Here is a 288,358-nt window from a genome sequence, read left to right as displayed (position 1 = left end):
TATACAGCATAAAGAAGTTGGCCAAAAGAGTTGGCTCAAAAGAAAAGATGCTATTGGATGCATGTGAAGATTTGTGTAAATATGATGAGTAAAAAATTGCTGAAGATGAATGAAGACTGAAACAAAGTACTCAATTATAGGTAGAGAAAAAGAACCTGTAAAATGGAAGACAGAATGCAAAATATGTTTAATGTGGACAGTAGAAGTATTACTCATTAGAATATTTTTTAAAGTATGATAAAGACCTAACAAATACCATGTCTGCAGCTGAAAAACAACAAAATAGTGGACTAAAAGGAAAGTGATTGGTAATTTCTTCAGTATAGTAAGTGTTTAGGTAGCATAAGTAATAGATATTTCATATGTGCTAAAGAAAATAGGTGAAAAAAATTGTTAGAAGACAAATTCCCTGATGGTTGTGTTGTATATGATATTGGATTAGTCTGATAGATACTACCCTGTATCATAAACAGGACTTCCACTGTTTGCCTTCAGAAAAAAGGTGGATCCCCTATGCTCACCTCTTTTTTTCTCCAAAGGTGTAGAATGCCCTGAATGGGAGAATCCAGTTAAAGTCCACACTCATTGTCCTTTTCAGTGCTCTCCTTTCAATACTTTCTCTGTAGGACAGTACACTGAACTTGCTATTTGTGACACAGGCTACAAGCGAAATTAAACTCAGAGACTCTTGAACATCTCTGTCTGTATTGTTGACTGCTGAATTCTGTAAGAATAATGTGTGTGGGGGAGGGAAGTTCGTGTAGTGGAGGTGCAATGTCATAGGAAACAACTGTGAAACAGTTTTTTGATGGTAGCTGGTTAGTTGTGTTTTTTCCCTTTGTCAAGAGAAAATAAGCAAATAAAGCAGTTTGATCTAATCTTTGAATAAGTGAAAGAAAGACATTAAAAGTTGTGCTAGTTTTAGTGGGGACTAGGAATGCAGCTGTAAATATTAATGAACATGGAAGGGCTAGGAATTGATGGCAGATGCCTAAAAATTGTTTAGTGATTATATTTTTCCTTTTACATCAAGATTTAGAGAGCTCTTATATTGTATGCACAGCCTCTTTAGGATCTTTGGTGATTCTAAATTCTTTTTGTTGATCATCTCATTGATGGAAAACATTTGAAAATTACACTTAATGTATAGAATAACAGAAAAAGGATAATGTTTGCTTGATTATGCATTAATTAGCATGACATCACTCCAGATGAGGCTTTTGAGGCTATCCCATATAGTGATACTGGAGATCACTGAGCAACATGAATATTCTTACAGTTTTGCTAATGGTTCAGAGATCTGGAACACAAGCATTTCTGCAAACCTGCATGCAGATTTCTATTATACTGAGAAATTTTTTTGGCGAGGCTGGATATCAACTGTGTTTCCTTTTAAAAGAAAAACCTTATGTGTATTAGGGATGATGCAGTGTTATTATAGATGCCATTATCTAAGCAATGCTTACAGAATTCTAGCAATTAATCAGGTTTTGCCTGAGTGATAAGCTAACATTTCCATTAACTTTTTAATTTTTCTGGGACTTTACTGGGTTAATATGACAATTTTTCTCCAGGGATCCATCAGCTGATGGAAGTACTGTGATTCTGTTTCCTTCTCTCTCAATGGTAACAACTGTATTGTTTCATTTTCTCTTCTTGCTGGTGTCCGTGTGCTTTTCCCCAGGCTTTTCCAGAGAGAATTTAGTTACAAGGTTACGGCACTGGACAGCTGGCCACTGTTACAGTATTCTTAGTGTATCATATCCCTGCTTCCTTGCTAAAGAGGCATAAACTGTGGGTTTTCTTTTAAGTAGCTTTGTGCGGCTTATTAACACTGTTTTCAGTTTTCATTTACTTCCCTAAGTTTTTAATTACTTCGGTGTTTTCAGTTTTGGTAGGATACCTAGAGGTTAGCAAACCTGACTCCACACATAAACTGGAAAATTCTACACTTTCATGAATTCAATGGAAGTTTAATCAGTTTTCTTTGGAAGTACTTCAACACCCTGCACTTTAATAAGGTGTCATGGCCTAGAACATGGAAGATAAGGATAAAATATAAGTCATTTTTTTGTGAAATGGTGAAGTTTTGAAATAATACAAAATAAATTTAAATCCCAAAGAGGCCAGCTATTATACAACGATTGATCCAGTTAGGAAGGATTTGTTCCTGTGCTTTGAAATTATTACAAGCTCTTAAAAGCAGTACTCTAAATATTTTGAGAAATAGAACTAGATTGTCTTGTTATGCCTATCTTCCATTCTGGTAGGCTCCACAGATAAAAATAACCAAACAATATTCAAGAATCTATTATAATGAAAGCTATTATAATACATTCAGTAATTACCAGTCTTGGTACCTACCTGAGCAGAATTTATAGCTAAAACTTGTGACTGGAAACCATGTGGGACAGAACATCTTCTTCACTATATAAAATTACTTGTATTAGAGGAGAGATTGGTGTGTGTCTTTGTTTTGCTGTTAAAGCTAATAATTACGACAGTTAAAAGTGAAAGTATAAAGATTATTTGATCTGGATGATATAACTCAATGAAACGAAATCAGAGTTCTGTCAAAATAATATTTTCAGCAAAGTTGAGGGGTGTTTTTGTCATGCTGAACAGGAAACATGCTAAGAATAGAAAATTTATAAGGGTCAGTTTAATAAATGTAGGAAGCCCAGTAATTTTCCTCTGAGCCACATGTCCCTCTGACCTACCCATTTGCCAGAGCATAAGATTTCACCTAACTATTGCAAATCCCTATCCAGCTGCATATCAGCATTCTTTCCTTAGATGTTTTTCGGAGACTAACCTTATTTTTGACAGACTAGTGCTCTTACATATTTCTTGGTTTCTAAATCAGTGAACTATACTGAAGTTTAAGAAACCAGTGAGGGAGAGTGTATAGGTCAGTTTTGAGGGTTTGGAATTGTGATCAACTCTCAGGTCCCTCCAGTTCACATTAACCAGAATGTAGGGCAAGGAATGGGGAATGGCACAGATGAAGTAATGATGTACTGATAAAAGAAGTAGAAATGATAAAGTGATAAAACTGTAGTATATTGAAAGTCTTTTGCATTGAGTTACTATGTAGCTCACTTTTAGGTTTCTTTCCTCATTCTTATAATGAACTGAAAGTTTGGTGTATACAAAAGAAGATGCCGTTTTGAATTTTCTCTAAACTGAAAGACAGTCTTGTGTTTTAGAATGTGGTATTTGTATGGAAACATTCAATACAGTGTCATTCTTTTCAGTGATGGTGAAGTGCAGTTCATTAAATCCTTATCCCCAGAGAGGAAAAAATAAATAGAAAGTCAGTTAGTTCTCAACTACATGAATAGATAAATCATCAATAGTGAATTTTTTTTGTGGATATTTCTTACTTCCTTTGTATATAATAAACAGACTAATTAGTTTGCTTAAGTGGTATTGTTTTATATATTTAATGTCAATTTGTAAAGAAGAGATAAATATTTGAAGCAAAATGTTTGAACTGCTATAATACACTTGGTAAGCTATGGGTGCCTCCTAAGCTACTACAAGAAACAGTAATTGAATGAGAAACTTTATTTTGTTGTTTTATTCAGAAAACAGTAAACAGTTTGAAACTTTACTAAAGTTTTGATTTTTGTAATTTATGCATCTATTTTCTGTTTTCCTTCAACATTTAATGTAAATTGGGACTTATAAAAACAAACTATCTCTATGAACTATTTTGGCACCACAGGAAATTCTTTAAGTTCTATTGGAGCTACTTTCTGGGGGTTTATCACTGCAAAATACTATAAAATTAATAGCAGGTTCAAATAACTGATTTGAGAGTATTTGGAGTGTTTTGAAGGCCTTTCTATTTTTCTTCTAAAAAGAACAAATGGGATTTAATTTTTTATGTAAAATTAAAAAAAAAATAGATAAATTTTTGTGCGTTATTTTTAACCCTTTCAGTGTCAGAGTTGAGATAATGAAGGGGAAAATTACTTGTCTCAGTCTGGCAGGCACTATATCTGGGCTGGCTCTATTTTAGTGCAGCTCAAATTCTAACATGGGAAAATTGCAGAAATTTACAATTCAAAGTGTGTTTTGTCAGGGAGAAATCATGGATTGTTTTGACACTTCAGCATGAAGATGGACGTCTCATGAAATTTGCAGCTGCTGATTGAATTTATATTTCCATAAAGGCCATCAACAATAGCAGCCTGCAGGGGAAGTGGGAGGAAAAATGACAAAACTTGTGAGGCTAGCATTTTTAACTCTGTCCTGTAGTAACAAATTACTTGTAATAAGGTTCTATACTGACCATGATTAAAGAGAAATATAGGCAGGCAGAAAGGAAAGATTTTTCAGTTTAACTGATTTAAACTAAAAATGTCTGAATTTTGCTCTTTTAATATACATGCAATCATCTGTACAGTATGCAAAATGCAGCTGTAAATCAGAAGTGTCCTTACACTGAAAGATAAGACTCTTACCAATAATTACAGAAGATTTATTATACATGTAATTTGATTACATGTATATATAAATTCCCAGGGTATAATATAAATTCCCAGGATACCAAATGAACTGTATTGAAATATACTAAAATAGATTATCTTTTTAGGGGTGCAAATCTCATCTCATCTGTGGCATGCTCCTTCTCATTCATACACAGACAGGGGAGAATGTGTAAGATTTGGATTTATTTGTCTGAGTAACAAGTCTCATAATGTTCATCATTTACAAAAAAAAATATGTAGTCAGAAAAAAAAGAAATTCAGATTATCAAAACAATTAGTAAGAAATGCCATTGAGACAAATACTATGATAGAATATAACAAATGTTATCTTCTTTGGTTACAGTATTTTGTATATTTCGTTCCCTTTCTGTTTTTATGGAAGAAAGAGGGCAGGAGAAGAAAAAGGTCAAATATTTCTGAAGTTCTTATTTTGTAATAGAAGCAGCTAAGCACTATAGTTGTCAATCCATTGACAACTTTGTTTCTGAATATCTGTCCATCTTAAGACAGTGGAACAGTTCAGTGTTGAGATGTTTTCTATAATCTCGATGTTAGAGATTTCTGCCTGTAGCTCTCAAAGCACTGCAAGGCAGCTACACACACCAAGCTGTGTCCAGAAGTCTTTTCCTCATAGTTTGTAGTCTGCATTGGTGCCATCCTTTGCTGCTGTTCAGGAAGGTTGACAAATATGAGTTTTGAGGTTAGTAGGCACTCAAATGTTGCAGAAACTAGAAAGGGAGTTCTCCATAGCTGGACAATGCAGAGTTTAGTATGGTGAGATACAAGTCATGTGTTTTTTATATTTAAGAACTAAAGTGCTTGTGTGACATCTTATTGCAAAGATCTTAGCTGCTCACCCCAAAGAATGAGTTAGAATGCTAATTAGGTTAATTAAGCAATTTTGCAATAACGAAAATCTCTGTGTCTTTATTTTTGCGAGTTTGTATTTTAGAGCTTAAACTGATAAAGCATAATTCAGTAACTATTTTTAATTTTACTACCAGTAGGTTTAGGAACCTACTAGTCTTTAATGGAACAAGAAATGAAATTGTTTGGTTACAGAGTTTATGAGTATTCAGAGCTTGGGGTTTTGGTGGCTGTAAACTCTGCATGTCAAATACTTGTATTACAGTGAAGCTATACAATTTTAAAGGTCGCCATCCAAAAATGGTCATTCTTCTTTTCTTTCTCTGGCATCAGAGTAAATGCTTTCACATAGAAATTTCTGTATAAACTTATTGTCAGGCTATTGCACCTAGTTGCACCTGGTGCAATACTCTTAAATTAATGAGTACTCAAATAGGTATTTAATGATTAGGTACCTATCTACATACTGTGAAAGCACATAAACCTCAGTTTTTTCTCTTTAGTCTACAATTTAGTTAAGCTGGGACTGTGGAACTAGAACAGGGAAAACTGTCAATTCTATGTTGCTTTTCATGTGTGTATTTGCTCATTCTAACTTGAAAAGAGACCACACAAAATCTGAGAGTTGAGTAGAAAAATAAAATAATGGGTTGACTCAGATGTAAAAAGCTTCAACTTACAGTTAGTCTGTGTTCTCAGCTGTTGCACTTTAAGTCTTTTTCTGCTCAAATTTGGTTTGAAAGAAGATCAGGTATTGCTGCAATTCCTTGGATACATGAAGGCTTTTTTTAATTTCTTCACCACCTACACCACTCTGAGCCCATTAAAATCAGCAAAATGATGGTTTTTTTTCCTCCAGATCAGTGTTACTGGCAAGTATCTTAAAAATAATGGGTTCATGCACAGAGGCCAGCTTAAAGAAACAAACTTTTGAAGAGAGCTTTGAAAGTAATCTCACAGTGTAAAGCTAGAGGGTAATAAAAAAACCACCCCAACAACCTGTTGAATGCTAAATTATTTTACATTACTATTAATCAACTAAAATATTGCTTACCAGTGTGTGTTGTTTAACATTGTTTACAAAAATACCTTTGTAATACTTGTTTATCTTAGATGTCTAACCAAATAAACTAAACATTCTTTATTTTTGTGTAAATGTAGGATGACATTTTGTAGAAAAAAGAAGAACATTTAGGGTTCTTTAAATGTTTGTAGGATATGCATATACATGATGTGGGTAATGTATCTCAAGGACTTTAGCTAACTTTTCTTCAGAAATTTGACTATTGGGTTGACTGTGGCTGAAACAGGTGAGTGTTCTTTCCTAACCTCCACAATGAAAAGTGAACACAGTAAAATAGTACTACCAGTATTCTTTAATCCTTCAAGTGCAGTATATTATTAGCTGTAATTTTGTTCAGACCCTGTATAAGACTGAATTTTCTCTGCAAGTCTCACACCTGTAATCCTTTTGTAAAATTTATTAAAATATAGTAACCCCCAAAAGAAGTATTAGTACCTGAGAATGTATGTGCAGCTATTTGTAATAACTCTATTTATTCTGGAAAAAGTGAAGATGGTAAATGAATTTTTGCAAAAGATTCATTGAAAATTCATTTCTAATTGAAATGTAATGAATCATCCAAACCAGTCCATAACACTTCTGTGTTGGTCCTACTGCAGAATGGATGTTTTTCACAGCTGTGACTTTTTAAAAATTTTATTTTCAACTCATACCCTTGCTTTCATTTACATATTTCGCTTCCCTGTATCATTGCCTTTTTATCTCCCTGCATTATGTTTTTATTTATATGAATACAAGTTATTGTGCACTTTCCATCTGCTTGCTAAATTCCCTTTATACATGCTAAGTTCCCATTTTAAGCCATTTTCCATACATTTACAGAATAAATTAAGCACCTCGTTCTTGGATTTATTCACATTTTGACAGTAATTGGTAGAAAAGTGCTTCTTGAATCTGATAGACCAAAAGAAAACGAAAGAACAGTTGGGAGAAAGCTTCTCTGTGGCAGACCACTGAGCTTCCATCAGCTGTCCAAGGAACTGTCATTTGTACTAGTATCATTTGCACTTGTGTCCAAAAGAATGTAATGTTGCATAATTCTAGTAGGCGTATTGTGGACTTATTTACAAAACAGTGTTTGTTTTTAAATACATAGGCTTCACAATGAGGAGGAATACATAAGGCTTTTCAGTGAGTCGGGAGTGGGAGCTGATGGCGCTGCATCCTGCAGGCCCTGTACCCAGGTGCTACAATTTCGGAGAAGGATTTGTCTGTCCCTTGAAGGAAATTGTTTCTCGAACAAATGTTGCTTAATTTAACTGCCACAGTCTAAGATACAGCAGGTTTTCAAAACATAAGATTTGTGTGAACATACATGAACTCCATGGGCACTGATCCCAGAGGCAATCCTTTGGGGAAGTGAAAAGGGACTGTGATGTTTGTAGTGTATGTCAGTCTTTTTCTTTGACAGTACATATTCCCAAATATTGAAGCAATTTCCCTGCCTTCAAACTTTCAGTAGAAATCTGAGGTAAAACATGTCTTCCTTTGGGAAGAAATTAGTACTTGCAGACAACTCTGGAAAGCTAAATGTATTGCTGTTAAAATGCAAATATAAGTAGCAAAATTGAAACACAATTCTTGACAGTGAGTGCCTGGTACTTACAGTTTTTGTGGACTTGCTGAGTCAGCACTTAACAAGTTTAATAGCACTTGATCCTGCATTGCTGTAAAACTAGAAATCACTGATCTGGTTCATTTCAGGTTAATGGAAATAAGAACAATTGAATATCTGTGGCCTTGCTGGATATTAAAAGTTGAAATGTGTTTCTTTTATGATTTTATAAAGCATAAAGCATTTTAGATAATTTCAAGTGTGTTATTTATTGGAAAAAATGTAACTAAATCTTTAAGTGATAGATGTTAGATGCAAATATTTAATTTTTTGTATTTAAGGATACTGTATTTAATGTATGAATTATTATTGTAATGAACTGTTGGAAGTTATTCATTTGTCACTAAGCAAAAGTTAATTAACCTCACAAAAATCTAAATTTGGAAAAAAAACATAATTCTTTGGGGAAAAAGACATTATTTTAAAATATTTATGTCGTTCCTAAGGTAAAGATAATTATTGCAGAAACGCTGGAAATATGACACGAGGAAACATAAACACAGTCATCAGTGAACAAGACTCCCTCAGCTAAAGATAAGTGCAAAGAAAAGATAGTGGCTTTCACAAACTAATACTCACCTTTAAAAGGTTTTTTTTTAATAACAAACTTTTTTCCCTTCTTCAGTGGAGTGAAAACTCTTGATCCTGTTCTGACAGTGATGGGCTGCTCCTGCAGCCTATAGATAGTAAATCAATGTTTGTTACTTCTAGAGAAGTAGTTCTTCCTTTACTTGGTATTAAGAACTGCTCATAGTTAGTTGCTTTGGTAATTTAAGTACTGCTTCACATTTAGCAAATCTACAGTTTATTTGGTAGTTACCAAACAGGAAAGAATGGTTGACCTGTTCCTTGAGTTTTGTAAGATATTGCTGAGAAAAATTTTAGAAAACTTTGTTTTGAGTAGGTGAGGTTTATGTTGGATTGTTGACAAGGAAATAATAGGCTGTTAGTGAATGAAATACAATATAATCTCTTCAAAGTACGTAGCACTTCAGTAAAAAGGTATGCTTTAGAAATGTGTCTCTCATCATGAAGTTTAGAGCACTGCTGTGCAAACTGGAATTTAGGCCATTTGCTTTAAATTCACAAAGGCCCCAAGTTCCACCTGTGCATAAAAAAAAATCTTAGTGGAGTGTTTCTTCCATGGACTCTTAGCAAGTAGATGTTGCAAATCAACAAGCCAGAAGAGTCATGGTCCTGAGTTCATGTCTGATGTTCATTCAGTTTAAATGGGTATTGTTACTTTCACGTTATAGTGTGTGAGAGGAAGATCATATTTCCATCTGCTGACTGCAGAACATGCTGATATTTTATATCTAACAGGGGATCTTGTCCAGGTAGCTCAGTTCAGGTACCAGAAACATCCAGTTCCCTCTTCCTGGTCCCGTTTCTGCTTTCACTCATTATGTGTGCCATAGTTTCTTTAGCTGTACACATTGTGTAAACTTGTTTGAGGATTAACAGGAAATATTTTTCAAATAATGCTTTTGTAAACAGTGAAAATCAAACTAGGACTCCTTAAGATCTTCAGAATAGTGTGTTGTGGAAAAAATGACGGGAGACAAGTCCATTCTATAATGTCAACAAGTCTCAGTTTATTTCAAGCACACATGTACAGTTATACCCGTTATAATGAAGCTCATGCATATTGCAAAATTTAAGCTCATCATTGGTGTATGAAAAACAGGTCAACCCCGCCTTTGGAGCTTTCTAAGCTTGCTTTGTTTTCCCTTACATTTATCTTTTTGCTGAACATTCTACTGTTGGGAACCAGCTTAGCCAAGGACATAAGATATTATTGCTACATCTGCTATTGCTGCACTGTGCAATTTTCAGCTACTGCTTCACTAACTGCACGTAGTCATGTCCTTTCTCACGAAGCCATTCATTCACAAAACTCTCCATAGTGTGTATACTTTTTTTTTTTTTTTTTTTTAGAAATTTGTGTTGATAGTAATAATTTGCTTATAGAACACCACAATTTTGGGATTCATTATTTATTTTCATGTGAAAGATTCCTCAATGGCTTTTTTCTAATGTAAATACATATATATAATATTTAATGATTGCTGTGGATTAACTAGGATATTTTGCCCATAGAAAGACTCTTCCTTATAAATTACTGAAAAATTTACATCTTAATTTTATAACATCTTTGTATATCTACTGTTAACCATGGGTTTTTTTGTGAAAATATAACCTGGTATCTGGGCTCCTTAGTGTATGGATAAGACTAGAAATTTAGAAACTGCTTCATTATGCCATTATGCCATACTCCTTTACGTTTCACTGAGTATTTCCTTTGCTGGCTTTGACTATCCCCTTCTTATGCTAGCAGGTCACAAAACTTCTACAAAATACTTTTGTTTTGGGGCTTTTATACAAATTCACTTCAGTCCTGAACCACAGTCCTGAACCATTGATTTTTCAATAGACTGGGACTGAAAGGTTTCGATAAAATATGTGAAGTGAGAAAATAGATGTATGTAACATGTGTATACTCTATAAGTTGCTGAAAGATCTGTCAATTACATAGTCTTCTTGGCCCTTTTGCTGGCTTGAAAACTTGTGCAAATCTTGGCTACTTTGGTGTTGAGTGTAAATGATGTTGTGTCTGTTATTCTATGTTACTATTCTGTACATCTGCAAATTCTTTCTGAAGTGATCTGCTATTTTTTTAAGATGCAATTGGATATATTGTGTTATGATATAATCCCAGCTTGAAGCATTAATGGTTCTTCAGTGTTTCTAACATCCAGTGGTCCCATGAGAATGAGGTTAAAGTTAAAACTGTTCTTATGGTGCTATTTTTAATTGCTTCATATGTATGCTCTTACAAATGAAGTTTCTTGCATTGCTGTAGCAAAGACCCAAGTATTTGTTTGAAAATATGGGGATGAATTAATAGAAAGCAAAACAGTCAATGAAGCCAATCTTTAGTATGAAAAACACTCCCTAAACTGTAAAATGTTTTAATTACATCTAAAGAGGTCTCAGTGCAATCTTCCCTACAAAAGCCTATGTAAATTATTTTTCAGTGGTGGTCTGCCAAAAAAAGCCTAGGGGACGAGGCAAATCAGACAGTTGAAGTCAATTAGTGTCATGTGTGCATCACAAATGCAGAGAGGCTTAAAAAGCCACCAGCAGTACTCAAAATAACACATTTGGGAAATAATTTGAGTTTGTCTCCACGGTATGATTTGACTATGAGATCTGGCAGATGAGTTTTTATGAGAGTTTTATGAAAGCTTTCAGCAGAATAAGATGTGGAATATTTTGTTTAATAATACCAGTCACAAATTGTGGTGGCAGTTAGAAAAAAAAATGGTTCTTCGCTACTCTTTCTAATAGTGATTTATTCAGATGGTGTAATACTCAAACTATAGACAGTTTTTTAAAAGGTTCTGTTCTAACAGTAAAGTCTAATAACTTTGTAAGATTGGAGAAGAGTGTTTTTTCTTCTGACACTTGTATAGGATTAGATAGTTTTATTAGATACCTCTTCAGCTTTTCTGGAAATCTTATGCATGGGAAGAAAGTATTTTTGTAGTTTTGTTTTGCTTTGTAGATGAACAGTGTAAGAAATTAAATCATCCATTGTTGAAAAAAAAAATTGTGTTACAGCTAGGTAGGAACTATAATTTCATGAGCTTATAGTAATTTTATATTTATAAAACAGTATCAATCATATAACTTCCAACACTGATTAAAAAGATTTAAATTTGAAGATGAAGGCATTCTACACAGTTGTCTTTTCCTGATGGCATATCTTGAAAAAATAAAATGTTGCATTGCTTAAAAATAAAATATAAAGCTACAGAAAAATCTTAGAAAAGGAATTACACATTATATACAAGTTATTTTACTGTATTAAATACTTAATAATGAATAATAGTGTTGAGTTTAGTTATTAATGATTCCAAGTCCCAACTGGTATCAGTTTTAAAATAACTTCAGTTGAAATACTTGTTGAAAACACACTGAAAGAATGAACTGCATTAATCACTTCATTATGAAATAAAATATTTTATGCAGATATACTTAGTGTTTCCTCAAAATGTCAAATTTCTCTGTATCAGCACCCCAGGAAGAGAAGAAGCTGGTAGAAAGAGCCTAGGGAATACTGTTCAGTTTTTCCCCATGGGGGAAGGGAACCTTGCATATATTTCCAGTACCTGCTAATTTAAAAAACAAATTAAAATGCTCTTTTTCCATATAGTAGCATAATAGATGATAGTCAATCTGCTGTGTACCACCTTACAGTTCGAAGTTTTTAATTCTTCTTCGGCAATAATAGAATCAAAATGTGGGATATAGATTCAGGTTCCCCACACTGTCTCCCCTTTCAATATACTGAGTGTTCCCTATCAGATTCCTACCTTCTGGTTTTTGGGTTTTAACAAAGAAAATATATAGTTTATAGACAGCTGTGAAAAATCTCACAAGCACAAGGCAGATGCCAGTGATTGGAGATGATGTGGCCTGATGGCTTTGCAGACCTAACCAGTGAACTTGAGTGCTGTTTTTCATCATCAATAATACAAGTCAGCTTCAAAATAAAACATGCAAGCTTTTCTTGAAGTTACTGAAATATAATGTTTCAAACAGATATCTAGATGATAATAATTTTCCCGGTATTTTAATCTTTTTTTTCATCCTGTATGCCATTACACTCACATGAATAAATACAGTTCTTTCAAAATTATAAAGCAATCGGCAATTATAAATGTATATAGAAATACATAATATAAAATACCTATTATATAAAAACATATAAGTATAGTTAAATATTTAATATTATATGTATAGAGCTATATAAAATTATATATAAAATACATAATATAAATAAATCTATTTTTCTTTTTTATTTTCTGATTTAGGGCAGATTATACCAGAAAGAAGATTTGTAGAAGCAGTAAATCGTGAAGCATATCAGTATCAAATTGGTGACTTTCCAGCAGAATGGGAAGGTAAATATTTTGGTTTTATTTCAAGATAATTTTGCCATTGAATGTAGGTTCTGTGTTTTTAATGGAAAGCCTGACTGTGTGAACAAGTCATTTTTATCTTTCATTTTATTTAAGGAAGGCTTTTATTTAACTGCATAACTGTTGCCTTCAGATGAGAAGGCAAGGCGACCTGCTTTCAAGGGACAGCACGGCAGCTCGGCCTCGCCCAGGCCACTCGGGCCACAGACATACACAGACACCAACGAGCTGGATGGTCAAAGGGCGTTTATTATCTTATCTCATGGGGTTAAATAGTCAAAGGGGACTTTGCTACGTCAAAGGAAGAAGGTAGGGTCTCTAGGATAGTAAGGAGTGAAAAACTTGCTTTCCGTCACATCCCAAAATCTTCCGTTCGCCTGTTCCTATCTACCACACATAACAATATGAATTCTTAAAGTTACCTCTTTAAAAATAGGATAAATTTTGTTTGTGAAGTGAGTACTTAATGAAAGTAAAGCCTATCTGGAAATCATTTATTCCTATTAAATGTGAAAATATTTGTGCCTGTGGAGGATCTGATTGAATAACCAGCATGAAGTGCATTAAATAACACAAAACTTCCTTATTATTCCTTTACTGCAGTGTTAATATGTAGGTCAATTGACCTACATATTGGTGTCACCAGTGATAGGACTGCTTTTTTTATGGTGGATTTGGTTTCCTATACTTTCCCTTGTGCAATCTAGTAAAGAGTTGGAGAACCTGTTTAATAAGTAAACATTTTGTCCAACTGCTACTGATTAAATTCTTGTCAGAAAATCTGTGATATAATAAACATTTCAGGAAAGTTAGCACATTTGCTTAGGATTAGCTGATCAGCTCTTGGAAAAGAGAGAAACAAGAGGAATATATGCTGGCCTCTGAGGATGTTAGGTGCTTGAGCCAAGTGTGTGGTCAAATGTGGCTTAAAATTCAGGACTCTGCAGCATAAGCAAGGTAATCCCTGAAATAGTATACAGAAGCTACCCATTACTCAACATACTTTTGGGAGAGAAAAATTCCTAGGCATCTCCGAGAAGTTGCTAGGTATAAAGCAAACAGATTTTAAGCAGTATGTATTTAAACTCTGGAATTCCTCGTCGCTGACTATTCTGCTTGCTGAAAGTTTGCATGAGTTCAGTAAGAGGTTAAAAGTATTAGTGGAAGAAAAATTGGTCTTATACACAGATATTACTGTGGTTTAATTTGTCAATGAGCTGCAAAGGAACTGAGTCTAGAACAAATTGAATAAATGTCTTAGTATACTTGCTTTACCTCATTTTCTTTCCTTTATGCTTGATGCTCTTCTTTGAGGGAGATGATACTGAACAAAGAGAAAACTTCAGGCCCATTATATCCCTTCATGGCATCAGTAGAGAAACCGAAAACATTCTTATCTTGTTTTTTATCATTGTCATTATACTATGTCCTAGGATTTTTGCTGTGATCAACTGAGGCTAGTAGTAAGAGCAAAAAGCTCTGAAAGTTGTTTCAACACTATTCAGCAGTGTTTGCCATCTCTGGTGAAACCACAGTGTCAACAGTTTCTGTCTTCTGCTGCAGTACCCACAGGGGGTTGGCAAGTCTCACTCTAGTTGTTTCTGGGTCTTTGTCACTTCAAGAAAGCCATCTTCTGAAGGAGAGCAGCAATCTGATAGGCTTGTCCTAACAAAATCATCTGGTGCTTGAATGCTATTTATCCAACTTTCTGAAGGTCTTTTTCCTCATCCAGAAGTTCTCTGGCTATCAATTAGAGCTCATCTTAGTTCTCTGTGACTATCATGCAAACACTGCACTACAGACACCAAGAAGCATATATGAAGCTTCAAGTAACTCTGCTCTCCTGTGAAGGAATTCTCATCCATGACAATTCAGTAGTCTCTGTCTGCACTTGTCTGGAATTAACAGGAACACAACATGGACAGTCAGACTGTCTCAGATGGGTGTGGGCTAATTATCCTTTCGCAAATGGTCTTAAACTGCAGTGTTCAACCAAATTGCTATACAAACCCATTTCTTCATGGTGTTGGGATCTGTATAAAAAAATCTCTGCTATATCTCTCTTCAGAAATTTAGCACAAATCCATGGAATTTGACGGTGTGGTGCCTTGAAGGTTGCAGATTTGTGCAATGTCGTGTGTGACAAGACCTTGAAGTCAAATACCATGTACCCTCAAGGGCGTATGGACTTGCCTAAAAAGCTGCAGCTGCCAGACCTGAGACACACTTTTCAAATCAAGGCATCTTGTTCAGATTTGTTTTAGAGAAGAAGTGATTAACTGGCCAGTCCTGTTGTTATGTGCTATGTTTACAGTTTTATTGCTTAACTTCCTCATCTTTGAGAAAAGAGAAAAACTGTGAGATTTTCTCTTTGTGGTATTGTCAGCAGATACAAATACATTGTTAGCAAAGAATTCACAGAGGAAAGTAAAAATTGCAGTTTGCAGATTGAGTAATAGTCTCTTCCTCTTAAGTGCTTGTCCTGATTTTGGTTTAGGATGGAGTTAATTTTTGCAATCACCAAGAGAGGGTGTGGCTGGCAGGGTGTGGCCAGAATCCAGATGTTAGACAATACCACCTTAGGTTATTGCTGGGGATAGGGGAAGGGGACTCTGGCTCCTGAGAAAAAAGGTGTGGCTTCTACTTGGGAAAAAACATGGCTGTGGTCATCTCACATCATCCTTGGTGAGCCTTTTGCACATAAATTATCTTCTCTTTTGTATGCTTTTATTATTAGTATCAATATATATTTGTTTTCTTATCTCATTGCTATTTCCAGTAAATTGTTATCTCACCCGGTGATCTTTGCCTTTTGTGCCTCTCGTTCTCCTTTCTGGCCACCTTCAGTGGGGAAGGGTGGAAGAGGAGGGGAGAGGGAGCAAACAGTCAGCAGTGTGGTATGGGGAGCTTTTGTGGGAGAAATAAACTGGAGAGTACCATTCCTCAACCACAACACTACTGAATTTCTCTAGAAAGAAGAGATACATGCATGCTTTTCTCCCCAATGCATTTATTAAGCAGAAGGGTGGGTGTGTAGTGTATGCTTCTGAGAGCTAAAGATGTGAATTCTGGAAAAAAGGCTAACATGTACTTTTTTCTCCAATGTTAGTCTAACCTTTACAAATGGTTTGACGGATGTCAAATTTTAACAAGCCGAAACTGTAAAACTGATGTGCATAGAAGCCCACCAGTGGCTGCTGTGGGCATAGAAACTGTTGAAAGAACTATTGTGTCTTGGCTACATATTGTGGGGTGTGAGGGATGTAGGATGCTCTGAATTTCAATTAATCATTATTTCTTTTTTACTTTCTGTAAAAAATAAATTCTGAATTAGTTAAAAATGAGAAGGAATGGAAAGTGTAGATTGTTCAAATACTACTATAGAAGCCAGTTATCTGAGTAAGAAAAGTTTCATTCAAGATTTTTGATACTCTTTGCTGAAATGCTCATTACATTTCTGTCCCAATTTTTTCCTGTTTAACATTGGTCTAGAAGTTTCCCAGTCCCACAGGACCTGTGCTGAACTTTCACTGTGTCTTCTGTCCAGATGCTTGAAAATATCCCAGTACATTCTTTCTGTGGGTGATATAATTCATGCTATTATGGATGCTGATCATTCCAGCAAATAGCCTGAGACTTTGCAGAAGGAGTTGTAAAATACTTGCTATTTCCCCTGAATAGTAAAAGATGAATATGAAGTTAGAATCTTATTTAATATTTCCTACTTTGTTTTCTCTTTCCTCTTGGACTCTGCTGGGCACACACATCTCCAGGGGTCTCCTCTCCAAACCCTGTGTATGTACTTTGACATCCATGGCCTCTGCTTAAGTTTTGGCTGGCGCTCCTTCCTTTTCCTCTCAGGCTTTTCACTTTTAAGACTGTACTAAAGAGTCTATTGCCTTATCTCCTCCTTTTCTTAGGACCTGTAGAAAGCTGCTTTTACCTGTACTGTCTTTTTTGTGAAGGACTCAGGTTTTCTTACTTGTGGACAATTCTAAATGGCCACCTCATTTAAAAGCAGTCATCCCAGCACTATTTCCATTTCTTTGTCACCCTCACAAGTGTATGACTGACTGTATGACTAGAAAAAGAAACCTCTTATGACCAAAATTAATAAAAGTAGTGTCCCTGGCAATACTTAAAAGCATCACTTCTCTGAAGAGAACTTTCATTAAACCAGGGACAAAGGATAGTGTAAGGAGTGGGAACAGGCTGTAGGGAAATTGGAAGAGGAGACAAATCTCATTCTGTACTTAAGACATTCAACTTGGACAGCTGGTAACCTAAGGAACTGATTCTGGTGCTGTGTTTATCAAGTTTTAAATATGTAATAAAGTAAAGGAGATCAAAGTAGAAAGCTATCATCTTGATCACAGGCTCAGTCTGTGCAAGCTGTTTCTTTGACTCTGGAGGGTCAGTATACTCTTGTATACTGATCCTGGGAGTTTACTGAATACAAACCCAAGGGTTTACTCCTGAAGGACTTGTCTGGAAATTTTATCCTAAAGATGTTAGTTTTAAATGCTCTGCAGGTTTGAATTATCTATATTCTCAGACTTGTGAATGTTACAAAAAGTTCTGAAATGTCCATTAAGGCTTTTATAAAGCTAAAACAGAATCCCTTGTGTTATCCTCAGTGTTATCTCTTTGTACATCTAGAATTCAATTAATTTTAATTTTAAAAATCAAAAATTGTATTTCCTTTTGTACTTTAGTTTTAAATGTAGAATGCAATCCATATACAAATATTTGTATACAATAATGATACAAATATTGCCTAGTTTTGTTTCAGTGAAGTCTCTTGTATTTTACTTCAAAGTGTGAGTACCTACCTTTCCTTAGGCAGTATGGATGCACACAACAGATAACGTTTCTATATTTTAGTTCTGAATGTTCACCTACTGAAGTATGTGTACTTTACCTCCTCAAGACATGTCAGTGGTGCTCATGAGGGGAGATCTGCAATTTTACATACCACAGAGATTCAGGAGATGGTATGCTTCATAGAGCATTTTATTGGCGTCTACTCCTAATCTCTTTCATTTTTCTTGGTAACATTTAGTGATTAATGTGAGTCTTAATTTACATGTTCACTTTTATGGCCATTGCAGTGTGTTATCTGCCAGTAAGAGTCTTAAAGTTCAATGAAAATTTCATGAATACTAATAAGAATTCAAATGAGTGCTGATGAAAGAATGCAAATGTCTCAAGGTAGGAAATATCCAACTTATTTGCAAAATTCCTTTTAGACACAGGTGGTATTAAAATGACTGCATGCAGATAAAATTAGAAGCAACAGTTTTAAATGGAGGTAATGATTCATTTTGCCCAAGCTTTGTGGGGCAGGGAAGATGTTTTGGATGCACTCAGCACATTCATGTTACCTTCTCTGCCAGGTTTAAAACATCTTGGCTGACAATGGTGAAGGCATTCTGTTTTGTTAGCTTGGGGAATGGGAATGTAAAATAAATTTTTTTCCCAGCTATAACTGTCAACTTTTAATTAAGTATATATATATGGTATGTCACAGGGACATTTCTCTTTTTCTCAGGATTTTTCGTAGAGGTGCACAGAGAGAAGAAAGAGAAAACAATTTCTATTTCTGCTCCTTGTTTTTTGCATGTGGAATGTGCTTGGAGAATTATTTACCTGGGGTGGTTGCTTGATTGGATTCTGGTGAGATTATTTGAGCCTGGTGGCCAATCTGATCCACCTGTGTCTGGACTCTGGAGAACAGGGTCACGATCTGTGAGGCAGTTAGAGGAAGTAGGTATGTAGTTTTAGCATCTTCCTTTGTATAGTATATTAATATATTATAGTATAGTTATAATAAAGAAATCATTCAGCCTTCTGAACTGGAATCAGACATCATAATTTCTTCCCACCAGGTTTGCTTGCATTTATAATAATGGTGTGCATATGTTATTCAAATAAAATGTAATAAAGCACCTACCAACCTTGTTTCCATTAACAAAGATTTGACTATGGTATAAAGCTGTTGAGTAATTTAAAAGTGCATTCAACAAAGTGTAATGCAGACCATAACGGTACAAGAGCTTTTTCATTACTCAACTGTATAAACAGATATATTTTCCAAAGAGAATGCAAAATATATAAAATTCAACATATTATTTACTTGAATTTTGTTAAACATAGTGCTAACTAAGTAGGACATTGGTTATATTTTTGTACTCCTTCAATCTTCCTTTGCTACCATGAATTTCTTTTACACCTGAGTTATGAGGTGCTGGTGCTTTTTATGACCCATGTATTGGCTACTCAAAATTGTATTGATAACTTAAAAGTCAAAGATTTTTAAGGGCTTTTAAAAATCTTCCTGTCTTAAAGAGAACCACATAAAAATGGGTGAAAATTAAATATATTAGAGTCCTCCCATTCTTACCCTCAAAGATTAAGGAGTTGTCAGGTGAATTATTTGTAAAATGCATTTTTTTGAAAGACTCATAAAACCATTGGATGCTAAACTGTAGTGTGCTAAAATATACTGACATCAGATGATGTTTTCTGTGCTTTTAAACTCAGGTTTCATCTTGAGCTTTATGAAAAATATTTCAGAAGTAGATTTGCACAGAGGAGTATTATAATGTTAAATGTAACTAGCTGAATCTTATGCATATAAAAATATTTTTGCAAATTTTCATACTGTATTCCTCCCTCAGCTACATGGCAGTGAAGAAATCTTTGATTAAATAATGACTTTCTTATGCAGTTCATGAGAGATACTAAAATTAGTTTACTTGTAGTAATTCAGAAAATAGTATCAATATTTGTGCCAAGAAGTTTTATGTACCATTAATTTGAAAAAGATTTGTACTCCTGACATTTATTAGAAAACGGGAAGGTTAATAGCTTCAATAAAACAAAGTATTTAAGTGTTGTTATAACTGGAAATAAAAAGATCACAGTGTTAAAACTGTGTGCATTATTTATGTATTTAAATAGATGAAGTTCTATTATGGAACGTTTGATACAAAAAATCTTCCTACATTAAGGTTTATTTCTTTGCTTTTGAGTGTTGGTACTGAGTTCAGTTAATGAATGAAAACGTATTATGGAGTGGCTTTTACTTCACAGCCTCTGTTCACAGGACATATGTGATAGTGTTACCCTTCACTGTTTTGTTTACAGCTTTTTAAATGAGGTAGATAATTAAATGATAAAATAATTTACTAGAAATATTCAATTCATCTGAAAATCATTAGCCAAAGAACTGCTGAAAGTCACAGGTGCTCTTGAAAGAAAATCTATTGTAATGTTTATATTTCAGCAGTACTTTCTAACTGCAGCCTAGTTTTTATTTCAAATTTTTTCTTTAGGGATCAGTTATTATAATCAACTGAAATTAAACTGCAGTTGGTGTTTTAAGAAAATACTGGCAATTTCAAATAAAGTAAATCAATTTTTACCTTTTGAGAGCTGTGGGATTGAAAACAGTGATACTGTCCTTCCACGGGTAAGAAGCAAGGCATGGCAAGGTAGAAGATATTTTGTTGCAAGTACTCTGTTAAATTTTGATAGTTTAAAGCTTTTCTTTTTATGAGACATTTTTAACTATTATTTTTCCCTTTTGTTCTCCAGTTATATCTTCTATTGATTAGTGTCTAATATACACACTTTGCTATATCTGAAATCTCTATTACTTTATGCTTCTTTCTGAATGTTGTTGCCAAGTATTTCAGTAATCTGAAACTGTTGCTAAGTATGGACAAAGGTAACTTCCTTCAGGAGGAAATGCTTATGTGATAAGATTTTCTTCAATAGATTGGTTTATTACAGAGCATATGCAAAGCTGCTAAAAAATGACAGTATCAGTTTAATCTCTCATCTTGCCAGATTTTGCAGTTTGAATGTTTTTAAGTGCTACAGGTGCATGCAAAAAGTTCAGTAGTTCTTCTATAGATTTAATAGAAAGTCACTTAGTTATATTTTGAGTTACATTTACTGGGCTGTTTTTCTTTCCGCTGACATAAAACTTACAGAAAGGGTGATGTTGGTGCTTCATAGCTCTGTCACTTCTCCACAATGACAATAGATTTAGATCTATTTTCTGTTAGGAATGCTGAGAAGAGATGACAAGGACTGCTTTTAAGAAAAGTAGTTTGAGAAAGACATTTAAAAGTACATATCTTCAGGATTTGGCATCTGATAGACAAGAACCAAAATTATTACCTTGCTTTTTTCTTTACATGTGTTTTACCATTAAACTTTACCATTTACCAAGTCTGTTGGTCTTGCCATCCTGGCTAAATTCCAAGCTGTTCTACCATTTTGTTTCACTTTGTTCATATGTTACTTGGAAGCTATTCTCCCTAAAACCACTTGCATACTGCTGCTGAAACCATGGTGTTGGTGTTAGTGTTTCATCTTCTATGTAATTGCATTTTCAGAAGTGAGATGATGTTATGATTCTGTGCAGGTTTTAATGTCTTAGGCTTATCTAAATCATTCCCTGATTCCCCTCAAAATACAGCACAGATGGTATTAGAAAACTCAAATATGGAATATTTACTTCTTAAAGCACTTCTGTAACTTTATAGATGGCAACAGGTTAGGCCAGAAATTTGAGTGGATTATAGCAAAATGTTATTTTTGCTCTAATTTTCAAGCATAGTAACAAAAATCTTAATTACCGAAACAAACATGTGAAATAACATTTTGCTGCATCTCAACACTTGGAAGGGCTTTCCTTATGTTTGTCATTCTGTTCATTACTGGCTACGTGCATTCTGCTGCTAATTAATTTGAAGAATATGGGCAGAAAAGACAAATATCTTCTGTCCTACCAATTGTGTAGATTAAAAAGGTGTGAAAAAATGCTACAGTAGTGGTATTTCTACAAAGTAGTGTCAGGTCATTCCTCTAAATAATATCTGTAATAGTTGGACCTCTCTCTATTAATTCATTGACTACAAAGTGAGACCTGTCAGTGTCTGCAATGTGGTGTCTGGATTGTTGCCTCCTGACAGTCCCAGCTAACAGTAGTGTTAGTGATGGGAGTGGGCAAATGTCTGTGGACCTCATTCAGAAAACCTGAGCCACAGGACAGCTGTCATCGGCACTGCTTTTATTCCTCCATTCCTCTGCTGTCTTTTCCAGCATGAATTAACTGCGATGGAGGGGTCCTTCCCCAGTCACAAAAGTTTTCAGCTTTAAGAATGTCTGAAGCATGTACAAGAATCCTTTTTCACCAGAGTGGTCTAAGGCTGTTTACTTTCCATCAGTCAGCTTGTCATTTTCTCAGGGTGTACCTCAACTCCTTATTGCAAGCTCTACAATAAGCCTGTGCCATAAGCCCTGCTTTTTAAGCCCTGTTTTGACAGCCAAGGTGGTATGTAAACCATGCCCAAAGTCTCCACACAGAGGTGACACCATCGCCCACCCCTCCCTTCTCTGAAGACTGAGTATTGAAACAGGAAATAACATCTTGTTGCCTACATTTTGGGAAATGACAGGTTAGCCAGGTTGTGGTAAATTCTATTGTAATTTTTTTTTTCATAAATACTTGCTTTCTGTTACAACTTAATAATAATTTTGAGTTTTAACACCATTTTTGATCTTTGAAATAATCAATTTGATTTTTTTTTCAGCATGGATAAGAAAAAAGAGAGAAGATCCACCCACCATTGAGGTGAGATGCAATGTCTTTAAATTTTCAACTGTTGAAATGAAACTACCATAATTAATTTTTAGTGAACTAATCTGTGCAATAATCTGCCACTTGTGGAGGAGAATTTAGTATATTCCTTGCCTAACTGATGAAAATGCACACTGACTAGATATCTAACACCTAGAAAAAAGTAAAATAAATTCCATTATTCTTTAGTCACTCTCTGTATGAATTCTTTTAAGGTGATATACATGGATTCTTTAAGATGATCATAACCATTGAAGAGTCTATTCAATTTAAAAATTCTTAAATTAATTAAAAACCATAGCAATAATGTAAGGTTTTTTCATGGTAGTTGATACTAAAATGTGGGTTTCAAACCCAGCTGCCAGTGGATTAATCAAAACAGGAAAACTAATTGCACTGCATTTTCAAGTGCTAATGCTACAGGAAGTTGCAGCTATGTCTTTTTCCATAAGAGAAAGCAGAGGAATGTCCCACAGTGTCTTTCATGCTGATGAGTTTGTAAGGAGTTTAGAAACAAGTTTGACTGCTGATCTGTGTATGCAGATGCATACACATACATGAATTGCCCAGCACTTCTATTATAAGTTGCTAAGCACCAACTAGGAATGAGAGAGAAGATATAGTTTGCTGCAGAAGATTCAAAATTACACCCAAGGAGGCAGATACATGACTTGCCTCAGGAGTACCTTTGTCAAGTTCAGATCTCTGAAGATATGTTGGCATATCCAGCTATTTCGTCACTGAGATCTTCTGGAACATCCTGGCCTGTGAAAAATTGTCCTGACTGCCTGTGTGTTGAGATGACCTGAAGGAACTTGTCATTGAACAAGCTCCTACACAACATACAGCTTTTCAACTAATTCTCTCTGCTTTAATGACATTTTGCTGTCAACATCTTATTGTAACAACCCTAAAGTGTAAGTTTCTGGAGCTGTGCCTATGTTCCTACCTTTGCAGTCTGTAAAAGTACTTTTTGAATGGTTTTCCTCTCTTTCCTGTCCTTGGCCCTTCATTTTTTTCCTTTCTAATATCAAATGACATATATTAAACTTTACTATATTTTCTGTTCTAGTTCTGTTAGCCTACCATCCCCCTTTTGAATCTTACATGTGGAGTTTTTTATATTTGTCTTGTCTTTTATTAGCTCTTGGCTATTGATGATAGAGTTTGCCCAACTACTCAGGTTACCAGGTTTCATGATGAATTTTTAATTCAAAATGTTGCAGAGATACAGCTTCACAAAGCAGTTGGATCTTACTGATCACACTGATGACCACATGTTGGGAGCCAATGGTTTGATAAATACTGTAGGCTAAAACAATGTCATTCATAATCATCAGGACATGCCAGTCATTTAAGTGAGAACAAATGTGAGTTTTTCCTCCCTGACAGTGGTCAGAATAATTGGATCATGACATCAGGCTAAGTCTGTTGATGATTTTCTTGAGACTTGATCATGTTTTATATTCAAGCCATTCTTTTTTCCACAAACACCTGACTTTTTTTTGTTTGTTTGCTTGTTTGCTTGTTTTCTTGTTTCCATTATAAAGCTTTCACTTTTGCTCAGAAGAAATTGCTTTACCTCTCTCTTCAGTTTCTCTCTCCTGGTTTATATGTTTTGTTTTCTTTTTTAATGGAAGAATACTTCGAGTCAGCTTGTGCAGTGTTAAATGTACCACATCCCTAATGGTTTCTTTTCTCCTTGTGTGCCTATCCCTTTTTCCCCATTTTTGAAGGAAGTCACTCGGCTTTTTGTGTCTGACTAGACATAACTCATGAATGCTGCTCATCACCTTGGTTATTTCTAACCTGGCTAGTTACTTAAGGAATGATAATGCTTTAAGCCTTGGATTTTAAAATAATTATCTGGGATACTGTTTAACAGTTGGTTGCCTTTTGATTTTTTCACAGCTTGAAATATGCCAAGTCTCAGCTCAGTTATGATAAGGCTGATAACTCTGCTTAAACATACTCTGTTCCTATGGTAATCAGGGAGTCTGTCTTGGTATAGAATTCTGGATCACACCTTTGCCCTGTCTGAGCATGTATACAGTACATATACTCCTTAATAACAGTGAGACTCTGAGCTTGAATACGAATATTTTTGTAGTACTGTAGCATCTTGTCATCTGTTCCTTTATATGTGTATTGAGTATGATCATATGTGATTGGCTTAGGAAAATCATTACCTTTATTCCTGTGCAGCTCTAAATTATATTTTAGCCAGTTTAACCGGGGATTAATAACTAAGTTGACTTGATACATTTCTTTATTATATATGTAGGAAATGAGATGTATATAGCAAGTGTTTTGGCAAATAGGAAATATGTCACTGTCTAAGGACCTTACAGTTTTAAAATAATGAAAATGTTTTAAAGGCTACTAATATTAAAATAATTTTAATCAAATTATATTTTGTGGAAGCATTATTTAGTAATTTATCACTTTACATGTGTACTAATTCACCTGCTAAGCTTTAATTTCAGAATTTATTTAAAAAAGTTGTCTTGAGATATAGCAGTTGTTATATAGAAAGGAGGTTCCATCCATGGAAGTTATGATGCTATTCCTTTTCATTCTTTGAGCCATATTCCAACTTCTGTATAGCTCATCCAAAAATTTCCAAGGTAAATATGCTGTCTTGCATATGCCCCTACCACCCAGTTTGTCTTTAGGATACAGAAGCGTAATATTATATTATATAATTATAATAATATATATTTTGGATTTTTCGCATCTTGTTTAGAAGGGAAAGAAAAGATGCTCATGAAAGCAAGGAGGCAACCTCTTTCCAAGCCTTTCTGTGCCTAACTTCTATTTGATTTTTTTTTTCTTATTTTAGTGGGCATCATATTTGTAGAAGCTTTTAAAGAATTCTGACATTTATACCACAAGATATCCAAATACATTTAGAAATCTAATCCTTATTTTCTCCAATAACAGGTCTTCTAGCTACATCCTACTTCTGACAATGTCCTGAGGTTCAAGGGTATCTGAGAAACTTGGCATTATTTAAGACCATGTCTGTAGAATGGAGACAGAAATAAAGTTACAGACTTCCTTGGGATATCAGAAAATGAGTGAGGAAACTTGCAATTATGGCAATGCTGAGAGAAACTGGTATGGAGGGAAATGTGGTTTTTCTCTGAACTCACCAGCATAGTATCCTCAAAGTGGTAGATATGAACCCATAGTAACACATATTTGTGTACACAGCTCTTTGTACTAGATAGCACTTCCCTGTTGATGTAGAAGCTGCTTCCTCTGTAGCACACACTGAGCTGCAGAGCCACAAATCAGTTTGAACTGAAACCTCTCTGTTGCTCTGTATATGTGTGTTATAATAATATTTCATGGGAAGTGAAGTAGAATTGCATGTTCCTTTAATTAGCATCAAGATCTTGAAAATAGTTTGAAATTGAAAACCACAGTAGATGGCTGCTTTTCTCATGCAGGATGTACTTGTTACACAGTAATAAAATTCAGTGAGTTTTCTGAATTGCACAGTTGGATAGAAGGTGAAATGCTAAAGAAACTTCTGTGATGATGCCTCTATTCTTTCATACTATTTTGAGGGTATCCATAATTATCTGTTTTGGCAAGCTCCTTGTCAAGTGAGAAAAAAACATACTTCAGTGAGTTGTAGTAAGCATAAGGTTTCTTCCTTTCAACCCACAAATAATTACATTGAAATTAAATTCTATTTAATTTCTACAATGTATATCCATTCTTCCTATTTGTTTGATTATAAGTATTACTTATTTGAGAGATGGTATGATCAAAATGAGGTTCATCCGTGTAGATTAGTTTACAAGAATTTACATTCCTTTAAGGAGAATGGAATGCAGTTTAGAAAAATGCTTTCTTTGACACTTTTGGGATTGCATCTTGTAGTTTTGCCTCTGTCTGCTTTCAGATGCTTCAGTTGAGAAGTTGTAAAATGAGAATACTGATATGGAGATTCTACATTCTTACATAGAGACTAGGGCTTAGCACATGAGTAATTTGTGTCTGAAGCCACCAAAAACTGTAACATAATTAACAGGTACAAGGAAAAAAAGTATTTTAAAAATCCAGGGATAAACATGTCTCTGAGCAAAATATTTCCGCCCACTGTTGTCCAGAATCACAACCAGGATTTGGGCCATATTCAATAACTTAGGTTGCACTAAATAGCATTTTGCATAGTAAATTATGCATGATTCCAGAGAGGATTATTATTTGGTGCAAAGGGCAACAAAATTTGACAATATAAAGAACTGAGCTATGAAGAGCTTAAATAGAAGGGAGTAGTGATAGAAGTCAATGAAAAAAATATAGAGCGTTTGCAGAAGCCATCATCTTTTGGATTTTTTCCTCTTGTTAATTTTTACTTTGTCTTCAAGTTTGAAATATAACTGCCTGCCCAACCTCCACAGAGGAGTGTTGGGGTGCCAATTTGTCCCATTGCCTCTAGATTGCCATGCTGCAGATTCCAAGGCAACAGAGGAATGAGCTGCTGCTCCTCTTCTGCTCCTATCCATGTGGGAAGGAGTGCATGGAGCGCTGGTTCTGTGTCCTGATTCACTGACTGCACAGCTGAGAAGGGATGCAGGGCAAAGGGAAGCACACCAGGAAAGGGCTGGTACAAATTACATCATATGTAGACTCAAGAAAGCAAGGGACAAACGGTGGCTGAGTCAGAGCTGCAGTTCCTTGTTTGCTCTGTGGGGATCAGGGCTATGTGTTGCCCTTTATTCAGGGCAGAGTGCAATGGTGCCAGGCTAGTTTGTGGTTTTTTTGCTGCTTCTACAAAGTCTCATCTGTAATCTTGAATATATGTGTAGTTCCATATAAATATCTTGGCAGAACTGTAAAAATAATTCAGTCCCCTACTGTCTCCATGTGTTGGTGATATGCTTTACAGTTAGGTGTCTCTTCCTTTTGCCTCTTGCTACATGTTCTTACCAAACACATATGCTACACTGTGGTGCCCTAGAAACTATGTCACCTTATGCCAGAGATTCTGTAGTTCATATCTAGCAGTATAGTACTTCAGTAATACTAAGCACTGCTTGTCTGCAGATTAAATTTAAACAAAAATTACTGTGAGTTATGATTAATATTTAACTGATTTAGCATAGTAGTAAATGTGGTATTAGCACTGCATGTAAAACTAAATATTGTAATGGATCAGAGATTTGCTCAAAAACTGAACCTGCATTAAAGCAAATCTTAAATTTATTTGATTAATGTTATTTGTTGATGGATAAAGGATATTTAGTGTAGGTTCTTTACAAAATTAGCAGTCACTTGAGTCAGTGTTTGATTTAAATAACTATTTTAGCTAATCCAGACAAGCCTTTCTATTTCAAACTACTCCTCTATTTTTGTCATGGAATGGTAGCTTTTTATTTACTACATTATTTCTCATTCCCAAGCTGGTACTGCTGAGCTCATGTTCAGTTGCTGAGTTACCAGGACCTGCCCTAAATCAGAACATTCAGTGCTTCCCAAAGATGAGGTCCTCTCCCTGCCTCCTATACTTGAAATATGTTGTAATAGCCAATTAGCTCATCTTGCCTACTTAACTTGTCAAACTGGAAAACTGAATTTAGTTTAATCGTTTGGTGATATTCTAAAAAATGGTGATTCAGCTTAACTTCTAAAGTTTTGCCCAAGTTTCAGTTAACTTGATAATGAAGAAAAAATTCTGACACATTAAATTGTCTTCTATCAATTGTTTTTAACTGCCAAAACAATTTTTTCATTCAATTTGTTGTTTTTTAAATTTTTGTCAACCTACAGGCATGAATTTTTAACAGGCAGAGTCTAAGTTAAAGTTAATTAATGACTAAATATAAAATATTCAAACTAGTCACAAAATGTGAGTATTCTATGAATACTCATCTACAGTTAAAAAAACCACAACTGTCCAGCTGTTTCTCAGTTCTGGCATCAAACAGTAACTAGCTAACAAGATGCAAATCAATACAAATCATAAGTATTTCAACTTATGGTAACTTGGGAAGTTGAAATAGTTTCTAAGACAATATAGAAAAGCTATTTGATTCTAATTTAATCAAAATACAAACCCATCTGAGAAAAAAAAAGATTACTCTTTTTCAAAATTAATAATAAATAAAAACCTTGTAATTAAAGGGTTAGGTGTTGAGAATACCTTCTGGAAAGTACCATTCAGTTGGTTTGTGTTAAAATAAACAATCCTTAAACCCTGCCCCTTAGAAGCTATACTTTGGTACTGCATATCTGCATTTGCCTGCGTCCTTAGAGCTTTGTTCACAACTTGATGCATAGGAGTTTGAAAATGTTTTATGGAAGGCAGGTGCTGGCGTGGCTATGGCTGTCTAGAGGGCCAGGGGGCACACAGAGAGGGGAGGACTGGTTCCTCAGGGAGTGAAGTTCAGCTGGTGCTGCAGGATAGAAAGGGTTCAGTACCACCATCTGTCTGTGGCAAAGAATAGCAAGAACTGTTCAGCAAAGACTGGTTACTGAGCCAGACTCCACTTGAAGGAATGAGTGTGCCTAGAGAACCCTCTTTTGTATTCATGACATCTTCATCTTCCTTCTGAGAGGAATTAATTTTATTCATTCTGTAAGGTTACTCATTTTTTCAAGAAGGGGAAAGAAGTCACAATATGGGAGCATTTAAGAGCAAAAGAACACTGCATTGCAAATATTTACTCTACAAAAATAGCTCTTCCAGTACATAAAAGTAGGCATCTAAAATCCTTTGTCTAGATTTTTCTCCTTTTGTGGAGTGGAGGTGAATACAGTTTCCATACCACAGAGGATACTTTGTGATACAACTCAGTTGCTGGAGTTACCTGAGAGCTTCAAAAAATACATAGTTTGCAACAGAAGTGAAATTTTCATGCTGGTGGCAGGAAATAGAGCCTGACACCATTTGCAGAAACATCCTTGGAAGACAGCAACATGACTAGAGCTGTGTTGCTCCTAGGAGCAGGTCATCTTTCATTCTTTGATCATGCAGCTGTTACCAATACTAAGATGTCAGATTATGCAGAAGTCAGCAGCTTTGTGGATGAAAAACAGCTGCCTCTAACTCCACAAAGGGCTACTTTGGTATTTCCTTAATAATAATGTTCTTCAAGAAAACCTTAGACATCACTTTCTTAAAATCTGCCTCCCTAAAGAAGAAAGACACACAAATCCAAACATTAGAAGTGTTAAAAACCTTATACAACATAAAATAATCACCAAAGTTGGACAACCTGCAGTGATAAAATGTCTTGTTTACTTTCCACCTAAAAATAAACTACAGAACATGTATTTGGACATAGCTTTTGGCATAGCATGTGTATCCTATTCCACATGCTGGGAGCTGTTACATTTCAAAGTGAACATCTGCACACAGGGATTTCAACTGCTTTAAAATGTGGCTGGACATCTTAAGGCTTTTTTTGTTTTTTAGTTTTGCAGCATAGCCCCAGTTCTTAGAGTTTTCTTTTAGTAAAAATTTGAAGGACATTTCTGACTCTTGAGATGTTATGTATTTCCTGAGAACTGCTGTTCAAAGAGATTATATAAGAATACATAAAATGAGAGTGTTGGAAGAACAAGCTAATCCTTTTAAAATGCCAGTTATCTGATAGATAATGTGTTCTGTGGGTTGGATGGAAAGATTTTGTACTTCGCTTAATGGTCAGAGCACATTACATGTTCATGTACTTATATTTTAGCAGAAAACTTATTGGGGGGCAGTTTATAGTAAAGATGGCCATCTTAAAAAATACTGTGGCTCATCTTGGAGAAGGAGAGAATATAAGTGTTCTGAACCTGACAAACTAACTTAACCTGACACCTAACTTAAAGAAACAAAGAAAAAAACCACAAACAACTAACTTTTAGCCCTCAGTTACTTTTTATAGCAAATCAGACAGTGAAGGATTGGTTAGCAGTGGAGTCTCAAAGTGAGAATGTATTTGACGCAGTTTTTCTAGCATGCCAATTGACCCAATATTTCCAATTAATATTTTCTTAGGAAATGACAGGATCCCAGCGATTTCAGTGTACATATTAGTGGTATGGGTTTAATGCCAAAAATGAATGTGTACATTTTGTAGTGGAAAAATTTTACCCTGGTAAATGGTATAGAAAATTCTGAATAAGTCGCTTCAGTTTGGGTGGTGTTTTTGCAATTGCTAGTAAGAATCATTTCTCATGCTGTTTTGGTTTTTTTTTAAGATCCACTTTTTCATTTTACTCTATCACAATTATATTTTGTCCACAGGAAGCTGATTAAAAGAGCTTTATTTGAGTCTGAAAATCAGAGAATAATTATATATCAGCATTTAAAATGGACTTGAGTATTTGGTGTTTAGTTACAGCTTCTCTTATCTAGTTAAGATAACTATGTTGAAGTAATCACTTGAAGAGATTTTAAATGAATAGCTGTTCACAGTAAGTAGATTATGTTTGTATTTTAATAAATCGCTTTCCACTGTTTTACCAGAGACAATGATGCAGTCTTCAGTTATCACAAAGGTGTTTGCTTTACTTGTTTCTTAGGAGTTGTTTAATACAATCACCATAGGCATAATCCCCTTAAGGCTGTGGTGGATTTACAAAGGCATGTGGTAAACAAGAGTAGAACTGGGAGATGCCACAAAGAAGTTTTGCTATACTGACTGTTGTAAATTTGATCCTGTAATGCTTGGCAATATTTCTATTGGAGCATTTGAGAATTTTCACCTCTCTTCAGTTTGCAGAGTCATTTGTGTATTACTTGCATATTTCCATTCAATTTCCATTCGTATGCAAAGGGTTCTGCCTCTGCTCTGTGTATCTGTGGATTTAAGTACAAAGGCAATTAAGAACTAAGAAAAAGGGTTACTTTCCATTGTACCTCTAAGATAAGGTATGTTGGTTTTGTATGGCCAACTTTTCGTAGCAGGGCAGTTACAAGGGTAGCTGGGCCCATCAGAAATGGTGGTAATGCCTCTATGATGACATATTTAAGGAGAGACTTAACTTTAAAAAACTTCTAAAAGTTTTGCAGATTTTTTGTGCTCAGAGAAGAGCAGTGTGAGAATGTGTTAGAGGAGCATCCCTGCAGATGCCTAGGCTAAGAGAGAAGAAGGTACAGGAGGTGCTCCATGTGAACTAGAGCTGAGGTTCCCCTGCAGCCCATGGTGAGGCAGCTGTGGTCCTGCAGCCCATGGACATCCAGGGGATGCAGAGATCCACCTGCAGGCCTGGAGGAGACCAGGCCAGAGCAGGCAGATGCCTGAGAGGAGGCTGTGAGCCCGTGGGAGGCCTGTGCTGGAGCAGGGTCCTGACAGGAACCTGCCCGCCCATGGAGAGAGGAGCCCACAGTGCAGCAGGTTTGCTGGCTGGACTTGTGATCCTGTGGGGGACCCACACTGCAGCAGGCTGTGCCTGGAGTACTGCACCTCATGGAAGGACCTATATTGCAGTAGTTTGGAGAGGGCTGTTGCTCATTAGATTGACTCAATTTGGAGAAGCTGATGGAGAACTGTCTCCCATGGGCAGAATACTGTGCTGGTACAGGGGAAGGACTCCTCCCTGTGAGCAACAGCAGGAATGTATGTTCACCTGGCCATAACTCCTATTCCCTGTCTCCCTGCACAAAGCTGGGAAGGAGGGAGGGGGGTAGAGGGAAGGTGACTTTAAGATTTAATTTTACTTCTCATTATCCTGTGATAGGATTGAGTCAGTTTTGCTTGTGATGGTATTTGGTGCGTGATCTCTCATAGTCCTTAACTTGTGAACTCTCTATTTTATTTTCTCTCCTCTGTCCAGCTGTGGAGGGGAGTGACAAGCTCTGGTGGGCATCTGGCATTCAGCCATGTCAGCATGGTCATTCAGCCATGGTCAACAAACCCTACATAAGGTTTTCTTTAATTACTCCCTTTTAAGCATTCTTAGGTGTTCATAGTTGCTATTTAAACTCTTGTCAGTACAGCATGTATTTTAACACCTGAATTCCTAAAATAATATCATGGTCTCTTGTTCACAGAGGAGTGTACTGCTATAGTTTCTCCCTAACTCTTCCATATACTTCTAATCTGGAGAAAAGAATTCAGCCTTTATCTGGAGGCCATCTCTATCCACATGGATGACTGGAAGGTCAGCATGGAATAGTCAGCATGGATTCACTGCAGATAAGTCATGCTTGACCTACCTGATTGACTTTTATGATGAAACAACTACCTGAATGGAGGAGGGGAGAGCAGTAGAACCTCAACTTCAGCAAGGCTTTTGACACTGTCTCTCACAGCATCCTTGTAGGAAAACTCAAGAGGTGTTGACTGGATAAGTGGACAGTGAGGTGGATTGAGAACTGGCTGAATGGCAGAACCCAGAGGCTTGTAATCACTGTCCCAGGGTCTGGCTGGATGTAGTCATTGTCCCAGGGTCTGGCTGGATGTAATCACTGTCCCAAGGTCTGGCTGGATGTAATCACTGGCCCAGGGTCTGGCTGGATGTAATCACTGGCCCAGGGTCTGGCTGGAATGTCACTGGTGTTGCTCCCCAGGGTTCAGCACGGGGCCCAGGACTGTTTAAGTCGCTCACCAGTGATTTGGGTGAAGGGACAGATGCCTCCTGAGCAAGTTTGCCGAGGATGCAGAGCTGGGAGCAATGGCTGACACCCCAGAGGGCCATGCAGCCCCTGAGGACCTCAACAGGCTGGAGGCATGGGCAGAGAGGAACCTTCTGAATTCACCAAAGGCAAATGCAGGGTCCTGCATGTGGGGAAGAACAACCCCAGGCACCAGCACAGGCTGGGCTGACCTGCTGGGAGGCAGCTCTGGGGGTCCTGGTGGACAACAAGCTGTCCATGAGCCAGCAGCGTGTCCTGGTGGAGGGCATTAGGAGGAGCATTGCCAGCAGGTGGAGGGAGGTGATCCTGCCCCTCTGCTCAGCCCTGGTGAGACCTCACCTGGAGTGCTGTGTCCAGTTCTGGGCTCCTCAGGATAACAGAGACATGGAGCTGCTGGAGCAGGTCCAGCAGAGGGCAGTGAAGTTGATTAGGGGACTGGAGCATCCCTCCTACAAGGAAAAGCTAAGGAGAGGTGACTGAGAGGGGATGTGATCAATGCCTGTCAGTGTCTGATGGGAGGGTATCAAGAGGATGGAGCCAGGCTCTGCTCAGTGGTGCCAAGCAAAAGGACAAGAAGCAATGGGCAGACACTGATGCCCAGGAAATTCCACCTGAATGTGAGGAAAAACTTCTTTACTGTGCAGGTGACCAAGCACTGGAACCAACTGACCAGAGAGGCTGAGAAGGCTCCCTCACTGGAAATATTCAAAAACCATCTGGACACAATCCTGTGCCGTGTGCTCTGGGATGACCCTGCTGGAGCATGGCGGTTGAATGGGTTGAATGAACTTGGACCAAATGACCCACTCCACTGTCTTCCAACCTAACCAATCCATGATTTTGTGATTTTATTTATTTTGTAGTCTTGCACTAGCAAGACCCCAAAGGTTGCACGTTTCTCCCAAAACTGTGCCCTGAAGCACAGCTACCTAACACCATAGGCATAGTGAATTACATGAAGAGATGCAAATGATAAATAGCTGTAAGTATCAACTCCTACATAGAAAACAATGCAAAAAGTAGCCTTATTGTTAATGTACTTTCACATTTGTTGATGTATTTAATTTCCAAATTTCTTCTTTTTGCTCCAATAGAATAGTGAGGTGGACACCACAATACAGTTAGGGTTGAATTTGAAGTTGTGGAAAACCAAACAAATTTGCCACATTTTATTTTACTTTAATACCTGCAAATGTGGGTTATAAAATTAAGAAAAGAAATGACTGTTTAAAATGTTTTTTTGCGACACTGTATATTGCCTTTGCTTCTGATTTAATTATCTTATTAAATCTTAATTATCTTTCTACTGTGTTTTTAGGAGATTCTTAGGAATGAAAATTATAGAGAAGAAATGAAGCAGAAAGTCAAGGATGTATCTGAAAAGGATAAGCTGCTTCAGGCCAAAGAGTATGAGGAAGGACTTGTTGCTGAACCAGGTCATACTCAGGTTAAAGGCCACGCATCTGCCCCTTACTATGGAAAGAAGGAGCCCTCACAAGACCCCACAAGCACTGCAAATACCTTCCAGCCAGGTGCCTGGATGCCACCAGGCAGTGGTAGTAGTCAAAATAAATAAGCAATTTAATGGACAGATATTAATGGATTAATATTTCAACAGATAACATGCATAGCTGTTATATACAAGAGTACAATAAAGTAGTGTTATAGCAGCTTCAGTTACTTTTGCAGAACTGTTCAAATAGGCTTGATCATGACAAAGTATGTAAAGCATTTGGGTTTAGTGAAAAACAGGGTATGTTACTAAGTTTGGTTTTGACAGTTGCTGTTCATCAGTTACTCTTCAATTCATAGTTAAAAGACTATCTAAATTTTCTTAAAGTCTAAATTGCTTTTTTCCTTGAAGATTAATTTAGTTTTAAAACTATTCTTAATGTAAGAATTGTCTGTACACTTGCATTTTTCCCAGCCTTGGCCATTTATTCTCTTTGGAATAAATCCCTTGGCAGTGCCAGCATGCTTTCCATTGGCAAGTAGACGGAAAAGTTGATTTCATTAACAGGAATCACTATTGACACTGCACTGATTATGCACTGTACTCATCATAGAGACATTCTTAAAACAGTCAACATATTTGAATGTTTGATTTTAAAACAGTCAACATATTTGAATGTTTGATTTGCAGACAGCAATTTGCACAGGGTAAAATCAGTTAAAATACATATAACTGCTATAATAGAAGATTGATAAAGCTCCTGGAAAATAACACTAGGTCTGGGACATGGGACTGTCATGAATATTTAAAAAAAATATTAGTTTTTATTCTTGGTGTATCCATGGACTTCCCTAGATGATTAGATCATTCTAGCCATAGTTTACATAAAATTTGCAGATTATTTGCTTAGAGATGATGTATGAGAACTTCAAATAAAAATAAAGACACAATTTTTTTTTCAAAAAGTATCAAATTTATTTACGGAGTGTATCCCTCATCAGTTTTCTTCCCTGTGTTTCAAGCTATGTAGGTATCAAAGGTCGAACACACACATATTGACAACACTTCATACAAAACATGGAGATTTAATCTCACATATTTATAAAATCCCCAAATGTCATATTCTAGTAATGCTTGCTTTTACCAACGAAATTGAAAGGGGATCAACTTCACACTTAAAAGTATTTTCAGTGAGACTCCCCATTTCTGATCCCCCTTGGTGTCAGCCAGCTCTGTAGGTCTCTTCATTTTAACAATGGTATTATTTAAAGGTTTTACTTTTAAACCTGATCAAAGAGTATCTGCTAGAATACTCCATGCTGCTGTTTAGAAATACGCAAAATGTAAAATCTTAATGACTGCTACAAGCTCTTTTGAACTAGACTACGTAGAGGCCACCACAGACTATCATTAAAAAATTAGCCTTTGAAAAAATAATCAATTATATTAAGAAGAGATTAATTGGAAAGTCAAATAATTTTGAAGTATTTACAACACAAACCTGACTTTTTTTTCTATGTCAGCATCTTGCAACCTGTAAGGCAGCCAAATTTCAAGGGTCATGAGAACAAAAATCCTACTTAAACTCAAGTTTTAGATCAAAGGTAGCCAGGAGGTTACTGTCACCAGAAGTACTGTCACAATCTTGTGCATCATCCTTACACAGCTATCAGTTACAGCAGAACACTAAGCCACCTGGGTCTTTGGTCTCACCCAACTTATGGCTATTCTTTGAGGCATGAAGAATTTATGAAGGCAAAAACAAATTAGTTACAGGTGGAGTATTCAGGTAATTGTTCGGGAAGATCAAACAACAGTACTGTATTTTATAGAACACAAATGCCTCAAGAGAAATTAAGCTAATAACAACAATCAGTTTCCTAGAATTTGGGCTGAGTTAAAGGCTGTTGATGGCTTGTAGTTCAGGAAACAGGAAAGGCTAAGGTAGGTTATTTCTGCAGACAAGCAGCACCATCAAAGACACTGCAGCAGCCACTATGGGCACACACAGCCATGCAGTGACCTTAAATGAAATCAGTCATGTCTGCTAACTAATGCTACAGCTACCTTGTCTGCTCAAGGTACGCCGAAACTTGCATTTCTTTAATCCAGTTTATTATTTTTTCTTAAACTTGAAATTTTCCCCTAAACTTGACAATTTAAAGATACTTGTTAAGTCATAGCTCAGCTAAGAGGAAAAATAATAATCTACCTCCAGAGCCACCAAGAGGTTAATTTTTTAATCTAACATGCAAATTTAGAAAAGCAACCTGCACTAGAATACAAGTAGTAAATTTAATTACTCTAACAAGTGTCACTTGGGCAAATTTTAACGCAAATCAGCAGGAAAAAAATACACTGGAAGTATTAAATTTCATACTTCAAGAAATAACAGGATCAAGTATCAAAGGACAGTTGCAACACAAAATGTACAAGTATTTCATTTTAAAAGTGGATTCTTTGCACAAGGAAGGCCATTTTTGCCCATTTAATCCTTCTTTGTTCGTTTCGCCTTTGCAATGTTCTCCTGGCGTTTCTGTTTCTTCTTCAGCTCTCGTTCCCGGGCCTCAATCATTTTTGCAAGCTTCCATGACAGCGCCGCACTAATTACAAACAGCGGCGTGAGAGCCAAGATCACGGTCGTCAGAAAGCCATAGGGGTCCTTGGCAGCCCACTCCACGATGTACTCGGCCCAAGCCTTAATATCGAACATCTTTTCTGTTTTCCTATTGAGAAAACCCTGTAGAATATTTACAAAAATAATTTCTGAGTACGCAGCAAAATAAAAGCACACATACACACACAAGAACAGAACACAAGAAATTCCACCTTCAGATGGGGAAGAACAAGTTTACACTGAGGGTAGCTGAGCACTGGAAAAGCTACCCAAGGAAGTTATGGAGTCTCCCTCTGGAGATACACAAAGCTCACACTGACGGGTTCCTGTGACACCTGCTCTAGGTGACCCTGCCTTGGCAGTGTGGTTGGACTGGATGATCTCCAGAGGTCCCTTCCAACCCTATCGATTTTGTGATACCAAGTACCATTTTAATGTAAGTTGTTCTTGCTCACTATCAAAGGGCAAGATCATTTTTGCTAGAAGTTAAAAGCAGTGCACAGTATGTGAAAGTGTAATACAAAGCATCCATCCAACGTTAAAGTTCACACTTATAGAATAATTAGGCGTTTAATCCAACAGAGCTGCAAATGCTACCAAGACTGCATTGCTAAACGGGAAAAAAGTGCGGTTTGTGGTTGTCTGAAGTGAAGGAAAGCCCAGCTTGGTGGGTTTATCTCTGTAGGTCTCAGCAGGGACGTGAGGGAGCCCCGGCGGCGCTCTGGGTACTGAGCTGGCGGCAGCCGAACCCGCGGCGCTGCCGGCTCTGCCGCCTCCCTGCGAGCGGCTCTGCCGCCTCCCTGCGAGCCTGCCGCCCCCTCGGCCGGCACCGCCTCACCTGCGGCCCCGGCACCCTCCGGGCCTGCCGAGCGGCGGAAGGGCGACCGAGCTCCTGCGGAGAGAACACGCGGGCGGGCCGCCAGACGACGGCGATGTCCCCCGCCGCCCAGCCCGAGCCGCGCTCCCGGGGCCGCCGCCGCCCGCCGCTGCCCCGCGGTACCGCGGCCCTGGCGGCGCCGGGATCCCGAGCGGAAACAGGAAGGAGGCGCCCGCCCCGCCCTGCCCGGCCGGGCGGGAGCGAGCAGAGCCCGCCCGCCGCCCCGCCCTGCCCGGCCCGGCGGGAGCGAGCAGAGCCCGCCCGCCTGCCCCGCCCTGCCCGGCCGGGCGGCAGCGAGCAGAGCCCGCCCGCCGCCCCGCCCTGCCCGGCCGGGCGGGAGCGAGCAGAGCCCGCCCGCCGCCCCGCCCTGCCCGGCCGGGCCCGCCCGCCGCCCCGCCCTGCCCGGCCGGGCGGCAGCGAGCAGAGCCCGCCCGCCGCCCCGCCCTGCCCGGCCGGGCCCGCCCGCCGCCCCGCCCTGCCCGGCCGGGCGGCAGCGAGCAGAGCCCGCCCGCCTGCCCCGCCCTGCCCGGCCGGGCCCGCCCCTGCCCGGCCCGGCCCGCCCCTGCCCGCCCCGGCCCTGCCCGGCCCGCCGGGAGGGCTCGGCGCTCCGCTAATCAAAATCTGTAAGCCGGGAAGAGGGCGTTTCCGAGGTACCCGGATGGGTCGTTCTCGTTGTGCCTCCGGAAACTGGAATGCAGCTCTCGGCAGAGCCGGAGCCCCGTGGCGTCTCCCTGCGCTCGGCCGTGCTGAGGCCGCTCAGCGCGAAGAACGATGGGGAGCAGACCGCGGAATGCAGTTTTTTGCGATGTGAAAAATTGCGTTATTTGTGTGTTTTTATTAAAAACCTGTCTGTTGTGGTCAGCCTCTTGTAGTGTCTTTTGAGGACAGGATAGGATAGTGTAGGATTGGATAGGATAGTTCTTTTGAAAGGTACCTACAACTATTACCTGGTACAACTGGCTGGCCACTTCAGGGCCAAGCAAAGGGTACAGCACGTTGTTCAGAATTGCGCCTGAGGAGCACCGCTGGCAGCCCCAGTCACTGCATCCCGCTGGGCTCCGCGCTTCAGCCAGGCCTTCAGCAGCACTGGGTGAACCCACTGCTGGACAACACCTGCAGGAGGATGCTGTGAAGGACAGCAACTGAAGGCTTAACCCAAACTTACGAATTCTTACATCCATGTCCTTCCCTTCAACCACTAGGTAGGTAACCTTGTCAAACAGGACTTTCCTTCTGTGAAACTTTGTTGATCTGCGTGATGATTGCATTGTTTTTCAAGTGCCTTTCAACTGCGGCCAGTGTGATCTTCTCCATGTTTTTTCCAGGTACTGAGACTGTACCAAGAGGCCTTCCTAGATCTTCCCTCATGCCCTTTTTGTAAATTGAAATAATGTTGGGTAGATTCCAGTCCAGGACCCCCAAAAACTCCAAGATCTTTGGAAGCTATCTGACATGCATCTCTGTACTTGTGTTACTCAGCCATTTATGTGAGCATTAAAACTGTTAGAGAAGTTATGTGTCCCTGCTTGGTCTGTAGTTTGTAAATCTTGGCAGAGTATAACTATATCAATTTATTGGAACTTAGGTACTGTTTCTGAAATATTGTATCTAATGGTATCACGATAAGAAGTTTTTGCATGCTGCATAGCTAAGTTAAAAGTAGGTGGGTATTACATAAGTATATTCTATTTCTGGTAAAATTGTGTATTCGGCTAGAGGGGACACAGTTCTGATGCTTGAATGTCAAATTCAGATACAGCTTCCAAAACAAGCACTGACATAGTCAGCAGCTATATACAAGCTTTTTAATATAACCATTGCAAAATTAATTTCTCCTTCCAGTCTTTCATATAAAAGAAATTGTCTGTTCTGTCTGCCTTTCAATTTTTTTCTCTTCCTTATTGTTTTAAAAAGGAAAAGTACCTGATTCATTGTGGCAGGGAAGAAAAAGAAGGGATTTGAAACATAGATCTTACATAATTACTTCTCCTGCTGTCCTTCTCCTCCTAACAGTTTGTGAAGCTATTCACTCGTTATATTGGCAAAGTAGTACAAGTCTTGTACGTAATCATTTTGCTGCTTTTAAGATCTGTGAAAGCCAGCCCAGACTACCACCTTGACTGAAAGCTGCAGTGCATCTTTAATAGGAATGAGGAGGTGTTATGGGAATACTCCCAGATGGGGAGGCTTCATTTGTGACTTGCACTTTACAAAATTCAGAATAATTCAACTACAAGGCCGTGGTAGATCAGGATACTTGTTTTGGTTTTCTGAATTCATCAGCTGTTGTCAAAGAGAGAGCAGAAATTTCAGAATTAACTATAACTTTCACAAAACGTGACAACCCTTAGTACTTCATCAGAGTACTTTAAAAGACCACATTGAGCGTGTTTTATGTTAAGTGTAGTTTTGTCACTGAGCCTTGCAAATCTGCACTTTCTTTTACATCTAATATAGAATTCCTTTAAATGACCCTGTTCTGTTATTTATGGTTATGTATGTGCCTGTGTGTATTTTAAGTGTGTCATTAATTTTTGTAACTCTCAGGGAAGGATCCACTGATCAAAGATCACAATGAGGGAGTGGGCAGGGAAGTGGAAGCAGCACTCCAAAAATCCAGGAATAATAAAATAAGATACAATGCTGGGAATGCAATACAGACATGAAAAATGGGGGAGTTACTCGGATGAAAGCAAAGCTTTTCTCACACCAACGGTAACTGAAGGGTCTGTGAAGTGTTTGGCTGTGTGTGGTGAAGACAAGCTGTGAGTAAATGTATTCATTTCACTCAGATGTGTTGACATGTGTCAGTAGTCCAGAATCTTTCTGTATAAAGAAGCTGCTAAATATTTCTCTCAGTGTAATCTCTAGCTACCTTTGTCTCATTAGTTCAGTCTAAGGATAAACTTATCCTTAGCCTTGAGGCTAGGGTTTTTTTCTGCATACAGAATGAATTGTCTAGTAATCCTTATGTGTACTTACTGATGTGCTGAGCATGGTGTAGTCCACTTTCTGCATATCTCTGTTCCTAGAAGAGCTAATTGGAATTCCTGTGACATTGCACAATGGTGGGGGATTTTTGGAGTTTTATAAAGCAAAAAGACTGTTTATTTTTTCTCCACCCTATTGAATAGCTACTCTGTGAAAGCTTTGCAGTTTTTTGACCATGAATGATATATTCACAGTATGTGCCAGCCAATAAACATTCTTTTTTTTACAATTGTACTTAAGCCAACAAATCTATGCAGCACTGGGGATTAAGGATTCTTTTTCTGCTAGAAATCTTTAAGAACTTTGGTGTTTCATGTTGAAGTGGATTTGTAGTCTATCTTTATTCTGTAAATTGCATTATCAAACCCAAATATTTGTAGTTTGGCTGTCATTCCCTACAGTTAGGTCTGAGTATCCAAGACAAAAGTGGTGAAAATCATGATTAATACTGCTGATGTACTAAATTAACTTCAAACAACCCTTATAAATTGTCCTACTCCTATATATATTCAAGGACAGGACATGTTGGGATAGTGCAAGACCCAAAGATTAATATGCTGCATGCTTTTGTATCTTAAGAAGGTTACAGAACACAGAAGTACATTTGTCTGATATTTGATTAAAGAATGATCAAATGCTTCTGTACTCTAGGTGGTCTCATTAATGTAATAGCATTGTTTTTACTACTGTTGTAATGAATAACATAACTGAAGAACTAAAGTGTATCATGCCTTAATCTAGCTTTCATTTCTTCTTATTGTAGGTGTAGTAATTCAATATGTGGATTCTTAGCTCTATGAAATGGAATGCTTTAACAGTCTGTAGCATTAGGTGTACATCCCTCTTGCCTTCTTCTTGTTAGCAAACAAGTCTTTAGCAAAACAAAAAGAAAATTCTAATATGTTCCCTTACTTAGTTTCCCTGCTAAAATTAAAACACCTAAAGCTAAAAGCTTTTCAGCTCATTCTTAGCAAAGAAGAATGATTAAACCTAAGGACACATGCCCACAATTATCATATCTAAACATCAGCCATTTTGATGCTGATTTTGTTATCTGGAGTATGTCAACCTCAGGATCACATGTTTAAATTGTACTGCATGCTCAAAAGATAATCAGAAAAGTAATTCCACTACTATGGAATTTGTAGTCATTTATTCCTTCTTCAGATTATAGGAAATAGTGTTCTTACTAGAGCCTTCACAGCTGAGAAATCTCATGGACATAAATTTACCTTCATCATAACAGTGGGGGTCAGTTTTGCAAATGTAAAAATGTCTGTTCTTGAAACTGATTTGTTCATGACACAGCATTTTGATAGGTGTCAGCTTGTCTGCCCTTGCCAATATTAGGCCCACTTCTAAGTTTCAAACATATGGAGTGTACTTTTAGAATAACATCACTAAGAAAAAACAACCAGCTAAACTTGTATAACTTAGTCTGTCACCAAATACAGTAGCATACATCTGATTTGTTTGAATGAGCTTGACAGATTAGCTTACAAAGCTCAGACATCCAAAAGCTGCTGTCAGGATGTTTAACATTGCAACAAAATCAGGTCCATTTCCCTCAATTGTTTCTCCATTCTAAGACTTAGAAGAGAAGTAGATTCAAATGCTCATCTGACTCCCTTGGTAGCAGAAATTCTATGTAAGAGGTCAGGTATGCTTTTAAAGGTAGAGGTGTTCCTTGCTGTATTCATGCTTTTTAAGAGCTCTGCCCACAGAACCAGCATGGGGATTTATTCTGTACCCTCCAAAGGATCCCTGCTGTACTGAGCAGGAAGCAGTAAGGGCAGGCCAGTTTGAGAGCAGGCAAGCCAGGGGTGGAGGCAGGCAGGACACTGGCATGGGTGCAGTCCCACAGTACCTGAGCACGAAGAGCAGAGCAGGTCTAGTGATGGCATTGAGGCTCAGCTCGCAGACCAGACCACCAGGCAAGCCTGTAGGAACGAGGCAGTCCAAGACCAACACAAAATATTAAATGATCAGGTCAGGATCAGGGCCAAGAGGCTGGAAGATTGAAGACCAAGCACAAGTTGAGACAAGGCAAGAGCTGAGAAGCTGCTCTACAGCAAAAGTGGACACAACCCCACCACATACAGCTATTTCTCACACCACTCTTTCTAAGCATACCTCTGACTCAAGGTCACAGAGCTGCATGAAGCCAGTGGTGAGCTTGAGCCTTTGGCAGCTAAATCACAGAATCAGAGAAACATGGAATATCTCCAGTTGAAAGGAAGCTTGCAGGATCGTCAAGCCCAAGTCTCTGCTCCTCAGAGGTCTGCTTAAAACTTAACCTAATGATGACTAAAGTATCATCCATATGCTCCTTGAACCTGGCAAGCTTTTTGTCATGATCATTTCCCTGGGGAGTCTGTTCGAGTGATTTGCCATCCTTTCAGTGAAGAACCATTTCATAATGTCCCATCTGATGGGACATTAATGCAGCTTGGTTCCAATTCCTTGTGTCCTATCGCTTGGACCAGAGAAAGGAGATCAGGACTATCCCCTTCCCTGCTCTCCTAGAGGAAGTTGTAGTCTGCCAGGAGGTCACACCTCACCTTTATCTTCTTCAAGCCAAAGAATCCAAGAGAACTTAGCTGCTGCTCCAAAGATTTATCCTCAGGATCTTTCACCATCATGGCCACTGTTCTCTGGACATACTCTAATGGTTTGGTGTTCTTCATATATTGAGGTGTGAAAAACTCTGAACAATACTTGACCATGGTTCCTGGAGAAGAGATGCATTTGGGGCCCTAAGAAATCTCAGTATTCCAACATCCCATACAGATCTATTTAATTTCAGTTGCCTTCCTTTGATGTCTAGAGAAAGAAATTAAGATTCACAGCTGTGGTTTTGGCCATGATAAGGTGAACTGTTCTGCCTGTAGCCAGAATCAAACAGCATGTAGACTAGGTGGCTGCAGGGGACTTCATCTGTTACATGTTTAGTGAATATTCTGTTAAATTGAAACTGGTGCTCCTAGTGGCAACAATGCCTGTTGATGGTGGCACCTAAAGAAAATTTTTGTCTACATCGTTTTTATTTACAATTAAAAAACATAATTTTATTGCTATTGCTTTTGAAGTCTTATTCACTATTATGTGACATTGTGTAACGATCCTCCCGATTAAGAGACAGGACTCTTTGTGAGTCTGATTCACTTTATTTCCCAACAATGGTATGTTTCATCTACCTTGAATGATGAGGTAGGTGTTCATGCTCTGTGTCACACCTGTCCAAGTTGTTTGTTCTGTTATTTTACACATTATATAATGTTTACTGGAGAAAGCCAAGGGCTATGACATCCTTTTTGTATGGAAGTGTTTCATAATGTGTTTGAAGGCTGTGATTCAGCCCAGCCTTTTATGTCATGTGGATACTGAATTACTGCTCTCACATTTCAAAACTCCCTCAGCCTAATATGACACAATGTCCTTGATTCTGAGACTGTGTAAACTGTGAACAAAGAAACACCTGCATGACTAGAACTATTTTTGCATTCCAAGTTTTGTTTAATTTCTCTCCTTAAATTTTATGCTTTTTCCTCCAATTTGCTTCTGAAAGGGAAGCCTTTTCTTCCCTACTGCCATCAGGCATGCATTATAGGAGGCAATGTTTTTCCTCCAAGGAGAGCTTTCACTTCATCAAAAATATCAAGGAAATATTCCAAAAAACAGAAGGCACAATTTTTCCTTCTCTGATTTAAAAGCATTGTTCACATTAGTCACAGTCCTTTTCAAGGCAGGAAGAAGCATGGCCCCTACTTTTCACTCTTAAAATATTTTTAAGCAGTCAAGAATATTTATACTCAGTCCTGAAGTTTTAACTTCTCTGTGCTCATTGTGTTTATTTAGTTGCTGAAACATTTCTATAGGAAATTTTTCTCTCTGTGTTTTGGAAACATGAAGAAAAAGAGATGTGAATTCTGGTGATACCCACAAACTGCTCCAAGCAGAGGAAAGATCAGGCCTCAGACATCTTGGTCAGATGAAGTATATTCATAACTCCTAGTCCAATTCTGCCTTGCCCATGTTGGTGTTATATTTCCTATTGACTTGATTGGAATGAGAGTCAAACTCACAAAAATGACATTGAGAAGCATGATGCAAAAGATACTCATAAAATCATTGTTGTTTCCATCAGTCTAGGTGGCAGGTATTAAATTGATGGGCTTTTTTGGGAGCTGCATCTTCATTTTACACCACTGGAGAACTTGCAGAAACAAAGAAGTTGAGGTAACCTGCAGGAAAAAAAAAAAAGTTGAAGGCAGAGGAGAGGTCTGTGTGAATTGCTTAGAGATGATTGCTGAATTTCATGTTGGGCAAGTGCTTTACAAAATGCCTGTGCCTCAGGAAGACAATAAATTAAAACAGATGCATATAGTCAGGTAAAACATGTAGGAGAACTTCTTCCTTCCACAGTGCTTTCCTCAAAAAGTACAAAACAGTTGTGTCCCAATCCCCTATATCAGGGATTCAGATGAGATCTCTTAATGCTGGCAGTGGCTGACCAGTGAGGATATACTCTCAGATAATATTTTCTTTCTTTAACCTTCTGGTGGAGCCAGAGAAGTATAAAACATCTTGTAACTGAGGTTTGGGGTGCCACTCTGGTGGGTTTGTTGATTCCTTCATAGGAAATGCCTATATTAATAGTCCCATAAATCATAGGTAGAAAAAAATGTGTAAGTTAAATACCACCACTTTGCTGCCATATGGCAGAACTTGGGATTCAAGAAGTTGTATGATATTGGCCCTTTGGATAGAAATCAGCAATCCTTCCTAAGAGGTGCTGATAAGTCACAATCAAATATGATTTTTTCAGAAATCTTCAGTCCTGATTCCAGTATGTTCACTGGAAGCAACTTTTAAAAGACTATGTGTCACTATAGGACACGTGAAAGCACGACGCGAGCCACCTGCTCTTTGCAAGGTAAAGAAGGAAGTTTATTCTCCAACTCCAACTTTTATACTTTCTCAAATGTGACATTGGATTGGAGAATGAATGGGCCACCTCTCCAAAGACATTGGACAAAACACTAGTACATCAAGTTTCTCCACCCCTATAAAAGAATGCAAAATAATATGTTGTTTATAGAAATTGTGTGGGAAAGTTCTCCAACAGAATGTGGTGACAACTATGACTTTCAATCAACTATAGGCTGTGCAAAGTCTATTGAAAAAAATCTGTTGAAAACAAAAAATATATTGAAAGCAACATAGTAAATGCAAATGTAACAAGGTAGTGATTTCATGAAATGGTATAATTTAGTATTCACTTGGAGCTAATTTTTTATTATCTGAGCTTTTGTTTTTTTGAAAAGTTGGCCAGTTCAGTGCAGTGGTCAGTAAGTATGGAGCACATGAGGTTTTGACATTTACCTTCTGCATTAGAGTGCATCACTTTATTCATCATCTCTGAGACATTTTCTTGTAAGCACGTTGCACTTTGATCTTGATTGCAGATCTTAAATAATTGGTGTTCTATACAGAAACTTCTTTGACTGCATCTCAGGAGTACTACAATGGCCCCACTTCTTTTCTAGCTGGGGTTGTCTGTAATGAGAATGCTTATAAAAATGTATGTGCTGGTGGATTATTAAAGATCTAATTTTAGTAATGTTCAAGATAGGAAATGGCAAACTTATTTTCAGAGATCTCTGTAATTTTTCACTCTTACACCCTAATAGGCTATTGAATTGCATAATATCAAAACTTCAGATACCAAGATGTAGCATACCACAGTCAAAACTGAACTGCACTGTTGTCTGTAATAAGCGAGGCAAATATATAACTATATGCATATATGTTCATATATAATATACATATATATGTATATGAACACATATATAAACACAATAGTGTTCTATCATACTGTATATGGGGATGTGTATTATATGATCATGCAATATGAAAGGACAATTAATAAAAATGTCTACCACTGCTATTTTAAAGACACTTGGAATTATCCTATATGAACACCAGAGGCAATTCATTTAATGTCTATGCAGAAAGTGGTAAAATAAGAGGAAGTTTAATACTATAAGCACAATTCTTCATTAGACCAAAACTTATTTGAGAGGGACCTAGCCCTATCTGCATTTATATCTTCTTTAATGCCCTGGTATTTTTTTTGCATTATGTAAAGTAGCCAAAATATGAATATGTCTGTCCTTGTAGCTAGTATTACTGCATTTATGTTAAAGCTTTTTATTGTTTTGATTTTTGTTGGGAAGTGAAAATTGTATATAATTGTTTATTACTTTTTAGGTTAACATTAAGAATATAAATACAATGCACTAAATTACTCCACAGGTTGCTGAAACTAGATACAGCTCAGAACACTTCAGCTTCCAGACCACTTCAGTATTACTTTAGCATTATTGTCTGAATATTTCTCAGTTGTGATTTATGATATTTGAGAATGTTATTCTAGTTGATCACAAATCACTCAAACATTGCATGTAACTTTTTCTCATTACAAAAAAAAGGGACAACATAGTGGGCTGCTTTCTTTTTACAGTCTACATTAATTTTTATGTATTAATTTGATTTCTGCAGCACCAATTTGATTTTGTAGTGTATAAGGATATACTAGTGTCTCTCTAAATCACTCATACACCTTTAAGTTACACAGTTTAGTGCTTTTAGTGCTAGTAGTTGAGAGAAGCTGCCAGAAACCAGCCAGAGCAGCAGCATGCCTCTAGCTATATCTTGCATACGTGTGTATTATTTAGCAAGTGCATTTATTTGGTATATTTGATTTAATTATATCTTCATTTTGGAACAAGTAAAAGGTGTACAGTGCCCCACAGCTCTAAGCACCTGTCAGCATCTAGCCTGGTGAAAGCTTTTGAGGCTCCAGTGCATGCTTCAGTTCATCAGAATTTCCTGTTCTTGATGCTAATGTTGACATATTCACCCACAAAAAACAAAGGCACTCTGTGGACCAGTGTTCTGAAACCCCACCTATGTTGTTCCTCATTATTTTCAGCCCTTCCATCTCTCAGGCCTCATCCTCTTTGAACATCAAGAGAAGAGGAACTATGTAGCATGCCTGAAATGTTTCTAAATCCAGGGGGAATCAGATCCCAGAGCTTAGGGCCTCACTTAAGGAGTACTCCCTTATTCCTGAACTCCCAAGTAGTTTGGGAAGTATCATATTTGGGGTTCTGCTTTTGGACCATATCTAACACATATCTAGTGATAACATACAAGAAATATAAAAAAGGAAATAAGGGATATGTAATTCTTTCTTCTCAGTATTGCTTAGCATTCCTAAATCTGAAGGCCAGAAGATGCATTTCAAACAGAAATGCATCTTCACAGAGAATGTATATATAATAAAATGTTTTTTACTTATTAAATATGGTTCAAATTGTTTGGATATTTGAAAGAAGAGAATTCTAAATGAAATAGAAGTCAGAATTTGAAGTGACCATCTGAAAGAGATCATGATTTTTCCTGTTATTTGATTGAGATTTATTCTTCCTAGAACACATGATGCAGTGATAAGGGGCCTGTACTTTGGTCCAATACTGAAGATGTGTGCAGAGACTGTGGCAGACACAATCTTCTTTGTGGACTTGATTGAAATATCTAATTTCTTACACTTTGCAGCCTTTCCTAAAAGTAAAAATCAGAATCTGGGCTTTCCTTTTATTTCAGAAACTTTCTCCTGAAACAAACAATTACATTAGTTCAGGGCAGTTACACTTTGACTAAAGCAGAAATTGAGACAAGTATGTTTTGGGACAGTTTTTATTTAGATTAATTTTATTTAGATTAATTTTTAGGAATCATAGGGAATTTTATATTTTATGTTTTTATTAGCTGTGTATTCTTCCATATGAAGGACCCTGTATAACTACTAAGAGAGACTCAAAGTATTTTTATTGTAAAATTCTTGGTGCAAGCTAAAAGATTGCCTTTCCTAGGTTAGATTGCCACAAGATTTTTATCAACAAAACAGCTGGATACTTGGAAGTCATCTATTTGTGACTGTTAGTATAAAATAAAGTGGGATAAGCTTTATAGAATTAGTCTGTTTGCAGACACTCATATTGTGTAAATTTCTCTTTACATTTTCTGCTTCCAAAGTGAATTAAATGCAGCAAAGCTCAGTTTTGCGTTGGATGCTAAGAAATTTGAAACTGCCATGGCTTTTCAGTTCCCTGACAAATGTTCAAATAAACTTATTTTTTATAATAAGCTAATTTTCTAACCCATTGTGCTGCTGTGTTGACAAATGCTGCCTCAGGTGAAGGGCAGGACCTATGAGCTAGCATTTCCCATGCACACACCACTGCTTCTCCTCCCTCGAGTCAGCGAGATTTTTCCAACACATCTTTCCACGTGCCAGGGTGTGAGAGCAAGTAGAGGTGGGGAGGAATTGCCATTGTTGGTATAGCAGCTGGCTGTTAAATTTGTTTGACAGTAGTGTCAAACTGCATTACCAGTAACCTATCCATGGAATTAATCTGTCATACAACAGAAACACATCAAGTCTTTTGTATCCAGAGCCTTTAGGGGATGAGAGAGAGGATAATAAGGAGCAGGTTTTCAGATGGTGGCCCATGGGACATCTCTAGACTTTAGGGCACATCAGCCAAATCTGACTCTAATATTATTTTCCAATCCTTTGAAAAGATGTACTAAGTTGTAATGTCACCTAATAAGTGTTTTGTGTAACCCAGCCTGTTCTAGAGTCTCTAATTTGAATTGGCTCTGCTAGGCATTGTGATATTTACCACCTGGATTTCCATTGCTTCTGAGCAAATGGGTGATGCTGCCAATGGTATTGAGGAGGTCAGAGAAGACTGCTCAAGTGGAAGCTCACAACAGCTTCTGTACAACGTTATAGGCTGAAGAAGGCACACTTGCATTTTGGTGCTATGCCAGAAAAACAGCTGTCCTCTGAAAGATCACTTTTGTCTCTATGGCCTCCTCTCTCAAGCTGCTGGCTCTGTATCCCTTCAGCCAGGAGTGGGCCTTCCAGGGACAGACCAAATCTGCCCTTAGTACTGTTCCATCCCATCCCCATCCTGAATCGCATTCCACACACATTTCCTCTACTTCATGCACTGAATTTTTCTTCTGTGCTTCTAACTCAGCTGTGTCTCTAGCAAGTGTTGGCGTAGGAATTCCTCTTGCCTACCTGCTACAATTGAGCCTTAACTTCTCATTATAGCTGCTAGAAAGAAATGATGGTTTAAGGGTGAAATTTATTAGACTTAGCTAAAACATTCAGTTTGGGAAAGAATAAACTGTAACTCTGGAAATACCTCCTTGTTTGTGTAGTGCTAAAGGAATATCATATGAGTAGACCATCCATAAACAACTTACTATTAATATACAAGTCAGATAATCCCAAATGTATGTACTGCTCTTCTCCTCCTTCTTCTCACGATGTGATGTAACAGTCCTCCCACACAAAATGACGTGACTCCCCCTCATTACTCCATGTAGGTGCTTCAGATGAGTGTTTCATACTTTTCAAACTGGACACCTTAAAAATCTTAAAAAGCTAATATAGCAGTCCTCACAATCAATAGAATGCTATTCAGTAAATGTTTTTCCTCCAATGTCAAATGAATTTGCACTACATCATTTCATTACTAGAGCAGGCTTGCTTTTCACACAGCATAAACATTTAGTAAAAACAAAATATCTCCTTGTCTCCATAAATAAACACAACTTCATTCTTCTATTTTTTGTGTTTCAATATAGATATAGATATTTTCTTTACCTGTCTCTTTCCAGCATGAAACTCTGCTTATCTCTGCTCACTTTATCATAAACAACTTGGTATTGACCACGCTACTTTGAAAGAAATTTGTAAACCAGAAAGAAACATGAAGGAGAGCCTTTATAAATATGCACAAAGGTCTTTTCATTGCATCTGGAAATTAAGTCTTTGTATTGAAATCATATGGCAGAAATTAGGGAATCAATTTTTAACATGCATACTTGGTTAACCTGTTTGTGCATAAGGGAAAAATACCAATAAGGAAAGAAAAATCTATGACATATAAAAACTAAAACCTTAGTTATAATAAAACCAGTTTTATTAATGCTAACATTGTATATCTAAATCTCTATATAAATATGAGTTTTTGCCCATCACATAAAGGACAGCAGTCTGGTCTCTGAAGTGAGTGCTATCCCAAATAACAATATAAGTAGGGAAAAATGCTGCAGCACCCTGGCAACAGAATCTCCTTGGAGTCATATAATGTGGAGGTGGATTTTATGCTCTCATGCATATCCATGAAGAAAAGCACATAGAAAGAACTTCACTGACTCAAGGAACATCATGGTGCCTGTCCATTTGCTTGTCTTAATATTCTTTCCCTGTCACTGTGATACCTTTCCAAGTCCCACACCAGTTACTTAGGCCTCTCACAGCCTCCCTCTCAGGACAGGGTATGGGTGCTGTTGTGAGCTACAGAAGAGTTTAAAAGCACTGCCTGACCCTGTGCTGCAAGCTGGGATGCACGGGGTCATCTCGCTTAGGCTTGCTCTCACTTTCCACATGTTTATTTCACACAAAGTGTGTGTGGTTTTGTGAAACTTTATGCTGGCTGTAAGCACTGTACCATCCAAAAGTACCTCTGTGTGTAAGCTGACAAAGTTTTTGAGAATCTCTCTGGAATCTTGTAGCCTGTACCTTCTCACTCGGCCTCTTGACCAATGGAAACACATAAGTTCAGAATCTGGCCATGCAAGCTGCTATAGACACATGAAGAAAGTATTTATTAATAATGTTATACTTTTTAAGTATTCCTGTAGATGCCTAAACCCACTTCCTATTGGATGTCAGCAGCTTGCCTCAGAATATCCTTGAGATAGCCCAGGGAGATGTTGCTATAAATTATTCTTGTTCCTAGTGAATAAAATGCTTGCATAATAAAAGCACATATTTTCTTTTGGCTTTAGAAGAAATTATTTTCTGTTTCACTTTATTTCATATTTGTATGGATAAATACTTAAAATTCAGTGGATGTTGCCTTGGAAAGGATACATTTGGATTTCATGGATAGCTCTCACCTTTGTTAGTAAACCATGATCAATTTTTGTTTTGCTGTCCAATGTGCTTTACTATTCATAAGAAAATAAAAAAGAAATTTACTTTCCTTCTATTATTCTTTACCAGAATAAACCCAGTGTTGCATTCATTAAACTTGACTGCAGTCCTCTTTCCTAACATGGAAGTAGAAAGCTAGGAAATAAGTATATGACAACCTTTTAAAAATAATCTCTTTCTTTATGCATTCAGAAACTTTTCTAATTTAGATATTTTTGGACATGCAAAATGTTTCCTTCAAAAAGATGAATCCCTATTTTCTATTGAGCAGAAGGAAAAATTTGTAAAAGGACTTCACAATAGTGACTAAAATATGAGCATATAAATTTATAAGAAGAAACTACCCATCTATATATTGATTTAAATTCATCCAATGGTGATTAACTGCATGATTCAGTACACTTAGAAGTGAGTGGAAGGACTTCTATTAATTTCTGCCTGGATGAATTGGCAATATGAACCTCCTTTTTGAGAACTTAATCTGGTTTAAACTTGGATATATGAATGGATATAGATGTCTTCCTGTGTTCACAAGTGTAATACTTCATCATTTTAAAGAAAATAAAACAATGGAAATGGACATTCTCTCCTGCATTAAGTGAGGTTCTGTCAATATTTGCTTTGAATGGCTGTTTGCTTAGTGCAGTCAACATGAAGCATAGTCTACTTTGTCCACAGAATGACATTTCCAAGTGTTGAGTAAATGGCTAAGGAATTACAAAATTAGTTGTTTGAAATTTAGCCAAAGGGATATGCCAAAATCTACAGACTGTGTGTGTCTCACAGGTAGAAAGTAGTTTTTATTTTTTATCACTGAAGTGTTACAAACCAGCTGCAAACAGAAATGTTGCAAGTTTTGTTTCCCTGTTTTTAAGAGAAATACCGTATTATACCCTTTTTCTATGACTTTTAAGTCATACTGAACAAGAAGTATAAATAAAATCTCACTGAGATTTCTATACTTTTTATACTGTGTTTCCCATGTTTTTATACTGTGTTTTCCACAAAAATATGATTGTGAATTCAACAGTGAGCACAAAAGAAACAGCCTTTTAGAGATTTTTTTTTTCCCCTCCATGTTTACTTTATAGAGTACTGTACAGAGTTCTACTTCTAGGATAATTTTTCACAGCTCAAGCTACCCTGATTCTGTGCCTATAGGAAACTGCTTCTTTTGTTCCCACAGTTCTAGTACTTAATCAATTTAATTTTTCAGCTTTTATTTTTTGTTTTTTAGATAAGGAATAATTCTAGATGTGTGTTACTGACACAGGGCACTTGCAGGACACTTGTTACTGGTGTAGGCCACTTGCAGGCCATTTGCAGGTGATGAAGGTAATTCTTACTAAATGTACTGTACTCAGCACACAAATAATTGCTGTTATTTCAGCCAGGTTGTCCTAAGGAAACCCTAATGTGATTGTACTTAATACTATCAAACTTCATAAAAATATTTAAATATTAAACTTTATTAATTGCAATCTATCATCAGTTATAAATAAAGCATAATGTTGTGGATAATCATCTATGTTTCAGAGTAGGCACCATATTTTTTCCATATTAACAGGTTATTGGGATGTTATGGGAATATAATGACATATCACTGACTTTTAATTATTGGTCATACTTTGTTTCAGTCAATAAATCAGCTTATAAAATAGCTGCAACAGGAATCAAAATTAATATGACTGAACTGGTTATTGCTATTGCTGTTATAACTGAGCTGCATAATGGAACTACCTGCTCATGTGGAAAGTAAAAGCTGAGTTGGTGTGGATTTTTTTGTAATTCGTTGCTGACAAGCGAGGCTTGGTGCTTCCTGTGCTCTTCCTCAGGTACTCTTTCAGTCTGAAATTTATGGGAAAACTCCCCATCATACCTTTCAACACCTGTTAGCTCTAAGTATGATTTCATGTTCAACATCTACCCTCCTTTTCTCATAGCCATGCTGACATATCTGCCTCTCTAGGAACCGTCATAATGAAATAATGGGTGGTCCATAACTGCAAAAACTCCTGAGTTATCTTAGAAGCAGGGAATAACCTTTTATGGAGGAGCCTAAAGGCCTGAGCCTCAGTGTATTGCAACTGCATATATATTGGATGAAATCTTGGCTTCACTTCATGCAAGTGGCAAAGATCCCACTGTCTTCTTCAGCAGAGCCAAGATTTCACTAATTGGGTGTTTGAAGTAGTAATGCCTCTCAAAGGCTGACTTGTGGAGAGGCATTGGCAGACCAGTGGTGATCCTGCTGCAAGCCCACTCCTCCCAGCACCTCCTGCCAGCTCTGATAAGAGGCATTGTTTGAAGAGTTTCAGGGTGCAAGAAACAGCAGCACAAATGAAGTTAAACTAAAAGTGATAGGATCAGTTTCAACATACAGGCTGATTGAAACTACTATACAGCCAGCATATTTCAACTAGATTTGATTCTAAACAAATGTATGTGTTTAAGAGCATTAGGAAGGAGAGAGGTGAGAATGATTTGGGGATCTTGGAGGTCTTTTCAAACTTAAGTTATTCTATGAAAGGAATACAGCAGATACAGTTGTGAAGAAACATAAGAATAAAAACAATGTTCTTAAGATTTGTATTCATATGGAGTTGCTTTTATTCTTTGTACTTCCTCATTCTAACTCCCATTAATGTGGTTTTACAATAAACTGTATTCATCTCAATTTTACAAATGCTGAGATTGAAGAAAATTAATGATGAGAATAAGATATATAGTTCAAATTAGCCTTGAAACATGACTTCCTCAGAGGGAATACTTACTTCTCCTTACTGCCTCTGTGCTTCCCTGCACCCCTCTAATGCCTGTGAGGCCACATAGGAGGGTGGCTCAAGGAGCTAATCCAGAAGACATGTAAACTCTCACAAGTGAGTATTTCTGCCAGTTTTGCCCCTGGCTCTCTGCTGTCAGATGTCACTGTCAAGGCAGGATGGGAATGAAGAGACTCTGACCAGATCAGAACGCTGGTGAAAGTAAAACTCCAATTTATTCAAAATACACCGCTCTTTTATACAGACCTTCGTGAGGACCTGCTCCATTGGTTCTGAAGTGAAAACAACCCAAAGCATTGGTGCAAAGTGCTTGACACACAGTGATAGAACTTGACTATAAACAATGTGAAAAACAAAAGAGATAAAGAATTATTTACATTCTTCTCCAGCTCTTTCCCAGGCATCTGCCTGGCTAGAAACACTCAGTTTCTTTCTTTGACTGAATCTGAGTCCCACAGTCAGACCTGTCCCAAGAAAAGCAAAAGCAGCTCATGGGAGAATCATGTGGGAGCAAGGCAGCTCTTATACCAGCAGTCTACTGCTGCCATAACATGAAACCTCACTCTTAGCTGCTCACAACTTGGCTTGAGATATTTATGATTTCATCCAGAGAATATCCTATCTGAGAACTGCAGGTGTCCAGATCATTTGGAAAGAGACTCAGTGTCTAAAGAAAAGCATCTGGAATTAGAAGCTGCTCTTGAGTATTTGAATCTTTGGGATTCACTCAGAAACAGTCTGAAATAGATCTGCTGCCTTCTGCCTCTCAGCCATGTTCCCTCTGCTGTAATGCTCGTGGCCAGACTCTGCCATCTCCCACATACTTGATGACTCATTTTGTCCCTAAAACTACTTGCACCTGCTGTTTTATTAACAGTGTAATGGTTTAAAATATGGCCTTCAGAAAAACTTAATTAAACCATTATTATTTTCTTATTGTAAATCTTTAAACTTTTACCCTTTGTACATTCCCCAGTTGATGCCAAGCGAGGCTACCTGGAGCAGAGACTAGACAGAGTTAAAGGAATAAAGTAGTTATTTATTAAAAGGCCTTTAAAGGATGCACCTTGGGCAGCACAAGAGCCTGCCCGGGCCTCTACCCAAGCTGGACCCCAGATGGACCCAAGATGGACGGTGTGTCACGAGTTTTCACACTTTCATAAGTTTTGGTCTGTTTATATATTGCCCTCCTCAATTCGCTGCTGTTTGTACTTTTTGGGCCTGAAGCTTCAACGGTGTCCTTGGTTCTCAGCTAAAAGTATTGTTTTGTCTAATTAACTGTGAAGAGAATGTGCTAACACTTTATATGAGGTTCAGAGTTACACACTCTATTGAGAATCTGGAAAATATGAAAGCTAAAACTGAAGAAATCACAATACCTGCAGTTTTCCAAGAGAGTTTGCCCTTGACTCTGGCTAGCAGCAGCTACATTCAGATGAACACATATTGGGGGGGAAATATAACTTTCATCTTTCTTACCTATGTTTCCTCCTTGGTATGTTCAGTGTATTCTTTATAACAAATCCATCTCTAAAATTTCATCCTTCCATGAAGCTCTCGTCTTGTGCTCCTCACCAAAGATGTTCTCTGGTTTTAAATTTCTATTCTGTGTTGCTAAATCAGAGCAAATATCTTTAGAGCTGGCACAGCATCTATATGCTTTCCTAGAAACAACAAAGGCATCTGCAGCCCTCATTTTTACTACTGCCATGGCTCTCCTTTAATTCTTATCCCCTTTTACAACATAATAGGTTCCCTGTGTATGGGTTTTTTATATTTTCTGGCATGAAATTAGGCAGACCTGTGTTTGTGAATGTAAGACACATATCTCAGAAAATGAGAGGAGAAGTAAGCTAGCCATCTAGCTAGAAATTCTCTGATGCAGAAGGCATTTAGGATGCTTCGGTGATAAAGGCATAATATTTACAAAGACACATAGTGAGAATATTGTGAGTATTGTAGGCCTTCAAATTAACACAGTGTGTATGCTTGATTCACACCTTCCTCTCCAAATGTGTTTGCAGTTTGTAGTTGGAGCTGAAGCACAAGGTGAATTCTGATGTTTTTCCTGGGAGAAGACCTGTGACCCACTGCAAAATCATGCCCTTTACTTGCTACTCTACTGTCCAGTAAAACTTGCATTTTTGCTTCCTAACCTGTGTCCCAGACATTTATACTGCCTTCTGTGAAGGAAGATTTGTGGACTCACTGTGGCTAAATAAGTATCTGAAATTGTTTTTTTTTCATTTCAGGTAAGTGCTCTAGGCCTGAGACTGGACTCATGAGTTACCTGTGCCACTAGGAGCAGCAGCTGAAAGGATTAACAGAGCAGTCTGAAAAGGATAACAAATGCAATTGCATTCACTGAAGGATCTCATTCTGTCATCCCTAGTTAGGTGTGCTTGGAGAACATTTACTCCATGAGTTTCTAGGTCTCATGGTGACACTGTAGGCTGATCCGATGGGATTTAGGTGGTGCATTTGGGATTCTAGAGCCCAGAGGCTGTGAGACTAACTTATAAAATTAACACTGTGTGGTTGAAGGGTGTTATCACAGAAAGGGACTTAAAACACCTCAGTCATGGCTGCATCTCATTCTGATTGCTCACATTCATCTATTTAAGGCTGCAAGAGATAGCAGGCAGAAAAGAGAGCAGAACCCAGGTTGTTCTCTGGATGAAACTCTTCTGCTCTAAACTCTTCTTCATCAAATCTTGCGTATGTGGGTCTCAGTGCTTAAATTTTCCCACTTACTTCAACAGCCTCTTTGGCTAAGATAGGGATTTAATGCGTTCTATCAGTCTCAAATGAATTATTTCTTTCAAGACATTTACTGTTTCTGATTTTGGTTCTCAAGAACATAAAAGAAAAACATCAGTAGATCCACTGAGACCTACTGATGTGACATCAGGCTGTGCACTGAGCAGGTCCAATGAAGGGAAACGGTATCACCCGAACAGACCACAATTTATCCCTAGCATTTCAACATTTCACAGTTTAAATGGGAGAGGAAAGAGGTTTTTAGAAGGAAGTATTTGCCTTTCCTGCAAATTTTCAGTTGCAAATTATGACATACAAATTCATTAAAAATAATCAATTCATTGTCAAGTGAAGGACATGAATAACTAGCCTCAGGTGGAAAGTTTTTGGAGTGACATTTCACATACTAGAGTGCCATACTTTTATTAATATGCTAAGAAGTCTTTGTTTGGAGACCTAAAAATAGCACTGGGGGAAAAGACTGGGTTTTAAATGAGGCTTCAAAGTATGCACATAGTTGACTAAATTCATAGAAGAACAATTTTTTAAAGTGAAGTCATATTTAATGCTTTTCCATTTGCAACCAGTGAATTCAGATCCTTCCTGTCAACCATAAGTGATGAGGAGTTTCATTCTGCTCACCATTTTGTGGGCCACAGTTAATGTATTCACAGCTGTGCAGGGCCTTGATTCCTACCTCCAAAGAAATATTTCTGTTCTGTGAAAATGCCTGACCTAAACCCTGCAGATGCAGCTGGAAATGCAGATGAAATTTTTGCTGATCACAGCTGGACTGGAAGCTCATCTTCATTTTGAGTTATAGTTATGTCCTCATTTTTTACTGGTTTCATGTTTTATTTTTAATTTTGGGGAAAATACACACCACACTGTAATGAAGAGTGAAGAATAAAAAATGCTGCTTTGGGTTCCTAAATAATTACACCAGTCCTGGTAATGGCAAACACATTAAATGATCAAGGACGGCTGAGAGAGGAGAAGCACCACGTTCTTTGCTTTGCATTTCTTGGGTTACTAACTGTGTGACCATTTCACTAGGACAAATGCATTCTGTATTTTGCAGGTTTAAAATATTATAATGTGGGATTTTACTAGTCTTGGGACAATGATTAATTATATGCTCCTCTGAGAACAAAAACATTAAGTTGTTAACAAGTTGTAAAGAGTGTGCATGTAGAGTTTACAGTAAGATATTTGATGTCTGCCATGAAGTGTTTAAGAGTGACTGAGCAAAATCCTGACAATTCAAGTCAGTGTAGCTTTGCCACTTTCTGCAGCAGGTTGGGGTTTCATGCACTGGGGAGTGCTACTGGAAGGATTTGTGAGCAGATTTTCAGCCTGGTCTTTCATTCAAGAGCAGAACCCAAAAGGCTAAATAGTGACTTTGTGGTAAGTGTTTACAAATCTTGTGAACACTGAAGATGGGAGATATTTAAGCTTAACAAAAAAATCTTCATCAAACACGTAGGAAAGTAAGAAAATATTATTGCTCATGATCTCTGGGGGACAAGACTGTCCACCACCCTGCATTCCAGTCCAGTTACTTATTTTGGAGAATCTAACTCTTATGAATTTTCCCTCCTGCATGGAATATATTTAACAAAAAAGCCAAACAAACAAAAATCCCAAACAACACACAAAAAAAGGTCACAAAAGAACCCCTCTTCAATAGAAAATTTCTAAGATATTTGATTAGAAAAGTGAATTTCTCCCTGGCAATTCCCAGAAATAAAAGAAATACAGCTTTCTTTAGGGCTGCACTCTTCTACCAGCACTATCCCAGATTTTTTGATTCAGGGGGGAAAGTGTCTACTATGTTTTCAGTAGCCAACAAGATGTGTCCAAACAATGTGCTATGGAGTGTGTGGGACACAGATGTCAAACAGCAGTACTGACTATTTTGTTTCGACTTCCTTAGTTTTTGGCTGTCGCAATTATTCTCTATTCTCATTTCAGTTTTAGTGATTTTATATTTTTAAATCCTTTTGGACATTTACATCCATTTGGATCAGAATCTTCTCTTTAATACCAGTTTTCTCTGTCAATAGAAAACAAGTTGACAAATTCTCTCTTCTACCTAGCCTTTGTCCACGAAATAAAAGAGTGCTTATCTGCTCCAGTTCCTATACACTTGGATTTCTGTGTCAGAAGACAATGACACTTCTTGACCAGGTATATTGAATGGCTGCTGAGAATGATTGGATTTGAGACAAGTCAATCTTCTCACCTTCACATACAGTTTGTGGCAGTCCCCTGTACTTTGCAACTGCTTTTAAAATTGAGAAACACATTCTGAAAAGTACAGACTCTAAGTTAAATTTTCTAGTCTTTCCCCTCTAAATCAAAAAATCTGTGACAGTGCTGGTAGAAGAGTGCAGCCCTAAAGAGATCTATATTTCTTTAATTTAGGGGAATTGCCAGGGAGAAATTCACTTTAATTTTCACAATAATTTTGCAGGCAGCAGTTAGAGATCATGCAGTACTTTTCTACTAGGGTTGATCCTGGGTGTTCTTCATAGCTCAGTATGTCCCTGTGAACAGAGGGGGTCACGTAGATCAACAATGTGCCTAAATACCTGATGGGAAGGAATGAAGAAGGAAATTATTCTTAGGTACCTCAATGAGAGTGTAATACGCAGTGAGCACAAACTGAATCACATGAAAATCTATCTGAACATAAGAAAACATTTTTTACTGTCAAACACTGAAACAGGTTTTCCAGAAATGTTGTGAAGTTTCTCATCTGTGGAGATACGCAAAAGCCAGCTGGGCATGGTCCTGGGCAAGCTGCTGCAGCTGACCCTAACTGAGCACGGGACATGGATCTGCTTTCATGTTGAAAGTGGCTGTCAGTGGAAAAAAAAAATATACTTAAGAGGGTCAGGTGCACATTACTGAAATTTTCATGTAAGAAGTATGAAACATCCCATACAAGCTGATATCATGTAATTCAGAGAGAGGATTAAGGGCAAAATTATAAGATTGTATTTTTTCTTAATTCTTCCCATATCCCTAGTGGTTTTAGATATTTGTGGAGTCTAGATAGAAATGTTAGCCTTGAACACTCACATTGATATTTATTCCATGTGTCATATATCTAAAAGATAAAAATTACTTTAAGGTACATTCCGTCATTTCAATGAAAAATGCCATGTCCAAATAGTCAATGTGACAAACAAACACAAGTTAATTACAATTTTTCTAGTATTATTTTCAACAATGAATAAAAATTAAGTACTCTAATAGTTAGATTCACTTTGTAAGGATAATAAAAATAATCATAGACCTAGGACTAACAAATGCCAAGTGCAACATTACCATTCCTGTCAAAGATATGCTTGCATATTTGCTTTTTAAAATTCACATTTATTTAGCTACTTTGACAATACATGGTTCAGATTCTGCCTCCATCACAGCCTTGTCTCTTTGCAACACCAGCAGCCAGTATATCAGCAATTCTAGAATATTACCAGGACAGAGCCACTGTGGGCTAAGTCTAAAACATTTTCTGCTTCAGGAAGCAGTGGATATTGAGATGGAGAAGTCAAAGCAGTCTCAGGAGACTGGGCTGTGAGGAGTCTATGGGCAGTTTTGCAAGGTCGTTCCTTGCTGATCCATTGTAAAAGCTACAAAGCTGTGGGAAGAATCTTTGTAGGGTTACCCACATGCCTGTCTGAACTCACATGGTGTAACTGCATATTGCCCTTTCTTCAGGATGAGAGAAACCCCTGTTGTACCTCTCTGTGCCATAATTAACTTGCCAGGCATTGCAGTTTTCTCCTCATGTGCAATAGATAGTTTATTATTAATTGATAGTGTAATACATAATTTGCCAGATATTACAGTTCTTGGATGCAATGGAAAGAGTGTCTCCATGGGACCAATCCCATGTGTCCTATCACTGGATCCCAGGGAGAGGCATCATTTGCCTCTTCTATTCCCCTCCTCAGAAAACTGCAGGGAAGAATCAGGGTACCCCTCAGCTCCTTCTCTACAAAGTAGAGAAGCCCAAAGTCCTCAGCAGTTCCTTACAGGACATGCCTTCCAGCCCTCTCACCAGCTTTGTTGCCCTCCTCTGGATGCACACAAGGACCTTCAAAACCTTCTTAAATTGTGGGGTGCTGAACTGCACTGAGCACTCCAGGGGAGGCTGCACAGCCCTGAATACAGGGTTGATCCTCTCTCCTGTGGCTGGCAGTGCCACACTCAAGGCTCCCAGGGCATTGTTTGCCCTCTGGGCTGCCAGGGCACGCTGCGGGCTCACCCCGAGCCCCGCTGAGCAGCACCCTCAGATCCCTTCCTGCAGGGCTGCCCGGCAGCCGCTCCTTTCCCGCTGTCTCTGCTGTTGGTAGGTGCCATGCCATTGAGGCTGCCCAATGCTCTAAGCTAGCCAGATCCCTCTGCCAGGCCTCCGGTCCCTCCAGGGCGTCAACAGCATCGTCCGCTTTGGAGTCATCAGCCAGTTTGCTCATGGTGCATTCCAGCCCTTCATCCAGATCCATGATAAACACATGGAACAGAACTGAGCTGCACCCTGAGGAACACCGCTGGCAGCTGGTCACCAGCCAAATGCAGCCCTAGTCACTGCACCCCCTGACATGGGCTCAGGTTAGCCCCCTCAGGTCCATATCAAGTCACAGGGTAGACATTTGCTCTGCATTTAGGCAATAATTCTGCTTTTGACTCTCACAAGCTGGGACTAAACATTTCATGTCTTTGTGGCTTCCTTTCCCACTCTGTTGAAGCAGGGCGAAATGGAACACAGAGACTAGCTACCTCCAACAATAAAAAATACTAGCTTAACTCTGAAATCCTAAAATTATTATTGAAAATTTTATTATTATTTTTTACTCTTACTCAGCAAAATCACTGAATCCTGTCATGAATACTGACCACAAATTTACTGAGTTCATGGACATTCATACAGCTATATGTTCATAAATACTTAAAAATTGCATTTTGCAATCACATATAAAAGCAAATTTGAGACCTTTTAAATGAATATTTCTTATGAACACTCATAGACAATTCTAAAATATGCCAGTGTCTACACAAAGTTTGTTTACACAAACAGAGTGTATAAGTACATTTTCAATGTATACACCCAAGGGCAATTTCTAGTTCTAACCATTGTATTTGAAGAGGGTTGTTTTCTGTTTTAGTACAATGTGCTCTTTACTTTAAATGAAACTTTTACCAACATTACAATTTCATCTTAGTAAAGAGTAGACAAAAAAATAACTGTGGATAGGTTTCTAATGTATACAAACAACAACTGGATGTGCAGCATATATGACATCAGAAAAAATATCTAGTCATCTAGGTTGTTTATTAATATTCTTTTGGGATTTTCTTGGGTATTTGGTTTGTTGTTCTTGTTGTCATAAAAGAAAACAAGGTGATGCCTTTCTTTGTTTTGCAGCTCTACAGCAAACCTGTCATTGACTATTTTTTCCTATGTGCTTCTTTGAAGTGTGTATATATATGTTATATATAAATGGTAGGCTAAAATTGACTCCCAAACATGTCACCTCCTTCAAAGCTATTTTTGCCTTGAAATAGCATGGATAGTGTGGAATTCCCCTGAAGCCTTCCAAAAGTACATTTGGGTTTTTTTCAGCTTGAGAGACATAGCTGCTAATTCTAAGGTACCATTTTCATTTTTCAACATCAGGAATTCACATTTTCCCCAACCATAAAATTTTCTCATAATAGAAATGAGCCATTCCCCAAGGGAGTGGTTATCAAAAGATAATCTCACCCAATCTGATTGAAGGCATAAGGCTCATGCCTCAATATGCTCCAGGGTATGATTATCTTATGATAACCATACCCTGTATCATATCTTATTGATTAACTAATAAAGCTTCAGCATTATTATTTGGGTGAGGAATTAAGATATCAGCAAGAGGTCTGATTCTGGAATGGCAAGGATTCTTTGAAGCTCTCCAAATAACCTCTCTTGTTCTGATTATAGCATCACAAATTATGGGGTCACCAGATGCCAGCTTTTCCTTCTTATTTGTGATTATATAAATGGCAAGTTAAAACTCAGTGATACCCAGATATGTAAAGACACAATTGCACTCAACTGCTTGCTTTGCATCTATATTGCAAGTATAGGTTACACAGCAGAACAGAATTCCACTCTCTGGAGAGGATTTTGTAGTCCAGACACTAACTGTGCGCTTCATTCAGAGTGACTCTGAGTTTTGTGAATGGTTACATTGTGGAGGGATCTCTGTTCTCACAGGGAATTGCTCCCTCCTTGCTCACACACTTCATAAGAAAAGGGACAATAAACCCCACCCTTGGGCTCCTGAGTCTCCCTGTACAAGTCATTCAGAGCCACAGGCTTAGTGTAGCTGTTTATCCCTTATATCTCCTAAACAACAGCACGAAGAGGCCTTAAACTAGTGCTGCAGCTTTAACTGCATAGCCACGTCCTCTCTCACTGTAGTGCAGTTTCTTATGTACAAAAAAAACCTGCTTAGTGGCGTGGGACTTGCTTGAACAGGCAATCTGAAGGCTAATGTTGCAGCCAGAACACATTGCCCTGCTCTGCATCAGTAAAAAGCTGGAATTATTTCACTGACTTTGCAATCTAGGTGCAAACCTAGCTTAATAGACACATCTAAGAACAAAATATGTCTGGTGTATGCAACAAAGACTTCACTCAAAATTCCCTTATAATGCAGCTTCTACATACTGAGACTGGAGGAGACAATATGCCCCTTCTGTTAAGAGCTGGATGATATTTTGGAAACAGGAGAGAATATTTATATCTGTATTCAATTTCATTCTTAGATAAATATTTAAAACAATTAAACATTTGATCACACCTCTTATATAGGGCTGTGCAGCTTAAACTTAACAAAGGGATCTTTGTGGCAGTGCAATCCACACCACAGTAATCCACTATAATGAATTCTTTGCCAAATTTGCTGTGTCTGTTTTATTGTCATCCACTCTGTTAATGGACAATGTTAATTTCTGAAACTAGCAGAGAAGTGTCATTCTACCCTTTCATGCTGCGTGGCAAAAATGGCTTGCTGTTCCTACTTGGCAGCACTGCTCCCTTTTTGCTACTCACAGTGGGAATGTGGATTTGGATCAGGTTTTGAAAAATTCTGGCATTTGCACTGTCATGATCCAGCCATGCCCAGGATGGCCAGTTGTGTCCTGAGGGCATCAGGGACAGCATTGCCAGCCAGGCAAGGGAGGGGATTGTCCTGCTCTGCCCTGCTCTGGGCAGCCTCACCTTGAATATTTTGTGCTGTTTTGGGTACCACAGTATTGTAAGGATACGCAGCTATTTGAGAGCATCCAAAGGAAGGCCATGGAGATGGCAAAAGATCCAGAGGGGAAGCCATGTGAAGAGTGGCTGAGATCCCTCAGTTTATTCAGGCTGGAGGAAACTAAGGGGAGACCTCACTGCAGTTACAGCTTCCTCATGAGGTAAAGCAGAAGGACAGACACTGATGTGTTCACTCTTGTGGCCAGTGACAGGACCTGAGGAAATGGCCTGAAGATGTCAGGGAAGGATTAGGTTGGAAATGGTCACAGCACCAAGCTGACCAGAGTCCAAGAAATGTTTGGACAATACTCTCGTGCACATGATATATTTTTTGCATTGGTTCTTTGCAGGGCCAGGAGGTGCACTCCATGATCCTTATGTGTCTCTTCCAACTCACCTTGTTCTATGAGTCTATGATTCTATTATTATTACATTATCTATGAGTCTATTATATTCCATGACCTGCAGCATTCTGAAGTAGTTTCACATGAAGTATGTTTAGCAGCAAAAAAAGTTGTTTTCCTTCAGCAGTTTCACAGATGCTTCCACCATTTTGACAGTGCTACCATTTTTAATTGGAAGCTGCTAAAATCTCTGAAGATGCAAGGTGTTAACACTGTAACCTGTTTCAATTCAAGATTTCTTTCAGAATGAGTGATGTTAACCTAGGGCATGTACTTCTAAGAGGAAGGATAAATTATTTTTCAGAGTAATTCTCTGAGTCTGTTTTTCACTGTTGAAAAGAGGGAAATAATCAAGATTACTAGTTTGGGTGGGATGCCTAGTTTTTATAGAGCCAGGGGCGACAAAGGGATTTCTTCCTGTATTATAGCAGAGTCTCAGCTGAAACTTGTATATTAATATACAGCTGCTGCTGTTGCCATTCTTTCCTGCTCTGCATAGCAAGTACTGCTTAGCCAGACTGCAATCATGGAGCTCTGCACAGCAGATCCTCATGTCTTCTGTACTGAAGATTAATTGCCAGATGCCAGCCTAGTTCTCAAGCCTTATCTTTCTCTGTTAAAATGTTCTCCTGAAAAGAAATCTACTGCTTCTAGTAGAGACCAATCTTGCTAAGGAGCTCTCTTCCTTCAATGGTTCGTTTTTTATTAATTGTTGATTTGTAGGAATGGAGTTCATCCTGAGTCATAGTGTACATGTTTTGCTTGTCTTGAATTGGTTACAGACATAGCTATATTGACCATCAAAAATTAAGTCAGTATCTTTCCTTTCCCTGAAACATTTTTGAACGAAAAGGACACCTTCAAGACAGGGCAAATGGTTGACTATTAGAACAAAGGACTTCCATGATCCCCACTGTACAACACACTTTCTACTAATCTTGAGCAAGACCCCACTGCTTGAAATATAGGATGCACTTAGCAGTTCTGCTCCCTTCAACTAAGATGGACAAGAAATCTGAATTGCACTTGAGGAAGAGCTTGTTAATAGTGCCAGAGCCCTTTTGAAATTTAAGACCTGATCATCTGTTTTCTACAGAATTACTTTATATACAGAAAAGATATAGTGGAATATAAAATCTCTACTTCTTCAAAACATGAGACACAGAATTATGAACAAAAAAAAAAGTCTTATGGTACTCCCAATCAATTTCAGGCATATATTCAATGACTGGACTGTTTTTTTCCATGCTGCTCATGGATATACAGGCCAACAGCAGATGCTGTGAGAATGTCCATTTGCCTTCATTTCTTTCTGTATGACTTCTCCCCCTCTGCTCCTGTTACTTAGCTGTCCTGGCCCACGCCGTGTGCTCTTGTGTGGAATCAGCCACAGTGAGGCCCTCAGGGAGTGAGCAGCAAGGAGTTGAGTCCTGCACAGCCTGCAGAGCATTTCTAGGACTACACGAGGTTACTGATCTTCCAGCCCCCTTCATTGCCAGAACAGATCATCAGCAACAAAACTGTTATTTCAACAAGACACAGATAGTACATATTGGTGATGGCCTAGAACAAGATATGCTGTGTTATCATGAGTCTAAATATGTGCGTGTGTGTGCGTACAAAGTGATGCCCTAGAACAAGATATTCTGCATTATCATAGTCTAAATGTTTGTGTGTGTGTGTGTGCGTGTGTGTGTGTGTGTGTGTGTGTGTGTACGTGTACACAGTGATGCCCTAGAACAAGACAAACTACATTATCATGAGTCTAAATGTGTGTGGGTGTGTGTAATCTTCAGAAATTGGTAGTACCTCAGCTGAAGCTTAACATTGCCCTGGCTTCCTGACCTATTTTTGCCTAAATACAAAAATATTTTAAGCATCTTGGAAGAGCAGAGCATATCAACAGACTTTCATTTCTGTAAAATATTTTTAATTAAGCATTTAATTAAATATTTATATTGAATAAAGACATAAGAGATGCTATATCTGGAAAATACTAATCCAAGAATTCTTATGTAGTTTGTTGCCCATTTAAATGTAAGAGCATGCAGGTAACCCATGAGGGAGGGTTTACTGTTTGTTTGCTGATTTGTTTAGTGTTTGTTGTTTTTTTTTTTTTTTTTGTAGTCACAAACCTAGGCAATGTATTTAGTTTGGTAAATGGCAGCAGCTACACTGTTGTAATGAAGGGTTAATATCAGGATCTTCACTATTCTCAAATGGTGCCTTACTCCACAGACACTTTCACTGGTTCAATAGAAATAATTTTGTCCACTAGAAGTTGGAGAGTATTTTTTGAAAATATGTGTGTTATTTTCATCCCTGCAACAGGAAATGCAACTACTGAAGACAACACATAAAAAGGCATCCTATGGAGTTGAGCATAATGCCTAAAAGTAGTAATGCAAGAGAAATTACGCTTTAAATGCTCCATGGGGCTCTTTTTAGCAGAGGCTTTTGATAGTTATTAATTATTTGTAAAGACCACAAAAGTGTTGTTTTTACTGGAGAAAAATAACAGCTGCAAGGGAGACTGAAATTCTTTTGGAGATAACAAAGAACAAAGCAAAGACTTGGCATCAGGATTTGTGTCATCTTTAACATCTAAATTGTGCTCTTAGCTCAGTGGGCAGGATTGCTACTGAATACATTGTGAGACTAGGTTAGACCATGCCCAAAGGGAGAATTTGGCCCAAATGGATGACCAAACCCAGGGCTTAGGACTGCCAGCCAGTGAGGAGGCTTATCCCTAAATCTGTGTGCTCTGACAGGAATGGCAGCAAGAGGGATTTAAGCTATGTCAGTCCTCTGCCTTGGCTGACAGTGCAGCCAGAAAACTCTACTGCAGCACAAATGAGAAAGAAGTACATGGTAGCACAAGGCTGAGTAGCGACACTTCAGAAGAAGTGGGAGACAGCTGAATGCCATGTTTAGTGTGCAGATTAGTTTTACTACTGCTCAGAAGATGAGCAATATGTCTAATTGAAATCTTTTGTTTTCAGGTTTAGGACCAAACAAAAGGCAATTCAGTCCAGTCCCTAGATCTCTAAGCCAGAAATGGGCCTCTGTGTATGGTGTGTGATGTGTATGATGTGTATCATACAGAGAGTCTGGAAGGTTTATTCTGTGCAAATGAAAAAGCAACAGCATAGAGCAAAATTTGTTGATTCCTTAATATGTTAGTACATGTGCCCTGATGATGTTTTCATCTTGCAGACCTTAGTCTACCAGTTCTGTTGTCAATGGCTTCAGGTAATTATGCTTTTCTAAGTTTTTAACATAATTTTTTTTAACAGCTGGGCTGGTTCTGAACATTTTGGCACTGCAATGTGGAATGAAAAATGTGAATGCTCTAAGAATGTATTTTTTTAACTATTAGAATATATGTTTAATTTCACTGCAAAGAAAAAACACAGAAGGGACTGGCAATGTAGATTTCCCACAGAAGTTGAAGTTAAGAAGCCTCATATTCTGCCCTTGAATAGCAGCCCTGGGTCATGCTGTCATGGAGGCCATGGCAGATCAAGCACCACCTTTATGGTGTGGTCGGTTGAGACAGAAGGATGAAACCCTCATCAGACAAAATCAGTGCCAGCAGCCACTCATGGGTCACCAAATCCTATACCAAGTTATTTGGATGACTTACAAGTTATATTTTCAGCACAACTTCATCTTTTCCTGGCTTTTGTCTTGACCTGAGCAACATGGACCCCTGTGAGATATAAATCTAAGTATGCAAATACATAAATAAATCCAACACAGATAAATGTTACTGCTAAGAAATACACACCTAAAGACAGAGCAAAGGGAATGAGTAGATGTACAAATATTTGTTTAAATATGAAAGAAATTTTTATGGCCTTTCTGTTTGCTTCTAACAAATATTCCTATGCTCTCTGTTTACTGCAAAGATTTAATACTATGCCAGATATGAAGCAAATAGGTCCCTGTACTGAGTCTGTAAAAAAACAAAATTAACCTTTGCATCTTTCTCCTATTCCTCCAGTCTGAGGAGGCCATGAAGTGGAACAAGTAGGGCTAATGAAGAGGGGTAATGAGCTAAAGTTTCTTCCTAACACGCAAGTATGGGACAACCAAAAATAGCCAGGATAGCTCCTGTGCCTTTCCCCTACAAAGCCAAGCCTCCCTGTTTGGCTACTGATTAAGGGAGCCCTCCAGGGTCTATTGCAGCCTTTGGCCCTTAATCTTAATGTGGCAAATGCCCTATGGATATTGTTCTAAAACTGGAGTATTTTATATTTCTTTAGGAAGAGCTGTACCAAACAACAAGTACACTGGAGATTGGAAACTGACAGCCTAGGAAAGGATATGGTATTGCTGGCTAAAACACACATGAACAGCCTCTCTGTTTCTCTTTTTATGAAGCCTTTCAGAGTCTTTGGTCCTTAGCCAAAGACACTTGGACATTATACTGCTGAAAGTCATAGTTCTGGAGTTGTAGACAACTAGTGGTATTTCTAACATCCAAATCCGATCCATGGGTATGCTGGAAATTTGGCATCTTGGAGTAGGATTTGTGGAAGGCAGTTGAGTGAGGAGCTGCCAAAGCCGAGCAATAGTGCTGCCAAGGGGATAAGGATATGTTTTAAATTGCATCCTTTACTGAGAATTAACACATTTACTCTGGGCAAAAGATGCCATTTTCTAGTCACTCTACTGAGCATTATCTTTTCTGTGAAGGAGTAGAGAACCTCATGCTTGGGTTGCCCTGTTGTCTTGGTTCTCTGGAGCCCACTACCAATCTCTGTAGAATGCCAGCTTGTCTCCATCAGATTCTTTTCTTCCATTATGTTTGCAGAGGCCTGAATTAGCCAGGCTGCTGAAGCCCAACATGTACTTACTGATAACTTATCTGTTACTGACATTATTCCCATACTCCTCTGTGCCTGCTTATTGTATAATTGTTTTTTTAAATATTGGGACTGTAGGTCATTTAGAGGAGGATATGTCATTTTGTTCTTGGTTTTTCTTTTTTTGTTTTGCATGACATTATTTCACTGGGGTCCTAGACCAGGAAAGAAATGCAGATCTTGCTGTGTGTGTGTTCTTGCATTTGTTCAGGAAATAGGTGCAATGTCAGTTGACGTGTAACCAGGAGAGCAGAAATTAGGACTGTTGGTAGTGAGCTTTTTACAACAGTTTCTTGGCAAGGCAACACTTGCTGGCCACCATCACAAGTAGAGTAATTTGGAAATCTGGAGTGGTGTGTAAGTTCAAAGAGTCTATGTATTACATACTGCATATTTATAATACTACATATTTATATGTGGCTAGCTACATTTATGTCTGAGCAATTCTTTGTTGTCTGCTTAAAATAGCAGGGAGTGGAAGAGAAAAATCTTTGTGTTTTCCCCTGGGATGTGATTTTCCCCTGCTATGATATCTGGAATAGACTTTGATTAAAAGGCTATCATGGCACAGGATGGAAATGGCACATTAATTGTCTTATGTGGTAACAAAAACTGCTGCTAATCAACAGAGAGATCTATAAGAGCTGGTTTGACCCATTTCACTTCTAAATAAATGTTTGACTCCAGATAAGAGTAAACATTACAACAGAAAAATAAAAAACAACATTAGGAGAACACTTGGGGGAGGGTATTACTATGATTTTTTAATCTGTATTGAATTCATCTGACTTAATTTTTGCTACCTGAAGGTTTAGTCTCCCTCTCTACTGTGTGGAGAAAGTGCTAGATGGGATGAATAACCTTCCAGGGCTGCCCTCTTTAGATATCTGTCTCAGATGGCATGAATGTGTCTCAGGAAGTGTCTATTTCTCTCCTGTGTCTATTAGTGGAGACTTGTGACTACCCCAGATAAAAGCCCAACTTTTAAAGACACACAGCTGAGCAAGAGCAACCCCACCCTTCCATATGGGCACTCCTCATTTTTCCATCTTTTCTCTTTCAGAGAAAATGGAAAAGCTTGTCAGATCTCCTGTGCTGAAGTGGTGTGGTAGTATTATTCTGTCCCTAACTTGTCAGCTTATTGTAACCATCAAGTCTGGGCAGGGAAGAGAAGTCCTGGGCTGGTGAGACACCTCATGTCCCATGAGAATTCATGGTATGTGCCAGGGCTCCTAGCTGTGCTGGGTGAACCCAGCATCTGCTGGCCTCACAAGCTGGTGGTGGGACCAGCAGGGGTTTCCTGTGGCTGTTGTGCCAAGTGCATGTACCACATGCACGGGTCTACAGTGCCAGGTATAGGTACCACCAGTGCATGTACCACAAGAGCTAAATGAGCTAGGGAAGCACAAGACAGATTTGCCTAGGGGGTAGGAAATAGCTTTTCATCTGTGAACAGTGACACAGAAATTGAAAAACATGGTTTTTTTATGGGAAAGAGAGAGCTGGCAGAACTGCAGCTACAATCCCTCCTGGAGTTCTCCTTCTTTACACTAATTCCACCTGCACTGGACTCCTAACTTGGGTCTCTTTTAGGACATGCAGAAAGAAATCAGGTTGTGACTCCCTCTCATTTCTGCCAATAAAGAAGAGTCATTCAAGTCCTTAGCTCTTGTATTGGATGAAGTAACAATTAGTTCTGGACAGCCATGACAATTTTCAAATTTAAATTTTCTTAGCAAATAATTTAATAGATAGCATTGTGAAGCTCACATAGAGATAGCCAGCTTAGCGAGTTGTCAAACCTAGCTAGAGAAGATAGCAGATTAAATACAAACACATTATTCCTCCACTTTAGCTAGCCTGTACTGCAAACTTTTTCTCTCCACTTGTCTGCCACTCAGACATTTAGACAAGCTGTCATTATAAGCCATTCGCTGCCCCAGCTTCGCCCCAATTTTTTTAAGCCCTACAGCACTGTCATTTGATGTGTCTGGTGAGAGAATTAAAGTAGATGAAGACTGAGGATACCACTCCCTTAGGTAATGATATATTCTGATTCCCTGCAGCTATCTTCCTGACAACCCAGTCCTCCTCATCCTGGCCTTACTTTCCACTTCCACAGACTGAAGAATAATTGAACTCCTCTACATAAAGCATGGCTCCATTCAACATTCAGCTTAGACTCTGTTAAAAAATGCTTCTGACACATGGGGTACATCTTGTGCCATAGCAATAAGTTTGTTGGCATGCAATAGCCAGCAGGAAAAGAAGACAAAAATGCCTGGCATGGAAAAGCCAAGAAGGAAGGGAGACAAAAACACTGAAGCAGTGCTTGAAATGAGGCCTCACCAGTTTAAACTAAAAAGTACTAGACCTTGAAATTATTATGGAGGTACTATCCTGAATGCATTCAGCAGAGATAAAACCACTGAAATATAACTCATAATCTATCAAGTATTCAAGGGATTTTAGAATGAGGCAGGAACATTCAGTTATTTAGGAGATCCATCAGTACTACAAGTCATGAGAGTTGCAGCTTGGAGGCCATCAGAAGAGGGTCAAATTTCCCTGCTCCAATTCGTTCTGAAAATCAAACAGTGAATCTTAAATCAAAGGAAACACATTCACTTCAAGTCACCTAATGAGGAACCTTGGAAAGAAAGTTTCTAAAATAAGTAGTATTAAACACCATCAGCCTGCCAAAAGGCACGTGCTGGGGTGATCCTGGGAATGATCATTCTCATAACTGTTCTTCCTACCAACACTAGCACTGGTTGTCCCTGGTGTAATCAATCACATTTAGGTGCAGCATTTCGCACTAGGAAGCATCCTTCCAATCTTAAAAACACAGTCAAGGGAATAAAAAATTGTGCCCAAAAAAACCCTACAAAACTAATTGTTAACCCAAAAGCATCCACACCCAGTCATTCTGGCAAGAAGATACTCTCAAAAAACAAAGCTCTCATGACTTGTGATGTTATCACAGCCTTGGAATGTGTGCACAGTCTTACTTATTTGCAGTGTTACTGGATTTTTTCTCCCTTAATTCCAAGAAATAGTTGATCTGTCACATGCTATTATAACAAGAAAAACAGGTTTGAGAAAACAAAACAAATATGCCAGTGTACTTATAATTGCATTTAAGAGATAAAACAGGCAAACATGAGATGTAGGACCAGAATAAGACTGAATGTGCCATGTTTCCATAATTATATGGACATAGCTTCACGTTTCTCAAAGGTGATTGATACAGAGGATACACACTGGTTGCCAAATGATTGTTCTCCAAGCAGTTTTCCTTTGTTGCATATTGGGCAAGGCAACACACAGGGCTGCAAAGGGAGCCAGGGCTGTGGGGAGCCAGAGAGCCCTGCAGTGTGCATTCATTCGACTCTAAAACTCCTCATCATTTTCAGTGCAACCTGAATTGTCCACTTAATGTCAGTAAAGCGAGACTGAGAAACAGATATTCCCATGAGTGTAGTAACCAGTGAAGCTGTCTTGCCTGACAGGTGAAAGCTACTAACAAGTATAGGTGAGCAATTTTAAAAGAGGAAGGAGAATGGCAACATCCAGTAAAGGGGAAGAAGTGCTCCACCACATCCTGGAAGAGTGAGCACAGAAGAAGCAGTACTGCCCAGAGGTCCTGAGGACCACAAAATGCCCCAGTTTTTTGTTCAGGTCTGAGCTCTCTTAGGGTTTGTTGTTGTTGTTTTGTTTGTTTGTGGTTTGTTAATTTTTTTTTCTTGCTGACTGATTGATAGAAAGTTTCTTTGGGAGGGCTGTAAATACTCTACCCATCATGTAGTTCCCAGACAATTAAACTGGAAGCTGGAACAGCCATGTTAGTGACTGCATGATTCTCAGAGATCCTTAGAGAGGTCCATGAAGACAATGAAGGTTTAGACACTCTGTTGGTGCAATGCCAACTGAGCTGTCTTGAAAGCAAATAAAATCCAAAAGGCAGATCCAGTGCATCAGTCCTGTGACTACTCACAGAGAGGAGCTCAACTGGGACTGTGATAAGACTTCCTGTAGGTAAGGCACTATGGCTGAAGTGTCAGAGGTTCCCAAAGGTAAGGCAGTACAATCACTGTGTTTTTTCTTTCTTGTTTCATCAACCTTGATAGATTAAACTCCTTGGAGGTATAGTTTATGTACCAGAGGCAATTATACACTTGATTAAAGTTTATTTGCCTATAATATATTTTCATCACATAATTTAATGAGCTGTCAGATACTGGTTTTCCCTTCTTTGGTTGTTGGTGTTAACTACAGCTTTGGGTTGCTTGGTGCAGGAACTGGAGGGATCGATCAGGATGGTGGCTGGGTAGAAGTTTTATCACCATGCAATGTCTGTGCAGTATTCACTCTGCACAGAGCTATATCTGTAAGTACCCAGTTACAGAAGAAATCAGACTGTTTTCCTGGCTACTGGTCTTGCTTTAGTAGCTAATCAGAGAGCTTTTCTACTAAACTCATTAAAAGGAGGGTGGTTTCCAAGAACAAGATCTGTTCAGGATTGCTAATATGCCAGACAGTTGTGCTGAGCTGGCTGGATTGGGAAGCTGAATTTCTCTTATATGTAGACATTGTTTTGATATTTTCTGGTTCACAGTTGACCTTCTTGCCTGAGACTGGGAGGAGGTTTTGTGGGACTAGCTCTAATGAAAGCACAGTGTTTGATATGGAAGGCTCTGTGTTTCCTTGCTTACATCTGCAACTAATAAAGGAAGAAAGAAGTCACTTTGCACCCTATGAACATAACACTTTGTTCCCCATTATTCATGGAGAAAAATAGGATAACAAATGACACAGTGAGTAGACAGAGACTGACTATTTGGAAAAATATTCACAGCTGGAAAAGCAAGGGGAGTGCAGGAGACCATGGAATGGAAGAGCAGCCTCATTCCCCAAAATGTCTTTTGTAGAAAACCGTTTTAGGTATAGGTGGCCCTTATGATTTTGTTTCTGCTTAAGGAAAATAAGCTACCACAGAGCACACTGCATATTAACAATTGCTAACTATTCCAGTTGAAACAAATTCAAAAGGATATGACTAAAAAAATTAAAAACAGATAATATTTTGTATTTTCATCTGAGCACATCAATCTGGGCTTTGTTCTTTAAAAGAAATACTATATCTAATCAAGTTTGAATGCATTTTAAACACAATTCTAGTTTTCTGAGCAAGTAAAAATTTTAGCATGGCACTCTGATAACAACCTGAGAATATGACTTTTCAATAAGTTGTAGTGGTTTTGCTTAACTTCCTTACTTGTGTTTGAACATACAGTACATGAGTTAAAAGTAATATTTGGATTAAGGGACCAAATATGAAAAGTTATAACATTCTACAAATTCAGGGCTCAGTATTAATTTGTTGGTGTGTGTCTTGTATGTTTTGCACAGGCAAGCTAATAACAAACTGACCTAGGCTTTTATTAGGACAATATGTACTATACAGTGAGAAAATCTTGGGTGTTCCTAGGCATTGTCAGCCACCAGAACATTCTGCTTATCTTAACAAAGGTGTCAGAGCACATTTGAGACCAAATGGTTTCTAGATCTGCCTTCCTGATGTTATGCCTCCTTCTCCATGTCATTACTTCCCACCCATCTCCCTGGCTATGCTTTCCCTGGAGTTTTTCTCACTGCTCCTTCTGGAGATGATCCACTACCTCCTAGATCTCTCCAACTTCCCTCACCTATCTACCTGCTCTAGTCGCTTCTCAGTTCCTGTGACAACCTCATAGCTCCTGGGCTCCTGGGCCAGAGATTTCCACCTTTAAATTTCGTTGCCTAATGCAACAAGAAAGTGAAAACAGAAAAACTTTGCACAGAGTTGTGAATGCTTTGATGCTGTTTGTGCAAAAAGTCTCAGTGTGAGCCCAGATGCATAAGCTGCCTTCTGCAGTGTGACTGTGAGTGTGTGAACGTGCTAATCCTAACTCTGTCTGCATCAAAGGCTGGGTTTATTTTCATTACAGAGCTATTTCTCCTCCCCACAATCTCCTTTTCATCTGTCCTTGCACAGTAGCAGGCACACTTTAAGCCTCCTAACAGAACAGTGTCAAGAGTAATAGAAGTTAATACTGGCTGGAATGAGAGTGAACTATTGACAGGAGAACATAAGAAGTTCACTATTCGTGATTATTTTGGTTATTTTTAGTATCTGAGTGGCATTTGGAGATGTATAATTTTATGTGTTCATTGATGCAGTACTAAAGAAGTGTAAAACAGTGCACTCAAGTAAAATATTGTGGTAAATAATTTTGATAACATTGTAATAGGAAATATTAAATCATCATTTAAGGCCTCTTTTATGCGGTATAAACATTGCTGCCATTATTGTCAGCACTAAATTTTGATTGGACAAGATGGCTTAGAGTGGCATGAATTTTGGGGCTAAAATTAGTGGGAAGTATTTTTAGAGATGTCACACTGACTGTAGTTTCCTCTGGGATTGCACACATTTATCTGTAACCTGTTGTTACCACTACAAAACTCAGCAATGACCAAGTGTCAGTGAAATAATTGAAGCATTCTGCCTGGCTCCAATCTCTCTTCCCTACTCTTCTGTTCTTTGTCCCATAACAGCTGATCTAAAAACATCTGCTTTTATGCAGGTCACCTTCCAAGCTCTGATTGAAAAATTGCAATCACAGTGGTTTCTTTACCTGTGTTCTTCACGTTGTGAAGTGATGGGAGGTGAAAACTGTGAATTTGCCCTGCGCACATTGAGATGAATGCAGAGTGTGAAAACAAAAGGAGCTGCTGCTTCCATTCATGGAGGTAGTCAGTTACTTCTTGACTTCCACATAGCCAGTCATGTGGCTTTCCATGTAGCTAGTGATGTGGGTACCTCAGCAGATTGAGTGCACCAAATAGTGTCGTGTTGTGCTCTTGGGTCAGCAAGATCTATTCTAAGGCAAACACAGGAATAAAAATGTGTTATGTAGGTAATAGAAAACTTTAATCCTCAAAAAGAAAACTGTAACTCCTCAATCCCAGTGAGGAATCCTCTTTCCATTCCTCTTCTGTTTACCCAGGCACTGTAATCAGCTTAGGCAATTACTGTACAAATATAAATCAGTGATGAAACATGTATGGCACCTGATATTTATTTATGCAGACAAACATGTCATTAAGAAAAAAAGATAACTGCTTAGTCTAATTTCATATTATGCAGATTGCAGGAGCCTAAAAAGTACAACAATTGTGTTTAAATTGTCTGCAAAATAAAGGATGCCCTATCTTGTCCCCTACTAATAACAGTGTTTGCTGGGATGTAGCCTGACACCCTTCACACCTTGGCCAACCAGCCAAGCTGGTGAACTTGGTCACATGGTTTGCCACCATTTCTGTTTCTCCAGAAGGAACTTGTCCTATTGGACTTTAGCAGAAATTGATGGTCCATGGAATCCCCATGAAGGTTTTGGCAAAGCAGGACTATGGAAGGGTAACACCAAGTGATGCAGTGAGGGATGTGGTATTGAAATACGTCAGTTTGGGGCAATAGGATATGTACTTGTTTCTCATCTACATCAAACAGATCAATCTTGCTTTTCAATTTAGTGATTGCATAGATTTGTGGATACCAGTGATCTTCAAATTTGAAAGAAGGAGAAGATTACTGCTTTTTAAATGCATTTATCTAGGCAAGAAACACAAAAGACACTGAAACATTCTAACACTGTAAGGTATTGAGCAATCTACATGGCTTGATATCCACATAATTTCAATATTCCAAAGGTAAAGTAGGCTTGGATTCTTCCATAAACCAGCTGCCATCTGCCTATTAAATAAGAAACATATTTAATGACAATGGGTGGTAGCAAGGATGATGAAAGTTTTTCCAGCATTACCTCCTTGTGCATCAGTTCAACTAGGTTTTTATACACAGTCATCTCAATTATCTTCTTTATTTATTTTATTTTATTTATAAAGTTCCAGTTTTCTCACCAACAAATCTGGAGCTGAGCAAGGAAGAAAAGGAGAATTATTCTAATTCCTCTTCTTTGTTCCGGTCAGGAGAAAAAGGAGGTGGCAAAACTCAAACTTTAGTAGAATAATTCTATGAATTGTCTGTTGGATTTTTTTCTCAGGACTTACCACATCCATCCCAAATCAAGAAGTTTTTATCTTTTTTCTCTAAAAATATATCTATATCTATATCTATATCTAATCTCTATCTCTATCTCTATCTCTATCTATATCTATATCTATATCTATATCTATATCTATATCTATATCTATATCTATATCTATATCTATATCATCTATCTAGATCTAGATAGATAATATAGATATATCTATATAGATACTATAGATAATATAGATCTACATCTATATTATGTATATCTATATCTACACCTGTCTATATTTGTATCTTTAAGAAGATTTTTCATGCATTAAGTATTATGAAACTGATTGATGATTCACAATTGAAATTATTTGGTGATTTAGTCCAAAACTTGCTGCTGAAATGTTGGTAAGATGATGCACTAAAACTTAATCTCTATTAAAGTGATCAGACCAGGACACCCATGTTTAAACATTTATTAAAGAAATATTTAGATTGGGTTTTATATGCTGTGGTGCAGATATAAGCTAAAAATTTCTTTCACTTGAAACACAGTATATTAGTTTTTCTAATTAATTTGCAATATTGTTAGAAGATGGTCCTTATGACATGTAAACCAAGCATACCTGATTCTAAATAAATGTTCCTGCTTAGTCAAAGTAGGGAGTATGGAAATAGTGAAGAATGTAAATTCTGGGGTTTTTGTTGTTGTTCTTGTTATTTTCAACTACTAAAGAAACACTTTTCTCATCTACAGCACTAATTTTACACTATATACAATTCCATCTTTTTCTGTGAGAAATGTTCTAAAAACTTTTAACCAAAAGGAAAAGAAACATACTAATATTGCATAAGGATGGTTATTTTGAACCAGTTTGCAGATATTTTCATACTCAGAGACCACAGCAAAGGTAAGAATGTCAGGCTTGAACATCAGCTACATCCTCCAGCCCCCAGACAAACCAAACTCTGGTCCATCATGTCACTATGGTGCTTCTGTACTATAACAGAACCTGTGGGTCAAAATCAGAGTTGAATGTCACTGACTGCACAAAATAAAAAGTAAAATGCCAGCTCCTATCCTATCTGTGTAGATGTTCTACATTTATCACATGATCTAACATGTTTCCATCTCAGGTAGCTGGGCGGTGGGATCCAGACTGTCTTTGCCTTTACTAGATGGCTTGTGCAAAGTGACACTGCCCTGGGCATTCCTGTTCATGCTTTTCTCTCCCTGCATGCCTATTTCTCCTTTTCTCCTGCAGGAACAGGGAGAGGTCATGTTGCAGTTGACATTTTTGCCTCTAAACTATGTTTAGCCTATTTATACTTGAGCCCTTGACTAGTGCTGAGCTTTCTTCCAGCTAAGTATTTAGAACAGACTCTAAACACTAACACTGTGCTTTGAGTTTTCTATATTCTAAAAGCGATAATAACATGTTGTTGGACTTGCTGTGTTGCTGTTCCTAAATGCACAGCTCTGTCCCATCTTTCTCTGTCTGACTGGAATAACAAGAGCAGACCGGTTTCACTTGCAGGTTCTCACTGACAAGTACATCATTATTATTCTTGCCAGAACAGCAGTATTTTTTTCATCATTATAACTGTTAGATTCACCTCATCATCCTTTCACCCTTTCTACCAATAAAAATAACAACAGACATGAAATGTGTCCATTAAGAATAGTAGGCTTCTCCATAGTATCACCAAAGAACTGGGATACTGTGTTGTCCAAAAGTAAGGAAATACAGTAATTGATGTGATGCTTTTAATGATGACCTCCTTGTAGTTTTAAAAATTTATTTATCTGTTTTTCATGTGAAAGTCATAGGCTTTTTAGCATTACTTTCCACACTTTTATTTTTCCCTGGGTCTAAAGATTACTGTTTTATTAGTAAGAGAGACAACTGAAGAAGCAGAAATGTGAAACTTGTGCATGGTATAGAAGCAGTAGGATGCAAAACTGGCATAGAGATAGGATATATTTATATAAAGAATTTTTTTTTGAGTTTAATAACACCTTGTAAAAATGCAGTTCTTATAAAATTTTCCACAAATTATCTTAAAGCAAGTATGGACTGTAGAAACAGCTCTGAACAAGTGCAGTCCATATTACTCCAGAAGTTGTAACATGTAAATCCTTAAAGTGCATCTTTGAAATATACATAAATTCTTAGTTAAAACCTCATCAGTACAAAGCTTATTGGCATGGGTAGAAACATTTTGGAGATAGGGGATTTCTTTCTTTTCCTCTTTGTTTGGTTAAAGTGACATATAGCACTAAAAATGCTGTGGGGATCCAATTTCAACTTTGAGGATTCCAGAAGGCCTTCAGTCATGACAACAGCTTGTCAGATTTTTGTAATGTTGGAGTCTGGCTAGAAAACAATAATTTTGTCTAGGAAAACACTGACAATGTCTTTTATTGCTATATTCACCAGATAGTTTATTTCACATTTAAGTGCAAAATTGCACTTTCCAATAAAAGCAGGAAAGAGCAGAGAGATGATCCCATGATAACAAAGTCTGCACTTCAGAAACACTAGGTGTTTCCAGGCATGGGGGCAAAGCTGGATCAGCTACCCCATGGGGCTTTAGCCCCAGCACCTGCCTGCAAGCCCAGTCCAGTGCAGCCGGGCAGTCACAGCCTCTTTCCTGCAGCCCGGCACAAGAAATAATCACAAGAAAACTTGTGATTATTTCTCTAAAGTGGAGTATCTCCAGCAGAAAAGTGAGGATAGAGAATGGCTCCACAGTCATTGTGGTCTTTTGTTCCCAATGAATCTGATTGGTGTGGGCATATGCCCATCCTTCTCATCCCACAGAATTGCCCTGACACTGGTTCTTCACGTCTGTGTTTTTGCTGATGTTGTCAAAAGCATTCCATTCCTGGAAAATAATCAGCTTAACCAACTGTCATTTTTAGATGGAAAAACCGTGTCCTCAAAAATGCTTCTACCCGCTGTACTGGGCACGTCTCATTCATGTACTCAACCGTGTTGCTTCAGAAGGATTTTTCATAGCAGCTGGTTTTTGTGAAACCCTCATCCCCATGATTTTAATTGGGGAAAATAGTAGCACAAAACTGAGGGGGACTGCTATGAATTCTTTGAGATGTTTAAGCTGCCACTCAGAAATCAGACCCTATAAACACAAAGCTACTACAGACATCAAGGTGGCCAGCTAATGTAAAAAAGCAGTCTTAAAAAAATTGGCATTTTTTCTTCAGATTTCTCAGAGTTATTAGTGCTGATGACATGTCTGCCAGCTTTGCAGAAACAGGAAACTTCCAACACTTGCCCATGGAAATTTTTATAGAATTTATTTTATTTAAATAGACGCACATGACAAGTATCATAAAATATTTCTGTCTTTGTACAAATACAGAGCAAAGTTTGCTGATGCCTTGACTGATCTGACAGAAGCATATTCAACTAGGGGAGGACTTCAAATGAAAAAAGAAGATAGGAGAGGTGTCCATCTCCATTAGACACTGTCTTGTCAGGAATCCTTTCTCGCTTTGGAGCAGTACTAAGGCTGAGGAGAGCAAACCAGCCCAAAATGGGGAGCTCTGAAGATCCCCTGCCTCCCTGCCAAACACAGCACTGCTTCAGAAAGGTGCCCCTGGGAAGCAGGAAGGGCTGGCAGAGTAAGAGAGGCAATTTAGGCTGCTTTAATAGTCTTTTCACAGAATTGCTTGGTAATTACATAAAATGTGCTCTGATTCAGTATTTATATTTAATTGGATTTATCCAGGAAAATAATTTTGGATTTGGTTTGACAAGGTCTGAATTGCAAAACAAGCTTTGCAACTATATTAATCAAGTCAGCCTGCTATGAGGATGACAGCCTATTTTACCACAGTAGGATTTTTTTGTTAGTAGACTTAAGTGCTAAAATAAGCAGAAATTATGTGCTTATTCTCTAGGGGAAAGTATAGCACAGTGTTTTCAACCCCTTTGAAGGCCTTCTTACAAAATCATATAGGTGTAAGCTTTGTCAGAAGCTCCTTGAAGCTGAGAAGTCAGCATCAGAACTCTTCATGCACAGGTCCGTGGAGCAGGCAGTCATTCTCTTCAGCTGCAGCTCATCTGTGTGGGAAAGCTTAGTTTAGGCATAGCATCTTCCTCTACTAGGTGCTTGGGAATTCACCCATCAATAGCCATGATGACCTGTGGGAAGAGGGTGTGTAATATTCTCAATTTTGAATACTTTATGATGCTGGGGCAGTGTGGCTGGAGAGCTGTCCAGTGGGAAAGGACCTGGGGGTGCTGGTGACAGCAGCTGAACATGAGCCAGGGTGTGCCCAGGTGGCCAAGAAGGCCAATGGCATCCTGGCCTGGATCAGCAATGGTGTGGCAGCAGGACCAGGGCAGGGATTGTCCCCCTGTGCTGGGCACTGGTGAGGCCACACCTCGAGTGCTGTGTCCAACTCTGGCCCTCACTGCAGGAAAGACACTGAGGAGCTGGAGTGAGCCCAGAGAAGGGCAATGGAGCTGGGGAAGGGTCTGGAGCACAAGTCCTGTGAGGAGCAGCTGATAGAGCTGGGAGTGTTCATCCTGGGAAAAAGGAGGTTTGGGGCGGGGGGGCTTGTCACTCCCTACACCTGCCTGAAAGGAGGCTGTAGCCAGGTGCGGTCGGGCTCTTCTCTCAGGTAACCACTGACAGGACAAGAACACTGAGTCTTAAGCTGCACCAGCTTAGGTGTGCATTTAGGTTGGACATCAGGAAAATTTCTTCATGGAAGGGGCTGTCAAGCACTGGCATGAACTGCCTGGAGAAGTGATGGTTGCCACACCCAGCAGTGTTCAAGAAATGACTCAACATGCCACTTAGACCTATGGTTTACTTGAAAGGGTGGTGTTTGGTCAAAGGTTGGACTCAATTATCCTGGAAGTCTTTTTCCAGCACTAATGGATCTATGAAAGCTGTGGAGCAAGAGTCTGTGAGTGCCTCAACAGGAAGTAATGCTGCCCATTACCACTAAAGATAAGATAATACCATAACTGCTGCTGTACCATAGTAAGACCTTATGTAAGCACTTATAATGGGAATGTTTGCAGATTAAAAAAGGTCTTTGGCAAGGTCCCTACCTTAACTGAAGGAGTAATCCTGTTAACTTCACGCATTTACTTGCTAAATACAAACCACTCTTGTGAAGATAGTGTATATTATTTAGCCCTAAACAAATTAGAATGTCCTAAGGAGGTTGGTAGGTGAGGAGATCATTACAAGATGAAAAGGGATCACAGAGTTTGTTTTGAAAATTTGTTTGATTATTCTTTACAAGGGTACAGAATGGAAGATCTTCACATTTTTGTTAAAAGTAACCCAACCCTGTGCTAACGTTCATTTTTGTAGACATAATAAGCCAATTTATGAAAATACCTTTGATTCCATTTCCCTTCTGAAGAATGGCTGCTGTGTATCCCTGGGTCACTCTTCTTCTGTAGTGCAGATACATCTGAGATCATCTGGAAAGCCTCTGTATGGAACCTGACAGCCTTCTGGAGATATCTGTGCTCCTTCCACACAAACTAGACAAGCAGCAGCTAGAAAACAAAATCTCTTTCAGAAGTTTAGGTGCACTGGTGGCAATGCAAAATAAAAATAAGAGAGGGAGAGTGATGATTTCCATTTGAATAATGGTTGCAGCTCCTCATAATATTCTGTCTAAAGGGATGTTCAAAAAGTTCAAGCATATTTTTTTACTATACAATAAGCTATAGGTGCTCAACAGGGAGATAGAAATAGAGAGAAATAGAGAAGTTAGCACTCAGCCCAACAGCATAGCACCTTCTGCCTGTCCCATGAATTTTGTAGTTACTTCAGCTGAAAGCACTTTGAAAACTGGATTTATGTATATTCAGTAACAGTTGTTCATATAAGCATTTGACAATGACTGCTAAAAGCCCTGCAGTCTGCTTTTTACCTGATTTATCTGTAATCAGGTGTTTAGCACTCTCAAGCTAGAGAGGTGTTACATATAGATACTTCTGCCAAAAGTTTGGTTGAGCATTTTGTTCCTTTATGAAATTTTCTCTTTCAGTTCAGTACAAAGCAGGGATATTACTTGCTGTACATTCCATTCCTTCGCCATCACTGGCTGCTCACAGGCTATCACCTGCTACCCATGTTGAGAGTTGTAGTGTTTTTTGTTGAAATAGGCTTTTAAAAGATATATAACAGTTTATTTTAATTCAGTGAGAAACAGTATATCAGATCACTTATTTCAGTAAGGTATGAGCCTTGAACCAACTTAATCAATGGTACAGGGAAAGAATATAAACTTAGGTTTCTAAAGAAGCTGACAAATCAAGTTGGAATTAATAGGAACAAAAGATATAATCTAATTTTCTTTCTGTACAATTACTTTCTGAAATTTCTGGATCTTTCTTTGAAGTCCACATTCTCTTGTAATGAATATTGTTGAAGATGCAAGATAACAAGGAATTATTCCATAATATATAATAGAGGTATTTTTTTATATATACTAGGCATACAATTTACTGCATTTAGGTTTTTAAGTTAAAATATGACTTTGGACATTTAAGGCAATATAAGTAAAAAGCCCTTCAAGGTAACTAAGACTTCATTTTAATTGAAGATTTACTTTATTATCACATTTTTATTAAAATAATTCTCAGAAAAATTAATTTCCTTCCAAGAAACAAAACACTGAATGAAATGCAATTCTGAATCATGTGCTAAGATACCTAGTAGTGGTTAAATTTAATAAGTGAGCATTGTGTCTAATGGGGTCAGTTGTAGAGCTACTCAATTAATGTACCCTTGTTATGGTGGAGTTAGTCTGAATTAAATGCAAACTACCAAGAAGGAACTAGCCATTTAATCAGTTCTGTTAAGAATCTAGTTTTTTTACCTAATACTACCTAAAGTTGCTGCATAAGGATGAAAATATATCTCTTTGTAAAAACAAAAACTTTATGCGAAAGACTGAAAAACCTGTTTTACTACACATGTCCAAACAGCAGGCAAATTTTCTTCAGTATTGGCTTAGCCTAACCAATTTATATAAAAAACAAAATAAACAAAAGGATGGAGCCATCACTTGAATGAGTGACTCTGCCAAACTAACACTGAAGAAATCTTGTTAATTTAACATTGTTGACATGGGCAGAGTGACAAAGCAGCTTGCAAAACAGAGTGGGTGAAACAGAAAATTTAAAAATGCTGTAAGCTTTAAATAAAACATAAAACCATTTTGTGTGTACGTGTGTGTGGGGAGCACCATTACACACAAGTTAGTGTTTGATATATGGCATATAATTGCAGGAAGTAAGTAGAAGGTGCCATGATACCTGTCAATTATCAGTGTGCAGAAAATGAAGATAACATACATAATTCATCAGCATACTGCCCTTTGTTGTTAAGCCAACTGATTTGGCTCCATAACTGCTTATTTAAAACAAGACATTTAAATTTAAATGAAACATTGTTACCTTTTTAAAATGTGTTGTTATTATTATTTCAAAATCAGTTATTACACTGATCCACATGCATGTATATTCATTTCTAAATGCTAACAAGGAAGACTACAACTACTTTAAAATTGCTTTTAAAAAGGTATACAGGTAAATTCAGATTTATTTCTGTAGCATTTCATTCTGGCTGCTTGAAGTCAGATGGATCTTTAGGAAAAAGCCTATAGCTTTGTTTAAAAAAAAAAGCCTATAGTTTTTTTAAAAAAATCAATAGCTGCCAAAAAAAAAAAGGCAAAAAAACAAAACAAAACAAAAAAAACACCAAAAAAAAACCACCGGGTTTGAAGACTCTGCCTGGGTATGAAGACACAACAATTCAACATTCAGAGGGAGACAGACCTGAGAGATAATATAAATTTGTGTACAGTGCCGAAAACATAAAGAAGAATCTTACATATTTTATTTATTAATCCAGAATACAAGAAGGAGAAGACTCATTGTGAAATCAAGAAAATATCAAAGAGATATGAGAAAACTCATCAAGGGAAAGGCATCCACATAAAAACAGGGTGTTCCCAGTTGGAGTTCACTTCCACAAGATGAATGGGAACAAAAAGCTCTGTTGCATTAGCAGGATTTCTACAAAGGTTAAATTTTAGGAGTGATGAATGTATTCACACCCATATATAAAGGAAGCCGTGGATGTTCTCACTGTGTATAAAGTTCCAAAGTTCCACTGTGTACCAAAGCTGGTACATCTGATGAATGCATTTCACTTAGAGGAGATTGTCAGCACTTGTCTGTGCTGGGTTTGAGTCTAGACAAGTAGATGTAATGTGCAGCTAGAATGCAGTAAAACCCTATGTTACTGCTATACAAGCATAATAATTTTCCTAGATGCAAATTGTTTTCATACAGAAAATTATTTTTCTAGGTAGATTAACAAGATCTAGTAAATCAGATCACATGAAGAAACACATGACATGAAAATAATCTGAAAAGGAGAAGAAAAGTAGTAAAATGGGCATGGGATCTGTCCTTTCCATGTAGGCTTCAGTTAACCAAAGTCTCCCCCTGGAAGCCAGGTAGTCTGATCTTGGGCCTGGAACCCTTTCCGAGCTTTTGCATTTCCATTACTGGCCTGAATGAGGCCTTGAATGATAAAAGTCTTTCTCACAGCTGAAAGAGAAATTCTATCAGTTCATCTTAGGGAAATGTTTTGGGTTAACTTTTCAAAAGACTGTTAATGAAACTAGCAAAACAAGAAGCAATTAATTACATAAACAGGACAACAGCCTGCAAAACTAGCTTCCTGGGAGAGGCTGACTCCTATCCCCATCTCTGAAGATGCCCCTGGAGCCCAGGTACTCTCTCCTCAGTCACTAAGGTGTTTATCCTTGCTGTGTGGGTTCTGGAACCAACTGATTACTCAGTGGCTGGGGTAGCCTTTGTCCCTTGAGGAGCAGTTTCAGGTACTGCACCTCGTTCTATATTTTATTGTCCAAACTCACCTCTGAATAAGATGTGGTCTATTTTTTATAGCAATTCCATAGAAATTCCATATTTAATATAAGGTTTTGGATATGATGCTTTGGTTAGCTGCAAAGAAATTCAAATTGATTTGTCATCATGTAACACAAAGTGTTGCCTTATTTGTGTTCAACACGCAACATACATTATCTATCCATAGTAGCATTGTAAAAAGCAAAATATTTTGAAGCACATGTGAAATAAAGTCATTTCTCATAAACAGGTAAAACTGTATTCAAATGTGCTGCATAAACAAAATATTTATTATACTCACAAATTATTTGTATACTCTAAATGTAAAAAAATTACTATATTGCTGATTATTTCTCCTGAGTACAGCCGAAACAATGCTAAAGGGTAGAACAGTACCAGACTAGTTCAACAATACCTCAGGCTTCCTGCAGGGGCATTGAAACAATGACCTCAACGTATTTATTTTTCTTTGTTGTACTTTCTCTCACCCTTGGTGATTACTTTACACACTTTACCACTACATGGGAATAAGATGGCAGAGCTGGAAAACAGCTGCAGTTCAGGAAGGGCAGAGGACCTCGTCCCTCTGTAGTAAGACAGAGTCACCCAAACATGGATAATTTGGGTGACAGTAGCAATGACAGTAAGGATATGGGGAAGGCAAGAAAGGAAAGGATAGGGGAAGTTTTAGGACATCCTGACTTATGTTTTGCCACCAAAATAGAGACACTTTGGATGCACTTCATGATGTTTTTTTCACCTTGGCTCAGCTGGGTAATTTTCATCATGTTTCTGTTTGCATTTCCAAAACCTTCTGAAGGGAGAATGTATTCCTTTCATATGTATTTGTTCTGCTGGGTGATGCAGCTACAGCTCTTCTCCAAAACCACCGATCCAGAATCCCCTTAACCAGTCACATGACTGTAGTAGAACTTGATGCATATTGCCATAATATCTGTTCCAATTTGTGATTTTGAGAACTTTTCATTGGTAGGTCACAAATACTCATTCTCATTTACACATTTCTAGGAAAATATGAGAATGGAGGAAAAAGAAAAAATGCTTCTTCTGACCTCCACCCAGCATCACCACCATTCTTAGAGGGTTTGGGTTTTAGTACTGGCTAGAAATAAAGTACAGGATAGTGTATTAAGCAAAGGTCATGATGCAGAGCAAACACAAAAAAACCAGCCCTATATACATAAAATATGACCTTCAGGTAGTAGAAAAAAAAAATAATCTTAATTACAGCATTCTGTCATTTATCAATGCTTCTACCTCATGCTTAGCAGGAAAAGATACTTGAAAAGTCTAGATGAATGTAAAAGAGAACCAGATAAGTGATTTCTGAGGCACAAGCTGGATTAAATTTTCTTTTGTTTTCTTGCTGACCTGTTCTTAAGGATGAGTTTAGAGCAGGGACAAACTTCTGTTGTTCAGTAAAAGTATCCCATGGGGTATCAGTCATGGAGTATGCCTGAGCCAGAACCAAATGTGATTTATAGTAGAGCTGGTGTTTATTGCTACTAAAAGAAAAAAACTATAACTGCATATAAATTTAAAAGTAAGGTGGAAAATTTTGATACTTTATGGCACAAAGAGTTCTTTATAGGCAACACTGCAAAACATACTCTATATATAGGCATATAAAAATGGTGATTTGTTCTGTGTGGACAGTTAAATAAAAAAGAAAGGTAAGTAAAAGGACACCTTTTCTTCAAACTTTATTTACAGTGTGTCATTATGGAATAGAATCACAGAATGATAGAGTGGATTGTGTTGGAAGGGACATTAAAGATCATATAGTTCCATCCCCCCTGTCGTGGGTAGGGATGTGGCCCACTAGATCAAGTTTCTTTAAGTCCCATCCAACCCGCACCTGAGCACTCCCAGTAATGAGGCATTTGCAACAAGCAATGAGGCAACTTCTTTCAATGCCTCACCACCCTCACTGTGAAGAATATTTTTGTAACATTTAATACAAATCTGTGCAGTTTTGTCTGGGGTAGAGTTAATTTTCTTCACAGTGGCTGGTATGAGGCTGTGTTTTGGAATTGTGCTGAACACAGAATTCATAATATCGAGATGTTTTTGTTATTGCTGAGCAGGGCTCACACAGGGCCAAGGCCTTTTCTGCTTCTTGTGCTGCCACACTGGTGAGGGGCCTGGGGGTGCCTGGGAGGCTGGGAGGAGATACAGCCAGGACAGGTGACCCCTGGTCAGTTGATAAAACAGATATTCCAGATAATGTGGCATCATGCTCACAATATAAAATAGAGGGAAGGAGGAGGGACATTTGGAGTGATGGAGTTTGTCTTCCCAAGTCACTGCTGTGTGCGATAGGGCCATGCTCTTCTGGAGATGGCTGAACACTCGCTGACCCATGGGAAGCAGTGAATTAATTTCTCATTTTGTTTGGTTTTGATTTGCTTTTCTTTTATGTGTGGCTTTTACTTTCCCTGTTGAATGGTCTGAACCTCAACCCACAAGTTTTCCAGTTTTTACCTTCATTATTTTCTCTCCAATCTCACTGGTGGGCCAGTGAGAAAACAGCATGATTGCTGGCTGGCATTAAACCACAACAAAACTTTTCTAATTGCAGCATAAACTCATTCATCCTTGCCCTATCACTACCTACCTTTATGAAAATAATCTCTCTGGCACTCCTGTAGCACCCTTTAGGTGCTAGAAAGTGCTACAAGGTCTTTCTGGAGATTTTTCTCCTCCATGTTGAGCAAAGCCAGCTTTCTTAACCCTTCCTCTTAGGAGAGGTGCTGCATCCTTCCAAAGATGATCCTCCATTTTGATCATCTTTGAGGCCCTCCTCTGAACCCAATCCAACAGGTCACAGAATGACAGGCTAGATTAAATTGGAAGAGACTCACAAAGATCATCAAGTTCAACTCCTGGCCCTGCACAGCACCAACCAACAGTTGCATTGTGTGTGTGAGAGTCTTGTCCAAATACTTCTTAAACTCCATCAGGCTGCTTACTGTGACCACATCCTTAGGGAACGTGTTCCAGTATGAATCCACACTCCAGATGAAGAACATTTTCTTAATATCCAACCTAAACCTTCCCTGACACAATTTCAAGCCATTCCATCAGTCTTATCAGTGGTTCTTACAGAGAAGAAATCAGTGCCTGCCCCTCCTCTTACCCTATAGAGGATGTTGTGACTGCAGTGGGGTCTCCATCAGTCTCCTCCAGGCTGAACAGACCAAGTGACCTCAGCTACTCCTCATGTGGCTTCCCCTCAAGGCCCTTCACCATCCTTGCCACTCTCCTTTGGACTCTTTCTAATAGTTTAGTATCTTATCCTGCAGCACCCAGAACTGCCCCCAGCACTCAAGGTGAGGCTACCCCAGGGCTGTCTCCTCCAATCCCTTTGCCCAGACTAGGAGGGAAATCAAACAAACCATCCCAGAATATCAAGCAAGAAATTGGCATAAAAGAGTTATGCAAATTCCAGGTTTCTCTACCCCCGATAACAGACCCCATTCTCTCCCCAAAGGAACCTTCTTAATTTGTGGTAATCAGGCTTGGGCAGGCATCCCCCCTCACCTGGTCAGAGGTCCATGCACATTTGGGCAGTTGAGCTTGTTTACTCCCAACAAAACACAAGTAGCTCATTGGAATTTCCTAAATCAGACAGGGCAATTGGCAAGGAAAAAAGAGATACTGGACTTACTGATTGGGATGCAAATTGTGTGGATGAAGTAATTCATTGGTCTAAGCCAAAAGGCGTTGCTACCATTGTCTTTTTACCCTGGGTGGCAATCGCCCATGCATTCAGGGAATTGTCCAGCCGTGAATGCTGGGTAGTTAAACAAGCCAATTATACATCAACTACTTTAAGTGACCTTCTAGCAGATGAGGAAGTAACGAGGCAGGCCACCCTTGAGAACCGAGCAGCCATAGATTTTCTCTTGCTCCTTCATAATCATAAATGTGAAGAATTTGCATGATGCATGAATTTAAGTTCTAGGGCTGAGGACGTTCGTACCACCATTGATAAGATGCAGACAATTATTCACCATCTCAAGAAAGAATCTGCAGGATGGCTGGGGTCGCTGTTTGATGGATGGGGACTCTCTGGGTGGGTCCAATCTATTATCCAGACAGGACTGGTGTTGTTGTTGGGACTTATTATTTTCATTATCGGTTTTAGTGTTGTGAAAAGTTTAATAATGAAAGCGATCAATTCCACCATCAGCGTCAACCATGCCACACTAGCCACACCTTATGAATTGGAGCCCCTCAACAAAGAAGAGCCACAAGAAGAGGAAAACATTTGGTTCCAAGATGAACCTATGGACTATGAACCCCCCATTAAAAAACTTATTTTACCCTCTCTCCTTTCTTCTTTTTTAAACAAAAAAGGGGGAGATGTGGAGTTGTGTTATTACATGTGTTATTATCATTTCATAATGTAATGGTTTGTCCCTAGGTACCCCCATATTCAACTTGGTTTGTCCCTAGTTTTCCCACCTTACCCAAGTGTCAATCCTCCCCTGAAGTGCCGAATCATTCCCTTGTCCCCTCCCAGGCGCCCTGTCAGTCACTCAGTATCCCTTCCCATACATCCAGAAGCTTCCATCCTAGGTGCCGGGTGATTGGACAGGAGCCTGGGGTCCCTCCCATATCCATCCCTCATTGGTTCCCATATGTGTCTGTCTATACAAGAGCCACTCCCCATTAAACTCCCATTGGCTGACTGAGTCCCCTCCCTCCTAGTATATAAGATGTTGCAAGCACCTTGCAGGTGCTCTTATTAGCTGGCATTATTCAGGTGTTGTTGGGCCCTGCTGGGCTACAATAAACTTTGGATTTAGCCCACAACAAGAGACTCTCTTCTCTGTCACGCCGTGGGATTCAGCTGCGCCTGTCAGACCCACCAAGCACTCTCCAAAGCCCCACTGGGCTCAGCGGAGGGTGCTTCATCTGCCCCTCTCACCCCATTGGAGAGCTAGCTGGGGCAGAAAGGGACCTGGGGCGGGAGCGCGGCAGAGCAGAGCAGGATAATCCCTCCCTTGCCCAGCTGGCGATGCTGTCCCTGATGCTCCCAGGTCACCCTTGGCCCTCCTGGCTGCCAGGGCACTGCTGGCCCATGTTTAACTTGCCATGGACCAGAACCCCAGGGCCCTTTCCATGGCACTGCCGTCCAGCCTCTCATTCCCCAGGCTGTCTGTACATCCAGGGCTGCCCCATCCCAGGTGCATAACCCAGCACCATTCCTTGCCCTTGAACTTCATATGGTTGGTGATCGCCCAGCCCTGACCTGGTCTGATTTGTCAAGGTCCCTCTGCAGGGCCTTCCAGCCCCTGAGGGAGTCAACATCTCCTCCCAGTTTTGTATTATCTGCAAACTTCCTTAGCATCCCTTACAGTTCTGTATCCAAGTCATTATAACACTCTTGAAGAGCTCAGGACTGACGATGGAGCCCTGTAGAACCCCACCAGTGACAGGTTCCCAGTCTGATGTCAAACCAGTGACTGTAACCTTTTGTGTTTAACCCATGGGCCAGCTGTTCACCTGTTGCATGATGTGCTTGTCCAGCAGTGGGATGGATATTTTGTCCAGAAGAATTTGGTGCTAGGGACTCCAAAGTTGGATGCAGCACTCCAGCTGGGATCTCAACCAGAGTAGATCAGAGGGGCAGAATCCCCTCCCTGGCCTGGCTGACTGTGCTGCTTTGGATGCAGCCCAGGACACGTTTGGATTTCTGGGCTGTGAATGCCCATGGCTGGGTCAGTCCAGCCTCTCAACCATGACACCCTCTAAGTTCTTGCCAGGGCTGCTCTCGGTCCTGTTATCCCCCAGTCCAGTGTTAATATTGGATTGCCCCAACCCAGGAGCAGCACCTTGCACTTGGCCTTGTTGGGCCTCATGATATTCACAGTGGCTCACTTTCCAAGCTTGTCAGGTCCTTCTGGAACTTCTTCCTTAAGCTGCATAAATCAGAGATCTATTCCAATTCTATGCTACTCTAATTCAAAGATCTATTCCTCTGAAGAGGTCCCAGACCATGTTTTCTATAAAACACTTCAAAGTCTTATCACAGTCTTGTTAGAAATAGTTTATATCCACACAATCTCATATTCGTTACAAGTTCAAACTCATACTAAACTTTGAGTAATATACATATGGCTTGAAGATGAACATAGAAACCAAAACTAAAACACATTAAAGTGAAAAGCTCAGCTGTCTAAAAATTGCATATATGTAATATATGTAATGTTCAAGGTCATGGCTAAAGGTACATTTAGTTTCTAGCAGAGCTAAACTCTCATGCTTTGCTGATAAGAGTATGGGCTTTTGGGTCTTCCCAAAAAAGTTGCTGTCAAACACTATGGCAGTCTCTCTCCAACCTTAATTTTTGTCAAAATAATGGACAGAATCCCACTTACTAAGACTCAAGGCAAAGGACTTCAAGTCTCCTGTAAGTAGCGGTGTGGTGGCAATTGAGTAACATGTATTAAGACAGCTAGACTCAGACAGTTACTTATAATTTTTCAAATTAGTTAAAAGTAGCAGCTACTTTTTTTACAGAGTTTTCAGATGCAGAATCTCAGACAGCATAAATCATCAAATCCATTGAAGTCTACTGGAACTGAGATAATTTACATGAGATAAGAATCTAAATTATCATTGGAAATACAGACTCACTACAGGAATATTAAATGAGAAATGCTGCCTAGTGGATACAGCAAAAAGTCTGGAAAAGCATTTGATCTGATTGTGTCAGTCAGTCCATATGTTAAAAGAAAGGTGTGATGGTCTTGGGAATTCCTGACAACTTGTGGATTTAATTGTAATTTAAAGTGCAGATTAGACTCACCATTTTGTCACAGGAACAAGATTATATCTATGGAATAGAAACAGACTTCAAGAGTACCTCAGCCAGGAATACTTTCAGCCTGGAAGAGCAGTTAGGCTTCTACTACAAACACCTGTTATCACAGCATTTTGATATAAATCTGGTGTGTATCCCAGTAAAATCTCATCTCAAGTCAAAGAAACTTGGGCTCTTTCAAAAGAGAAACCTCCTTCAGTCTAAAGGCAGAAAGTAGAAGTGGAGAAAGGAGGATGGAAGAGGCTTTTCCTCCTTTCCCCAGAACCATAGATAAAACATTTTTTCTTCTGATGCCCATGAAAAAGGAAGATATGATGGTCAAGTGCAGTTGGGAATAGACCAGCAAATGCTGTGCTGTGTTGCAAGGTTTCTTCTTGTGACCTTGTTGCGACACAAAGAATAGCACCTGAGATGGAAGACTCTAGTAGGAGAAGACAAAATTCAGCCTGGAGGTGTGAGATACTAAGCTATCATCTCATAATGTTATACTTTGAAACCTCCTGTGTCAGTGAGAGTTGTCTGGCAGAATTTTTGCCACGGCAGAGACACACATAGATTCAAAGTTAAAGGTGATTCTTAAAAACATCTCAATATTAAAAGAATTTCTATACAGCAATGGAGTTCCCAAGGCATGGAAACACAGGACCACCCACCCCAGAGTTTCAGACATAAGGTATCGGGAATAGTTTACAGTCTGATTATTTGCTTATTCTGCTGGTTTTGTGTGGGGTGATCTAATTTTCTTTATAGTAGCTGATACAGTGCTGTGTTTTGGAATTGTGATCAACATAGAGTTCATAACAGAGATTTTTTTGTTGCTAAGCAGAACTTGCACAGAGCCATGGCCTTTTCTGCTTTTCATACTGCCAGGCTGCCATCCTGCTTCCCTGTGCAGGGATGTTGGGGGTGCCTGGGAAACTGTGAGGAGACACAGCCAGGACAGGTGACCTCAGCTGTCTAAAGGGCTATTCCAGACCACGTGGCATCATGCTCACTATATAAAGTGGGGGAAGAGGAGAAAAGGGGGACATCTGGAGTGAGGAGTTTATCTTCTCAAGTCACCATTATGTATGATTAGGCCCTGCTTTCCCAGAGACGGCTGAACTCCTGCCTGCCCATGGCAAGCATGCCTTGTTTTTCTTTGCTTGCATGCGCAGCCTTTCTTTCCCTATTACACTGTCTGCACCACAGCTCATGAGTTCTCTCTTTTATCCTTCTGATTCTTTCCCTGATCCTGCTGGTGGAGCAGTGAGCAAGCAGCTGCCTGGAGCTTAGTTGCTAGCTGGTGTTAAACCACAACACTTACCATGGATTCCCAGAGTAGTTTAAGTACAGTCAAACAGCTACTCTGATGTGAAGATGATTAGGAAGGAGTTACCCTGTCTACCAGTGAAACCATAAGGCAGTCTGATTAGAAAAAACTACTGATAAAAAAGAAAAAATAATCTCTTCAAAAGTAAAATAATGTTCAGGAGCTTATGAGAAATTTGCTTCATCTGAATAGAGGCTAAGCTCTGGAGCTACTGATACCAATGGCAGCAACTAGCCCAGCTCCCTCCTGGTCAATGCTGCAATGAGGAGGTGACCAGTGTTACCTATGTGGCAGTCTTACTAGTGACACTACTGTGGTTCTTCCTTCTCTTGACTACTTGAGATTATGCAATTTATTATCTTCTTCAATATGGGACAAGAAAACATTCTTTGTGATGTCTTTTTGTAAATAATAATAATAAAAAAGTAATAATTTTAAACACATCCTTTTTTTACCAGTATCAAAAGAGTTAAAGAAGTCTGGAGACTTGTATAGGATACCAGGGCCAACTTTGTACCAAAGACCTGTTGACAGGAATTGCTATCAGGTATAAGGTTTTAGCCTGAAGAAAATGTAACACAAAAATTCAGATGATCTGTCATAAAGAAAAATGAGTGTCACATGAGTGACAACATGTGGGATTTTTTAAAATCAGAGGGTTTTGGGCATGTTGCAAAAGGCAGGCCTCAGAGACAGCAAGATGGCAATTTAGAGCTAAGCAGTAGCTATAAGATTTGTCAGCAAAAAAATTATACAAGAAAAAGAAAGAAAAGACAAATAGAACAACGATCTGTGTATTGACACTTGGGTAAAATAACTCCCTAAATTACAGAAAAGTATATCTAGTAAGATATTAAGAAGTTTTAAGCTTAATAATAGAGCTCTGTGCATTGTATCTTAAGGCTTACAAGCAAGTATAGTATTCGAAACAAGCAAGCATTGTTTTAACCAAAGGTGCATGTGTTTATAGTGGTTAGATAAAATGACTGTCTTTATGCTTTTGCTTTGTGTGATTGGTCAAAAAGCTTTTAAAGTAAGTTGTAACATTAAGTTCTTAGTCTGCTGCCTGGGATGAGAGTTGCTGGCCTCTTCCCATTGTCATAACTGTAGAATGAGACTGATGCTAAAAATTAAACAGCTCGAGATGCATTCCTCAACAGTCCTGTCCCGTTTGTGAATTGTACATAGTCCTCCAACCAGCAATAACAGCAGAAAAACAAATATTCAGTTCTTTTTAGAGACCACTGGGAATGCTGAGCTCATTAAACATGGTCCTTAACTTATTTTAAATTTCTTATGTAATTATTCCCTGTTTTCAAGTTCTTGTCACTGCACAGAGGTCCCTTTTGTGTAAGTTCATATTCAGGTCAGTTCAGAGAAGCTTCACAGACATCAGATGGTCAAAGTTTAACTGGGATGACAGGGAACTAATTCAGATCTGGAACTTCCTTTTATATTACTCTCCTTGTTTCTCATTCATCCCACAATTTTCTGCTTTATGTGCAGGAAGTAGAACCTTCACCTTGTCTAAGAATTGTCATTCTTTACTTTTTTCCTCAAGTGAACTTGAAACTGTTGATCATAAAAAGCTAATATTTTTTAGGTATACTTCACACAAAATTATAGCTGTTATGTGGTCTGAATCACCACTGGATATTAATATTTATACTATTATGACTTCACTCATCAAAGTAAGATCTGTATAAATGGTACCAAAAACATTCTTGCTGAGATCAGCATAAACTAAACTGGTAAATTTTGCATAATTGTCATGCTGCAGAATGCAAAGTATGGACTGTATGGACTGTAGTCTGAAACATTCTTTTTCAGTTCTCAAGCTACTTTTAAACAGTTGTCTTCTGAATGCTAAAATTTCAGAATTGCATTGGCAGATCTTTACAGAGCACGTCCTGAATGTTGCCATGGTTATACTCTTCATTTAGTAAACAGTATGGTAAAAACCCTCATTCACAGGCAATACGCAACTTAGACTAATCCCCAGGTACACTTAAAGTGGTTCCTTTTCAGATACACTCCTTAAACTCTGAGTAAGCAGAGATTGCAGGTTTCATTTCCAAATAGTATAGGGGACACCATGCCTTCTAAGAAGTGCTCAAACCTAGTAGCAAATTTTCACTCCTAGGACCACCGCTGCAGACAAGACAATACATTCTGAGCAAAGGAGGAAGTTGCCTTCTCCTCCTTAGCAGATATGATGACTGCGACTCATGAGTAGCAGGCGGAAGTTGTCACACAGTATCAATTATTGGAAGAGAAAACTGCAGCTTTTGCAAGGCCCAGAGCTATTTATGGAGGATTTTCCTGATGCTATAATCAGAGTGCATACAATTTCCCTGGTGGTAAATACCAATTAGAGGGTGGAGGTGGCAAGCAATTGTGTTTTTGCATTTATTCCTCAAATCTTACTCTAGTTCTGCCTTCTCTTCCTCAGTTATTCCATCCCTCATATCCTAGTGATTTCTTGTTTTCTTTTGAAAGAAAAGACCTCTAGCTTTTCTAGTGAGCTTCAAAAGCAGTCATTCATCTGCAGCAAACAAAATTTTGTTTTAAAAGAATCAAAGACTTTATGTTTGCAGAGATAAATTGAAAATCAGAGCAGCGTGCAAACCTGGTTATCCAAGTGTGCACATGGTTAGTTTTGGTGCCTGGACTGTTGTCCCAAATGTGAATCCATGCTCAGGCTGTGCTGCTGCTGCTTCTCAGAACGACTTTAATCACAAGAACAAAATTCTTTTGGTGCTGTCTGTAACAAAGCTCTCAGAATCACATACTAAAATTACTGACTGGGAAACAATTCTGAGTTAGGAGAATATTCTTCCTAGAGATAGTCTTCTGTCTTAGACTGGAACACTAACACGACAACTGGACCTTTACTATAACTGGAGGAATTCAGAGGCTTTGCCCAGGTCTTTGCCCAGAGGCTCAATTTTTGAAACCACTAGAAAATACATTTTACGTGAAACACCAGAAGAGATTTCTACCTCTCCTGCTCATGGATGATAACATCTGCAGGGTGACTGATGGAGACATCTGCCTAAGTTTGCAGACACTGACTCAGTATCTCTTGTAGTGCTTGAACCACACCACACACAGTGAGTGCATCTATTCCCCCGAAGAACCCCAATACAGCCCAGCAGAGGACAGTGTCTAGCAATAGCTGACACTGAGTCCTGCATAATTTATTAAAGCAAAGAAGCAAGGGGACAAAAATTCTTGGAACTCTTAATACTCCCCTGGAAGAGGCTCAAAACACTAAGTTTCCAGAAGTGTAAGACCACATTGTGCCACTATTATTCCAAGTGTTGAAGTGCAGCAGAGGTGAATCTCTCAGCTCATCTTAATCCATGAGGCAGAAAAAAAAAAATAAAAAGAAAAAAAAAAGAAAAGAAAAAGAAAAAAAAAGTTCTCCCTTTGTATCCAAAGCAACTTGAAAATTATATGTTTTTACTCAAAGCAGCTTCAAAGGTTAAATGTTGTCTAGTCACGGACCAGTAGAAAAAAACCTAAATCTCTGCTCTAAGAAAGGGATTCCACTGAAGCCTTTGAAGGTAGTGAAGTAAAAAGAAGTATCAGTTTCTCTGAAAAAATTTTACTGCAGGCTCTAACCATAGCTTATCTCTATCTTCTGAATTTGATTACAAGGCTTAGCTTGATATATTACCTCCAGTACAATTTCCAAGACTGCAGGACAGGAAGAATAGGAAGAAGGAAAAGCAAGTGGTTGGAAAATTTACCCATTTTGTCTCTTTAATAGGGACAGAGTGTACAATGGACTGGCAGCAGAAAAGTACAGTCAAAGGAAGATGGGAAAGAAAAAGGGATAGACAAAAGATAATGATAATACTTTGAGGTGGGATACAAAATACAAGTGCGAGTATATCAATGTCACTCAAGATATATGTCAGTAAGCTGTGTTTAACCTTGAAAGTTGACTGCTCTGAACAGATGCAGTATTCCACAGCTCAGTCAGTGTTGCAGGGATAGATATAAGTACGCACCACTCTAATTAGCACTTGGGCTACAAAATTTGAAATACTTTCTAAAGTTTGGGACAAATGCCCAGATTTTACAGATATAAGACATAAGCTGGGTTGGGAAAAAGAAATTGGGAAAACAACCCTTCAAAATGTTATACCCTTGATTTGATCTTTATTAACTATTCCTCAGCATACAGTCCTTTCTGACCAAATAAATGACAAGACAGCACAGTGTAATTCTTTTGTCAGACAGAAAAACCTTCGTCTCTTAATTTCAAAGGGTGTCTTAACTATACAGAAGCCCTTGTACATAGAGCACTACCATGTAAGTTTGTCTCTGATACAATCAAGAAAAGTTGTCTGTAAATTTTGATGGGGTGTTTCAGTCCCAGCAGAACTAGAGACAGGTTTGCAATATTGTTCAAATATCTGTAAACTAAGAATTTAAATATCAGTTGGAACCAAATTTTAAACCAAATTTTGAATTTTTTTAAAAGAAAAAAAATATAGTTCAGCTCATTTTCCCCAGCTTGCTAAATGCAATCACTAGGGAAATAAGTAAGAGGAAGCAGATATTGTACCTGAGCTTTTTAAAAGAACAACAGTTGTTACATCAGGAACCATTATAGTGTTGCTTAGCCATCTCAGCCTTTTCTTTGCCTCCATACTTTCTGCAGATCCTCAGCTGTAATTGATGAAGGCTGAGAAGTTCAGAGAAAATTGGCACCCAAAGAAACTGCTGTCCAGTTAGATGTACTTTCCTCTTCCTAGGACTGCCTTGGCTGTGCTGCTGAAGATAAGGGTACACCAGCACAGCATGGATCCTACTGAAAGGCCAGTTTCCCATTCCCAGTTCCCATCCCCACCCCATCTCTATAGCACATAAGCAGAAGCTACAGATTTTGGCATATTTAAGCTGTCCCCTTGTATGTTCGGCTCTCTTGCCATCACACATTAACCTGGACTCTGACTTCTCAGTCAGTTCTGGCTAATCAGGGAGGTCTGGGGATGTCAGAGATGACTGGAAGTTGGCCAGTGTGATGTCCATCCACAAGAAGGGCTGGAACTCAGATCCAGGCAACTACAGCCTGTCAGCATGACCTCAGCACCCAGCAAGACTATGGAACAGATAATCTTAGATATGATCACTGGCACACCCAGAATAACCAAGAGGTCAGGCCCGCCCAGAATAGGTTTAGAAAAGGCAGGTCCCACCTGACCAAACTGATCTCCATTTACCACCAGCTGACCTGCCTACTTGGACTTCAGCAAAGCTTTCATTCTGTCTCCCACAGCATTCTCCTGGAAAAGCTGGCAGCCCATGAAGTGGACAGGTACACCCCTTCCTGGATTGGCCAGGCCAAGAGAGTGGTGGGAAATGGTGCCAGTAATGGGGCCAGTTCTGTTTAATATATTTTTTGATCCTCTGGATGAGGAGGTTGAGTGCATTCTCAGTATATTGACAGATATCAAGCTGTGTGTAAGTACTGATCTGCTGGAGGGTAGGATGGCTTTGCACACAGATCTGTACAAGCTGGATCATGGGCTGAGGGCAATGGGTGAGGTTCAAAAAGGTGCAGTGCTGGGTCCTGCCCTTGGGTCATAACAGCCCAAGACAATGTCCCAGGCTGGGACAGAGTGGCTGGAAAGTGCCCAATGATAAAGGACATGGGGGTGCTGATGGACAGCAGCTGAACATTCAGCCAGGGTGTGCCCAGGTGGCCAAGAAGGCCAATGGCATCCTGGCCTGGATCAGCAATGGTGTGGCTAGGAGGGCCAGGCAGGGATTGTCAGCACTGGTACTCGGCATTGGAGTTGGGGTTGCACCTCATTTGGGGTTGCACCTCAAATCCTATTCTGGGCCTCTCAATTCAGGAAGCACACATTTTGGTGCTGGAGCAGGTCCACAGAAGGGCAACAGAGCAGAGGAAGGATCTGGAGCACAAGTCCTGAATGGCTGAGGGAGTTGGGGGTGTTTATCATAAAGAAAAGGAGCCTCAGGGGTGGCCTTATCACTCTCTACACCTGCCTGAAAGAAGACTGCAGCCAGATGGAGTTGGGCTCTTCTCCCAGTCAACCAGTGACAAGAAAAGAGCACAGAGTCTCAAGCTGCACCACGAGAGGTTTAGGCTGGACATTAGAAAGAATCTCATCACTAAAATGTTGTCAAATATTGAGGTGGACTGCTCAGGAAAGTGGTGGAGTCAGCATCCATGAAAGTGTTCAAGAAGTAACTGGACCTGGCACTTTGTACTATGGTCTAGTTGACAAGGTGGTGATCATTCAAAAGGGTGGACTTGAAGACCTTGGAAGTCTTTTTGAAACGAAATGATTTGGTGATCTTTGAAATCGGAGAAGGAAGGGTTTTAACTTGTTTCAGGTTTTTCTTTTTTTTATTTAAAGCCATTTAAAAATCATTCTACTAGCACTTAGCATGTGGAAAAGCTCTTCTGAAAATTTTAGTTTATGTAATTTCTCTTTCTTTGCTATAGGTTAAAATTTAGGTAAGCAATGTCTTTTACTTTGAGACAAGATCATATTGAAGATTTTATGTCCTTCATGCAGAGTTTCTGCCCAAGAATTACTGGCCCTGATACTGCAAAATAGTTCCTTGGTCCAATGCAAGGAAGTCTGAAGTGCAGTTAAAAGGGAGAAAGCCCAAGGAGATGAAAAGGGGGAGTTGTTCATGTAGGATTCCTATCCACAAGAAGGCAGTGCCCTAATGTTCCCTTTTAAATCACGAGCCCATTTCACTTTCTGTATATGTGTATTCCTACACATGCTGGTAGACCAAGCGATGGCATTTTGCACCTGATAACTTCTAGACCAGTCCATCCCGTTTTTGGTGGAGAATGTCTGACTAGAAGATGATGAAGTTTTGAGGAAATTTTTTTTTAATCAATTAATCACAATTAAGGCAGTAAGTATTTACACGAAAAAGAGAGAAAAAATGAAGAAATATGTCCAATATTTTAATAAAATTCTTTTATTTTAATATTCGGAAAAGATAATACTTTTAAAATAACATTTACAAAAACTTGTGAGGGTAATATACTGCTTTTACTTTGAGTATTCAGAAATTTTGCAATTCAGATCTAAATAAGGCCACAACAAACCCAGAGAGACACTAAATCTAGAGTTCCCTCTGAGACAAGACTTTCTCCTTTTGACTTTTTGCAAATACTAAGTCTGAAGAAAGGGGAGACACTCTTATTCCTCTAGTCTTCCAAGACCTCAATATTCTGAACCATCTAAATGACTGCAACATATTTAATTTTAAGAAGTTTCTTGCACATTGTTATTTTGCTTGTAACAGTGATGCTTTTATCCCTAGTGACTTAGTAGTGAGCTAAACTGTCTCAACAGATATCTCAACACAAGGCTCCATATAAGGAAGAAATAATTCATTCCCAGGATCTATTTTCAATAAATGTAAACTGAGTATGCCCAGTCCTTGAGGAAATACAGAGCAGCATTAATTCACACAGCTCTGAGACTATGGCACAAACAATGCCTTCCCCTTCAGTCCATCTGAGAATGACTTCATACATTAAGTATTGAGCCACAGAAAGGCAGAGGACACAGAAATTAATGTCAAGAGGATTTAGCCCAGTTTTAGATGTTTGTTTCTTTTGACTATTCTAGAAAATGGGCAAAGTATGCTTAATATTTAAAGTAGATTTTTCTAAATGCTTTTAGATTCTAGTTAGTCTCTAACTCCAGTTTTAGAATCAACATGGAATTTAATTAAAATTAAAAGTTGCTCTTTGAAAGGGCTCATTTGGTGCTGCCAGTTTATTTCCACTTCAACAAAGAAACTCTAAAGAGCTGGCGATATTTATCCTAAAGTATTTGATTTAAAAGGCTAGAAAAAGGCAGAAGTTCTTTTTTTAGGCCTTAAATTAAAAATAGCCTCTGAACATAAGGAAAGAAACTGTTTTATGAAACAGTAAAACTATAAAACAGTAGAATTGTAAAACTGAGGACAGTGACCAGCTATACTACTTTCTTCACCAGCCAATCTTAAGATGGTAATTTCATCAACACTCATCACTTCTGTCTGCTTTTCCTGCATTTGAATTCCCAGTTTCACTACACTGCAAAGCACAGTAACCATTACATACAGCAGTGTTTTTTAAGCTTTCACACAATGTTACAATACATTTGTTATCTGAAAAACCTATAGCCTTCTTCCAAGAAGTGAAACTTCTTGTTATATAAAAAGGCACACAGAAACAAGTTTTGAAAGATTTGGTTTAGCATTGTAAATCCAGTTGTTTCAGTAGGTCTGTCATTCTTTCTTGTTTTGATTATTTCAGTCGTGTATCCTCAATTTTTCCTGCTTTTTTTCCCTCATAGCTTTAGCTCCAAGAACCCTCCAGCCTCCATTCCCAAGTCTCCTTCTCTGTCTTTGACCTCCTCCCCTCTGAGAGTTTAGACATATTTTATGCAGTGCATGAATACAGACCCTTGATCAGTGTCAATGCAGGAATGCCAAGTCTCTCCTGACAAGATTTAACCACTGGGATGACTTATGTTGGCCAGCATTATGCCTGCCATTGTTTTTAAACACTTAGACCTTGGTGTGTTTCATACAAAGACAACTGTGCAGGTGTATGTGACCTTCCTTTTAGATTAGCACAACTGGTGGAATGCTCAAGCCTTTTATACTTTATTGTAATGAGCAAAACTGACTACAACTGGCCTAATGCTCTGAAAAGATTATTAGGAAGGAATTTCACTGTGTAGTGGCCAAGGGTGTTTTTCCAAGCAGCTCACAGAATAGCCTTTGATTACATGCAGGAAGTTAGCCAAGTTAAGCTTGCTGTTTTGCAGCCATTCCTTCCTCTCTGTGTAGCTCTGGAATAGAAACTTCCCAAAACGGTGACATGGAAACAGAGGCAAGAAATACTCAGCTCCGTAAGGTCTTCCCTCGAGAATATTCACTGAAAGAAAAACAAACTAGCAATTAAAATAGCTTAGATATGTCTTTAACACTTCCTGATTTCTTCTCTGGAGTAAACACATCTTCCCACTTGGTTTCAGAAAGTGGAGGGAACTTGGGGCAAACCTCATGGGACAAAAGTTCTGCTTCAGAAGAAAATTTGCAAGTTGTTTAAGTGCTACACCAGTGCAGCTGGAGCCCAAAGTGGAGCACATCTGGTGCCTGTGGTGGCATGACAAGAGCAAAGGTGCCTCTTGCTTCCTTCTGCTCCCTAGCCCAGAAACTAAAAAGATTCAGATTCACCAGCATTCTGTGTGTCTGTTATTATACACAGACTCAACAGGAAGTAGCTACTCCTGAGGAAGGGTAGACAGATCAAAGAGGTGGATCTATGAGCTCTTCCACCTGCTTTTCTCTGGGATTTCTTTAGTGAATTTAAAAATTTCTGCCCATATATGTAAAGAAGAAAGACTAAGTTGAGATAACTGACATATAGGCTAATCTGCTTATTATGGATGATTTGTTGTCACTCTTCCCACTCTTCTTGGTTTTTATTGCAAAGTTTCTTGACTATTGACATGAAGAATTCTTCCAGTGGCATTAGTGTTATTTTTATTGCAGCAGGTGGCTAAGACCTGGTAAAGAACAGCCATTACCCAATTTGGAAGAGAATTTTTACTGACTTCCTGGATGCTTATTTAAAACAGAAATAGTGATAAAACAGAGAAGAAAAATTGCTTTGACATGTGAACAATTGTTACTTATGAATAAGTGATGGAGTGAAAAATAATTTTCCTCTCCTCTAACACATATGCAATCATGAAATTCTTTTTTTTCCATTTTCCTACTGTCTACATATTTTATATCTCTGCTCTCTGAAATTCTGAGATGAAAGCCATATTTATAAAAAAAGAAAGTACTACAAGCTCATCTCTGGTCTGCAGCATTCAGACTCCCTAACACTTCCAAAATTCTTTTGGAGTTAAATTTATAAATCCAGCGGAACATTTATAAAGCACGCCTAAAATGAGAAATGAGACAGTTAATATTCCAGCAAGCTATTTATGAATTTATGAAACTGGCTTCTCAAGAGTAACTATTTTGTGGAGTCCATAGCCAGAAACACAAGCATCAAATTAAACTCATTTCTTACACAAAAGGTAGGTTTCATGATCCCAAAGGAAGAAACTCCAAACTACTAGGATAGTAAAAAAAAAAAAAAAAAAGAAAAACACAAAAAAATCCCCAACCCTAAATCTCCCCTCCACCAAAAGCGCAGGTCTATACCTAGATGTAAGAGTTCTCTATCCGCGAAGTATTCCAAGTATTGCTACTGTTTAGAAGTTCAAAGGCATACACTCCCCCTTCTCCAAGATGTGCAAATTTTAAACCATCTCAGGTTTCTGTCAATCTTTCTTTAAAAATCAGTCAGCGAGTCTGCTAAATTTCATTCAATTTCCCACCACTTTTAATGGAAACTGCAGTTTCTGCAAAGCTTTTCAATCGCTTGACTACAAAATAAGCTCCTGTTCCAGCCGGAGGTGGAAGGCGGGGAGCTGATGCAAACAAAAAGGAGACGACAAAGTTCCAAGCCAAGGCGATGTTGTTTGCACCACTTAGACTTTATGCCTGGCACGCTTGACATTCCTCCGCATTGCCTGGCGGAACCGCCTCCCCGCTGGGGGCGGCTTGCGCTGCATCATGGAAAATGTAGTCTGTCTGGGAAAACCAGCCTGCCGGAGAGAAGCCGCTCCAATTACGGCTTCTGCACGGCATGGCATACCAGTAAGTGCTGCTTTCAACGGCAAGCCGCCAAAAAATGCCTCTTACAAGCTATAGTTCCGAAATATTTAATTAGTAAAATAACAAAAACTGGTTTAAAATTTGGTTAATAAGAAATGGCGACCATGAAACACCAAAGCGTAATCCCATTTCCGAGATAAAATTCCAAAATACCAAAAATGCTTACTTTAAAGTTTAATTAGCGGAACGGAAGTCAAGCGAAGTCGCTCTGCAAGGGCACGCAGCGCACAGGCTCTCTGCGCAGAAAGGCGCGGTGGTGCGCGCTTGCTCGAGCCCTGCGGGCGGCACTTCGCGGCAGCCGGTGTTCCGGGAGCGGCGGCGGGAGCAGCGCTCCGCCACGCAGCACCCTCCGCATGTCTGTATCCACAAATATACTTGAGGCGCCGCCACAGACCCGAACGGCACGGTTTGAAAGATCACGGAAAACACCATGAGCCTCCGCTGTGCCACCACATCCTCACGACCCACCTGGGCAAACGCGGTGCTTTCATCGCGTCCAGCTGACACATTGCGGGTCCGTGCCGCCCTGCCCCGAGTCTCGGCTCTCCCGTAGCGCTTCCAAGCCCTGACATCTGTAGAGACAACCGGCTGCCGGCACCGGGATGACGGCCTTTACCGTACCACCGCTAATAGAAGGAAAATTAAACTCCCCACAAAGCTCAACACCAACACATCCTGGAGCGCGCCTCACAAGCTCAAGACCTGGTTATAAGCACGCATCGGGGCTGCTGCTCCAGGGCGGAAAGGGCTTCGCCTGCTGCAGCCCGCCTCTGAGGCAGGACGCAGGTCCATCTCGGCGGCGCGGCCGCAGCCGCTACCGTACTTCCCACCGCGAGGCCCGCCGGCGTTCCCGGCAGGGGTGACCGGGTTCAGCCGCGGCGGCGCCCCGCCCGCGCATTCCATTCCCTACATGGCGGCAGAGCGGGGGGCGCCGCCGGCCGCGCCTCCCTTTCCCACCGCGCGCGCGAGGGCGCGCCCGGGCTTGCGCGCGTGACATCAACGGGAGAAGAGGCTGGGAAGGCGGAGGGGGGCGCGCCACCCCTTCCCGGGTCCCCCCCGCCGTTCTATTTACGTTGTGACGCCGATTTGCGTAAGGCTCCGCCCCCCGGCCCGCGAGGCCACGGGGCCCCGCCCTCTTCGCCACATAAGGGCAGAGGGGGGCGTGTTCCCGGGGGCTCGCGGGCCCTCGCTGCCTTCCTGCAGCCGTTTATAGGGTACAGCCACTTCCGCTGTCGGCTTAGAAGCGGCGCGATCATGGCGGAGCGCGGTCAGCTCCCCCACCCCGCCAAGCGCCTCTGCTGCAGACCCGGCTATGGCTCGGGCTGCAGGCCGGGGCAGCGGGCGGGCAGCTCCGGGCCCGGCGGGGGCGCGCTCTGTGCCGGACCCTCCTCCGCAGCTGCCGCCGCCGCCCTGGGGCTGCTGCCGCTCGGCAAGACCCAGAGCCCCGAGTCCCTGCTGGACATTGCGGCTCGCAAGGTGGCGGAGAAGTGGCCCTTCCAGCGGGTGGAGGAGCGGTTCGAACGGATCCCGGAGCCGGTGCAGCGCAGGATCGTGTACTGGTCCTTCCCCCGCAGCGAGAGGGAGATCTGTATGTACTCCTCGTTCAACACCGGCACCGAGGATCCCGCCGCCGGTCCCGGGGGCGCCGCCGCGCCTGGCGGGGCCGTGGACGCCGCCGCCGCTGCCGCCGACGAGAACCGGCTGCCCTTCCGCAGGGGCATCGCTTTGCTCGACGGCGGCTGCGTCGATAACGTCCTGCAAGTCGGTGAGTCACCGGCCGGGTCTGCTGCCCGGCCAGGCCGCCGCCGCTCGGGGCTGCGGGTCTCCCCCTGCGTGTCACCCGCTCGCCGTCCCTTTTTCTCCGCTGCAGCTCACCGCCTGCGGCCCGGCCCATGCGAACCCTTCGCTGCCCGGCTCTACCGTGGGCCGGGCAACTTCCTCCGCCGGTCTCCTCCCCCTCGTGCCCGGGACGCGCAGTGGCTCCCTGCCTCCGTGACACGGACACGGCTCCCGCCTGTCCCTTTAACTCGCAGCCCCGCACCGCTCCCGGTAATCCAGCCTGTGTAATCCCGTTTGGCTCTGCCCCCCTACCGGCGTCCACCCCCGGTAATCCGGGTCATCGCTTTTCCTCGAGCCACAATAGCGAGGAGATGCCGCCCCCCCATCCCGAGGGGGACCGCCGGTGGAAATGAATCAGCAGAAGGGCGGCCGGCGGGGGAAGGAGGGGGGGCGGGATGCGCCGACGTCCAAAATAAAGACATAAAAGCAGTGCGAGACCCCGGCAGTGGGCGTGCGGGGGGGATCCGCGAACAAAGGCATTTCTAGGGCAGCGGCGACGAGCCGGAGGGAGGGGGCGCGATTCGCCCCGCCGGGGGTGGCATGGCTGGGGGGGGATTTGCTTTAGGATGAGCGGCTTCGTGACAAGGTGGGGGAAAGCGAAGCTTTTCCTCTTACTGGAACAATACCCCCCTCCTCTTCCTTACCCCCAGCCCAGCCGCCTGCCGCTGTTCTTCACCCACTGCGGGCTTCCTTGGTTAACTCCTCCCTGCCAGTGTTTAAAGGGCTGCAGAGGTGGGGGGTATTCCCCCAGTTTTGGGGGGGCTGTCTGCCGGGAGCGGCTCCCCTTCCATTCCTTGAATGAAAGAGGAGCCGCCCCCGGCAAATAGTCCCCTCCGCCGGTGGTGATGCTCTTTGTGCGACCCGGCCACTTTGTTCTCATTTTCATGTTTATTTGCGTGTGTGTGTTTTTTTTTTTTTTCCCTTTTTTGTTTCCCCTCCTCTCAGTTTTCTGTCGTTTCCCCTCCTCCTCCCCTTAAAAGGGGAAGACAAAAGAGGCTGCTGCTCGCCTTTTGTTGACGGAGGCGGCTCGGTGTGTGTGTGTTTTTGCGTGTGTGGGGCGTCGGGATTCCCTCCTTCACGCACCCCTAAAATCTCGGTGCTGCTGCTGCGGGTTTGACTTGGTGGGCACCTTGCAAATGTGCCATCAGGTTTTTTTTTTTTTCCGGGAAGGGAAGATGTGACCCTGCTCTCAGGCTCAGTGCCCTTTTCTTCTGCTTAGGAGGACTTAATTTCTTTTTTTATTATTTATTTAATTTCAGTTTTTTTATTTAACTTTCTTTTAAATTTTGAAAGATTTTACTTTATTTTTTTAAGGGGTCTGAGGTACATCTGTGGTTCCTCAAGACTGGCAAAACCAGAATAGGGCTTTCGTAGTTAAGTTGGGAGTGCTGAAATTTTTTTTCCCCCTTTTGCTTGCACTTGATTCTGTTTGCAAGCGATTAGGAATGACAGGAGTGCACATAGGGAGGGTTTCTTGGCTGATTGCATTTAAGCCAGGAATTCACTGTGAAAATAAAGCCAAGGGGCAATAAATAAAAAATGGAATCTTCTCTAGGAGGCAGACACCCAGCGAGGACTTAGCTTGCTTTCAGCAATGGAATAGGCCCCACTGAGTAGTTGTGAAAGAAAAAAAGTAACTTTTTGTGTGTCTTCAAAGCGGAGGGCATTGAGTAATGTTGGCGAGGGTCAGTAAATAGAAAGAAAATATGCATGAATGCAACTTAAGTATTGACTGCTTTTTCTGGAACCCTGAAATGCATTTCAAACAAATACTGTACCTACTGCTGAAAATTCTGTGCAAAAATAGTAGTGGAAACTGATGATATGAAAGATGTCAGTTTTGTTTTGACAAAACTCCTTTGACAACTGCTTTGGTGAAGGAGTTGTGGAGGACTTGGGTAGATTCCTGCTGTAGGAAAATTCTTGTGTAATTTGGGTAGGTAGCTGTGTCATTAAGACTGGGTCTTGCTTACAGGATATTCCTAGTGAAGGAGAAAGTTGTGACTATTAAAGGCAATTCCACTCTAAAGTGAGTTATGTTGGGCAGAGAATGGAATATTGGGAGAATGGAATTGGTTGCATATTATACAGCTGAATATGTAGCATTAATGAAAACTTAGAATTAAGTTTGTGTAAGTGCATATTTAGTGACTGTATAAATGTGAACTTAAGAGTCTTTGCAGTATGAGTAATGGAAACTCTGTAAATGTTTACTGTTGAACTGTGGAAAAGTGCAGTTATTGGACAAAATACATTTTATTATATATGGGTTCTAACAGCCTTACTTGTAACCTAAAGTATTACTATAAACAGGGAATGCAGGACTTGATTAGAGAGATGTATAAATTGCAGTTCAGCGGTGGTTAAATGGCACCATTTGCTTCTGAATTTTGCATTTTACGTTTTTCAGTCTAGCCCTGAATAAACATTGACTGTTTTATCATAGTAAATAAACTTAAGCAGGAAGATTTCCCAAACCTTGTATCTAAGGTTTGCTAAAAATCTTCATGTGAATCTGCTTCATGCCTACCAACTTAGTCTTTTGTGTGTTATCTTGTTGTAAAGAAATTCTGAAATAAAATTAAGATGATGTATTAGAGATACACACAAATAACATTCTTGGTAATCAGGCAGTAAAGTTGTCTGCTAGCCTATTTTGTAGTTTTTTGATGCTGTCCTAGCATAATAATTAGCATCACTTAATTTTGAAAGGGCTTTCTCCAAAGAAGATGGCTTCAGAATTCAATTTGCATCTAACTTATTGATGTGTTTATATCTTTTTGATATGCTTAACTGGACATGAAAGTTTTTCTTTTTTAGCTTATTTCAAAGGAGCCAGAGAATGCAGGTTCCTAAAGCAAACCTCCCCAACTGCATAAAACAACTCTTTTACCATGCATGTGTTTAACTTATTTCAAACCAAGTATTTTTAGAAAAAATCAAGTCTAAATTAGAAAGCACTTCATGAGTAAATACAACAATCCGGAAGGGAAATTAGAAATTGGCTGTGTTTCATTTGGCCAAATTTTGAAAATGCCAGGAGCAAGCAGACAGTTTTAGATGGCGAAGTGTATATTTGGTTTCTGAGGTTAGTCCTGAATTAGTACACAGTACTGTATTGTCGTCACAGCTGTGGCTGTCAAGGTTAGGAAGAGGTGTGATCCCTCAATAGCACAGCTGACCTGGTGAGAGCCCTTAATGCAGCTATTCTAGGAGAAGAAATAAACCCCTGTGCCTCGGCTGCTATGACTCTTGCTTGGGGAAAGACAGAGGTTGCCGTGGCTTTAGTGGAGTAAAACTCAGCTTCACTGCTGCAGACACATTAGAAGTATTCAATGTTTTTGATGTGTCATACAAGTACTCTTACAGTATCCCTGTCTGTTGGTAATTTGAAGTAGGTTTGTCTTTGTTGCATAGACCTTGCTTGCTCATACAGGCCTTTCTTAAAGGAGTTAGAGCCCTTTCCATGGTAGCATAAGGCTCTGTTGCTGTGCTAAGTCATGCTTTTAGGTATGAATGGCAAGGGAGGAGGGAGGGAAGGGACTCCTAGGGAAAGAAAATATAAAGAATTCATTGACTGGCACTCTCCACAGCTCTAGAATATGATGTAACTATTAGAAAGCTGCCTTTTCTGTAGAAGGAGGTTCAGCTGAAGAACATCATTGGCTTGGAGTTGCAGGCTCATGTTTTAGAAGTCCCTCAGGGATATCTGGTTGGGAGATGTAACCAAAATGCTTCTTAGAGAAAAGCAAAGTAAAATTTATCCTTTCTTAAATAGTGGTTGAAGGTCACTGATGTTTCTTTAATTTGTTCTTAAGTTAAAGACTGGAGATTGTTTTGCTTTCAAAACCAGGAGAAGCCTTTTTTTCAGCAGGACCAAGAGAAGGCTTTAGAAGACCGAATTTGTGGCTGCATGTAATTCTGGTGGAATCTGTATTGTAGTCAACAGATTTCAGATCCTTTTGGTGGACAGTGATGCGAGGTAAATTTTGATTCTTCCTAGCCAGCTTCACTGAAAAAAAAACAAAAGCAACCAAAATTTTCTGAAGTGGCAGAGCAAGTAAAACAAAAGTTAATTTCTCTTTTTTTTTGTGACTCGGTTATTTGAGTGCCAGTGGTATAACATGAAACACTGTTTTTTCCTTGTGATAAAACCATACCAAATATTTTAATAGCAAAGGTGGCACAAATATTATACTGTGCTGTGAGTTCAACTGTGACTTTTAGCGGACATGGTGATCCTCACTGGTGCGTGCAATATATATGTAATTGTTGATGAAACCTGTAGGATAGATGTATTTAGTAAAAGGATTTACTTAATGAACGTAGCACTGAGTTATGTGACAAACAAACATAAGGCAGTCATTAGCGGCAGTGCAGGCACTGTGTTTAGTGTTAACTTTTTTTGACCTGTGATACCAAATTGTTTTAGTATGTGTAGTGACATTATTCCAAGGGGAAAAGGTTGTGCTAAATTCTGCCTATTTGAAGAGGAAAATTTTCTGCGCTGACAGAGCAATCGTGTTCAACTTAAGGGGTTTGGTTAGGAATGTATGAGTAGAAAAAGTAATCCAGAATTTATAATACAATATTGTGGTATGGGTGTAAACAAATGATGTCTGACTTTTTGCTGGACTTTTTTTGACTTAGTTCCAAGCCTAGTAGAGAGTCTTGTGAAAATGCCTTCATTGATTCTAGTTCCAATTTGCTCTAAGCAATAACTTCTGATATTTCCAAGTTCCAGAACAGAAACTAGTAAGCTAATTTTTAGATGTTTCCTCCTGAAAGGGTGACATCTAATGCACTGTAGTTTCCTTTTGGATTTGGAATGCAATGCATTAATTGGTGAATATGCAAGCTATTTTTCTGTGTGCGCTGTAATATACTATCCTTAACCTTGAATAATTTCTTTGGAAACCCTGAAAAAAAAGAGCTAAAGAAGCAAAAAAGCTGTCTTTCAAGACCAGATCACTAAAAGTGGAAAAGCTTTGTAAATCAGCTCCTGCATTTAATTCAGGTTTTCTAAAAATATCTAGTCTTGATTTCAAGAGAGTGTAAGTCTTGTAGAGTGATTTCAAGATCTGAAGCAAAATTTGTATATACCATCTTCCTAAGTAATTGTGAATAGTAGCATAAGTGTAATTGGGCAATGTCAATACTACTTTAGAATTAATTTATTTTTTAAGGAAAATAATTGTTAATCACTTGCCATCACAAGTTTTAAACTGAGAAATCTTTTATACAGGAATACAGTGTATTTCGTTTATGTAGCAAAATTTTTCATTGTGTGTTTTAGGTCAGTTTTCATGTTTCTTATGTTCCATTTTCCCCTTAATTTCAAGGCTTTCCTCACTTTCAAGAAAACAATTTTCATTTTCAAAGCTGCTATTCCTTTTAGAAAGTGATTCCATCTTTGTATATGATCTGATGCCTTGGAATGTAATAATGTTTGAATTTTAGCCACTTGTCATGCCAGCAGTTGGTGCCTGCATTTGCTCTTTCTCCCTGTATGCTAACTTTCAGAGGTGAACTATTAATTAAACACAAAATCTGTGTGTGACGGTTGGCTGGGGCTATTTAAAAGTGAGCATCAGACAAACTGGTTTCCTTAAAGATAATTTGCTAGTTGCTGCATTTTGCTGTATCATTTGCTTTTATAAATGAACCTGTTAAAATCAAATTATTACTTAAGACTGTGGTCAAGTTCTAATTTAAAAAATTAAAGAGAAAAAATGTGCTAAACTGTCAGGTAGAGTTCTTAGTGTTGAAGGGTGAAATCTAGTAGACGGCATCTGCATGGGTTCAATTTAAGTGTCACCTGCTGTCTAGGTCGTCTAGTGATGTCAAGATAAAGTGTAAAGTGAGTGAAAAGTTACAGTAGTACAGGAGAGCAGCTGACATTCCTTAACTTGTTTTCTCTTTATTTTCTTGAGGGGTAAGGTAGGAGAATTTACTGTATCTTTTAAAAAAAACCCAAAAGTCAAGTCAAAAAAGGACCACGCGATTTTAACTGACAAAAGGTTTCCTAATTTATAAATATGCTGTCTGTGATATGAACTGATTTGAAATCTTAAAAAGCTTTCATGTGTGGCAAGGATACAGATTTAATATGAATTCTGATAGCCTGGAATGCAATCAGCCTGACAGCACGTGAATACTTGAGTTTTGTCCAACAACTGCACTTGTTCCGAGAGATTTGTCTCCTTGAACTTCTAGTTTTTGCTGTTGGTTTCCTGTCCAAGACAATGCATATAAAATGTTCTCAGCTGGTTATGTGTGCAGCCCTTGACGTGGCTTAATAACCTTCTGTGACCTGGATCACTGGTGATGTTGGCTGGTGCTGTACACTGGTTTGCATTCTCCTTCCAGCTGCATGCCGATTACCATGATTTATGTGATGGTCTTGCAGCACATTACCCTGCTGTCCTCTGAAGCAGCTACATGCATCCAGTCTTTATTGCCTTGGCCATGCTTTGGAGGGCCAGGAAATCTGGAAAAGCTGAGATATAAATCACCATCCTAAATAGATGTTTTCTGAATGAATTCTTCAAATGTGCAAACAGACTGGAGGAGTCGAGCCTTCTAATAGTAACTACAGTGTATAGAATTCCTTTGTGGTTAAGACACAACTGATAAAAGACCTGCTGTAAGAGCTGAGTGTGCATACAAAAGACTTTTTCTGATGTGACAATTCAGTATAGACTAAAGAGTCTCCTGATGTGGAATTTATACCAACACTTTATTAAACACCTCTGAAAGTGAAAACCAAATAGTCAAAGAGGGCAGATTTCAGCAGTGTTTAAAGTATTTGTGATGCACATCATTACATACTTTAAAAAGGAGAGTGTTCCTTTTTATTTGTGGCTTTAAAGGTTATTTATTTATTATTCTGTAAGCCTCCATTCCTCTTTGCAAGTGAGTGTATTTGACTGTTGAAAAACCTGGAAGTTTTGCTTCAGAAATGCAAGGGCAATGCCTGAGAAAGTCTGATGCTAATTGGAAGGATGCAGTAAAACCTGTCAGTGAGTTTAAATTTGCATTAGTAGAGCTAGCTGATCAGATAAATAGGAAGCTTGTGTACTGAATTAATGTTCTAAAAATTCAGGTGATTTACCTTTATCATAGTTTAACATTCCACCTGTTTACATAAGTAATCCCTCATTGTTAATTGGTGTCAGACCTTTAATACCTTTTGGCATCATTGGAAAAATAATGGGGGAAATGGCATAGTAAGATATTTCACAGAAGTACATGTTAATACATCTTTTTATTATGTCTTTTTTACTTTATTTTTTCACAAAAGTTAATTGCATTCAAATGATTCTTTTAAAGACCTTTAAAATCAACTGTTGTGTAGCTGTAGGATTTCTAAGAAATGAGACACTTTTTTGTATATGTGCCAAATTTAACTGCTAACTGGTTACTGACAGCTGAGAGTAATGCAGTGACAGTGCAGGAATCGTGCAGCTGACTACAATATTTAATTTACACTGATTAATGAAAAGAAAAACATTAGGCCATCAAGGCACTTAAAATTGGATAAACCCTTACAGAGTGTTACAAATGTACAGCCTGTAACAGAGTAGAGGATCAAATTTGCATGTATTCTAATTATTTAAGTGTTTATGAGCTTGTGCTAAAAGCTTGGCTTTGGGTTAAAGGCTTCAGCAGTGGCTCTGATTTGTTTCTGTATGTTAAGAGTTTGACTCTTTCTTCTTTTATGCTAGTGGCCTGCCTTCTTTCTACATAGCAATGTTCCACTATGTGTACAAGGCAGCACAAACTTTTTAAACTCAAACACTCCAGGTTCTAGCTTAGCCTTGTCAAAAGTGGCTCCTGAGCTTTATTATTAGTTTTTAATTTCTGCATTTAACTTTGCTATTTTGACTAGGTTGAAGTACATAGAGCACCGATCCATATTCTGTGATTAATGGGATTGATAGTATGTTTGTCAGTAGTATAAATGCATATAGATAGTGTCATCTTCACAGTTTCATATATTTGATTGTTGGTCCTTTCTTTGACTTATGTGCAGCTGTGGCTATGAAAGGGATAGCAGATAAAATCTGTGTTAAGAATTCATTACCAAATACACTTACAGATAATCTTCTTGGGATCTTCTGGAAAATGTGAGGTACAGTTTAGTGGAGAACTGTTCTGTAAGTTGTTGGTTGCTTCCACACTAATTCCATCAGACTTTGCTTCTGCTATTGGTGGAATACAATGCAGTGTTTTGGGAGGGTGGAAAGTAGTCTTGGTAAAACAGTCATTTGCATGTTTACAAAGCTGGATTTAGTGATCATGCTTACTGGATTAAACATGGCTTGTTCTTCTTTGGACAATTCTGCAGAGTCTACTGATTTTAAAAGTACAAGAACAGGGAAAAATCAACAGTCTAAGTGAATTGTTTAATATATTAGCTCATGAAAAAGAAAAAAACTGGAACACTTTTATTCTGAAATACTGTTACTGCCAATGACAGCTGGCTGTGCTGGTGCTGTGGTACATGCAAAATGAGTCTCAGTTCTTCAATTGATTCAGATTGTAAACTGAAACCTTGCAAACTGTCTACAGTTAGTGTCTTGGGGATAAAATATCAAGTGCATTATATTCTGTTTCTGGATTTAGTGTAGCTATATTATACAGAAGCCCAAAACTTCAGTTTTGCTTCCTCCACAGCAGGGTGATGAGGATGACGTAAAATGCACGGCTGTTTTTTATATTTGTTACTGCAAGCCATGATATGTGAGTGCACCATCATGCAGCTTTCCTTGTCAAATACAAAACCCATTAATTAATAGATGTGACTTCAGCTCAGTGTGCTAGTGCATGAATGGCAGGCAGTGACTAGGACTGGGACGTAGTTTAACAGATGCTATGAAAATCTAATGGAATAAGGAAGCTGAGAAAAACTTTCTTAATCCTGTGTATAAATTTTAGGAGCAGCATGCCACTTAGTTTTACTGACAGTTTTGAGTGATCAGTTTTTAAGTTGTCATGTGTCCTGGCAGTAGTTTACAGGTTTGATTTCTGGGTAATTTTGTAGATGATAAATGTAAATGACTGTCTGGTAGCAGGGAGCAAAGATGTATTTAGGAGTAAGCAAGAGTTTGTCTTATTGAATAATACATGCTTGCAGAGAAGAAAGGTGATAAAATGCTGAGTAAAATGCTTTATAGATGAGAGGCCAAGAAGAGAAGTAGGGAAGTGGTACTTCCTGAGATAATATGGAGGTCAAAGACCTCACTAGATATCTGATGAAGAGGATGTAGTATAAATGACTTTCACCTCTATATGATCTACTTTTAATGGGTATTAGCAAATGCATGGAAGCTGATAGACTTTTTCCTACAAAATGAAACACAGCTTTCAAGATGGCAAATAGGTTAGCAAACAGTAACTTAGCTGTTCTGTAGCTTTTGAAATGGTAAAATAGTTTTAAGTTATGAAGTGGGCGTCCTCTCTTTTCAACCTTTTGTTTCAATTTTATAAATAAGGAATATCAGATGCACAAAGGTAATGCTCTGAATTTTCAGGTAATGACTTTCTGTGTGTTTGAAGGGTGTTAGTTAGATTTTACTCTAGCAGAAGCTGCATCTCTTCAATAATGATGGAAGCTTGGCCAGTGGTATAACAAAACCATTGACTTCATCCTGTACAACTGTTTCAGAGAGATTTTTTTCATAGCATTAATTATTAATTGATAAAATTGTAGACTCATAGCAAATTAATTTCAGTTAAAGCTGTTTCCAAATTGTAGTCTAATTCTCCTGAATTGACATGAAGTTGCTTAGTTTTAAAGCATTGTATATTGCAAAAAGAGACTTGTTTTCTGCCCCTGCCCCTGTCCCCCCAGTAGTGAATATTTATGGTACCCGGACTTGTGAAAAACAGAATTCTTTTTTTTCCCCAGAACCCATATATTGTTCTGACCTGGGATGGGGAGTGCAGATGGAAGTACGATGATGAATGAAACACAGCTTCATTGGACAGTTCTTCAGACAAAAGTAGGAAGGGGAAAGAGGAAGACAACTGCCAGAGTTGCTGCAGTGGTGATCAGAAGTACTAGAGAAGTTTTTCCTGCTGATAAGCAGCCATATGGAATACAAACTTAACATTGGTAGGGGTATATGATAAGTAGTAAAGACTGAAAATTTAAGACAGATGTGAGCATTGTAATCTCAGTACCAAAGAGATCCAAAGTCTTGTACTTGAAAGGAAGGACTGTTGTCTGCTCAGCAGGACAAGGAAGGATGCTGCTGTTGTCAGAAAGCTGAATATTCCTAGTATGTAGAATATGCTTAAGGGAACAAGATGTCAGTAAGATCAAAGCTGCTCCTTCCTGATACTCAAGGTGTAAAATGATAGCTATTGAAATGTTAGAATGGATGAGTGGAAAGATGTGAATCATGGGTATGTGCTTCAGTGAGTCGTGCCTGTTATGAGGTCCATCTTCCCCCTCCCTCATTGAATAACAAAAGGAAGTTAGGAAGTAGAGATCAAATGTTGAGAAACATCTGAAAGGCGGAAGCAGAGGAAGATGACTGAGCAATGAGACACAAAGCTGTGATTTTAGGAAGTAAAAGGAGAAGCACAAAAATCTGTATAAATTGAAATTTCTGAGAGGGAGATCAACATTTTCTGGAAGTGCTGAAAGGTACCAGAACCCAAATCCAGAAGACATTACCACTGGGGACTATGGTAAGAACCACCCTAGTGTGATGCACTGAATTTGAGCCAGCAAGGGCCCAATGGCAGAACCACATTCCAGGCAAGGGCCTTGGTGTCCTCAATGACTTTGCTGTGGGAGTTGAAAGAGTGATGTGGGCAAGATGGTGTGATATAATGAAAGCACTGCAGGCAAAAGTTAATGGGTGAGTGAGGTGGGAGAATCAGCAGCATTAGAGTGCAAGGAGTGTCTGTATATTAGCTTGGCATACATGTAGCTTGATTGGTAGGCATGGGGGGTTTTGTATTGCTATGTTTTGTTCCAGGAGCCCAGGAGGTATAGCATGTCATACAGTCTTGGTGAGGCAGTAAGTGTCATGAGCCTGGGGATCGGGGTGTGTTGTGTTTATATATGACAAAGTCAAGAGCAAATCCACTTGTATTGCAGTTGATGCTAGTTTGAAATATCAGAAGCAGAGCGGGGATGCTGTATTTGTATAGTGGGCTGGAGGTGGGACAGCTGCAGAAGGAACCTGTGATTTAATCTTCCATCAGTGGTTGGGTACAAATAATGTGAGTCAGCAGCAGCATGTTCAGTGCAGGTGGAGGGACCTTTGGACTGGCTTATTCTCTGTAGAACACACTGCCCTCACACCATACTCTCTGCATTGACCAGCTCCTCTTGCACAGGTAAAAGCAACTTTGGTCAGCTGCTTTCTGTCAGGAATGGGTATATTTGCAAGCAGGGGACTCCTGCGATGTTTGTGGGCAGTGTGTACTGTAAGCGTTGTCCAGTGTGGTGGTGACAGCGTGCAGGCCCTGATGTGGGGAGCAGCACAGGGCCTCCACTGACCTGAGCGATGCATGTTAGCTGTTTGGAGGGTCTTGTACAGGCCTGCAAAACCTGTGTAGATGTGATGTGCTGATTAAGGGCTATGGTAGGTAGTTTCTGGTCTTGGTAAATGTGGATTTCAAGCACAACTGCAGGCCTGATGTTTGTCTTTTTCTTAAGGCTGGTGACCTTAGGTTGCCTGACAAAGGTTATAAGTGCCAGAGGCCTTAAACTCTGATAGAAGTTGTAACTATATTTCCAGTTATTCCTTTTCTTAGGGAGGGAGCATATTCTTCATTGATCAAACCTGCTGTTCCAACGAATGCTGCTGATATGGAAGCTCAGTGTGGCTGTGAGCACAGGAATTCTCCAAGAGCCTGTTCCAGCAGGCTTGTAATCTCCTGTCACTCAGTGAACTTCTCCAAGGACAGACTACAGAACAGGCCTATCAAAATAATTGTTTTTCATGGTGAAATACTTGTAATGAATATGGTAAATGAAAGAACTGACTCATTTGCTGAGCCATGACTCATTTTCTGCTCTGTGCTTCATTGTGTAACTCTTAGAACAGAAAATGCACATTGCTGTGCTTATAAACTTGTATTTTGGAAAGGTTTTCTGTTGTTGCCATTTGCGAACTTCACCCACTGTGATTGACCACTGTGTTATTCACCCTGAAGTTCCGTCATTGCTTCAGGCTGGCTTAAATGCAGGCTGCTGCTAAAGGAACACTGCAGTTCTCAAGCTTTCAGCTTTTGCCAGGACTTGTGGTGCTGCATGGTGAGCCAGACAACTGGCCTGCTTAGGAATTCAGATCTTGCTTGGTGAGTCTTACCTGGTTTATTGGCCAAGAAGATGTGACTCTGGATGCAAGAGAGAGAAGATTGCATGAGGGGGCACTGACAAAGTCAGGGGTCCTTTCTGTGTCAGTCATACTTGGACTGGTTTAAAGTGGACATGATGCCATAACTGCTTCCTGGGGGAAGGAGGTAGCTGCTGGGTTTGAGAGTTCTGCTGTGGCAAAAGGCAGTCTGTTTCAGAGCCACCACGACAGGCCTTTCCTCAGCTCGGGTACTGTGTTTGGCATATATGAGTGAGCCATTTTCCCTATCACTTCATCCACAGTGTTTTGTTTTTTGGTTTTTTTGTGGCACAAAACCTTGTCTAAGTGATGAGTACCCCTTCCACACTCCATCAGTGGTTAAAAGAAAGCCAGACAAATGTTTACATTAGGAGTACAGGAAAGGGGAAGGAAATACCTAACAATTTAGTCCAATTGTGCAAATTCATATCTGTCTATATTTGCATAGCTGCTGTAAAACGTACTTTTTGCCTTCAGAGTTCACACATTTCCTCTTCTTTTGTGGCAGCGTTGAACTTCAGCATACTTATAACATAGATTTTTGAAGTAATTTTTCTTATTATGCTGTTGTTTGGTGTCCAAATTGTGTGTTTTGTGTTTATTTTCATCATAGCTGTTGCTAAAGTAAGTGTTCACAGCTTTCTGTGTGACAAGACCTGCTGAGCCAGCATAACTAAGAATAAGTCTCTGCTTCTTGAACTTTCATCTGTTGCTACTCAAGAGTCACTGGAGGTTGCAGGGTTGTGGTAGTGTAGCAGAGACTTTGGGTGTCTGGCATGTTTTTTTTTTTTACTGTTAGTAATGCTTGTGAAAGATCTGATGGAGCACAGTGTGGAGATTTCAAGCAGAGTTTGTAGGGCCGGCTTGTAGGTGAGAAAAAGGCTTACTGCTTGTAAAATACGTATTTTTGATATGGATTTACTGAGAGTCTGAAATAGCCTAGAGGTGTTTCAGTATCATTACTGCTTCCCCAAGTAGAACATTAATTGGGCAGAATGGTGCTTTTGTATAATGTTGGTAGCTTGGAAGTTAAATGGCAGACAGCTGCTTCAATAAGTGAGGTATAATTTACTGAAGTTATCTGTTTTCAGGACTCAAAGTTAATGTGTGATCTATTCCAGATGCAAATAACTAATGCAGAGCTTTGCTTGCTGTAACTGGTGGAGGGAAGAAGTGCAGGAATGCCTTGTTGCACACTACACAGTGCAGATGAGGCCATTCTTAGGGCAGAAATAGCTTTCTTCACCATAAAGAGAATTTTTGTGGACTTGTCTGTCTGGGAGAGGGTGTTTTAGCTTTCTCAACTGCTTGCACGGTGGGTGATCAAAGCTCATTACTGGCTTACTTTTGACAGTAGCCTGCTTCAGTGAGGAAGGATTCATCTGGGTTGCTCACTTCCTAGAGGCTTCCTACAGTTCTGACTAGACGGTTGTGTCTGTCAGACTGTTAAAGGCACTCTTGAGTGAGACATGGGGTCCTTAAGTTTTGCAAACCTTAGGCAGGGTTCTTTACCTGTCTGGGTTGTCTCCTGGTAAAAGGAAGCCTACATGACCTCCAACCCTAACTGACATGTCCAGATCCTTCTAAACCTCTTCAGCTGGTGTTTATTGTACATGTCTAAGCTAAACTCTTCTCATTTGAGGAAAGTGAAGTTATATTGTCTGTTATCTTTCCTCTATAGCTTCACTGCTAATGGTATAAAATTAGATGTCGATTTTCTGTCATATCTTGTTTTAGTTCATCGGAGGTGTTCAATGTGATACTTCGGAAGCTATGACTTCTGCAAGCCAGGTTTGTTAAAGAAATACCAGTTTGAACTCTTGTCTGTTTAGGAAAATGAAAAGTACTCGGGTGTATAAGTCTTTTATGTTTTTGTACCAATTAGTGTGGTTTCATGGTTGTCTTGGTTTTTACCCCTCCACCTCTATTCCTACTTCTGCTTTGCTGTTTTGAAGATAAGTACAATCAGGGCAAATTAGCTCTTCAGAACAGGGTTTTGAGCTATATGCAGTGCTATTGCTCATGTGAAACTAACAAATAGGAAAAAGAACGATCCCCATGGGTAGTGCAGGAGGTTCTTTAAATACACTTAAATACAACAGAAGTGTTCAAATTTGAAGCTTGGCGAGGTTATATTCAGCACAATCCCAGGAAGGATGGGACCAGGGTGAGGGAACAGAAGAGGAGCAGAGCTTGTAGACGTCCTTTACCTTCATGAAATTCTGAAGTTACTTCCTGCACTTTCATTTCTATATTTGCACAAATCCAAGATTGTAATAAATGTAATTCTAGAAAAAGTTTTTTTCATTTCACTCATAATTGAGTATGTTTTATCTTTAATCTGGGGAAATTTATTTTTGCATTTGTTTTCAAAATAAGGTTAAAAACCTGCAATTTTTATGTGATTATTTGAGTGAATCTCTGTAATGCTGCTAAGTGTAAAACTTACTTGGATTGGTATTTCTTAATGGAACAGCTTGAGATGGATGTTCTCATCACAGCTCTTTGGTTGAATGAAAAAGAGTCTACCACTAAATCCCATGCACTTAGGTCTTTGCATACAGATTTGCTTGCAAGTTTAGAATTTTGTGGAACTAGTTCAGGAGTCTTGACTGGCACTTACCATCCATGCCAAAGCGCTCCAGAATCATTATGTAAATACCCCCACACCAGCTGTAGGGTGAGAATGCTGTATGTGGGTGCATGGCCAGAAGTTGCTGCATTTCAGTTGCTTACTGTAATTTCCTCTCTTCAGACCTTTATATCTCACCTTCCTGAAAGACACCTGACCACTTTCTACCAATAACTAAAGTCTTCTTGGGGGACTATCCACAGGGCAGTTTCCATGGAACAGTGAGTGTGCCACCAGCTGTTATTGTTCTGTTGCTACAGTAGGTGTGAAGTTATGTGAGATTGTTTGACCTAATAGAGAAGTTTAAGACAACTCTTGGATTTTAAATTTGAACTTATGAGGAGGGGCTCCTACTGGTTTGATTACTACCATTTCTGAAATTGTTTGTGTAGTTTTGTCTCCTTAGGTGCTATTTCAATTCAGGGTAAAGTTTCTGCCAGTTATGCTGTGCAGATGGTATGTTTAATTCATCTAGTAGTCTCCCTAAATGTATTCATCTTTAAGACAAAATTTTTTGCAAACTAGTAACTGAGACTCATGAAATTACTTTTAGCATGCAATTTCTGTGAAATGCATCCCAGAAAAATTTAGTGTGCACAGTGATTTGATACGCTTCCATGAAGATGAATCTGTCACAGAGTCAGGATGCAAGTACTCGATCTGTACACAGTACTCGAGCAGAAACAACAGGCACAAAATTAATTAATCTGGGTCTCTGGGATGTGTTCTTTAGTATTATCTTCACAAGAACAGTGCAGCACCAGGTACTAAAGAAAATAGACATTTAGTGCATAATTGTTGAATCTTTGCTGTTGGGAAGCCTCAGAACAAAAAATCATTCAAATCAAATGTATAAAACTTGGTTTTAGATTGGAATGTCTGTTCTTGATTTAGACCATTTTGAACACTTATTACATTGAGGCATTAAAAGCAGAGTGTCAGTTTCAGAAATACTGGCATCCCTCAGTGAAGGAAAAATGTATATTGAATGATGAATTATGGTGAGTATACAGTTGACACTATGTTTCTTACTGAGCTTCATGATAGTTTCTGTTCATTTCTGAACTGAAATCCTTCCCCCTCTCACATAAGAATGAGGACGTTGAAAGACAAAGATAAACCCAGACCCAAAGCAGTATATTATGAAAAGACAGCTGCAGTTTAAGCCACCTATTTGTAAGTGACACTGATCTCTAGAGATGCAGTGGTTGTAAATGTTTTGAAATCCTTCAGTTCTTAATTGCTAAAATCTTAAAACTGCAAGCTTTATCTCTTTGCATTCTGATTATTATGGATACAATTTTGACACATCAGTATTAAGCCTATTTTAATTTGATTCATACAAACAGAGTAAACTGAATGCAAAGGAAGAACCTTTTCTGAAGACTGGAGTAGCTTCATTTAGCCTGGTCACTTAGCAAAAAATGTATTTCCTCAGAAGAGAGGTTAAAGTATGTGTGCTGTATATTTGTCATAATTTGAAGTTATACCTGAAATGATATCTCACACTGGGGACGGTACTATAATTGAGAGGTCATTCAAGAGAGAAAAAAACATAGCAGGTGAATGCAATCTGTGACTTCTAACAAGTTCACTGAAAGTTACTAAATTTTTGAGCATGCCTGAAAAGTAGAATAACTTACTTCTTCTGTTGACAGAATTCATAAATATCGACACTGTTACATTTACATCAGTTCACCTAGTCCACTTAAAGTAGGAGCAAGACCTCTAGGAAAACCTTCATTAACCTATGTGCTGATGATGACTGTGCTGCTCTTATTTCATATTAGCAGTTAGCAGGGAGACTCACTATAATTTGGCATTCTGAAGCTAATTACATTTACTGTACTGTCTGTGCAGGCTAATTTTGAAGGCTTATAAGGTTAGGTATGAGAGGAAGGGGAAAAAGATCTTCCATTATATATATTGAAATAGTTATGTGTTTTGGAGACTTTTGTGCACTGTAAATCTAGAACCTACTTGCTGGCTTTTGTTTTTTGCCAGTAGTAAGTTTTTCATACATTTACAGCTGTTTATTTTATGAACAGCTGACAAAAACTCAGACTCTCAGAGGTAAGGTGAGCTGGCTTCTGGGTAGAACAAAGACCTTTGTCAGAGTAGGAAAGAGGTTCCCCCCCTCCCCTCAGAACACAAATGTAGAGGCAACTGGCAGCATGAGTGCAGATCAGAAACATATCTGGAAACTTAATTCCCCCGATTGTGGTGTTACTGAAGTGCAAGGATTTATTTTTGTTTTACCGTCTTTAAGGATTTTAGTATTTAGCACATAAAACTATATGCTTTTGTATGATGGTTTTTGGGTTGTATGAAAAGCTTTAATGCACAGAGAATAGTTGCTAAAAAGGAGGAATGGACATGCTTGCACACGTGGTGGGATTTGTCTTGTGGTGAGGAACAGGGGAGTCATTTGGGTTAAACTAGATTAAATAAATAAACCCTGTAGGTCCTGGAGCCCTTAGGTTTCCCTGAATACAGCATTATGTGGGAGTGTTATGGAAATAGTCATTCAAAATAAGCAACCTTGATGTTTGTAAACCGGTATCTTGTGCTTAGTATTGTAATCTCCTTCCATAGACATGATACCACTTATTTTGCATATATGTTATTGCTTAGATAACCTTTAGGGAATGCTCCTTGCTCCCTCCTTAATTTTTCTGTGTGCCTAAACCATTACCATAGTCTTGATTTAGCTGTGTGACTACTTTAGCTCCAGTGTTTTGTCTATTCTGCCTTTTCACCCTCTAATTTGGCAACAGTTTTTGGAGAGAACTTTGTGAGGGAGAGATGCTCCTTGTGCTTTGAAGGGTAGGCACCACTGAATCAAATCAGGTTCTCCATAAACAAAGAAAAGGAATTTGAATGCAGCAGCATGGTAAGAAGTGTGCCCAATTGTACTATACAGGGTAAATTACGTATAAGAAGTGGTGTCTTCCACAGATCGACCAAGGTATATTGTACTTCAGTTTGTTTGTTTGCTGTGAGCAAATTGCTTTTCCTTGAAGAACAAAATGAAAAAGTTTTTATCACAACCTTCATAATTGGCAAACAGTTGTTTTTGTACTTTGGCTTTGAAAACTATTATGAATCTTCCAGTCTGAAAAATAATAGAAACTAGTTTCTTCTTTAATTTGAAATGCATTTCTAACATGCCATACTACCACTTTTAACTTGTGTTATTGAATGCTTTGGGAGTCTTCCTTGAGAAAAAAGGTTTAAACTTAGCTGAGTTGTGATCTCAGACAAAATAACTGATACTTAATATTAAAACAAAAACAACTCAAATTCACTAATGAGAATAAGTTATACTGTTAATTAAACTACATTTTTTTTATCTTGTTCCATTCTGTGCCAGTCATGAAGTCATAAAGCTGTTATTGTTCTCAGTTCTGTCTTGCATATAGAAGACACTGAGTTTAGTTACAGCAGACTTGAGTGTTCAGGCTGCTTTTTTACTCCTTTTTTAGGCTCCTTAGAAGACAAATCTGTTCACTGAAAATAGAAATCATTTTAAAACTGGTTACAACCACCATTTTCGGAGCCTCTTACACTGTTTTTAAATCACTTTGCTTTGCAGTTATTCAACTACATTGTCTGTAAAGAGCAAGAGCTAGTAAGAATTTAGGATTCTTAAAGGACATAGTAATGCATTTCTGAATACTGTTTAGACTAGTTCACTGACATGTTCAGGGTTATCAAAGCACAGCAGGCTCAACACTAAATGATACAGTGATTTGTACTATTCAAAATATTCTGTGCAAGTGAGAAAGCCAAGCAGACTTTTGACTCATGAAGATAAGGGATGGCAATCACTGATCACCCTGCTAAGTCCAAATGACCTGTCTCTAATTGTAGACTTAACACTTTTTGTTTCCTTTTTTTTAATCTTGCTTGTGGTGAAATATGTCAGCTACTTAAGTCACTTTTTAGATTATGTAGAGCAGCATTTCTGGAACTCAAGGATGCAAGGATCGTTTTGGATTCCCTTTGGCATCATAATGCTGCCTTTCTCACTTTTTTGGCCCTCTCTTCAGATTATTGGTTTGTACTGTGTTCATCTGCTGCAAATAAATAGTGGGATGAAGTTTCTTGTCCATAACCTTTACTGTTAACATTTTTTCATAACTTGTGTAATTTGAAAGCTTCATTGGGTTCCTTTTTAGTTTGATGCTTAGATCAGTTCTTTTTCTTACTGCATTTATTATGATTGATTTTGAAACTTTGTATAAATGGAGGAATCCACTAGTCTTGAACTGTGGTTCATTCAGTGAAGATCTGTATGCATTAAGACTTACTAAAAGCTACAGCTTGCCTTTGCAATTTGATTATCTCTGTAGAAAGATTGGGGGCTTGGTTATCTATGCTATGCCTCTGTAGTATGTCACTGGACATTCCAGTTACTAACATAGTTTTGACTGCATCTACAGTTGAAGAACATGAAACCTTGCAGTGTTGATGAGTTTTAAATTGAATTTGCAAGAATTCCATGGGCTATAAGGCATATGCTACTAATATGAAACATCCTGAATGATGATTAAGTGCTTGCAAAACTTTAATCTAATTTACAAAATGGGTGAAGTCAGATTTGCAGAGTATTCTGTACCTAAGTTTGTGCACAAGTGTATAGCACAGCAGCAGTTATGCAGCTGATAACTTTGTGCATGTTTGTATTTGTTGGCACTAAAATGTTTTTTTAAAAATACAACAAAACCAGGTCTTCATTGGTTTCTTTCAAGAAACTACTGCTCCATGAAGAATAATATTGTTAAACAAAAGCACTGCCCCTTTTCTTTTGAGCTTTTAAATCTTTGCCATTAACCATTTGTCACTGTGTTTGCTGGCAGTTGAATTTAAGCTTTGGAATTTTGGGGCAATTATCAATAGAGCTTAATCCTGTTGTCTCCTTGGATTGTGTTGAGTTATGGATGTTTTTGTGTGGGTTTTTCTTTTTCTTTTGGGGTATTTTTGGTTTTTGGCTTTTTTTTATGTTGTTTGTTTGGTTTTGTTTCTTTTTTGTCTTTTTTCTCTCATTTTAATTGACTAGGTGGGAGTTGAAACTCGTTAGTCTATTTTAATTTTTTTTTTTTTTTTTTTGGCACAGTTATCCAGGAAGAAAGATAGTTCTGTTTCTGGGATTTTGAACTCTCAGTCAAGGCTGAAGAGTATTACTAGCATTCTTATGAAACTGTTAGGGCAATAAATGCAAGGTCTTAAGAAGTCAGTAATTTTATCCAACTCCTTCCCAAGATTTCTGTCTAGTGTAAAGACATGGCAAGGCAGACCGGTGAGGAATTCACTATGACAGCAAAAAGTGCTTGCTTCTGCTCAGGGGAAACTTCCTGTTTTTCACTTTATCTTGTCACTGGGCATCATGGACAAGAGTGTGGTTCAGTTTGCTTTATGGTATTTCTTTAGGTATTTCTTGAGACAAATTGATGAGACCTCCCTGAGCCTTCTCTCTGCAGGCTGACCAGACTGAGTAGTCACAGCCTTTTTTTTCTGTGTGAGGTGTTTCAGCTCCCGCATCACCTATGTGGCCCTGTTCTGGACTCACTTGATAGGTCCATGTCTGTCTTGTAATGGCAAGCTCAGTCCTGGACACAACACTTCAGGTGTGGCCTCAGTGTTGTAGAGAGGGAGGACCACAATCCTTGATCAGCTGGCAGCACTCCTCTTGCAGCCCAGGAATAACACTAACTGCCTTTGCTTCAAATAACAATCAAAAGAGAGCATTTTAACTGGTTCTGATTTCAGACAGCCCTTCAACCCAAATAAAAGTGGAATAACACTTAAAAAGCAATCACAACTCTGCATTTACCCTGCCAGTGTAACTGGAACAATTTCCTTCTTAACAGGAGTTAGTTTTCAAGCTTGAATTGTTAACACCAGTATTAACACCATTCTCTTAGTGGATGGACATCAGAATTGGTGCTGCTTTATTTGTGATGAGCTACAAAATAATTAATGAATTGCATATTCTCTGTTATCATAAGGTTTTCTGGCTGTTTCTATGATTTGCTTGGATTTCTTCTTACTAGGATTTCATTGCTTTAGTTCACACAGATAAGACTCTTGAGGCATGAGGGTACTTCTGTAAGCTTTACCTGGATTGCCTCTTTTCCCCACTTCTCTGCCTCCCTCAGATTATTTTGAATAGAGCAAAGTGTGGGTAAAGAGGAATTGAGGCTCTCTTGGAGAAATTTTGGCTATTTTATATCTTCTCTATGCATTGATTTGGTTTTTATTATGTGCTTTTAATAGAACAAGAAGAAAGCTTTATAATGGTTTGTTTACCTTCTGGTTTCATTACTGACCTCAACTGAAATGGAAACAGTGGTGTAGGTGGAGAAAGCTATCAGTTAGGATCTGTTCCTTGCCCTTTCTTTCTTCCCCCTTTCATGAGCAAATGTCAAGATAGCTCTAACTATTCCAGAATGTACATAAACTTTACAAGGAATCTCCTGCAACTGCATATTACCTAAACTCAAAAATTATAGTTGCAAAATATGAGTGGCAACTTTCTGGCCAAATACTGAAAAATGTTTCAGTGTAGAACAGAAAATGCTGCGTAAGTGAAGTAGTTTTCAAAACAATGTTTATTTGCCCTTAAAAAGTATTATTTTTTAGAGAAAGTGACAAGCAAGTTTATCACAGTTAGAGAAAGTGACAAACAAGATAAATTACTGCAAAATTACATTTGAAAAGTGAAATTAGTTAAAAGTTCCTTTCTTAGCAGCGAATCTTTTCCTGAAAGTGGCCCAGAGGCTCTCAGTTTTCAGTCTGTGTGACTTCCATGTGCAGCAAGACTTGCAGTATAAGCAATTTCATGCAGGTGAAGGGATAACTAAATACCAACTATGTACTGATTATTTTTTTTTTACCTTTTATAATGAAAAATTGGGTTTTCTGTTCGCAGTTCAACCTAGAAACAGCTGATCTGTGCTCCCTTCTACTCCTTCCTTCCTGCTGTTTGAGAAGTCACTTATGTTTGCAGAAGATAAATAGTGCAATAGATTTTAGAAAAGAATAAAATTAAAATGTGTTTGTTTCCTGAAGTTCAGGTTTAGTGTGTGCTATTGTTTGTGTTGTTTTTATAATAAACAGATTTGTTCTTTCTGGTTTCTGATTATGCTTGAAAAATTCAGGTTGTTTTCAGGTGTGTATGGTTAGAAGTCCAGAAAGTAGGGATTAAATAGATACAGATACCACCTTGTAGTTGAAGTTTTAGTCCATGCTCTCAGAAGAAAATTTGAAGTGCAATAATGATAGATCATCACTGATGTTTGCAGGTAATTCCTCCTAAATAAAACAAAAGAACTTGTTTTGGAAATAAGACATATTGAGCAGGTTGATATAAATTTGAAAGAAAATGTCATGCTAGAGATGCCAGTGCTTTCTAAGCGCTTTGTATAGAATACATTGCAGAAATACTAATAGAAATAGATGCTGTGTTGCTCTTGAATATAATACGAAGAATGCATGATATTTAAAGGTAAGTTCATATATTGTGTAGTGAGTCATTGAAGATGTGAGACTAAGTAAAAATATAAAATGCTTAGTATGATGCCAGGCACAGGAAAGTATCTCAAGTACAGCAAAGGACTCATCATTATTACATTAGTGACAAGTGAGCTTTGTTCCTTCATGTTCCCTTCATGCTGTGAACAGGTTTAACAGAGTATTTATTTCATCAATCCCATCAACACAAAATTTTGCCTTGCCTCTTCATAAAAATTCAATCCAGTCATCAAAATAATTAAGAAAATATCTGAGTACAAGGCAGGTAGAGCAAATTAGATTCTTTGAAGTAAGAATTGATTAGGGAGAGTTAGGAGTTCTACAAGTCCACACTGAAATTAAGTAGTACTGGAATTTATGGATTGGAGAGTGTGTTAATGGGTTTGAAATTAATACCCAACCAAATGAGGCAAATGTATATTCTTAGTTCGAAAGACTAAGTTATTTAGGTCTAAGAAACTTGGTTTGACAGGGCTATTTGTGCAAGTATATCTGTAGAGTTTTTGTTTTGATTTTGGTTCTCTTCCCCACTTATGAGGGAATTATCAACAAATAAAATTAAACTTGGCTGCTTCTGTTCTAGTTCTGTACCTCTAAAGAAATACTACCTTTGTCAGTAGAGAACAGTACAATTAAGGCAATATTGAGGTGTTTCAGATCATCTTTAGAAGTTTTGTACATTTTTATACAGTTTTGTGTATAAAAATCTGTTTTGTCAAGGTGACAGAAGGATTATCATGCTTCAGATCATTTTCTTTAAAAGTGACAGGATGGGCTAACTTCTTGCTTTTTCCTAAAAATTTTGGAAGACAACATACAGCTTGGTGAGGTTTGGGCTCTGAGTGGTTTTGTTTCTGTTCAGCCAGAGCTGAGTCCCTCCATGTACTTGAGTCTCTTTAGACAAAATAACCACTTCTTAACCTATTGATTAGACCATGTCTCACGAGGTAGCTAGGATGAGAAGATACTTCTTTCCCAGTTCTCTCATTCTGCACCAGGCAGTGAAATAGCAGGTGAAACTGGCTTTTGTACATCAGTAGATTCTACCTAGGCAATTTATTTTGACCGGGAAGTGACACTCTTGTTTTAGCCAACATCCTCCTGGAGAGAAAAGATAAAATAACTTAGTTAAGTATTTCACACCTTGGAAGTTGATATTACTGCAGCCAAATCTGTCATTGTCACTGCAACCAAATTTGTCACAGCAGTTAAATATTTTGGTTTCACCTGTAAACCATTAATTTTTTCACCTTCTACAGTACTCTAGTTCTCTGTTTAAGGCTTGGAGCATGGGACATGGAGTGGGTTCTTAGTAGGAGTTTTGGCATAGCTTTGGCTAAGATGTTATAATTTGTGTCCTTACATACTGACTTAAATATTATACTAGATAAAATTTGAGGTCACTACCGCCTCATAATCAGATTAGAGAGGCTGCTCTTTGAAAAATACTTCTAAAAAGTTGTGTTCTATAAGAATGGTGAAGATTTGAAGTAGAGAGTTTTGATTATGATGTTATCCTTAAGGAATACAGTAGTTCAGGAACAGCAAGAAGCAAATTCTGTGTAAACGTTGTTTGTATTTTGTTATTGCTAAACTGTTTGTATTAAAATGTTACATTTTCTCCTTGGAGAAAAGGATCCTACATTTTAATACAAATACTGTAGCAATTTCTTACATTTTCTCCAAGAAAGTCTTCCTAAAGATCTTTGGAGAAGGTGACTTATACAAGGGTGGGTTGGTTTCTAGGTCTCAGTTTTGCATGCCCAGTTTCTGAAGTTTTGTCTGTTCAGGATCTTCAAGAGGCTTCCCAAGAGTTGCCATTTTGAGGTGACTAAGAGGGTTGAGTGGCTGCTAGCATGCTTTGAACTTCATTTTCTCAGGGGGACTGTCCCTTAACAAAGGCAGTCTGGATTGAACTCCTCGAGAGACCTCGGTACTGTTGTCATTAGCTTCGATGGTCCTTTCTGTTTTTAACAACCTATCTTTAACTTGGGACAAAATCAATTAATGTGCCATGATACTAATGACCCTTCTTCCCCACACCCTGCCCCAGTATTTGTAAATGGAAGTTGAACTCAATGTTTGGGTATTAACTGAACATTACTACTGTAGGTGGTGGTGTTGCTGTCAGGATATTCTGCAAGTTTTGGATTTTTCTAGTGTCTCTCTTTTTTTCTGTAATGGTAGCTTTTCTTGGATTGTCAATTTTTTGGCATTTGTTGAATGGGCTTTGAGTCACTAATGCCTCCTAATTTTGCCATATGAAAGTTACCCTTTAGTGTTTCAATACACGTTAAACATTGTTAATTTTATGTTTTGTTTCAGCAATACTATTTTTCAAAAACTGGCTTTTCTATGTTGGTGCAAGGCCGGAGTTTTTCAAATTTTTTGTAAAGCCAATAAAATGTCATTAAGAAAGGGTAATTGCTCAGAACAGTGTTTTAAACAGGTAGTTGTCTAGCAGTTTATGAACTGTGTTTATTTTAAGTATCTGAAATTCCTTTCTTGTGTAACGGTTCCTGTTTTTCAGTGCACAGTTTTAGGACTGTACTGCTGGAGCATAATATACTGTCATTGTATTTTTGCTTTCTTTTTTAACCCTGTGATGATGACATTCTTTCAGTTGCAAGAGTTACAGTCCTGAGTGGCTGATGATGCTTTCTTAGAGTATATTGCTATTTATCATGAGCAGTATAGTATAGGAAGAAAATACAAGGAAGTTTCTAGTTTGAACTAGGACAGCTTTTTGTACAGGACAGAAGATAGCACAGTAAACTCCAGCAAGTTGCATAAGTGGAGTTTCTGTCTCTTGTGGATGCTTGACATTTCAAGAAGAGAGGTTTAACTCTTGTTAGATATTTAGAAAACTGTTCTGAAAGAGAGTAACTAGCCATATATCCCCTGAACCATGTCATAATAAAATGTAGAGGTTGAAACTTGGTGTTTTTCACTTGAAATTGCAAGGAGTTTAGTTGTGTATTTAGAATGTCTGTAGTCTGTGGAAGTATTCCTTGATCAGTACATGGTGGTGTCTTGTTAGCTGAAGGTAGTCATGAGAGTAAAAACTGTTCAAGGACAGTTGCTTTCTCGTCAAGTGAGTAATTTAACTAACATGTAAGTCCTGGGCTTTTTACTTTGAAATGCACTAGAAAGAGAATGAATGTTAGTGAGGTGTGTGTTTTCACCTACTGTCTTAATGTGGAAGCTGTTGCATTTTTAGTTTAGCCAATTTTACTTTGAAATCTACATTTTAAACTAGTGAAAACCTTTTAATGTGGCCAAGATGCAAATGTTTGCAAGTACACTTTACCATGGCCTGTGGGACTGTGTATATATTTTATGATTCAGACTGTGGTTTCACTTATGTTTTTCTTAATGTCTCTATAAGATGGAGTTGATCTCAGGTGCTTTCTTCTGTCTTTGTGCTGTTCCTTTACTTAGGCAGAAGTGTTTTGGTTTGGTTTATGTTTTTTCAGTGTGTTTTGTGTCATGGTGACATGGATCAAGGAATAACTCGTGAAACCTAGTGAGGTTTTGGTTTTCTGTGTTTTTGTTGTGGTTTGGTTTTTTTTTTTTTTTGGGGGGGGGGGTTTAAATTTGGGTGGGGGTTTTTCCCCCCTCTCCTAGGTAGGTCCATTTCTTAATCAGATGGATGACCCTGTAAAACCACAGTGAGGAGTTTCGGTCAAATTTGGTAAGAGAGAATAGGAACAAAAATAAGAGTCAGTGGCTGGACCATCTTCTCTCTTTTCCCTAAACGCTGAACGTAATGCATGAGGTCATGCCTGCAGGTATGTTAGCCTGAGGTGCTATGGATTTCCCAATCCTAATCCTAAACCATTAATTAAACGTTTTTTTACCTTATTTCTTCTAAGCTGTGTTTATGTTAAATCTTTGTCCAAGGAGAAGAGGGGTGTCCGCTTTATGTTCGGCTTACCCAGTTTCTTCTAGCCAGCTCTTAAATTACATTAGGTCTGGCTGATGAAGCTTTTCTGAAAGACAGGATGAAAGGAGAAAAACCATGTCCTGCCACCCAAAACTAAGAGGATAGCCAAGTTACCTATTAAATGTAAAAGAATTATAGAGCCCATGTGTAAAGCAGAGACCAAATTTATAATTATCAAAGAACCTAAAAGTCATGGCTCCAACAGCAAGTCCCTTCCCATCAGGTGACTTCTTCAGGGATTTGTTTTAGCTGATGTAGTTATGCATGTAAAAAAGTCCATGTAAAAACCTTACTGGACAAGCTTCTCCCTCTTCCTATCTTTTGCTGGTAGAAAGAAAAAAAAAAAAGCAATGTATGCTGCTTTCCTTCCTCAAATACATTTAAGTTGGCTGGAAAATGTTGCCTCTGTAGTATCTGTCACTCTTTAGCAGCTTTCATGAAATAGCCTAATGCTTAAAGCCTTGATAGGCCACAATTCAAGCTGTTAACACTTGATTGAAATCACTTCATGCTTGCATACTTGACTATGCATTGCAGGATACCTGTAAAGGTAGGAAAGGGACAAGTTAAGGTTTTTTCAAACTCCCTTTTTAGACCACTTACGAATGAAAATTGGTTTTGTAAATATGATCAAGAAGAAGATCTTTTGAAAGTGCAGAGCTCACAGGAGAAAAACATGTCTTAGTCTGCAAAAGTGAAATGCAAGACTTCACTTTGTTATTAAATAGAACTCAGAATTGCCAGCTTTAAGAAAGGGTGCAGTCTAGCACTGGAGTTTGTCTTTAAAAATATTAGCAAGGCTAGTGATTTATATTAAATGGCAATAAAAACAAGCTATTTCTTGATTGTAAGAGCTGCTTTAGTGTTTCTCTTTGCAGGTGAGAATGAAGCTCCTAAATTGTGGGTTTTGGAGATTTTGACTATATAATCTTTAAGCTAAATTGTCCTTTTGCTTCCCTTTACTCCCTCCTTCATGTGTTGGGTTTTTTCCTCTCTGGATTTCTTTCTCCATTAGAAGCTTTTTATAATCATTCTTGTTTGTCTTAAAAGAATAATTTGTTTAGACTTTAGTCATCATCTTTAGCTGATAGTAGAGGAGATGTCATTAGATGACTAAGTGGGTTTTTTCAGTGCTTGAGTACACTGTCACTCCAGTATTTCCCATTCCTCTCTGCCATTACCCACCTGTACTGTAGTCTACAGTATTTATTATTTTGTCTGCTTTGTGCAAGATCTTATGTAAACTCAATCAGTCCTAACTCTGAAAAGTTTATTCCTAAATTATAATGTAAAAAGGTGCAGCAGAACAAGAAAAAAGTGAATGAGAACAAAGATGTGAAGACGCAATTTCTTTCAGAGTCTAAATAGGTACATAATTACAGTATTTTGTAATTGGCAACTAAAGTGTTCAAAAATCATGATTAACATCTTCTGAAATCAAATGGCTTAGAAATGAATTGGAAAAGGCTTTAGAAGATAATACTGAAGTTTCAGAGTTACTTGCTTCTTGTAATGCTTTAGGGGTTTGAAGTTTTCAAACTGTCCTCTACAGCTAAAAATAAAAGCTTAAAACAATCCAAGGGGTAAAAAGCAAACAGAAGTAAAATTTGTTGTTTTGAATTAGAGAAATGGCAAGTTGAAAACCATTATATATTTAGGAATATGATTATTTTAAGAAGAGTTCTGAAGATAGTAGCAGCTGTTCATGTTACTATCAAGATGTTCAGCTTTTTCAAGTGATGAGCTGGTAGTGAAACATAAACCTGGTGATACTGAATGTGCTAGAATCAATCATTTTCCTGCTTTCAAATCCCAGACAGCAGCCAGAAACAGCACATGATGTGACTGGCTTCTCTGCTGATGACCTTTTTTGAGGACTAGTGAGATAATTAAAATGATGATACAGTAAAAATCACCCAAAGGGCATAGTTTTCAATCCTGGAATCACCATGAAGAGGAAATGTTATAAACATGGTGAAAAGTTAAGCCTAAATGGATGATGTCTGTCCACTACTACATCCAAAAGTAATTGTTAGTTCAATTTTGTAACACTCTGTAGTGTCTCAGGCTGTATTTTATCAGCAAAGACGATTTTGGGGCATTATTGTAACAGAAGAAATGGGACATTCATGAGGAGGTATTTTTTAAGAGTTCAGGCAAGTGTCACAAATGAAAATTTTAAACTAGGAAGATGGAAGCTCAGTGATGGAAATCTTTTCAATGCTGCTGTCGATTACCTGATGGAATATTTTTGTCAGTTTTTGGAGTTGGCATTGTTAGGACAATTTTAGGAAGATGAAAGTCTCAGTAAATCTGTGAATTGCATGTTCTATCACTGCAGTGATAGAATAGATCAGATACAGCAACAGATCCTGTCCAGCTTAGTTATCTATTAAATGTAAAAGAAGTACAGAGCCCATGTGTAAAGCAGAGACAAAATTTGTAATCATCAAAGAACTTAAAAGTCATGGCCCAAACAGCAAGTATTAAGTCATCCCTGGTGTGCTGGAGTTTTGTGTTGATGCTGATAAAAATCTTTCCTTAAAATGTGTCTGTTTTGGCAGTTATAGTAGATATGGAGAACTTTCTATTCAAGTAAATGCCCTGGTGCTTTAAAGGCACTGAACTGCTTCCATGCTTTTAGACACTGGTGTCAGCTATGCATTCAGACTAAATACTTGTTGTAGTTAGCTCCTCAATTTGTCCAGCTTGCCACCACATGCAGTTGGGGCAAGATTTATAAAACTTAAGGTAAAAGGAATTGCAGAAGAGATAGATATGTGTTAATATTTGAAATTCTTCATGCCACCTGTTAAAATGCTTGCCACATTTGTTGTACTCTAATTATACTCTTTTGATGGCTGGAGCTTCCACACTTGCTAGAAGTGATGGTTACAGAAGCATGTGGAAGGGACTCTTCTTGAAATTATGCTTTAGACTGCATACATGGCACAGAGGGGGTGTGAAGAAGAGCTCTTTTTTCACCCATCCTACCTGCTCATTCAATTTAGAAGCTCACTATGATGTTTCAAATTAAAATGTAGCATGAAAGTACTATAGCACAGAAGTAAAAGCTTTTTTGTTTTGCTTTAAACTGTCCCTGAACAATCTTGATCTGAATAGTATTAGATGTGATGGCTATCTCCCTGTTCTGTTTTCTTAAATCAGGTAACTTTAAAAATCAGAACTTTTTTCTGGTTAAGAACATGAACATCCGTTCTAGGAAATCTAGGTTGTAATTTAAAAAAAAATTAACTGTAAGCTTAGGAGTCCTTGCCAGTGCTGTACTTGCCCTTCCTCAGAAAGTACACAGATTTTTTTTTTTTTTTCCCCCTCCCCGGGGACATCTGACATGGTTAAAGCAATGATTACTTAGGTTGTAAGTGATTCTGGTTGTAAATGACTCTGGAGAGCTTGAAACAGCTGATGAAAATAGTTGTGAAAGGTTTCCTGTTTTTATAAACTTTTTTTGGATAGTTGTACATTGTTAGCAATTTATTTGCTGACTGAATTAAAAACTATAGTTTTATTATCAGATTAATTAATTTAGGTGGGCAGTGTCTGTAATGCTATGTACTGAGGTCATGCTGACAGAGGAAAGACTTCCATATATTTCTTAGGGTGACCACTACTTAAAGAATTGCCCTTTATTGGGTAAGGTAGTGTGTACTGGATAGATGTTCACCTAAATGGCAAAATCTCTAGGAAATTATTTTTCCTTGGCATGCTCTCTAAAAACCAGAGCTTACCTTGATCAGGTGGAATACAAATGTGAGTAGGAGAACATAACAGGATAATACATTTGGAGTTCTTTATTTTCATGTTCTTCAGTTACATGCTGTTGGTGATACTTGAACTTCTCAGTGTTAAACTAGCTTAAGCCTTTGTGTTTAACTTAGTGTTAAAACGTCTTTTTCAAAAGAGGTTCAGGGATAGTGAAGCTTTTTTTTTATGCTTGTCATTATTCTTGGTCTTGCAACACAATTGGTGCATGTTTGTAGGGGGCGAGTTTGGGCAGTAATAGTTTGTGGATGCAATGGAGCTACAGTCTGGGACCAGAAGTCTAAAAATGGGTTATTATCTTCAGAAAGCCCCAAAACAGTGTGGGTGGAGTGGTGGGAAGGAATTTACTATACTGCCTTCACAGCTCTAGAAGAGGAGCCTTCTCAAAAGTAGCAAGGCTATGTGAAATGGAAGGTGAAAACTACAGTGATGTGACCTTCAGAAAGCTTCCTTAATTTTCTTCCGAACTGTGGAGGTATTTGGAAAACACTTGCACAGCAGATAGAGCAGGCTGTAATAACCACAGCTATTCTTAGCCTCCTTTCCACCTTAGGTTTTGGACGAGCTTATCGGAGCCTTGTCCCAGCCCTCCTCCGCGTGACCTGGGTGCATCGTTCCACGTTCACCCTGTGCCCAGCTCCAGTGGCGCTCGCCCCGTTCTGTGCTCGTGTAAATCAACCTGCGCGACCGGCGGCACCTCAGGCTTCGTGTATGTCGTATTATGAGAACGTGATTAAACAAAACCAGAGCTGCTGTAAATACAGAGTCGTGCCGGCTATCAGCATGCGGGCTTGGGTAGAACCGGAGGAAATCACGGCTGTGAGTGGTCCTGCCCGGTTTGCATCTGCTGGGCGGTGCTGGGGCTGGCTCCTCACTTTACAGCCCGCAGTCGTGGGCGACGGGACGGCGATTCCCTGGCCGGGACAGCCTCCCCGTTCTTGTCCTGGTGTGCCCGCGGAGCGGGGCCGCGACCCCAGTGCCGCAGGGGTTAAGGGCGGCGCGGCCGCGGCGCTATGCAAAGCGGTGAAGTACAAAGGAAGTGCATTGCGAAGTGCTGAGCTCAATGGGCTGGCTCCCGGCCAAGGCCTCGCCTGCCCCGGCGCAGCTGAGGCTGGTGCGCGCTCGCTGGCGGCGCGGGCCCGCGGCGCTGTTGAGGAACGCCGCCGGTGACGTCAGCGGCCGGCGGTTCAGCCGGGGGACAGGCGGGCGGGCCCGGCCGCGCCCCGCCCCGCCCCGCCCCGCCCGCCCGCGCTGCGGCGGGAAGCGCGGCGCGCGCTTTCGCGGGAAACGGGCGCGCGCTCACGCGCCCCTGCGGCCCCGCTGGGTCTGGCGCGCAGCGCTGCTGCGGAGCCCGCGAAGCGCCCAGCCCGCCGTTGGCTCTGCTGTCCGCCGCGTGAGAGGAGTGCTACCGCGCTAAAGCACGGTCAGTGGTGCCATCACAGCCCCTTGTTCCATGAATCATGGGACAGCTTATGTAGGAAGGTATCTTGAGGGTGTCAAGGTGTTAAGCATTTTCGCTAAAAGCCAATAAAATTACCCAGGTTTTGTGTTTGATTGGGTGATGAATCTTCTGGGTGATACTCTCTGCAGCTCTATAATCAGATTTCAGGGTGGATCTGTGCTTTTTGATTATTATGAAACAAATGCAAAAAAAGAAAAAAAAAAATCATACCTGGACAATATCCAGGCTTGTGCAAGAGTGACAAAAAGCATTTTTCATTGTCAGCCTTACCAGCTGTATAAGTAAGCAGAACATTACTTAAATGTTTTCTCTTATTAAAAGGATTTTGGGAGACTTGCTGGTTGCAGAACCTGGGCTGACTGGATACTTGCTTAGCAGCTCCAGGCAGCTTTTTTTGAAGCTGCTCTCGGGTTTTTTTTTTTTTTTTTTTTTTTTTGTTTTGTTTTTTGTTGGTTTTTTTTTTTTCAGTATTTTGTGGTCTTCCTTTCTCTCCTGTAACAAGTCTTGCTGCTTGTAGTCTTCAATGTTAAATCTCCAGAGCTTCTGGGACAGTGCTTCTCATCACATGTCTCTGGTCAGTGTACACTTGTCACAGTGGTATAATGCTTCTATAAAAATTAGAGTTATAGGGTGCAGGACTATTTTCAGAGTTTAAGTAGAAGTACATGATGGAATTTTTTAACTAATAGTTCAGTGAAGGAAAGGTGAGGTCAGAAAAATTATAAGAGAAATTTTCTCTTTCCTCTCCCATTCTTCCTGTCCAGTTAATGATATTGTAGATACTGGTGACATTGATATAGGTGTGTTCCTGATAGAGCAACTTGTTCTTGCAAGGCAGGTCTAGTTCATGAAATTCACTGCCAAATGGTATTGGGGTCAAGTCTTAATCAGAACCAAAAGACATCATAAGTAGCAGCATGGAAAAACATCTTTTAAAATTTGATATATCATCTATGATTGGTGTTTTAGGGGCCAGAAGTAGTAAATTTATTTTGTATTATTGTGGTGCTGCATGACTCTGTATGAGTCACTCTGCTTTTTGTGTGTTGCTTTCTCCACTGTCTTGTCTGTTGCAGATTGTTATTAAATTTTATGACTGCTACTGGACAGTGCATACCATAGTGGTGCCTCAAGTTCTGTCTCGGCAGTAGGGACACAATGTGACTATGAGGAAGTCTCTGGGTTGCCTCTGTGAATCAGACTAGTTTGTACCTCTAATTCCACTGAGTGTGATATGGGATTTCCTCTTGAGCTATAAAATGCCTAAGTCTAGTTAAATGCAGCATAAACCGTATAAAATAGGAGTTTGGATATTTCAATCTTGATATATATTGCAAGCTGTTTAATTGAAATGGCCTACACTGTGCTCAAGACTCATTGTGGTTCTGCATTTCTGAAAAAAAAAAATAAAAAAGGCACCAGATAAAGCTTAACAAACTACTTCTGAAACTCACTGTCAGAGGTTTAATTTGATATATGGAGATGGATTTTGTTAGACTGCCTATTTTTTTATTAAATCTATGAATTAACATGGGGGAGGCAGTATTGTTGTGTAGTTGGTTTTTTTGGTGTTATGGTATATAAGTTCCTCATATTTGATGTTTGACTTCTCTTCAGAACCAGTTTTTATTTGCAGTACGCATGTTCCCTGAAGTATCTTGTCATCGTGACTCATAATGCGAGAAACTTAGCAGTAGTTCTGAGAGAGAGGCCCTTTTCCTGTTAAGAAGGGATGTGAGCCCTGTGCTGCATCCACTGAGAAATCCTGTGCATTTACTGTAATTTTTTAAAAAAACCCAAATAACCAAATAACCCCCCACACACAAACAGGAAATAAACAAAACCTCCACAAACACCAAACCAAAAAAACCACCAACCCACAAATAAACCAACAAAACCAACCAGCTAAACCGCAGAACTACAGAGTGGTGTTGCAGTGCTGGTGCCTGAGCGGCACACTTTTCCTTTTCTGCTTGACTGGCTGATGATCCTGTCGTGTTTAGGTTTTTTCCATCCATACTGGAGCAGTATTCCCAGTTCAGTTCAATGTCAGTTTAAGTGTGCAGGAAGAAAGCAGCAAAAGACTTGAAAAAAATCTCAAATCATATAGTAGTACTCCCTTTACAATTACAGGTATTGTCACTCTGATAATGGGACAACAGTATTAATCAAAAGAGATCAAATATCCAGTAAGTGCCTTGTATGTACTGATTTCTCAGGATCCATATTTCCCTGACAGTGTATTAAGTGCCATGTTGGATTTTTTTTCCTGTGTCAGTTATTTTGGCAAAGGGGTGAATTTGTGTCCTTAAATCCTAATACCTAACAAAATTTGGAACTCCTCATGTTCTTGCCTCACTTCTTTTCTAGAGGCATTAAACAGAATGTAACTTCACATACAGCTTCTACAGAAACTACTTTTGCAAGGGCTGTGTTTAAGACACCACATCTTGTTCCCCTGCTTTTCCCCACTATATCAGTTTTTTGGGACATCGCATCTAGTGAACTCCTGAACCCAGAGAGCTGACAGTGGAATACTGTCACAGCTAGCAGATAAATTAGGAATAATAAATTAGGTAGCTATTTGATTAGGTAAGAAAATAACACACAATGTAAACCATTTCCTGAGTATTACGAGTAGCCAAAAGTGATTTTTCTTACCTGCAGCAAAGGCATTTCTAATGATTCTGAAAGGAATCCTTTGCAGAAGATGAGTGTAAAAGTTTTCTGAATGTCTCCTATCCATTGTCCCTCCCCCTTCTTTTCATGTGCCGTACTACAAAACTGGCTCTTGTTCTGCAACTGTTTTTTAGTTTGCATGAAGTAGAGATGAAAATGCCTGTCTACCTTTAAAATATCTGAATTTTTTGGGTGGTTAGTTGGTGATGTTTCTTCCTCTGTCCTTTCTGGTTTGGTGAATCAGGAGTATGAAAATCACTCTTGATGATTACCTTGATGGGATTTGAATATGGTAGTGATGACAAATAACTTTTCTTTCTCATCCTATTTGCTGTGTATCATTTCCTTTTCTACTTCTCCTTCTCCAGCTTTCTCTTCAGGTCTGTCTGCTCAACATCCCATATTGTGCTTATATCAGAATATGAGCCATTGTGTAGGACAGAATTATTGGTGCCCTTTGCCAGAATATTCTGGGGGCTTGAAGGAATCTCAATTGAGCAGCAAGGAGAAACAATGTTAATGTCTCTGGAAACTATACAAAATGCAGCATGTGATTCAGAGAGCTCTGTTACTCAGTGTAGGCTTAATGCAAGTAACTGGTTTGATTATCATAAATTATGTTAATTTTTCTCTCATTATTTGAGTAACAGTAAAATAACTATCCCCAGGTACCTGTGGTTAAATGTGTAGAAGGAGCGTTTTCTCAAATATTTGTTGAAATCAGTGCCCATAGAAAATTTGTTAACTTCAAACTCTTTTATCATTTTTATCCAAACCTTGTTGTGAATCTTGTCTTTTTAGTTTGAATTTTGATTTTATGTTCCACTCTTATACTTTATTCTGTATAATATAAACTGCACTTTATTACCTTTAGTTTGTAAATGGCATGGGTAATTGTGCTGGGTGTATCTTTTGTGTGCCTACCAAAGCAAGACACAGGCTGGTGTGGTTTGGATGTGGCTGGCCTGTGCTAGCAGGAGGCATGAGGCAGAAAAAACTGGATCCTGTTCTGTTAAAAAGAATTTGGTTATACCAAGAAATAAAATCTTGTTCTAGCCTTGAAGCATATCACAGATCTGTTTGGTGGTAGCTGGCAAATTCTTGTAACATGTTGTGGTACATGTGTCACAAAGGTACTATAATAGTACATAGAGATACAGCAGCATCTGCATTTTTCTAGTGCTTTGAGATTTGTTGTATCTCTAGGAGCAGACTGGAAGAGTACGGATGGGATTTCAACTGGCTTCATGACATTTTGAAAACTTTCTCTTGAGGCTATGCTCTTTGAAGTGACAGTTGCTTCAGAGATCCTTATAATTGATATTGTTATAAAGCTAACAAATAAAAAATAGTAAGAAAAATATGTGCAGGTTGTGATATAGTTACTCCTGTCTGGGTGGAATTACATAGTGTTTTTAATAAGAATCTATTAAAAACCTATTAGCTGCAATTTGAGTAATGTAGAAGTACAGTATCTGGGTGTCTATGTTGATAATGGCACAAAAATGATTCCTCTCTGTTCAGAAATAACTTCTGTGGGTAACTATGTGATAATATTCTAGTTTCCCTACACTGATGTTTCAACAAATAACACAAAAAACAATCACAGAAGTAAAGTGACAAAGCACTTACAAGCAGCTTTATGCAGGGTGAGTTTTCTTTTTTGCATGCTGCTTTTTCCTGTTTTGCAAAAAGCAGTGGTACATACTCTTCACACTTCCACACAGGTGGGAACATGAAGAAAATTTGCCTTCACCTGCTTGTGTAAGGATCTGTTGTCTGAATTTTTTTGTTGCCTTGTGTTTAATATTACCAATTTGTATTTTTTAATGTTAACTAGTGCCTAGCAGCTTTTACTCCTACAGTGTGTGCTTTTACTCCTACTCTGTCACTGAGTGTTTACTGTCTGGTTGTTATGTGAAGCAGCGTTGTTAAATATACCATGGAGTATCTGGGTTTCTCTGAGTCTTACACTGGCTGGAAGTTAATTGTTACATTTGGTAATAGATATTTGAGCTGTTCCTGAGTCTGAAAAGGTTTAACAGGTGGTTCTTTTTTGGCAATAAATTCTGAATCCTGAATGTTGGCTTGTTCTCCTTAAATAAAAATTACTCATTGAAGGAAGCATTAAAACCCAATTCCCAGTGAATTCTAGGTGATATTTTTTGGCAGTCAGGGAAGTATCCCAGAGAGATTGCCAATGTAAACACTGTGTGTGTGCTACCACGGGCTTCTTCTGTTTCCTCTTGTCTTTGGTACAACTACGTTGGCACTGGCTTCATCAGCTGCTGTTGTTCAAGCTTCTGGAGTTGAACTGCTGCTGCCAATTGTTTGGGAATTACTGTCTAAAATTAGTCTCTTTAGCCAGCAAGACCTCCGTGTGGCAGGGAACATTATATGCAGGTTGTTGTCCTGCTTCCACTCTCTGGAAAGGGGATATGAATGCAAGACAGTCAGACAGGTTTTGGACAGCTGGAGAAAGCAAATGATGAGGTAGGACCTTTTCTCAAACTGTTGTCCAATGGGCATAATTTGAGTTCAGCATGATATTTTTGTGAATATTTGTGGCTTTGTGAATGGCTTTTTAGCTTGTAAGGTTTTTATAGAAATGCAGTTTATAGTTTATTCAATGCTAGTTGTGAAGAGTTGGTGGAAGCCACAGATGTTTTCAGAGGTGGAAAGCCTCTGAAAGATCCCAGGTTTGGCACCTTTCAGAGGTTTAGAGAACTTGGTCCCAAATACTTCCAGTTACCTAGTTTAAAAGCACATAGGATTTGCTTATTCCTTTTAAAACCCCCAACACTTATATATATATATATGTAATTGTATTTGTGTTATGAGTTATGATGTAGTTTATTAAAATCAGGGCTAGCAAGATGAGCAGTACTGTCAGTGCAAAGCATGCTCTAAAGCTGTCTCTGCTGGTGGGGATTTCACATTGTGAATATTGGAGTTTGTGGACAGGACGGAGAAAGTTGTATATCATATGCCAAGAATTATTTAGTAATTAAAAATTTGTTTTATTAGACTGCTTTTGTACTATCTGCTTAATTTCTTAGGTGTAATTAAGACATAGTCACCTTGTACTGATAAGGATGTAAAGTTAATGCCTAATTTGCGTGAGGAGAAGGCTGTTTTTCCTTTGAAGGTCTGGCCATATATTTCCCATTTCCCCTTTACTTGTACCCCATATTAAAGAAAAAGGAGAAGCAAATAGCCAGTTTTAAAATTCATGTTCTCAAATGTTAATTTGATGCTTTGAAGCATAAATGACCTTTTTAACCTACCCAAACAAAGAAACTATAGAAATAAGCTGCTTTATTCTAATACAACAGGCTGCTTCTCAGGGAGAATTTCTAAACAATTCTGCCTCCCTCTTCTTAACTACATTAAATTAAACTTTATCCTTTGCCAAATTTGAATTTAAATGTGTGTATATGTTGTTGGAGAGATAAGAGGGGAATCTAGACAATGTGTCCAAATTTGCCTATGGATTTCACCTCCTGAAACCCAGGGCAAGTGGATAATGCTTTTAGTTACAGCTACTCAGCTGGTATTACTTAGCACTGCAAAAGAAGTTAGGTGTGTATCGGAAGCTAAGGGAAGGCTTAAAAGGGGGTTTTGTCTTGTTTCAGAACTAAGTAGTGAGGAAGAAAGAGGGGGAGAAGAGAAATAAAACAACCATAAATTCTTGAAATCTGTCATTTAACTGTTTGGATGGCTATATACACCTTGGAGGTCAGATTTTAAAATTTAAATATAAAGGTTTCTTAACTTCATTGAGATTGGAACTGTGATTAAGTGTGTACTGTACAAACAGGAAAAACACTTGGTGCATCAATGACTGTCATTACCAGTTTTACCAGACAAAAGAAATACAGAAAAGGACAAGGTGGAAGATGTAAGGCAATATAAAAATAGTAAATGTATTTATACAAGGAAATGTTTTCATTTCTACCTCTATCCAAAAAGAAAATAAATGGAATTTGATACTTGAATAACAGTCTTCTCTGCCATCTGTGTTTGTAACAATTGAAAGTAATCTCCTGGAAGAGTGACATGTTTCTGAAGCAAGCACCACATTACAAGCTTTTTGTGTAGGACATAAACAGAGCTAGAGTAATAGTCTGGTGTTACACTTCTTATAGCTTGTCTCTTTTTGTTTATCCATATTTTTTGCCTTTTCTAATAGTGATCTGCAACCCCCCACCCCCCCCCCCCCAAAAAAAAAAAAAAAAGGTGTATCTAATTATTTGATTTCTTCTGACTTCAGAAATTGAAATATGTCCTTTAGTCACTATTTTCTCCTATTACTTACCTGTTTGGAGATTTACTTGGCACCTCTGCTGTATAATTTGTATTGATCTTGTTTACAGCTCAAGCCTGCTGTAAGAGTCATAGACAGATGTGAGAATGCAGCACCTGTCATTTTCAAATACTCAGCAGGTGAGCAGTATCTTAACATCTCAGGATCACATTGGTACTGTTCAATAATATTTGGTTGCTTGAATCTTTCATTTAGTTATTTGGATACTGAAGTGAATAAGTACGTGAATGGAGCGTTAGGTGATGTTTTCAGCATGGCAGAACTTGGAAAAACACCTTATTGTGATTAGAATATCATTGGCTTTTATCCAGCCAAAGCTTATCTACTCTCTGAGGCCACAGCCTTTATTTAAAGATTGAATTCTGCTATACACTTGTAAGATACCCACAAAGTAAACTGCTGAAAATGCTTCTTCACCTCTTCAGCCTTGAGTGTGTTTCGTGCTACCTTGTCAGCTCAGTCACAAAGAACCTTGGATTTGTGGCTTCCAGGCCTGATTAATATAATGTACTGTAATTAAAAAATAAAAACCCACAGGCTCTTTTCTAATTTAAATATTCCCACTGCTCCCAGGACTTCTCCAGCTTTCATTGAGCATTGTTTCAGATTAGTCATAATTTAAATATTTGTTTTGTTTACTATGGCCTGGACACTACAAAGAGTCCCTGGAATAAATCCATGCCTTCAGTGTGATTTTGGAGTCTCATGACAAAGCTCTGTGATTAGCTATGTACCCTAAGAATGACCAAAGGTACTACTATGACATAATTTTCATGTTGTATTTCTGTAGCACTGGTACTTATCCAAAATGAGATTGCAGATAATACAATATATATTTTTTCTTACTTGCTCTTCACATGTTCTTCAGTTACTGTTACTTCTGGACTTTGAGAGTGCCAGTGGCAAATGAGTTGGTGAAGAACATTAAAGCACTGAAATGGAAAATACAGCAAAACACAAAGCTACCTATATTTAATTTTTCCAAGTACAATGGTAACTGGCTTGATAAAATAGTTTTAGACTTTCCCGGATTTTGATATGAATTACCAAATGGCATTATTTATTTTTTTTTACTACAGCTGCTGTAGAAATGTGCCCACAGCTATTGCTCTGGTAAACAAAGCCTAGTAGCCAGATGGCAGTAATGTTTAAAAAGTTGAGTGATATGGTTTGGGAAGCATCGAACTGGAATATGCTTTGTTTTGCTAGGTACCTTAGATTTAGTACACCATGAAAGACTTTTAAATGTGTTATCACTGCAGTGGCTTGAAAGAACACATAGACTATTATGTGGAATACAAATAATGCTTACTAACTTGCAGTTGATTCATTCTGATAGGTGATCCAAACTGCTGTTAGACTGTATTAACTTGTACATAAACAAATGTGCTTGTGCTCTAAATGAGTATAACTATTCCAAACCTAGTTATGCATATTTTAAACAACTGTTAAATACTATATTTCAAATAATTTCTGGTTTTGTGAAGACATAAATTCTTCAATATCCTTTCCTCACCCTTACTCTGTTGTATTTTCCTGTTTGAAAGGTAGAGACTTGGTACATTTGGCTAGCTGCTGTATGACTGGAGAACTGCTCTTGAGGAAAGATGATAGGCAGGGCATAGATGCTTCAGGTAGCTTGCTGTTCTTTTTGTATTTTTAATCTGCTGGGTAACTGTTTACCATGATGCATTAAAGCAGTCAGCTTGGTGGTTTTGTCTAGTTTCTGAAAAGTAAGCTATAGACTGGAAGGTTCTTAGCATCAACTTAGACACAGTCAGACTTACTGGGAGATAATGAATTGGATTCAGTTTTTGGTGACCTATGTATGGAAAAATACAGTCCTTGAGTTATTAAGTAGCAAATCAGCTTTTCTAAGACATGAAGTAAGTATCATGAAAAAATGGTGGCAGGCTTCTTTCTGTCTTTTAAAAAAGTAGAATACGTCATCCTGCAAGGCTGCCTGTCTCTTTCCCCTCCGTTCCTCTCCTTTTTATGTGGGAAAAGTTGGCATTGTGGAACAGTCACAGCAAACAAGCTGCACACCTTCTGCTCCCATTCTGTCTAGACTGCCTGCTCCTCATGCACTGTACTTCTTTGGGGCTTACATTACTCACAGGTTGTGCTGTTCTCTCCTCCATGAGTGGCAGTGTAGATTCTTTTTTTCTTAGCTAGTTCGTCTTCTGCTGTGCTAGACATCCTTCATCTGTGGTGGGTCAGTCTGCCCTGCGAAGAATTTCCATACAGACTTCTGCTTGTCAGCGTGCACCAAATAGTTTTTTGGCGGCTGTAGCCTAATGCCTCTGCGGGCCTAGGGGCACAGGCATTCCTTCAGTATAGCTGTCAGCCTGGCTGTGGCTTAGCCCACTCTGTGGTCGGGCCTTCTCACCATCATTTCTCAATGGGATGCTGTACAATCCATGATAGAGGAAGAAATATATCCCTCTGCCCACCCCACTCTCTGCAGATGATTTTTGTGGATAATGAGAAATAATACTTTCTTGCTGCAAACATTATGAAACTGCCTCTGGTGTGTTAGAAGCTTTTTCCCTGCTCTTTGAAGTGGTAGTGACTAGTGGTGTGCAGCATCCAAATGTTGGAATGAGAGGCTTCCTTCCAGAAAAGCCTTTCGAGCACTGAGGCAAAGAGAGCAAAACAAACTTCATAATGTCATTGAAGGCACAGGTATTTAGTGATATTGCAGTAAGTTTCTTCTTTACCCTTAAAATATGGTAAGAATGAAAGATGTTTCAAGAAAAATGTTTTTTTACTGGAGAACTCCAGTCAGGAGCTCTGAATTCAAACTAGTGTTCTCTCTTTATTAGGCTTTTTTACTTGCTTGAAGTAATTACACTAGGGAAAGAAATGGGTTAAGTAGTTTGTTTTCAAGTCAGTGTACTGCTGATTTCAATATGATCTTTGAAAGAATAACTATAATTGGTATAGTATAGTGGTATTTGTTTCAGCCTGGTCAGATTTTAGACAATTTTAAAAGTATTAATTCCTTTATTTAATTAACCACTAGTTTATTACAGCAATAGATCCTGTGAATGCAAGTTACTTCCTATGGACAAGTTACTTTTTTTTGTTCAGCATACTTCCAGAAATTTAAAAGGTGGCTTCTTTAGTTGTCTTGTTTTTCATGGTGTAGAAGGTTTTTAATTTGCAGTGGCCTCTCAAAACAAAATATTCAGATGGCGACATGCTTACTCTTAAAAAGAAAATTATTTTTCTATCCAGTTTTATCACTGGTGGGGATATTTTAAATCATAGCAAATTTCCCATGCAAAAATATAACATCCATTTTATGCTTTATGAATTTTGTGTAGATGAATTAAAATATATATATTAGTCTGTTTTAGAAGAGTCTTGGTTCTGCTTCATTATTTTGGTACTCAAATTGTTTCTCCTCATGGTGATTGCATGGGGGTTGTCTTTGTTAAATATGCCTGTGATAGAAGAAATAAATTTTGTTGTTTTTTTTTTTTCCTGAATCTGGCATAACTTGAGAAGTTCCTCTGCTCACTCTCATATGCTTTTTAAATGTCAAGCTGTGATGGCCCTTCCTCACTGATAGGAGAATCATTGCCTCATGTTGTGAGGTATTGATGGGTTATTTGAATAGCTTACTGCTTTAAAAAGAGAAACTTTGTATATTCCAGTAGCAGCACAAAATTTTAAAATATTCTTATTACTTTGTATAATGTTTGAAGTAATCCCAAAATGTAGAAGATTAACTGAGAATTTTTCCATTGTTCTGTTTGCATACAAACCGTGCGTGTGTGCATATGTGTGTAAGGAGAAGATGTTGGTCTTTACTCCTGGAGTTCCTTCCAGCTACAGTCTTCTCTGCTATTCTTATTCTCATCAGCAATGTATTGCAGGCAGCAACCTGCATTAGCCTCCTGATACCTTTATGCTCTCAAGCATTGGGGTGATGCTTAGTTCTGCAAAAATCTCCGGGCAGAGTTTGAGTTGCACATCAGAGTAGCCTTTGTGTGTATTGGGTGAGTAGAAAGGCCCAGTCTGTTGGAGTCCTTTTTGTCCTTAGGAATGAAAGTTGTTTACTTTCATAAGGGGAGTTAGGAAAGTCTTAGGCACCCTTTCATATCAAAATAGGCTAATTGACTATTAAATGCTCATAGTAGAAAAGAGAAGACTAGAATGAGGTTCTGTTTGGCCAGTAAGGACTGTCTCTGCTATTCCTTACTCATCTATAGATTTGTAGCTTGTAACAAGGAGAATAGACTGGTTAAAATTTTGCTCCTAAAAGTATCCTGTGGGTACACTTAAGAGTTGTTACAGCTCCCAGATTTTTCTATCATCAAAGTGGTAGAAAAATTCTGGAGCAAATGTCTACCTGCATAACTAAATGCCTACTTGAGCTTGCTTTAGCTCAAAATAATGGAATCTCCTTTGCTTTGAATTTATGTTCACCTTCTAACAGAGAGCAGGTTATCGCTTCCTCAAAATCAGATTTAAAGTAGTAGTTCCCAGAGGGCATCACTTCAGTTATGTGGAGTATATTAATTTCCTATACTTTGATTGCTTTTGAGGTATGCAATTCAAGGTGAAATCTGAACTGGCAACCATAGCTGCTAGTGCTACAGCCTTCTATACTAGATGGACAATCATTTTGCTACCTCAAATAACTGTGTTCATAATCACTTTTCCCTGAATTAGGTATAGGGGAGGATTGATGAATTTGGCTTAAGATGAGCATACTGAAGTTTTTCCTGTGGGACCTGAAATGCCTGACCTGTTGGTCCCACACCAACATGACTCTTAAACCCTCTAGTTTAAAACTTTGTTGGTTTTTTTTCTCCCTCTGAGGTAGTTTGCTCTGTGAACAAAATTATTAGTAATTGCATGTGATGAAACTTAATGTTACTTCTTTGAGTGTCTTTCTGTAGAAAGAACAAAATCTATTGCAAAAGCCACTGCTCTTGAGTATTCAAATTCCAAGTGGAGTAGTGTGAGTACATAGCACAAGAGTAGTGTGGAGTACATGTCTGACCAGTTGTCAAGATATGATTCCCTTTCCAGTTCCCTTCATATTGGAACAATGTAAAACTATAGCCTGGAGTGAAACCCAGGAAATAAACTAAGTTATATTAATAGTGCAGGCAGAAGCTTGTCTCAATCCAAATTTTGGGGGTTTTTGGTCTACAGTAGTGCACCAGCTTCTTGTCTGGGGCTCTGTTACAAGGAACACCAGGGAGAAAATGTAATGAAAAAAATAGTGTTTTTCAAATGGAGTAGTGCTACTTACGAGCATGTAATATCTGTACAAACAGGCAGTGAACAGCATATAATTCTGCACATTATGCAGTGGCATTAAATATACTTATTATTAAGGTAGCAGATGCCATAGTGCAAAATTGCCATGTAAAATAGCAGTCTATAGCAGCAGGGTGCTGCTCTATGTGAGACTCCTTCACATGTAATGAATAGCTAATTTCATCTTAATAGTGCATGAGAGACCGGAGGGGATTGAGGAGGGGTAGAGTGTTCCAACAGTCCTAACCAGCAGGATGTGCTGAGATACGCTTTTAATGTAGCAACATTTCTGAGCTCCTGGGGGTAAGTTCATAAAGAAGGATGCTTTCATGGTTTAGGTTTTGCTGGCAACTAAGTCCCACACAGCCACAGCTACCAGCTCAATTGCTCCCTGTGTGGTGGTGGAGAGAATCAGGAGAGTGCAAATGAGAAAACTTCTGAATTGATGCACAGACAGTTTAGGTAAAGCAAAAACCAAACACACAAGCAAAGCAAAATAAGGAATTCATTCACCCCTTCTCATAGGCAGGCACATGTTCAGCTATCTCCAGGAAAGCAGGACTAAATCACATGTAACTGTAACTTGGGCAGACAAACACCCATCGCTCCAAATGGCTCCTTCTTCCCATCTTTTTATATGCTAAGCATCATGTCATATGGGATGGTATATTCCTATACTCAGTGGGGGTCAGCTGTCCTGGCTGTGTCCCTTCACAGCTTCTTGTGACTCTCAGCTTCCATGCTGGTGGGGTGGGGTGAGGAGCAGAAAAGGCCTTGACCCTGTGTGACTACTGCTCAGCAACAGCTGAAACATCCAAGTGTTATTGACACTGTTTCCAGTGCAAATCCAAAATAATAGCACATGCTAGCTCAATTCTCTTGGGAAAATTAGCTGTGCCAAAACCAGCACAGATCCTTGGTGGTTTGTATTCAGGTTGAGGAATTGTTGTGGCAGAAGGACAAGTGGGCATGTGAAGTACCTGTTGCAGGGAGGAGATGGTGATTGATTTAGGTGCCTCATCAGGGATGGTAGATGTCTTCTTGTCTTCTTCTTTCCATGTGTGCAATCAGCAGATCAATTAAAACCAAGTGAACACATGCAGGAGAATTGACCACTGAAAAGGTGAGCAATGAATTCGATCATCCCTCTTTCAGAGCATGTGAGAATGCTTTTTGCTCTGATTAATGTTGGTGACAGATTGAAAGATTCTGCTAACATTTGCACAGTTTGTGGGCTTTATCTTGTGAGAAGTGAGAACTACGAGTTTTCTTGCTGAGAAACAGGATATTCTTTCTGAGTAAGCAGAGGCCAACAAGCTGGGTATTCCGGGTCTGTTGCTGACATTGTTACATGTTCTCAAAGTACTTTAAAAACAGTCAGTCTAATGTTTAAATATTTAGGTAGGAAACTGACTCCATTTAACCTCAAAATACCCACATTGCTTGTTAGGACCGAGCTAGGTCTGTGAATCTTAAATTTAGCTTTTAAGACTTGCTTGGAGAATTTAAAAAGGGAGGAGATACCGCATAGGGCATATGGCACATTCTCATCCAGAGATTCTGATGACAGAGAAAAAACTTCCTTTCTAAGGAAGTTGCTGATAATGCTTGTAGCTCCTCATACCAGTCTCACTCCTTTTATCAGAGGGGGAAGCCTCCAGTTTGACTGAATAAACAGAAAAAGCAAGATGTAGGAAACAGCAATCCCTGCTACATAGTCTGCCATGGTATAGTGAATGATTTATTTTAATAATTTCTCAACAAATGAAATAACCTAAATAATAACTGACTTTCTCGAAGCACATTTCTAATTAAACAGTTCTTGTCTTTCCTGTTTGTCTGAAGAGGATATGGATAGTTTCAGGTAACATTGTAATTTTAAAATCTGGACAATCTGACACAGTACCTAGTTGCCTTCCTTCAAATTACTTTCATGATAAATTGCTCAGAGAAAGCAGGGTACATTTGCAGAAAGGGATGGGAATATTGTTGCAGGGGACAAGAAGAGAACATTCTTTCTAGATAGTTCAAATTTCTTTTGAACAATTTCAGGTATGAAGAAAATAAATCTCCTTTTATGTAAGGGGTCTGACTTTTGAAGTATTTGAGTTTATTTTGCTAAGACTGGGATACTGATAATCTTAAACCAAGTTTTCAGGTTATGCTTCTTTGTCACTAAGAGAGGCCAGATGCTGAATTTAACTACCCTGTTTATGTCTCTTATGGTGATACAGATCTACTTCAAATAGCAGTAAGTCTCTCAATCCAAGTATATTGAGCAACACTGAAAACTAATTAATAAGTAATCTTGTCAGTGTCTTGTTATTTAAATGGACTGTGACAATACAACCTTAGGTGACAATGGTTTTGTGTAATAATCCAATCCCTCACTGAATTTAGTCTTTAGTCTAAGCTAGAAAGCAGTCTTTAATTTAGTAATAATGTCAACAACTGATACAGGCCCAATTCCTGGTCAGCTTTTTTGACAGTCTGTCATTACTTGGATCTATTTCACAGCCCAAGTAGACATGATTTTCTTCAAGAACTTGGTGTGGTCTTCCCTTTTTTCCCCCTCCCAATTATATTTATGCACATTATGATAAAAGTTAAGAGCATAGACAGAGAGCACTTCATTATTGCAAAAGGTGGCCTGTAGGCATGAGACTTGCATGTAAAAGGATATTTAGTACCCCTACAAGAGCGCTGTCTGGTTTGAGAGAAGTAAAATCAACACTCAACATTGAGTCACCAAATTATTCAGCAGTGTTCTTAGTCTTGTGGTTTGGGTATCATGTTCATCAGCAAGTCCAGCTCTTCACTACTTTAATAGGCAACCAAAGCTAACAAAATGAAGCATTAACCACACCTCCACAAGTACACCACCTGGCAGTTTATCACAAATGCAAATAATTCTAGTCTAGATAGGTTATCAGAAGCTGAGTCCCAGGAAAAAATTAACACCAAGGAACTGTAGAAGTCTCATGAAAGCAGCTTGTTACTTGGCTTACTGGAAGAGACACTTGCCATCCTTTCTGTCAGTTTATTTTTGTCTTCTTGAATTGCACTATGAAAGTGAAATAAGTTGTAGAGGTGGTGTACTTTTTTCATTTTTCTCTGGTGAAAGGGAGTTCTAAGGTGAAAGTTAAAAATGTTATATGTTACCAGATAACCTTTTTTGGTTTTTCTGTCAATCTGATAGTTTATGTACTATTAAAACCTTGTCTTTAGGCTGAAATACAATGTGAATAATTGCAGTAACTTGCTAAATAAATGACAAATTAAATTGTATTTTGCTGTATAAATTCATTATTCTTTTTTAGATTGCTGTCTTTATCATGGAAGCTTTGTTTCTTGTTCAGTTCTGTTTTTTGGTCTTCATCCCCCTTTTTCAGACTTTTCACTATCACATTGTTGGTGTCTAGAAAGTTTCATGGTTTTGTGACTGTGGGGCATGAATTAGGAAAAAGAGTCTTTATTTTTCAACCCTGTCCATGTTATTGGAGGCTTGAATAGCATGCATGTTACATGCTGGTGTACTTTTGACTAACAGTCAGAATAAGTGCAATTTTTTAAATTTCTGAGAGCCACAGGTTATAGTTAAATATTATTGAAAAACTTCATGGCTTTTGAAAAGAAGAATGGTATGCCTTGCTAATTCAAGGAGAAGCAGTGTGTGGCTTTAGAGGATGAGGTAGGCTTCTCAGTTTTATATTAAAGAAAATTGCATACTAGTCTTACTTGTATTGTTTGAGGAGCAGCCATGTGCTCTGGATGTTCTCACATTGTTAGAATTTATGTAGGGCTTTCCCACCTGCACACACCTACCCTTACTAGTTCCAAGTCCTTGCTGTGCACACAGCTCCCAGAAATCAGAAATGCTAAGGACTTCCAGCCTGGGAACATACTTTTTTTTTTCTCTTTGAGCTAGCACACATTTCCATTTTATAAATATGAACAGATATGTGAGCAACTTAGACTCAAAATTGTTGATGCCTTTGGCAATATGTTTTCCTTATATGAAACCTTATAATTTTTCGTCTAGTGTCTGGAGAAAGGTGGTGCATGTCAGTATGGAGGAATACTGCTATGGCAAGACTTCCCAGTCAGCCTTAGCCGTGGGGTGCACTTGTTATAGCTACTGTATATTGATTTGATTGTATTGAATAATACTTGAAGTGGATTCAATGGAGGGAAATCTATTAGGATCTAACTTAGCAACATTATGGAGAAAGTGTGAACCACAAGAACCTATTTTTATACAGGATGTTGGCTTGTGCGGCTTTAGGCTGTGTGCCAGTGTTATCAAGGATGTTCTGGTTTGTAGTACAAGTGACCTTTTCTGACCTTTTCCTTAAAACACTTTTATTGTTATCACAGTAGTATTTTTGGGATTCCAGTCCTCATTTGTGACTCTACTGTAGTTGGCTCTTGAGAGCTAAAAACAATGCTTCCAGCAGTGTTGACTTCAGCCATGGAAGGATGACTCATTTGTGATACTGGTGGCTTTTTAGACTTCGGTTCTGGAACTCTTTCAACACTATGGTTTTCATGGCTTTTTCTCTCTTGCTTTTTCAGGAAGTACTCTGTTGTACTTCATTATTTTTGCTGAAATCTCTTGTAATGCTCTGGTGACCAGAGAAAGTTGCTGAGAACCTTTCTCTTGTAAAATTTATGGTCCAAAATGAACTGAGCCCTTCTAAAAGTCCTACTTAGTGATTATTGTTTTCACACTTAAAAGGCTATTTTTCTGTTTTCTCCTCTGCTGTGATTATTGATAAAATAGCAGTTCAGTGAACAACCTGATACCTGCAGTGATCATAAGCATTTGTTAAAACAAATAAAGCAATAAAGCATTGCGAATGTTTGCCATTGTGAATATTTAGTATACAATTGCAAAAATAGAATTGTGGCCATAAAGGAAGGGTTTTCCTTACATTCTGTGACTTCTAGTGCCATTTTTTGGCACAAATGCACCATTGAGCTCTTTTTCCCCCTCCTTTTTTAAACAAAAGAAAATTATTTATTCCAGAGTTAGTAATGGAAATGGGAGTGGTAGTTTCCTCTTTTAGGCAAAGTATAACATTTCCTGATGGAAGGTCAAAATTACATTGGCTTATGTTTTTTCATAGCCTAGATTTGAACTGTTTGAGTGCAGTCTTAAATTACACAATCAGTTAAATGTTTTCTGTTGTTGAAACAACCTAAGTACCTTTTACTGCAGGATGTCTGTGTTTCAGGCATCCTGGCTTGGGCTGGGTTTTTCAAACTATTAAGTATGGCTGTGGAAATCCAGAAACATTATTTCCAGGAAGGAATAATTTCCTAATATTTCAAAAATATATTTTGAAGTTTATATCAGTGATTGCTCTTATCTTCCTTTTTAGGATTTTATCTACTTCCAATTAACAAATACTAATTTTATTAAGTAGTTACCAAGCAGGTAAGAAAAAAGCTGTTTTTCCTGATGATAAAGCAGTGAGTGAGACAGGATGTAATTTTCAGTTTTTCCATCTTGCTTTCCCACATCTTCTATTGAGGTTTGTGCTGTTCTGTGGCCTGTGTTAGTCAAATTCAGTTTGTCTGTGAAAACCATGTAGACAGCTACTGCTCGTGCTTTACTAATTAGGATGAACTCTAACTTTGGACAATAAGGTGAAGCTGATATAGCCTGTGTAACACAAGCATGTGTAACATGTGGTAGCAGCAATAAAGAATGTGGGTAGGGCAGAGATGTGGTTGAACTGGCAGATGGGAATTTTAAAGAAAAAGACAAAGCTGCTAACACTGAGTTTGTCCTCTTTCTCCCCCTTTTAAATGAGTAGGTTTTGCTAAAGGTTTTTTTCAGTCTCAGGTAATTTAATTTCTGTTATTTTCTTTTGGTGGAGACAGGCAATTCGTAGTTGAAGATAAACCTTAACTGTTGACATGCAATACCAAAAACTTCTGCTGTTAGCAGTAAAGCAGTATATAGAAACTTTCAAAAACAGTCATATTCTATTTGACAGGAAAGAGATGTTTTGTATTGTTCAAAATAACTGATAGTCTCTGGATATTTACCTTTTTGAATGCAAGAGCAAGCTATTTCTTGTATGACTTTAAGGATATTTTAATAGGAGGTTTAGTCTGCTCAATTTTGTTGCTCTTAGTCATTTGCATTTACTTTCTCATATGTGATACTTGACTTGTGCTCTAGCAAGTAATAATAGTTTCTCTCTGCAAATGTGATTAAAATCCAAAGTTGTAATAAAAACCGAAATGGCATCACCTTGTGAGACAGATACCTTGGGCTATGGGAGGAATCTCTGTTGCCTGGTATTTCAGGAAAGATGTCAGCTTCTCCCCACCACTGCAGGAGTGAATTCCTCCTTGAGAGCTAGTAACAAATACCTGTGCACTAATCTTGTGAAGACTGGTTGTAATCAGGTTTTGTTCTTCGGCACTCTTGGTGTATTCTTGGGGTGCAGTTCTCTTTAGTCTGCTAGTGTATTCTCCTGTCTCAAGCGTTTCTCTTTGCAATAAACACGGGCTTGTGAAGTTTGCCAGCAGAGTGAAGGCTTGTTTATCAAAGTTCAAATGTGGATTAGTAGTCTCTCCTAACCTCTTGTTTCTAGCCTTTGTTATGGATAAACTTTAACTTAAAGTTTTTAAACTAAAGTTTTACATAACTTTAAGTTATGTAAACTTAATTGTGATGCTGGTGTACATTTATAGTCTATTAAAATCTACTTATAAACATTTAAGTGTACATTAGATAGGTGATCTGGACATCATGGTGTATTAAAAGCTCACACTGCTTGCAGCTTTCTTGAGTGCTAATTACCCCTTTGTTACTCTTGCTTTAATTTTAAATTTATTTCCAGTTTTTATTCAGCATTGGAATAGTTTTGATGACTGTGATTCCTGTTTTGCTTTAGCAAGCTGCTTGCTGTATGACAGATGCAGGCAGTTCCTCTCACCTCAGCTAGGCTATTAAAGTCTTCTTCAAAAGTTTGAGGATTACAATATTCCATGCATTCTAAATTGCAAAATGTTGATTTGCCCACATTCTACAAAGATTATAATTTCTTCACATTCTTGTTTTTGTAAATTGCTGTCACCTGATCTCTGTGGGTTATATTATTTGAAAAAATGTCATATATAGAAATAAATCTCCTATCTGCTGGTTTCTCACAGTAAACTGTACTTAGCTATCTTGAGCTTTGGGGTTTCCAGGCTCACACTGAGATTTTTTTTTGTTTGCTGGTGCTCTCAAGATATGTGATACTGAGAGAGGAGCTGTTAAACTTGTAGTGTAGAGGAGCATAGGTTGTTTCAAACTGATAGCCTTTGAAAACAAAACAACATAGCAAAACTGGAAAACAAAACCAAAACAAAAAACAAACAACAAACTGACAAAAAGGCTTGATTTGTATACCTGAGAGAGGGTGACCTGCAGCCATGGAATGCCAGCCTTGTGGTTTCACAAGACTATCAACATTGACAATTTTAGTGATGCTTTGCCCTGTGTTTAGCCTTTAACAGAAGAGACTTGTCTGCTTCATTTGTGCTTCTACTTTGTGAGCCATAAGTGTCATTTGCCACAACATCCTAGATCACAGTTTGAGCGTCATTGTGGTGGAAGAAGGCTCTGTTACTGTTGTCTGGAAAGCGCCATTGTAAATATAACTCTTTCATTTACCAAGATTTTGCTACTTTCCCTTTGTCTACAAAGCCTAATGCTACAAACACCTAAAATCGGCCTGACTATATCTGTATAAAATGAGTTGAAGTGCAAACAGCTTTGGGGTTTTGCAGAGATGTGATAGGAGGCTCTGAGCAGTGCTGATGAGAATGCCATTCTGTGGTTTGTATGGTGTTCCTGGGGAGTGGGGTGCAAGTTGTTTAACCACAGGGATAGCAGTGAGACCTTGAGGTGCCCTTCAGGTCATGTTTGTTTGGTGCATGTTTTGTTCCAGACAGTGTGAGCTGCTGCAGTCTGCATCTGTCCTAAAACAATCCAGATGTGATATAGCTGTTGGGTAATGGAAGGCACTTTCCTGTGTTACTTGCTGTTTGCACAGCCTTTCCTTCTTTTTAAGGAAGAGTAATCTGGATGGATTTATCCACATCATCCATGACTCCTGCAGTGATATGTGTCTGCATTTGAGCAGCAGAAATACGATGAAACTTGGATTGTAGGTTAGTGGAGACATTTGTCTAACAGACATAATTAGTTGACCAGTTGTCAGACTTGGAGGTTTGGGCTGGAAGACTTGGAAGATTGGTGTTTTGAAATACAACTGTTGAACACAGTGTTGGGACAGACGAATCTTGTTCAAGTTACTATGGTTGCCTCTGTTTCAGTGTGCATGCTCTTGGAAGTGTGCCAGTGCTAGTGAACCTTCAAGTTGTCAGTATCATGTGTGGATTTATTGCTATTCCTACTGTCTTGCTTGCAAACGTACTGAAGTACCAAATCCTAATTATTATCTTTATGAAAGGGAGTTGTGGAATCCAGGTAGCTAGTTTAGACATATCCTCTGTTAGTGTGTGAGTGCAGAGGTAATGCTAAGTTTTAAATTGTAGGTGACAGTGATGTCAAAACATAAGTTTGTCCATACCCTATGCATTGATCAGAAACAGGAAACATCTTGCATATTGCTGTTAATTTATATTCCAGCTCCTTGTATTCCAGCTCCAGTTTAATATATGATGGGTGAATATTTTTCATTTTAAATTGATGCTTTCTTGGTTTTAGAAAAGGTTGTTAAAATTAGCTTCAGCCTAATGTGGTATGCAAAGTTTTGACTTCATAATAATTTCGAAGTGCATTGTTGATCTGTTCTTAGAGTGTTCCAGTGTTCAGACATAATTGAATGTAGGATGCTACTTTACCATCTCAAAGGAAAACCACTAATAAAATGACAAATTTTGAATGAACTAAATATGGTTTAGACTTTTGCTTGTCTTGGGGAAAAAATATGTAACCACTGATGTAAGTATGAAAAAATAACTAATGGGCATGGTTGGAATTTACTTTACAGAAGCATTTTTGTCGGTTGTTGTTAGGTAGGCAAGATAAAACAGAGGTGTTTACACTTTACACAGTGATTATGTGTTTGTCAAGTAATACAGCAGTCTGAATAAATGTGAGCTGGTAGCTGCTCTGAATAAATGTGAGCTGCAAATTATTTTAAGGATTGTTAAAGATAATTCTGATAACCAATGTAGAATTATATGTGGGGAAGGTGCCTGCATAGGTCTTGCACACTGAATTACCCAGCTCTCAGAACAAGCTCTTTTGTTTTCTTTTTTTTTTTTTTTTTAGTAAGTAACTTAATCTGCTGGCCTCTTCTGTGAAAGTAGAGCAGCTCTTGTGTGTTCCTGACCAGCAGGCGGTATATATACTTGGGAAAGGAATTGGTGGATCAGTGTTAAGGAGAACATTCATTTCCAAATACAGCTGGTAGAATACTTCCTGATTTTAGGAGAATGTGTACAGAGTGGATGAGACATGGACAGTGTTCTCAAAAGGTACATGATGGAAAGCTAATCAAAAGAACCATTTCTAAACTTCGGGGTTTTACTGTAGTCCAGTTCTGATATTTTTATATTATCTGTTAAAGCTAAACAGTATTATAGTAACAGTAATACCTGGTGGTGATCCACAGATGTGTTTCAATCAAATCCCTCAACTGCAAGTATAAACTTAGTAATTTTTTTGGTGGTTTTTGTTCTGGCTTTTTTGTTGTTGTTGTTGTTTGGGGGTTTTTTTTGGGTTTTTGTTTGTTTGTTTGTTTTTGGGGTTTTTTTGTTTTTGTTTTTTTGCTGTTGTTGTGGTGGTGGTTTTTTTTAAGCCAGTGGAATTATTGAACTGAACACACACAGAGACATAGACCACACCACCCCCAGTATTTTACATGGCTGCTTCTGATAGTTTCTGTTCATTTTGGTCTGTATGTTTTCAAAATATCTCTTTGGACTTGGACCTATTAAGGATGATGCTTTTTAACACTGACAAAAGAGATTAATTATCTCATTAGATGTCATTAATGATGCTTAATTGGTGCAGTTCCTTTGCTACTTACCCTTTTAGGTAGTGAAACTCACTAGTTCAAACTTTGTTTTTGGCTTGAGTAACTGAAAGCCTACCTGCTGCTGCTTCTCCATATGCCACTGGTTTTTTCTACTCCTTAGTGAGTTATAGTTTGAACTTGCTTTTGTTTTACTCTATAGTGGTGGGTGTTTTTGCCTGTTAAGACAGGCATATATCCTTGAACTGGCAAGTACTACATTGTAATAGTGTGAATTTCCAATTATCAGGTGGCTTTAAAGTCCCAGAATATTTTTAGTCAACAGAATGCTGTCTAGCAGATTTTGGCAAAAGTTGCTTTGTAAAAATCAGACTTTTGAATGTTTTCTTCTTCATGGCACTTTGGCACAGTTCCCTTCCAAAAGTATGACAGCTGAGAACACTATTTTATTGGCTTTAAATAACACTGAGGTGTTTTTAGAGTTTCCAACAGAAGCAAAGTCGTTTTGTTAAAGAGCTTTAGCTTATACATTGTCTTAATGCTTCAGCTGCTTTTCTAAACACATTTTTGCAGAATGCAAAGCCTCTGTGTATTAGACATGTTAACTGAGCTTGAGTTACTGATGACAAGCTGGTTTGAGAACAGTAAAATATTTCAAACTGCCACCACTAAAGGAAAAGATGAAACCTGCCTGTTCTATAAATAGCTCCTGTAGTGAGCACACTTTTCTGCCCGCAACACTTTTGTTGTCTTTAGCTAATAATGAATGAGCTCTTTAACTAAAAAGTGAAATATTGTTCTTGGAGTTTTTTGGAATGGATAAATATTCAAAGGTTCTGTAACTTCGGGTAAAAGAGAAATTTTCCCCTTGAAGGGAAGTACTTGTTGAGGGTGAGGGCTTGGAGGTTTTAGCTGAAGAGATCTTTTCTGCTCTTTTGGACCTGTTAGTGACATGCCATTTTCTTCAAGTCCCCAATAGGAAATGTCTTTCGACTTTTTCCAGGAGCATGTAGTATCTTGCTTCTTGACAGATTGTAAGTTACTGCTGATGAACACGTTCTAGCAAAACACAGTGCATCAACTTTTTGCCTGTTCCAATGTTCCATGTTGTAGTAGGATAATATCAGATAGTTAGCCTAAAAAAAAATTAAAGCTATGTGTTCAGTACTCTGCAGTGCTGAGGGTCAGTGATGAAAGTGTCATATGGTTTCTGGTGAGTTAAATTACAACAGCCTTACCAGTGCTTCTGAGGTGAAGTCTCCTGAATTGTTTTTTCTGATATGGTTAAAACTTTTTAAAGGTTATAGTTACACTAACAACAATTTCTTTCTCTGAAAATGCAAACAGATAAAGAGGAGCAAAACAGTGTTTCATAATTAGGATGCATATCCTGGTGTGATAGTTAATACAGAGCTTCTACGTCTTTAGCCTGCAAGAGCAGCAGGTGTTTTTGTTTCAACTCCCAGTAAGTCAAGAAGGGTAGGTTAAGTAAGGTGACTGTATTAGTGCTGTCATTGTTTAGACCAGTATCTGTGTTTCTAAATGTTTCTAAATTTTGGTGCTTGTAACATGAATTCTTAATAAAAAGCTCTCAGCTGAGAGGGAGCCATGACTTTGTTTATGTCTAAGCACTGCAGGGATTTAAGAGCCGACCTGCTCTTTTACTCTGAGTATTTCTGGAGACCTTCATGTTACCAGGAAGGTTTTAACTTTTTTGAGTACTTAAATATCTTGATGAATTAAAAGTGGCAATATTGTTAGAGTAGCCGGTTGGTCTGTTTTATTATTACTTTGCATCAGTTCAACAGAAAAGCTTTAATTGGGCTTTTTTCTATTGTAATTAATAGGAGTCCAGGTATTTACAAAGAATAGGAAGGAGTAGGAGCTCATGATGTGAGGGGCACTTCCACGCCCTTTTGCTCAATAAGGGGTGAGTGAGAGCAAGAATACTGCTTGATGCTGGTCTTGTTCATGCATTGCCTTTTTTCTCTGTGCACTTTACATTGAATGCCTCTTCAGCCTTGACTCCTAACTACTGGGGAAACATCCCATTGCAAAGTCAGTGTTAGTCAAATACACATATGACTTTCTTCGGGGTAGAGTATGAGAGTAATGCTGGCTGCATAACCTGCTCTGAAACATACAGTGTAAACAAATAAAAAACCTAATGTATTTGCCTTTTTGTTTCCTGTAAAATGAAGAGCTTTTTACAAATTATTTGGGATACAGCATTTTGGATTAGAGCTATGTATATATTTCTTTCTTCTCTCCTCCCATATTTAATATTCATGTGATAATGCTTCCTGCAGTATACTTCTTTTGTATTTCAAAAATATGAGATCAGTTTTTGACATTGGGGGAGGGTAGGTTCATATTGTTTCCTTTGTAAGTATTTGTTATATAACACCGTACTTGCATCTCAGATTGTATATGCACTTGCCAAGTCTCGTGCTGGGAGGGCATATGAAATTCAGTTTCATTGTTCTGTGTCTGTGTCTTTGATTTAATGCTTGAGCTGAAATTGATGTCATGCTTATGTAAAATCAAAAAGAAACCCCCATAGTCTGCTATTCAGTGATAAAGCATTGAGAGCTAAGCCTGGGCCTTCATGTTGGACAGACAAGTGGGTTTAGGTTGAATCTTCAGCATTTGAGATCTTGTACTGCAGTGACATATTTGCTGAAGAAAACATTTTGCTTAGGATATACCATGTCTTCTTACAGTACACACAAACCTAGCTCTTTGCCTTGCGCTCATGAAAAGCACAGCTTATCAGCTTATTACGCTGATGAAAAGATAGGACTATAATGCAAACTGCATAACATCTGGAACAGTGCATATTCTACTGGATTATTCGGGTGATGGTGAGCCTTAGTATGAACTCAGTGGTGGGAAAGGTGAAAGCAAAGAGGATATGTGACTTGTCAGTGAGTCAGCTGGGACAAGAACCCAAGTTCATGCCACTAGAGTGCACTACTTCCTTCTTACTGAGATAATGCATAAATTTGCTTTTAGGTGCTGCAGACTCCCTGGTTGCTCCAGGGGCTGGGGGGGGGGCGGCGGCGGAGGTTTGGAACATCACTGTCAATTTCCTGAATAGTTCTGTGTTGGTCTTGATGGGATGTTGGTCTACTTCTGTAGCTGTAATTACCAAACAAATAGTTCTCTTGCTGTTAAACTTCTGTGTATGTTGTGATGGAATGACAGAGGGCTTGTAAACTAACTTCATACTCCCCTTTTGATTTTATTGCAGATGAAAGAGGTATGTATGGAAAAAAAGTATTAATCATATTTGTAATTAAAGCAAATACTTTGAGATGTATAATTTTTCATTAACAAAAATTCCTTGATAATGAGATATAATATTTTACATGTATCATTAAGTTCTCTTTTTTCCCTGCATAGGTTTTCACTTGAGTGGCACAGTAACAGAGCCTGCAATGCAATCGGAGCCAGAAACTGTTTGCAATGTAGCTATCAGCTTTGATCGTTGCAAGATTACCTCAGTGACCTGTAGCTGTGGAAACAAGGACATATTTTACTGTGCCCACGTTGTGGCACTCTCTTTATACCGGATCCGCAAGCCAGATCAGGTCAAACTGCATCTTCCCATTTCAGAGACACTCTTTCAAATGAACAGAGACCAACTACAAAAATTTGTGCAGTATTTGATCACAGTACACCACACAGAAGTTTTGCCAACTGCTCAAAAATTAGCAGATGAAATTCTTTCTCAGAACTCAGAAATCAATCAAGTCCATGGTGAGTTTGATGCTTGTCCTTCCTTTTGCTTCATTTCCTCATAGGTTTTGAGCTTTTTTTGTACATTCAGGAGTGTGACCTGCCTGGTTGTCTTCCACACTGAATTATTCTGTGTTCCAATGGTATTTACTAAAGAGGATTCTTCTACTGGACCTTCATTTTAAGATACTTAGAAAATTATCTCAGAAAAGAACTCACAAGCAATGACCTTGATGTTTTCAGCAGTTTAGTTAATAAGTGACCTGCTCTGCTTCATGCTTGAGTTTTCCAACTAGTTAAAACTGAATAGTGGTGTTCTTAAAGGAACTGCTTAAAGCAACTCGTTTATCAACTTAACAGTGGTGTCTTGTTATTTTATTCTTTGTACTAGTTTTCTGACACTTTGATTGTGGAGTTTTGTTTTAACAACAGAGCATACAAGCAAGTAAATGTTACTGTTATGTCATTCATTAAATACAGTTCTATTAAGTTTTGGAATTTGGTTTATTTATGATGTCAGAAGAAACATAACTGTATTTTGATGGTTTTTTTGCTGTTGGTGCTGCAGCAGTTACAGCTTAGCCAAGGTCTTGATCTTTCCTGGTCTCTCTGCTGCACATGATTTTAATGGCTGTTTTTTGCTGTGAGCAGCTTTTATGTGTTAAAGGGTGCTGAATTTGACTTGAGGCTTCTGACATGGCTTTCTTATGGGCCCTGCTGAACTGAGAGTGTGTAGTTGTGGGTTTGAGGTGACCCAGCTAGTTTATTAGAGTCCTATGTTCTTGTAAGGTCACCTGGTAGAAATGTCCTCTCAGATGGCCAGATAAGTATAAGGGTGACTTAGGGGCGAAGAATAAGTTACCTAATATCTAAAAATATCTTCTTTTCTCTGTTTTTTTTTTTATTGACAGGAGCGGGTCTTGTGTTAAATATTTGAGGTATGACCATTACTCAAAGAACTTAAAATACAAACAGAACCAAGATGCTTAATATTAAGATAAAGAAAACCATGGGTATGTTAGTTACAGTGTAGGCAGAAAAAAACCCATTCTTTTTAATAACAGGATTCATCTGTAGCTTAAACGTTTTCCTTGTGCTTCTGTGACCCTAACAGGCCCAGATGCATGATGCTGCAAGAAAGTGAATTTCAGGAGCAGTGGTCTTTTTTGGCACTGGGTGCTATGGGGTTGTGACCAGAGGCAAGGCAGTTGCTGTAGTTTTTGAATGTAATGGTGACAGTGGAAAGGAAGTGAAACTAAATGAGAGGACGTTAAGCAGCAGAGGAACATGCTCAAATGTTATGAGCTGAAAGTATGTTAATGACTTGAACATTGGTGAGCTAATGGGTAAGGAAGAATTAGGGTAAGAGAAGGATACAGAAGATTCAGTCAAAGGTGATTAGAAAAGGGGAAGGCAGGGGTGGGACACAAAGGACAGGTGTTACAAATGTCTGTATACTATTGCTAATGTAAGAGAAATGACAAGCTGTTACAGACTTAATAAATGTGAACTCTATAAATTAGACTAATCATAGACATGTTAGTCTTTGTTGGCTGTTTACTGTCAGAAATTTGCTCTTGACAGTATTGCTCATTATTATATTAAGTAGTTTTGGAGAAAGATTTGAGATTTGTATCACTGAAAATAGCAAAAAGTTCTTTTATTTCCTATTCTAAGTTGATGATCAGTTATGACATTTTGCATAGAATTTGAGCGGGTTAGTTTAAAATAATAAAAAAAACTGTAATGTTTCTTCCATATGTTGCTGTCTTCTAATAAGTGAGATTGCAGCATATCTTTATTGATTATTTTCTACTAAAATGCCAAAAGCCAAAATAGAAAATTCAGGATGAATAAGAAAATGAACTGCTATTACCAAAGGAGACAGGGTTATAAAGGACTTTATATAGTTTCCTGCTTTTCTTGTCAGACTCACATAAAACTGAGGGGTTTTTTTTGGTTTTTTGGTGGGGTTTTTTTTGGGTTTTTTTTTATTTGGTTGGTTTTTTTTGGTAGGTGTTTTTTTTTTGTTTTTGTTTTTTTGTTCACAGTACAAAAAAATTACATAGTTCTTGTAAAGAAAAAGTGAGTTCTTCTGTAGAGAAGTGTTCTTCTGGGATTCATATTGTGATTCTGTTCCTTTGATCTTTAATCAAATTCCTTAGATTAAAAACAATACAGTTAACAAAAAAACTCTATGAAAAATAACCAAAAAAAAGTTTCTAATTCTAATGTCATAGGTTGATGAATGTAAGGTCACCATTTACTCTATCATATCTCCTGTGCTGCAGATGTTGAGTTTGTAGCACGAAACTGCCTTGTATACGTCTCTTGCTTTGAGCAGTTTGAAACTGAACTGGTGTTTGAAGAGAAGTTAAATTCTACTTCAAGGCAAAGATAAGTGAGAAGGAAAAACTTGTTTATTGAAAGTAGAGGAGACCTGGTACAGAAACACCTGAAACAGCTTTGATTAAGAGAAATTCTGAATCTGGAGTTGGATGGGGAAATTCTTTTCAGTGTTGCCTAGAGATAGTTTAATTTCAGTATTATTCTATATAAGACTTCCATTCTTTTGTTTTATTTTTTCTCTGTGGTCACTGTACTAGTTCTAATTTTCATATATTTTCAATGATATGCAGAAAAAGTCAACTCTTGAATAGTATTTATTTGTATGTTTGGTTGGTCTGGGACTTGGAAGAGCTTTGATCACAGTTGTCTTGTTATCCTTATGAGCTAGCTCATGAGAGAGGTGATTAGATGAAATAACATCAGTGCTCTCCTTTAAAGAAAAAGCTAATTGTATAATGTTTCACCTGCTCAAAACTCTGTTTTGCAGCATTCAATGACTGTCTTTGGCCACCTTTCAGGAGGTTACTGTGGGATTTAATGAAATTACTTTGATACAGGTTTATAATAACCAATCCCTTTGAGTTTCTTGATAGACACAGATGATGCAATATCCTTTCCTGCTTCATGACTGAGCCTCACTGCAGGAAGAAGTAAAAGGATGCTGTTAAAATCACAAGAATGTGTTGGCTAGTCGCTAACTTCTTCAGGAAAGACAAGTGATTTAGTGGGAATATTTTTCTGTATTTGCCATGCTATTTTGACTTGGTGGTCATTGCAAGAGTGCTCTGCATATTTTTAGACCACAAAAGCAGCTCTTATTTTTGAGAAGATACTGTGTTCTGATTTTTTCGCATGACAGTGTTACAGCTGTTCATGTTACTGATGATCTCAAAATTGGAGTTTTGTGGTGTGTAATCCATACTGAAGAAAACTGCACGTGTTAATACCATTCCTGGTGTTTGTACTGCAGAACTGCTAGCTTCACATTGGATTTTGATTTAGGTATGCTCTCACAGGAAGCTGGATGTAGTTTTGGGTCTTACTTAGCTGAGGCTTTTTTCCTCCCTTTTAATTTTTGTACCATTGTAGGAGAGAAAGTGTAGTCTAGGAAGAGAGCAGTCGAGATGACAAAAGATTGTCAGCTGGATTTGTTATCTTAGATCTGCCTTTTCATAGGTATGAAACTCTCACTTCAGTAAATTAATTGGAAGGTCAAACTGTGGGATGGGTGCAGGGGGAGAGAGGGAAGGTCTGTTTTTATATTAGTCTTGTATTAACATTGGATTTTTATTATGTGCAGAGTGAAAAAGGGTCTGCTGGTTTTGGTATAAGGACAATTTAGCAAACTTACTTAATTTTTACCTTTTAAGCTGTACTCTTTCTTTTCTTGAGCGTTTACTGCTGCTGTTGCAATCTCTGCTCTTGGAGGAACTATATGGATTTCTTTAGACTTTCTGCCATTCTCTGATTCTCCAACTCACAGTAGAAGTCACTTGCCAGTACAGATCCACATACAGGTGAACTCGAATTTAAGAGATAGGGTCTGGGAAGAAGCAGCTGAAGTATATTCATCTTCTGAAAAGAACAGGCAGCTTGTTTCTTGATTTTTTTCCTGCATTTGTCTAGGCAAGTGTGGGTGCATCCTCAGCAAATGTTACTTTCTAATGTATATTAGCAGTGCTGGAGGAGGCATTCAAGAAGAAAACATGTATAAAAAAAGCTTTCGAAGAAAATTTCAGAATATCTAATATTGTTCCTATAACTATTAAGTTCAAAGGGGCAATCTGGAGGTACAGGTTAATATTATGTATTTAGATGTACTTAATGTGTTTAACTGGAATGATGGGAGTTTTAATAGAAAATTGTGTGGTAGGGTAGGGCTGAATAAAATGTATTGCTAATCTAGTAAAGAGAATGTGTAATGTTAAATTATTTTTAAAGTTATAGAATCTTTCACATGCCCCTGCCTAAAGTGCAAAATTAATTGAGAGTCTAATTGCAAAAGAAGAATGCAGGAAATGGCAGGTGAATTTCCTTTCAAGAAGAATGAAAGTGAAGTGCTTATTATGCGAATTATTTGGTGAGCCAGATCTGGGGAGGAAGTAAGAGTAGCCTAAACTAGAGAAATTCAAGAAACCTAACTAAATGTAAATAAATAGTAGAATGTAAAAATAAAAAGACTGGTAGCTGTAAAGTAACATGAAGAATAATTTATGAAACTAAGGTTTTAGAAAAGGTTTTTTCGGATACACTAAACATAAATATAAAACTTGTTACATAGAAAATAGATTTTGCTAAAATATATGGAAAATAAATAATAAATTATACTTATCTATGCTGATAAAGTTCTTCTATCTACCATGAACTAATAAGTTTTGAAACATACTGCTATATGATGATGTGGATTTTTATGAGATGCGGATTTTAGTAGGAGAGGTTAGATATTGTTAGTAAATAATACAGCATGTTTGGCTGCATATACAAAGGGAATGCAGAAATTTTTGAAGTTAAAAAACCTGTTGGGGTTTAATTAACTTTCCTCAGCAACTTAACATAGTCTTCACATTTTGTGTTATCGCTGACACCTTCATAGCATTTGCTGTTTTCCTTTGGTGCTGTGAGCTGCTGAACAGGTGTTAAATAGTTCACCCAAAAGTCCTGAAGTTATGTGACTTATGTGTAAACTTGGAATCATTTGGGGAATCAAAGACATAATAATATTTTTGAATAATTATTTTAATGATACTTGGTTTTATGTAATTATTGTTTAGATTAATTCAAGTATACTATGTTTTTTAAATCAATCACTATTCTGTTGTGAATCAGCATGTAGCAGCATTGGTTTCTAGCTGGGTTTCTTTAATTCTGTCCTCACATAATACTCACTGTCATGCTTTTTATTTGTAATAATTTTTCCATATCTTATTCCTAATGTTGCCATGGGTTGACATTTTATTAAATGTAACTGATCTACAGTTCATTTGTATACTTAATGACATTTTTATTAGAAAGTTCAAGAAAATGTCAGTGTGGATGACTACAAGTGAATAATTTGGCATGGTTTTATTTGAAGTCAACTCTTCTGATGCTTCAGAAATAAGGATCAGGGAAGCAGTTTGCTTTGTGTTTTCTAAATCTCCCAGTTGATCTGCCCCTGAGTAGTTGGCAATATAAGAACTTCTTAGTCTATTTTTAGTTGTTGCACCCTGCTTGTTTCTGTTTTGTGAGGTTAAGTTCTTCATGAATATCATCAGTTCTTAAACATGGTTGCTCATTTTGAAAGCAGTTGCTTTTAAATGCAATGTAAATGAATGAAGTATTTGTTGTTTAAATGCTTTTGCTTCTTAAACTTGAAAGTTGATTATATTAAATATGTGACCTGCTATGACCCTAAATGTAAAAGGCCAGTACCCTGTTTTCAAATACTATTAGGTGTTCAGTGTCACAAACAGTTGTGCACAATATTCCTGTTTTGACTGCTAAGATTGCAATTTAGTAATTATAGTAAAAGACCGTGAGTAAGTATATATGGCTGTGTCTGTATACTGGGTATGAAGATTTATTGTGTTGAACTGTATGTACATGATACACAGTGTATTTCAAAGACCAGTTGATGCAGAAGTTTAAAAAGCCAGAGGCTGGGGAGAAGGAGATTTATACATTAGTTTATTGTCTGTAAACTGATACACTTTAATTACAGGCTTTAATATTAGTGTAATTATACAGTACACTTCTCACTTTCATAGTTCAAATGTGAACTCATGTATCCTCATGACATCTTTCTAAAGCACATGAGTAACACTTATCCCCAGGTTACAAGCGGGAAACAGGGTTTAGCCTTTGTACCAAAGTGCCCTGCAGAGTTTAAATTCAGGGCTGCTCATGTTCCTCTTTCCTCTCTGCAGCCAAGTTGTCCTTCTGCCAAAGCCTTGCCAATGCCTGTTCAGGGCTGTGCCACGCCCCAGACGAAGCTGCTGCCTTTGGGTTGAACCTTCAGCTCTGCCTATTCAATGCTGAACCTGAGCCTTCCTGACAGCTACTGTCAGGGCTTCTCAGAACCCCTAAGGCAGCATCCTCCTCTTGCCCATTCAGATAGTTCCTTACCTATTCACCCAGTCCTATGTTTTCAGTAGAGAAATGCCAGTGTAGAAATCCCATCCATATCTGTTGGAGTGGGAGAGGAAACAGGCTAGATTAATCACCTGGATGTAGGTGAACCTAGTGAACTAGAAAAGTGCCTAGTTGAGAGATGTTGAGGATAGTCATGTCTTGACCCCAAAACAAGAATGGTAAGCAGCAGAAGCTGAGCCTTCTCCAGCAGCATCAGTAGAATGTCTGGCTGCTGCCTTGGTGGGAAGGTGGCTGGACTTGTGCCTGATCAGACTCAGTGTCCCCATGCCACAGTTATTGCTGAAGACTGCCAACAGGGTTGAAAGATGAGTGAATTCCAACTGTAGCTGGTGCTGGGTATATATACAATGAAATTTCTTTAGAATTAAAAATTTTGATCATACTGAATGTTGCCTATGTAAGATCTGGTAAGAAAGAAAATCATTCTGAGTCAGAGTATTTGTATACTGTACTGAAGAGCGCAGTAGGGAGCAGACTCTTGGCATCTTCAGCTTTTACAGTTGTCTGGCCTAACGGCTTGCAAATAACACCGGTGTGAATATAGCGATACTGTGCTCCTGGTTAAGATATATTTGGGATTGTACTGGCAGGAGTAGTCTTGGTGGAGGCAATGCTGGTGGCCCTAGGTAACAAGTGCACTTACTTTTGTAAAAGAAACCTGTTGTTAAAAGAATCCATGGTAGCTGTAGCTGTATTGCTTTTCTGACCTTGTAACACAAAATGACAGGTGAGCTTTTGATAAAGTGTAAATAGTTGCAGAAGGATTTTTTTTCACCCTCTAAATAGGGAAGCTTAGCCAAGGAATATTGGGCTATTTTTAATTCAGTTTGAAAGTAACCAAACCAAGATTATTTAAAGACAAATCTCTACTGAAGTAAGGAACAAATTTAAGTGTATTTTCTATACTGTTGCTTTTTATACAGTTCCTCTTCACTCTCTTTGTGTTTTAGAGCAATGAAATATTTAAACTATTTGCAAGGTGATACTGCAAACCTGGGGCTGTGCAACAGCTGCACTGCTTATCCCTGTGTGGCTTGATTTTCCTTTTTATTTTGTTCTTTGCAACCAAAGACTTATCAGTATGAGTTTCATGTAGCTGACAGAATTGAAAACCCTTTAAAACTAATACATTGAAGAGAGAAACATTTACAGAAGATCAAGTTTTTGATTCCTTGGTTTTTATGCTGTCTTGAACTTGATTCCTGTATTCTGAGATACTTTTGTGTTCTTGTGGAAAGGAGGAGAGTTTATTCTCCAAAGACACAATTTCTTATTAATTAAACACTTACACATATATATATACAACAGTGCAGTGTTCCCAGCTTTAGGCTGTGAAATTGAGGCAGTTTATGAAATTACTGAGCTGGAACATCTTTTTGTTTACTGTCTCAGGAATCTGTAGATAAGATATCCCTCTGACCCTCTAAATATTCTATTTGTATTTTCATTGAATAAAGAGTTCAGCATTTCATGTGATCACTTAAAAGTTTCACCTTTATGGCAGAGCTGCAGTTGTGAAACAAAGGCTTGAATCAATAGAATCAATGGGTTTTTTCCCCCTATACATCATAGAGTTGTAGCTATTTTGTTTTTTTAAGTTTTCAGAATTTCTGTTAAAAATCCCAGCTTTTTAGAAGTTCATGTAATTTTCCTTCCCTGGCACTATTTTCTTTTTTCTACATAGTTAACATGGACACACATTTCAATGAGAGAGATTGTTGAACATGATTCAATTTCTGTAACATCTTTGCAAAACATAGTAGAGATAGAGGTTATGCAGCTGTGATAAATTCAAAATTAAAATGTAAAGTCAACTTGAGTCTCAGCCATGCTTAAAATAGCTGATATGTGGTATGTTGATATCCAGCCTTGAGCTGAGTCTCACACTCTAGATAAGTACTTTTCATCTTTTTCAGTTTGAAAACCTTTTAAAAAATGTCCAGTGGAGGTGCAGGGTTCTTCAGAAAACTATAGTTTACTAGACGGTGCAAGAACATGTTTTAGTTAAGGTTTTAATTTTTTAAGAGAGGGAACATCACTGGTGTGATCTGCAAAAGCTGCATTATGGCAATCTGTGGCCAAAGCACTGTCGGATGTGAATCTAGTAATTTCATTTGACACTGGGCTAATGCAAGTAGAGTTGCTCTAAATTGACTCTGTGCAGATGACATTGCCTATGTAAAAATGCTTCCTTTGAAAGCAGCATAGTCTTAAGTATCTGTACCTCTTACTTATGATGGAAATGCCTTTAGTGCTCTAAGACTTTGGATATGTTTGGGGATTTTTTTTACTCTTTGTTTAGCTTTGCAGAACCATCACAGCTCAGAGGCACCAAGGTGATGATTCTTCTCATGTTCATCAATAGCAGCGCTCACTAGCAGTCACTTAAACCTGAGCAAGATTGCTGAAGGTACAGGAATTACACAGGTGTTTTGGGGAGAGTGGTTTTAACATCACAGTGGTAGAAATATAATTAAAAGTCTTAATTTTCCTTGTGAAATCATTCTAGTGTAGCTGCTGAGATGGGAGGAAAAACCCTTACCTTGATTCTAATGTTTTGTTAGAGAAGAGAATATTATGTATGTAAATGCCTTTTCATAGGTATAATTTCTAAGAGTTTAAGATTACTGAGAAGAAATTTAAGTTTATTTTAAAGACTGTTTAGATTAAAATCAAGGCATCCAAAACAGGAGAAGACACAAAAAAACCCCTCTGCAGTAGTACTCTCCCCTGGACTCAAGAATCTCTCTTCTTCATATAGAATATAATGATTTCTTTTCTTGCTGTTTGCAGGTGCTCCTGACCCAACAGCAGGTGCTAGCATAGATGATGAAAATTGCTGGCATTTGGATGAGGAACAAGTCCAAGAACAGGTTAAACTCTTCCTTTCCCAGGGTGGATACCATGGATCAGGGAAGCAGCTCAATTTGCTTTTTGCGAAGGTGTGTTGAGTACTCTGAACCTTTTTTCTTTCCCCTGTTCTCCAAGCCAGTCTGTACTTGCAACTTACTCAGAGTTCTAGATTCTGCTGTTCTAAAATAACACAAAGCCTTGGGAATACAATGGCAACTTGACAATGAGTTGTGCAGCAGTGGACTACGATCTGATGTTTCTTGATCGTTGTAAGGATATGAAGTAACACTTCAAGCTTCTACAGCTTTGCTGTTCTCCTCTTCCTTCCTACCCCCAAAATGGTGGAAAACCGTACAGCAGTTTGTATAATACACCTGTGGATTGCTTGTGGAAAAATTCTCTGAAGAATTGCAATTGGATACTGAGCCCAAAATTTTGTTAAAAATTGGGAAGGCAGACTGTTTTTTCTACTTAAAAATTTCCCATCATGCATATAAATTGCATTTCTAACTTAGCAAAAGGGGAATATTTAACACTGCAGCATATTGTCTGTACTGCAATTTCTTTGCTTCTTTCAAGTTTGTATTAAAAGACTCGTTTCCTAGGTGCGAGAGATGCTAAAAATGAGAGATTCAAATGGAGCTCGCATGTTGACGTTGATAACAGAACAGTTCATGGCTGACCCCCGTCTGTCGCTTTGGAGACAACAAGGAACTACAATGACTGACAAGTATAGGCAGCTCTGGGATGAACTGGGTAAATTCACAGACTCATTTAGGTGTTCATATGTATAATAAAGAACAATTACATATTTGGAGTTGAGAAAAACTTCTATTGTGGTTTTAGGCTAAGCAGATTAGAGTTTTCTGCAGTTTTCTTTTATTCAGTTAAGTTTGGGTAAAATCAAATGTCTGACCTACAGCATGAGATTGCATTTGAAGGAGTGAGAACGTGGTGTAAAAAAAGTACAATTCCAACAATTTTTAAGTACTAGAGGATGTGGAAAGAATAAAACAAATAAAACAGCTGAGGTGTACATAAGCCTCTAGTGCTAAGCTGGAAAGGTTGAGGAAGAAACTGATTTACAATTACAGAAGTCAATTACTGAGCAAGAAAGGAGACAAGATACAGAATACTAACAATTAACATTGCTTTACAGAAGACGTTACCTGATACATGACTTCATTGGTCAATTAAAAGAATGACACAGGCTGAAATGGGAAAGGTATATTTGAACTGATGAAATCAGAGGACACTTTCCTGTAAAGTGCTGAGGAACTCACTACAACAGTTTTGAACAACTATTTCAGAAATTTTCAAATTCTATAAAAATTTCATTACAGGATTGTAAAATGGTTTGGGTTGGAAAGGACTTTAGAGACCGCCTAGTTCCAACTTCCCTGCCATGGACAGGTACAATTTTCACAAGACCAGTTTGCTCAGAGCTTCATCCAACCTGGCTTTGAAACACTTCAAGGGATGGGGCATCCACAACTGCTCTGGGCACACGGTTCCAGTGTCTCACCACCCACACATTTCCTAATACTGAATCTAAACTTTCCAGCTTTCACTGTAAAGCCATTCCCCTTTGTATGATCACTACATGCCTTGTAAAAAGGCCCTCTTCAGCCTTCTTGTGGGTCCCCTTTAGGTACTGCAGGGTGCTCTAAGCTCTCCCCAGAGCCTTCCCCAGGCTGAGTAAACCTGAGCTCTCAGCCTTTCCTTGTATGGCCAGTGCTCTGTCCCTCTGGTCGTCTCTCCTTCTCTGGACCTCCTCCAGCAGGACCCTGTCTGTCCTGTGCTGTGACCCCAGAGCTGATGCAGCCCTGCAGGTGGAGTCTCAGCAGAGCAGAGCAGAGGGGCAGAATCCCCTCCTGCCAACACTGCTTTGCATGCAGCCCAGAACACGTTTGGCTCCCTGAGCCCTGAGTGCCAATTGGCTGGGTCATGTCCACCCTCTTACCCACTAGCAACACCAAGTACTTTGCTGCAGGGCTGCTCTAAATCCCTCCCAGCCTCAGCCTATATTGATACAGGGTGTTATCTGGAGGAAAAATCAATACAACTTGAATGTGAATGTCGACAGTATTTCAAGATGGCAGAGTGAGAGGAAAGATAGAAAGTAACCACAAGCATTGCTTTCCTAGATATAAAGTACTGTAACAAACTACTAACTAGTAGATATGCAAGTGTGGGGGAGATTAAAGATAACCTGAATTATTTTAAATAGAGTGGTAAATCTAATTCATTCCTCTGAAAGGTAATTCATGGAGTGCATGAGTGAACGTATTAACATGTCTGTCTTAGCATTCCAAACCTTACTACAGGTGTCTTGGAGGCTTTCCTAAAGCAAGCTGAAGACAGACATGGCCTAAATGGAACTGTGTTGTGTTTCATGGAACTTGGAGTAGAAACCTGTGTTTTCATTCTGGAAAGCCTTTTCAAGTCTAGGCTTAAAGAAGTCTGTTTTGATGTATTCTGATCAATATGGCTGTGCCTGACTTAAATGGCAGAAAACATAAAACCATGTAATAACAAACAAGCAAAAGTTTACAGATGATGTCCTATGAGACATTATGTAAGTAGTGCACTTAATGTAAAGGTCCAAAGTCAAGCTAAATGAAATCAAGTCCAAGTAAGAGTAATATGCTTAATTTAGAAAAGTCTCAAATGCAAAACTTAACTTTTGCACTCGTAGAGGTCAAAAATGGTCATGATTGAATCACATACCAACTGGTGGGATAAGATTGGATATAACCTGTATAGTAAAAATTATGTTCACTCTAGTTGAAGTACTAGGCTAGTAAACTGCTAACTATCTATACTTCTGTGATCAAAATCCTTGATATCGTAGAAGGCAAAGCTCTGTTGGAGTCTAGAAACAAATACAAATTTAACCACCATTTTTACGATCCCTTGTTCTTGACAAATAATAAGTTTTTGCCAAGCAAGGCACATTCCTAGCTGGACCTGTATGGAACAAAATTGTATCCCGTAATACTGAAACCTGGAGGGTCTCATGCTTCATTGCTTCTGTGTGTTGAGGTGGTAGATGGTGGGAGAGGCAAAAATGTGTTTTCCATCTTTCACCTGTAGCAGTCTTGCCATATGCTGTCAATAAACAAAAAAGTTTTTTTAAAATTTTTGAAGTGCCTCCTCTTGTTTCATCAGTCTTCTTTAATATAATTTTCTTGATGTCTGTCTGAACGTAGAGGAGGTGGAATCTGTCTGCAGCATCAAATAACAAATTCTTTTGGATTAATTGAATTTAGTTTACCTCTAATCATATGTCTCTTCTAAAAAGCAGCCTTACCACTACCTGTGCTGCTGTATTTGCAGTCTGAGGCAGATTGTTTCAGTTCTGGACTGCTCTGACACCTTTTAAGAGAATCAAAAGATGTTGATCTTGTACCATGGTTTCAGTTGCAAATACACTTCAGTCACACCAGATGGGCAGTAGGCAAAGGATAGAACTTAACTTGGTTCTTCCATCTCCAGATAGTGTCTGTGATTCTAAACTATTTTGTCTCCCCACCGATAGGGGATCTTGGTTCCTTCCACTGGTGCATAGCAAGTTGCTTCCAAAATGCTGTTAATTGTGTGAATTGCTTTAGATTAACTTCTTCCTGATATGAAGGCCACAAGCTTCTGCAGTGTTTTTGCTAGGATCTTATTTTGCTTGAGTTTCCCTGTTTTTACATTAAACATTGCTTTTTCCATGTGGAACTTGCATCTCAAACAAAAAAAAAAGTGAATGTATAAAAAGTTCAAATAGATTTAAAGGCAGACCAGAGTTAAAATAGCAGAGTGCTGAGGGAAAATCAGGGTGGCCCCAGCAACATATGGTCTGTTCTAGTAGAAGAGGTAACTCAGACACTGAGTTAAAAGGAGTCATACTATGATGTTACAAAGTAATGTTCTCTTGTTATCTTCTAGAGTGTCAGAGAACCAGAATATTAATGGTGGGTGTGTGACACAGGCCTCTGCATATTTAATGGTTTTTATTACCTGTTCAGAGTAATCTGGGAGAGGGATATATATATATATTTCTTTTAAGAAAATCTTTTAGCTGTACTCTCATGTATGTCACAGGTAGGTAGCCATTTGTTGTAGCTAGGAGAATTTTAGTACATATAAAGTAAATAAATACAGACTTTGCATAATAAAGGCTCTCTTGCTTGTCTTGGTATGCTGTCTGCCAACTGCTGGGCATATGGTCACTTCATCAGTTCCATCTTGGCATAGGCTTTTAAGCATACTTAAGTAACTTCAGCTTTGCTCCTTGACTGGGTCATTTGAACCTTTCGTTAGAATTTAAGTGATGCTTCCTTCCTGGCATTGGGTGTTGGCAAGGGTAGTGGAAGGACACACTGAGCTTTGATCATAGTTCTCGTTCAAGTTTGTGGTAAATTGCTGATTTCAGTAAAAGTCAGTTTGGGTTTGAATGAAGGTGTTGATGTAAAAACAACAACAGTGAAACCTTGCACACCTAAAATAAAAATGAAAAAAACCCTAAAAGTCACTGAAACATCCACTCAAGACCCCCAAATGAAATACTTCAAGTGTAAATATGAATCTGGCAATTTTTTAGTACAAAGTCCTAATTTCTTGAGCAGCTCATGATTCAAAAGCATCATGTTAACAAAAAAAGGCCTTCCACATAACTAGGTAGTTGTTTTTTAAAACCTCTAGATAGGGAGTAAGAATATAATTGCCTAGCAGATTTCCCTGTTCTACATCAAGGAATGGGATAAGCTATATGCTGCTTATATATTAGAACCTAGTAGAAAGGTTGCAGGTCTAAGGCTTGCTCAGATACTTCTCAAACTGGGAGAATCTAGATGCAATTTCAGTGATGCGCTGGTGATTACTTCAAACTCACCACAGTAATACGTGACTTCCACTTTGCAGAGTTTAAAGCAGAGTTGGAATTCTTCATGTTGCTGTTTAAATGGTATCCCAATATATAAATTTCACATACTGATCTTTAGGTGTTTGACTCATGGTGGCCATGGTTGAAGAGTTTAGGATGTCATAATGATTATCTGAAGCCCCTTGGTTTGCCTTTGACAATGGAGTATGGAAATGCACAGTAAATACCTGCTGATACCTGTTGAGCTGAGATCTCTGATTTGAGGGAAAGCTTTCTTGTAGTCCAGGGAAAAAAGGAATGGACTGTCTAGTCTTAGTAGATGGGTAAGTCATTAATATTCATCCTTGAAAAATAAAATAGAAGTTGCTTGTTCTCATCAAAAATGAAAAGATTTTCCTAAAAAAAGGGGGGAAATTGACTTTGTACTTCAACCCAGGTATCATGATGGCTGTGAGGCTCTGCTTTGGAATTAAATGTTGAGCTCTGCCAGACACTGGGGAAGAGACTGTTGGCAAATGAGATCTGCAAGTTAATTGGTGTTTTCTGCAGGCTTCTGGCTGTGAAGTGAAATTGGAAGCCTTTTAGCCACATGGATAATACAGGACCTGAATACAAAAGTCACATGTCACCATCAGGGCCCACTGTGAAACAGTAGTCTTCCCACTTGAGCACTGTGCCATTACAGATGATTTAAATATGGGGATTGCATTTAAACTAAAAGCCCCATTTGTCTCTTACTGCAATTTAACAGTCTTCTTAGCAAAAGCTAAGTGACAAATTAAATGAAAAAAGTGTCCACATTTTTAAACCTGTAATGCAAAACAACTTTTTATTGCTTCTCATGTGCTGTGAATGAATCATTGTACTTGTCAACCCTAAACCAGGCCATAATTAGTCCGGCTACTGTTGTCAGAGTAGAGCTGCTCTTGTGAAAGCTTAATAAAGCTGAAACTCTTAAATTTAATCCCAGATGCTTAATCTGATGAAAGCAATCAAGTAGAAGAATTTAAGACAAGTATCTACTACTTGATGGAGTGATGGAGCCCAACACGTTGTCAACGTGTAGATTACAAAATCAGGTTTTTTCTGTGAACTACCATTTTCAATATCTCCATATCCTATTGCTTATCTTCAGGATGAAGAAACTTTGAATATTTTGCATGTTTCAAACAAATATTTCTAGTAGATTTCCTCAATTTTGATATTTAAGAACTCCTAAAGGGGGAAGAGAGTTGAGTTGTTTTTTTTTTTTATAAAGGATTAGTTTCTTGTGAAATAAGAATATGATGGTGTTGTCCTGGAGAGGAGGTTGTGTCCAAAGAGGTCCTTGGTAAGGCAGGGCAGGGAACCGAATTGGTGAATGTGTTTTGGTTTTGCTTCATGCTGATCCAGCTCTCTCTAGGTCATCTTGTTTTATGATGTTGATGAGAACTTAAGTGGTACTCTGTGTTCAGCTGGGTACTTTCCACATTGATTGCATAATCTCTTTACATCAACCACCTATTGGAATCTAAAGTGTTTAAGTGTAGGAACCTTTTATGGTATTGAAATGAGCCTCATTTATGTGATAAAGCTCTTCCCAGTGACATTCTTTCAATCCTTTATGTTATATACTAAATATATACTAGCATAATAAATGGACTATTTCTGTAAAGGAATTTTTGGATGGGTAACATGGCTTTGTTCTTAGTAGGTTCTTAGTAGGTTTTCACTAGTACTTTGCTCTGTTGTATACCACTTTTTAATGTTGGGTCAGGCTGACAGTCTATTTTGATTTCACATTTACTGGTATTTTGACCATTTTCTAGATTAGAATGATAGCGTTTTTTGTTAAAAGTCAAGTACCATTTTACAAGGTCATGTGATACAGAGAAATAGTACAATATATTTCCTGATGGATCATGCCTAGATCTTTATTAGTAACACTTTGCTTCTCCTCTAAAGCTTAATTCTAAATGTTGAGGTTAGGAAAGGAATCATTATAAACTAGCTAAGAGAGATTTAATTATCATTTTGCCATGAGCAAACTAATGATCAAGTGTGAAATAATGTTGGAAATTTTTTTTAAATTTGGAAACCATTCTGAATGTTTTTCCTTGTAAAAATTTATAGGCATCTCCAGAAAACAGCAAGTTAGATTCTTTCAACCTTAACTGAATGAAGCTATTTTCTATCTGTATTTCTGTCTCAGGCATTCCTTCTCTTTGCAGTTAGAGATGAAATGTGTATGAATGGGACATGTCAGCTGTTCTGAACAGATTATCTGTGCTTGGGCTTAGTGCTTAAGTGGAGGGGGGAAAAGGACAAAAGCAGCTATGGTTGTTGGCAGTGTGCCTCTAGAGAAATTCCTTCCTGGTGCCAGATTTAATGATTACTCCAGAGCTGGCATGAAAAAGAATGGATTAAGTTAAGCATTTATTACAGTTTTGGTGCTCTAGTACCATTTTTCTGGGCCTGCATACTTCATGCAATCCCTTTTTAGGGTCAATCACGTAGTAGAGATATTTACTTACCCCCCTGTATTTTATGTTTTTTATAAAATCGTACAGCAAGACTCTTAAGTTTGAAATTTGACTGCCAAGTTTATATGCATATTGTCTTTATATTGTTGAATATCCTCACTTAAAATTGCATCATGTATTGCCTTAAAGCTAAAGAAAGTACCCATGCCCTGCACTTGTAGAAAATAAAGTTAACTTCAGATTTCTAGGCATATATTAGTCAGTTGAACATAGGGCATTTCTGGCCTTGAAATGAAAGCTGTAGGAAGCCCTGTTTGTGAAGGGAGGTTGGATGCACCCTTTCCCTTGGTCTTTCTTTGTGTGACGTTCTAGGTAGAGTGGTATCTTACATGTATTTGTGTCTTAAACTGTATCATATCCAGTCAGCTGTCTTTGCTTAAGTATTGGTTACATTAATATTGTTGAGTCTCAGCTGTCATAGTCTTATGAAACACATGTACCCTCAGGTCCTGCACTTAAGGTGACACCTGTTTTATCACAGAACAAACTGTTGATTTATGTCAGTGTCTTTAAATGATTTCTGTTGTTGGAGGTGCTAAATTAACAGTAGGTCAGAATGAGCATCACAAGACAGTTCTGCTGTTCTAAGACCTGAGTTATGGATGACAAATTGTTGTCATGGCCCTACAGTGTCTTGGTTGATGCTGTCACCTTCATTTCCTCAGTGAATGAAGCCAGGCTGCTGTTCTTCAAAGATGGATTTTGTCCACCTTCTCTGGGGATCATTTCCTTCTTCCTCCATACTGACATTGCCATAATAGTATTTGAAATGAGGGGGTGTGTGAGGCCAGAGTATGACAGTAAAAATGGTTTTTTTTAGGTAATTTCACTGAATATTCTGAGTTAGAAGGGACCCAGAAAGATCATTGAATCCAGCTCATAAGTGAATGGCTCATATGGGGATCAAACCCACACTCTAACCAGCTGAGCTAATCCTGTGGCATTTATCAGATTTTAGAAATAACGGTCACAGTAATTATCTTTAGTATGCAAGCATAGCTTGAGGGGTGTCACACTAAGACACAAAATAATTCATGAACTCACAGATTAAAAAGAGCAAAAGGAAGTAATTTATTTCTGACCTCGCAATATATAGAATTCCAAAAGTGACTGGACTGGAGGATGAACTTGCTACCTCTCCAACCACATTGGTCAAACCTATCAGTCTATCAATTCTCTGTTCTCACAAAGAAGAATACAAACCAATCATTATTTACATGAACAGTAAGAACTCCAGTAAAAATATGTAAACATCATGTATGTATATGTAAAACTTTTAACATATGTAAACATATGTTAAAACTTTTGTTTTACATATGTTTACATATGTAAAAGTTTTACATATACATACATGATGTTTACATATGTAAAACTTTTAAAAGAACTTTAAAACTTTTGAAATAACAAAGCAACGGAGGAGTTTATTTTTAATGCTATAAAGAAAGTTGCATTTTCATTCTGTTTAGTTGGATGGAAAGAACTTCAGATCTTTGTAAGTACCCACATTGAAGCAGTTGTTGGTTTTATTCCTGTGATGTTGAACTGTTTTACTTACAAATGTCCTAAAAACTGTTGTGTATTGAACTGGTGCACAATTCATTGCAGCCCTAACTGTAGAATCATGTCTGCAAAGATTAAGGACAGAATTTTACTCTAAGCCAAGCTGATAATTAGAGTTATTTTTCCCTAGTGTTTTTTTTTTCATACTTCAGTAACATCAGGCTGCCATTCATTTTTCCAATGCCACTTCTAGTGAATACCAGAGCTAGAGATAAGTGTGATAGATTGATTCATGGAGAGGAATTACTGAGTCTTTACTGACTTCTGAGCTTTACCTGTGGTTCAGCCATCTAGCCTTGTGCTATTTTCATTTTATTTTTCTTGAATTAATACTGGAAAAAAAAATCTCAAAAATTGGAAATGAGAAGTGCAAGAATATCAATCCACTTTGGTGTGTCAAATCAAGACAAAGGAAATCCTTTATAGTTTGTATATTACATAGACTAAAATTTTTATAGGGAAGACAGTTCTAAATCCACAAAAGACAGCTGAAAATTGCAATTGGAGCTGGAGAAATTTAGCTAAAAAACTAGAAATAACCTTAGAATTTTGCATTGTGGTAAGTGGTCAGGAAGCTGTCTAGTCAGGTGCTGTGCTTGATTATTGTATTAGAAGTTGTAATTGAAGTATGATGTTTTTGTAAAAACTCATCAGTCAATTTGGACTGGAAGATGAAAGTGACTTGGGAAACAAAAGTGTAGGAAGGAATTCAAACTAGACAATCAAAACGTATTCCTTTGGTCAGTTAAAGTGCATTATTTATGTTTTGTGAGAATAGTTGTGGCATATGTAATTCCCAGTATGCAAGGGAGTGTTTGCAGTTGCTCTGTGCTTTTGGTGGGTTTTTTTTGTTTTGCTTAGTTTTTTGGGGTTTGTTTTTGTTTTTGTTTTGTGTTTTTTTTTTTTTTTTTGTGAAGGAGAGGTACTTTTATCTCTCTGCTTTATTAATAGCTTGTTTTGTTAGACAAGCATCTCCACTTCTGCCTCTTCCTTAAAAATTAACTGTGAGAGGAATTAATTCATCTCAAGGATAAATGTATATAGAAGTAGCTTAATGCATTTATATTTACAGTCACATCAATTTTCTGAAAATTCCTGAAGTCTCTGAAGATAGACTACTGAGAGTGTATAGCTGGATAAAGTTATTGGTAAGATATCTGATATATATTTTGGTCAGGAGCATAGTTTTTTCACCATCTAGCTGTAAATATCGACAATTAGTTAAAATTGTGAAGAGTTATGTTAAGATAAAGGAATATTTTTGTACTGTACATGTTAGTATTAGCAGTGTTTTTGCCTTCAGTTGTTTGATTGTAAACAAATGATTAAATAGTTCTTTAAATATGAGGAAGGTTAATCAGTGAGGTTCATTTGCAGCTTCTTTATACTTTTCTTTAGCTTTGTACACCAATAGCCCCTGTCTTACTACAGTGGTTAGGTTATAGAGTACTACAGATACATACAGGGGTATCTAATGAACATGTGAATTATCCTTAATGTTCTCTTGGGGAGATGGTAGTCCATTGACACACTGTAAACTGCACCTTTCAAGCGAATTCCTGTTCTTTGAAAACCTTTGGTCAAATGGCAGTGTGTCTGCAAAGATACAGGAATTTTTTAAAGCATTCTTTAAAGGTCATAACCCAGAACAACAGGCTCATGTAAAATGTCAGAAGTGTGTGGTTGGGTTTCTTATTCCATTGTGTTAAAAGCTGAAAACATAGAAGGAGAAAGCAGAAGTTTGTAGCTACTTGACACAGAAATCAGACCATGTGGTTACTGATTGCTTAGAATAGAATCTCCAGATATAAATTCCTGTTTATGCCAAATGCACATGTGCCTTTAACCCTTCTAGCAGCAGCAGGCATCAAGAAAGACAAACTTAAGAAATTAGGCATTTTATTTTGTCTGTTTTACATTTCCTGTCTCTGAAATGTATACTTGGAGGTTAGCCTGCAGAAGGACAGTGATTCCCTCGTGCCATCAGTGCTGCAGGTAATCTGTTGTGTTAATCAGCCAGCTAGCGTGAAATGCAAGGGGAGTGATTATGCTATCATACACAATACAATCAGCGTGAAGCACTTGTCAAAACCAATACATCAAAGTTTAATTCAGTAATAGAATGAATTACTGCAAAATGAAATGCTCTGTTCTCCAAGAAACACAACACCCAAAGAAAGCCTTTTTTTTTTCTGAAGGCTAAACATCGAAACCAGAATGCATTAAGGAATTTTTGTGAATAAAATTACAAGTTGTGTGCAACTGAGTGCTGAGAGTAGTTTTTCTTGATGTTCTAATTGAAGAGGGAAACAGTCCTGAAGCACTTTGCCTATCTTTATTGTTCTATAAAAGCAATTGCTTAATTGGAGCAGTCTCCAGTGGGACTTGGGATTATGCTTTGTTCTGGTGGAGATCTCTCCATGCCTGGAGAAGGGTAGTGGCTTTGCCAGTTATTCTGAAGGCACTTGTCCTTCTCATTCAGAAGCAATAAACACCACACAGTACCTTCTTTGAAGTTTTCAAGTGGCTGTCCCACTGAAAGTGAGTATGTTTAAAATATAGATGTAAACCACTTTAAACTCCTTTGCTGACACTTGTACTTCAAAACTTTCAAAGGTTCTGTCTGCCAGTATTGTTTTTCTTCTGGCACTTTCAATGCTGGAAGATCATGCTTTTGTAATAGAATTGATTAGTCTCGAGTGGAGCACAGTGGCAAGTGTGCATCAGGTGCTGAAGCTGTCTTGTCTCTCGGCAGAGGAAACGATCTTGATTACCTGGCTCCTTTTTCTTTGAAATGGTCAAATACTACTCCTGTAGCTTATTTTTTAAGCTGAAGTTGTGCATTAATGGAAAGGGCAAAGAAATGTTACAGCACCTCTTTCTTGAATATTTTAATTTTGAAAATGCACTGTTTGATCTAAAGTTTATGAAATGTATAATTCCAAAGCAAAGGCCAAGTTTTACCAATTGATTACGCAGATGTTGTGAGTGAGGAAATGCTGACCCAAGCTCAGCTGTACAGCAGCCCTGGTGAAGATAGCATGGTGTTTTTAGGAGAAGCAGAGTGTAATCCAACAGATGAGCAGAACTGTATGCTGGGTCCTTGGTAATGATCGGTGTCCTAGGACCCCCCCCAATATTGTTTCCATCACCACCTTCCTGCTTACTGGGGCAAGAGTAAAATATGGGGTTTATGAACAGTAAGTGATGCTCAATCTCTTGGGAGAGTCTATACACATCCCTCGCACTTCCTTTAGCTTCATGGATACGTGTGTACAGAGGACGTGTAGTGATCCTGCTGTTCTGTACTACATCTACTTTTACAGTGACTTAATGCTCTTAATGTTTTTCAGTTTATCTATTTAAATCCTGATCAATGTAAATACATGCTGTCCCATAAATTCAAAGGTATGGATTTATCCAGAGAAACCTAAAAGTACTGATACTGCCTTGTATGTAGAAGAAAGGCCTGCATGTAAATTTTCCTCTTTTTTTTTTTTGGTTTTTTTTTTTTTTTTTTTTTTTTTTTTTTTTGGTGGTGTGATGAACACTATAGGTGAACGGTAATTATGCGTTTTCAAAAGGAGTTCTTTCTGAACCAAAGGTCTGTTTTGGCAAAGCTGCCTTTTTTCAGGTGAGGAGATCAGTGTTAAATCAAAATAGGCAATTCCTCACTGCAATGTGACAGTTGTAATACCCTTTCCCATGTGAAATTAGTATCAAATTGCAGTTGCAACATGTAATATTTTCCAGATATTTTCTGGGGAAAACTTCCTGTATATTGAATTGTGATTTTTCTAGCACTGTACTGTGAGGAGTTTTGTACTGGAAAAACATGGGTTTGAGTCCAGGAATTTAAAGAAGAACTTCAGTTGTGTTCTAGTACAATGCATTTTTGGGCTGGGGGGAAGATGTGTCAGTCTGCTGAGAACAAGAGTGGAAAAAAATATGGGGAAAAGGAGATAGGAGTGAGAGAGAGATATGTTAGAGAAAAGCCGTCTGTTAACACAATTACTTTCTCTGGGGTTTTGGTGTCTCTTTTTAAAAAATTATTTTTAATGAGAATTTTGTTCATATTGTTGTTTGCATTGATGACATCATTAAGTGTAATCAAACATGTAAACTTAAGAATGGTAGGAATGTATTTTGGAATGTGTTCCAGTTTCTTTGGAGCATGAGCTGTTGCCAAAAGCAGTTTTTAGGCTGAAGTCACTGGAAATTGATTCTGATACCTTTCTTGCGAATTATGAGTACCTGTCCTTCATTTTTCCTGTAGGCCTTTTCTATAATAAAGGGTAAACATGATCAGCAGTTTCTCCAAATGGGAGCCATGAGGTAGAAATAGAAACTCTCTTGTTTGAGACTAGGGTATGTCTTGAGGTTGTGGTTGACATTTAAGGACTAGTTTGAGAGGGCTTCCACTGAGCAGATCAGAGTCAAATGAGAATATCCTCCAGGCTCCTGGCACCTGACACGTGATAAAGTCTGGGCACAAGTGAACATTTTCCTCAGACTTTTCAGCGCGAGAAGCAGACCAGGAATTGGTGAATGGAGAAAGCCAAAATGGAGCACATGTCAGGGGAGGGGGAAGGTGTTTAGGGAGCAGAAGTAGGAAGAGATATGAACAGAGGTAAATGCATGGGGCAGGGACGGAGAGAGGGGAGAAGGAAAAAATTACAGTCAAACAAACCTTACTAAAGCCCAAATTAAGCAAAAATACCTAGAGTGTGGGTCATTTGCCTTATGCATTCTTCTTCCAGATGGTAGGCTTTATAGCTCTCTAGGAGTTCTTTCTGTTCCCTTTTTTTCCTTTGGTGGAGGAGTTTTGTCTCACACTCCTCTTCTTGCAGGGAATCAACAGCCATCAGAGCTGTTTGAGACCTCAGATGTTGCATGCAGCTTTCTCTGAAGTCATAGGGAGCTGGGTGCAGTTGTGGGTTCTATTGAAATTTTTAGTGGATTGTGAGGAGGTTATTGGAAATAGACTCATTCTTTACATGAAAATTGCCTGAGTTTCAGAGACAGTGTCTGCTAACAATGTAATTAACCTTGACATAGTTTCCTACATGAAACTACAGATGTCTGTAAAGAATTTTAGTACTTTGGGTTATCTTGCCCTCTTCTGCTTTTTAGATGTACCACATGGCTAGTGGAGCTTCCTTAGGAGGCTGGTGAATTGTCTTGCCTGTAGTGGTGTTTCTCAGATGTACAGAAAAAGAAAAGGCCACTTATGCTGTAGGGGTACGGTGTAGTACAGTAGTGTGTGTTCTGCCTTGATGGATGTTTGAAATACTTACTGAGTGGGTTTAAGATATTAGAGTTTGCTTTTGCATCAGTCTGACTACACTGGGAATCTAGTTACAAAGTGTTGCAATGGTGGGTTGTTGGGGGTTTTGATTTTGTTGGGTTTTTTGTTTGTTTGTTTGTTTTGGGTTTTTGTTTCTTGGTTGGTTATTCTTTGGTGGTGGTTTTTTGTTGTTGCTGAGTTTTGGTTTGGGTTTTTTTTGTTTTGTTTTGCTTGGGGTTTTTTGTTAGATGCTGAGAGGTACAGTGTAATGCCTTCAAGTGATACTTGATTTTGAAAATAAATAAGCAAGCCTACAACTGTTCTTGAAGGCTTTCCGATGTGCTGCATCTTGTGTTTTGTCTTGCAGATTGCAAGAAATTGAGTCATTCTGTCTTGGGCAGTACTGAATCATTGATGCTTAATAATAAGAACCAGTTGTAGTTTGACTACTTTGGGAGAGCAAGTGGGTCAAAAGAAAATAATATGTTAAAATAAGAAAACAAGTTTTTAAAAGTGGTGTTGGCCTTATTCACCCCCATGGCAAGTTTCAGACACTTCCTGAACCCAGAAAAATTGCTGTACTCTAATCTACTGTGCAGTAATAAACTGCAGTAGTTTAGTGTCTCTCTGGTGGTTTGAAGAGTAACATACTGTGTTTTGTTTTGGTTATCAGATTTTTTTAATATTGCTTCCCCTGACATGTTAGTGTTGAGTAGTCGGAGACTTAAACTTAAGAATCATGTGTTTCCACTGGGTTCTGTGCTGTGGCCTACCTGACTTTAGGAATGAATGTGATGCGGTGCCCTGTGCACTGGTATCAATTTTGCATTTTTAGCTAGCAAAAGAATTGCCGAATGGGAGACATTTATTATCCTAGAAGAACCAGCTGCATTTTTATTCTTTGGGTTTTTTTTCCAGCCTGTCACAGACATTGTATAGTCTACACGTATTCTCATGAACTCTTCTAGTGTATAAGGCACATCCTTAATGAGCAAATAAGCTGTTGCTAAACTGTACTTTCAGATGTCTTTGTGCTTCTGTCATGCTTCTGGTGAAGGGACAGTTGATTTAGAGAAAAATCTTTCCATTTGAAAATTGCTTCTAGATACCCTGATGCATTTATTCCTGCTGTGCTAGATACAGTCTGAGGGAGCAGTTTCCGAAGTGGTGGTATGTTATATGTCAGCACAAATTAGCCTTCCCTTGGAACTGCCTAAACAGAAAATATAAAACAAATTTTCTAGAGTAGCCAAATTACTGAAGTAATTGCCATAAAAATGTCTTATTCCTATCACACTGCACAAAGCTAGTGTGTACTGCTTATCTGAAACCCAGATGTGTTTGGGAATGAGTTACATGAGTACTTCTGATGGGTTCTGAGTGTGAAAGTGTATGTTTACAAGGTGCTTGCCTTACTAGTGTGAGTCTTTTTTTCCTGTAATGTGAAGTTGAAAGATACATAATTCTCATTTATATAAAACAACATTCACTTCTGATACAGGAATTATAAGAAAAACTTGGTTAATGTAACTTCTGTAACTTTATGTGAATTCTTTTTTGCCTTTGGCTGATGTTCCTGCCTGATAAGCCATACACTGGGAACTCTGGATTTCTAATACAAAAGACCTACTAATGCCTTTTAATTGACAAGGCTGGCTTGGTACCATCTTTCAGCTGCTTCAGATTGGCCATGCCAGCCCAAGTGCCTGTATCAGGAACTCAGTTTGTGTGGTGTTAAGCGTAGCTGGGAAGCAAGAAGTGTAGCCTTTCAGTGGAGAAAAAGTATATGCTGTAGAAGTTTGCAATTAGTCATTGGCTGCTGCATTTTTAATAGAAAACATAATTTAGCAATTTTTTTAAAATCAGGTGCTCTGTGGATGTGTATAGTCTTAAATCCCCACTGCAAGTTGGAGCAGAAGTCCAGTTGGCTAAAACAGCTGAAAAAATGGAGCAGTGTGGATGTTTGTCCCTGGGAAGATGGAAACCATGGAAACGAGCTGCCCAATTTAACCAATGCTTTGCCTCAGGGTGCAAATGCTAACCAAGGTGAGCCTAAACGTGTGCACTGACTGCAATATATAATACAACTTATTTCTTACACACTCTAGCCTTGCAGAATTCAGCACTCTTATCTGGGACAAGTTACTTTTTTGTTGAGAACTGACCAGGGAAAATCAGTTGTACTAATGCTGTCTTTGCAGAAGAACAAATAGGTGATTTTTTGTAGGGCTGTAACACTTTCACAGCAATTATTTGTGTTTTATTAGGTCTTCTAACTCTTCACTTGGTGCTTCTAAATATTGTTGCACGAAAATTGGATGTCCTTGTATGTGTAAAAGCTCGTTGTTTTTTGCTTGACTATAGTATTCCTTCTGTTATTGGGGTTTTTATTTTGTTTGCAGTTACAAAGCCTTGATGGCTGTTTAAAGAGGGATCTTTTTAAACTACATGAAACTTGCATGTGAGACACTGAAGCGTCTGTCTGTAGGATGTGCTCTGTATGTGCCGTCTGCAATACTAGGTGTGTGGACCATGCAGCTGCGATGCTGCTGCCTTGGAGGAAGTGTCTTTATATTCAATATCTTGCTTTCTAATCTAAAATGTGATTTTCAAACCTAACAGAAGCTTTGTACAATCTTCATCAAAGATGACTGCTAATAACTAGGCAAAGTGCACAGTGTTTTTGCAGGTAAAACTGCTCATAATCCTCAAACCATCAATAATAATACATTTTTACAGCATACAACTGCAATAAAGTTAAAAGTAAATTTCTTGGTAGGTGTTAGATCTGCACTTAGTTGGGTTTATTGTTGTTTCTTTTTCTTGGAAGATCACCTGTGAAGGAAAAAACTTGATTCATTATTAAATTTCACAGCTAGCCAGGAAGATAAGTTCTTTCAGCACTTATTGAGGCATTTTGCTTCCTCATCATGTTCAGACCAACCTGGACATGCTGTTGATAACTCTAACATGGCTTCTGAGCATTGATAGATGCAGTGCCATGTCGCTAGAGAAATTTTGCCATAAGAAGATGTCCAGTGAGGATTATGTCAGCCCCATGGCTTCAGGACCTCACTTTATTAATAGTATTTATTTATGTTCATGACTAACAAAGTTAACAAGTGCTTAAAGTTAGTGTCACTTCTGAGAAAGAAGAACTACAAATTTTTTAAGCAATTTATCTCTCCTTTATTCTGACAATTGTGGATCTGAGGAGAGACACTGGGGATGCTTGAATGCATCTTTATGTTTTTGAAACATAATATGAAACAAATACTTTCTAGTTTGTACTTGCTGTTGAAAGTCCTTCATCTCTAGGAATTCTCTGTGCACAGTCCTGTCTAGCATCAGCTGTGCTGCTCTCTGAATGCAGGATGAATGGCACACACGTCATCTGGGCTCTTGGATAGTAATAGGATGCGAAATGTCATCTGTGAGATGCTTGATGGAGAGAGGGCAAGGCAGACTGCCATTGGCTGGGGGTTGTGAATAGGCAGAAGATAGGAATACTGTGAATGACTGATTCATGTATGAATGAGTAAAAGCTGATGCAGCTTTCTAAACCTGTGAAAATGACAGATTCATCGAACAGGCCACATCGGACAGTGTTTACTCGAGCCATTGAGGCATGCGATCTGCACTGGCAGGACAGCCACTTACAGCACATTATCAGCAGTGACCTATACACCAACTACTGTTACCATGACGACACTGAAAACTTGCTCTTTGACTCTCAGGGGTGGCCCCTCTGGCATGGTAAGTGGCTAAACCGCAAAGATGTTTCTGTGGCTTGGTGCTTTGTTCATTTTCTATGGCATTATTTTGAGGGGGGAGGTAGTGGGGAGATGGGTGAAAAGCCTGGCAAAAAGAACAGAGGTTCCCTTGAAATGTTGGCTCAGAAGTAGTCCTTTAAGTATCTCTTGCATAGTTTTAAAAACAAAACAAAACAGAAAAAATTGAAACAAAAAAGCCCTTTTGAGTAACCTAGCAAAACAGGCCATTGCATTTATGGAGGCGTTGCTATTCTTCAATTACTTTTTCTGTTTTAGAACATGTTCCTACTGCCTGCGCAAGGGTGGATGCATTACGATCTCATGGATACCCACGAGAAGCACTGAGGCTAGCAATAGCTATTGTTAATACACTAAGGAGGCAGCAGCAGAAACAGCTGGAAATGTTTCGGACTCAGAAGAAAGGTAAATGTGGGAAGAGGAGGGCAAAGGGCATGCAAGTTGACAGTAACACCAGGAAGTTTGCATGAGGAAACTGGTTTTGAAACTAAAATGAAAGGGATGGCTTTTAACTCTTCAGTCTGGGTAGTGGTCATGTCACATTTTGGATGTTGGAGGTTTTCTGAAAACTGTGTTGTGAGCTGTGCAGGGTTCTTACAGGCCTTCTCCAATATATATGGCATGATAGGGTCTTTATTCCAGTCAGAGGTTTTGGTTGCACAATGAAAATAGTCACCCTGTTTACAGGGTGACTTTGCATTTGGCATGTCTGGTGTTTAATTTTTCTTTCTCTGATCTATAATTTTGCTGAACTTTATATTCTGAAGTGTAAGTCTAGAGGGTACAATGAGGCAAAGTCTGAACTACAAAAATCATCAAATTTGGCAGTGTGTTACAAGGGAATCTCTTACAACGCTTAAAATTTTAAAGTTCTCTATAGAGAGGGGATTGAGTTTTTGTGTGGGTTTTTTTTCATTGTTTTATTGACTGTTTTTTTTGTTTTGTTTTGTTTGGGTTTTTTAATGCAGTTTTTATAAAATATTTGTGGTATTTTACTGAGCACTACTATTGTTTTTTTTTGAAGGGGTGTTCTCCTTCAGATACATTTTCTTTGGCACATCCTTGCAACCCAGAATGATTCTGCTTTGTACCTTTGTAATTTGAAGAGGCAGTGGAAGAAGGGGGTAGCTTTGTGGTAGAAGAGTATATATGGAAAAACTGGAATTACTTTCTCATCTGCTACACTAGTCTTTTCATTCAAGTTTTATATTAGCTCTTCTCTGTTACTCTAAACTGTGACTATCCTCATGCATTGTAGTCAAAACTACCAGTGTGAAATCCTGTGTAAGTTTTTCAAGTGTGTGTTCAGATGTTTTCCCAGAAATGAGCATTTAGAAGATACACACCTAGCTGAAAAAAAATTTAGCTGCAGTTCCTATGTACCTCTGTATCTTTTTCACAAAGAAAAATGGAGTAAGATTTTCTAAATGGTTTTTTTGTTAAGAAGGGAGGTGCCTGTGACAGTGTGTGTGTGTTTGTACCATTGGCAGGTGTGAGGAATCTGTTGCAAGTGTGCTGGTTGTAATAGTGCTCTTTTTCATTACCAGTTGCTAGAGCAGCATGTAGAGCATTGAGCAATTCTGTTAAATTCCTTTCCTTGTGAGCAAGTTCTGTAGCTATCACCTAATATTCTATTATCGTTTTTAAAAAGTGCATGAAATGTGATAATGTGATCCATCCTGCCCTGAAACAAAGTAGTTTGTTGTTTCTGTGTTGTCACTCACTGCTTTTTTTATTTTTTAATTTCATGGGGAATATTTAAAACACTCTTTTAATACCATAAAGTGTGCTGGTCTCTATAACCAGAGGCAAACTGCAGCTACAGCCCAGCTCTAGGCTTTTTGTTCAGCAAACACCCCATGCTTCTGCTTAGCTTTTATTCATGTGGCTGATCTGATCCATGGAGCCCCTTGTGTGATTTTAAGTTAAATGTCTCTGACAAGACTATTGAAGCCTTTGGTTGGCATGACACAAGAGAAGATCACAAGTAGGCACAACAGAATAAACAGAACAAAGTGAATCAGTAAGAAGTCACCCTGATGTATTTACTATTTGTTAGGTAAAGGGATAATTTACTTGGGTTTTTTCATATTACATACCAGTGGATTCTTTAAAAAAAACTCTACCATCCTGACAGTGTGTCTGTGTTTCATTTTGTAGCCCCACACATTTAAATAGGAGAAAGCAGGACTTAAAAGTTTAATGCATATGGTTACTCAGATATATGATGCTTTGTGAACAAGAGAGAGTGAAGGGAGGTACAAGTTACTGTGTGACAGGCAGAGAAGCAGAGCAGCTATAATGGCTTGTATACAGTTTTTAGAGGGTAGTCAATAATGCTCTCAAATGATCTCTCATTATTTACTTGTGTTTGTATGTCTGGGAGGAAAAAAGCTGAGAGTGTCAAGGGGAGTTGTTGCCATAGGACATGGATTTGGGGAATAGCAAATACCTGTTACCACAATCACACTTCCTCCAATTCATTGCTCTTAACATTTTTGCTTTGTTCTAACCAAGTAATGGATAAGGGCTACAGAAAAATATTGATGAAGATATTTCTGGACTAAAATTACCAAATCTTAAAATTACCAAAAATACACTTGATCCTATAAAAGATAATTTTTTTCTTGTATACCTCATTTAAACAGATGTTGGGGTTTTTTTTAAGTAACTGTCATCCTGAGTTAAGTGCAGACAAAGAAAAAGAGAGGTTCTATATGAGCTCATAATTTATGAAATTGGAACATATTTTAGAATATGCTAATTTATTTCAGTTCCGTCAGATTAACTTAAAAATGTAAAAAGGGTACTGTGTCTTTTTGAATGAGCAAATTGTTGTAAATATTTTAACAAAAAAGTTCTTGTTGTAATTCTTCAAGCAGACATTTTCAGAAGAGTTCTAGTAATATCAAGGAAGAGATTTCAGAAGACATTGCCATTGAAATTTTTGATGCATAATAAACTTTGCTAGTGCCCAAAAAGTCTGGCTTCCATTCTTTCTCTTTTCTTATTCCCCATTTACATATTCACCAAGGGCAGTGAATTCACCCTGAAAGATATTATTTTCTCTTTCTATGCAGAAACTACTGGAAATGCTTTGAATTCTGCAGAAAGGGCATTTTAAGCAGTTTAACTTGTGTAATTGTTTTGATGGGCTTACAAGAGCTTTCTTTCCCTCTTTCCCTCCTCTGTGTGTGTTTCTTGCCACAGAACTTCTCCACAGGGGAGTAACCTCAGTAACAAATCTTGAAGGCTGGGTGGGACACCCTTTGGACCCCATTGGCACCCTTTTTGGTAGCCTGATGGAAGCCTGCAGGGTGGACGATGACAGCTTCCATGGATTCTCCGATTTCACGGGTAAGACCAAGAAAATGCAGCAGTCTGGTACATGTCTTCATTTACTGGAGGTATTTTTCTGTCTTCCCTTTTTTTATCAGTTTCAAAGTCACTATTTATATAGCATAAGAACTTACATTTGCATGCCTTAGGAAAGCACAAGGGGGAAAAAACGTATAAACTAAGAAAGCATTAAAAGTTACCAGTTAAGTCATTCTTGAAAATTCCATATTTCATGTTTGAAATAAAACATAATATGACTTTATAGCAGCAGTCTTCTCCACATACATTGCACTGTCCTCATTCTGAGAAATTGCAGGAAATCACAGGATCACAGAGTTGTTAAGTTTGGAAGGCACCTCTGGGGATCATCTGGTCCACTTAGTCTGCTTGTAGCAGAGTCACCTAGAGCAGCACATTGCTCTGGTCTGTGTCCATTTGGGTTTTGAACAACTTCAAGTATGAAGACTATACAACCTTCCAGGGCAACCTCCTGCTGTGTTCAACCACCCTCATAGTTAAAACGTGTTTTCTTATGCTCAGATGGAATTTCCTGTATTTCAGTTTGTGCCCATTGCCTCTTGTCCTGTCACAGGATACCACTGAGAAGAGTCTGGCACTGTCTTCTTTACATTCTCCCATCAGATATTTATACATTTTGGTAAGATCCTCCTGAGCCTTCTCTTTTCCAGGCTAAATAATCCCACCTCTCTCACTCTTATTATATGAGTGACTCTGCAGTCCGTTAATCACCTTTGTGTTCCCACACTGGATGTCCTACAGCATGCCCATATGCTGGGGAGCCCACAGCTGGACACAGCACTCCAGATGTGGGCTCACTAATGCTGAGCAGATGGGCAAGATCACCTACCTCAGCCTGCTGGGAACACTCCTAAAGACAGCCCTGGATGTTATTGGATTGCTTAGCTACAGTGTTCATAATACTCCAAAACAATGACAAAACTTTTGAAATTAGAAACATACATAGTCTGTAAGTGGTAGGAGTTGGAAAATAGTGTTGCTATATCAATACATTATTTAGGATAGGGATAGGATATGTACAGCCATTTCAATTTCAGTATTTGCTCCCATGGATTTTAATTGATTAATTCCTTAGTCTCTTTCTACCTTTGGGGTAACTTCTTAACACAACTAGTGTGGACAGAAACTGGATTCATTACTTTACCTGAAGCTTTTTTATATACACATCCATAATCTTCTTGGGACTTTGCCTCAAAAATCCTTTTATGCAATTAGATTTTCTTCAATTAATCTCTACTGTCTTACCCACCAGTTCTGGAAAATCTTTCAATTAAAAAATTTGGAAATCAGATTCTCTGCTGTTACTGAAAAACCAAAACAACCCCATGAAATAAAAATATTGTGTGCTGAAAAGTAACTTCCTTTTGTACACACACATGCAGTCTTCCAAGTACATTCAGCCTTTCCATTTTTGCAGTTGCCCATCTCCTTATATCTGACAACTACAACTTTTTGTTCCCAAATTAGACTGTAAAATGCTACAAGCTGAAATAGCATTTTGTCATATATTGCGTCTGTGAAGTGCCAAATGAATTGATAGCAGTCTTTAAAAAAGTTTATGGCTTGGCCTGTGTGGGATTTCCTTGTAATTTTTACAAAAAATAGGACTTCTAATGTTTACAATATGCATTTTTATCATAAGCACAAGTGTAACAAATTAAAAGCTTGAAAAGAGTACTAGCAAACAGAGCATTTATTAAAGGTGAGGAGTTCCCGGTCCTGGTGTATTTGCACAATTCTAATAACTTCAACCGACATCTACATAGGTGTAAAAGCACTCTTCCCTTCCTCTTGCATATCAGGGCTTTAAGGAAATACAGAAATGGGTAGGGAAAGAAATTGGAATGTATCTTGCAGTTTTAGCCTCATTAGCACAAAGCTGGAGGAGCTGCCTTTTTAAAATTTTGTGGTTTAAAAATGGAAACCTTTATTTTTACTTGAGTTGTTTATTTAAAACAAAATTATTTTTGTGTATTTCTGCTATATGGAATCAGATTACATATTTCAGATTGGAGTGTTGTATTTTGAGACTAGCTAATAATTTAAATAATTCTGAAATAGTAATACTAGAGGTGGAAGCTTTTGTATATGTGGCATTGAAGGCAGATTATGGGTTAAAGTGGTTTGCTGATGTGTTTTCCTTTCTGTGTCACCCCTTACAGAGAATCTGGGGCAATGCAAATCTCTGGAGTACCAGCACCTGCCAGCACACAAATTCCTAGAAGAAGGGGAATCTTACTTAACTCTGGCTGTGGAAGTAGCATTGATAGGGCTGGGACAGCAGCGAATAATGCCAGATGGCTTGTATGCACAAGAGAAGGTTTGTCGAAATGAGGAGCAGCTCATTTCTAAGCTACAAGAAATTGAATTGGATGATACTCTGGTGAAGATTTTTCGAAAACAAGCAGTCTTCCTATTAGAAGGTAGCTGAATATAAATGCTAACTGCTTCTCTAAATTGTCTCCACTGACACAAGTACACAGAACTAGTGTTCCTGTAGAAACTGCCTTACATTCTTCATGGTTTTTTTGCTTAGAATTCCATGAAAGTTTTTATCAAATCTCGTACGAAAATTGCCATACTTCAGATACCATGTGACTGCAGATAAGGTATATACTGACCTTTTATTTTAATTTTGAATACACTTTGTTCTTTACATTTGTTGCATGTCACAATCTCAAAAACCTGATTATACACTCTGGGCTAACTATTATATAATACAGACATCAGTTACCAACAGTTTCCAGATACCAAAATTCTAAGTATTCCTTGTATTCTGTTGAAGGAACTATACTGGCAGCTTTATAAATATATGAAGATTTTGACCACTGTGCCAAAGTGAAGAGCTCAGAAAATTCACATATAATTGCTGAGACAAAAATGCAACATTTTATTTGTGAAAATATAGATGATTACTTGCCCTTGAAGTTTTATGTCATAGATGGAAATTAAAGTATTTGGCCAAGTATTGTGGCTTCAGGTCTGGTCTTGTGCCTAAGTTATGAACATGACACACAATTTGTGTTTTGGAATTAGGCAGTGTTGAAATAACTTCTGTATATGAACATGCATACTTTTGCCTTAACTTTGAAAAAGGCTTGACATGTAGCACATAAGCATCATATTTAGAGAGTGATGTCATGGGTTCCAAGGTTGTCTTTCTGGTTTTTTTCTTTTTGAATGGAAGCTGGGGAAAAAATTAGCCAAAGGCATAATCCAGATTTTTGAAAGCTGGGTGGGACACCCAGGTTTCGAGTGCATGCACATGGCTTGAAGGCGTGTGTGGTACTGCCCTAGGTAAGTTGAGAGATGGTTGCATGACAGTCAGGTTTTACTCTATTTTTGTGACACATTAGTCTTTAAAAAAACTTTGTCTTTTATGGAAGAGGTACAGTATGTTGCTTAAGGTTCCCAGCTTTAAGTCACTGTTTTTGCCTAGATTTGAAACTGCAAAGAAGCTGCAACACAGGGAAAGTTTCCATCATGGTGTGTCTGTACAGCTGCTTTATGGCCTTTTAACAAGAAAAACTACTGTCTTGATCTAGCTATTAGTATACAGGATTCCTCTGCAGTATAAAATCAGTTTGCCACATCTGTTTACTGGTAAGGATGCTTTATGAGGAAAAGGCAGGATTTTTCTGACATACTCTCCAATAATTCAGTTTACTACTATGATCACTGAATATTTTCTTAGAGTAGTAAAGAATTGATCATAGCAGGAACTCTGCAAATAGAGCTGCTTAAAAAATTGCTGTTTTGAGCAATGTGCAGCAGTTGTTTTGCATTAGTATGTGATGAGAAAGCTGGCTTTCCTGCAGTAGTTGCAGTTTACTCCATGTTTGCAGAAACTGTTAGTTTACATGGAGGGAAAGGTGCTGATTATACCAACTGTGAGTTTTTAGTTGAAATTCGGTAGATACAATAAAGAAGACTTAATCCAATATTAAGCTAATTTCTCTGCTATTAATGCAGATTAATGCATGCTGTGTGTACCTGCCATTTGAGTATGTGGGAAAGTAGAACATAAAACTGTTTTGCAATAACTGTTATGATTTTTTGCTTGACTACTAAGTTAATGGCAAAATATATTTTCATATAAATGCTTTGTCATGTGTTCATGGTGTCCTGACTGAGTTTGACTGGACCACCAACTGACAAATTTACATGAAATGACTTCTTTTATTCAAGCAATGCCAGGTAGACTTGAATGGCTTTCAGCTTCATTTCAAATGGTTATGAGATACACTGTCACCTGTTAAATCTTTGACATTTCCTTTGCAATCAGCCCTGGTCTTTAGAAATGTCCACCTATGGAGCTCAGAATTTTTTCATGCCTAGTGATTTCTATCCTTGCATGTTTTGCTACGGTAGCAGTCAAAAGCATTGCTGAAACAGAAGTACATTCACACAGCTATCCATCCATCCATCCAAGTGTGATTGGTTGGAGTCTTAGTAGAAGTAGTAGTAGTAGTAGCTTCTGGGACTGCTGAGTGCTATCTGTGCGATTGTCCACTAATATTTAATACAAGGTTCTTATTCTGTATCTTGCATATTCTGTATCAGCATTTAATGCCTGAACCTCTTGTCACTGAATTCAAAAAATGTTTGACATAGTTTTCCTATTAACAGGAATAATAGTCTTAAGTGTGCAGGAAAAAATGTAGAAATAAGGTTTATATGCACTGTGAACCTTTGAAACTCAGCAAGTAAATAGTTACATTTAACTTTGTTGTTGTCTGACATGATTCTGCTGTTATCAATTTGAAATCTACACCTTACTGAAAGAGAAAAATTCATTTCCTCAATAATAGGGATAGTTTTCACATAAATAAAATAGAATTTCTAAAATCATGTGGGTATATTGGACTAATAGCCAGCTTTGGTGCATGATCTGACCCCGTGTTCATCATCATAGAATTGCTCAGGTTGGAAAAGACTAATAGTATGATTGAGTCCAGCCATTCAGCCAGCCATCACTATCTTCACCACTAATCCATGTTCCTCAGTGACAAATCCACACTTAATTTGAACACTTTCAATGATAGTGATTCTACCACTGCCCTGGGCAGCCTATTCCAATGCCTGACTGTCCTTTCAGTTAAGAAGTTTTTCCTGATATCCAGTCTAAACCTTGCCTGGCACAACCTGAAGCCATTTCCTTTCATCCTGTCTCTGGTTGTCTAGGGCTTTTCAGGCAGGAGTAGAGAATCATAAGGTCTGCCCTGAGCATTCTTTTCTCTAGGATAAACACCCCCAGATCCCTCATCTACTTCTCAGGACTTGTGCTCCAGAGCCTACCCCAGCTCCACTGCCCTTTTCTGGACTCACTCCAGCACCTCAATGTCTTTCTTGGAGTGATGTACCAGAGCTGGACACAGCACTCGAGGTGTGGCCTCACCAGTGCCCAGTCCAGGGGGACAATCCCTGCCCTGGTCCTGCTGCCACACCATTGCTGATCCAGGCCAGGATGCCATTGGCCTTCTTTGCCACCCTGACTCATGTCACCAGCACCCTGAGGTCCTTTTCCACTGAGCAGCTTTCCAGTTACTCTGTTCCCAGCCTGTAGAGCTACCTGGGGTTGTCGTGACCCAAGGGTAGGACCTGGACTTGAGTGATGATTGCACTCAGACCAAAGGGTTATTTAAATGCCAGTATCAGGTGAGACATTTGAGGGATCAGGTGCTGCTGTGGTGATTGGTCATGTAATTTCAATTAAAGATGCACAGTTTTCTATGGTTATCATTTTTTTTCCTGGTGAATTTGTGATGAAGCAGTGGCACACTGACAGGATGCATGGGTATTGATGTGCATAATATAACTCTCTAGAGGCAGAGCTGGGTTTATGACTTTCTACTTTTGCATACCAGGCTTGCTGAATGAGTCCCATGAAGTACTGCAATCATCCTGTCATTCGTATAAGCACTGGCAGTGTGCTTAGTATTATACAATTTGCAGGCTGTCTTGTTTTCCTAAATAATACATGGTATTTAATATAACTGTAATACATTGTGTATATATGATGTGTTATCTCTTTCACTGAAAGTAGCAATGTAACTTCACCTGTTGTAAAGTGAAGCAGGAGTCTTTGAATACCACTTCTAGCTAAAGGTGTACCTAATGCTTTTAAAGGTTCAGAAGTTGAGGTATAGCAGTTTGTAAAGACTGACATTCTGTTTCTCTTTCCTGCAGGTGGACCATATAGTGGCTTAGGTGAAGTCATCCATCGAGAGAGTGTTCCAATGCACACATTTGCCAAGTATCTCTTCACCTCTCTCCTACCTCATGATGCTGAATTGGCATACAAAACTGCACTGAGAGCCATGCGGTACGTATTCATGAGTAGCCTAAAAAGAGCACGAGTAGCAGATATGGAAAGGAAGGAAAGGTTTGCTAATCGAGACCTACTTGCTTTTTCTAAAATATGTATTATTCCATTCAAGGAGTTACTGTTTTGGTTCTGTCATCTATAAAAGTAAATGGTATTTTTAGTAACTATATTATAATAATTGATAAGTGTCCAATTAATGTTTGTTTAGACTTGTAAAACAGGATTTTCTGTTTCAGATAATTCTAGAATCCCACATGTGGGGCACAAGATTTGGGTTATAAAGCCACTTTAGCATATGGATTCTCCCACCCATGTGGTTGTGTGTGCATGATGGTATTGGTAATGAAATAAGGAGACGTATTTTACCATAAGTCTCAGGATTGTTTGCTGCTTAGTCTGCTCAGCTGGACAGTTTGTTACACTCATCTTCTTTATAAATTGACTCTCAACAATGGAGTGGGTGTGGTCAGAGCCTGTGCATTTTTTGGTGCTTCATAACATCTTAGCCTCTTCTGTGCGAATGTTTGAATCTAAATGGACTACATCCAATGACTGAAAAATGTCTGGTTTGCATCCTATTTGTCTTCAGTAATCAAGAAAAAGATGTTTCTCAGGCAGTGTTCAGTGTGTGCTATCTCAGGACAGGTCAGATTGGTAGTGATATCTAAGAAAATACTTCTGAATGAATTTTCAAGGACCTAAATGATCAGTGATAGTGATCATTCTATGTGGGCAATAGTGAAACTGTTGTCCACATAGAATGCAGGGAAGAAAGTGGTCTCATCTGAATTGTCTGCTCACTGTCAAGAACCTAGTAGTTGATGATTAGCAAAGAATAGCCACAGCTGAATATTAAGAGCAGTCAAGTCTTAGATTATAAAAAAGAAAAAATGTTGAGTTTTCCTGGTCATTATCACCAAGCATGATTACACAGTGATTGAAGGATGCCCATGCCACATAAAGAATATTTAGCTTCATCAAACAGGTTGTGTCTGTATGGTTTGGAGGTACTCTCTCCAAAAAGCTAACTAGAGTGAAAACTGTGTTTGAAGGACTAAATGGGAGGCCCCGCATAAGACCAAAATATCTGTCAGTTTAAGCCAAAGGTCTGCTTAGCCCGTTGGGTATTTTTCTGCCTCCAGGAGAGTCTAGTAATGGATGTTATGGGAAGAGTCTAAAAATGTGAAAAGTGACCATGCATACTTGCTGGTTACAATTAGCATTTTAGCAAATAGACTGAGAAGATAAAAGTACATTACTGATGAACTATTGAGAACATTCAAATGTGTGATCAGAAAGCTGGGGCCACTTAAGTTTGCTAATCTTTTATCTCAAGGTAAGTGCATGAATTACTGATTATATCAGAACAGGAAGATAGTCAAAAATTTGGTACGTGGGGGTTTTTTGCTTGGTTTTGTTTTGTTGTTTCTTTGGTTGAGTTGGTTGTGTTTGGTTTGGTTTTGGTTTTTTTTAAAGAAAAAAGTTATTTCTTTTATAAAACATACTTGTTTTATATTTGCTTTCAGTTACTACCTTAAAGTATTTCTCAAGAGGTACGATTTCTCTAAGAGTTTGTATGGATTTTTTTCTCCTTAAACTAAGCTATTGAAATGATCCTCCAAGGCTGGAGTAGTCATCCATCAGCAGCTTTCCTGTCTGCCTCAGTGAACATGGAGTTAATATGCAGTTTCATTTGAACAAGGATTTGCCCAGAAACCAGTCAAAACTGAAAACTTTTTTGGAAGTTTCCTTTCTCAACTAGAAAAATAAACAAGACACTGGAAGATCCAAATGATGAAATCTCCAGTTAGTCTTGGGTAGCTCCAGCCCTCATTTGTTATAAAGCTGTCATCTCAACCAAAGAAATTACTTCTTAAATAGACCAGTATAAGAAAGAATTGTCTTTTTGTTTCCATCTGGTAAAATCACAGGAGACATCAGTGTAGTCAGCGCTGTTTTCCCTCCATAGCCATTTTTTTTGTCACTTTATAAGACAGATGAAGATTCAGCCTTAGATAATAATCTTTCTTTTTGTAGTTTGATATTTGGCACTCTTCAGAAATGTGGACTGCTGTCTTCAAGGGTAGTGATGGCAGATTTAGATGTTCTCTATTCTGTCTGTCTGCATTCTTCTGCACTTCTTAAATTCTCCTGAAGAAGGATGATTATTTTTTCCATTCACACCAGAATGTTACTTCAGTTGATAAAGGACTCCCAATACAAACCAAATGAAAAAGTAATGTAATACTGCCTTAAGGGGACAAGAATAAAGCAAACATGAAGATGGAATGTCTGTCTCATGCTTAGAAGTTGAATGGGTCAGATGAAAATTTGAGCATCTTGTCTTCCATGGGAGAGGGGAAGTAGCTGTGTGGCAAGGACAGCAATCCCATGTGAAAGTTAGTAAAGGTGCTGCGTGGAAATCTCCACAGCTGCTCATGCTTTTGGAAGTGAAGCATATTTCTTAACTCACATTTGTTAAAAAATTTAATTTCCCAAGATCCCAGGTAGTTGCTCTTCAGATACAAGTGTTTAGTTTTAGTCTACATACAAGTCTACATGGGTCAATTACCCATGGTGCCTCAGATGTATTTAACCTGTCTGTATTTAAAAACACCTGTTGCTGTTTAATTTTTTGAGTCCTATTTTAGTGTATTGTACACTTAACATGAAATAAATGGCAGCTGAGACCAGAATGCCGTTCATGTATGCATCTCAGGTCTGCAAGGATCAGGTTGTGCAGTCCTTGATGGTCACTGGTATCTAGTTTTCTGCTTGCAGCACTGAAACATATGGAGCATAGCCTTGGAGATTGTTGATCTGCAGTTGACTGCTCACTTGGAATTTGAACTTGAATGTTAGGCTTAGTTTGGTTTGATCCCTTGTTAAGCCTGAGTTTCAGCCAGGCTTTGGGACCAGACTTTAATGGTGTTTATTCACAAGGTAGCTTTGCCAAAATCTAACTAAATAATTGATGTTTCAAAGGGGAAAAAAAAAAGTTAAGAATGCTAAATCTACTAGAACTGTTCTGGTGTTCCCTAACCTTGCCAAAATTGTGTGAAAGGCACCAGTTTACAACAGCGCATTTTTTCTCAGCAAAAAAGCACAGAAGCTGGCAGTGAAATGCAAAGTGACAAAAGATTTCTCCAAAACAGCCTTTATTTCATACTTTTTGTCTGTTTACTCATAACCTACTAATCCCTTTCTTAATTTAATAGTTAGGATCTTTTCTGTTAATTGAAGCTATTTTATAATACATCTCTGTAACCTCACTCTATGCTTTGAAAAAATCAGCTTTAGAATGTGTTTATGAAGAGGTGTCTTTGTGCTGCTGGAGAATAGATTTTATTTGATACAACTGTTTTTTTCTTATTTTCATTTTCTTGCATGTGTGTGATAGTTATTTGGGTGGTGTGTTGTATTTTTATGTGCCTCCTAGATGCCTTTCCATATATTCAAAATTACCTTTCTCAGTGAATTCTTAAATATATTACTATACTGTATTATTATTTTACTAATATATCACATACTTCAGGAATCTAAAAAAACCTGATGGAACTCAAATCCATCTTAATGCAAAAAAAAAAAAAAAAGCCAAAAAAACCCCCCAACATACTCCATAGCTGCTTACAGCACTTAGGTATTTATTTAAATATAAGAAATTGCAACTTACATTTAAATGGGTTTATTCTATAAGAAATAGCCTATCACAGAAAAGCAATGCGTTGGATTTTCAATGTTCAGTAGTTGCAGTTTTGTGTCTTTGCAGGACAGAGATGCAACTTCCCTGATCCTCACAGATCACTTCCTCCTAGAAAATCACATGCATATGAAAGCTGGTAGAAACAGACCTCAGATACTAAGAACCATCAAGAAGCTAAGCACTGAAAAAGCTTTTCTTCTGCACACAGCCTTATTAATGTTTCTTTAACCATTCATATGCTGAAACTGTACTTGACTATATTGAAAAAAAAAGCCTATTTTTGTACACTCCGACTTTTTGTACTGACATTTATAGAGTAGCTGACGTACTGTCATTATTTTGTGTGTTGCAAGGGCAGTAAGGTTATATCTTTGCTGTGGCTGTCATTTGGATTGTAGTAGTCAACAACACATTAATTGGAATTTTTTAGGTATGAATGCTCCTTGTTGGGTAAGATTGTTGACTTATGAATACTTGATGAGAAAATGGAGTCTGAAAGTCATATGAAAGGAAACTTCTCTATCACTGCTGTTTGGGACCCTAACATCTGGTTAGGGTACATTATAAAATACCACTAGGTTAAAAACACCTGTTGATATCAGAAAGTTTGGTAAATGAACTTTTGAGATTCCCCAAGAAGAGAAGTGGTTTTCCTTTTTATTTTCCTGAAACTGAAAAGGCATATTTTATAGACAATACCAAGTATTCTTGTAGCTTTAGTTTAGCTCATGAGCAACCAAATATAGTAGTGGTTTAATGAAAGAGGATTTCTTTCTTGTTTCAGCTTGCTGGTACTGGAATCCACAGCTCCTTCAGGAGACCTGTCCCGCCCTCACCACATTGCATCTGTTGTTCCAAACCGGTATCCCCGCTGGTTCACCCTAAGTCATATAGAATCCCAGCAGTGTGAACTGGCATCAACCATGCTAACAGCAGCCAAAGGTACATTGCTGTTATGTACTCAACTAAATAGGTGTTTTTAATATCGCATGGGTAAACAGATCATAAAACTCATGCTTAGGAGTCCAGGTCATAGTCTTGCAGTAGTTTGAAATGGGCATAACAAACTGAACTGGCTTAAATCTGTCATATAATTTTCTAGCAATGTAGTTAATTTAGTTAGCTGGTAGCTAGATGAGCTGAAGAGACACCTTTTTATTCTCCTGACACATGCCATTGACTATGGGACACAAAAGTGGACAAGTCAGTTCTAAAATTCACAAATCAGCCTGACTTTTGGCCCTGCACTGCACTAATACCTTCAGACAGAGCAGTTTGTGGTCTCTTATATCTTTCATTCATATGCAATTTAATTATAGAAGGTTTCCAAAACCAGACTGTGTGTAATTGAAGCATCATACTATTGCATAGCAAAGACAGGCTCAATTATAATGGATCTCTGGGTGTTTTGGGCGCTTGTTCCATTTTGGTGATTTTGTTTACACCTTGCAGGTGATGTTCGGAGACTAGAAACAGTGTTAGAATCCATCCAGAAAAACATCCACTCCTCATCACACATCTTCAAACTTGCCCAGGATGCATTTAAAATAGCAACACTCATGGACAGCTTGCCAGACATAACTCTTCTGAAAGTTTCGCTGGAGTTGGGCCTTCAGGTATTTCCCTCATTTGTTGTTATTATAATAGAAGAAATAAATTTGATGCAGTGTTGGTGCACGTAGCTTTTAAGCACAGGAAAGGATACTGTCTTTGCGCTCTGTCTGGACTTGATCTTAAGTTTTGTTTTTTACTACAAAGCTTAATGTATTGGTAAACACAGTCCAAGAATCTGCACAGTCCCTTTGTGCCATTCAAGTGGAAGGTAGAGCTGGCATTTGTTGCCTGTACTCTTCTGTTCAGGGATGAGAGAGGACCAGTGTGGTGGGTTCAGGATTATATGTAGGACTGGCTAGAAAGTAAAATTACTCTGCTTGCTGGAAATGTACTGTATTTTCTGTGTGGTCTTCAGGGGTGTTTTCCTTTTCTTTCTCTTCCTTTCCCCTTAATGAGAACTGGTACATGCTTGTTGAAAACCAAGGTCAACCATAATGCCTGGTTGCTAAGGCAGAGCAGAGCATGTTGACAACAGCCCTCTCACTTCCATCAACATCCTGTGCTCCACAAGCTGTGGTATAGTCAGATGCATCTGAGTGTGGTTGAGGTAGTACTAGTAGATCAATTTTCAGGGTCTGACGAGAGACTTTGCAAGCTAAAAGGAGACAGCCAACACTGACACTTTTGAATCCTAGAGTTTAAGCAGTTGATTTCAACAAAAACAAATATCTTCATTCCTCTTCAGGGAATTCTTTAAAAAAAAAAAAACATGCAAATATCAGAAAACCATTTATTACTTTGCTTCAGTAAATAAAGCTCCAAAGACTTTTGGGGAAAGGGTATTTTCCCAATTTCTTCTTATGCTGAAGAAACATACTAAAACCTTTAATCAAAAATATGAAGGTTCTGTATGCTTTTTTAGGCTTTCATATTTCCATGGTCACTGTGGAAATCTGTTTCATTTGCCTTAAATGTTTATGTGTGAGAGAGAAAAGTCCTTGAAATTGACCTGTGTGTCACCTCAAGCTCTCACCAAGTATCGTTCGATGGAAACAGCACACTTTGGGTATTCGTGTATTCATGGATACTCTTTTGTGGCTGACAGTGTCATCAGAACGTCTTCAGCGTGGTCTAGTGAAAGTTATGTCACAGAACCAACAAACCGGAACTGTTGTAGAATTTGCCCACTGTTCTGTTCCAAGCTTACTAAAGGTGTTTTAAGAAACTTAAAGATTTGTTTTCCAGAAGGAAGGTGCATAGCAGTCTAATTCCCAACAATTCCCAGCAGTGTAGTTTCTTACAGTAAGGCTTTCCCTGCAAGAAACAGTTGCAGTGCTGTCTTTAGTGGCCTATAGATGATTCCCCCTTCTTTACACCTCAACTTAATTGTAATTTGGTTGTCTGTGTTCAGTATCTGACTACTTACAACAATTCTATGCCTTGGAATATCACAGAATGATTGCCAATATACTTGTGCATAGAGGGAGGAGATGATACGTAATATAATTTCAATAATTGGTAATTGATTGTTGGTTGTTGTTTGGGAGAAGGTTTTTTATGGGATGTTTTTTCTTGTCCCCAGATAAAACAGTCTTTGTCCTCTATCCTTGAAGGATCTGCAGGTGGAATACAGTCTGTATGCTGTTCAAAAATACCTGAACAGTGTTTTTCAAATTGTTGGACATAGCAGCTGGAAAAGATGAAATGGAGTGGAGAGGGCAAGAGACTGCCATTTTTAACTCTAGTGTGTTTGAGTACTTCAGAATTCCTGTTAGTCTATGGCCTTGGTTTGCTATTTAATTTTTATTTTGTTTATGTTCTTTGAACAGGTGATGCGGATGACACTGTCAACGCTGAATTGGCGACGGCGGGAAATGGTGAGGTGGTTGGTAACATGTGCAACAGAAGTAGGTATGTTCTGAAATGTTTCTTTTGTCAGCTACTTTTACGAGCCTTGATCTTCCTTGTCAACAACCAAGTTCTGCAAATGCCTCCCACTTCATGTTCATCTCTAAAATTCCTTTGGTGAGAACACGTCATGGCAGTGATTAGTGGGTGTTTTTAGGCACAAAGCAAGTGAGACAATAGTTGAGTAATGCAGTGTGACTTCTTTCCCCCATAAGGTGGAGGTGTGCATAACCTATGGGAAGCATCCAGATGCAAATACTAGTACCCAAAATACTCAATGAAGAAGTAGGAGATCAGTGCTCTCTCAAGTAGCATGTTTGGATCATTTTGGGCTTTGCTATAAATTTCCTGCATGTCTTCTCATGTTTATGAGGCATCCCATAAACCCTCTGTGTTAAGGTTTGCTATCTTCAAAATGAGGATACAGGGTCTGAAAATGAAGATGACTGTATTAAAAGCTGTATAGCTGTTAAAAAAAAAAAGTCAAAAATGAGCAGCAATGCTACTGGGAACAACCTAAGTACTTATGATAATGGAGCCATTTTAATTGCCAGTAATGGTATTTCTGGTATTTCTGAGTTGGATTGTATTGCACAGATGCTTCTTGAGTTTCAGAATTCAGGAAGATTGCTGCTGCTTATTCTCTGGATTAATTTATTTTTTGCTTTATGCTTAGCTGGCCTTATATTGGTCTCAATAGCATGGGGAAATAGAGCTTGCCATTGTATGCTCTCAGCCAGAAAGTGGTTTGTGTCTGCAAATTTTCATGCAATCCTCTTGTTTTACTGCTTTTATATCTTTGCTGAGATAATTTTTGCTGAGGTTATCTTATAGATATTAGTGCCTGAGTATTATTTTGTGCAGCTGCATCTCAGCAAATAAAATACTGTATGTAAAATTACTTTAATTGGTTTACATAGTCTAATAGAAGTGTCCTGTAAAGAAGCTAAAATGTCATGCAAAGTACTCTTGAGACTTAACAACACAGTAGAGAATCAATAGGGTAATGCTAGGAATCTGTTTATTTAAATGAAGATACTGTATTCTCTGGCTATGCTGGTTTGCTGCAAATTAGTGATGAGGTGCATGGGAAGCATCAGTCCTGCAGAGAAAATGAAGACCTCTGTGTGTGGTTTAGGTGGGCTCACAAATGTGTGTTAACTGCTTCTAGCAACAAGGCACTACAACTATGGAACCCATCAGTCAGTGTTTTCTCCGCCTGCGAAACACACTGGGAATACAGTGGCACTGAGAAATATAATATCCAGTAGTTCATATTGCTCATTGTATTTCTCTAATAAGGATCTTGATGATCAAGTACTTAGGAATTTGATTGCTTTAAGGTGTGCTTAATAAGTTCTGCTAAAGTATGCCATGGTGTTTTCTTAAGAAAGACATTTTGCCTACTTTTCTCATGTGCTGTGCCTTGAGATTCACAGTGAGAAAAGAGGTTGCAGTTGCCCTGCTGTGTAAGGTGAGGGTTGCTTTTGTATGAGATGATGAGACAAAGTAAACCGGAATGTTTTACCCAAATTGTCTTAAGTAAAACAGCTCAGCTGTCACAACAGGAGATTAAAGCTTTTCTTGCAGGCAAGGCAATTTTTGCAATTTTCTGGGTTTATGTGGTTGCTGCAGAGTTTGTACAGTAGTCTTAGTTTTAATGTTCTTTTCCAGCCTTGTTGTCTGTGAGCCCTTGTTGCTGGGATGTACTGGTTACCTCTTAGATTTTGTGGGAAGTATAATCTACTGAACATCTCTGGTGGGTTTTATCAGTTGTGTCTAATCCTTTCTTTCTCTCCCCAGGTGTTTACGCACTGGATAGTATCATGCAAAACTGGTTTACGCTTTTCACTCCAACAGAAGCCACTAGTATTGTTGCTACAACAGTGATGTCCAACAGCACCATTGTCCGTCTGCATCTGGATTGCCATCAGCAGGAGAAGCTGGCTGGTAGTGCTAGGACGCTTGCTCTACAGTGTGCCATGAAGGATCCTCAAAACTGTGCCCTTTCTGCACTGACCCTATGTGAAAAGGATCACATAGCTTTTGAGACTGCTTACCAAATTGTTCTAGATGCTGCTACAGCTGGCATGAGCTACTCGCAGCTTTTTACCATAGCACGATACATGGAGCACCGGGGTTACCCCATGCGGGCCTACAAGCTGGCCACTTTGGCCATGACACATCTCAACCTGAGTTACAATCAGGACACACACCCTGCCATTAATGACGTTCTGTGGGCATGTGCGCTCAGCCACTCCCTTGGGAAAAATGAGCTTGCAGCTATAATACCTCTGGTGGTCAAAAGTGTCAAGTGTGCAACAGTACTGTCGGACATTTTGCGAAGGTGTACTTTGACCACTCCTGGCATGGTGGGACTTCATGGAAGGAGGAACTCTGGAAAGCTCATGTCACTGGACAAAGCCCCTTTACGCCAACTCCTGGATGCCACAATCGGAGCCTACATTAATACGACTCATTCACGTCTCACTCACATCAGCCCACGACACTATAGTGAGTTTATAGAGTTCCTCAGCAAGGCAAGAGAGACCTTCCTAATGGCTCATGATGGTCACATCCAGTTTACACAGTTTATTGACAACCTAAAACAAATCTACAAAGGCAAAAAGAAACTGATGATGCTGGTTCGTGAACGGTTTGGTTGATGAAAATGAGTGAATGGGGATTGGGGGGGAGGGGTGGTTTGTTTTTACTTGAGCCTGCCTTTGTATCCTTTTTAACTTAAAGAAACAGAGCCACACCGGTATTATATGTGTATAGTTATATTGAGTTTGCAAACTAAACTGTCATGTTGTGAAAGTTTGTGTGTTTAATTTTCTTCTCCTTTTTCTGTTTTGTATGAGAGAGAGGTTAAAAAAGGTTTGGTTTACACTGAGTATATGTTGTCAAGTGGCAAAAGCCCACATTGCTCTCCTGTTCTTTCTGTATACGTTCACAGCCTCAAAAACAAATATATATTGCAATGGCTTTAAAAACCAAACAAAACACCTCCATCCTGTGATAAGTACCTCGAATGGATTCAGCTTTACTCCTTTGTAATTCATCCTTACATTTCAGCATATTTAAGCAAACCAACAAATTAAATATTAATAGTTAAAAGGCTGACCACGTGGCTTTGCAGTGCTGTTCATCCAGAAGCATGGCACACAATGCTTGTGCATGTGGAAACTTAGCGACTGTCAACATACATTCTCAGGGATTTATCAAAAAAAATTAAAAAAAGAATGAGAGCATTTATTGTACTGTATATATATTATAGTATATGTCTGAATATTAAAAAATATAACATTAACTAATTTATAAAAAAATCTATGTAATGCAAAATACTTGAAGCTGCAGTAGCTTGGTTTTAAAAAAAAAAACCTATCAGAAGGACTAAAGTGCGCCTTGCTTCAGGGTTGGCTCAGGTGGTGAACTATATGCTGGGCATCTATGCAGAGCCACCTTTTGGATTGCATGGTTGGACTGATACCTATTGGGGAAAATTTTATATATATATATATATATTTATACAACCTGTGTATACATATATATGTATACACACATACACACATGCTTGTAACAGGCACTAGAGTAAAGAGGGACAACAAAAATACACAGCCAGAGCAGCAAGCCTTAGCATTAAGAATACAGTATGCCAGAATTGGGGTTTGTGCCTCCTAGCCTAGAAAACTTAAAGAATATCCTTTTTGACACAAAACGCAAAATGTTTTCCAAAATTATTGACATAATACGTTACGCCTTTGCAGTGAGCTAATAATAAGCTAACCTTTGTGCACAAATAACATATATATATTATATATATATATTCTGCATAGGTATTTTGACTTTGTGCAGGACAGAAAGTTGTGTAGGTATGACTGTTCTACCTTTCAGTTTGTTTTTTTAATATATTTTATTTTCTCTAGAATTACTCAAATAAAAGCAGCCTTCTATCTTGCCTTGTCTTAATGCTTTAAAATAACCAAACTGGAGATCTAACTACCAAACTGTTCATTATATTATTAAATACCAACTTTGGTTACAGTATAGTGTCTTTACTTTAGCTGATGGTTCTGTATCCTTGTGCTTTTTAAAGCAGTTTTTATGTTTTGGTGCAAACGTTGTCCAGTGTCTCTTGTTCCCTTCATTAGAGAACATGCTAGAAGTATGTTTGTAGGTATTTTTGTTTAGAAAAACTATTTCATGCTCTCCATTTTATTTATTATAATAGATAAAAAGGTTGTACTTCATCACCCATGTAAACATGCTCATGAAGTTGAAAGTAATTAAGATTTGATACACTGATATCAATTTATTTATGTAACTAAATCACTGTTTTATAAACTTGTTAATGATCAACAATTTTTTTGTTTTGATTAAAATTAGTTTTTTGAAAGTTGATTCTGCCTTCTTTAATGGTGTCTGTTACTGGAATTGAATTTTCATAGATCATGAATACCCATCTAACGATTTCACTGCAGTGTGGTGTTACGCAATGCAACCACCAAGTCCAGGAAATAAATGTTGTGTTCCTCAAAAGTTCTGCTGGGGAATTGTAGTGTTCACAGCTGCTGGTGGGAGAAGTCCTTACCAGTTCAGAGCTGCTGGTAAGGAGAGAAGGGGCCAAATTCTGCCTGTGTCTGAAGAGGTGTGTTCTGTACATCAAACAGTAAGCCTTGAAGTACCATCCTGCTAGTATTCTGGAGTGTGTGAGGGGTTTCCGCTCTGGATTATTTGGGTAGCCATGAGAGTTGAGATGTGCTGTGGATGTATTCAAGGACAATTACTCCTGTTCATCGAATGGCTTTTCTAAAGTGTTTTGTGTATTTTGAGTAATGCAGCTCATTCCACAGAGTGTGAAGTTTTTGCTCATCAGCTGATAGGTGATATTTCTATTTTTTGGAGCCCTTATTCCATAGGAATTGTGTGAATTTCTAGCCCATGGAGAATAATGGAATATGACATGGTTGCAAATTGAAGAGGAGCTTTCTGCTTTACCACTATTTAATAATTTTAGGACTGTTGCTTGATGTCATACTTGATCTGATAATCTTCAAATCGTTTTTTTTTTTAGTATCTTCAGCTGAAAAGAGAATTAATATGCAGCAAACAACTAAAAGAGATACCAGTGTAACCATGAATTCTGACAATGAGGCTTGCATCACTGAAGATTAAGGAGGAAAAGGTCTGAATCTTTGTACAATTTGTCATGTAAAATATGAGTCTTTTACCAAGTCTTGCTAACAGCTGAGATGTCCTGACCTAATGGTGCTGACATTCTGTGACATTGTGTGACTTCAATTCCTTCCAAGTATTGAATTCTCATTACATTTTTCGTTCATTACTTTATCCTAGATGAAGTATCTGTCATGGCCAGTAGCATGGGAAGGAAAAGAGGAAGTATCCCTACATTTTGTAATAGGGTTTGCATGGTTGCTTTTTTCTGTGGTTGTTTTATTTGACTTTTTTTTTTTTTTTCTAATTTTACAAATAATGCCATAGTAAGGATAAATTCTGGATTATGTAGACTGTAAAACTCAAGGCCCTTTGAAGACCAGGCGTTAGAATTAATGCAGTCAAGGTAGTTGTGACCTGGTTTGGACAAGTACATCACTTCTTCTTGCAGAACTGATGGAATTCTATTTGACTTATTTTCATGACTGAGTAAAATCTTTTCTGTGCCTGCACTGGTGCTGTGCAGTGCAGTTTACACCATGTTACAAGCCATCAAGGACTAACAGAGACTTGGTCAATTTCTCTAGTAAACATGTCTCACTCAGTATGTCCTGCCCTTGGTTTGTGAAGGTAGGAGGACTCGACCAAAAAAGAAAAGCCTTTGGGCTCTTGCTAGAGGCTTTCAGAAGTCTGAAAGTCACTCTAATATTTCTTTAGTGTTCTGTCAAATTAATTCAAGCTTTTCCTTTCCATTTTGGTTTTGGTTTGAATTCTTTTTAGCAATTTGGATTTTTGTATAAATGGGTGTAAGTAATAAGTGCAGCAAAACTGGGGTACTGCTTAAATGGGAATTTTGTTTTCTGAGGTGTAGTTAGAGTGAATTTGCAGTAACTTGTTTTCACTGAGATGCCTTCATCTCAGTGATTCTGCAAAAAATGTGGGGTGGGGGGGTTTACTGAAAAATCATACAACCTTCCATTTCTGCTTTAAAAACAAAAGTTCTCAGAGTTCATCTAATTTTAATGGAGGATATGATTTGGAAAAGTAGCAATATAGCTGTTACCTTTACCTGAATTAAGAAGCCTCAGATATCATCTTGTTCTGCAGTTCTGACTAGAGATAAAGTATTCAAAGGTAAATATTTTTCCACTATTTTGAATGCTTGCCCTGTATGTATGTACTTTGTGCGAGGAAATGGGGAAACAAGAAACATAAACCACAAAGTGTTTTGCCGGTTCTTGCATTGCAACAGGTAAGACTATACTGAATGTGAAATGAAAAGCTTTGTAAGACTGTTAATTGGAGAGACAACAAAGTGTCAGATACAGCTTTACTTGTGAGAAGAGGTTGGTGGGATCTCCCTCCTGTGGAGAAGTGTCCTCTCCATACTGCACATGGAGAGGTCAGTCTTGCCTCAGCTAACGCCTTGGGCAGTTAGCATCAAGTAGCACCTACCTGTCAGCTGAAATGTTTGCAGTCCATATTTGTGGTGTTATCTGTGTCCCTGCTTTTACTAAAAATAGAGAATTGTGTACTCTGAGAAAAAGAACCTGTTTTAAAAAGAAAATCACATCAGCTGCTGTATTTGCAGACAACTTCAAGGTCGTAGGATCTAAGATTTCTGTTAACATATATTGACTACAAAGCATGAGTTATTTCTAAAGCCAACCTTGACTAATTTCTATAGCTTTTTAGGTAGAGAGCAGTAATGACTAAGAAGTACCACAATCATGAAGCCACCCAGTGAGTCATCTTTTGCTGAGTTTTGTGTCAAATGCATTTAGTTGTTGGGATTTTTTACTTCCTCTTTAGCCTTTGTCCTTTTGTATATGTAATTTAAAGAGCTTTGTATTTGGAAAAATGTTTTCATGAAAGGTGAAGTACTTGTGGTTTGATGATGCAAAATGAGCAACAGAGCTATTGGTAACCATGGTCCATGGTGTTGGAAAAATCTGTGGAGCAGTGAATGGGAAGGGCGAGCTGATGCAGGCGCTGGTGAGCTCAGTAAGGCCTAAGGGGGCAGCCACAGCTGACATGCAAAACCAACTCTGTCTGCCTTTCCACCACTCTGACCTTGGAATTGTTTGTCTAATCACAGGGAAGTCTTGGTTTGGTGTCTCAGGCATCAAAGGCACATCACTGTTCACAGAAGGATTCTGCAAAGTCAAAAAATGGATGAGGATGATTAAGGACAGAGCTAAATATTACTCTGGTGAAGCTGCTGGAATTACATCAAGGCTAATGTTGGCAGACACTTTTGAGAAGCCTGTTACAAGAAAAAAAGTAGCAAGAGAAGTAGTGCCAAATTCTGCCTGGTTAGTGAGCAGGAAAAATCACATGGGGATTGTGGCCTTCATTTCCTGAGAATCTATATTGCATTAAGTATCATAATGTCTACTTGTAACACTATAGTGCCTGGCTTTTCCAATGCCCAGGCAACAGTCAGACAGTTGGCAACTCATCTCTTTCCCAATGGTGTCCCTGAAGCCTTCTGTGGCCTCTGAGAAGGCAGGGTGTGTGACAAAGTCTGGCCTTGCTTGGGCCATCTTGCCAATATTGTGAGGAGCCCTGAGCAGCACAACCAAACAAATTTAGGAGGCCAAGGTTGCAACAGGGAAAATTACATTAAATGCTTTCCCAGCAAGATCTGATTTATAAAACTCTGAACAGCAGTTGGTCACTTAAATGAATGGAAATTGTAGGTTCTGAAAAAAACACTATGTCTTTTGTGCCTCTAAGTGATGCTTCAAACATGTTTAGTAGATCAGTAGATTAATTTAAAATATTCCAAATAAATACCAAAATGGAAGACATATTAACTTGTTCCTGAAATGAACAAATGTCCTCGGAGGAGAATTTCATCACACTCATACTCTGCCTATAGCGTTATGAACATGAAGGTGTGAAAGGCAGCTCTGACTAACACCATTGTCACAACCAATATCCCTCTCCAGCTGGTTTTGGTGGGAGAGAGGTAAGGAGGTATTTTTGGGTGGTGTTTTCTTTCCTTAGTTTAAACCTTTTTCTCTCTAGCCACTTGATGACTGATTCCAGGTATGGCATAGATGCAGCATGGGAAAACTTCTGCCTGGTAAATCAGGCTGTGTTTTTTCCAGCAGCAGCCTGCAATTTTTACATCTTTCAGAAGGTTGTCTGGAATTCTGTTATGCTGCCAGTTCTGGTGACTTTTAGTTTTGAAAAATGGGCCTCTCCAACCAGTCTTGCAAATCTGGATTCCAATTTAAAACCACTATGTGCTACAAGGCCTTTGGCTTGGCTGCTACTTAGCAATTTAGCAGGTCTTTCATATTCTTTGTCTAAATTGTATAATTAGAAACTGAGAAGCCTTATAGACATGTTTGGAAATTTTAATGTGAGATGATACAAAATACTGAAAAAGAAACTTAAGCATTGCCTTATGGAGTGGTAGTTGTGGAGGGAGACTGTACTCAGAGTTTTCATCTGCTCTGAACCTCTCATTATTTTATGTGAAGGAAAGTCCATGTGAGAAAGACTTAACTATTGCATGGTGACTTTGGTTTCACAGCCTGCATTTTTCCTATATTCTCCATCTGAAATGATCCAGGACTTTTTCCATATTTCAGCAATTCCCTTTTTTTTTTATCTCGCCAGTTACATGTGTATACAATGCTATACCATGTTCCTCTTGTAACTGCTGGGCTGCATTACCTTGGTGTTGCAAGAAGAGTTTGTCAAGATTGGGTTCACTTTGACTTTGTATGGAAAACTTGAGCCTAACACTGGTAAGTTACTGCCCCTCACAGGTAATTAGGGGCTGTATGTGCTATCCTCATTTGTGGAAGAAGTGGCCACCGCTCATGAGGAGTCAATATGGCAGTAATCAGAGTTTGATGTCTTGCATTTTGTGAGCATTTGGACTTCCTTGCACAGCAAATGCAGGTACTAAAAGCCAGAAGCTAAAAAGCAAATTTTTTAAGGCAATAATTCACAAGATTTGGTCTTTCATCAGAAAGAAACAAGTCAAGAAAACAGTAATTACTGGCAAGAGTTGGAAGTGCATCCATCATTAAGCATATGCACTGCCAAAGCCCAAATTCTCCACTCCTAGAAAAGTTCAGGCAAACCAGACAGGATGATTTGTCTTTTAATTGCCAGGTTTTTAGCACCTGAATGGTCTGTTTAAAGTTTGTGAGTGTGTTTGTGAGACCTCTTTGGATGAACTAAAAAGGCACTGACTCTGTTGAGCCCAGTGAAAACACTAGTTTATACACTTGTTTCTGCTCCTGAATTGGAGAGCAGTGTGTTTCTGGCACACTTGCCACACTGGCAATCACACTGGGCTATCTCATTGCTCACTCTGCATTATTTAAAATACATCTATGTTATCTATTACCAGCAGAAATCCCCAGTTTCTTTTTTTCTGGTGATAGGAAATAAAATGAAAGACATTTCTAGCATTTGGACAGGTGCTTGAGAAGTGCAGCTGGAATGAGAGCTCTGAATAGAAGCTTGAACTTTATCTGTTGAGTTCAGAACCTGAATTTGCTGCTAATTTCACAGCAGTTTTGTTTTTGCTGCCACTCAAGTGTGCACTTACAAGTGAGTGTGTTCAAGGGAGACAAATGTAGACTCGCCTCTGTGGTGTGGGAACAATGTGTGTGTGTGTGTGTATGTGGATGTCCAAGCCCTAACATGGCTATTATTCATGGGCCAAAGATTTTCTTCAGATGCTGCAGCTGGGTGAAGCATTTGTGGAACAATGCATGGACCATATAAGCTGGCTAGCTGATACCCACATGCATGAACATCCTGCAAGGAAGTGCTATGACCAGATGAGAAGACAGCAAGAGGAACAAAAAATGAGTTGGCATTTTGTTGCTGTCCTTAAGTCTATATCTTGATAAGCCATGGGCATAGGTAGCCCTTCTTCCTTTTCACTACTACTAATTGCTTCTCTGCTGTACAAATGATGGTAAAGATTCAGGCAGCAGGTTGAGCTGCTCCCTGTGTTGGGTCCTCCCATCCCATCCATGAGCCTGACTGCTGCCTTTGTTTGGAGTCAGCACTCTTCTGTGCAGCTCTTGGCTTTCTGCAGATGTTGCAACTTGCCAGCAGTTCTGGCAAGTTTTTGTAGGTAAGAATTGGGAGTAGTTAAAATACTTACTGGATTGCAACACTGTGGATTTCTGGTTAAATTCAGAAAGCATAGAGTTTTGGAATTTGGCTGTAAAGAATATTCCTTGCCTAGTGCAATGCATCCTTGATGTCTGGCTTTTCCCAAACTGTGGTGGTTTTCAGCTTGCTACATTTATTTAATGTTCAGCAGCATAACTGCAGAGCCTCTTTAATGTTACAGAAAGCACATACAAGACACAGATCTCTGGAAGCTGTAATTCAAGAAGACTAAATATATCTGGTTTTGGTTTTTTTTTTCCCAGAAAATCTTACCCTATACACTAGGGGGTAGAAGTCTTATGGCAAGGATCCCTAAACATTTTGTCTTTGGATTTAGCTCTGCAATCCAATTGTCTTTGAATTTAGCTCTGTTAATCTTACAAGCTGAGGTTCTGTGTGCATTCACACAGTCAGTGAGGTTGATGGTTAACTTCCATAAAGTTCTTCACTAACAAGAAGCCCAGTGGACTGCACAGCCTGTTTCTTCAGCAGCTGGTGGGAGCCCTTGCAAAGCCCTTGCCCAGAGTGCTGGAGTGATCCCCACTTCCACCCCTTTCTGCAAAGCTCCACTGATGGAACCTGGGAGGAGCTTGTCCTGCTCTGCCTGGAGAGACCCATGCCTATGTGGGACACAGCGCATCTCAGAAACAGGCTGCAGGGCATGTGCCAGGGAAGCTGGAGAGGTTTTCCAGGTTTTCTTAAATGGAAAAACTTTTCATTTTATTTTAAATTAATTTATAAATTAAAATAAAAAGCAGAATAGGAGTGAAAAATAAAGCTTGAATTAATTGCTTCTTGGCAGCTCTCTCTTTCACTCACTGTTGTTCTCCAAATGTATCAAAGCTCTTTTCATCCAAGTGCTTAAAAAACTCTCCTATTTAAAGGTAGTTCTTTTAAGTGCCTGCTAAAGTAGGTTTTCAGACTACTGCTTGCTTGTTTACCAAATGGCTCACTCACCTGCTGCAGAAATGTGCATGGGGAGGAAAAGGGAGATTTCCTCCTCAGGTGAAGCTCCTGCAGCAGTAATGTTAGAACGCTCAGAAGAAGTGGTTGTTGTCTAGCAGCATCTGCTTTTAAAGTTTGTAAAACAAATTATAACAGACTACAGCATGAGAGCAGTGAAAGTAAAGAGCTATGATATCAGTGGCTGAAGACAGTTAATTCTTTTCATGTAGATAATTTTAGGCTACAGAACTGCCTTAAAGGCTAGTATGCCACCATTGTTTTAGGTATGTGTGTATGCATGCACACTTCTTTAAAGTCCTGATGTAGAAACAGGACTGTGTCTGTTTGTGTCTGTCCCTGCAAGTGCCATATGTTTATAGCTGAGTTATAAAACACTTCAAAGCAGGGGTTTATAATGAAAATAGTAGCACATTCTTAAGCATGTTGATACTAACAGACACCACCATAAAAGGGTTTAAAACAGACATCTGCCTTTTTTCTGGAAGAGGATACACTGGCTTCTGCCTGAAGTGAAGCTTGTAATTTCTGTTCTTCTAACCAATTGAATCTTCAATGGCATCTAAGACACCCTGGGTGTTGTCTGACACTTCAGTTGGTGCCAGTATGTAACAAAGTAATGTGTTTGGTATCTAAAAGCTTTTACAATCGCAATATGGAAATGACAGCCCTTTTCAGAACATGTAGTTTTTCCTATGTGTGTGTGATACCGTGCATATTTTTCCCTGCTTCTTCTCTACTTTTACGTCCTGAAATAAATCCAAATATGTAGCACTGTTCTAGTTATTTGTGTTCCAGGTGCAATCACTACACCTGCCTTTGTTAAAAATCTTCCCATGCTAAATTTAGCTTCTAGTTGTTAATGTGTCCTGCTCATTTTCTTAAAGATTTTATTTGGCTTTTGACTTTCTTATAGGCAATAATGGGCATTTAACTTTGGTGGTAGCTAAAACCTTTCACCCAAGCTGTTGTGAGCACTTTTGGAAGGGATCCTTCTCTTTTGCTAAGAAACTGCAGCCAGCTTGGGACTGAAGCAGGGAAGCTGTGCAGCACTTCACAGCTGCTCAGGGGTGTGAAGCTTGTCTTTCACACTTGAGATGGCAAAGCAGATTTGTAGCCTGGATGAAGTGATGCAGTTCAGACTTGAGCTATGATCCCAAGGGATGACATACTCTGCAAAGCAGCACAAGCAGCAAACTAGCCTTAAACACAGGAGTGCTGCTATTCTGTTGGGCATGGCTGAACTTTTCCTGGGGTCACTACCACAGTGTTTCCAGGATTTTGCATGATATGTAGAAAAAACACGTTTTTCAGTGGTTGGTTGTTGTACTTCCATGTTGTTCCCCATAGAACACGATGTTCTCTGTCAGTTTCCTGGTGTGTGCCAGCAGCCCACTGCAGCCTGGTGTCCCAAGTGAACAGTGTGGGATGAAACTATGTTGACTGTAGGGTGAAAAATATGCCTAAAGAGGCTTGAAGACAAGGCATGGAGTGTTCAGGGTCATATTCTGGGGCCATGCTTTCACAGGGAAATAAGAAGGGGTCCGTGTTACTTTGGGGTGAGATTCTCAGTCAGCTACTGATAGCAAAGAAGATACTGAAGAAGTGTTAAAAAAAAAAAGAAAAAAAAAAAAAGAAAAAGTAGGTTTAGATTAGATATTAGAAAAAAATGATGAGGGCGGTGAGGCACTGGAATAGGCTACCTAGGGAAATTGTGGATATCCTATCCCTGGAAGTGTTCAAGACCAGAGCAACCTGGTTTATTTGAAGATGTCCTTGCCCACAGCAGGGTGTTGAAACTCTATAATCTTCAAGGTCCTCTTCCAAACCAAACCATTAAAAAAAACCCTAAAAAAATAAAATCCCAGTGATAGAGAAAATAGAGTGGCTTGTCTGTATCTTCTGAGCTGTGGTGTGATCTGTAGTTCTTATAACTGGGGCAGTAGAAAACAGTCTGCTATAAGATGAACTGCTTTTCTCTCTGATGGAGGTGCAGTATTACACAATTCTTTTCATATCTTTAGCAAATCTCTCCTGCCAACCTCCCAGAAACTTCCTAATTTTCAGCGGGCCCCAGAAGGCTCAGGGGAGGTGGGTACTGAGTCAGTTGATGGGCAGATTGGAGAACAAAGCCATCTTCAGAACCTCAGGCCAAGGACACAAGCTGCAAGCTAGGACTGCACAGCACAGAGCGAGAGGAAGTTGGGTGCCCGCAGTTCATGACCATGGCACCTCTGTCCTTTCAATAAGCCAGACGGGGGCTCAGCTACAGTACTTCTAGTTACAATTTTGGATCTTTGTGCATGAGGAATGCCTTGGTGCAAACATTAGGTGAGAGCAGTGGTCTGGAGCATAACCTAGACAGTTTCTACAAAGTCACCATCTTCCTAAAAGTCTGCAGTCCGTGCATGGGAATCACATACTCTTTCTTCTCCAAAAGGGCACCAGAATATTTAACTCAAGATCCTGAAGCTCCATTATGTTATTTATTAGGTTTTGCTCCCAAAGACCCGGGGTTTTTTTTAGGTTTCCCTCTAACCTGCCTTTCTTCTGCATCAGTCCCAGGGAGAGATTACCTTCTCAGGTTAGGGCCCTATTCTTCACTATAATGGTATCCCAAAGGGGACTCAGAACATGTAACTCAGGTGGAAACAAAAATCAAACTCCGTGAAATGTATCCAATCTTTACTCATGGCTGTACTTTTGTGAAAGGTGGGAGTTTACTTCAGTAAACTTCAGAACTGAAAATAATGATAAGAAACATACTATTTTGTTTTAGGCTAACCGCAAATACAGCAGTGGTGTGTTACCCAAATAAATCACTCTTTTCAAGCTGCTTTGTGGCTTCCTTTGATGATAATACCTGAATTGAAATTGCCAGGTAAATGTTTTTATTACACTGGTGTCTGAGGACCACAGTATGGCCCATGTCTCCTTGAATCACCTATGCCTTCAGAGTAGGTATTAGAACTGGCACAGAAAGAAAAAGATTTCTCCTGTTTAAAACTATATGGCACTTCCCTGGTGGCTCCTTTCCCTCCTGAGCCTGTTAACTGTTCAAGAAAGGAGAATTGCTTCTGCTGAGCAATATGTTCTGGCTAATCAGGCTATGTCTCCATTGTACAGATAGTATCAATGTGGTAGCATGTGAACCTCAGATGTAAATTACAAAAACAATTTTTGTGGCATTTAGAAGGAAAATTAGATTATACTTTTATAATACTTCTGAGTTTGATTACTGTCTTCCACAGAGCAGAATAAAATTGGAGGGATCAGAAGCAGCAGGTTGTTTAACTTTCTGACACAGCTGGAGAAAATCAACCTTATCTGAATAGCATTGCTGTTAGTGCTAGGTTTGCTATCCATGCATTTTGTTCTTCAACAGTGGGACAATGGATGAGCTGGATCCTATTATTAACTTGTCTCAAAGTACCATGTAAAATTAATAAGTATAGAGAAAAAGCGCTTTCAGGTCTTGAGAGAATTAAAGAGTGTCAGAGACAACACGGATTTAAATATGTAATGGGAAGTAAGGGATTTCTGTAATAAAGATAATGGAATCTTGAAATGCAAGAGGGTCAGCGAGCTTATGTTTTGATCTTATCTGCTCTGTAGAAACTGCTCTAATGATGGATATAGTTACAAAAAAGTGGTGTCCTATTGTGTTTGCTACACAACTCGGGTAATATTGATAGGAATGACCTCTGCCTTGACCACATTCCCCAACTATGGCCCTCTGACACGCATTGTTAAATTGGGAATTCAGTTTAAACATAGTCTGGGCTCAGTAAAACTAAGTGATGCTTCTGTTTAGTTGTACTGAGTAACTAGTTGGTCTTCTAAACCATTTTCCACTAGGATGACATTACAATCAATTGTCTCAAATATGGTCTGAGGTAACTTCTCCAGATGATTTTGACTACTGTTTCCCTCCTATGTGCCATTCCAGAAAAACCAAGTTTAATTTCTTGTTCCTAAACTATGGCAATTTGCTTCTCTCAGCTCATAGCAGAACTGATCATGGGAAATTATTGCTATTGAGCAGCATTTTCTGAAAAGGCAAAAGAAGTTCTATGGTTTGCTTTGTAGAGACTATTTAATTAGCATAATTTAATCAGGTGTTTTGCTTTGTTTTTCCAGGGTAGCCCCTGTAATCTACAGGACACAGCAGAGGGCAGCCAGTCAGGGCAGTCTTAAGGTTTAAGCTTTGGGCATTTCCCTGGTTTGAGTGCTAACAGGAATCTTCCAAGTTGACAGCAAGATTGAGACATGAGAGAAGCACTTTGATATGGCTTCTAAATAGGTTGGTTGGAATGGAAATTTTCTTTCATCCTGTATTCTGGCAAATTTCTTACAGGTAAAGTAAATTTCTTACACATTATATTCAGTACTAAATATGGCATTGTAAACCAGAAACCTGGGGCAACTGAGGAATCTTGTCTGTTTACTCAAAATGTTTTAAGGTCTGTTGACCTGAAATATGTATTGTCATTCCTGATTCAAAAGTTTTCCATTTGAAGTCATGTGCAAAAGAGACTGGTCCCAACAGTTATCCTCAGGAGCCTCTACTTTTCCCAAATGGCACTACAAGTCTCTCCTGAGGAAGCAGAGGCTGCCCTTAGTGATGACTTCTGAGCCAGGTGGTGGCAGATTGGAGGATGCTATAGGTTATTTAATGCCCTTTTTTCTGAAGCATAATCAGTTCCTAGGTGATTCTTTAGCAGTATTTTTTTTTTAAGATAGAGAACTGTCAGTGTGACCTTCAGCTCAAATAAGAGTTCCCAGGATGAGAAAAAGGGGTGTCACTGTCACTTGGGGGGGTTATGTTTGCCCATACGTGACCCAACAGCCAAGATCTTACAGGGAAAGGAAGCTGATTGCACCCAACAGATTCCTCCCACAGCAGGAAGTCAACAAAAGAGTCATGCCCAAAGACCCCTGGGCTGTGTTCTGGGACAATGTGTAGTTTTGCTTTGTTACACTGATTCATGGGTGATGTGAACTGTGCTCAGAAAGACCAAAGTCAACACAGGCTGCTGAAACTTGTAATAGGACTGGGGCAGTCTTACTGGCATACTAACTCATTTTTGTATGATAGCCTCCATCGAGTGCAAGAAAATGAAATGCTTCTCTCTTTGATTATATTGATGGATGTCTCCAGTTATTGCAGCCAGCCCTACCCAAAATGCAAGGAGCTCCTCCACTGATGTTCTTTTAATATGCAGCATGAATAAAAACATTTAATTTATAATTGCCACAAACATAGCTTGCAACTTTTTTGAATGTTTGAATATTTGCAGTAGCTTTATTTAGCTTGGGAAACAAGGGTGAAATCACAGTCTTCAGCACAAACTACCACCAAAGTGGTCTTGCTCCATGTTTACTCACATGATTATTTTGGTGCCTAAGAAAAATGAATAATCATTTCAATATAATGTTTCCCTTATTTTCAAATATTTCTGTACATTCAAATAGGAAAGAAAAAACACTACATTCACAGATAGAGTAAATGAGCAGAATACAGTATGTGTGGCACAGAAAGAGAATGGTCTTCATACATGAAATCTTGAGAGATTCATGGTCATTGTGTAGGACACATGCAGAAAACCAGACCAAATGCAGCAACTGGAATCAATGGAGAGCTACATAGGAATTTGGAGTGGGGGAAAAAAGTAAACAACATGTATTATTCATCATTTGTCATTTGCAGTTGAGGAAATGGGATGCCTCTGACACATCCGAAGAAGTTCATGATTTATTTCAAGTGGTGAAAGAACTATGAAGCCAAATAGTAGTATAAACCCCTGGGATGTGTTGCTATAGTCTTTTACATAGCATTAGAGCCACTATAAATAGTTGTACTAAGATAAAAATCCTGCCAAATATTTGGTATGAAATGCTTGAGAAATGAAACTCTTCATTCTTTGAAGTCAATAGATGTTAGTCTTGTCCATCACCATAGTACTAAAAACTCCTACCTTTATTTGAAAATAATTCCAATTCTCTTTCACCCTATGCCCATCCTCTTTTTACTGGAGATGCCCTAGATAATAAAGTAGTGTTAGCAACAGCACCTAGCTTTGTGGACCTGTTGTTGCAGCATGGGAGTCCTTTGAATCTACAGTAGGCATTATGAGGTTTGCTTTTGGCCTGGGAGAATACTATTGTCATTCACTTTCTGTAGCCACTATAAAGAGAAGTATTCCAAAGAAACTGGCCAGATGGAACAAAGTACTCAATAGCTTAAAAAATAGTTGTTACCTATATTCAGTAGTCATTGTAGAAATGTGGTGACCTATTTGAGTAGTTGTTTTACAAATATTACCTATTAACTTCATTTCTGCATGAAAGCCCAAGTAAGCAAACGTGTACCTTCCTGAACTGGGAATGGCAAATACTCCTAAGAGGCAGCATCACTTCAACAAATTATAAATATGCAGCCATTCATGCCTGGACTTGATCCTGTTCAACCTGACATTCATGTCATAAACATTCACTGTTTGTTTCCTCCTGCATTGCAGGTTACTTGCTTTGCTTTGTAGACCAGGAATTCCATGCATTAGAACATGGATGGAAAAAAGAGGATGAGGATGTAGAGAAAACTGAAGCAAGAATTCACCTGTCATGGGTCTAAACTCCAGAAAGCACATGCTCTCCAAGTATGCTTGCAATGACCTTTTAAATAGCACTTATGCCACTGAGAATAGCTGGACTCAGACAAAAGCAGGTGTCACTGGAGAGGTAGTTTGGGGCTGTTTGTTATGTAACTACTCCAAAATTCAGTTCAATCAAGAAAGTGCACACAGCAAGTAATATGTAATAGTGCTGTGAGGAGCCACATGTCAGTGTGACCAGGGTTAAACTCAGGTTTTGTGAGTTTTTGGTTTGTTTTTTTTTTTAATCCTCTTGCAGTTTTAACATGAAGTTCCTTTCTCTTTTAAATGTCTCTTTCTCATATGTACAAGGACGTGTCATTATTAATATTAGACCTTGCCACGGTACCCATCATTGTTTTTCTCCCTATACCAGATGATTTTAGCAGCTAGTTTCAAGAATGAGGATGTACACTTCAGCTGGCTTTAGACACAACAGTTCCAAATTCCTGCACAGTTCCAAATTCCTGCACAGTTCTTGGTGCTGAGTTCCCTCTTTGGCAGTTTGGCCATACAAATCACCAATGGTTTAAGCAGAGTTCAAACACAGCTTGGCAATACTGCTTATAGCCTAGAGTGAGCACAGCTGAAGCTCAGGCATACCTAGTAAGTTATTCCTACACATGCTGCAGGGCAGGCACATCTGTGTTTTGCAATGTGTGCAGCCAACTAGCCCAAATGACAGATAAAATATTCCCTTTTACCCATTGCCATTTAAGTCTCTGCTACCCTTCACAAGTGAGTCAGAACCTACTAACATCTCTTTTCTGTGAGAAGAGTATAATGCCCTGGCTTGTCTATTCTCATATTTTTCTCCAAATTTTTTTCCCTCCCCAAATAATAGATATTTGCAATGCAGTATGATGATTTCCCACATGCATATCTCATGTGCACAGTCTTTAATGATTCACATGAGGTTTTTTTTGTCCATTTTATTCTTCTTTTGTTGTCCATTATAGTTTCTCAACAGTTGAGGTATCATTCATTATATGTTGGTGAAAGCAGGATAGCCCTTAGCCTTCCTGCCAAAGAGTTAATGTTTCTGAATGGGTCCAAGCTTCCCCTTTCTTGCCCAGCTGGTTTTTCTGCTGTTGTGCTGGAATTAGCAATTGCAATGCAGTTGCTTGCAGATTCCACTACCCTGGTCCCTTATGGGCTATATGCGACATACATTGCCTTTCAGTGCATGCATGCTAAAGATTTTCTAGGACAGAAAAGCCCCAGAAGGGTTCTGCAGAGACTCTGAGTGAAAACATAGATGAAAATGTAAAAGCTGGATTGAAAGCACTTGTTTAAGTTCATGGAAATAAACATTTACTGCTTTTCTGACCTTTTCCTATAGATCATCTCAAGCCCTTCATCAAGTTCATTGTGATTTAAAATTTAGAACAATGCTTCCTTTAGGCTGTTACATTTAAATCCAGATGTGAATGAATGTTCAGACTCAATATCAAATTTTTCACCAACTTCCAAATTCTTAACCTGCAGGCAATTGCAAGAAGGTTGGCTGCACTTGCCTATTCATTGATCCCATACAGAGACTCTTTGTATGCAATGGCAGAGGGATGATGTAGTTTCCCCATTACTGCTTTGAAGTAGAGAATTTACTAACAATCTTTTGAGACCCTGCTTTTGGCATATTTTATTCTAGTCTTTACTTTCCAGGATATTTTCTTATTTATTCTACTAGTATACTATCCACATATAGGATAAAGAAATATTTCTTACTGCCTAGAATTTATACTTGTACTGCAACATTAAATATTCTGCATCTGGTCTTCACTTACACTACAGACCTGTATCACAATGATTTGCACAGAATCCCTTAACAAGGGTGATACAAATAGGACTTTGGCAAACCAGTTTTGACTTTAGTCAAGAAGGAAGGACAGATTTAGGAATATAGTTTTGGAGGAACAGCTCACATTGCTGCAGGTCCAGGGACAGGAGTAAGCATGTTTTCATGCTGTACTCCTTCTGGGCAGAGTCTCCCACAACCTGAGATGCAGCTGCTCAGCCTGACTAGCAACACTTTTTGGCATTACTGGGCTACTATGCTTTTGCAGCCCCAGCTCAAACTTCATCCTCTGTTTCTACTCAGCAATATCCTTTCCTGCTGAAAATTTGTCCAAGAGCTCATATTTCTACCACCCCAAATATGTAATTCTTGTGTCTACAGGGTCATTCATAGACTAGACAGCTGTGCTGCACATTCTTCAGTCACCATTGAGCCTCAGGCCCATCTCAGATGTGTTGGCTGTTTTGGCTAAGGCTGTGAACTCTGCTCCTGCTCCTAGATCACATTCAGGACTGAGGAAACCTGGGACACATCCTGAACTAATTTGTGTTTGCCACTAAAAGACATACAGTGATGTAGTATGTTTATTATTGTTAATAATTTGCTGTAACAGGTAATGTAATGTAACAGGTTTACCTGGGTCTTTTTAGTCTATTTTTCTCATAGGTGTAGAAGCACATATAGTTGAACATCTCTCCACAAAGAGTAGAAATAGACATTCTTGAGACATGGAGGCAGGAAAATAGTTCATGGATTCTTCAAACAGACATGCTGCTTAGAGATAAGAACTTTAACCTCAAATCTTTTACCCCCGAGTCACCAGCCCGCTCTCTTCTGAATGTTTCAGGAGGTGGGTGTTGCCTCTTGACCCTTCCTGCAACTTCATATTTACCGGAAAATCCCCTGAATCACTCTGTTGGTGCCTCTTTTACATCCTGTGTTTCTTTAAACTTCCTGATTCCCTTTCTTTCTTTTTCCACCTCCTCAGCCCCATCCAGCATTGTACAAGCTATTCTGAGGTTGTGCTCCCTGTTGCACACTGGTCCTGCTGTTAGGTCATGCTATACCCTGGGATTTCTCTCCTGGCCCATAGTCAGCAGTCTTTGCTGGAACTCAGCTTTCTAACTGAACACTAGCCTGAGCTATAAAATTATGTAGAAACTTTCCCAAATCAGGCACATTTTTAAACACTTTGAATTTCATATGAGAATGAATCATAGAAAGAGTCATTTTGTTCTCATGCTGAATAGGGAACTGCATTAAAATTGGGAAGGAAAATTACTTGTAAAGCAACTTTATTTGTTTCATGTTAAGGCAGCCACTGCAATATTTTTCAACTCCCCTTCTATCTTTTGTTGCCTAATTTTGGGAAAAAGACACAATTTTCCTTCCCCCACTCTCTCTCAAAAAAAATCTTGTTTTGAGGTTGAATTAAACGTTTTAATCCATTAATTTTAATGCTCCTTTACAAAAAGCCAGATTAACAGGTTTAAGTTGACTTGCAACAAAAAACATCTTCTCAGTGTCACCAACAAAATTACTTAATCCATAACTTGCACAGATCAAGGGCAAGGCCTACTGCGAGTCCAGGAGTGGATAATTGACTTGATGCTGCATTTGACTTCAGTGATCCTTGGAGAGAGAGGACATTTGAGTCAGCTACAGCTCGGTGACATTGTCAAGCACCCAGCCAGCCATGCTGGGGGCACAGGTGTGGTTGACACTGCCTGTTCACATCCAGATCTAAAGCTCTGCCACAGCAGCCTCTAATTCCTGTGCCCAGGGGCAGGCAAGCTGTGGGTGTGATGTTCTTTCCCAGAAGTGATGATCACTACTGCAGCTCCCAGCCCCACCAATTCTGTGAGCAAATGACCCAAGGCAGCTCATCTGAGCCAGGCCTGCCCTTTGTCAGAGCCCTGTGTTCAGTCACAAGGCTGGAGCCTGCTGCTTCACTTCCAAATTTTATTAATTTCAGTGCATATTGTTGTCAGTTGTGCTTCTCAGCAGATGGTGGGTTTTGTGCTACACATGGGAAATGGGGGCATACAAGGAGCTGTCTTCAAATGAAAGCCTTGAGGGGCTTGGGAGCATTCCTTTGCGCTTGTGTTCTGAAACCAGTGGAGGTGGCAATTTAAAAGAACCTTCATCTCTATTTACAGGGTTGTGTTCTAGGACTTTTCTCAGTGAAGGGAAACAAAGTGACTAGAACCTTCACTGCTCAAGCAGCTCCTTAGTGTTTGTGTCCCCAACAAAGCAGGAGAGCATCCAGGCCTGCATGAGTATTTGCATTTTAATGTTGACACACAATACGTCTCAAAGACAGCAAAAAAGCAGGAAGAATGTGCTTAACATAATGCATTTGAGCATCCTAGGTGGGTGGCAAGTGGCTGGGCAGGACTCCTCCAGCTAAATGGAGATGTGGGCTCTGTGCTACCAAGTTTGACATGCCTTGATATGTCACTGTAGCTTCACCAGCAGAAATTATGTAAACTGTGATTGTCCTATTGTTCCCAGCCCCTGGAAAAGGGATTTCTTCGACTATCTCTGAAGTAGAATGAGGAGTGTTTTGGGATGTTTCCTTTGCCTCTCACTCTCCATTTTCACTGGGGCACTCATCTGAAAGGGGTCCTTGGCCACAATAGCTCTGGCCACTGTGTCTCCTGGCTCTTTCTCAGTGGTAGGCCTAGAGAAGGGAATTGGCTACTACCATGCTTAGATTACACTGAGATTTTAGGGTCTGTACAAAAAGCAGTGAAGTCTTGTAAAATTTGATTTTGTTAAGCACATATTTAACTGAGGTTATCCAATGTATTCTTCTGGTTTTTGGGAGATAAGGGAGGGCAACATGGCCAGGGAATGACTCATTCCATCCCCTTTGAGGAAGGAAGGAGTCCAGTTGAACCTTTCCCTATAGGAGGCTTACCATTCTTCTGAAGGACAATAAGCAAAGAGAAACCCAAAGTGCAGAAGGGAAGATGTAAGCCAAGATGAAGGGAAAAAAAGATGGAGGAAAGCATAGAGGCAGAAGGAAGGACTAACTGCCATAAAGCAAAGGTATGACTGTGAAAAGAAACCTAGCCAATAAGAGAGGGAGCGATACCAGGAAATCTGTGTGGATATGGATTTGCTGCAAGGGCAAATCACTGAGTAGCTCCACTCCTCTGACAGCACCTTCTGCTGCACAGCATTGTCCTCATGTTCAATATTTCTTGTTCAGTGGATACCACAGGTGAAGGTAGACAATGGAAAATATGTGTGAGTTCAGTTATTCAAGACAGAAAAACTAACACCATATAGTACCTTCTAGTTCAAATGAGTCAAGCACACTTGGAGAAAAAATACAGACATGTTTCTCAATATCTCTTTCTCTCTGTCACTTATAGCTGGATATTTTGGGTAACAAAGCACAGGATATAGTTCAGAAACAGACATAATTTTTTGAAGCTTAACTCCTGGTACTTACAGATTCAATAATTTTCATAAGAAACATGGGATCTTGCATAGGGTTTGGGTTTTGTCACTTTCCACTGTTTTGTTGTTTTTTTATAATAAAAACTTATATATCAAATATTACTTCTCCCTTCAGAGCTTCTCCCTGGTATTTCCTCACCTTTGGCTTTTCTGTTTTTATAGCAGCTCTGGAAGACTTTCCCCCTCCTTTCAGAAAGGTATTCGTTGCAAAGTTAACCTTACTTTTTCATTGGAAATGTGAAGGATGGCCTCATACCTTTCCTTGTCTCTGGCCTTGCAGTCCTCCCTATCCCCTTCAATGCACACGGAGCTGGAGGGAGGCAAGGTTCCTATCATATCTTCTGAGGCCCCACAATGTCCTGCACTTCCCCTCTGCTGCCAGGGAGAGTCACATGGGAATTATTTCCAGAAGAGGGAAGTAATTGAAAATAGGGCCAAGGTACAGAGTTTGGGACTTTGTATAGGCCATGCACTATCTAAAGATCTAGGTGTCCATCATGGGCAGGCTGTTTCAGAGTCCAAACAGGACTTGTTCGGTCAATCAGTGGGAAGCGTAACACAGCTCCAAATTTCCAACACTGGCTAAGCAGCATCAGGAGTCAGTTGGAGGAGATATTCTCCTCTCTACCTGCTCCTTCCCAGTGCCTGAATCAGAGCTGTGCCCTGGCTGTTCTACAACCCCTCAGGACACAGAGAACAGTGACCTCCTTTGTCCTGGGGTGAGCAGGTCTTGCTGCTTAGAAGATATTTTTCACCATGTCAGTGCTACCCTCTGTCACTGTCTCCTTACTGCAGCTCAGAGGGTTTCTCCAGAAAAGTGCTTTGCATCTAGGTCTCCCACCAACCAGTTACGATGTTACAAAATCAGATTTTCTTTATTTTAAGTTGTTTTGGTAATTACATTTTTTTTGGTTGGTTGGTTGGTTGGTTAGACTTGGGTTTGTTTTGTTGGCTGGTTTTTGTTTGGTTAGGGTTTTTTCCCTTCTTTGGTGAGTTTTTGTGTTTTTTGCTGTTTGGGTTGGTTTTTTGGTTGTTTGTTGTTTTAGGATGGTTTTTTTTTTTTTTTTTTTGTTTGTTTTGGGGTTTTGTTTTTGTTTTGGTTTTTTTTGGGTAGTTTTGGGGTTTTTTGGTTTTGGTTTTCATTTTTGGTTTTGGTGGGGTTTTTTTTGTTGCCAGCCCCTAGCTTCCAGAAACTCATAAGAGGAAAACTTTCAAAGTGTTATGTAAAGGATGTCCCTACCTGGAAGACTCAGCTGGAGAGGAATGGGCCTTCAGGAGCTGCAGGGATGTGACTATATTGCCTTCAGGCTGAAAAGGAAGTTGACCACAGATTTCCTATTTCCTAGGTAAGCATTCTACCACTAGGCTAAGAGCTGACTTTATTTATTTACCTACAATTGCAGTTTTGTTTCACATTTTATTGATGACACATGTAAACACATAACATTTATTTTCTTAAGAATGTACAAAGGAATTGGAAATGTTACAGGTATTGGTAAAAAATGCATGTGACTGATTTTTCTCATTTTTAAAACATGCAACTTGAAAATACTTCTGGGTCTGGGGATAAAAATTCTATTTTACTTTGGTGACCAATCACACAGTCCAGCAATTGAGCAAGCAGTAGTTGTGGCAGAGCACTCACGAGTAAATACACAGTCTGCAAGATGTTCCCATGCATTATTCAGTGAATAATTCTAAATAATGAAAACACTGAAATCCGCGTGCAGATGTAATATGGGCAACAAAATTAAATGTGTTATTTAATAGAAGAGCTGACCCAGCTCTAGTGGAGACCAGCACCAGCTGTTCAGAGACCTGTGGGTCTGTGCACCATGAATTTATTGTGTGCTAGCAGCAGTAATCTAAGCCCAGCAATCACTAGCGGATGGTAGGTGTCCTTCACAGTGATGAAGCAGCTTCCACAATACACAAGCTTCACCCACAGGCTGCCTTCACTGTAGAGTCACTTGTGAGTGATTTCCATTTTGCAGGTCAGCCCTTGGGAGCGGGCTGTGGTCTCTGGGAGCCTGTTGGCATGGCACCCGCCAGGGTCTGCAGCTTGCGGCGACCCTGGCGGCGGCTGCTGGGCTGTGGGCACTCGCACTCCAGCCTGTGCCCCCTCCACACCGCCTTCACAGCAACATGCAGCTCACAACCTAAAGCAATTCTTACCGGCAGTTGTAGGTGCTTATGTGTATCAGTCTGGGTGGTACAGCTTTGCATGCATTTGGTGGTTTTACCCTGAGCTGTAGCACTTATTCAAATACTGCAGAGCAGTAACTCTTTCATCCCCTAAGGCACCCCTCGAAGTAATCATATGAATAAAAACCCTTGAACAATTTTTGCAAGAATAACTCATGACCAACACCTTCTTGGAATTTTATTTGCCATATTATGATACAGAGGAGAGGGGCTAAAGCTCACAGTTATCGTAGCAAATTTCCCTGTTGCTTTCAAAATATTCCTAGGGATGCAAGGCAAAACTTCAGGAAAGTTACTAAAGAGTAGTAGGCAGTGACAGCAGATTTAGATGTAAACAAGAAAAATCAGACCCTGGTAAAATGTTTGCCAAGCCATAACTTGTCATAAAGCTAAACACAGATAAGTGAATTGAAGTAAAAAACTGCACGTATTTTTATTGATTTTTGATGCATTATTATTTTGTCCATGCAGGCAGGACAAAATTAACAATGCATCAGTGCAGTATTTCAGGCTCCAATTAAGACCTGGCGGTGGAAAAAAGAACAATAACAAGAAATTGAATCAGTCATTTGTTTGAAAATAAGACAAAAGCAATGGTATGGCAAGAAAGGAAGGAACTTGCGAAAGATCTACTTACTGCTTTATTTTCAACATTCAGCTCCTTAGTTTTAATGGTGTTTAAAATACCATCACAAGTCATGGCTCTGAAGGAAAACACACAATGTTTTCTGATGATTGAGAGATTTATTCTAAAGGCACCACAGGAAAAAACATCTCAAGGGTTCAGCAGGTTTGAAATATTGTACAAGAACTCAGAGTGACATTGATCTAAAACATGCAGTAAATGGATTTACAAGTCTTATTGACTACCCTGCTGAGTTGCTGCTTCCAAAAAGCTCTGAACTGCAAGTCTATAATAAAAGTTTTCCTTTCAGATATTCAGCCTGCTCAATTTGCTGGCATTCAACATTGATACAGGCTTTTATTTTTACTGGAAAAATGCAAGGAGCAGGTTGAAGTTTTTCTTTTCTCACGCTTTGGTGATCTGAAATCATAGGTGCTTTGAAGTATCAAGGTTATTTTTATTAATGCCCTTAACTTTTGAGATGTTGTAGCATGAAGCACACTTTATTTTACTCTGATTGTTACAGAGCTCCAAAAAAACTGTGGGTGCGTAGCTGTTAGGTTTTATTCAAAACACTTCAGAAATCTGGATCAGGTTGTGTTTTTACTAGAACCACAGAGTTGGATGGGAAAAGCTGGATGATTTTGTTTCCCTTCCCTCCAACCTCCAGCTTTTTCCTGCTGTGAGAAAGCATGTTTGTTATCTGAATGTGTGCTGTCAGAGCCTGCAGTGCCACACTGCCACCATGGGATCTTTTACACCCATGCCTGTAAAACGCATGTCAAAATGAAGAATTGTGTACCAAGTGGTTTGATGAAGAAGGCATATCTGTAAATTGTGTTTTGATTTGCATTATAAAATACCTGTGACCTTCACTTGAGCTTTGATACTGGATTTGTTGTGGCCAGTAATGCCTTATTTGAGAAGCTATAGCTGAAGGAAGGGAGTTTGGACTTTTATGGAGGGAGAAAAGTGTCTGAGGGGAAGAGTTTGGGCTTTTTGAAAAACCTATGCTGCTGCCTTTAAGAGGGCTTTAAAACTATTGTTGTCCCAGGAGTCTGGGCCAGTTCTGGAAAATTCTCAGCTGCTCTGTCACTAAAATTGTGGACAGCATGGATACCTCTTAGAAAATGTATCCTGAGCAGCTCTGGCAGTTGTCCTTGCTTGGAGAAATTCAGCCTGGGACTGAACAGAAATAAAACAGCAAACTCTGAGGAAGCCACAGAAATACAGAAAGGACCCATGAGTCTTCTAGAAAAGTACCAAATAATATCCCATACTCCTACTCCTAAAGTTTGTTTCCTAAGCAAAACTATTTCTTTGCCAACTCTCTCCATAGGGGTAATGAATAATTTTAAGTTGAGAAGAAAAATGAAATGTAAAGTTATTCCAGTTTATTCTGGGGAAATTACAAAGGCATGGTCTATCCTGTCTTTGAACTTTCAACATGGAGAGAGACTCGCAGAGTTCAAGGCTTAGCAGAATTTTGTCTTGTTGAAGGACAGCCATTATTGAAACTGAAAGTCATTCTGTCAGGGTTAACAGGTTTAACAAGAATGGAAATACAAGACTAGGTATGAAATCCTTAATATCAACCCTCCTTTCATTTTCAAAAGCATGGTTTTTTTTAACCAAACAGACATCAAAACAAGGTGTAAAAATAAAAAGAAATGTCTGTTTTCTAAACAGTTGTGAAAGAAAATCTCTCCCTTTTGTAACTCTTCTATCTCCTAGTTCAAAATAGCTATGATATTTTGGGAAGAAGGGAAGACAAAAGTAAACTTCAAAACAATGCCATATTTCATTGTGGGGTTTTTAAGCTGAAGCAATCAACACCTTTTTTCTCATGTTTTCTTAGTAACATCCTTTCCCTCACCAGGAAGTTATCACTGTCAAATTTGGAACAGGCTAGCCTCCTTCCTATGGGTATTCCTTCAGTGCATTTCTAGCTTTGAAGTTACCTGTGATGACTTTGACCAATTTCAATAAGATTGGATAAAGCAAGCAGAGTGATTGAAAAACCTGAGAGCTCTAACCAGGTTAGTTGTGAACTTCACTGCTCACCCAGGGCTTTCATGTTGAGTATCATGTTGCTGTGCGACCCTGCTGGCTATACCCAAGCCAAACTGCTGTCAGACTGGTGTGCCCTTAGGTGGCTGCAGGAGCAGCTGGTCTTGGCACTGATTGCCACAGTAATGTCCCCACAGTGCTGGCACACTTCTAAGGCAAGATCTTTCCCTCACCACAATCCAGGCTTGCATTTTGAAGAGGGAACACTGCAACGCTGTTATTGCAGAGTACTTGTTTCCAAATGTTTGTTATCAGCAGTGTGGGAACAGCATATTGAGCAAATTTAGATGGAGATTAGAAAAATATTTACTGACTGCAAAAGAACAATATGCCAAGAATGTGTATGAAGCCCATAATTTGGTGTTTTTCAGTTCCAAATGGTAAGGAACATCCCTGCATAGTCATAGAAGGATGTAACCGCTCTAAGTGATTTAGTTTAATCTCTGCTTTTTAAAGTCTGTATTGTTTTTATGAAATACCTAGGAGCACACTGGTGGTAACATAACTCTGTATGTGAATAGACTGTGAAGGTGTGTGGGCTGATGCAAGCACGCCTTGTTCTGAATGCTGTTCTGTACCCTTGCATGATGGGGAAAGGCTCGTGGCACACATCTTCAGCCAGAAAGAGGCACCAGCACTGGGCCTCCTGTGTCACTGGTGCTGTGCTCACCTTCATGGATATTTGAAATTGGGAATTGGATACAGACTCATACTGTGCAGGGCAGGGGGAAGGGGCAACAGACAGGGAACAAGAAGAGAAATTAAATCCTCCCTGGCGCCAGGGTAAATCTCTGCCTGGAATACGGTCCAGTACAAAGCTCTTCTGGAGCAATTTTTGGCATGCAGATGGACCACGTCAGCTGTTTCTTGATTACAAGCTGAGAGCATGCTCTTGCCTATGGACTATGTGGAGCAAGTCCTTCCCTGAGCAGGGAGAGAGACTCATGTGTCCATTTGCCCTGGAGTAAGAGCATCCCCATGGGTGGCTACCCAGAGCAGCTGACAGCATCCTATTTGTTCTCATCTCAGCTTAACCTGTGATAAGCTGTTCGTGAACTGTTTGTGTGAAGATATTAAGAAGAAAACTGCTTGTCTAAAAATTAAATATCAGCTTTCTTTTTCAGGAGGAGAGTGGATTTCCTGTCATATTTTAATTTGGAATTTGTTTATAATATTTACATTTGTATTCAGATAAAGTTATCAGCACTAACAATGCAAAATAAGGGGCTCTACAGCAGCATTTCAGACAATGCCAGGAGGGCCTTTGGCATTACATGATATGATTAATATGAGATTGATATGAGATTAATACTGCTGTTGCAGTACATCACTATAGTGTGATACACTTTTTTCTCAATGGATACTTCAAGTGAGCAGATTAGGAGAAAATTCATTATTCCAGATACAAAATCCTCTGCTACAAATCACAGTATACCATCATTCCAAAAAAGCCACTTACAATATATAAAATATCCAGAGGACAAAAAAAATTTCTCTTCTGCAATTTTTTAAACATGGTTTATATAATTTCAAACATTTTTGCTGGCAGATAGTTTCAATACTGAGTTATATGGGATACAGGAATGTCCTATTTTAGTATGTATACAACTATTCTGCAATTATGATAACAGCAGAGGCTCTACTTAGCCTTGTGGCACAGCAACCATTTTCTTACAGTGCATTTTTTTTTTCATTTTTCATACTGAAAACAATGAAGTAAAGATTATGTCTAAATTTTTCTGTAAATTTTAGCTTTCAGAATTTTCTTTTGACCAGTATTAGCCCCTTACATTTTGTATTTTAGCTTATTTCAGCAGGAAGTGTTTGTTAATTTTTCTTTTCTATGCCATTATCTTTCATTCTACATAGCATACTAGGGGACTACATTTTCCTGTAGTATTTTCAGTGGCACAAGAAATGGAAAGCACAGGGCACTTCATGCTGGTTTTGTGTTCTGTGTACAGGTGGGGAGGATGATAATATACATTTCAGTGGATAATTGTAGGTTAAGTTCATTTTGGTCTGACTGAAATCCAGTCTATTCTACAAAGATAACCATTGTATAACAGGAGAAGATGATATGAGCGGAGAAAACAACTGCTAAACAAGTAAACCTTAAATGCATAAATCTCATTACAGGACTCCTTTTGTGCCAGATCTGCTGTATTACTCTCTGCTCTTCATTGCTGGAGTTCACACTGACCCAGCTATCACACAATTATGAAAAACAGGACATGCACAACAATAACTACAAAGGCCCAGAAAGGAAGTTACAGCATAATGACCATTTGCCACTTAGACTTGCTCCAGGATGACAGATGTACAGCTTGGGAAATGCTGGTGCTGCTGTAGGACTCAGAAGAGCTCATCCAGTGCTTCATATGCCCAGATTCCAGACTTGAAACAACATCTAGAGGAAACGTAACAGTCTGTGATATTCAGAGGAGACTAGACAGCCCAGAAGCCTTCCTGCTTTTAGAGTGCGTGACAATTTGCCCTTTGGCTTTTTCATGTTACGTTTCTCACTGCAGCAAAGCAAGGAAGAAGCAATGAAGCTGTGCTGGGAAGAGTGCTCATGCTAAGTTTTGCAACAGCAATCCCTTGTAAGCTAATGAAGGTCCCACTTGACACCTCAGGCAACAGGGCAGGAGGCAGGCTGCTACATACATTCCATGCACCTATATTTAATGCACCAAGCAACTACCCCTGACCTGCATGCAGCAGATGAATTTCCTGGGAAGGTGAATCTCCCTGACCCTCCAGGCCAAGGTACAACTTGCATGTGTGTGACTCTCTGAGTGTATACAGGTGCCACGAGATATAGCCCTTTCCAGCCTGGCTTTCTTGGGTGATGAAGTGTCACTGAAGGAGCAGGCATGGGTCCCAGCAGGCACCAGGGAATGTCTGTGCCTCTGGGGCACTCAGGTTGAATATTAGTCAGACCATGACTGCAGAAGTGTTATAGACCAATGCATACAAGCCTCTGCAGTGTTTTTGTTGCTGTGTGTCTGCGTTGTCCAAAGCCCCTGTGGCAGGTATTGCAGTGTGACACTGACATGAGACCCTTCCTGCAGGCACCAGGCTGGGTGCCAGCAGCTCAGGTACTCTGCCACCACCAGAAGTGCAGCTGATGGCAAACCCTGATGTAGTTCCACCCAAGGGCCCATGGAGCAAGAAGCACGGCTGGGGTTTGCTGGGAGGTGGGAAGTGCTGCATGTAGGACTGGTACAAGATGGTGCAGGTGGGACTTTCCTATGTTTCCTTCCTGACAGTGCCCATCGTCCTACTGCTGCAGGGCTCTGCTTCATCTCTCACAGTTTGCTGTTTGGAGGGTACAGGAATACTACCAAGAAAATGATGGTGTGAAGAAGGTGGCCCTAAATAGACTGATCCTGAACTCATTTTTATAGTATCTGTAAAAGTTTCCAGTATACAATTTTCCTTGCCATTACCTTTTTTTGTGCTTGTGAGGAGCTCCAACCCTCTTTCTTTCCGCTCTGCTCTGAGCCAGCAGGATTGTTCACTGACACTGGAAGATGAGAAAAGCCACCCATGGTGAGAGCTATGTTTATTCCTAGTGGGCTCATAAATTTTCAGAAACTTAACTTTCCAGCTGAGTGTGGCTAAAAATCTTTTGTGGGAGTCATAGTTCTGTTATTGTGGGAAGTTTTGCATGGTGGTTTTGTTTTGGTTTGGTTTTTTGGGTTTTAAAAGATATATATATTAAATATAAATCTGAGGAGGCAGAGGAGCTGGGTATAGTTTTGTTTGTTTGTTTGTTTTAAATTTGTGTTGCATAAGAGAAAGATATTTTTCCCTAGATCTGGCACATGATGAATGGTTTTTGTGAGATTGCTTACGAACTTTGATTATACAATTAAAATACAAATTCCAAGACTTTTGGTGATAAAAGTCTGCATGGCTGGGAGGTGTGGGGAGGAAGAGAATGCTTGTTAATCTAGTGAAGGAGGAGGTAGGGGAGGTGTGTGTGTGTGGTGAAAAGGTTGCAAATGAGAAAGGCGTGTAAAAATGCAGTCAGTAATCTAGGCTTCCTCTTGCTATTTTTGTGAAGACATTCTTTGTCCAAATTAGGAATGAGCAATAACAGTGGGCTGGGTGGGAGCTGCTGGACATGTAGGAAACATTGCTGGTGCTGATGGGGATAGCAGGATCTCAGAGGAAGGACCAAATGAAATTGTGGTTGGAATCAATTGATGTGGTGTATGATTTGCTGCTGCATCTCACTCACAGGAAACAAATGTTTATGCTATAAGGTTGTTGGCTGTGACAAAAGACAATCCTAAGACCCTCTGCTGAGCACAAAATAACTACAAATATAACAGGCCTTTGAAAAAAAAATGCAACCCTAACCTAGTGGTGTCATTAGAATGAAATATCTTTTGGATGTCAGAGGGTGCAGCACTGCAGATATCCCATCTGGAAATGAGTACCTAAGTCTGGTATCCTCTGTTTAGGAAAGAGCTCATATTGGAGCTAGGCAGAGGGAGGCTCCTAGAACTGCCAGGGCAGTGGTAGCCTATCCTAAGGGCCAGACTCCCAGCTTCTTGTCTTTGCCAGTGGAGGAAGGAACATGGCCATTCTCTGTAAATAGCTTGGGAAGAAGAGTGCTTTACTGCCAAGATGGAAAACAGTCACAGCTAAGAGAAAATATTGACTTCAAAATGCATGTCTAATAACCATGCCTGGACAAAAATTGAGCAAGGAATTAGCAGCATATTTTTTGCTGCCATTGTAGTAAGTATTTAACATCCATTCATTCTGATGGGGACATAAATCTGTTTACATTTTTCTTAATCTGTTTATGGAACAATACATTTTGATGCATTTGCTTGGGGCAGCAGGATCTGATCTCTATGTCCCTTCAAGCCTTGTCTTCCATGACAGCTGTGTTCATTGAAGGCTTCAATTTCAATAATGCTGAGAGCAGACCTGCAATGGAGTCAGCTTCTTATATGTGTAAGCCAGAACCTTCAGAACTGTTCCTACAAACAGTGGAATATGTATTCATCTTATACCATAAAAGACAGTCCCTTACTCAATGCCAGATTGACAATAATCAATAATATTTGCTAGCAGTGTCAGTCAATAAGTCAATAAGGTGGCAGGTACTGGTTTGGATGTGACAACCTTTGTGAATCACTCCTTCAAGACACAGAGAGGATTCATATGGGGATGGCAAAGGGTCAGGTCTGAGCCTGTGCAGGAGAGAGTGCTACATTTTCTAGTTAGGTAAAGCTCACATGTTCATGAACACAGTCATGAGTCAGAATGCAGAGGAATTACTTGGGAACCCTCTATGGAAAGCCCACGTGCAACTCAGCCAGACTCAGTAGCTAAGACAATCCTCCAGGGAATACTTTCCAAACCACTGGAGTTTTCACTTTGTGTATTTTCTCTTTTCAAGGTCCAAATCTGGCTCCAACCCCAAGGATGGCAACACTGGCCCTCCTAATGCTTTTAAGAGAAATAGGCTGATATTTCAACCTACTTATCTTGACCATCTCAGTAACATTCTGCAGTGCATTCAAAACCTTGGTGATGGTCTTGGAAAAGGCATCAATATGCTGAAATACCTGCAGTATCTTAAATGATTAAGTGGCTCTTCTCACCAGCAAGAAGCACTTCAAAATATTTTGAAAAATAATGTTTTACTGTAGTACTTTCAAGGTCACTTTCTCAGTGGATATCTCTGGTATTTAAACAAAATAACAGCCAGCAGTCCTGCATAATGCAGTGATTTCTCCTGAACATTTAGAAATGTTTTGCCCTTAGGCTGCTGCCAATGATTATGAGCTTTGCCTTATTGGAGTCATTCTTCTGGACAAGAAAGGTAGTAGCTATGGTGCCATGGTTCCCATCACACAAGAAAAAGAAATCTTTCTCATTTTAAGCACTGGGGCAAGCTCAGAGTCCTGCAGTGCTGGCAAATAAGGGTCAGAGTTGAGCCAAAACTCATTGCTCTAGAAGTGTTCAATTTATTGAGGAAAGACCTCCAGGGCTTCTCTGGGGTTTTACAGGTCTCTTAAAATATAGACAAAGAAGATTATTCCTTATGAAAGCTGCTGTGGTTTTGAATTATTTCTTTAGATTCCTACAGACCTCAGCCCTATTACTTACAGCTTTTCCAGACAAAGACAGGTATTAGACCTTTCAAAGGTGACACAGCTGAGGTCTGCTATAACCCTGCTGCACTTAGCACAAAGGTTTCAACTTACTGTGAGAATGAGCTCACCTTTGTTCACCTGTTTTGTTCATCTTTGGGCAACTCTGGTGGAAAAAGAAGGGACAGTTTTCATAGATAAAAATGGGTCACAAGTAAGTTTAAAAGAATATGGCCTTGCATGGTATAACTATATACATGCACGGTCATCCATTGATGAACACTAATAGGTTGTGAAAAACTTATACTCCCATTTTACAGATGAAGAAACTTAAGAAATGGAATTCAGAATAATATTTAGAGAATGAAAACACTCTTAGGTCCTCTTTAAGAGATTATTTTTTGAAATGACGAGTTTCTGGGTCTCAGACCACCAGATAGGGTAGAGGAGCCTAGAGGAAGATACCTTAGAAGTTCAGACAAAATTAAAAAGTGCAAATAGTGTTACCCAAGCCCATCTCTATTTGATGTGGTTTATAAAAGCTTTATTTGTCTTTAAAGGCTAATAACTTGCTCTTTACTTTCCACTGAATGCTATTTTCAGAAATGTTAAATACTTCATGGTGACTCTACCATAGATACATCCTAAACGGGTGTTTGACTGCACACCATTGCCTCCTTGGGCAGCCCATATCAATACTTTACAATCTTTTCCATGAAGAAATTTTTGCTGTACACCTGAACTGGCCTTGGGACACCTTGAGGTCATGGCATCTCATCCTGCTGCTGGTTGCCTGGGAGAAGAGACTGACCCCACCTGTCTACAGCCTTCTTTCAGGCACTTCTAGAGAATTATAAGATCCATAAGCCTCCTTTTTTGAGCTAAACACCCCTAGTTCCCTTAGCTGCTCTTCACAGGAATTGTGCTCCAGACCCTTCCCCAGCTCCATTGCCCTTCTCTGGGCTCACTCCAACTCCTCAGTGTCTTTCCTGCAGTGAGGGCCAGAGCTGGACACAGAACTCGAGGTGTGGCCTCACCAGTGCCCAGCACAGGGGGACAATCCCTGCCCTGGTCCTGCTGCCACACCATTGCTGATCCAGGCCAGGATGCCATTGGCCTTCTTGGCCACCTGGGCACACCCTGGATCATGTCCAGCCACTGTCACCAGCACCCCCAGGTCCTTTCCAGCCACTCTGTCCCAGCCTGTGGAGCTGCCTGGGGCTGTTGTGACCCAAGGGCAGGACCCAGCACTGGGCCTTGTAGAACCTCACACCATTGGCCTCAGCCCATGATCCAGCCTGCCCAGATCCTCTGCAGAGCCTTCCTGCCCTCCAGCAGATCAACACTTCTACCCAGCTTGGTGTTATCTACAAACTGACAATATATTTTATCCCCTCATCCAGATTATCAATAAAGATATTAAACAGAGCTGGCCCCAGTATTGAACCCTGGGGAACATCACTCTTGACTTTTCACCAGCTGAATATAACTCCATGCACCACCATGGCCTGGCCACCCCACAGGTTTTACCCAATGAAGAGTCACCTGTCCAACCCAAGCTGCCAGCTTTTCCAGTAGAGTCATGTGGGAGTCAGTAACAAAAAGTTTGCTGAAAGCCCAGGTAGAAAACATCCACAGCATATGACCATACTGCTCATGACGAATATGCTTCCTTCTGGAGGGCTGTATATGCTGGTTTTTGGTTTGATGGAAAGACCCAGACTAAGCCCAGGAGACATAAAATTTGCTATTTACAGAGCTGCAGGACCAAGCTCAGGATCCTGCTTTTGCTTACTCACATCATAGAAACCTTTCATGAGCTGAGCAAGAATATGAGAGAGGTTAAATGCTTGTCTATGGAGAACCACACAGAAGCACCAGGTCTTTTAGAGCAAGAATTCTCACTGATCATGTAAGCTTACAGAAAAGGCCATAAAAGAAGAGGAAATTTCCAAAATACTGTGTGTACAAAGATTCCCTACTACTGAAGCATACCTAATCCTGTCTGTTGCAGCCTGACACTCTTGGGAATGTTAGGGGCTCAGTAGAGACAGTCCAAATCCTCTTTTCATTCATTCCTGATGCCTACACTGTATTAACCTGTGTTTGACCACATTGCAGACAAACCAGGATTTTGCTAGAAATGTGTGGAAGGGTGCCAAGGCTCACCTCAAAAGACCACGATGTTCCCCAGTGCTTTCATTTTACCTCTTGTCTTTTTCTTCTCTAGAGCACTCTGGACCGCATATTCATTCAGAGATCCCAAGTACACCAGAGTCTGCAAGTAAAAAAGACTTTACTGAACATGCTATCCTTTTTACTGGGTTCAAAGAAAAGTTAGAATATACTAAAATTACCACAGAACCTGCCAACATGCAGCTCATGGCCCACACAGAATACTTGGCCTCATACTTTTGAGTTTGTACTATAGAGGGAATGTGATATATCTGTTTTTTGGGTCATTCAATATGTAAAGTAAATGTAAAAGTGGCTGGAACTGTGATACACAGGTAAAAAAAAAACAAAACCTTTCTGAATGCTGAAATGTGTAGATCTGTCTCAATCCACCAAAAACAGGAAAAAAAGAAAAAAAAAGGATAGATCTGTGTAGATCTGTGTTCACATAAAACTCTAAGCTTATTAACTGGGAGATGGAGGAAATACATAAAGGTAAGGTTTTCTGTCTTAGTGCTTGAAGATACCACAATTTCTTTTGAGTCTTTAGTGACTACTGCTCAGCTCTTTATCTTCTGGAAGTTCAGTAAAATACGTTATTAAATTTCAGAACTGATATGTATTGCAGCACAGAAGCAGCTGGTAATTGTGAAGGAATGTTTGTATTAACTGCAGTGTTATGTGGAGACTTAGTGTAAAGAAATATATTCAGGTACTCAGTTTGGTGTATTGGAAATGGGAATTGGGAGCATCACTGAAAGGAGCTGCATCATTCATTTATCATGTTTAATTTTATTAACATATGCAAATTATTTGTTAAGCAAATATAAAATAAAATTAAAAGAAGAATGAATTTTGTGCTATTGCTGGGTACTTCAGTCTAAACATCTCACTAAAAATAGCCAAAAAATCCTGGGTACCAGGTGCTTTTTATCTTGGGTTTACACTACAATGCAATGAAACACTTTGGAAGGAAAATCTGAAGAAACCACTTAAAACTTTCAGTATTTTCATGTCAGTTACACATTTCCTTGAAACCCAGGTTTAGACCTGTTTAAGCTGTACTGTGTGTGGAGAGCAAAAAAGAGCTTGGTGTTATTAGGCAGAATCCCTTTTATATGCAAAGAATTGGATCAGTTTGACCCCGATTTTCTCTTTCTCCTCTTTTTTGTCCCATTACTTCAAACCCTTGACATTATCTCAAAGGAGGGGTTGATTGAACTGTAGGTGTGGCACTTGTCAGTTGTGGATAACATTGGCTTCAGTCAGTTGTGTTCATACATAAATAAGCCATGACAGAAACAGACTGGTGCATAGAAAAAATAGGTTTACTGAAGGTAAATGTTCTTGCATAAGTGTAACAAATAATAAAATCTGCTCTGTAAGAAAGGTGACGTGTATCCTGAGAAAAATAGAAATAGAAATCCTATCCCTTTGCAGTTCGCAGGGATTTTTTACTCTTTCTACTTGTCTAGAAGTTAGGAATCTGAAAAACATTTTCTTCCATTCAAACAAGGGAGGGAAAAACACAATTCAAATTCTCCCTAACTGGGAAAAATTAAATCCAGTATGAGCTTATTTATATCCATGTGATGTCACTGCAACTCTGCTATGTAAGTGTGTTAAGAAATTAAAAAGAGAAAGGAGAGAACATTAAAAGAAAGGAAGAGATTTTTCCTAAAGCAAATACAACTCAAAGCAATTTGCATAAAGATCTCTCCCATGATTTTTAATTTATGGCCTCTAAGTTTCTAATTAAATACTGATTAATATTTTCACCAGAATTGTCTCACATTCTCAGTTCTTTATAGCTTTGTCACTTTGATTAATGCATAGTCATTTATTAACTTATTTAACAAGCTGAGGTGCTTCATGAGAAACCAGATAATATTCCCATAGCAGTGTCATTACTGCAAAAAAGTAGTTCTAAACTTAATAAAATGATCCATAATAATGTTAAAGCTTCTTTATTGCAGCCTCAAAAGATAGAAACAGGTTTTTTGTTTGATTTATATTATATGGAGTTGTATAAAGCATCCATTAATAAAATTTATATGTTCGTTTAAGCGTGATCACTATACCGTTTCTGTAGTCTTGGATTTAACTTTAGGAAGGCAATTAATGTTCTGACCAGACAGGGAATAAAATACTCACTAGAATGAGATAATTAAGGACATAGATAAAGTTTAGGTTTTGTGGATTTTTGTTTTTGTTTTTGGTTTTTTTTAATTATTTGGATTTTTTTCCAGCTAAACCTGATAAAGAGGAAATCAGAGTTTATCTGGGGATTATGATGACTTTGCCTAAAGTAGTTTGACGATTCTGGAGCTGACTGAGGGGCTGTGGCTTTCTGCCCAGTGCTGAGGGGTGCAGCACCACAAAACTCTGATGCTCCTGTGCCAGCAGGGCTGGTCTCTCCCCAGGGATCCAAATCGCACTCTCTTTCCTTCCATCTCTCCTGAGATGAGCACTCATCCCACAAGGAAGCATCCATGCCATGGATGGGACAGGCCAGGCTTGTGTGTAATGAGGATATTCATAAGGCAGCCGTGCTGGGGCTGCTGTCAGGCTGCAAGGGATGTGGGATCCCTGCATCACGCAGTCTGCAGGGGTCCCAGAGGACCTGGGCATTTTGAGCTGCAGCCCTACTGCTATTTGATTTTCAGGGGCAGGAAGGGTTGAAACAGCTGGCAGGCAATAGTTCACCACATTTCTTCCTAGAGCTCTTGTCTTCCTCTGGGCCATTTCCATGTAGATTTATTTATTATTTATTACAATGTCCTCTAATGAGGAACTTCCCATCATTCTACTTACATGCACCTTAAACAACATCTATTGAACATATAAAAATAACAGGAATGTGTTTATGTGATTGGGAAAAGCCTCCCTAGCACCCAGTTTCCCTCTATTCTTGTACACTCACCAACAGGGATGTAGGGGAGCAGCTTCAGGTGGCAGTGAGCACATCAGCACAAAAGGGAAGATATGCTTCTGGGCACAGGGGATGTGTATAGAAGATGCTCAGTGTTCATTGTTGTGTCTGAGAAATAAATCAAATGATACTTCAGGGGAAAATGTCCTGCTATGGCCTGATAAACTGAAGTCTGTTATAGCAAGTCCCCAACGACTGTATCCAAAGACCAATTGCACACTTAAACAGATAATAATCACTATTTTACCACTTAATTAGTCCCTATTTAGGTAGCTAAAGGTTAGCTTCCAGGGCTTTTTGTCCCCAGTAACCTGTGTTTTACTGTGTAATATGATCCGGTAAAACTGCATCACCAATTTTAGTGGTCATTACACCAGTATCTGATACTTGCAGCAATATGCCCCTTTGCAGATGCAGAGGTTTTAGGACATAAAAAATATAAGTATTTTTTGTCTGCTTTGAATTAAAAGCAGATGACAGCAGTCTCTTTAAAACTTCAACAGCCCGTAATACTATTGTATTTCTTCTGAAGTAAGTCACCTCTGCCATATGCTCGTTTAGAGCCTTCTCCTTATTTTTCTCTTGCATCTTCTTACTATCTCCTACTGAGTTTTTATTTTGTGAAAGCTGAAGATGGGTGATGGCAGACTGCTGTAGAGGTCAAGTTTGGCAGGATACAGCACCCATCGGCCTTTCCTGGCCTCATTTAAGAATCTAGTAATGACTGTAGAGCCTAGGTTAAACCTAGGTTAAATAAATATGTTTTAATTTCTGCTGTTAAAGAAATAAAAGCATCTTATTCTTCAGAGAAGAAAACAGAAAAACAGGAGCTCTTTATAAGATTGTTCTACTGTAATGAATGCTTGCCAAACTCCCAGCTACAGAGAGTGCACCTCAGTGACTATGCTAATCAGACAGAGCATTAAGCATCAGACTCAGCTTCACATTCTGCATACCAGAGTGGGAGATTTCCATTCTTTCCACCCAGCTCATGGGAGCTCTGCAGAGACCTTTCACATCACACTTGGTCCCTCTATGAAGTTTGTGGGTTGCTATGACAGCAAGAATAGCTCGAAGAACCTTCGCCAATCTCCAGTCCCTTTCAAAACCTTGAACTGCAGTGCCAAAACCATGGATATGGAAGAGTTCAAGGATTTTGAACACCTTTTTGAATAAGATAGCCTGATGCAGGGGATTGATTGCTACAAATGACAATGAACTTATGCTAGATTCAAAAGAAAAAAAAGAACAGAAGAAAAATGACAAAAGAGATCTGTGTTATTAGGTCATAAAGAGTCATGGAATTAGTTCCTAACGCTGGAAATGCCATTAGACATGCTACTAGGAAAAATGAAGGACTAAATTCAGTGATATCTGTTCTAAGTATCAGATTTAAAAATCTGATACATAGCAAATACAAAACCTCCTTAATAGTTTATCTTAAAAATAGTAACTAATGAAACTCAGATTCTGATTTCCAGTTTATAGAGCTCCTGTTCAGTCTGTCTAAAAGACACCAGTAGACATTACACATGATGCTCAATAGAAAAGGCTATACTAACAAGAAATTTCCAACAATCTTTTTCAAATTAAAACTCAAGAATAAACCTCTAAGTAACCTTCCTCAGGTTAAAACAACAATCAGTCTTATTTTTTAATTACAGGTCTTTATAGCTTCTTTTCTCATGTACAATACCTTTATTATACTTGTTTCAGATCTTTCTTGAATATCAGTTGTCAAGGATGCATAATTTTGCTGAATTTTAGAGTGGTTGATCTTTCCATGTAGCAATATTTCATTTCTTGTCATCAGTATTCATATGAGAGGGTTGTTTAGTTGCCTTGCTCCCCTGGGGAAGATTCCACCTTATTACTGTCTCATATTTATGCCTGTAAATGTAACATACATTGGTTCTTGCTCCTGATTTTCCCTTACCTTAAATAGCATTTCTCTAACCACCTATTCATAAAAATCTCCTTTAGTCTTCATTTTCTCTGCTAAAGTCATTGAGCTCCTTTCTGTTGTATTTCACAGAGGTGTGTACCTTGCTGCTCGTCCAGATTCAAACCCTGCTTTTCTGATACCAAAAACCATTTTTTTGGCTGGTGTGTTGTTCCTAGTCAATGTAATTTTATGTGTTCTGGCCAAAGTTCCTGCCATTGATGTCTAAGCAGATGACCTTAATTCTGACCATATATTTAATGTTAATTGTATTGCAGTTATCCCCAACACCATAAGGTGCTTTTAAAACGGTCTTGTGAGCCTTACCTGTAATTGATGGTGGCTGAAATCCAACTGATATTGTTGGATTTGGTTAATGCAATACTAGAGATTTGTATCTTGTGTGTCCATGCATGTTCATACCTGTAAGTGCAAATGCCTGCTTGTCTATATAAACGGGGGGAGGTGGGGGGGTGGGGGGGGGAAGCCTTTTTTTTTTTTTTTTTTTTTTTTTAAATACAAGAATTTCCAGTGTAAGACACTAGAGTGGATGGTATTTTTCAGTGGGACATATAAATCAAATAGTTTAGTCCTATGAAATTTCATATTAAGTTATCTGACCTCATTACTCTCCTTTAAATATCTTAAAGAAAATGACTGGAGCAGTTCCTTTTTTATTTACTATTTACTAGTGTAAGCCATTACTTGCAAGGAAAGGAATAAATCTGCCTGGATCGATTTAACTATAGGCATTTTTTTGTCATTAAATCACATATTGCATCCTTAATAATGTTTTCATATTTTTTTGGTAAGTGTAACCTGTGAAATTTCACATGGTGCAAAAATGTACAACATCTATCTGCTAGAATAATTGAATTTCTACAAGCAAAATCAGCATATGGTTTCCTGGGAGAACACAGAATTGATTCACTTCTTGCCCTGCTGTTGGGTAAGATGTAAAGTTAAATTTCAAGGTGGGGAATCACCCAAGAGATGGCTCAGACTCCCTCAATACATGAGATATCTTTGACACCATTGCATAGGTTCTTGTGTACTTTTTTACAGGAGAGTTCATAAATGCATTAAATACTTAAAATATTTATTAGTTTGGGACAGGTTACAACATTACAAGAAATGAGATCATTCTCTACAATGCTACAATATATGAAAACTGAAAATTTTACCCTTCTCAGAAGCATCATGCAAATAACAGTTTTTCTATGAATAATTGAAATACAGAAATGCTCTGGCAATTGAAAGTTGCAGGTTTTCAGAAACAATTAGAATTCATTCTGTTTTAAATGAAATCATTGTGCAAATTGAGGAAATAACATTGCTAGCCATTTTCTCTTTAGTTCATCCCAATTTAATGTCAGCTTCTAGGTAACATTTAACAATATATGTCAATTTGACTAAATCAAAGTCAATGGCAAGAGACTTACTTCCCTGTCAAGAGAGGAATGAAAGTTTTGTGCATGTGTAAAGGGGATAGTGGAGTTGTTCTTGATGCAAGGCTGCATGCACTAACACAGTGTTTAATTATTTAAATGAGCCAAGGAAAGATGCGGAATATATAGATGTAGATGCCTCTGTTTGCATCAGAATATGTGCAAGGTGACTTCTTCAAGTGCAGCTCCGGCTGCACTGGGACACTCCTGGAGGCCGGTTGCTCAATCTCCGCATGCACTTGACTGTCCAGCTCAGCTAATGTGTCACCCAAGGTGAGACAGCTAATACTTTTCATCAATGCACACAGACTTTTGTGTTTGTCATCACGATGTGCAGGCAGCTCCAGCCAGCTGCAGCCATGCTTCAGCTGTGGAAGAGACACTATCTATTTTATAAGTTGTCAACTTGCCCATCTTGGTCTTGAAGAAACACACAAGCTCATGCCAGAGCTGTACACCAGAGCTGCAGTGCAATCACAGGACAGCCATGCTGGGAAAGGAAATACATCAGAGGTGGGGCCAGGTCAGGATGTCCTCAGCTTTAAAATGGGGAAACATCAAGAGATCATTATCCATTGCTTTAGAGTTTGCATTCACACCAAACTGTAATTTAATTGAATCAGTTACATTTTTCCAGTGAGGAAAAGAATAAGTTTTGTGTGTTTGCATGCATGGATGTGTAAGCAGAGGCACAAAAGATGATCAGCAACTGTGAGAAGGTAGAAATCATAAAAACCTACCATTATTGACACTTAATCAGCCCTGGTATTATGCTCTGTACCTCCACTAAGAACATAGATGATTCAGCTCCCCAAACTGTACAGTGCTTCCAGTTGTCTTTCCTCACACCTGTTTCTGCTTTTTAATTCCTTGCAAGACAGAAGCCTGTGTGTGGGTGCTGTATCCCCAGAGCCTTGCCTAGTGGTGTCACCATTCCTTACACAACCTTGGTTTCCATTTCCTGCTCTTCTTCCACAGACCAACACAATATCAGTAACAACACATTGTCATCCTCAGAAAGATTAAGGTATCTAAATTTTTCTCCTGTTGCACTATTTCCAGGCGATAAACTCCCTGTTTTCAGTAGAAACTTGCATAATTTCCAGGTTCCTGATCTTGCAGTGGGATGGTTAATTTTAATCCTGTTTTGCAGTATCAGTCTTCAGAATTTTTTTTCTATGATGTTCTGATTGACATTCATTCCACAGCCCTGTTTTCTGTGCCATGGTAAGAGAATAACCTAATATCTGTTTGGAAATGTATTGATCAGAGGCTGCACTGGCAAATCTATGCGTCTGTAGTTTTCTTCATAGAGATCCATTGTTTTATCTCCCTTCTGTCTAGTTTAAAGCATGTATTGAAATTTTGCTCACTCCTATTTTCACTATTCTAATAGCTCCCTATGTGATGCACTGTTAAATAATATGTAATAATCACATTTTATTGTTTTACAAAATATTTAATCAAGTTTATTTTAAAAATCTGTTGTTTCAGTAAAACAGGATAATAAGTTATTCTATCATGATTCACCTTCCCCAAAGTATCTGTTGCATAGTCTTCTGTCTACAGCCTTTCTTAGTATTGAAATGAGTCTGAGAGTCCTGCTGTTCAAATCCCTTTTCTTTGGTCCTCGGTGTCAGAGTCTATGGATGCTGCTCTGCAGCTATGTAACATTACTTTTACTGGAAAGATTTATAAAAATTCCTTGTTTCTGTACCTGCAATTTCATGTGATAGATCTTTTACTGCAATGGTGGTGATTGACCATGCCTGCCTTGTCAAGAGACAGCTCTTTTCCTTGTCTTGGATCCATTATGTGATATAAGTTTTAGATTAATCCCAGCGATGGTGAGCTTTGTTACTAAATCTTCCTTTCCATTCCATCCTGTTCCTACCTCACTGTTCAGCCTCTTCTTTCTATTAAAGATAGAGCAAACTATCTAAATTTGAACCCTAATTTCTCTGGTCTCTCCCTTATATAGCTGCAAATCAAACCTACTACTCCACTCTTTTCCTTTTTACTTGTATGATTACTTCACTTTTCATAGTTTATTCATTATTTTCTCTTAAAGTATAGCTAAACATGAATTTTGATCCCCAAAATGTGCCTACTAGTATTTTTCTTTTTTTTTCCCCTCTCTGATGACTTCTAATAGTTTTTGAAAATGACAGCTTATCTCACCATTTCTGAAGTTTTTCCAGAATATTATCTATTTTCTCATTTTCAATAACTTTTGCATCTTTTATTCAAGAATATTTCTGGATTTCACATGCTTAATTTCTTCACTATTCACACTTTATCAAGAACTTGGTTTTTATTTTTCAGATTTCCTTTTTAAATTGACAGTGTTCTAGACCTATTTTTATATCACTCTCTGTTTTTTTTAAACTACATCTTCTCATTTTCAGTCGATCCAAGTTAATCTTATATGACCAACAGTACTATATTTTTCTGAGTACCTATCAAACCCACATCTGACACAGTGTTATCTCTAGTAGATCTGGTGTTTATTTGGCAAGAAATTTGGCATCCATCATATACTAGAGTAACTAAGATGTGCCATTAGTTATTTCATTTACTTCATAATCCACATTTGGGAAGTCAATGACTCAAAAGTGACACATCCCTGGTAAAGTTTATCACTCTAGAAAATTTGTATATATTCATCCATTTATAACATCCCACCTGATAGCTGACAAAAGTACTACTCCAGAAGTGTGGAATTTGCTTCTTCAATATAAATCAAATTCTCACAAGCTGCTCAGTTCTCAGTGTCCTTATCCAACAGTTCAGAAAAAATCAGTCCTGTGCCAGACAATAAAGCCTCTCTGGTCAATGTTCACCCCCTTACTTGTGCACTTCCTTACTCCAGACTATCCACACATTGAGGAGTTTTGGCCTATTTCCACCTTTTTTAAACCCGATTTTGTAATACTTATATGTCAGGAACCAAAGACAAGAATATTTTCCTCCTACTTTTCTTCATTCTATGCCTTTTAGAGCAGGTGTGTATGTCCAGCCAAATATCAGCTATCTTACAGATGAAAAGATGAGCTACCCAACAGAACATGCAGTAGGCTCTTCAGGAAGATGTGGTATAAATAAAGAAAGAAATAAACAAATAAACAAATAGCACAATAATTGCTCCTGATAACACATGATAGATGTCACTGAGTGCTCAGAAAAGTAAAACCCACTTAGCTGATTCTTACACAGTCTTTTTCCTTGCTAGAATGTCATACAACCACAATACTAACACAAAAAGAGATGTCAAAAGTGATTATAATTAGATAACATTAGGCAGATTATAGTATTTCTGTCTAAGATGCTTACGCAAAATGCTGGCTCTAATTTACCCCATAAAAGACTGCTTTTCTGGGCTACAAAGCAGGTTACATAAAATAAGTGGTTGCCATTATAGCATGCCACATTAAAAAATATTGTCATGAAAGTGGCAAAACAATGATAATGAGCTGATAAACTCATAGGTTCTGCAGTTGTTAGCTGAGTGCCTGTACAAGAACCCCAACACTCACAGGTGCTAGGCAAGAACCTGAAGTGGGGAAGTCTGGAAATATATGCTATATGCAAACCTGCTTGATAATTTCTTTTTATTTTAAAGACAGATGATATTTTGTCATGAATGGTTTAATTTCATGTCTGATCCCATTAAGATGAAAGTTCTTTCCAAGTATTATTAGTACTGTACTCATACAGTTTGTTTAATAACAACAGAAGGGCTGATCAGACAAACTTATTCTTTGGTCTGTACAATCAAAGAGGTAAAAACAGAAAACACAGAGACCTTGGAAAGACAGAGAGGACTCTTAAATATGTCCTCCTATTGTTCTGGAAAATATTATTATGGAAAGAAATGCCTACATACCTGCCAAATCTAAGATGACTGCCTTATTTTCCCATATGATGTTCCCCCTCCTCGCACAGCCCCCTGAATATCAGGCTAGCCCAGAGGTCCAAGGCTGTGATGGGAGGAATATCAGGAGATAGCAAATATTTCCAAAAGAGGCTCTTACCCTGATATACGTTGGTTCAGCTCTCTTTATTCTGTGATGTCCATGTGGAGAGCGGGGCAAAAGAGGACGAACAGGAAATGTCAGGGGTCTATATAGACTTTGGACAGGGTGGGCTTCCCTGGCTCTCCACCAATCCCGTTGGGGCAAGAAGGAGGGGTCCAGGTTTATCTTGATCAGAGTCACAGGGTCCCAGGGGCAGGGGAAATAGAGTGCCCATGAGCTCACTGTAACACCCATATAAAGTATTTTCTAACATTCAGTCCTAAAATTTCACAGTCACCATCCCCTGAATACATTCTGTCTCACCTCCCTTTCTCTATCTATCCTTTATGAAGGATAAATGCTGTTCATCATCAACCACATTCTCTTGGACCTTTTCTGGGTACCAAAGAGCAGTGGAGCAGCCTCTGCATAGCTTCTGATAGAGAATACTTATTCAGAAGGGGAACATCTACTGAGTCATTATTTCTGAATGGGTACCTTTCTTTCCTATCCATCTTAGGAACTGAAGCACTCATAAACTTCTCAACACAGGTGCATTTATTAGGCTTATTTTACTTAATTTGTTGGCAGATACCAGCTTATCATAATGTCTCAGGTTTTACATACCCTGGCTAACTATTCTAGATTGTTGCTAAGAACATCTTTATATATAATGCCTATTGCTTAAAAAAAAAAAACAACAAAAAACCATGGCTCAGGAAATCCATGGCTCAGCCTCCTTGGGACTGAGGATGTGCTGGGTATGCGAAGTCCATGAGAGCCTCCAAAAGGTGACACTGGAAAAGCTGCAAACATAGCCTGAGAGGAGGCAACAGGGCTGCTCTCCCACCTTGCATACCACCAAGGGTATGGAGGACAAAATAATATGGTTGCAGCTTGATCCAGGATCAAATTATCTTATTTGTAATGTTGACATATAACTGTAGGTTAGGCACCTCCATCCCTTTTTTTAATAAAGGGAAATGTAAGCAGCAAGGGCAGAGATAATCTGGTGGTCAAACTGTGGTCAGCATGGGAGGTGGGAGACAATCTGTGTGTGGTTGATTAGCTGCTCCTCCATGCCTGCAGGTCAGAGACCCTGAATGAGCCCCTTTTGCATTCCTCTTGGTGGGGCTCAGCAGATGAGGGAGGATAGATACTGGACAATCTGCAGTAAAACTTCTGCTCAGTCTCTTTTTAGCCATGCTGATGACCTGGGAACCATCCCTATTTGGTGTCACCTCCTCCTGCTGCAGTGAAGTTTCCTCTTCCACAGATGCACAAGACAGAGGTGTGTACATGGAGAAGTATAGCCTTTTGTGGCCATTGTGCATCAGTAACTCCAGAACTGAACACTCATTTAAAGACCTTTAGCTGGATCTAATTTAAGTTTTAGATTAGGTGTTTGGAACCCTTAACTGACGAAGTTCATGTAAACCACTACTCATCACACAGCAGGTAATATAGTGCACTTGAATGTACAGACCAGCTGGTAGAAGGAAACAAGTTACAGAGCTGAGTGTCCCTACAATGGTTTATATAAAAGACAAAGGGCTTGGATCTTCTCCCAGATTTCCAGAGAGGTTTTGCTAGCAACCAAATTTTCTAGGTCTGATGGGTATTATCTTCCTAGCCTCTCTTCTCAGCCTCTGCTTGCTCTAAGTAGATTAGGAAGGAAGAATATCCATAAAATCCTTTCTGAGAATAATTTGGGCAGTTGGAATTTTAAAATGTTTTATAATTACTATATCCCTCTGCAAGATCAGTAGTCCTTACAGCTTTTGTAAAGAGAAACATTACTATCCATCCCTGGGAGGCTTGTATGCAGCACATACAGAATACGTTTTTGATGGAACTGACAACACTTCTGTATGTTTATTTTGTTAAGAAAGCCCTCAAATGTGTTATATGCATTTAACTTGTACCTACAAATTCAGCAGTGCAAGATGCATGAGGATGAGTAAGTTTTCTGCTGGTTCAATGTCCTCAGGTTCATGAAAGATGAATGGTGTATACACCAGCTATGTTAACCTATTTCAGCTCTATGAAACATAAAATGACACCTTTAGTCTCAACAGAACAACTTTGTAGAAGGATGAGGTCAGATAAATAGCTAGTAAATAAAATGCTTTTGGGTTTCCAAAAAAGCTTGCCAGCACCTATTGCAAGAGTGTGTTAGGAAGTCTAAATCATTGCGCTGGAAAAGACAATGTTCTGTCATATTTTGGAAACTGTCAAAGACAGAGATGAATAAAGATAGAGTAATTTCCCACATGAAAGGAGTGGAAAGGTGATGATACTGTGACTGGTATTATGGCATGACTTTTTTGGGTTTTCTTCTATGTACAGTAAGAATAATTTTGAGCCCTCCTTTGGCAGAGATAAAATGTTGAACAAAGTGTTCTCAGATACTTTTATAGAAAACTACCGAGTTGATTTCTATTGGTATTCTGAAAGGTCTTTTTTTTTGGTTATGTTTTCATGGTTTGTTTGTTTGTTTTTAACAATTTCAGTATTTGGTGAAAGTCTATCCTTGTAAAAATTGGGCTAGAGGCAGAAGGAAAAACTTGAATGTAAGAATTAATTTCTCCAATATCTCTCTTCCTTCACACCTTTTAAATTTTGCCACTGAAAATCCATGAAGAAAAAAAAGGTGTATTTTCAATTACAAGTTATTTAAGAAAACCAAACCAGCAGATTCTGCATGTACAAATTATACATAATAACCAAGCAGGGGAAGGGATATTCCCCTTCACTGCCCTGCTGATCTGATTCCCCCCTCACCTGCAAGGAGCAGGGCTATGACTTGCCAGCCCATCAGGTATCACCACTGGTCAAACACCAACTTGCAGGGGAGCCTGCAGCCTGGCAGTGGGCTGGGGCTGTTTTCTGTCAGTGGGGGAGCAGGGGAGGGTAGGAAAAGGAGTCGCTCACCTGCTTCTCGAGTGGCACCATGCTGTTGGACCTTGCTTTGCCTGCTCCCAAACTCCATCACTCTGGGACATCAGGTCTGCAGAGGGAGCAGTGCCATATATTTAGTGCTCAAAATGCAAGTTGTTTTGATTGAACACATATGCCATGTGATGCAGCTCTGTCATGCCCATGCATGACCCCACACCCAGCACTGAAGCCTGCAGCAAGAATGCTGATGGCACTGGGCTCAGGGTGCTTCCTGCAGGATTTCCTTCCAGCTTGTCCTCTGTGGAGTTTATCAGCTTTCCTGCAGGTACTCAATGAAAAACACAGATGGGATGGAAACAAACCCAGCAGCCATGACCAAGTCATAGGAGAATTATTAAAGCCTTTTTTTGATGTACAAGCTGGGGATACATGTAGTGTTCTGTCAGGGTCTGTTCTGGTTCTTTATGGAAATATTAAAAAACTTTTACAGTGCAGTACTATTTTGCAATGCAATGTAAATCGAGCTCAAATCATGCCCATGCCTCCTTTAAAAATGTTGCATTACAGTATTTTGCACAGGTGTTGAAACCAAGCAGATCTGTCTCTCCTTCTCCTTTCTCTTTCTTCAAAAATCGTCTTGGAATTTCAGCTCCTCGCCATAACTGGAGAGTCTGCAGGAACAGTGATAATACCTCAGCCTGCTTCCTGAGCTTCTTAAGCTGGATTCATCATGACATGTGAAGATATTTAACTTTCCTCATAGTCTCTAAGTTTATCAAAGGCAGATATTTTTCTCCTTTTTCATGCTAATATCATTTGTACTATGTACCTGCTCACAACTATTATTTTTGTAAAGCTTTCCTAGGTCTCTGAAGCTGTATCACAAATACTTTTCTCTTAGTTTCTCATGCTAAAGCTACTTCACTCCTATAAATGAGAAAAAGTTTACCATAGCAGGACTTTGAACTTGGCAAACGGCTAGAATTGTGCAAATCAGCAGGTCATCGTGTCTTTCCTAGATTCTGATGAAAATGATACCTCTTTCACTGTCATTCTGTCTGAAAGAGGGGAAAATCACTCCTCTTTGCACATGTTGCATTAACACAGAATGGAGGAAGGGCATTGGACAGGAAAAGTCGATAAAAGTTAAGCTAAATATGTGTCTGCATATGTGTGTAATAGCAAATCATATGGCAAGTAAGGGAGATTTTTCAGAAATCTTAGCTGTGACTGGGTTTCTCAAATGCAGGGTGAATCAGCCTCAAGATATTTTTCTTCCCTAGATTTTGGAGAATTACATCTTGTGAACTGTAGTACCATGCCCTCCATATGCTGCAGTGGAACATGTGAAATGGGATACATTTGTCTGGGTTCCATATGTGTGCCCATCTTGATTCATTGCGCCATGTGAGGATGATGACTTGTCCAAACCAGAGGATGCAGGTGTGATTTTTCTGGTGAGCATCATTAGATTGGTCAGACTAGATAAAGAATACCAGTCTGGGAAAGACTCCCAGACCAGGAATTCCAGTTATTCCATACAATGATATTGTAAAGCTTGTTTGTACCCTTGTAGAAGGATTAGGTGTGGTATTTGCTCCCACAGTGTGTGCTCCATGGCTGTGGTTATTTTATACATTCCCCTTGATTTGGAGATAAGAAGGCAGAGGTACACAGCTTGGGAGTGCAAGCTTGCTGTATAAATCCATACTTAAAAATAAACAACTAATGTTCAGATGTACATTGTTTCTTCGGTGCCACAGATGTAATATCACTCAAAATTGAATGTTTAACTGTTAACCCCCCTGTTTAAAAACACTAGTCCTAGCCTCCCTTCAGTTCAGATGAAGAATCAGCCAAAAGCCACAAGAACAGTTATGAAAAGAGCTGAGAATAGAAAAAAGCCTCCTGACTTGGTGTCTGATTCACCCACTTTGGTCGGGTGTTATGTAAGGCAGCCGAGTGAGCTGTTGGTACCTTAGTTAGCATTCTGTGGCTCCAGGCTGAACTGATCTCATATAGGGTTGCACAAAAATTCCTGTGTTTTGGCCTTAGCATATGGATTTGCAAAAGTGAACTAGATCAATGCTCTGAGGGGAAGAAAGGCAATTATTTTTTTTCTTTCAGTATCTTGCTCTCACATCTCTTTTGCTGACTTCTAAAAGATATAGTCTCTTCTATGACCTAAAACTGCTGATGACTACATAATTTGAGCAAGAACCAAATGGTTTGAATTATGATTTTTAGGGTTTAAGCTGATTTTCTACACAATCTGATTAAAACAAGCTGCTGTCACAATCTCAGATGAGGTTTTTGCCACATTATTATCACTCTCTCCAGCATAACTTTGTCTAGAAGCTTCTGTACTTGTTTGCCAGCATACACAATAAGATAAGTTCTCAATTTAACAATGCTTTTCCATGCACTATTGATCTGCTACAAAGAAATTGGTTTTGCTTCAAGGGACTTTGCTGCTTACCTTCAATGAGAAACTAATTTCAAGCTAATCACTAAAATTTGCATGTATAGTACATATTGCAATTAGAATACTTAATATTGTTAAAGGGCAAAGACTTTTGGGTTTGGGGTTTGGGGATCCTTTGAAGAAGGCAGAAAGAAATAGCTTAATCCTGATTTCCTTGGGGAAATGTGTTGGAAGAAGGAGCATGGAGAAAGGGATTTTCTAATAAAATGAGTGGAATAGGAGACGATGGCCAAAGTCTGTCTTTGATAGGGATGTTCCATGAGGCTGTTGTCATATGTGAATAACCCTTTTATACTAACATGTTCTCTATTGCAAAATTGTACCTAATCGATTTGCTTTGTTACAAATTCTTTACAGATAAAATGATAAAAAATTCTTCAGACCCGGGTCCACGATATTTTCAGACTTCTGTTTCTGGGCATCTCTGCACATCAGTTGCCATGCAAGGAGTAATCAAACTTTCATTCTCCATTGTCTGAGTGGCAGCAACTCTGTAATGCAACCAGGAAAAAAAGATGGCATGTCTAATGCTTTTGTTTGACTTGGTTTCAAAGGTAAAATTTAAGAAAAAATCGAAAGAATATTTTATTTCAACTTCATTCTATATAATTTTACTTAGATAAGATGGAAATTATTTAATTTTTGAGAGGATTTCCCTCTGGGTTTGCCTTTTCCCTTGTATTGTCTTTCATATGGCACACCCACTCACAGCTTTGCTGAAGGCTTGGATTCGAAGTACTTATTATTTTCCAGTGAAAAACTGTCCTACATTTTTGACAAATGGTGTTAGACAGTAAAGTTTAAACTTTATTGAATGAAGAAGGAAGATGCTCTCTGTACCAATTTCTAACTGTAGCAGAAAAACTTCTGTTTGCATGATTGCTTTTAGCCTTTAACCTTGCCACAAGACTGTTAGAGCAACACAGTTGGCAAGAAAAGCAACATAAAAGGTACTGTCAGCCTATCTCCTACCCACGGAGCTAATACTTGGGAAATTATTTTTTAGGTAATATTCAGTACAGCTTGCAATTTGCTTTCTGACCAGCAGTGATAAGATTTAACAGTAAACTATTAAAGTTATCACTTTTGGGGAGATTCAGAGTGGAGCAGTTGTCAGTAATTGAGCATGAAGCTTTGACAAAGAGGAAAAGCACTACTGCAGGGTAAAACCAGCTATGCCTGGGAGTGTTTCCAGGTGCTGAAGAGGGATCCTGTGCACAGCAGAGTTCTCACTGTGGGCCCAGCACAGGGCAGGAGGTGTTCAGCACTGTTCAGGGACCATTACCTGCAAGTAGTTTGCAGGCATTCACCCACTTTTGGTGCATCAGAGTGTTTGCTCAGATGTGGGCTGTGGTGAGCTTCTTGGCCTCCTTCCCAGGGCTGATCCCTGACATGAGCCCTTTCAAGAAACTCACAGAAGCAGCCGAGCTGTGAGCCCTTTCTGCAAAGCACGCATAAGACAAATAAGAGACAGATCAGAACAAGAGAAATCCCAAATTTTGGGAGAACAGGATAAGGATCTTTGGAAGACCACCACCCTCAGAATACCTTGTTCAGAGGCATGTTTCATATCAAAAGTTTTAAGTTCATCAGCCACACATCTGTTTCAGGATACACACACTCCCATGTTGGCAGTGCTGCTTTCTCTTTCTGTGCCAAGTGTCCTTAGAATGGCTAATCCACTGCATGGAATACTGTTTTGCCAGATTGATATCTCATACCTCTGATGTCACAGAAATTTAGGTAACACTTCTTTCTAAAAGCTAAAAAAGAAAAAAGAGGAATGAGAATCATTATGACATTTCATTTCTAATTACAGAAGAAAGCAGTCTGTGCAGTGCTTGTTGCAGAGGACTTCTTTAAGTTGTAGAAGACTTCTTTAAGTGGAGTAACCTCAGCACATTAAAAATTGTCAACATAGAACTGATACAAGGGCTGTTCAAGCTAGTGGGAGATTTTAATTTTGAAAAAGTTCAGTTAGAGGTCATAGGTGGAAGTTACTGAATAACTGTGCCAGAAAGATGAGGATGGAAAAGGATATACTTCTGTAGAGAGAGATGTATCATAAATCTCCTGCTTACTTCTCTGAAGCAAAAGTAAGTCTGTTTCAGAGCACCAGAGCATTCAGAGTAAGATTCTCATGTTCAAAGCATGAGGGATCAGAGGGAATGGTGTGGGGTAGCTGGAAAAACAGACCTCAGTTATGGTGCTTCAGTGGAGATAGGAAAGTCTTGCTGTACCCAGCCTGGGATCATCCACCACCTCCTTTCCCTAAAAAGGCCAATGAGACCAACAAGGACTGTGATTAGCAGTCAGTGCTTTGCATATGACCCCAAGTTCCCTCTAACATCACTGAATTGTGTAAGTGAGCTGGACTCAGAGGAAGTGGGGGGAAACAAAACTCCTGATAACCTGTTATGACAGAATATGCTAGTTTTCATGGGATGAACACTGGTCCATTGTCATACTCTCTGCATGTGACACCTTCTCCTGAACATTGTTGTCTAACTGTAGATCTCATGGCTTAGAGGATTTTAAGGATAGACTTGCTCCAATGAGAGTCAAAAAGACATGATTTCATACCCCAAATGGCCAGATGAGATAACTTTTCTGCAAATCCTTTCTTCACATATGTCCTCCTCCTTGACTCATTTCCTTGTGTTATGTTTTAAGTAGGATGAAAAAAAGATCATCAGGAAATCTTACTGTGTCCTTGTTTGTGTCCTGTACACTGACAGATGATACCTTTTAATGGGTTCAGTCTTCCTTCACAGAGGGTTAGTAGTAAAATATCACCTGTAGCATGAGTTACATACAAATTTTTAGTTTATATCAGTTTATTTAGAGCAGGATGCTGGATTTCAAATTTTCCCAGCCTGAGGAAAGTGGTCTTGCAGCTATTAGGACAGCTGTGTTAGAGCCTGTTTACTCATGCATGAGGGGATACGACTGTCCCATCTTAAGGAATATGAGGAGGAGAGGGAAGGAGGATTTTATAGTTCTGTGCCAAGTCCTCAGGCAGGAGTAATTCAGAAAAGGGCTGATAGTGATGTTTTCTTTTCACAGGGAGGTCACAGTTTCTTGGTCCCCTAAGCCAAAATATCGAGGCTTCATCCAGTTAAGGTGGTATCTACCTCTTTAATAGGACTGTGACTCAGAGTGCAGCTGATGATGATGGCTGCTTCTCTCTGACTATAAAACTACAATCCTTATCACAGGCATAAATTACTATTATTTTCTTACCAGATTGAACATCTTCTTTAAATATATGAAAGAAAAATTGTAGGTTGTCTAGTGAATTTCTTCCTGGAAAAAAATGCCTATTCTTAGTATACAAGTTAAATGAAAGTTCAAAAGTTTATCAGTACAAAGACTCTATTCTAATAATTTATCTGCCAGCTTCTCGGGTCATATTTTGATACTTTGAAATAAGTGATATTTTTGTACTGCCTTCATGTAAAAGTAATCAAACATCACTTTCCACAGGCATATCACGATTTCTATTGATTATAATCAAACAACAGATAGTGTTAATATTGGAGAGCTCCTGTGTAACTCAATTTGTCAATCACCAAAGTGAGCTGATACTGAGTACCACAGGACATTTTCCTCAGCCAATATAATTCAAACAGGTTTCATTCTATGAAGAATTGACACGAGGCAGTGCTTATGAACAATGAGTTTGAAGGTAAATGAGATTGGATTTTTTCAGGCAAATCAGATGTGTTCACATTTCCTGGGCTTACTGACCCTCACTCAGAGAGAAATAAAAGAGCTATTGGCTGTAGTCTAAGTGCTATTGGTAGTAGTGTTAACAGCCTGCTCTGGAAAATGAGACCGAGCAGGAAAAAACAAAGTCAGAGAGCAAGCAAGAGCGAGGTATCTATCTCTATCAGCTGGGGTAAAATAAAGCGTTCAGAACTGTGGAGCTCCCAGGTTGTTCTTAGTTCTTGGAAACTGTTGAAAAAATTAACATAGGTTTTAAAGTATTGGTGCACAGAAGGAAGCATAGATTTGTCAAGAGTAAGCAATGTCTGTTAGTGTTACACCACTTGATGAAGAGTTTTCAGGCAGAGAAATGGGAATAATTCAATATTTTTATGTTACAGAGAACTTCATGCCAGTTTGTATGGTTTTTTTCTAGCATGACTAAGTAAAAACCACCTGGGTGAGGCAGTCCTTAAAATGGGGGCAATATTATCTAGGTGACAAGAAACTGCCAGGAGGTAGTACTAAAAAAATCTTAGGTGATGAGGTTCCACAGGAGTCAGTCCTTGGTCCAGTTCTCTTCAATATTTTGAATCCCAAACTACATTGGGGAAAATGAAGTATATTTAATCAATCTTCTCAAAGCACCTCGTTAGAAGAGATAACCTGGATAATAAAGATAAAATTGGGTGTTATCCTGACAGCTGGGGACGATGCTTTGAAAAAGTAGAAGGTCAATGTAAAATACAAGGTACTATTCTATGGAAGGCTTCATCAACTCCTTCTGGACAGAATGTCCAGCACACGGGTGGATAAACACATCAGGTGATGGGAGAGCAGCTGGTCACAGGTCAGGCACAAGGGGTTACAGTGAGTGGGGTGACATCAGAGTGGTGACCTGTCACTAGGGGTGCTCCACGGGGCTCTACCTTAGGCTCTCTGCTCTTCAGTATCTTCATTAAAAGAGAGACCCAGAAGGACTGAGCTATAAGGAAGGTTGTCCCAGAACAGGATGCATGCCTGTGCATCCTGCACAGACCCCATGGGCTGTTGGCAGGTGGAGCTGGGTAAGAGAGAAAGAAGATGTGAAATAATGCCAGCAGCTACTTCATTAAAAAAAAAAAAAAAGAAAAAAAAAAGCAGAATTTCCACTTGAAGCCTTATTACATTCCTTCCTACCCTACCCTTACTGTCATCAGCCTTGGCAGTTTTTTCTAAGGCCAGGTCTAGTCTATGTACATAATCTGTGAAAAATCAAACAAAATATCCTGAACTGAACTTTCCTTATAAAAGTAGAAAAGATTGAAAGCCATACCTAGAAAAGAGCTAAACTTATTGGATGAAACATTCTGTCATTCTGTGCTTCTTGAGCCGTATCTTAATATCTGGGGCCAAAATTTATCTGATTATATAAGATGCTTTGTTTTTTGTCTGTTTGTTGGTGGGGGTTTTTTGTTGTTGTTATTGTTGTTGTTATTTTCTGAGAATAATTTTGGTATGAAGATGATATGAGATGTTCAGGAAAGAATGCTATTGCAGAAACAAATTTCAGAGTGGAAGTTTTTCAGTCTAAAGGGACATCCATAGTTTTGGTAGGGGTCTTTCTAAACCCTCTCAAGATGCTCTTTCACGGCTAATGTATAACAAATACCTTTTCTCAAGACAGATGTTTTGCAGGGAAGTCAGCAGAATCATGCTGCTACAGACTTTGGGTTGAGTGAGAGGCATGTGGCTTGCATTTTTTCTCTGACTCATGTCAACAAAATGATGCTTATGTGCTGGTGGTATATTGCTCCCCTGAATGGAGTGTGAATTATATTGCTTTCTGTATGGCCCCCTGCATAGAAAGCCCTTCATAGACAATTATATAATAAAAAGAAATGCATTTAAAAACAAGTTTCTTATTTTGAAGCATGGTAACTTGGATCACCTTTTAGACTAATACCAGAATTTACCATTTACCAGAAATGTAAACAAAATAGACGTCATTCCTTGGTTCAGTACTTGTGTATGGTACAATAAACACTGCCATTTAGTGTGGAAAAAGGTTCTTTTTTGCAATATGCAGTAACATGGAACAATATTATATAGCAAGTTTATTGCCTCTGACCTCATGTTTCCAAAATGGCATCAATAAATACTGAAGATGCCTGTGACAAATTTTTGTTATTTCAGATTACACATTTCTAGAGTTTAGGGAATGGCTGCCCAGGACTCAACTTCTCTGGCACACCATCTTTTTTTCCAGAACATATTATTCTTGGATCTATCCCAAAACATACACATGGATGGTCCAATATTGACAGTCTTTTTCTTTTCCTTGGGCAATTTGACTTTTGTTTTGAATGCAAACTTAATAATATCATCATCTAAGACTGTTTATTGTCCATCCCTGAAGAACAAGTTAAGAATGTTCTGGAAAATTCCAGTCAATTCTAGTAAGAGTCAGACAATGTTAAACCAACCTATTTGTTTTGAATACTTGCCATCTTTCCTATTTATTGTTATTCATATTTTCCACAAAATGGCAGAACACAGTTAAGAATATTCCTTTTCTGTGTTCCCATTTTATTAGCATTTCCTGAATGCCATGTTGTGTTATTCTTGAAGATACTGAAAAACTTGATTTGAATATGAGCAGAAAATTACCCAAAGTGAATGGTTTTGTCACTTGGAAGTGACTTATTTTTTAAAGGGTTTAGTCATGTAAATTATTGAATGTTGACAAGCAAGGACTGATGATATTCAGCTTCCACCAAAGGGCTAAGAACACTTAGTAACTTGCAGTACTCAATCAAAATTAGCAGAGAGGAATAATTTCAAGTAAAGTGCAAAATACAAATACCTTCTCTGGCATCTTTATTATTTTATCACTGTATAAAACCAGAATGCTGTGTGGAAATTACACCTTTTCAGATATATCAACTTTTTTCCAAAGTTTAGACACATTCTTACACTGTGAAATATTTGCCACATTCTATTCATGCTTGTAAGGTCATGACTAAGATAAATAGATTTTAGAGGAATATTAGAGTGGGAGTATGTGGGAGGAATTTAATTAATATTTTTAGCAGAGAGAATCTTAAAATCTTGTCGAATTTTGTGCTCCATTCCATCAGAAGGGGATATGACAATGTATCCTGTAGAACATACATCCTTATAGAACAGCAAAATTAGAATTGGTATGAAATTGAATATATCATGGAAAGCTAGTGACTAACATCTGAGGAAAACAACTTTAAATCTTGACATTTAGAAGCATGGCAAATGGATGCTGATGGCAACAAGATTTTAAATAACTTTGAAAGGGTGTAAGACTTGGCCCAGTTTCTCTCTGAGCTAGTGACAGGACTCCAAGTGCATGTTAATGAGAACTGGATGAAACACCAAATCCTGAAGATTTTATCTGGCTCACCATGAGTCCCCACTGTGGCACAGCTCTGCCAGAACCAGGTCCATGCTGTTTGTTCCTTCAGGACACTGCCACTCCCACTCCCACTGACCTCTGCCTAGTTGCTTCAGAGACCTGTGGCTGAGCCAAAGCAAGTCTATTTTACGTGTATTTCTGCTGCAGTGATAGATTTATTTTGAGGAAGGTGAAGATCATATTTGGAAGGCAGAAATGAGATTTCCACAGGATGTATGATGGAAGTTACTGTGAGGGAGAATGGACCAAGAAGAAATAGGGCATCCAGCTAATGCATTTAGGTCTTTGTTCAAGTTGAGTGATATAGGTATAATCTGATCCAAAGAAAAGCACATCTCTTGGTAGCATATGAAAGACTACAAGCCTAAGAATAAATATTTCAAATATTTATTGAGCTCTTGAGGGACAGCAAGGGATGAATAGAGAAAGAAACTGTACAGCCTTATGCAGGAGTCAAGGAGAGGAGTCAAGAAGTCCTAGGCTGGGGAAGGCTGGAGGGGTTATCAACAGGCATAGAAATCAAAAAGTATGAGAGGTTTGGCAGAAAACATTTAGAAGTTTATATAACACTATCCTCTGTTGTTTACATCTGTTGTAAAGCTGAATTTGGCTCATGACTGTAACGTTTAGAAGGCTGAGTTTAGTAGACTGAGTATAGTAGCTACAAGACAATGACTTTACTGGAGAATGAGCACAGGAAGAAAGCTGTTATTCCAAATCAAAGAACTACCTAATCATAAAACCAATATAAACAGGCCTATAAATAAAACATATTTTTAAAACAATTTTTCCATGACAAGATGTTTCCTGACCCTTTAAATTGTATTAATTGGTTTCCTGAGGAGTCTTTGAGACAAAAACCTCAGATCCTGACATAGACTCAAAATGCATATTTTTTCCATGGATGCTGGTAGGATGCTCTTCAAACTAAGCCCCATGTGCAATGTATTGCATGTTCATTTATTTCTCAGTTGGGCTGTGTCATTGACCTTTCTCTTCCCTCCCATGTGCTCAATAACACTTTCTTCAGCCTGGGACTCTGTGTCAACAGCAGCTGCACAGAGGATGCTTGAGATGATCCTTTGCAGCCAGCTTTAGAGGCTGGGCTGCTCTTCAGATGAAGACAATTACGCCATGCCCAGGAACTGACTGTGCCACCTATTACAAGAGCAGTCCATGCACTGGTCCCCCTTGATGGCCAGCATGGCTTGGGAGTTGCTGTTCGCACTGGAAAGATAAAAAGATGAAGGGTATCTTGCAGCACCTTAATGCTGAGGTGACCATCCAAGCATGATGCTTAGTGTCTCTCTTCACTAAGGTGTGATCAGAGCAAGCAGTGTTGTAATGTTGGTTTGTAGACATAATGCATCTGTTTGACAAGCAAAAGAACTGTTTGTTATTTAGTGCTATTTATGTGACATTTCCAAGTCCTACTCAGAAGCTGCTGTTAAAGGTTTGCCCATGCAATCTGGAGCTGGAGCCAAGATGCAACACTCAGAGGTGTTGAACCCACATGTGCTGTTCCTGTTTTTAATATTCTATGCCTTTAACTGGAATTATTGCATTCACTCTAAGATCACTAACTGAGAATATCTATCAAGGACTAAAGAATATTTGCAGAGCAACCATGTTAATCAGCTAGTTTCAGACTGCTTGTTTACTTACAGCAACGTGGTTGCATGACATGCCTCACTTAGCATTCATGCAAAAACTGGCAGGAGCCACAGGGAGAATAGAAAAACCTCTTGGGAATACCTGTGAAGTGCTGCAGTGTAGGAAGGACAGTGTGCTGTGATCCCTGGGAGCAGACAGCAGGCACTTCCAGGAAATAGGTTTCCTCTCTGGAGGAATTATGTTGGTTGTATTGGCTTTGTTTGGTTAGATAGGTATTGCATTTACACACACAGGTGGTGGTGGCTCACTGGAAAGAAAAGACTGAGAAGTCAGGAAAAGGAGTAAAGAAGATCCACAGCAGGATGTCTATGCTTTGGCTCCTCTGTACTTAGCTTAAGTTTTTAATCCTCATCTTGAGCTTTGCCATTGCACGTTCATTTCAAATGCAGGCTCACTGTTTTGATGGACATTTTGTAATGATTTTATCCAGATTCAGATTATTTGCAATCCAAAGGGAAAGCATGCATTCTTTGACAGGCAAATAGAAAATATATCTGATCACAAATCAAAAGAATTACTACAGCCTGAACATTCTGTACCCTTTACTGAATTCCCAAGGCTCTTTCTGTTTGATTAGGTGTTTTTTCTTCTGCTCACTCTAGTTGGATTGGATGTAAACTCAGCAGTGAATAAGAATAGTTAAAATGACACAAATTAACCTTCTTGAAAAATTCCATGTTTCAAACTTAGATTCAGATGAAAGCTACAAAAGGAACACCTCCCAGTTGTCTCAAGTAGATCTCTCTTTAAATAGATCTTTCTCAAGTAGTTCTTGCTCTGTGTTCTTCAGCACATCAGAAGTTTGCATATCCAAACTCTGTAGGTGCTCTTTTAATATAATTTCAACCCTAGGCAGGCTCAGATTAATTGTGTAATGAAAAGAAAGGTATTTGCACTGAGTGGAGAGAAAAAGCATTGTTTCTACAGCTCTGCTTAGGAGAGAGCATTTTATATCCCATAAAAAAAAGCATTATCTGAAACTTACTGTGCATGCCAGAAAAAGCATCATTGTGCCTTTAAAAGAGCTGTCTGATCCCTGAAAACATTTTCTCTCTCATGTTTCCCTACTCACCAAGTAACTTGTGTTTATCAGCAGATCCACTCAGCCCTCCAATAAGGGCCTAGAGTAAACATCTGACATGCACTGCTTTCAAGATCCTCTTTGTTTAGGCACGTATTGTTCATTTCTGTGTGTTTGTATACTGCCAAAAGGAAAGGCAAATGATAGAAAGGATATTTTACATTATCAGTTGTGGCAGAGTTTTATTCCTGTGTATATCTGATCCTCTTTTATTGCATTACAAATTATAAACTGAGTATAGAGCAGTCATTAATGTCAGGGCATATTTTCACACTGGGTTTTTAATTTTAAATGTATGAGATACAAGATAGCCAGTTGTCAAGTTTCCTAATCATTTGCAAAAACCTGTGGAAATCTCATATAAAAAATTTCTTCCTAGTATCACTGCTCAACTAATTTTAAAATATGAATGCCTACTCTGTGTGCATTAGATAAGATCTCTTTCCCTGCCTGCCCAGTTACACAGTTCAATCACCTGTGTCAGTTTTGGAGTGACTTATCAAGAATACCCACAATTGCTATGCACCAGTGCCAAACAAAACAGCAACACTCAAACCTGTTAAACGTCAGACAACACAAGGGTAGAGAAAGGGAGTGGAGAAAACCCCATAAAAAATAGAAAAAAGCCAGGTGTAGGTGTTCCTGTAAAATACACGTGTATCTGAGTGCACCTCTGTCCTTGTAACAATATTCTGTTTCGGGAGAACTTTGAAGGGGGGGAAAATTACATAAGGACTATGTGCCTTTTTTTCGTCCCGGACTTTAGATTTCTTTGCTGCGTGACAGGACCTGCTGTCAAATATACTACTTGCTTAATCTGACAGAAGCTGAATTTCCAAGCACAAATCTGTCAATGAAACAACTTGTTGCTTTGCCCTCCAGCTCTGGATCTTGCAAACAGCCAGATTTCAGAGTTTACCGAGAAGAAGAAAGTGAACTAGGACATGTTTACAGCAGAGTCTGTGCTACAGTCTAATATCACCCTGAGAGCTGAACCATCAGCACAGCTGAGGTGGCTTAACACTTCCTAGGCAAGGTACTGGTTTTCAGCCTCTCATAGCTGAAGACGTGTGGATGCCTTATTGTGCTCAGTTTTAAGCAGGTGAAGGACAATATCTAAAGATGTTGTCTTTTTCTAGGCAGGCCTTTTCAATAATCTTGACCCCTAGATTTCAGGACTGGCACAACACGCAACTGCATGGTCTCTTCAGAGGACAACTTCTAACATGGCAAAAATTATTTTCCCCCTTCTCTGTGGGGTCGCCTCTTTCCTTCCACCAAGACAGAGGGAGGGTTTCCCTAATTTCAAGCACTACAGAACCAGATCAGTATTTCCTTTTCCACAGCAATTGTGCTTTAATTGCAATGGCCGGGCATCTCTTCCTGCTGCTCCCAGCAGGGATCTTCATCTGGTCCCTGGGGAGGCAGAGGGTGGGTGGTGGCAGAGACCGCAGGGACCCAGGACTCCGTGTTGCACAGCCACATTCTGCACACCCTATGTGTGGGAGGGGATGTAGCCACATATCCGCAGTCAGCTCAGCAGCTGTGGGTGGGGTTTGAATGATTTCACTGGTTGTTATCTTGCTCCTTATGCAGTGCAGCTGGGCTGCTTCACAGAGGATGCAAGGTCTTACCGGCTCCATCCTGTGAGTGTAGAAGGACATTGGTGTTAAATATGGTGCAGGACATGGGAAATGTGTGGTGTGCAGCCTCTAGGATGCTGCAAGACATTGTACATTTAGCTTTTTTGTCACTTTCTGTGGCTGCACCAATCCCCACCAGCCCAGCTGCACAGCTCTCCAGGAAGGGAAATGATGACAGGCTATTAGCAGGGATGTTTTGTGCTATCTTCAACTCCACTTCAGAATCACACTTCTCTGGGTGTTACACCCCATTTCCAAGTCCCTCTCGCCCTTTTATCACATCCCAGTTCCCTGTATGACTCTGCACCTACTTGCTGTTATGTGTCTGCTACAGTACAATACTGCATTGTCATGCCCCAGTTGTGTGTCTGGCAGCAGCTAGATGGATTCTCTCCATCACAAAGCACAGTGCCTGCTATCTGTCCTCATACTTGACCTGCTGCCCAGACCAGTTCAGCATTCTGCTGAACTTGACTTCATGCTGTTCTATCCCAGCTTTCCCAGTAACCAGCTTGGGTGTGCTGGACTGACACAACAGGCTCAGCACCTGGTGTAGCTACAGCACACACATACTTCCCACTAGAGAAAAGAAATCTAGTGGCACAACCAAATAAAATGAATGCTTTAAATAAATTTATACTGTGGTCATTTCCTTCTAGCCCTTAACCACCTTATTTTCCCCCAGGGTCCAATGGTTTGCATGCTTATTGAAGAATCCCCAAGACTACAACCGCTCCCCAAAAGGTGCTCTGGCTGGGAGTGGGGGTTCTGCCAAATTCAGTTATCAGCCTTATCTTCTTATGCTCCTGATGTTCAGGCAAGGCAGTGACAGCTGGCCTTGGTATTATCTCCATTAGGCATCTAGAAGTCTTCAATTTTTGATCTGGAAAATCTCACTTCTTCCCTGAATATTAATGTGAAACTTTGTCAGTTTTGGGTGTCAATTCACATTAAACCACTGCTTTTCTTTCCAAATCAGAGGTGAGCAGAGGGGAGCAGTTTATTTGATCATTGTTGCTTCTTTCCCTTCTGAAGCTCAAAGTGAATCCAGTTGTTACAAGTGATCTACCTTAAACATACTCAGTGCCCTGTGGTGGGAGATCCAGAAGCAAGTTGTTAAGCTGTGGAGGCAAATGCCCTGTCCCTTTCCAGAGATGATTCACATCAAATTACTTGGAGACTTGTACTCCTTCATGTGAAAGCGAACCTTGCTCCTTTTGGCAGCAAAAAATGCTCTTCTTCTTGGCCCCCTTCTCCATCTCCTGCCTCCCAGCTGCTGTTTCCAGCTGAATTAGCAGTCTATGTTTTCTGACCTAGGGGAATGTTTTGTAATGCTTTGCATCATTGCTGGACTCAATGCAAAGTGACCATACTTTAATAGGAGAGAAACCCAGCCCTGCATAGTGTTGAAGTGCTGGCTTATAAGAGAAAGCTGAGGTCCTTTGGGTAGAGAAATACCATGAAAATATATGATCATAATCTTTGTCACCATTACACATACAAAGCATGAAAATTAATATTTCCCTCCATAAAATAAAATAATTTCTTTGTGGCAGAGCAGTGCAGCACATCTTCCGAAGAGGCCACACTAATCAGTTTATCAGATAGTTGCAGTAGCAAGTGGTTAAGGAAGGAACAAAGAGGGAGACTCTCATTTGTCTGTTGCACTGTTGTGAGGACAGAGAGGCGGAGTGGGGCAAAAGGGAAAGGAGGAGAGTTTCTCTTACCACTGTAAAGAGGGGCTTGTGCCCATATTCATCTTAAAGTGGGCCAACTGTCTTCTGTGTTTCCCGAGGGTAATAAAAGAGGAGTTTCCTCCCAGCTGCTTGCATAGACCGGCAAAGTACAGGAAAGGTGGGAACAGAGGATGAGGGCAGCTTCTCTGGCTGGTGCCTCCCCATTCCTACAAGCAGCAGAGAGGGAGCTGAGGGAATAGAATTCTTTCTGGCAGCTTCAGTAGGTCCTACAAAAACACCCCAGAACACCAGATCCTAATTGTCTTGGGGCTTATTATTTAAATGCTTTGCTGAAAGTGAAAAAAGTTTATCTTCCTGCCTACTTTTTCTCTTCCCACTCTCAAATTTCTGAACATGAGATGTTTTTCTTTTCCCTTATACTGTAAATTATGACTGACAACACCATGTAAGAATGTGAAGAAAATAAATTTAGAAGAAAAAGATCATCCTAACATCAAAGCTTGATGGTAAAATAACATTCTAAAAATATATTTTTTCATGTATGTTGTTTAGAACCCCATAGAAATGGTAGATATTAACTGATGATACATGTGTATAAGCATATAAATGTACGTGATTGGGCAGTAGTTTAGTTATGTCTGAAGGGATTGCTCACCACTAATATGGAAAAAAGATTGGAAACTGTTCTTGTGATTTCTCACATAAAATAAAACTACATAGGTGGAAACTATCCATGTTTGGATTGAATGTATATCTCTTAATTGTTTACATTTTAAGTTTTCTCTAGGAGTAATCAAAAATCAGAATAAATTCAATTGGGCAACTTATTATGTAGTTATAATAGAATAGCAGAATTATAAGAGAATAACAGAACTCTCATTACATAATATTTTAGTATATTAGTAAATATTAATATTTTACTGTTATATATTATATATTGATAATAATATAAATCATGTACTGTAAAATAATACCTAAAATAATATTTATTAATTATATATAATAAATTGTTGCTATTATTAAATTATTCAATTATAATTATTCTCAAGAATAATTATAACAGAGTAATGGAATAATAAATTATTACAGTAATTCTTCTTACACTGAAATAAAATCTAATAAATTCCTATGAATACAAAGGAAATAGACCTGATGCCATGAATGAGCATATTGTCAGAGAACTGGCTTTTAATTTCTTTGTTTTCTGCTGGTTCCTTTCTTGTGATATGTGGAGTACAAGAGGTTTGATCTGATCAAACAACTTGTCTTGTGGTCAGCTGCTTCATTGGGTGCACATCAAATGCCCTGCCAAGGTTGGTGATGATTGTACTGAGAAGGAACAGCTTCATCAGTGACTGCATAAGAGCCTGGGGATGATAAGAGTCTGGATGACAGGCAAATATCTATAATATGTATGCATTTCTTCAATATTCTCAGGTGATGCCAATTACAGCCTTTCCCGCTAAGCCTGTTAGGTCTGTATATTTATGAAGTAATTGTCATCATACAAGGGATGCAACTCTACAGTCACTCTTCTCCTCTCACTCTCCTTTCAGTCTATGGATCTGGCAGGTGGACAAAACAAATCCTCAAGGTGAGAGCATGCAGATCACAATCCCTGCCAGTCTCCTTTACACACATCTATTCTTCCACCAAAGCAATTACCCTGTGATGCAGGAAGTGTCCAAAAATATCTACCCCACAAGAAGTCTGAAAGACCTATCACAAAAATGAGTGAGACCCAAAAGTACCTCTCAATTACTTTCAGTATTTGTGACCCCTGACAAGCAACATGGATGGAGAACAGAACAAGGGTAAAGAGGCTTTTCTGTAAGGTGGGAAAGGGGAGATAAGTCAGAGTGACAGAACATGGCAATTTTTCTACTCTCATAGAAGACAGGACTGCTCTTCAAACTTTGACTCCACATCAGCTGGTGGAAAATTCCATTTGGTAGGATATTGCCAAAACTCAATCTCAGTGTTCCCTGTATCCACATGGATGGGGTGGCAGGTAACATAGGTGTGCACATCTTATGTACTAACTTATTTATTTACAGTAAAAACTGTGTAATTGGTTTCTGTCTGCATTGAGCTCTTTACTGGAGTTTCATCTTACCTCTGAAGCCCTTGTGAAGGTTGTAGCAATGGGAATATTAGACATTTCAGTGATGCCTTTTCCTGATTACCTACATAGTCTTCTCTGATACACCTGCTTTCAGACTTCAGGTCTTTCCCTCCCTTTGAATCACAGCTTTGCATGCCATGTTTCAAGGCAAATGTTCAATTAATGCCAGTTCTCTTTAACTCAGTTGCTGCTGATAGGAGAGGTGGTTGGTTCACACATCTCTGCAAAATCTGAGATTTGAAGTTTTACTTTAGAGACTCCAGTGATTCAGGAGTCTGTGTGTGCAGGGAGTCCTAAATTTTGTGAGAAGCATTCTGTTTTCCAGAGTCCAGGCAGTGGGGTTGTAAAACTGGACCAATCCTGGAAATTAAGTTGACTGAAGCCACCTTTGATTGTGTAGATAACAAACATAAAGATAACATAGATAAACAAACATAAAGAATCAATAGGTCTAAGTAGTGGTGCCTAAAAACTGCACAACAGGTGTTTCAGAGGTTTTACTTTGAGCTGAGGATGTAGGTGTTACTCACCTCTTTAAGGTGCTGCTGCCTCAGGCCTAAAATGCAAACTTAGGTGGACTCTGTCCCAACCCCATGTTATATCACAGCAGATACAAGTCTTCCACAATGTCTTTATGTTCACGGTTCAATGCTGAATTTATTCCTGGGAATTAATGGTTAGAGAGGTGATGTCACCGCTTCACCCAGATATTTTTCTATCTAATGTCAGGTCCCACTCTGAGTTAGCTGGTGGGCTTCTGCACCCCCTCAAAAGCACTCTTTCCCATGAAGCTCAGTTCTGTTCTTAACAAAATATTAATAAATAGGTCAGAATGTGCATAATTTTTAGAGTTACAGAATAAGGCAATTACTAAAGAACCACATCTGTAGTGTACATGCAATTGTTTCTGCCATCTTCCGTGTGATCCCTCTGCCATTGCCCAGGCACTTGCACAAGTGCAAAGCAAGTCATGCTGTCGGGCTATTGCATTTTTTTTTTTTTTTGGAAGTGACATGACAAGGTGATTTCCCATCTTAAATAATTATAATTCTGTGCTGTTCATCCTATTTGCTGGTAAATTTTTCTTTATTCTGCCAGTTTTTGAGAAAGCTTCCTGTGAACTTCAAGAAGGCACTATCATTATTATCCCATCTTATTTTCACTTTTCCATAGTGCCTATAGGAGCTCAACACTACTCAGGCTGCTGATTTGCTCTAAGTGTTCCTATCCTGGTAAAAAACAGTACTGGATGTGACAGTAGACCTCAGCCTTTGAATGTATGAAAACTGGTGATATCTGAAATTTGGGTAGGCAAAATTGAGCTAATAAATTGTCTCCATTTTGGCTTCCACAAAAATAATTGTAAAAATCCACATGGTTTTCCTGCTCAGAAAACATGTTAAGATGTTAAGAATGATGTGCTTTTTGAGGTAGGGGTGTCGCAGAAAACTTCGTACTGAAGCAAAGTGATAAACTCTAAAGAAGTAAGCCATGTGGTTTAGTGCAAGCCAGCCATCAGCACCCTTAAGGAGGCTTAGAGAATAGGTTGAGCTGAAGCACACACAACTTAACTGAAACTGGAAACATTTGGCTGAACGTTTATTTGTGAAATATGCTATATTTACCTCTAAATGTGAACAAACCAGAAAATCCAGTGTAATAGTTTTTGAATGTTTTGAATTATAATTAAAACAAACAAACAAAAAATCAGTAAAGAACAAAATGGAGACAAATTTACACATTTTTTCAAAAGGCTCTCTAATCTTCTAGAATGTAGAAATAAATTCCTATGAAGTTGAAATTATGTGGACTTTAGATGACTTGGTAAAGCCTACCAAGAGAAGCTGCAAAAGAAACAAAGAGGCCAAATACATATAGGAAAAACTCTTCAGTTTTAGAAGGGACACTGGCTAAGGGAAAATAAAGAATAGGAGATAAACTGCTGACATAGCAAAGCAGAAACTTTTAAAAGTGTTTACAATAGAACAGGCTTCTGCTTTAGAAACAATACAGTAAAACTATATAAATCATATTGTCTTGCATGAACTTGTCAATTTCAATGAAATTTGCTAAGAAAAGGGTCAAATTGAATAATCTGCACATTGAAGTTTTAAATATGCTGCAACATTTCTTTATAACTATAATTTAATTTCATGACATGAACATTTACTGTTACTGCTCTATTATATTTTCAATTTATTATAAAAATAAGACTTCTACAGCAAGAGTATTTAGGCAAACTCATGATAACTACAGATAAAAAGCATCCCAATTGTCCTAAAACCTTTCTTCCCCATAACTTTTTGCTCTGCATGAAATTGAAATTTTCCTTCTGGACAAGAATTAAAAAAGAAACAAAAAACAAATAAGAAATACCATGTTTTCACACTAATAACATTTTATTTAGGATTCTGCTTTTTCATTTAATAATAAAAGATGGACCAAGTCACTCTCTAGAACTAGCATTCCTCCATTTATTTATTTAAATCAAGGAAGAAATTGCTTTAGGTTTCTAGCAATAAGTCTCACATTAATGTTAATTAAACTGAATTAAAGATTTAGAAAATTTAGTGAAAAGATTTAGGAAAAATTCCAAGGCTGATTCAAGCAGGATGAACAAGGGACACAGTTATGGCAGGTGAGGTTTGGTGTTGCTATCTGAGCTGTAAGTGGGAGTAATGTGCAGTTTGCCCTGCAAATATATTATTCCTCAGATCCTATGGCATGTCTACAGGGCACATCTACAATGAATTTACTGATTCTCTACCTTAGACAGCTCATTTTTTGTGCTTACAAATAGTGTTGTATGGGGATATCTGTAATTATGGGCAGATGTTGGAAAAACAGACCCAGAGTACAATTTTCCAAAGTGTGTAGAAGTCTCAGGGAATCACCAGTGTGGGCAAACAGAACTTAGCTCAGCAGCAGTGAATCTCAGCAACCCTACCAGGGTGTAAGGATGCACCCAAAACATCTCCAAGAGACCACAATTCAATAACATAAATAAGAGTATATTCTCACCTGGAGGGTTGTGTTCAGTTCTCACCTCTCCATCCCAGAGGTGAGACAGAAATGTTAAAAACTCAGGGACACCTCCAAACACAAGACAGGCTTAGAGGCCTGGAAAAGCTCTCATGCCACAAAGTGTAGAAAAGACCAGCAGCACTCTCGTTTGTGTTTTGTTCTGAAAGGAGCACCCAAAGTTTGATAAGTTGCTAAGCTCTGTTCCCTGAGTAAGCACTGGTGTTCAAATGTGTGTAAGTGTGAGCCTGCGCTAAGAATGTAAATGGCTTCAGACAGGTTCAAAAGAACTTAGAACAAAATTAGGAGCTGAGGCAGAGTGCAGGAAAATTCAGTGGTAAATAGTATTAAGCAGTGCTCTTCACTCATATATGATCTTGCATTCAGGTATAGTCTTTCTGTAAAGGAGTTCAAAAAGAAAAAAATGTTAATTAGGAGTCTTTAAGACAGAATTTAAATTTTTTTAATGTAGTACTGAAAGTCTTTGTGTAATACTGGAGATGGTGGCAAATATCTAGTTTATACATATGTATAATTGTTAAATCAATTTGTGAGTGTCCTTGACAGAATAACTTCCAAAGGGTTCTGCAGACAGATTTTAAATTGTATAATAAAGTTTGGGATTTTTTTTTCATTTGAATCCAGTGTTTTCTGAGTGGGTAAGAATAAACATTGATAGATGCTCTCTGAAACCAGCTTAGCTGATTTAAACAGTCCATGAGGAGGGCTTTATTCCATCCACAGTTCCTGTAGGTGAGCCTCTCCTTATGATTGTAGATCTCTCTCATCATGTCAGGAAAGGCTCCTGAGGCCCTGTGGTTTTCCCAAGGATGTTTTCCCTGCAGAAGTGGCTTTTTGGAGTGAGCTTTTCCACCACTGCTAAACCCATTCTCTCTGTTTTTCAAGAAAAGCTTTTGCGTGACTTGAAATGACCACCAAAACCACAGTGGTTTTGTGCAACTAAACGGACCAATTCAAAGTAATGTGTAAAAGAGATATGGCAAAATAAGACTAATGGACATTAAGGAGGCTCCTTGTCCCATTTGTTGACCTTGTTTTTAGATTAATCTCTGATCTAACATCTGGAGAGCGCTATCTCTTTCAAAAAAACCGCCTTCTATCAAATTGAAAATATTCCCATATTTGTTTAGGTGAAATCAGTTATTTTGCAAATTACTCTGTATTCCTTGTGCAAATTTAGGGTTTTTTCTGGCCTATAGATGTCTAAAACACTGCTTTGATATTTCAGTTTTTTCTTATGGATTAGAAAAACTTCACAGCCTCTTTCTGTGAACAGAAAAAAAAAGTTATTTCTTCTACATTGCTACAAGCAGAAACCTTTTTTCAGCATATGGTAGATATCTGTGCAATTTAAGTGAAGTTTATTATTTTTAATGCAATATGAAATACATCTTAATATAAATACATTCCATGTGGCATTCTGTGATAGTGTCTTGAAAATATTGTAATCATTAGTGCGAAGCCACAACAAAAAACCTGTTAACTCTGTGCTGCTATTCTCCCATTCCTCCCTGCTGTATTATGTAGTTGATTTTTTGATATCACTACATAATACTTTGATTGTTTCACACTAAAGTGTGAAATAGCTTACTCCTGAAAATGTTCATGGCAGGATGTAGGTGCAGCCTCTTGCTTCTAAGCCAGCATATATGTCTGGATCAATGACCTGAACTGGCAGGGGTCTGCTGGAAGGAATCCATTACCAGGGTCTGCCACAATGCAGTTTTGTGCAGAGAAGCTGAATAGTGAGATAAGAGCAATCAAAATATATATAAATAATCACGAGTAAAATTTGCTATGTTCAGTTCCCATAACATTTTCCCTCTGTTGTGACCTTCGATTAGAACTGATTTAGCAGAACAGTGATAACAAAAATGTTTTGCTGGAGACTAGGCCTCTTCAATTGTGCTGCTGCCCTTGGAATAAATTTCTTTTCTTTTAGCCTGACCTTGGTATCTATTTTCCTCGGTATTCATTTGTAAAATCTTGAACTTCTTTAGACCTTCCCCCATCACCCAGATACCTGCTGCAAGGAACATTTTTACAAGGAAACTGGAGTCTGAAAGGCTCTTGCAAAGAAAAATTGTAACTAGATAAACAGAACCTGAATGCACTCTATCTAACATGTGCCTCATTTACACAAAACACCATTAGCCCAATCCTGTTTGCTCAGAGTACAGCAGAGGCAACTTAGTTTGCATGTCTGAATAGAGTGCTTTAAATAATATTATGTGTCTTCAGACTTGCAAGGATTATTTCCATGATGTATAAGGAAAAATTTAATCCATCACCAGTGGATTCATGGAGTGTAAGCGTTTAATTTTTCCCCATTCTTATATCGCCACTTGCATTAATGTTAGGCTAGGATTGAAGTGAAAATAAAGTGCCAATTTCAGCATACAAGCTAGGGAAGACAAGCAATAAATGAAACAGAAAAGGAGCCATCCTACCAGCCAAAAAAACAAAACCATATTTAAAATTAATAACACTGCAGAATCTCAAGTTGTCTCTCTGTGCTTCATGCAAGCCCAGCTGGAAAGCCATCAGTGAGGAGCAGTCTGCTGCACTAGGGACACAGGTCACTGGCAGAGAGGAGTGAGGAGGTTCAGGGTGGGCTGTGGTGGCATGACCAGTGTGCCCCTTCAGATGAGTGTGCAGCAAATGCATGGCAGACAGCAGAACAGCCACAGCCCATGCGCCTGACACTGCCATTCTTCTCCCTGAGGGTTTCACCCTGCAAGTAGCAGTGATCCCAGAACAGGCATGCATACCAGGAGCTCAGCAAAATGAGAAAAAAACAGCTAGTCAGGAAAGAAATACTGGGAAGGTGCTGGTTTTCCCTGGTCAGTTCTGCCATGTTAGTGCACAGAGCCTGGGTTGCAGTTTACCTACTTCAAGCAGTCCAGGCTCCATGGAGATCAGCTAAGAAGGGCTGTGAGCCTGTACTTGGGATACCTTTGGTTTTCAGAGGACACAGCATGATGTTCCAGCATGGGATGCTCTGCTACCATGTTTAGCCTTCCTCCTGGGCAGGTTTCTGTTGGAGTGCATCTCATGAGTGAGGGGTGGGTGCAGAAGTTGCCTTGGGTGCCTGTATGGAAAGAAATGTGACATCTGGATGGGGACTGGAAAGATTCTTGTTAATGTGTTTGGGTTTAAGACGCAACAGCATCCATGCTTTTCCCAGGATGTCTCTTTCTCTCTGCAGCTCCAAGGCAGGATTGACTGGCCTCCTCCAACTTCAATGACTTCCCCAGCTCTGGAGCAACTGTGAGGGTAGAAAAATAATGAGCAAAGCTGTAGAAGCATGTACTTTTTTCATCTGGAATAGAGTTAATTTTCTTAAACCAAAACAAAGTGTATTAGCATGAGACTTTGAAATAAAAGAAATAGATTCGCTATGTCAGGAAGCACAGCTGTACTGGTGATATAGAGCAATCCCTTTCCTGGCCAGGGCTTGCAGATGTCAGGATTGTGAGTGACATGTTTCATTCTTGCTACCACAATCAAGCAATCTGTCAGTGAACCAGGTTTGCTTTAGCTAACAGCTGAGACAGGAGAATGATTTCACTTACAAGTTGCTCTTCCCAGTGCTCAGAGACAATCCTGGCCCCTCCATGTATGCTCTATGTCCCAGGCTGGGGCTGCTTCCCTCAGGAGCACACTGGTTTCACAAGAAGTGGAGTATAGTCACCTCAGGGCTGCCAAGCTGTTCTCTGCCCACCACTGCTGCCTGGTCCCACTGCTGTCTCCATCCAAAAAGTGAATTAATAACCAGAAAATGAGATAGAAATGGGGAATGGAAGGGTCTTGACATTTAAATGTAATCAGGAGCATGCAGCATGGGAGAGTAAAGGTTTCTTCCTGTCCCTGTGTTTACTGCTGCTGGCACATTGACTTGTTTCATGACACATGAGCTATGACTTGAAAGGAATTCAGACTCCAGCAAATTTTGCATCACACTTCAATGTGGCCTCTGGGATTGAATAAAGGCAAGTCTATTACGCTGTTGCTATGGTGACCCTGGCAAAGCCATGATGGAGAGTGCTGATGCCATCAGCCCTGCACAGGGTGGTGGCACAGGCAGCACATTCTGGCAAGGTTGCAACATGAGGAGTGCAGTGCCTGTGCATCCTCCTTGCCTGCACCCCACCAGGCTACCCCTTGGACAGGGCTGTGCCTTGTGGATGGAGAATCAGAAGACACCAACTCTTCTTCCAGGGCCTGTCAAAATTAGCCCTTATTTATTCTGGGGAATCAGGCTCCTGTGGTAAAGGTGAGAGTGGTGTCCTTTGTTTGGTACAGCTGATAGAAATCTTGGTGTCTGGCTCTTGGAGGATCAGTGGTGAGTCTATAAGGACAGCCTGAGCTTTCTAAAGAGGGCAATCACAGTGATGGATTTTAATCATTAAAATGATTTTATAACAAATAAACAAAGGAAGCTTGATTTCTCTTTTCTCCTTCTCTTTTGAGCAATCTCAGCTTTGCAGATATAGATTTTTCTTGCTCAGGCGGACTTCATTCATTTTCTGTCATGAAGATGAATATTTATTTTTAGTAAATTTTATTTTAGCCATTTAACCTTCATCTTTTTCCCTTCTGAATGGTCAGTTATGGAATACCATATTTCTCCTTTTTGCTTGAGCAACAACAGTACAGTTTGTAATGTGAAATTGTGAAAATAGTTAAATTCAAAGCATCCCAGCTTCAGTTTCAGTGTGCAGTAACTAAATCCAGGATTGAAAAGCACTGACAATGGGACAGTAAAACCTGCCTCTGATACTTGATAAGATTATTATTATTATTATTTATTACTATTATTATTATTATTGAGAACAAAAAGCTTTGCTTTCTTTTCTATTGCTCTGCAGACCTCATAAGGCCCTTCTTGGATTTCTGCATTGTTAATTTGGCAGTTTATAAATTACCATATTACGTTAACACTGAATGCTTCAAAACACAAATATATGCACAGAGGGCTTGAATATTTGAAGTGTTTTAGTACTATAGGGAAATAATTTTGTTGTCAAGCTGTGGCAGATACAGAAGTGCTAGGGAATATATGACCATTTCATCAGGATGGTGTCGATGATGGCCTATGAACATCCAAGGGGAGAAATCATCTTTTATCACTGTTGTATACCACGCAGGTCCAGATGGAGGATAAAACATGCATGAGTTGCCCGCAGCTCTGAAAATAATTATACTCATTTGCCAGAAATGTAGAAAGTGCATCCAACCAAGTTACCACCCATCATAGTGACACTCTGTTTGCATACTGATGAAGTTTAAAGCTAGAGACAATGATGTTGGTATCAATAGCAGAGGGGGATGGGAATCACCAGTGCTATAGGATTAACGGTGCCAGCATTTTATATTACGCAGCATTTCACTTATGCTGCATATCAAAAAACTCCTGGTGCTGACACTCGCGTAGCTGTTTGTCCTGGGTTGTAAGATAAGCTTGTATTCTATTTGCCATCTGTTGAAGGCAAACCTGTTGGACAGGTTTTGTTATCTTTTCCGGTTTTGCTCCTAAGAGGTAATGGTTTGTTAGTGGGCCATTGACTGATTCAATGCAGGGCTGGTAAATGTAACACCGTGAGGGTCCCACCCAGAGGGGGAAGCCAAGCACTCTATTATTGTTTAAAGGGGTAGCTTTTTGGGGAGAGGAGGCAGCTCTCTGGGCGGGACTCCGAGAGAAGCAGCTCGCTCTTCTCTTCGCGGGATCTCGCAGCGAAGCAGCCGGGGAGGCGGCGGCGGCAGAGCTTGGAGGCAACCCCGGCGCAGAGGAAGACCGGCCCCACTGCCACCAGATCTTCAGAGGAAAACCATACCCTTCTAAAGATCACCACTGCAGCTACAACTCATCAATCACTGCAAGGGGACCAATAGTCCCAGCAGGACTGCTACTGGAACCCCGAATCCTCAGGTTCTGGACTTTTTTCACTGGTTTTGTTTGTACCGATTGCATTTGCCTTTTTAAATTGTTATCTAGTTTTCTCCTAGTAAAGAATTGTTACTCCCATTCCCATATCTTTGCCTGAGAGCCTTTTAATTTAAAGATCCTGATAATTCAGAGGGAGGGGGGGGAGTTTGCCTTCTCCATTGCACAGGAGGCTTTGCCCTCTTTCACAGACTCCTGTCTTGTCGAACCGAGACACTTTAAAAGGTGGGTTTGCTTTAAGGCTTCAAACAGTACAAGATAATTTGGGGAGCAGAGAATGAAGGCTATTATATCCACCCGCTGTGAAGGGCTTCTCTGCAATTACGTGGGGTGTGCTGCGAATGTACCCCCAGAGCAGCGTGTGTGGGGCAGGGAGCCACGCACGCTCTGCGCACTCGCAGTGCCTCCCTCTCCTCCAGAAGGCTGCACTGCAATGAGAGCAAAAACCTCAGAGGCTCTGGTGCCAGTGTTATAAACGAGCACCAGTGCAGAGCAATTGATGAATGGGTTTTTAACGTGTAGAATGAGAATGAATACAAGTAGGACCCAGGAGTATAATTCTTTATATTGCAATCAGCACTGCTTGTATGTAGTTGGTTTAATGGTGGAAATCAGCAATAAAGGATACAGACCTTGTTATTTAATCCTTAAAAACTAAACCAGAAAACTATCTGGAAATTTTTTTTTTCAATTTTAGCAGTTTTATTTTTAAAACTGAATTACTTAGGGGCATTATTCAGTTTTAATGCACCATCAAGTAAAATTAGCATTTTTGTAATAAAGTGATTTCTGCAGTTTCTTTAAATCAATAATTTTAGTTATAGACACATAAAAAGACACTGTGGTGTATGTATAATAATACACATATGCCATTTTGGGTCTTCCAGTACTCCTGGTACTCCTTAAAATAGTCAGGATAAATTACTGTCCTAATATGCTTTTCCATATGTGTTTGTTAGCACATTGGTAGTTAAAGTATGCCTGAAAAAATAAAAGAAATCCTAAAATAGTTATTTCATTCACTGATGTATACTGCATATTTTCCTATTATAATGAAGAACCTTAGGTACAGTGGCAAACATATTGATCATTATGAAGAATAATAACTATCTAAATCTTGTAAAAGTATATTAACATAGCACATACCCAGGTCTAGGTGGAAGATCTTATTTACCTATATTCTGTAGTATACTGCAAGCTAGAGGACATATGTAATAAAAAGTCAGTTATGTTTTATAAAATCATAACTTAAGCATCCAACTTTATTTTGGTTCTGAAAAAACTAGTATGTAATCACCATAATGACGTAAGGACCTGAGATGATCTCTGATGTAATTCCATAGATAATTTATGTAACACTACTAATGAATCACATCCATGTGTTTTATAGTTTCATTGAATCCCTACAACTTGATACTTTATTTTTTCTATTCTTTAAAAAATATCTTTGAAGGGAAAATGGATGACTAAATAATAAAAGTGTGCTTACTCAACAATGTAGCAGGCTGGCCTAGATCTAAGTGTACCACTAGGCAAAATTAATCCTTGTTTTATACGAACAAAAAAGATCAGAGGAACTATGGACTTTGCAGTCTCACTGCTTGTGGGCCCATTTCCTTTTCTTGGTGCCAC

General features: G+C 38.9%; 3 protein-coding genes and 2 long non-coding RNA genes across 7 annotated transcripts in view; 2 read left to right on the top strand and 3 right to left on the bottom strand.

Annotated features, from left to right (window-relative positions):
- NDUFAF2 (NADH:ubiquinone oxidoreductase complex assembly factor 2) overlaps nt 1–35,699 on the top strand; it is a 55,928-nt gene extending 20,229 nt beyond the window's left edge. The window contains exons 2-4 of the mRNA XM_021534352.3: nt 12,946–13,035; nt 22,662–22,702; nt 34,615–35,699. Coding sequence (XP_021390027.2) covers nt 12,946–13,035; nt 22,662–22,702; nt 34,615–34,872 — 389 coding nt within the window. The 3' untranslated portion in view covers nt 34,873–35,699. The remainder of the gene's footprint in view (nt 1–12,945; nt 13,036–22,661; nt 22,703–34,614) is intronic.
- A 1,148-nt stretch (nt 35,700–36,847) lies between these two features.
- SMIM15 (small integral membrane protein 15) lies at nt 36,848–38,340 on the bottom strand. The gene is made up of 2 exons (XM_021534354.3): nt 38,205–38,340; nt 36,848–37,489 (listed from the first exon to the last, which is right to left on the bottom strand). Exon 2 carries the CDS (start codon nt 37,460–37,462, stop codon nt 37,238–37,240), a length of 225 nt encoding a protein of 74 aa, XP_021390029.1. The 5' UTR covers nt 37,463–37,489; nt 38,205–38,340; the 3' UTR covers nt 36,848–37,237.
- A 43,498-nt stretch (nt 38,341–81,838) lies between these two features.
- On the bottom strand, nt 81,839–108,950 carry LOC110472570 (uncharacterized). 2 transcript variants are annotated; one of them, XR_013341705.1, is made up of 3 exons: nt 108,888–108,950; nt 83,931–84,094; nt 81,839–82,714 (listed from the first exon to the last, which is right to left on the bottom strand). It is a non-coding gene; the product is annotated as an uncharacterized LOC110472570 (long non-coding RNA). The 2 variants fall into 2 exon arrangements; XR_013341704.1 differs by lacking the exon at nt 108,888–108,950 and having other exon boundaries at nt 83,931–86,250.
- LOC144248370 (uncharacterized) lies at nt 104,307–106,858 on the bottom strand. The gene is made up of 2 exons (XR_013341707.1): nt 106,571–106,858; nt 104,307–104,602 (listed from the first exon to the last, which is right to left on the bottom strand). It is a non-coding gene; the product is annotated as an uncharacterized LOC144248370 (long non-coding RNA).
- Nucleotides 107,659–214,645, top strand: ZSWIM6 (zinc finger SWIM-type containing 6). 2 transcript variants are annotated; one of them, XM_021534355.2, is made up of 14 exons: nt 107,659–108,169; nt 165,669–166,025; nt 175,278–175,426; nt 175,943–176,093; nt 191,446–191,625; nt 193,159–193,335; nt 193,629–193,775; nt 196,581–196,727; nt 198,911–199,171; nt 202,938–203,073; nt 207,564–207,721; nt 208,232–208,395; nt 210,163–210,244; nt 212,045–214,645. In XM_021534355.2, the coding sequence occupies exons 1-14, from the start codon at nt 107,659–107,661 to the stop codon at nt 212,905–212,907; spliced, it is 3,483 nt and encodes a 1,160-aa protein (XP_021390030.2). In that variant the 3' UTR covers nt 212,908–214,645. The 2 variants fall into 2 exon arrangements, with proteins under 2 accessions (XP_021390030.2, XP_077646590.1); XM_077790464.1 differs by lacking the exon at nt 107,659–108,169 and adding an exon at nt 164,746–165,127.
- Nucleotides 214,646–288,358: the final 73,713 nt, after the last annotated feature.

This window comes from Lonchura striata, chromosome Z (genome assembly GCF_046129695.1).
Source record: "Lonchura striata isolate bLonStr1 chromosome Z, bLonStr1.mat, whole genome shotgun sequence".
Lineage (NCBI taxonomy): Eukaryota > Metazoa > Chordata > Aves > Passeriformes > Estrildidae > Lonchura > Lonchura striata.
Note: the sequence above shows the minus strand (reverse complement) of the source record. Positions and strands in the feature narration are given on the sequence as shown.

What these genes read in the sequence shown, in the direction of transcription:
- ZSWIM6 (XM_021534355.2), top strand. Translation starts at nt 107,659, where the DNA reads ATGGCGGAGCGCGGTCAGCTCCCCCACCCCGCCAAGCGCCTCTGCTGC. An exon ending in GTTTCGGACTCAGAAGAAAG is followed by an intron (nt 193,776 to 196,580) that starts GTAAATGTGGGA and finishes TTCTTGCCACAG; the next exon opens with AACTTCTCCACAGGGGAGTA. An exon ending in CGCTGGAGTTGGGCCTTCAG is followed by an intron (nt 208,396 to 210,162) that starts GTATTTCCCTCA and finishes TTCTTTGAACAG; the next exon opens with GTGATGCGGATGACACTGTC.
- SMIM15 (XM_021534354.3), bottom strand. Translation starts at nt 37,462, where the DNA reads ATGTTCGATATTAAGGCTTGGGCCGAGTACATCGTGGAGTGGGCTGCC.